The sequence below is a fragment of the Oncorhynchus masou genome, chromosome 30, assembly GCF_036934945.1.
Source record: "Oncorhynchus masou masou isolate Uvic2021 chromosome 30, UVic_Omas_1.1, whole genome shotgun sequence".
NCBI lineage: Eukaryota > Metazoa > Chordata > Actinopteri > Salmoniformes > Salmonidae > Oncorhynchus > Oncorhynchus masou.
In genome coordinates, this window is record NC_088241.1 from 24,764,052 (window position 1) to 25,052,409 (window position 288,358).

A 288,358-nucleotide genomic window follows, 5' to 3' on the forward strand; every position below is an offset into this window, starting at 1 on the left:
TGCAGAACAGTTGAAACTGGAGCATGCAGCACGGCCAGGTGGACTGGGGGCAACAAGGAGGCATCATGCCAGGTAGTCCTGAGGCATGGTCCTAGGGCTCAGGTCCCCCGAAAGAGAGAAAGAGAGAAAGAGAGAAAGAGAGAATTAGAGAGAGCATACTTAAATTCACACAGGACACCAGATAAGACATGAGAAATACTCCAGATATAACAGACTGACCCTAGCCCCCCGACACAAACTACTGCAGCATGAAAACTGGAGGTTGAGACAGCAGGGGTCAGGAGACACAGTGGCCCCATCCGATGATACCCCCAGACAGGGCCAAATAGGCAGGATATAACCCCACCCACTTTGCCAAAGCACAGCCCCCCACCATTAGATGGATATCTTCAACCACTAACTTACCATCCTGAGACAAGGCCGAGTATAGCCCACAAAGATCTCCACCACGGCACAACCCAAGGGGGAGCACCAACCCAGACAGGAAGATCACGTCAGTGATTCAACCCACTCAAGTGACGTACCGCTCCTAGGGATGGCATGGAAGAGCACCAGAAAGCCAGTGTCTCAGCCCCTGTAATAGGGTTAGAGGCAGAGAATCCCAGTGGAGAGAGGTGAACCAGCCAGGCAGAGACAGCAAGAGCGGTTTGTTGCTCCAGTGTCTTTCCTAGCCCGATCCAACAGGTCCCAGACGTGCTCAATGGAATTGAGATCCTGGCTCTCCGCTGGCCATGGCAGAACACTGACATTCCTGTCTTGCAGGAAATCACACATAGAATGAGCAGTATGGCTGGTGGCATTGTCATGCTGGAGGGTCATGTCAGGAGGAGCCTGCAGGAAGGGTACCACATGAGGGAGGAGGATGTCTTCCCTGTAATGCACAGCATTGAGATTGCCTGCAATGACAACAAGCTCAGTCCGATGATGCTGTGACACACCGCTCCAGACCATGATGGACCCTTTACCTTCAAATTGATCCCACTCCAAAGTACAGGCCTCGGTGTAACGCTCATTCCTTTGATGATAAACGCGAATCCAACCAACCAAAACCACGACTCGTCAGTGAAGAGCACTTTTTGCCAGTCCTGTCTGGTCCAGCGACGATGGGTTTGTGCCCATCGGCGACATTGTTCCCAGTGATGTCTGGTGAGAACCTGCCTTAAAACAGTCCTACAAGCGTTCAGTCCAGCCTCTCTCAGCTTATTGAGGGCAGTCTGAGCACTGATGGAGGGATTGTGCGTTTCTGGTGTAACTCGGGCAGTTGTTGTTGCCATCCTGTACCTGTCCCACAGGTGTGATGTTCGGATGTACCGGTCCTGTGCAGATGTCGTTACATGTGGTTTGCCGCTGCGAGGATGATAAGCTGTTCGTCCTGTCTCCCTGTAGCGCTGTCTTAGGCGTCTCACAGTACGGACATTGCAATTTATTGCCCTGGCCACATCTGCAGTCCTCATGCCTCCTTGCAGCATGCCTAAGTCACGTTCATGCAGATGAGCAGGGACCTGGGCATCTTTCTTTCGGTATTTTTCAGAGTCAGTAGAAAGACCTCTTTAGTGTCTTAAGTTTTCATAACTGTGACCTTAATTGCATACCGTCTGTAAGCTGTTAGTGTCGTAATGACCGTTCCACAGGTGGATGTTCATGGGAATAAAAAGAAGGACTTTATTGAACAAAATGACCATTTGTTGTGTAGCTGGGAACCTTGGAATTGCAAACAGGGAAGTGATTTATTTTATCGCTATTTCTGATTTTTGTGACGCCTCTGCTGGTTTGGAAAATGGTTTTTAATGCGGGTATATGCGGGGTGCTGTCCTCAGATAATTGCATGGCATGCTTTTGCCATAAAGCCTTTTTGAAATCTGACAAAGCGGTTGGATTAACAAGAAGTTAAGCTTTTAAACGATGTAAGACACTTGTATTTTCATGAATGTTTAATATTATGAGATTTGCATTTTGAATTTCGCACTCTGCAATTTCACCGGATGTTGTCAAGGTGGGTCACTAGCGCCCCACCTAGCCCAAAGATGTTTTAAAGTGACTATGCATAGATGACAACGGATAGTAGCAGTGGTGTAAAGGTGGTGAGTGGGAGGGGCAATGCAAATAGTTGGGGTAGCCATTTGACTAGATATTCAGGAGTCTTATGGCTTGGGGGTAGAAGCTGTTTAGAAGCCTCTTGGACCTAGACTTGGCGATTCAGTAACGCTTGCCGTGTGGTAGCAGAGAGAACATTCTATGACTAAGGTGGCTGGAGTCTTTGACAATTTTTAGGGCCTTCCTCTTACACCGCCTGGTATAGAGGTCCTGGATGGCAGGAAGTGTGTACTTCTTCATTGCATACAAATGTGTGGGTGCCACAACCCCAAATACCCATTCATAACAATTCCTTATAGATAGAATAATAAAATATGCATTATTCATTGCTCATGGATGCAGCATTTCTGTGCAGGATAATGATTTATTTCAGTTTCAGTTCGTCTGTGTTTTGCCCAATAGAGAGTCACAGATGACTGTATATTAAGAATGTGCATTTAGTGGTTGTATATTACTTCTCTCCCTTTGAGATTTAGAATTCTCATCAGATATCCATTATATTTAACATTTGTGGGCAAAAGAGTGGGTGTCTTAAAGTGCAGTGTCACTGGGGTGCATAATATGTGAAGTGAACTACTGCAGAGAGGAAAGTGGTGAAAAACAAGTAACAAGTTAGTGAACTACTGTTATGAAGTTCCCTGTTATGACTGTGACAGTGCCCATGGAAATGACAATGGAAGCTGACATCAGAAACTGGAAGTGGATTTTATTTTTCTCCTTCTTTTTCTCCTTCTTTTTCCCAGAGAGTGCTATTGATTTTCAGTCTGGGCAACTCCAGGCCGGGTAAGTCTGTCTTATACACAGAATATACTGTACATTTTCTGTCCCTTTGTGACTGAACTTACAGTAGATCTATACCCCTAAACGTTTTGATACCATGTTTGTGTAACATTACCTTACCTTACACTGAGTATACCAAATATTAGTAACACCTTACTAATATTGAGTTGATTTTGTATGAATATGTCTGAATAATTCCCTCACTCTGACTCAAACAGAATATAGAGTATACCTTTTATACGGGCCTAAAGTTACATTTAACAGGCAGCTCAACCGGGCGTTTGAGGTAATTTTTATAAAGAATGTTAAATACAATTAAGTTTTCTCTCTGAAAAAATGTAGTTCATTTCATCTGATTGTCAAAGGTTCCATGACTTTGTCCACACAGGGCATCTGAACACACAAAATACATTTTGATGATTTTCATTACATTTGTGGTGATTTATTTAACTTTTGTACACCTGTGGTGTTCCCGGTCAAAAATGACCGGTCAATAGATATGAATGGGTGAGACTACAATTTGTGTATAATATTGAGTTCAGGCACATTCCCATTCATCAGATAGACACACTTCCTCTCCCAGACCCCCACATGCATGTGTGTTGAAGCACACACACACACCTCACTCCCCTTCTTGGCTTCCATGGCAACCCCCACGGGAACCTTTCCCCAGTAGAATCTTACCCACATGGGAATCACACCTGTTGGCATTCTCACAAACAATCGCAACATTGTTTCAATAATATATAGAACTTTTCTCGCAGCTCTGGTGTATAAAGCTTTTTTGAGGCCTTGTTCACAATTCATTCTGTGCCAGCACAATGACCAAACATTAAACTGTATGTGAGGCTCTTGATCATATCTTTGATCATGACATTGGTGAGGAGGAGATAGTCCTTGTTAAACTTGGACACAAAGCAGTCTGTGATAAATAGCACAATATGTTTAATCTGAGTATCTTTTATAGTCAAAATAATCCATACATTATGCTGTTTTTACTCAAAAACAGCATAATGGGTTATATGAGCTCAGGTGAACAAGGCCCGACAGCCCATAAATACTAAATAGAAGTTCAAAACTTGTAATGTTCACAAGAACTTAAATTGATCAAAACACAACATTAGGTGATAATATATGTATTATTATGGATTTATAATCAGATATAATGTGGCTGTGATTTTGGACCGGGAATACAGAATTAATTAGCATGAAACGAATACCACAGGAGGGATAAACATATGGACTTTACATGGCATATGTTATCATCTCAACCAATGTAATTTAGTAAAATGATGAGATTTTCAATATCTGACTCCCATATTTTTTTAACATTCTTTCAAAGAAGGCTGAAAATCAGGAAGCGAACGTGACCAAACCAAACCTTTTTTATTAATACTGGGGTCCAAAAACGTGAAACCGAATGTCCTGCCTCACCGCTATAACCCCATGGCTACCACCCCACGGCTTCCACCCCAGAGCCCGAGACCATCCTTCCCACCTTGTGCCTGGCAACTGCACTCAGCTGGGGTATCGGGAAACAGGTCCGGGATGCGCAGCGGTCCCAGCCAAAACCTGTGGGATTCGTGCCTGATGCTGTCCGCTCCGAGGTCTTGGAGTGGGCCCATTCCTCCAGGCTTGCCTGCCACCCGGGCTCCTGGTGGGCCCTGGCCTTCGTGCAACAACACTTTGGGTGGACTACCATGGTTCCGGACGTTACAGCCTTTGTCACCGCCGGCATGGTCTGTGCACGGAACAAGACCCCACGACAAGCTCCGGCTGGCCTCCTCCAACCTCTGCCCATCCCTCATCACCCCTGGTCTCATAGGCCAGCCTGTCCTCTGGGTTCCACCCCCAGTCTAACGTCAGTCGGAGCGAGCCAACCAGGGCCTCGAGACCACCCTGCGCTACCTGGTCTCCGCCAACCCCACCACCTTGAGCCAGCAGCTGATGTGGTTGAAATACACCCGCAACACCCTTCCCTGCTCTGCCAAAGGCCTATCACCGTTTGTTCCCTGGGGTATCAGCCTCCGCTCTTCTCTGAGCAGGAAGAGGAGGTTGGCATACCTTCTGCCCAGATGTTTGTTCGTCGCTGTCGTCGTACCTGGAGGAGAGCCCGGTCAGCCCTCCTCAAGATCACCTCGAGGTATCGACAACAAGTGGATCACCATCAGACCCCGGCTCCCCGGTATCGTCTCGGGCAGATGGTATGGCTATCCACCCAGGATCTTCCCCACTAGGTGGAATCACACAAACTCTACCCCCAGTTTATCGGCCGTTTATCGGCCTGTTCCCCATATGCAAGATCATTAGCCCCTCTGCTGTTCGTCTTCTCTTGCCCCTTTCCCTTTGTATACATCCCACCTTTCATGTATCCAGAGTCAAATGTATGTCTCACAGCCCTTTGTCTCCATCTTCCCCATTATCCCCTGTGTATTTAGACCTGTGTTCTCTGTTTGTCTGGCATCTTGTTTGTTCAAGCCTACCAGCGTTTTGTGCCTCAGCTCCTGCCTTTTCCAGTTTCTGTTTTCTCACCCTCCTAATTTTGACCCTTTCCTGTCCTTACTCCGAGCCCGCCTGCCTGACCACTAGGCCTGCCCCTGACCCTAAGCCTGCCTGCCGACCTGTACCTTTTCCCCCTCTAGATTACCGACCTTTTCCCCCTCTAGATTACCGACCTACTGCCGCCCAGTACTGTTGCCCTACGTCTGGTTTACTGACCCCTACCTGCCTTGACCTGTCTATTGCCTGCACCTGATGGGATATTAAACTATTGTTTATTCGACGTGGTCTGCATCTGGGTCTTACCTTCATACATGATAAATAGGTAAGAGGAAGTTTGGTGACAACACCTGAAGTGCGCAGAGACAGGAGTTTAGGTTAATTGTAACGGCGTTCTTTTGTTGTCGAAGGAGAGTCGGACCGAAATGCAGCGTGTAAGTTACTCATGTTTATTTAAAGAAGACAAAACAAACGAACTAACACGAATAACTAAATAAATACAAAAAACAACAAACAGAACGAAACCTAATACAGCCTGACTGGTGCAACCTACACAGAGACAGGGACAATCACCCACGAAATGCAAAGCGAAATCAGGCTACCTAAATACGGTTCCCAATCAGCGACAAAGAGAAGCACCTGACTCTGATTGAGAACCGCCTCAGGCAGCCAACCTAATTAACCACACACACACCCCTAATCAACTACAATCCCAAACACTACAAACCCCAAAACGAAAATACAATACATCATAACCCCATGTCACACCCTGGTCTGACTAACTAATAAACTAAAACACACAATACTAAGACCAAGGCGTGACATTAATAAAATACTACAGTCTGGAAATCCCACTTAAACTGCAAGTAACCATTTCAGCTTTAGCCGATGGAGGATTTTTATTTGTTAGACTATTGAGAGGTTTTGTTATGAAACCTCTTTTATATCAAAATGTTGACCATCATTAAATGATGAGCATACTTGGCATGCACAGTGATGCGTGTGCATTGTCACTGAATTGATGTACAATTGGGCCAGATTCAATTAACACTTTGTTCAGCAGTCCTGTCAGCAAATCATTTCTAATTATGACCTTCGATAATTATAATAACTGCATATTGTTGCTTGGGACAAAAAGGAGCAACACAGCATTTCTCCAAATATAAATGCCTCTGACCATTACCATACTTACTTGCAATTGTCATGTACCCACATACTGAAACGTGCACAATTTACAAGAACATGGTGATTTTCAACACACATTCAAATGTAATAACCCCACTTCTTTCAAATGGAAATGGACTTGAGAATAATTACAAACATGAGAAAGAAATAGAGAGTTAGAGAGAGAGAGAGAAACCGACAGAGGCAGAGATAGAGAGGAGGGAAAGAGAGAGAGAGATTTGTCAAATTCAGGACCTAAATAAATACCTACACATCTGTAAAAGACTGACTGACCATCCAGAACTTGGAACATGAGCAGATTCTTCTCCTTAAAAAAGTTCAGCCAAGATAGAGGAACTGCACAGATGGTGGCTAACTCTGCAAGCAACATGGACAATTAGCATGTGAATTGATGATGATGCAGGCTCAGTACTAATTGGAGGCTGGTAAATGAATGCAATTTCTCCCTACATCTCAGTGGGCAGAAACATCAGGTAGCAGTGTTATAAGTCTATTTCCATAACCAGCTCTGGCAGCATATAATAGATTGATCATATGCAATGTGCAGCCAATCTGCACCTCGACCAGGAGCACTAATCACACACAGATTGCATTAGCGAGGCAGGATTTGGCTTTAAAATAATTAACCAGAGACAGTGTCCCATTCTACTTTCTGGGTCTATTCAGGAGACAACAATTCAAATGTTTGGGGAATGGAAATTCATCTTTGGAGATTCCATTTTTATAGAATGTGCCATTCCCTGTACTGCCAGTCATCTGCCCCCAGTCTCTATTTGAGTAAATGCTTGTTCACACCACCTATGAAAGCAGACCCAGCTTTGAAGTAATTTGACGCCAGACACTTCAAAAGCAATTCATATTGATGCCGCTGCGTATCCCCAGTGCAGCAATCTTATGAAGGCATTTGGTAGTCTTCCAAATCTCATACATAAAGTAACATTTTCCCATTTGGAGACAAAGTGTCTGCGTGTGTCTTCAATAATTTAAGGTATGATGGAATATCAGTACAGGCAACAGATGTTTGAATAAGTGTGCACGCGTTCAGGTAGCGACTGCAGAGCAGATGTTTGAACCGCTTGACAACACAAAGCTCCATATATAACCTGCTCTTATTAACTGGCTCCTCTCTGTAGTAACTTGCAGATATAAATGATAACTCCTTCAAGTTTAAATCTGCTGCTGCTCATGCATTCATGACCATAACATGTATTTATGTTATGAATACTAAGTGTAAGTGTAAAAACTGTAAGGCAGTCATTGTGCCTATTGCCGTTCAACTTCACTGTAAAGCGGCCATTGCTGTTCACCTTCATTGTCAAGCACCTATAGCGCCCATTTCAGTTCCCCTTTATTGTAAAGCACCTATAGTGCCTATTGCTGTTCACCTTTACTGCAAAGAGACTATAGCTCACATTGCTGTTCACCTTTATTGTAAAGCGCCTATAGTGCACATTGCTGTTCACCTTTATTGTAAAGCGCCTATAGTGCACATTGCTGTTCACCTTTATTGTAAAGCGCCTATAGTGCACATTGCTGTTCACCTTTATTGTAAAGCGCCTATAGTGCACATTGCTGTTCCCCTTTACTGCAAAGAGACTATAGCGCCCAATGCTGTTCACCTTTATTGTAAAGCGCCTATAGTGCCCATTGCTGTTCCCCTTTACTGCAAAGAGACTATAGCGCCCAATGCTGTTCACCTTTATTGTAAAGCGCCTATAGTGCCCATTGCTGTTCCCCTTCACTGTCAACTCAGGTTGAGTGACCAATGTAGCTGAACTAAGCTGTGGTGTGTATTTTTACCCCTCAGGATAACAAATACTTTCTCTACATTACAGAATGTGGGGGATCTGTTTGTGGAATCCCTCTGATAAAGTACAATGGATATGCTACTTAGGTTTGTCTTCACACTTTAATTTAGCTGGTGATATTATAGTGATGGCTGTAGTTGTAAAGGATATCACGCTGCTTGCTTAGTTAGTAACATTTCCTCCTGACTCGGCTCACGAAGCTCGAACCTGTTGCCTTATGCCTTGTCAGCACACGACTCTCCTCCTGATGCGTCCTCCCACGAAAAGGTAGCTCTTCACTGCCGCAAGCAGGGAGTAAGTTTCATACATCCCAATGTTCTACATTCACCCCTGAAACTTACTCAACAGCGACCCCAGCGTTGAGCTGATCGCAACTGTCGATCCGGGTCACAACACCACCGCAAAGGACGTCACGCTGCTTGCTTGGCGTGTACCACTTCCTCCTGATTAGCCTCGCACCGAGGATCGAATGCACGACCTCTGCCTCCTGAAGTGTCTCACCAGTCAAAGCAAAATAGGTGAGCCAGGACTAACGCACAAACACCGGAAAACGAACAACTCTGACATTCCACGGTCGACTGGGCATTGCTCAATTATCATTATTGCCCATGTATATATTGTTTATTTATTTCATCCTGATTGTGCCTGGGCTGGCAGTCGAGCCACTTGGGAAGCCTGGCCTGGGAATCTTTCCTCTGCTAAGCAGTCTGGCATTTCTCAGAGCTCGCGGTCCCCTCCAGGAAACCAGCAGCAAGAAGCAGTAAATCAATAGGAGCGCCGCGAGGGCAAATGACAACCCGTTTAGGTTGGCGGCCTAGTTCATTTCACAACATGTGGCCTGGCCTTCTAAACCAAAAGCAGGGTCTAGGGGAGAAAATATTTCCCTACACTAAAACAGATTTGGCGGCAGGTGGTCCTGGGTTTTGTGAGTGAGCTGCCTATACACTCCTGCTGCCGTGATATTACATAGGAGCCGAGAGAAAACACCATTGTTCATCGACCGCTATTTTCCAAGCCTGCTTTTCCACCACAGCTCCATCAGTTCAATGGATCAATGATAGTCGCTTTGTCATGGTCTTTATTCATCAGTCAACACAATGATAGCTTGATAAAGCACCATTTATCATAATACATCATCTACAGTGTTTAGGCTGCAGTGCATCTTATTAATATTCTACAGACTGGTGAACTGAAGTCATACAATATGTTATTAATGGCCTAATAGTGTTTTTTTGTTTGTATACGAATAATGAAGTTGTTGATTTACAACCATAATCACGATCTATCTGCCATTCTAAGTTTCTCTAAATACGGCATAGGCAGTAAATACAGTGCCTCTGTATCTCCAGTATGACTTTGAATGCATTTATATAGTGTGATTGAACATTGCAGAAGAGATGTACAGTAGAGGAGATGACCACCTCAAGTTTTCAGGTTCAAAGAAAGGATAAGAGGCTGCTCCAACTACCACAATAAATAGATTACCCTTTTACTTTTATGAAACCAGTGTGAAAGGACCATAATCCTCGGGGCCCAAACAGAGGAGAAATACATTCAGGCCATGTACCCAAATCCACAACAATTTGTCCTAAGCAGCAAAGTCACCCCAGAAAAAGAGGCATAAAAACTAACTTAGGGATGAATAATGTATGCGAGGCAAAACTAAATTATGTAAACGTTATTTATCTGATTGACTGGTGGTGTGGTGGCGAGTTTCAATTTCCGCTCCCTCGCTCACACTTCATAGCCTCTCACTCTGTGATCTATAATCTTTACATTTCAAGAAAGTACAGGACCTTTTTTCTCCCCTTCTCTCCCACTCCTTATAGTCGGGGCAGTTGTCTCCTGCTGCTGTCTCGAAGGCCCCTGTTATATTTATCATTTGCAAATTAACCTAACAGCAAACATCATTATCATGGTTCCTCTCATTTTCCTTGAAGCTTAACAAAGTTGCACCTCTACCTTCTGGGAACATCTGGGAGATTTTTACTTCCTCATACGGTTGTTATCAGTAAATCCTGAAATTAGCAGTTTCACAGAGAAATTAGTCAGAGAGGCAATCAAATAAACTGTAATACATCTACAGGTGCATAAATACGCCTACACTATGGCCAAAGTTGATAGGCAATGAAGGCTTTGATTGTTGGAGAACAATTCAATTGCTATGTGATTGATGTATATGGAAGTTATAGCCAAAAGGTAGCATGACAAAATGAGATCTCAGCAAATGCATTGTATGGTACAGTAGTTCCCAGCGTCACTCTGAAAAGTCCCTCTGCATATTGTTTCCTAGTTAGTTTTATTGAGTTGTCAATTAAGATCTAATTTGTGGAGTTGACATGCTTTGTTGAGTCATTTTCATAGATACCTCCTATACAAAGCAACTCAGTCCGCTAAGGACAAATTAAAGAATGGTGACATGGAAACGTCAAATTGACCTTCACATTATAAATTATCCAGTGATATCATGATGGCAACAAATTATGCATTCGCTCTGTACAAGCTAAATGTATTTCAATGTACACTGTAAAAAGTGAAAATGAGTGGATCCTCAATTTAACAGATGCTTGTGGATTCGCTTAATCGAAAAAAACGTAATTCCTCCCTCAATATTATTCATGATTCAATGAAGCATCCACATTAGGTTTATGCCATCATGCTTGCAAATGCATATCTATGACAGCATGATGCCACAATACTGTACATGTAGCTATTATGTTTACTTTGATACCAATGTTGTTAGCTACAACTCTTCACCTTCTTCTTCACCTTCTCCTGGGTATCGTAGCTAGCTGGCGTTGCACGCGGTTGGGTGGTTGTTGAAGTTACTAGCTAGCTAGCTAACAAACCACATGTAATGCCAGAGCATATCAGAGCGTTTAAGCGACCTAGCACAACTTCAACATCCAACCACTCCCAACGCTAGTTAGCTAGCTAGTTTTTTTAAAAACAGTGTTGATCACATCTAAGCATCATAGAGACTTTTCTGTTCTCAACATTGAATGTACTTGGCATTTTCTCCCCAGAATTTAATTCACATGGCACCTGTTGGAAGTTTGGACCTGTTCCTTTCACTGCTGTTAGTAAGTCATTATAATACAGAGTAGCACGAAAAATAATATTATTGCTGGTGGTGGAAACAAAAGCTAGACAATGGAGGATGGATTTGTCACATCTGCTCCTGCCACGTCCTCTTCTGCTCATCTTGTGTCTCATTGACCTGGCGCCACTCCCCCAGTACTCTCTACCTCTCCCTCTCTCTCTCTCTCTCTCTGTGTGTGTGTGATTGTGTGGGCAGAGACAGGTGTGCTGGAGTCAGAGCAGATCCCCACCATCTGCAACCTGTTCCATAATCAAGAACTCTACAAATACTCAGTCCTGACACTTTCACGCCGCCAGATCTTAATCTCTGCTCAGTCAATCTATGTTTCTAGCCGTTTGTTACTATTCAGATCCTGTTATCCAGTTGTGCCTGTTTACCTTGCCTGATGTTGTTTCCTCTCCGCTATAGTTCTGCCCGCTCTGACTCTGGTCCCTGTCTCCAGTCCCACGTCTCGGCATCCTGCTACTCTGTCCTGGATTCCACACTCTACTACTCCCTTGGATTCCCCTCCGGACCTGCTTACCCTGTCTCAACCCCTCTCGCTCCAACCTCAGCCTCCGCATCTGGTTTCCATGTACACGCCTGAGCTTCCCCTGACCTGCACTCCATCTCCCCATGTGTTTCAATAAATACCTTGGTTACTTCATCCCAGTCTCATCGTCTGAGTCTGCTCTTTGGTTACTCTGTTCCACTCCGCGTAACAGGATTATATCAAACAAAATAGCCCAACATAGTTGTCAGGATTTGGCCAGGGTTGTTCCGGGTTTTGGTCACTAGATGCCCCCATTGTGCTTTTTGACCTTATGTTTTTTCCCTTGTTCCCCATTATTATTTTTCTGTCAGGACCCGGTTACGAACCTGGGTCTCCGGAGTGAAAAACAGTCACTTAACCAACTGAGCCACGAATAGTCAGCAGAACCCAGAAGATGAGGCAGACACAGCAGTACTTAAGACGGTGTATTTAATAAAGTAAAAAGGAGAAGTTCTTCAATACAAAAATGGCAAATCCAAAAGGTGGTAGGAATAGCACAAAAAAGCCTCAAGAGATACTCAAAAAACAAAAACAGAATTCCACAAGAGCATCCACCGGAATCGACAAGAATACACAGAACACTAGGGCTGGGTGCTAACATACAAACACAGAGCACAGAACTGAGATGAGAACCTTGGGTCTCCGGAGTGAGAAAAAGTAACCAACTGGGGAATAGTCAGCAGGAAACTAAGGGTTTAAATACAATCAGGGGAAACGAGGCACAGGTGCAAATAATAATGGGGAACAAGGGAAAAAACATAAGGTCAAAAAGCACAATGGGGGCATCTAGTGTGACCAAAACCCTTAAGACAGTCAGCAACAACCCTGGCCAAATCCTGACAGTAGTAACATACTGTGTCACAGTCTATTCCTAACCATCATTCTAATTGGGTGTTAATTGCTACACATGACTGAGGGAAAATTGGCTTCTGGCTCCATGTGGCATTCTGATTGGGGAAAAGTGGCACCAGGATAGTCTCTTTTGTCTTCACAAATTTTTCTATTGTTATTCCAGTGTTGCGATGAATGTGGAAATGCAAAGATTGTGGGAGGTTATTTCTCAAACATTATAAACTTGATCATAGGCATTATGGACGTAGTCATAAATACCCATGCACTTCAATTTCCCATGCACATTCAAGACTTGGAGTGCTTTATGGAGCCATCTGTCAAGAAATCACCAGGAAGTACTTGTATTGAAAATGGTTTATCCAGAGGTACTCAGTAACAAAAGTCTTATCTAAGTTCACGTGATAAGCCATCAATTTTTCCATGGTCATGAGCAACTTTCTACAGTTATGTGTGGTCATAATCAACTTTCTACAGAAAAATAACATTTTCAACACATTGGCCAAAACCTGCCTAAAAAATCATGAGACTGTCATTTGTATGTTTTAGTCATTGTAAATAAGAATTTGTTCTTAAGAGGTTAACATCACTAGGGTAGCGGGCAGCTCATTTAACGGAATTTTGGAAGAAAAGATTTTCAAACATAATGTGCTACACAAGAAATTATTGAACTGCCTAAGCTACATTCAGGCCCAGAAGCGATGTTTTATGGATATGTATATAATTAGTAGATTTGGATAGAAAACACTCTAAAGTTTCCACAACACCTGGATAGGTGTATTTTGAACCATTCCATTAAAATAGTTTTGGCATGTCTGTGAGTTTAACAGAATGGATACCAGGAAGTACTATTATTTTGAAAGGCTGTTTTTCCATTGAAAGCCTATCCACCATACAAAGCTCTAAGAAATGGCTTCTTCTACATGTGGCCTTTAGGCATTGTTTCAAGAATGGGCCTCATTTAAGCTGTCTGATCAGTCTTCTCCTTTTACTGACTGAAAATTTCCTTCCACAATATTATGCCAAATTTTTCAGTTTTTGATTTGTTAAAAAGTTTGAAATATCCAATAAATGTCAGGTACATTCCACTTCATGATTGTGTCCCACTTGTTGTTGATTCTTTACAAAAAAATACAATTTTATATCTTTATGTTTGAAGCCTGAAATGTGGCAAAAGGTCGCAAAGTTCAATGGGGGGCCGAATACTTTCGCAAGTCACATTTTTGTTACATAGACACTCTGGCTTTACCCAAAGTCAGTGGCATGTCGTTAGTAAAGGCATTGATCATGGGCCTTTTGAGGCTGCAATCCAATGAAAATGCAAGTGGGATACTCCTTCCTAAACAGCTACCCTGGGGAATTCCTGATTCTACCTCGATTGAAAGGCTTCCATTAAAGAACATCCTCTGTGTTCTGTTAGACAAGTAATTCTTTATCCACATCATAGCAGGGGATGTAAAGCCATAACATATACATTTTTCCGGCAGCAAGCTATGATCGATAATGTCAAAAGCTGAAATGAAGTCCAACAATTTGATCATCAATTTCTCTCAACCAATCATCAGTCATGTGTGTCAAGTGCTGTGCTTGTTGAGTGTCCTTCCCTATAAGCGTGCTGAAAGTCTGTTGTCAATTTATTTACTGTGAAACAGCATTGTGTCTGGTCAAACACCATTATTTCCAGAAGTTTACTAAAGGTTGGTTATCGGCTGATTGGTCGGCTACTTGAGCCAGTAAAGTGGGTTTTACTATTCTTGGATAGTGGAATGACTTTAGCTTCCCTCCAGGCCTGAGGGCACACACTTTTTAGTAGGCTTAAATTGAAAATGTGGCAAATAGGAGTGGCAATATTGTCTGCTATTATCCTCAGTAAATGTCCATCTAGATTGTCAGACCCTGGTGGCTGGTCATTGTTGATGAACAACTCTTTTTTCACCTCTTTCACACTGACTTTACGGAATTCAAAAGTACAATTCTTGTCTTTCATAATGTGGTTCCAATATACTTGTTTGTGTAGTGTCAATGTTTGTTGATGGCATGTCATCCTTAAGTTTGCTTATCTTGCCAATGAAAAGTCATTAAAGTAGTTAGCAATATCAGTGGGCTTTGTGATGAATGAGCCATCTGATTCAATGAATGATGGAGCAGAGTTGGCTTTTTTCCCCAGAATTTTTATTTAAGGTGCCCTAAAGCTTTTTACCATCGTTCTTTATATAATTGATCTTTGTTTCATTGTATAGTTTATTTTTTATTTAGTTTAGTCACATGATTTCTTAATTAGCAGCACGTTTGCAAATTAGTTGGGTTGCCAGATTTATTTGCCATATATTTTGCCTCATTCCTCTCAACCATACCATTTTTTTTATTCTTCATCAATCCAAGGGGATTTAACAGTTTTTACAGTCATTTTCTTAAATGGGGGCATGCTTAGTAATTGGAATAAGCAATTTCATAAATGTGTCAAGTGCAGCTTCTGGTTACACACCACTTCATTACACACCACAGACCAGCAAATATGTTTTACCTCATTAACATATGAATCACTACAAAATGTATTGTATGACCTCTTATACATTATATTAAGACCAGCTTTTGGAACTTTGGTTGTGATCACTACATCCTTTGGATTTGGATACTGCTTTAAAGTAGTATGGTAGTTAACCCTGGTAGGTTGATTAACAACCTGAACCAGGTTGCAGGCACTGGTTACAGTTTGAAGTTTTATTTGAGAGGTCAGCTTGATGATAGCCAGTCAATATTTAAATCACACAGAAAATATACTTCTCTGTTGATATCACATATTTTATCAAGCATTTCACACATGCTATCCAGATACTGACGGTTAGCACTTGGTAGTCTATAGCAGCTTCCCACAATAATGGGCTTTAGGTGAGGCAGATGAACCTGTAGCCATTTTACTTAAGCTTTACAGGAATGTGGTTCTGAATATAGACCGCAACACCGCCCCCATTGGCATTTGTCTTTTTGGTAGATGTTATAATCATGCATTGCTACCACTGTATCATCAAAGGTATTATCTAGGTGCGTTTCAGAGAGTTCACAGAGTCAGAACATGAATGCCAAGTTATCGACTTCATGGACCTTGTTTCTTAGGCTACATATGTTAATATGGGCTATTTTTAGAACTTTTCTGCGTTGCTTGTTTGTTTTTAATGCTTTACTGGGAAGCTTATCAGAAGTACACTTACTCATGTTATTTACATTGGAGCTGATATTGCAGGGTGAGCTGCACAAAGCCGTCTTCCTACTAGGGCACGCCAACTCAGTGCTATCAGTGTAACTCTGGTTCATAGGCTCATGATTACTGCATACAATAGCTGTAGGATAAACAGAAGTATTCGGTGCAGTTAGGGGTACAGAAATTAAATCACTTACATTGTGTTTGCCAATGCCGCTAGGACCTTATGCATTTGATGCAGTAATATGACGACTCATTGTCACAATGGTAGGGATTAACTGAGCTGGTCTTGGATCATTGACCAGTCATTGTTTCACCGCAGCCTTGAAATGCATGGACAGGAGTCCAGGAGTCCAGGAGCCAAGATGATTTGGATGGACTCCGTCATTCCTGTAGAGTATCTTCTGTTTCCAGAAGGTGTCAAAGTTTTCTATAAAAGTGACTCCAGCAGAGCTAGAGTAGTATTTTAGCCAGATGTGTAATACCAGCTGAATCTTTCACGATGGTACTGGACCTAAAATGATTGGTCATTTTTTGGAACCTTTTAATGCTAAAATCAGTTCTTTAAAATCCATTTTCAAATGTTCCGAGTTAGCCCTACTGATGTCATTTGACCCCTCATGGACTACGACAGTGTCAGCTCAAGGCATCTGTGGTAGTCAGTCGGAAGCAGCCTTGTTTTGTCCTGTACTCGTGCTCCTGGGTAGCACAGTGTTTTTTGCAATGGGAACCGAGATGTTTCTCACCAAAGAGCTGCCTATGATGACAGCTGGTGATGTTGAATGGGTAGGTCTCTCAGACAGCCTCATGGTCTGATGAGTGTGGGAGCTCCGAGGATCTGAACCCGAGGTAGAAGCCACATGAGAAGCAGACAGAACCGAAGACGCAGGTCCAATTTGTAAGTCGCTCTGGATAAGAGCGTCTGCTAAATGACTTAAATGTAAATGTAATGTAAATGTACCTCCAGAACCGATCTTGAATGGGAACCCAATGAAGAGGGCGCCGTAACCTCTAGATCCAGGGCGGCAAAGCTGTTAGTGGTCTGTGTCAGTTCTGGGCTCAACATCTCCATGGAGACCCCCGTTGCCAGAGGACGCTTTCTTCCACTTCCACGGTGAGTGACATACCTCCATGGCTGGTTGGTTTGGACGAGAACAGCTCCGTTCTCCAGGGAAGGGGAGACCCCTTTGGGGATGGAACCCTGCCCAGCACAGTCCAGCCGGCTGTGGAGAGCCAACCCAGCGGGCAAAACTTCCACCAGAGCAGCGTCCGGCTACTGGGGTGGAAGAAAATTAAAAAGTAGGCGGGCGTGGGTTCCCCGGGAGCTTGTGTAGGTTTTGTACTTGTTTGCTAAGAGTCGCTACTTCGCACCTGTAGTCCTCCGCAAGCAAGAAGTTGCTACATTGAAAGTCAGTGCGGTCCACATTTTCCCGGAACAAAGCAAAGTAAACACAGCTCCTGCAGCACTGGAAACATTCAATAGTGGCCTCCATTTGAGACTGCCGAGCCAGCTAGGCTAGCTGAGCTTTCGTGTCCCTCCCCCTATGTGGAATCTGGCAGGATGCCGAGACAGACAGCAACGCTCACAGCAATTTAGCCCAACAGAGACGCAGGATCGAAAATAAAATAAAAGTATATAAAAACATTGTCAGCTTTTAAACCGAGGTCTTTAGTTCAGGTTTCGGCGTCCAACAGCATTTAACAACAACAAACAGATTGTGTTGTACATGCCGGTTGTATTGTTGTATATGCCGGTTGTGTCCATTGAATGTGTAATTGTGAAAGACATTTTCTATTTTGGGTTATGATGTTTTGAACCAACCTAATATTTAGATATGCAGGAACTTCATTTAATTATAGCCCCGGTGGTGTGCTGGGCTGTATGCACTACCCTCTGTAGTGCCTTGCCGTCGGAGTCCGAGCAGTTGCCATACCAGGCAGTGATGCAACCCGTTAGGATGCTCTCAATGGTGCAGCTGTAAAACCTTTTGAGGATCTGAGGACCCATGCTAAATCTTTTCAGTCTCCTGAGGGGGAATAGGTTTTGTTGTGCCCTCTTCGCAGCTGTCTTGGTGTGTTTGGACCATGTTAGTTTGTTGGTGATGTGGATCCCAAGGAACGTGAAGCTCTCAAACTACTCTACTATAGCCCCATTGAGGAGAATGGGGGCGTGCTCGGTCCTCCTTTTCCTGTAGTCCTCAATCATCTCCTTTTTCTTGATCAAGTTGAGGGAGAGGTTGTTGTCCTTGCACCACGCGGTCAGGCCTCTGTGTATTACAGTAATAACACGATGCAAAACCTAACTGGATCAGCATTATGAATTTGCTGAGTATGGATAACCCCTTGAGTCATTGCTTATCACAAAACAACATTTTCTGTATATTCCAAGACTTAGCTGATGACAAGGCCTCGCCACGCTTGTAAACTGTCTAGAGTGCAGCACATTATCCCCCCTAAATTAAGGGCCTATGGAAACTGAACTATTGCTCTCGAACCTCCCCACGATTACTCAATCTCACAGTCCTATTGCTTGCCTGAGATAAGACGAAGAATCCATTCAGCCAAGGCTTATCTGAATATAACACGCGCTCTCAGGAGTATGGGATTTCACCCCAAACTCCTTTACCGGGTCCGTGCATCAGGTATGACCCATTATTGTGGGAATTTGCTTTTTTCCCCTTAACCACGAGCGAAGCCACATCAATAAGCGATAAGAAGTTTCACTCAACTTAGATAAGAGGCAGGGTTAGAACTTTTAGCACAAATATCAATTCGGAGTTTTTAATTTCTCTGTATTTTGACTGGGATGATTGCGTTAGTTTGTTCACTAATAGTCAATATTACTTTTAGTTATTTACTAGTTGTAATGCCTTGAAGGCTGCATTCAGTCACACTGTAAATGAAAATGTGAAAACAGTTTCTATCATCTCTTGTTTATATCAGTGAAGAACCCCGAGTGCCGCAGCGGTCTAAGGCGCTGCGTCTCAGTGCTAGAGACACCACTACAGACCCTGGTTTGATTCCAGGCTGTATCACACCCGGACGAGATTGGGAGTCCCATGGGGTGGCGCACAATTGGCCTAGCGTCGTCCAGGTTAGGGTTTGGCTGGGGTAGGCCATCATTGTAAATAAGAATTTGTTCATAACTGACTTGCCAAGTTAAATAAAGTTTCAAAATATATAATAACCTGTAACTCAAAGCCACTCAAGGAAAGTTAGTGCACTGTACTTTTAGCATGTTTTTTCTTCTCTGTATATGGATCACTGCTGTCCTCATAGACATGTATAACAGAATGTTTGTAAAAGACTTGGCTTTGTTCTTTGTTGCTTTTTTTGCTCAGTATGATCATTATTGTCATTAGCGCTAATCTAGGGGCAAATGCCTGAGCAGATGTCTGTTCTGAGGCTAAAACAGAGGAAGGATTACTGGCAGTAAGAGAGAGTCCCACTGCTCAGAGAACATGCCATGAGTGATGGTCAGAGTCTGAACACTGCCAAAAACTCAATAATTACATACTGTTGCAGTCAAAATAGCAGAATTAAGAAAATAATGACCACTGCAGGGGTTTTCGGAGTGCAACTTTGAACATGGCCACCAAGAACTATCAGTAGGATGCTAGTATTTGTGTTTCTTGAGATATGAGACTGTTACTTCATGGCACAAACATAATAATGTGTTATAAAATAAAGTTGTTGCCATTGATCTGTGTGGCTCAGATCTCAAAAGAACTTTTTGCTAAGACACATGACACTACTTACACTAGCTTAGGGTGTCCTAAAATATGCATCATATCAGAGGTCAAATTATATGTGAATGCTAAACCGGTGTTGACACTGCTTTCTCAAGAAGGCTGAGGAAAGCCTATATGCTGCAGTGTCTGCAGCACTGTCAGCCAATTGCCACTTTTCTACACGTTGGTGTGAGGCCATGGAGGGTGGGGGAGGGTAGAGAAATAGTGGTGTGACTCCACAATGCAGATTCCTATTCATTAATCTAACCTGGCGTTTACTATTGATTTCCCATCAGCCAGACAGAATCAAAATGCCTCTCACACGTCAAACTGGGGTAAGGAGGGTAGTTTTAACTCCAATGTTCTTCGGTTAGGTCTGCACAGCTTTGTGTGTGAGTGTGTGTGTGTGTGTGTGTGTGTGTGTGTGTGTGTGTGTGTGTGTGTGTGTGTGTGTGTGTGTGTGTGTGTGTGTGTGTGTGCCTGTGCTTGTGTGCCCCCAGGATTCTTACGATCAATGCCAAGCAGAGGAAAAGTGCACAAAGGAATAAGACGGCCGAAGGAAATGAACCAAATTCAATTTCAACCTGCAGTTCTTTAGCTGTCCGCCACACAAAGAAGTAACTTATTATGAGGAGGACGCCACAATCACTATTATTCCGACCCTGATGAGCTACCCTCCATTTGATGACACTTTTCAATTTACCTCACCTAACAACAATCCCTGTGTAATCAACATGCACTGTGAAGGGGATTTACCCTCCATTTCAATGAAGAGGGTTGCATGAATTTCAGAGTCTAGATTGATGGGTGCAGATGGGGGTATTGATTTGCTCAGCAGATAAACCATCAAGCACAGTTGATCTGGGCCGATTCTGGCTGAAAGGCAGGGCACTCGGCAGAGAGTCAGACTCGGCCGATGTCATGTGGCCCGTGTCTGGGCTGCCTTAGGCAGTATTACTTGTGGCTAGGATGCGGGGATTGGCCTCGGGCCATTTCCGGTGTGAGTTATCTGGCCCAAATGTATTACTTGGGGCTCAGGCGGATTGGGGCTACTCTCTGGAAGATGATTACACGGGCTGTTTATATAACATTTATTTATTTATTTATTTATTTTTGCATATTTTCTCATTTTTTTCTATGATAAAAAAAATACAATTAACATTTAAAAAAATTCTTTACCATTCCTGTTTAAGTAGTATTTTAGTATTTTTATACTTCGTGCAAGGCAATTGACAAGCATTCAAAACTGTGGATTTTTTTTGGGATGGATGGGTATAATTTGTATGCATAAAATGTATAATAGTAATATTTAAAATTATTACATTTGGTCATTTTGTATACATTTATTTTCATTTTGCATCGGGATGCTTCTGGGGGTCTTCTGGTAAGATGCCGGCAAAGTCGGCATCTTTCCGTGAGATGGAAACGGCCTGATGTTCTTGGGCCTATTCTGGGCAATCATTCATTTTGATTCCGGCACCCGATTCCGTGTCGATTCAATCAGTTCTGGACCACCGGAAGAGGGCCTTCTAGGCCCGATTTCTTATTGCTAGCTGGGAAGAAATCTCACTTGTTCAAGCATTTTGTCTGTGTGTGTGTGTGTGTGTGTGTGTGTGTGTGTGTGTGTGTGTGTGTGTGTGTGTGTGTGTGTGTGTGTGTGTGTGTGTGTGTGTGTGTGTGTGTGTGTGTGTGTGGGTGTGTGTGTGGGTGTGTGTGTGCGTGCGTGTGTTGGTTACTTGTATACTAAGGAGCTGAATAAGCAAAGTGATGACTCATGCAGACAACATAGATTCAGGAAATTGGTTTGTTGGGGTGTAACAAAAGGCCTGTTGTTCACTGTAGTGAAATAGCTTTAACCTGTGACTCTCACACTCTCCCTCACATAAACACATTCTGTCTCTCTTTCTCTCACTCTCTCTTGCTTTGAGATGTGTGTGGGCGTGTTGTCTAAAGCACTGGTGCTATGAGTTTCAGAGTCTGTGTGAAGACTTGAGAGGTGGTTCACTTCAGACCCTTTGTGAAGTGATAAGGGCATATGAGTGGTGTTTTGATGGTGGAAGAAAAGCACTGCATTGCTGAACTAACAGCACAATCTCAGTGGCCATATATATCTACAGAAGATACATTTCTTAAACCAATAAGACTAAAAATATCCATTTGAATGTACTGTAATGTTCATTGAAGACATACCCTCATCATTGATGACTGAATAGATTTAAAAATAAAGATCTGTGAATAAAATTATTTGTACGCATTTGTGCCAGGCTAGCTATCACATTGCTTTGTTTCCAAGGGCAGAAGCGTGGCAGAAGGGGCTGCTAAATAAATGGCCATGTACGTCTCCAACACAATCATCAAGTTTGCGGATGACACTACAGTGGTAGGCTTGATTACCAACAACGACGAGACGGCCTACAGGGAGGAGGTGAGGGCCCTCGGTGTGTGGTGTCAGGAAAATAACCTCACACTCAACGTCAACAAAACAAAGGAGATGATTGTGGAAACAGCAGAGGGATTACCCCCCTATCCACATCGACGGTACAGTGGTGGAGAAGGTGGAAAGTTTTGAGTTTCTCGGCGTACACATCACGGACAAACTGAATTGGTCCACCCACACAGACAGTGTTGTGTAGAAGGCAGGCTGAATTTGGCTTGTCACCAAAAGCACTCACAAACCTCTACAGATGCACAATCGAGAGCATCCTGTCGGACTGTATCACCGACTGGTACGGCAACTGCTCCGCGCACAACCGTAAGGCTCTCCAGAGGGTAGTGAGGTCTGCACAACGCATCACCGTGGGCAAACTACCTGCCCTCAAGGACAACAACCACCCGAGCCACTGCCTGTTCACCCCGCTATCATCCAGAAGGCGAGGTCAGTACAGGTGCATCAAAGCAGGGACCGAGAGACTGAAAAACAGCTTCTATCTCAAGGCCATCAGACTGTTAATACAGCCACCACTAACATCGAGTGCCTGCTGCCAACATACTGACATAATGCCACTTAATATAATGTTTACATACCCTACATTACTCATCTCATATGTATATACTGTACTCATTTAAACTGATGCATCTTGCTGCATCTACTGCATCTTGCCATCTTTATGAAATACATGTATCACTAGCCACTTTATACTATGCCACTTTGTTTATATACCCTACATTACTCATCTAATATGTATATACTGTACTCTATACCATCTACTGCATCTTGCCTATGCCGTTCTGTACCATCACTCATTTATATATCTTCATGTACATATTCTTTATCCCTTTACACTTGTGTGTATAAGGTAGTAGTTTGTTAGGTTAGAATTGTTAGGTTAGATTACTCGTTGGTTATTACTGCATTGTCGGAACTAGAAGCACAAGCATTTCGCTACACTCACATTAACATCTGCTAACCATGTGTATGTGACAAATAAAATTTGATTTGATTTTATTTTATTTACGTGTCAGTAATTAACAGGGTCAAAACTGTCATTAGCTGTTTTTATTTCAATATTGTAGACGGGATGCTGCCAAAAGCAGGAAATGCATTTTTGCTCTCCTCCCTTCTTACCATCTCTCCATTAGAGATGCTAATCGGTCATATGTAAGTATCTTTCATCTTTCCTGCTGGCTAAGTGAGCATGGCAGCAAACCCATCCCCAGTGCTGCACTGTAAAAAAAAATCCCTGTAAATTTACAGCATTATCCTGGCACCAGAGTTACCAGCTTAATACTGTAATTTTGCTTTACAGCAGAGAAGCTGTAATGTGTTTTACAATACTATTTTCTTTACTGTAAAGACATATTACAGCATCCTTGCTGTACATTTACAGGGATGCTGTAATGTTTTACAGTACGGAAAATAGTACTGTAAAGCAAAATTACAGCATTAAATTGACATGTATTGCTATTCCACGCGCTACTGTGTGTGTTTCAATCCTCCCTCTCTCTCTCTTTATCTCTCGACCTCCCTCTCGACCTCCGAATGCTCGGCTATGAAAAGCAACTGGCATTTACTCCTAAGGTGCTGACCGGTTGCACCCTCTATAACCATTGTTTATATTACTTGACCCTGCTGGTCATCTATGCAAGTATGTTGTATAAAAAACAGGTTGAACAGGTTGAAAACACAAAGCAGTCAATGGAAAAGATAAGGTATATGTTTTACTCATGTCTGTCTCCCTTTCCCTCTCTACATTCTCTTTATCCCCCCCCATTCTCTTTTCACTCCATCCCCTTCTTTTTATTTATTTATTACATTTTTTATACAACATACCTGCAGTGAAGCCGCTCAACAACTACACCACACCAGTCATCCTACAGACTCCCATTCAGAGGGACACACAGAAGTATCCAGGGTCAATGCCATGCTCAAGGGCATGTCGACATCTCCCACAAGGCCCAAAATAGGGACCCGAACCCTCCTAGATCCCCCCACAGTTCCCCAAAAGCTGCCCCTCAACCATCAGACCCCTAATAAATAAAATGAAAATAAAAATGGGGGGTGGGGAACAGTGAAGAGGCGACTCCGGGATGCTGGCCTTCTAGGCAGAGTTCCTCTGTCCAGTGACTGTGATCTTTTGCCCATCTTAATCTTTTATTCTTATTGGCCAGTCTGAGATATGGCTTTTTATTTGCAACTCTGCCTAGAAGGCCAGCATCTTGGAGTCGTCTCTTCGCTGTTGATGTTGAGACTGGTGTTTTGCGGGTACTATTTAATGAAGCTGCCAGTTGAGGACTTGTGCGTTATCTGTTTCTCAAACTAGACACTACTTTACTTGTCCTCTTGCTCAGTGGTGCAACGGGGTCTACCACTCCTCTTTCTATTCTGGTTTGAGCCAGTTTTCACTGTTCTGTGAAGGGAGTAGCACACAGTGTTGTACGAGATCTTACATTTCTTGGCTATTACTCTCATGGAATAGCCTTCATTTCTCAGAACAAGAATAGATTGATGAGTTTCAGAAGAAATGTCTTTGTTTTTTGGCCATTTTGAGCCTGTAATCAAACCCACACATGCTGATGCTCCAGATACTCAAAAAGTGTAAAGAAGGCCAGTTTTATTTCTTCTTTAATCAGAACAACAGTTTTCAGCTGTGCTAACATAATTACAAAAGGGTTTTCTAATGATCAATTAGCCTTTTTAAAATGATAAACTTGGATAAACTTGGACACAACGTGCCATTGGAACACAGGAGTGATGGTTGCTGATAATGGGTCTCTGTAAGACTATGTGGATATTCCATTAAAAAAATCAACCATTTCCAGCAACAATGGTCCTTTACAACATTAACAATGGCTGCACTGTATTTCTCATCAGTTTGATGTTATTTTAATTGTTTTTTTCTTTCAAAAACAAGGACATTTCAAAGTGACCCCAAGCTTTTGAGTGGTAGTGTATATCTTTCAACTATGCTGTGATGTTTAACGTACAATTTCAATCTAATCGAATAGAATCCATAGAGTGCGAGGTGAAGATAAATAATTGTACTTATATTATTAGTACATATGTAATTGACTGACCCAGTCTCTCAAGATCTCCTAACAGTACTATTTCTAGGGTCAATTTTAGATAAATGTTATGCATTTTTAGCCATTCCTGAACCTGAGACCAGAAACAGGCTACCTGAGGGTCTATTGATTCTGTATCCTCACAACAAAATCTGCAGAGCTTTGGGTATTTTATGCCCAAAATATTCGACATTTTGTTGTTCGCAATAATTCTTTATAATAATTTTAGTCTTGAATCTTGCAATGTTTTATATATCAACTCATACACCATGTACCATGGAATCGGTACATCAAAAATCTCTTCCTAACAATTTTGCAATCAGCATGTCACAGTTGTCAACATCCTGGTCCTCAAATGAAACTCGTATACTTTCCTATTTATGCTATTTTTATTCCTCCGTAAGACAGACCAGTTCTCTATCTCTTCTCACTGTCACCTGCCTCCTCCAGTGTTGGGGTGATGCTGTAATCAATTGGTTGTGCTCTTGGAATGAGCAGACCATCACATACAAGTCTGATAACGCCTTGAAAGACATAACTCTACCATTCCAATTTGCAATATCATTTAACCTTTTATAACTAGGGGGCGCTATTTTAATTTTTGGATGAAAAACGTTCCCGTTTTAAACAAGATATTTTGTCACGAAAAGATGCTCGACTATGCATATAATTGACAGCTTTGGAAAGAAAACACTCTGGCGTTTCCAAAACTGCAAAGATATTGTCTGTGAGTGCCACAGAACTCATGTTACAGAAAAAAAACCAGATAAAAATCAAATCAGGAAGTGCCGCATTTTTTGAAACCACCTCATGGCAATGACTCCTTATATGGCAGTGGAGGAGCTAGGATTCAGCTTACGTTTCCCCAAGGTGTCTGCAGGCATATCATTGGAAGATTGACCATAAGAGACTACATCTACCAGGTGGTCGCTTGGTGTCCTCCGTCGCAATTATTGCGTAATCTCCAGCTGCAGTATTTTTCCGTCTGCCTCTGATGAGAAACCGACTGCCAGGAATGATTTTTCATCGAATAGAATTGTGAAAAACACCTTGAGGATTGATTCTAAACAAAGTGTGCCATGTTTCTGTCGATATTATGGAGCTAATTAGGAAAAAGTTTGGCGTTGTGACTGCATTTTCGTTTTTTTTTCTTAGCCAAACGTGATGAACAAAACGGAGCTATTTCTCTTACACAAATATCTAACTGAGAGTCTCGTCATTGAAAACATCCGAAGTTCTTCAAAGGTAAATGATTTTATTTGAATACTTTTCTTGTTTTTGTGAAAATGTTGCCTGCTGAATGCTAGGCTTAATGCTATGCTAGGCTAGGCTATCAATACTCTTACACAAATGCTTGTGTAGCTTTGGTTGAAAAGCATATTTTGAAAATCTGAGATGACAGTGTTGTTAAAATGTATTTCCCTTGTTAGCCCTGTCTCTTTAGCCATCCCTTTCTTTCACCCGCTCTGATCTCACCCTCTCCATCTCTCTTTCCCCTCCCTCACTCCCCCCGTTCTCTCTCTCTCCTACCCCCTCCAATCTCTCTCCCTCCTTCTTTTCCTTCTTCCGCCTCCTCTCATCTCTCTTTTCCTCCTCTCTCTCTCTCTCTCTCTCCCCCCAGACAGACAGGCAGGCCGACAGGCAGGCAAGCAGTTACGCAGATAGACAGGCAAGCAGTTACGCAGACAGACAGACAGGCAGAAAGACACAGATAGTTCCAAGTCAATATCCTCTTCAGAATTAATTAGAGAATTCATAATAAGACTCTTCATTTTTAGAACTGCAATACCATTGTGTCCAATGGAGGTCAAAAATGCTTTTGGGTCAATTTACTTCAAACTTCACATCAATTCATATTGCTTTTATAATGTAAACTATCAAAAAGTGACTGAATGTTTTAAAATTATATATGACATCAATAGAATTGGCCGAGTTACAGTGGTGTTTGTCAGACCATGAGACATCCCGAAAATCGATCTTCTCGGGAAAAGCTTTGCACCCTGCAAATGGCCTACAAACTATTATGACCACTCTATGGAAAGGGGAGACACTCACAAACACGATGGTGTTCTCCCCCACAAGTGTCCCAGGACTCTTCTGAAGGTAACCTATACAAACAAATGGAAATGGAGGTTGTTCTGTGCCAACAACTATAAGGGGTTACATTTCCTAAGCTTTCTTATTTCTCCTATATAAAGTATAAGACAAACATTAATTCCTTATGATTAATTGTTTTAATGTGTTTTTGAATTGTGTTTATGTGGGCTATAGTAGTTAAGGCCAAATTCAATATTTTATCAAATATTTTGTTTATATATATAGTTTTAGGGATACATAAAGGGGTATCAAATAGCTAAATGAATTCATGGTATGACCATCTTAAAAGTTGCTTATGGTAGAGGACATACATAGATGAGTTGCTGCTCATGTTTTTCTAGATCTACTGTATTGATCTGTAACTAATTAAGAAAAAAACTAAACATGTTACTTTCTGTCAGGACCCGGTTACGAACCTGGGTCTCCGTAGTGAGAAACAGTCACTTAACCAACTGAGCCACGAATAGTCAGCAGAACCCAGAAGATGAGGCAGACACAGCAGTACTTAAGACGGTGTATTTAATAAAGTAAAAAAAGGAGAAGTCCTTCAATACAAAATGGCAAATCCAAAAGGTGGTAGGTATAGCACAAAAAAGCCTCAAGAGATACTCAAAAACAAAAACAGAATTCCACAAGAGCATCCACCGGAATCGACAAGAATACACAGAACACTAGGGCTGGGTGCTAACATACAAACACAGAGCACAGAACTGAGGGAAACTAAGGGTTTAAATACAATCAGGGTAAACGAGGCACAGGTGCAAATAATAATGGGGAACAAGGGAAAAAACATAAGGTCAAAAAGCACAATGGGGGCATCTAGTGACCAAAACCCGGAACAACCCTGGCCAAATCCTGACAACTTTCATCCCGGTTCTCTCCATAGCTACACATCTACAATCTCTAAATAAAGCATCCGACAATAGTAATATTTTACACACACATAAAGGTACCCATAACCAATCATTTCTGATGAAAAAACACAAATGTATTTCACAGACAGCTACAATCTGGGATTTTTCAAGATGTTTCCACACCAGGTTGAGATTTACGTTTACAATCCCCTGCCCAACGAGCTGAATAATAGCTCAAGTCCATGGCTGGAGAGCACTAAGTGCACCTTTGAGATGTGTTTCCAAATGCTAAAAAGGAACATGTGAAAATGTGAGGTATTTATGGATATATTGGCCATTAAAATTAAAGATGTATGAATATATAACCGCATCAGAGCTCAGGATAAGACCCAGATGAGTTCGAATCACAGATGTTTATAAACAAAATAGGGGGCAGGCAGATGACAGGTCAAGGACAGGCAGAGGTCAGTAATCCAGGGCAGTGTGAGACAGGTACAGAACGGCAGGCAGGCTAGTGGTCAAAACCAGAAAAACAGGGGCAAGAGAGAAACAGGAGTACACGAAAAACATGCTGGTAGGCTTGACAAGACAAGACGAACTGACAACAGACAAACAGAAAACACAGGTATAAACACACAGGGGATAATGGGGAAAAATGGACAGGTAAGATCAGGGTAAGGGTGTGACAGACCGATGATATATCCTTGAAATATCACCATCAAATGTGTGTACACTAACATATTTTTCTTTTATCTACTCAAAGACAGAAGTCTATTTTCACATAAGACAAACCAAATATTTTCTGATGTAGAGGTCATATACGAAGAACTCAGTAATCCCAAATATTAATGAAGAGTATTTTGGAGCTGTGAGGAGTTAATTAAGTGTTCAATCCTTTGGCTGGTGGGGTTTAACATGTCAAACCCTTATTCACTCTGGCTTTCTGGATCCCTTAATGTGTTATGACATGCTGGGAACCCCAAGGAGCGACCCTGTCAGTATCCCCCAAGAGGGACAAGACCCTTTAACCAAGGCCGAGGCCTCTTTGGCCTACTACTCATGACAAGGCCTCCTACCCTCCAGTGAAGACCCGGAAATGAAGTGAGTGCTAAGAAGAGAAAGTCACAGCTCCAAGTTCATGATCTGACAGGCGTAAGGGTCAGGACTCAGCTCTAGGCTGTTGTTTACTGTACAAGTGGAGACCAACACAGCATGTTCAACAAAGTCAACTTGGGGCCCGTTGGTACTACAAAAGAAGGAAGGAAAATGTCTAATTTCTTCTTTCCTTTCTGAAAGTATAGCACATATCACTGTAATTCAATTTGTTTTCCACTCTCCAATGCCGTAACACTACAGTGGAGGCAACCATGTATTAACTTTAAATTAAGTCATCCTGTCCAAACATGTTCACCTAAATGTACAGATTCTGTCATGTTTACCCCTCTCACTCACATACAGTCAGGTCCAAAATGATTGGCACTCTTGATAAAGAATATATACTAACGCAATTGTTCATAGATTTTATTTAACAAGTAATAAAAACATTTTCTCTCAAAAAGATACAGGTCAAAATGAATGCTACCTCTTTTTTCAACACCTTTCATACCTCAACGTGAGAGGATAACGGCATTGAGCCTTTTCCTAGAATGTTTTATGAGGTTGAAGTACACAATGGGAGGGATCTTAGACCATTCATCCATACAGAATCTTTCCAGATCCTTGCTATACTTCATCTGTGCTTCTGGACTGCCCTCTTCAATTCAAACTACAGCTTTTAAATGGGGTTCAAGTCTGGAGACTGATTTCGATTTTGCGATACCAAACCCAACACTGGTGTGAGTGGCCAAAGAGCTCTGGTGTGCGCGACCATAGCACTGTTCCAATCCAGGTGGCAATGCCGTTTAGCAAACTCCAGGCATTAACATTTGTTGGATGACATGAAAATAGATCTCTTTGGTCACACACCCCAGTGGTGTGTTTGGTGTCGAAAAATAAGGATGCATAAGCAGAAAACAAAACCCATACCTACTGTAAAATGTGATGTTGGATCTTTGATATTATGGGGCTATTTTGCTTCCACTGTTCCTGAGGCCCTTGTTAACGTCAATGGTATCATGAACTTTACCCAGTACCAGGGCATTTTTGCCAAAAACCTGCTTGCCTCTGCCAAGAGGCTGAAACCTGGCCGCAAGTGGATCTTCCAGCAAGAAGATTCCAAGCATCTGCCTCTAACCCTAGGAAGCTCTTTGCCACCTTCTCCTCCCTCCTGAATCCTCCTCCCCCCCCCCTCCTCCCTCTCTGCAGATGACTTCGTCAACCATTTTGAAAAGAAGGTCGACGACATCCGATCCTCATTTGCTAAGTCAAACGACACCGCTGGTTCTGCTCACACTGCCCTACCCTGTGCTCTGACCTCTTTCTCCCCTCTCTCTCCAGATGAAATCTAACGGCCGGCCGCCCAACAACCTGCCCGCTTGACCCTATCCCCTCCTCTCTTCTCCAGACCATTTCCGGAGACCTTCTCCCTTACCTCACCTTGCTCATCAACTCATCCCTGACCGCTGGCTACGTCCCTTCCGTCTTCAAGAGAGCGAGAGTTGCACCCCTTCTGAAGAAACCTACACTCGATCCCTCCGATGTCAACAACTACAGACCAGTATCCCTTCTTTCTTTTCTCTCCAAAACTCTTGAACGTGCCGTCCTTGGCCAGCTCTCCCGCTATCTCTCTCAGAATGACCTTCTTGATCCAAATCAGTCAGGTTTCAAGACTAGTCATTCAACTGAGACTGCTCTTCTCTGTATCACGGAGGCGCTCCGCACTGCTAAAGCTAACTCTCTCTCCTCTGCTCTCATCCTTCTAGACCTATCGGCTGCCTTCGATACTGTGAACCATCAGATCCTCCTCTCCACCCTCTCCGAGTTGGGCATCTCCGGTGCGGCCCACGCTTGATTGCGTCCTACCTGACAGGTCGCTCCTACCAGGTGGCGTAAGAATCTGTCTCCTCGCCACGCGCTCTCACCACTGGTGTCCCCCAGGGCTCTGTTCTAGGCCCTCTCCTATTCTCGCTATACACCAAGTCACTTGGCTCTGTCATAACCTCACATGGTCTCTCCTATCATTGCTATGCAGACGACACACAATTAATCTTCTCCTTTCCCCCTTCTGATGACCAGGTGGCGAATCGCATCTCTGCATGTCTGGCAGACATATCAGTGTGGATGACGGATCACCACCTCAAGCTGAACCTCGGCAAGACGGAGCTGCTCTTCCTCCCGGGGAAGGACTGCCCGTTCCATGATCTCGCCATCACGGTTGACAACTCCATTGTGTCCTCCTCCCAGAGCGCTAAGAACCTTGGCATGATCCTGGACAACACCCTGTCGTTCTCAACCAACATCATGGAGGTGGCCCTTTCCTGTAGGTTCATGCTCTACAACATCCGCAGAGTACGACCCTGCCTCACACAGGAAGCGGCGCAGGTCCTAATCCAGGCACTTGTCATCTCCCGTCTGGATTACTGCAACTCGCTGTTGGCTGGGCTCCCTGCCTGTGCCATTAAACCCCTACAACTCATCCAGAACGCCGCAGCCCGTCTGGTGTTCAACCTTCCAAAGTTCTCTCACGTCACCCCGCTCCTCCGCTCTCTCCACTGGCTTCCAGTTGAAGCTCGCATCCGCTACAAGACCATGGTGCTTGCCTACGGAGCTGTGAGGGGAACGGCACCGCAGTACCTCCAGGCTCTGATCAGGCCCTACACCCAAACAAGGGCACTGCGTTCATCCACCTCTGGCCTGCTCGCCTCCCTACCACTGAGGAAGTACAGTTCCCGCTCAGCCCAGTCAAAACTGTTCGCAGCTCTGGCCCCCCAATGGTGGAACAAACTCCCTCACGACGCCAGGACAGCGGAGTCAATCTCCACCTTCCGGAGACACCTGAAACCCCACCTCTTCAAGGAATACCTAGGATAGGATAAGTAATCCTTCTCACCCCCCCTTAAATGATTTAGATGCACTATTGTAAAGTGGCTGTTCCACTGGATGTCAGAAGGTGAATTCACCAATTTGTAAGTCGCTCTGGATAAGAGCGTCTGCTAAATGACTTAAATGTAATGTAAATGTAAAGACAGTAATCGTAAACACACATAAGAATCCACAAAAAAATGGCCACAAAATCAATATTTTGTGATGGCCATCTCAGTTTCTGGAATTGAACCCAGAAGCGCAGACGAAGATATCAAGGACCTGGAAATATTATGTATGGGGGAATGGTCTAAGATGCCTCCCAGTGTGTATTCCAATCTCATAAAACATTTGACAAAAAGTTCCGTTATCTTCGTAAGGTGAGGTAAAGAAAAGTATTGAAAAAATTATCAAAATAAATGATTACTTGTTAACAAAATCTCTTTCTCTGAGAAATTGTATTAGTATAACATAGTATAACATATATACTTTTTTGAATTACTACAATATAGCTCAGTATTTGTATTATATATTTAATACAGTCTTTGTTCCTCATCTTAATCGAGGGTACCAATACATTTGGACCTGACTGTGTATTTGAAAGAAAAAAAAACACTGATTCCATTTAAAAAAAACAGCATTTTCTCATGAAAAATCAGAATAATTATTTCACTGCATGCATCAGTAAGATAAGCAAAAATAAAAGGTTGAAAATTGAGAAATTGTTGGTACAGTATATTTGATCAATTATCGCCTTTGTCTATACAATGCAACCACCTGGATAGCAGATCACATAACCATCACCACTTAGCCGCAGGTAACAATTAATGATGCTTCTTGCCTTATTATTTTGCTGGTTTGCAGAAATGAGTTGTCAGCTGAATGCTAATGAGCTGCCAAGGTCATAAGGTTGATGTTGCTAAACTTGCCCTATATTTTAGGCCTACTGCTTGTGTTATAGAGAAATGGACATCATAATAGTTACAATGGCCAATTTCCAAATTACTATCTTCCGGAGTAATTCCATTTGTTAAATTAGTATATGCCAATATCTCTCAGAAAAGTAAAATACAGATTAGTAATTAATCATGCTTTACCGTAAACTAGGTATGGAGGAGAGGAAATATGTCGAAAATGTTACTTTCTATATTTTGAAAAGCACCCAATAAAACAAAGTGCACATTAATATATAGTCATTGGGGTAATGAAAATTACATATTCTCAAACTGTAATGGCCATAGTCACGTAACCATAACTGCTGTTGCCTACCATTTATCTTTATCAATATTTAAATACAAGAAACAACTACATAGTGCATTGTAGCTTAGAAGATGTGGAAAAAAGATTGAGGAAAGGACATCAATGGATGTCAGCCAAAGTACCCAGTTGGGAGGCAGACTCGTTTTTCATTAAGATTAAGTGTGTAGCGGGGGCGGCCTATCTTTCTGTGCCTCCAGCTGACACTTTTCTCCCTTTCCAACAGAGAGCTTGTGTGTGTGTGCGCGCGTGTGATTGTATGTGATTGTGTGTGTGTGCGTGTGTGTGTCACCACGCTTTCAAACAATGGGAATGTTATTAAAGGTTGCCAACAGCAAATGACAGACACAGAAGGGAATATTTCCCCCAAATCTGTTTTCCTAAAGGAATAACAACCATCTAGTAGGGCGAACCTCAACCTTTCCTCTAAAGTTTTGGACTAATGGAACCATTATACAGAGATCCCACTACATTAAAAAGTGTCTTGATTAAGAAGTGTAACACCATGGAGTGTAACCTTTTGATGATATGCTTGTACAGTAAACATTCACTTGTGGACGCATTTATGGTTGAAAGGCTTTGGCACACAAATTGTGATTGTTTTGTAGGATGTGTAAGTAATCAAATGCTAAGAAAATGCTGTAATCCTTTAGTTTACAGCCCGGTAAGTATTAGGTACTTACTAGGTAAATACTTGGTAACAGAATATACTTAAATATGTACTTATTTATAAACAGTGCAATGTGGTGCGTGCTGGTGGCAGGGAAGTCGGGCGCAGGAGAATGTTCTGTGTTCTGTGAGGTGGAAGGATTTCCTTTGTCTTCTATGAAAATTTACTCTCTCTATACTGTGTGTCAATGAGGAGATCCTCAGGAATTTACGACATCTCTCTGACCACAGCAGCCTAGTTGAAGGAGGAAAGGGGGAGGCAGGGAGAGGGGGATGGGGCTTGCTATACCCAAAGAGGCCAACGTCATGACACTCTCCTGCTGACTCCATAGTGTGGTCAGAGATTGTGTAATGCGGTGCGTGCTGGTGGCAGGGAAGTCAGGCGCAGGAGAATGAACTTGGTAAAAACGGAGCTGTTTAATAAACATTCAAAATAAACTCAGAAAACCAAAGTATACAAAAATAACATAATAGGGTGCAAAACCCGTCGCACACCAGAACAAGTAACACACCTACATACAACAAACAATCTATGACAAGGACATGAGGGGAAACAGAGGGTTAAATACACAACATGTAATGAATGGGATTGGAACCAGGTGTGTAGGAAGACAAGACAAAACCAATGGAAAATGAAAAATGGATCAATGATGGCTTGAAGGTCGGTGACCTCGACCGCCGAACACCACCTGAACAAGGAGAGGGACCGACTTCGGCGGAAGTCTTGACAAGCAGTAACTAAGTACTCTGAAAATAGGAAATAGTTGCAGTGGAAAAAATGTTTTTTACCCATCAATTACGTTAAATACCATGACGTTTACCTATAAATACCCAGTACTGACCTGGCTGTAAAATAACGGGTTACCAAAAAATTAAACATAGGGTCATCCTCATACAGATCAATGATCATTGTTGATGGAATGAATCTTGTCAAGAGAATCACACTATTTCTTCCATTCTCACTGAGAACATTTCCAACAAGCAGTGAAAAGTCAGCACAATGTCAAGGGAAGTATTTTCATTACCAACCTCTCAACAAAAACTAGTCTCATTACATTCCTCCCATCTACCAACAGACGCTATCTATGGAGTTAGAGAGATGGGCAACCGTAGAACAGAGCTAGTGACTGAATAAAGCTCCAAACTGAACGTTTTTCAGTTACACTTCACAAGTGCTAGTTCTACTGGCAGCATACATAATCCTTTAAAAGCCGTTACCACAAAATGAAGTTCTGAAACCTATTATAGGTTTTTACATCAACTTCCATTCAGTGTTAAGCTTCTAAAGAAATGTCACCTGTCTGTCCTTTAGTTGAATCTGTGATACTAAGGAAATCGGAAACAAAATCTATAGGATTTTACAAGAATCCATCTTGTGAAAATCCCTCAGCTGTTGGGTAATTCACTTGGCAGGGTAAGTCAGATGACCTATGTAAACTCAGAAATAACTCTTTAATTTCTATTGTGTATACATGTTTAGGATGGATTTTTTTTGCGAAATAAGTGTTTTTATCAGGCCTGTCTTTTCGTGGAAATATGATCGGTTCAGAATGTTTATCAAAGTTCATTGATAAATTCATTCATCCTGCTCTGTGAAATATACAACAGACGGTAACTTGGTTTCAAGTGTTTTGAAACCGTTTTAACTCTTTTTTATCCCATTCCTGTTGATTTTCACACCCTTTCCCAATCACCATATGCCACGCCCTCAACACAAAACTCAACCCATTTTTACAAAACCTCTACCTAGGCTGCAATACCATTTACATTTTCACAGGGCTGAATTTAAATTCCCTGCAGTGCTAGATTGAGCTTTGAGCTAAAAAACATGAAAGTGTAAGGCCCTGACTTTGTTATCTTATGCAACTGTCAATCAGCATAAATGCCAGACGTCTCCCAAACTATCACTGTGCTCTGAGAACATTTAGTGTTTTCATGTCACATCTTCCTCCGTGGGTCTGGTAAAAGCACTTCAAGTTAATACATGTTAATGCTCTCTTCAGGATATTTAAGACAATGCTACTCTCAGACACTTTTATGCACTCAGTGTAGCCAGCGTTATCCTCCATACATCACCTGGGAGTACTAAGTTGAAATATGTGCCATGCTGCTCTAAGTGATGTAGGATGGAGTTCGAAGAGCCTTTACAACTCTCTCTCCCTCTACTCCTCATCATGTTTTGTGGTTTTCATAATAGGGACTCACAAACACCAAATACACAGAGAGTGAGGGATTACAGGAGAGAGAGAGATTAAGAATATGAAGGATGTGTGAAAGAATGATCAGAGAATGATTAAATCAAATCACATTTTATTGGTCACATACACATGGTTAGCAGATGTTAATGCGAGTGTAGCGAAATGCTTGTGCTTCTGGTTCCGACCATGCAATAATATCTAACAAGTAATCTAACAATTTCACAACAACTACCTTATACACACAAGTGTAAAGGAATGAATAAGAATATGTACATACAAATATATGGATGAGTGATGGCCGTGCAGCATAGGCAAGATGCAGTAGATGGTATAGAGTACAGTATATACATATGAGATAAGTAATGTAGGGTATGTAACATTATATAAAGTGGCATTGTTTAAAGTGAATAGTGATACATTTATTATATCCAATGTTTAATTATTAAAGTGGCTAGAGATTTCAGTCAGTATGTTGGCAGCAGCCACTCAATGTTAGTGATGGATGTTTAACAGTCTGATGGCCTTGAAGCTGTTTTTCAGTCTCTCGGTCCCAGCGTTGATGCACCTGTACTGATCTCGCCTTCTGGATGATAACTGGGTGAACAGGCAGTGGCTCGGGTGGTTGTTGTCCTTGATTATCGTTTTTGCCTGTGACATTGGGTGGTGTAGGTATCCTGGAGGGCAGATAGTTTGCCCCCGATGATGCGTTGTTCAGACCTCACTAGCCTCTGGAGAGCCTTACGGTTGTGGGAGGAGCAGTTGCCGTACCAGGCTGTGATACAGCCCAACAGGACACTCGATTGCGCATCTGTAAAAGTTTGTGAATGTTTTCGGGCAACAAGCCAAATATCGTCAGCCTCCTGAGGTTGAAGAGGCACTGTTGCTCCTTCTTCACCATACGGTCTGTGTTGGTGGACCATTTCAGTTTGTCCGTGATGTGTATGCCGAGGAGCTTAAAACTTTCCACCTCCTCCACCACTGTCCCATCGATGTGGATAGGGGCGTGCTCCCTCTGCTGTTCCCTGGAGTCCACGATCATCTCCTTTTGTTTTATTGATGTAGAGTGTGAGGTTATTTTCCTGACACCACACTCCGAGGGCCCTCACCTCCTCCCTGTAGGCCGTCTCGTCTTGTTGGTTATCAAGCCTACCACTGTAGTGTAGTCTGCAAACTTGATGACTGAGTTGGAGGCGTGCATGGCCACGCAGTCATGGCTGAACAGGGAGTACAAGAGATGGCTGAGAATGCACCCATGTGGGGCCCCAGTATTGAGGATCAGCGGGGTGGAGATGTTGTTTCCTACCCTCACCACCGGTCCGTCAGAAAGTCCAGGACCCAGTTGCACATGGCGAGGTCGAGACCCAGCTTAATGACGAGGGTTTGGAGGGTACTATGGTGTTAAATGCTGAGCTGTAATCGATGAACAGGATTCTTACATAGGTATTCCTCTTGTCCAGGTGGGTTACGGCAGTGTGCAGTATGATTGTGATTTTGTCGTCTGTGTACCTATTGGGGCGGTGAGCAAATTGGATTGGGTCTAGTGTGTCAGGTAGGGTTGAGGTGATATGATCCTTGACTAGTCTCTCAAAGCACTTCATGATGACGGAGGTGAGTGCTACGGGGCAATAGTCATTTAGATCAGTTATCTTAGCTTTCTTTGGAAATGGTGGCCCTCTTGAAGCATGTGGGAACAGCAGACAGGGATAGGGAATGCTTGAATATGTGAAGGAGAGCCCGCAGGTTTTGGTAGCGGGCAGCGTCAATGGCACTGTATTGTCCTCAAAGCGAGCAAAGACGTTGTTTAGTTTGTCTGGGTGCAGATGTCGGTGTCCGCATTAGGGCTGATTTTCTTTTTGTAATCCGTGATAGACCGTAGACCCTGCCACATATGTCTCATGTCTGCCGTTGAATTGCAACTCTACTTTGTCTCCATACTGACGCTTATCTTGTTTGATTGCCATGCGGAGGGAATAGCTACACTGTTTGTATTCGGTCATGTTTCCGGTTACTTTTCCCTGGCAGTGGTTCGCGCTTTCAGTTTCGGGGGGGGGGGGGTACACGGCTGTGATTATAATCTAAGAGAATTCTCTTGGTAGATAATGTGGTCAGCATTTGATTGTAAGGAATTCTAGGTCAGGTGAACAAAAGGACTTGAGTTCCTGTATTTTGTTATGATCACACCACCACTCATTAATCATAAGGCATACACCCCTGCCCTTCTTCTTGCCAGAAAGATGTTTTTTCTGTCGGCACGAGGCGTGAAGAAACCAGGTGCCTGTATCGACTCTGATAGCATATCCCAAGTGAGCTATGTTTCCGTGAAGGCAACACTTGCTCGAATTTCTTCTACCTTGTTGTCAAGAGACTGGACATTGTCGAGTACTATCCTTGGGACCGGTGAGCGATGTGCCTGTCTAGGGAGCCTGACCAGAAGACCGCTCCGTCTGCCCCTTCTGTGGTGCCGTCCGTTGTTTTTGGTCGCCAACTGGTATCTGAATCATTGTCCTGGGTGGTGTTCCAAACAGAGGATCCGCTTCGGGAAAGTCGTATTCCTGGTCGTAATTTTGGTAAGTTGACGTTGCTCTTATATGCAATAGTTTTTCCCAGCTGTATGTAATAAGACTTAAGATTTCCTGGGGTAACAGTTTAAGAAATAATACATAAAAAAACTAAATACTGCATGGTTTCCTAAGAACGCGAAGCGAGGCGACCATCTCTGTTAGCGCCATGCTGTTCACCAGAGAGACTGAGAGCGAGAGAGAGCCCACTGGGCTCAGACGTCAATTCAACGTCTATTCCACGTGTGAACAACAAGTGTGTACCCAGTGGGTGACAGACAGAACGAGAGAGCCACATAGCCCAATATTTTACATTGTGGTGTATTCATTTTTGATGAAGTGTCTATTTTGCACAATTATATAAGAAATAACACAAATTAAATAATCCAATTGCGATCACATATGAATAAAACATTGTCCTTTCATAGAAACAGCAGTGAGAAGGGTATTCCTAAGCTGGGCTTCTTGCCAAATAAGGCAGACGTTGTTTCTTGAGACGTGGTAAGACCAGGTTTGGTGTCGTATTATCGTTATTGCTGGGTAAGAGTTGAAACAGGTTTCATACCAGCACCATGCCTCAGAACTAACAATAAACATATCCAGTTGGAACACTGTGAGTCACACCAGAAGTGCGATGGTGTGCCAAGAAAGACCATACTTTGAAGAAACAAACAGAACTTTGGAGCAATAGTAAGACAACCAAGCACCCCATTATGTAGAAGGACATCTGGTCGGTTTCTTTGCTCTCTGCAAATTTTCAACACACAATATAGGCAACAAGGAACTCAGCAAGCAGAGACACACATATACACATTCTGATGCACCTAATTTTGAAGATTACACAACTACGAGTGTCTTTACTTCAACACACTGGTTTACCTTACTGCTCTCTGTCATTGAATGGAATACTTAATGGTTAGAAGAGAAATAGAGATTGTTCAGAATGAAAAGCAGACGTATTTTTCTTTAAGTAAAAAAAACAAACATTTTTTTTCTGCAAATGGCCTTCATCTGAATTTAATGGAATAGTAGAACATTCCACAGGAGCCATTCTATGTTAGGGGAATATACGTTGTGTTTACATTGGACATGTTACAAGGAGCTGTCCATAGTGCTGATTTGTGGTAGCAAAGTTGAAATGGTTGAGTATTCATAGCCTGATCAGGATAAGAGATGAATCATGTCTGCTTTGTGTGGAGCATGCTCTTCTAGCCAATTAACTCAATGAATTTCATTCATACTCTGAATATAGGTAAATATAGACATTAAATGTGTTCTGGCAGGCATAAGTATAGCTTACTATTGAGGGCCATGTGATGTCCATTGACAACACAAAACCATCAGACAGTCTGCTTCTTGAAAGGTAATGTGGTAGAAAATGCGGGTAAGAAATTGTACGTCCAATTTCAGTGGTTTCGAGCAGAAGGAAATGGAGTCATTTCACTGACGATGGTGCAAAGGTTAATGGTTGCTATTTCTCTACAGTGTTTGTTCATTATCCAAATTCCAAACAGGCAAACTTTAATCAACGCTCGACGCCGCCACACTCGGGTTATGTGCCAGATTCTGAATATGTTCATTAGATTTCTCATGTATTATTAAAGTAATCAGAACGTAATCTATTCCTATTCAAGGCGGCAAGTGGACACTTTTGATCGACAAACAAGAGCGAGGAATGAAGTTTATTATTATAGGCAAAATAACATCTCTACTCAGAGATGATGAAGTAGGAGTGTTCAGTTTGGGGGAGAAATGTTCAGTTGAATAAAATCAAGCCTGATTGTGTTTGTGTTAAGTCTTATTTACATATGTATTTTATGCTAATTTACTTATAAGACTACTCCTCAAAGGGAAGAGACTGTTAACGCAAACTTTTAAATGTTTATAAAAATGGAAGTGGTCCAGTTAGTTGCATTTGAACATCTATGCCAACTTTTTGAAACAAGATGCTAATGCCGTTGAATAATGTAACATATTTTAGGCAATTAATAGTCCGGATTACATACAATGTTAATTCTATATTGATTGACATAATGTACAACTGTTTGTGATGACAGCAAGCATATCATTTCATAGATTCAACAATAAAATGTGGATGCTTGGAATCAATAGTGGGGCATCAGTGAATTTATATTTTCATTCATGGGCACCTACAATGAGGCAAGTAATGAAATTAAATACAATTATTTTCAGCAAAAAAATGTACTTTGCTCCTTTTTTCCAGAACACTCACAATATTATGATACCACTGAAAAATGTGCAATCGACAGCTTTAGCACCTCTTAAAGCTGTTAAGAGTACACATTATGCAAATAGGAAGAAATTACCATGCCAAATCAGACGAGCAAAATAAATGTACAGTGTTATTCTAAGCTTTTTCTCATTCTCTGTTTCCATCCTTTATCTCTTTAATTAACCAAGACGTCATCTTTTGTCACATATTCAAATACAATTATTCTGAAATGAATTATTTTATGCACTGATTGATCATTGTTTTGTTTATCTATTTATTTTGACAGAGTTAATTCTGACTAGTTGAACAAATAATTGCTGAACAAAGATTTGACAGACAGACTGAGTGACAAAAACAAATGTCCATATGGTATCTAATGTGACTTTATCTTGTCTTCTGTATCCTGGATCCCTACCCCTTCCCTACCATAAAATCAACCCTCCTCCAAATGAGCTAATACCCACTGACAGGAGGGACAGAATAAAGATAGAGAGAGTATAATTTAACCTCATTAAAGATGTCTCCATGGTGTCCTCATTTGTTCCTGTTCTATGTTCAGCCAACTTCTGCAGAAAGGTAACGCTCGTAGCATATCTTGCCAGGCCATCATTGTAAATATGAATTTGTTCTTAATTAACTATCCTTAATTTAACTTACAGGTTATTTTGTACCAATGTCAGATATTGACATCAATATTCTTTGTGCCATGTTCTCTTTGATAGAAATGCTAAGGCAGCCAAGGTTCCAACAGGTGTCATCCAAAACTAGAAAAAATATTGGGTATGGAACCAAAAATTAGGAACCTTAATTTTCGTCCCATGAAAATCGAAATATCCACAGAGACTGTTGAGATCCACCAAATGTAATCAAAGCATTGAGCAGTGGTGTGATTGCATTTGCATTTCGGTAGTTATATAGTTCCAGCAAAAACATAGTTTACACAATAGAGTTAAATAAAGCTCCGGCGTTAAGGCAAAACTCTTGGTGAATATAAATCTTCTCCTCGGGAATGTATCCACTGACAGAATCCATCTGAGGCATAATACATTTTGTAATTAAGTAAAAATCACTATGAATGTGTGAGAGGGATGGAGAACTGGAAGTAAAATACCTCATCTGAAAAGATGAATGCTATTATGGAGAGACTCTAAAGCGGCTGGTCCGGAATAATAACTTCCCCCTGCCACATTATGTTAGAGTACTTCTGATAAGATCGTTTGAAAATGGCAGCTGTTGGAAATAATGCAATTCATTCTGTATTGCTCCGGGACACTGCTGGGACCTAAATGAAGCATGTCTTCTATTAGACCCCTAAAGAAACAAACTAACAGCCTGCAAAGATTTGCCATTTGTAATATGACTATAATTCACATGATTCATTAAGCAAAAATGGAAAGTGATAGTATATTCTGATTAAAATAGTCCTCTGGGGAAAATCCAACATGAATTTATTCTGAAAATATTTCATTGACTAAGCAACTTGTCCTGCCATCGTGTAGATTACTACAATGGGTTGGACTGTATTGTTTTCTCTTAACGTCTATACATTATGTAAATCAGATTCATGTAATTTACACATGTTTAAAATAGTTAACTTGTATCAGGAGATTGTACAAATTAGTCCTTCTACTACCTAGCAGATTGGAAGTCCATAAAAACAATACATTGTTAGTGCATGCTTTGGCAAAAAAATGATTCACTTTTATTTTCCTCACACACAAAGTAGGTGGAGGTTGATTAAAGGTGTTTATCTTAAGTGTGTTACAGGTTTTGTTTTTTCCATTTATGAGGTTGGATTTTTAGCGTGTATAGCATTTTAGCACTTAGGGCGCACAGATTGGGGTCACCTTGTCAGTCAGTATGTGTTACACCTGTGCTGTTTACCATCTCGTTAGTGGGAAGGTGTTTCACCTGTGTTGGCCCAGGTGCTATTTAGGAGTGGCTGGCCCAATGCTCCAGTTGACCTTGAGAGCACGATACTTCACACCAGCTAAGGTGCGAATTCAAGCTCAACCTATATAAAAGTTTGAAAGAAGCCTGAGTTTTGGTTTCCCTTGTTCAATTGGCTCCATATTATTTTCACTCCTTATCCTAAATTGTTGTGGGTTTTCTTTTAGTTTGTCTTTTCGGGGGCAAACCTAGTAGGCATCCATGGTGGGTGTCCTTCAGAACCCCTTATTAGTGACTTTGCCAACTTTCAGCAGGCACCCACATCAGTGCCTTTTGAATCCCTTTTGAACCCCTTTCTGTTTTGTTTTTCTGCAATTTTCTTTGTTAGTTCCCTTTGTGACATTTAGAGTCTGTCTTGTCGGAACGTAACAAGTGTGATATATATTTACTTCACTCTGTCCTAGCTTTAATAATTCCATAAAAGGTAACAATGCTACAAACTCAATGGTGTGTTAAAGGATGCCATGGGACACCAGACTTCCCCCAAAAATTGACCAAGAAAAAAAATAACATTTCAAATCCTTTACCTTTCGCCTCTGTGTTTCATAATTTGCATTCAATTTGCAAGAGGTTAAATGTAGCTCACTGGATAAAGCATCCGAGTGAGAAAAACAGCACCTCTCTGTCTCTGTAGCCCATAAATCGGATGCTGTCTGGTCAAAAATAGTATGATATTGTTGCTGCCCATAGCATTAAATGCAACGGAAGCCAGTGAGGATTTGACCTTCCTTGATATACATTTACAATATAATTTTTCACACCAATCACATCATAATCCAAACGTCATTGACAGATAAATCCATACATTGTGCCTCTTGTTACGGGATTCTTCCGGTGAAGGAGAAGAGGACCAAAACGCAACGTGGTTGAAGTTCATGGTTCTCTAATAACTAGAAACTATACATGAACAAACTACAAAAAACAAGAAACAGTCCTAACTGGGGCAAAACACAGAGACAGGAGGCAATCACCCACGAAATACTCAAAGCATATGGCTGCCTAAATATGGTTCCCAATCAGAGACAACGATAAACACCTGCCTCTGATTGAGAACCACTCTAGGTAACCATAGACTTACCTAGAATACTATACTACACACAACCCCATCTATACTACACACAACCCCGGGAGTCCCACCCAAAGGTGGGGAGAGTTTGGGTGGGCGACTGTCCATGGTGGCGGCTCTGGCGCTGGACGTGGACCCCACTCCATCATAGTCTTTGTCCACCTCCTTAGCATCCTTAGATTGGCCTCACCGCTGACCTTGGCCTAGTAACCCTAACAAAGGGCCCCACTGGACTGAGGGGCAGCTCCTGGCTGACTGGCGAATCCTGGCTGAATGGCGGATCCTGGCTGAATGGCGGCTCTGGTGGATCCTAACTGACTGGCGGATCCTGGCTGACTGGCGGATCCTGGCTGACTGGCGGCTATGGAGGATCCTAGCTGACTGGCGGATTCTGGCTGACTGGCGGCTCTGGCGGATCCTGGCAGAATGGCGGCTCTGGCGGATCCTGGCAGACTGGTGGCTCTGGCAGATCCTGGCTGACTGGCGGCTCTGGCTGCTCCATGCTGACTAGTGGCTCTGGCTGCTCCATGCTGACAGACGGGAGACTCTGGCGGCTCATGACAGACTGGAGACTCTGGCGGCTCATGACAGACGGGAGACTCCGGCGGCTCATGACAGACGGGAGACTCCGGCGGCTCATGACAGACGGGAGACTCCGGCGGCTCATGACAGACGGGAGACTCGGCGGCGACTCCGGCGGCTCATGACAGACGACAGACGGGAGACTCCGGCGGCTCATGACAGACAGACGGGAGACTCATGACGGCGGCTCATGACAGACAGGGAGACTGGCGGCTCATGACAGCTGCTCATGACAGACGAGAGACTCCGGCGGCTCATGACAGACGAGAGACTCCGGCGGCTCATGACAGACGAGAGACTCCGGCTGCTCATGACAGACGGGAGACTCCGACGGCTCATGACAAGCGGGAGACTCCGGCGGCTCATGACAGGCGGGAGACTCCGGCAGCGCTGGACAGGCGGGAGACTCCGGCAGCGCTGGCGAGGAGGAAGGCTCCGGCAGCGCTGGACAGGCGGGAGACTCCGGCAGCGCTGGACAGGCGAAGCACACTGTAGGCCTGGCCTAAATATGGTTCCCAATCAGAGACAACAATAAACACCTGCCTCTGATTGAGAACCACTCTAGGCAACCATAGACTTACCTAGAATACTATACTACACACAACCCCATCAATCTACAAAAACCCCTAGACAAAACAAACCACATAAATCACCCATGTCACACCCTGGCCTAACCAAAATAATAAAGAGAACACAGAATACTAAGACCAGGGTGTGACACCTCTGGCCTGAGAGGACGGAAGTTCAATATGTAGCAACTGTAGATGTTGTAGGCTATTGTTAACTAGCTAGCTAATCTTTGCCCATGAAAGCAATTTAGCCGAGCGAGCAAGCATTTTTTACCAGTTAGCCTACAAGCACAAAAATTATGTAATGTAAGTCATAGACCATTTCGGCAACATGAAAGAGTCGGATCACGGCAAAGTAGAGTGAGTCAACATATATTTTACATTTACATTTAAGTCATTTAGCAGACGCTCTTATCCAGAGCGACTTACAAATTGGTGAATTCACCTTCTGACATCTTCTGACATCTACTTACACACACACACACACACACACACACACACACACACACACACACACACACACACACACACACACACACACACACACACACACACACACACACAGAGATCAGTACCATGGACATTATATTTATCTTACATTGATTGGACTACATTGTTTTGGATCTTTTAGTTGTCAAAATATTAGACTAAGCATAGACGATTTGATGATGTTGAAATGGTGCTGGAATAGTGGCGGCAGCTCCTGTTTACTTTGCGACTTGCAATAACTCTCTGGTGTTCTAAATCAATAGTTGTTAAGTAATCTGAAAATGTCTGAAACATTAACTTGATTGACCATGCTGTAGGTCATGTAATTGTTTGTTACATGCAATATGCTTTGTGGACTAAACAGGACAGATATTGCTCTCAGGTTTTGTGATGAAACAAAGGTGTGGTTGAATTTATACTGCTACTGTGTCTTCTGATTTTCTCGGCCAAGGGCCTATATATTACGGTGGCAAGGTATATGAACTAACAGGCTTTTAGAGCAAACAACGCAATTATCACAACACAGGTTGTTATATGGCTTTTTTTTCCCTGGCTTGACTTCCCAAGTGATTTAAACCACGCACGGCGACTGTGCAAACTACGGCAAGTCTCTCATGCCTTCTCCAAATTCTGCATTTAAGTAAAATCAGAGGAAACTACTGTATGTTTTCTTAAGCATCCTTTTTTTTTGATTATGCATGCAATGCATAAATACTGTTTCTGATGCATACCATTATGAGACGATTTCCACAGTAAACGATAAAGCTACCATGTAAGCATAACAGTATGGGAGGTAAACATGCCTTTAAGGTGGGCACTGGATAGCATGAAGAGGTAGAGGCTGATATGAGGAGGAGGTGGAGGTATCCGTCATCAGCATCCGACAGCAGCAGAGTTCCAGACGTCAGCAGGAAAAATTAACAGGCCTCCCACATCCCAGGTCATTTGTATGTAGAATAATTGGTCTGCACTTTGCCATCTTTCACCTTGCATCCGTACACACTCTCCATAAGGGGTGATGTTTGTGTGTGTTGTGTGTGTGTGTGTTGGCAGAGGGATGGGGGGTCCACCTGCTTGGTCCAGGGGCCACAGTCCATTCATCAAACTCTATTAAGTGGCATCCTTGTGTGGGTCTAGCTGTGGGGCTCTCTCAAAGTGATTCATCCCCATCAAAACCATGCTTTGTTAGCCAAAACATCATTTGTTTAATTACCTTGCAGGACGACCCGGACCATACATCATCCGTTTTCTGCTGTAAACACCATAAGGTGTGCAACCGTGAAAGATCACCTTTCCCCTTATGTCATCCAAGGTTGGAAAAAAAAGCCCATGCCTTAATTTGCCCTGTATGTCTTGAGTGTAAAAATAGCTCAAAGTTAGTGGGTAGAATTCCAATGTCATGTAAGGAGGGAGTCCAAATGTTTCAGATGTTCTATCGGTGTGTAGCAATGTGTTGTTTTATGGCATATGTTAAATGTTGTATTGACTATTACATAGGGCTAGATTCAATCAGTGCTGCCTTAACCCTTGATAACTGACAACTCATAGCAGTTTATGTTTGTATTTAGGTGTTGGACTGTGTTGGATCGGTCAAATCAGAAAATGGGTTAGGGTTAGCGTCATTACTATTGCGGACATTGTCATTGTTTTAAATTCGAACACTGGAATGTGTGTTAATGGTTAGGCTGATATAAATCCTTTTTATTTTGCTTGAATGATTTTCAATTTGAGTGTCATTATTTTTATATAGCCTACACTTTCTCGTTCTAAACTTCTAACACGTGGTGTGGCTTTGTGACAACTACACGTGCAACCGATCACCGATTTCACAGCTCCAAAGCAGTTACACCTCTGACACAGCCAAAACACCAGCTATGAGGTTGTTGGCTACCGGCAGTTAACGCTTAGTCTGATTAAATCTAGGCTTTAAGATTTGTCCCCTCGAAAGTTCTCTCTTGAACAAGATGGTGCTAACACACGTTCACTCTGTTTCTAGAAATTCGACTTCCCGGACCTGGATCCTTTGTTTGAACTACACAAAACAGCCCCATTCATCCCGGGTGGTACTTCAAAACGTTGCTGCCGGACAAGAGGGAGGAGTGGGGTTGTTGTCAGACTCAGGAAGCGTGCACACCACCCAATGCTTCTGAGTATATTACTCACCAATGTTGGATGACCTCAGGTGAGGATCTCTATCTCCATTCGCTTCAAGATTTTCACAATTGTTCCTGTACCCAAGAAAGTGAAGCAACTGAACACTGTACTGTTAGCTCGCTAATGTTAGCCGTCTGCCTCACTAGCTAATGTTACGTGCATGATCTGTGTAGTAATATTATTTTTATCTCATAAAGTCATTTACTTTGCTAGCTTAAACCTAATGTTAGCTAGCTAGCTAACATTGCATCTCATTGATTAGTTTTAGCTACCTACAGATTCATGCATGGTTGCAAGCTATGACAATCAGTTTGTATTTTTAACTAGTAGCATGGATTGGGATTCATTCAAAACAACTGGGAACTTGGAAATCTAGCTAGCTAGTCACATGTCTAAACTTCGCCAGATGTGTCTGGGGGACATATGGTCATCTATTGTATTTCATGAACATGTGTACATGTCTAGACAATAGTGATCCATCCACCTAGCTAGATGTGGCTGGGGGGCGTGGTTAAAGCATTTCTTTCACATGACAAGTGTGTCTGGGTAAGAATCATCTAATAATTATTGAATATTTATAAAATATTTTTACGTTGACAACTTATATTTTTTATATTGCTTCTATGCAAATATGCAAGTAACCATTTCACTGTACCATTTACATTTTCTGTATCCTGTGGATTTGATATAGCGTGTGCTTACCTGAGACGGTAATGTGAAGAACAACAGGAACTGCACCAAAGTCAGATTAGGATATAGGCCAAGGAATAGATAGTATTGTTGCTACTACCTTCATCACTTTTAGTCTTAATCTTTGGTTGTTTACGACACTACCATACACACTCTGTTTAGCACATGGCCTCACGTGAATCCTTAATAGATGGGTGGGGCATCTATTAAGGAAGAGCTTTCCAGTAGGTGTTCCAAAACATTCAAGGGACATTTTCTCTAAAGTGGGGTTACAAGTTTATCAATTTACAAAGCAGAATTACATTCCCATTGTTCCTCAACGGCAGTGTATGATATACCATTTACTAGCTCTGAGTCTCTACTTTAATCCAATGAAAACACCATTTCAAATTTTGCTACCTAGGACCGAATCGAGCCGGTCGGTCACAAATGAAAAATTGTGCATTGATCCTGATTGTGCAGAGATTTCTTTTCAATTCATTTCTTCCCCACCACCTGAGTCATTTTCATTCAGATGTTGTAGCAACGCTAATGCAGCATGTGCATCCAGCCGTCTTGTTCTTCTTGCCATTGTAAAGTACGCACGCTCTCACTGTGTACTCCAAGTAGGTCAGAGTAGACTGATAAGACTGCTAGGATTTGGTACACTGATATAAGGTACATACCATTTTGAGATTATAATTAGAATAGATCAATAAAATAGGATGGCCCACCCTGTTCTTCATTCACAATTGGTGATTACATAATTATGCGTTGTTCATGTCCCCTCGTTCATCAACTCATCCATTCTCCCCCTTTCTCCCCCGTCATACTTTACTTCATTTATTTCATCTGTTATAATATGTGCGAAATTATTTTTGGTATAGTTTAGGTTCAGTTTCAAGGCAATGTTCTGGTTGATTATCAACTGAGCACTCCACCTTCAATGTCAGGAGAAGGAGGGCCAGCAGGGGTAAATTACATGCCCTCCTAAAACTGGTTATACTGTAAGTCCAGTTCTGTTTGTGATATTAAGATTCTAACACCGACAGTGTAAAATAGACTTATTGAGAAAATGACTTAATAAAATGGCAGGATAATAAAACCATTAAATTCATGAGCAGGTTTTAGTATTAAATAGCCACCACCAGACCCGTATCCTGCCCTTTACCTAGTGCCCTACTCTGCCCCTTAGTCACTGTCAACAGCAAGCAACCACCATGTACTCTACCCTGCACCTTATGGACTGATAGCCTATGCACATAGTCATTGAAATTAACACTGGTAACTTTAATAATGTTTCTGCTGCTGCTGTAGTACATTTTTGATGATTGTGTGCCATGTACTGCATTTATTGATAGGAACTGGGAACATAAGCATTTGGCTACACCATAACACATGCTAAACTGTGCACACAACCAATAACATTTGTTTTGATGTATTTCTCTCTCTTACACAAAGGATCATAAAATGGCCTTTTCACCTTTTCTCGTAATATTATTAAATAAATACACATGGTTAGCAGATGCCTTGTCCATTACTGTCCTGGTTAGTGATTACTGTCTTATTTCACTGTAGAGCCTATAGCCCTGCTCAATATGCCTTAACCAACTGCTGTTCCACCTCCCACATATGCGATGACATCTCCTGGTTTAAACGTCTCTAGAGACTATATCTCTCTCTTCATTACTCAATGCCTAGGTTTACCTCCAATGTACTCTCTTCCTACCATACCTTTGTCTGTACATTATGCCTTGAATCTATGCTATCGTGCCCAGAAACCTGCTCGTTTTACTCTCTGTTCCGAACGTGCTAGACGGACAGTAATTATAGCCTTCAGACGTACTCTTATCCTACTTCTCCTCTGATGTAGAGGTTAATCCAGGACCAGCAGTACCTAGCTCCACTCCTACTCCCCAGGTGCTCTCATTTGTTGATTTCTGTAACTGTAAAATCCTTGGTTTCATGCATGTTAACATTAGAAGCCTACTCCCTAAATTTCCTTTATTCATTGCTTTAGCACATTCTGCCAACCCAGATGTCTGAGCCGTGTCTGAATCCTGGCTCAGGTAAACCACCAAAAACCCTGAAATTTCCATCCCTAACTAACATTTTCTGCCAACATAGTACTGCCAAAGGGGGCAGTGTTGCAATCTACTGCAGAGAGAGCCTGCAGAGTTCTGTCTTACCATCCAGGTCTGTACCAAAACAAGTCTTTCACCGTTGCCGCTTGCTATAGACCACCCTCTGCCCCCAGCTGTGCCCTGGACACCAAATGTGAATTGATTGCCCCCCATCTTTCTTCTGCGCTTGTGCTGCTAGGTGACCTAAACTGGGACATGCTTAACACCCCAGCCATCCTACAATCTAAGTTTGATGCCCTCAAACTCACACAAATTATCATTGAACCTACCAGATACAACCCCAAATACGTAAACACGGGCACCCTCATAGATATCATCCTAACTAACTGGCCCTACAAATACACCTCTGCTGTTTTCAACCAAGATCTCAGTGATCACTGCCTCATTGCCTGCATCTGTAATGGGTCTGAGGTCAAACGACCACACCTAGTCACTATCAAACGCTACTTAAAACACTTCTGCAAACAGGCCTTTCGAATTGACCTGGCCGGGGTATCCTGGAATGATATTGACCTCATCCCATCAGTAGAGGATGCCTGGTTATTCTTTAAAAGTGCCTTCCTCACCATCTTAAATAAGCATGCTCCATTCAAAAAATGTAGAACTAGGAATAGATATAGCCCTTGGTTCACTCCAGACCTGTCTTGACCAGCACAAAAACATCCTGTGGCGTTCTGCATTAGCATCGATTAGCTCCCTTGATCTGTCTGCAACCTTTTAGGGAAGTTAGGAACCAATATACACAGGCAGTTAGGAAAGCTAAGGCTAGCTTTTTTCAAACAGAAATTTGCATCCTGTAGTACAAACTCAAAGTTATTGGATACTGTAAAGTCCATAGAGAATAAGAGCACCTCCTCCAAGCTGCCCACTGCACTGAGGCTATGGAACTCTGTCTCTACCGATAAATCCACAATAATTGAGAAATTCAATATGCACTTTTCTACAGCTGGCATTGCTTTCCACCTGGCTACCCCTACCCCGGTCAACAGCCCTGCGTTCCCCACAAACCTCCCCCACTTCTCCTTGACCCAAATCCAGACAGCTGATGTTCTGAAAGAGCTGCAAAATCTGGACCCTTATAAATCTGCTGGGCTAGACAATCTGGACCCTCTCTTTCTAAAATGATCGGCCGAAATTATTGCAACCCCTATTACTAGCCTGTTAAGACTCTCTTTCGTATCGTCTGAGATTCCCATAGATTGGAAAGCTGCCGCGGTCATCCCCCTCTTCAAAGGGGGAGACTTCCGGCGCCGACAGAGATGGCCGCCTCGCTTCGCGTTCCTTGGAAACTATGCAGTTTTTGTTTTTTTTTACGTGTTATTTCTTACATTAGTACCCCAGGTCATCTTAGGTTTCATTACATGCAGTCGAGAAGAACTACTGAATATAAGATCAGCGTCAACTCACCATCAGTACGACCAAGAATATGACTTTCGCGATGCGGATCCTGTGTTCTGCCTTTCAACCAGGACAACGGAATGGATCCCAGCCGGCGACCCAAAAAAACGACTTCGCAAAAGAGGGAAACGAGGCGGTCTTCTGGTCAGACTACGTAGACGGACACATCGTGCCCCACTTCCTAGCATTCTTCTCGCCAATGTCCAGTCTCTTGACAACAAGGTTGATGAAATCCGAGCAAGGGTAGCATTCCAGAGGGACATAAGAGACTGTAACGTTCTTTGCTTCACGGAAACATGGCTCACTGGAGAGACGCTCTCGGTGTCGATGCAGCCAGCGGGTTTCTCCACGCATCGCGCCGACAGAAACAAACACCTTTCTGGTAAGAAGAGGGGCGGGGGCGTATGCCTTATGGCTAACGAGACGTGGTGTGATCACAGAAACATACAGGAACTCAAATCCTTCTGTTCACCTGATTTAGAATTCCTCACAATCAAATGCAGACCGCATTATCTACCAAGAGAATTCTCTTCGATTATAATCACAGCCGTATATACAGTGCCTTGCGAAAGTATTCGGCCCCCTTGAACTTTGCGACCCTTTGCCACATTTCAGGCTTCAAACATAAAGATATAAAACTATATTTTTTGTGAAGAATCAACAACAACTGGGACACAATCATGAAGTGGAATGACATTTATTGGATATTTCAAACTTTTTTAACAAATCAAAAACTGAAAAATTGGGCATGCAAAATTATTCAGCCCCTTTACTTTCAGTGCAGCAAACTCTCTCCAGAAGTTCAGTGAGGATCTCTGAATGATCCAATGTTGACCTAAATGACTAATGATGATAAATACAATCCATCTGTGTGTAATCAAGTCTCCGTATAAATGCACCTGCACTGTGATAGTCTCAGAGGTCCGTTAAAAGCGCAGAGAGCATCATGAAGAACAAGGAACACACCAGGCAGGTCCGAGATACTGTTGTGAAGAAGTTTAAAACCGGATTTGGATACAAAAAGATTTCCCAAGCTTTAAACATCCCAAGGAGCACTGTGCAAGCGATAATATTGAAATGGAAGGAGTATCAGACCACTGCAAATCTACAAAGACCTGGCCGTCCCTCTAAACTTTCAGCTCATACAAGGAGAAGACTGATCAGAGATGCAGCCAAGAGGCCCATGATCACTCTGGATGAACTGCAGAGATCTACAGCTGAGGTGGGAGACTCTGTCCATAGGACAACAATCAGTCGTATATTGCACAAATCTGGCCTTTATGGAAGAGTGGCAAGAAGAAAGACATTTCTTAAAGATATCCATAAAAAGTTTTGTTTAAAGTTTGCCACAAGCCACCTGGGAGACACACCAAACATGTGGAAGAAGGTGCTCTGGTCAGATGAAACCAAAATTGAACTTTTTGGCAACAATGCAAAGCGTTATATTTGGCGTAAAAGCAACACAGCTCATCACCCTGACCACACCATCCCCACTGTCAAACATGGTGGTGGCAGCATCATGGTTTGGGCCTGCTTTTCTTCAGCAGGGACAGGGAAGATGGTTAAAATTGATGGGAAGATGGATGGAGCCAAATACAGGACCATTCTGGAAGAAAACCTGATGGAGTCTGCAAAAGACCTGAGACTGGGACAGAGATTTGTCTTCCAACAAGACAATGATCCAAAACATAAAGCAAAATCTACAATGGAATGGTTCAAAAATAAACATATCCAGGTGTTAGAATGGCCAAGTCAAAGTCCAGACCTGAATCCAATCGAGAATCTGTGGAAAGAACTGAAAACTGCTGTTCACAAATGCTCTCCATCCAACCTCACTGAGCTCGAGCTGTTTTGCAAGGAGGAATGGGAAAAAAATTCAGTCTCTCGATGTGCAAAACTGATAGAGACATAACCCAAGCGACTTACAGCTATAATCGCAGCAAAAGGTGGCGCTACAAAGTATTAACTTAAGGGGGCTGAATAATTTTGCACGCCCAATTTTTCAGTTTTTGATTTGTTAAAAAAGTTTGAAATATCCAATAAATGTCGTTCCACTTCATGATTGTGTCCCACTTGTTGTTGATTCTTCACAAAAAAATACAGTTTTATATCTTTATGTTTGAAGCCTGAAATGTGGCAAAAGGTCGCAAAGTTCAAGGGGGCCGAATACTTTCGCAAGGCACTGTATTCCCCCCCAAGCAGACACATTGATGGCTCTGAACAAACTTTATTTGACTCTTTGCAAACTGGAATCCATACATCCTGAGGCTGCATTCATTGTAGCTGGGGATTTTAACAAGGCTAATCTGAAAACAAGACTCCGTAAAATGTATCAGCATATCGATTGCGCCACCAGGGCTGGCAAAACCTTGGATCACTGTTATTCTAACTTCCGCGACGCATATAAGGCCCTGCCCCGCCCCCCTTTCGGAAAAGCTGACCACGACTCCATTTTGCTGATCCCTGCCTACAGACAGAAACTGAAACAAGAAGCTCCCACGCTGAGGTCTGTCCAACGCTGGTCCGACCAAGCTGATTCCACACTCCAAGACTGCTTCCATCACGTGGACTGGGACATGTTTCGTATTGCATCAGGCAACAACATTGACGAATACGCTGATTCGGTGTGCGAGTTCATTAGAACGTGCGTTGAAGATGTCGTTCCCATAGCAACGATTAAAACATTCCCTAACCAGAAACCGTGGTTTGATGGCAGGATTCGCGTGAAACTGAAAGCGCGAACCACTGCTTTTAATCAGGGCAAGGTGACTGGTAATATGACTGAATACAAACAGTGCAGCTATTCCCTCCGTAAGGCTATCAAACAAGCTAACCGTCAGTATAGAGACAAAGTAGAATCTCAATTCAACGGCTCAGACACAAGAGGTATGTGGCAGGGTCTACAGTCAATCATGGACTATAAGAATGAATCCAGCTCAGTCACGGACCAGGATGTCTTGCTCCCAGGCAGACTAAATAACTTTTTTGCCCGCTTTGAGGACAATACAGTGCCACTGACACGGCCTGCAACGGAAACATGCGGTCTCTCCTTCACTGCAGCCAAGGTGAGTAAAACATTTAAATGTGTTAACCCTCGCAAGGCTGCAGGCCCAGACGGCATCCCCAGCCGCGCCCTCAGAGCATGCGCAGACCAGCTGGCTGGTGTGTTTACGGTCATATTCAATCAATCCCTATACCAGTCTGCTGTTCCCACATGCTTCAAGACGGCCACCATTGTTCCTGTTCCCAAGAAAGCTAAGGTAACTGAGCTAAACGACTACCGCCCCGTAGCACTCACTTCCGTCATCATGAAGTGCTTTGAGAGACTAGTCAAGGACCATATCACCTCCACCCTACCTGACACCCTAGACCCACTCCAATTTGCTTACCGCCCAAATAGGTCCACAGACGACGCAATCTCAACCACACTGCACACTGCCCTAACCCATCTGGACAAGAGGAATACCTATGTGAGAATGCTGTTCATCGACTACAGCTCGGCATTTAACACCATAGTACCCTCCAAGCTCGTCATCAAGCTCGAGACCCTGGGTCTCGACCCCGCCCTGTGCAACTGGGTACTGGACTTCCTGACGGGCCGCCCCCAGGTGGTGAGGGTAGGCAACAACATCTCCACCCCGCTGATCCTCAACACTGGGGCCCCACAAGGGTGCGTTCTGAGCCCTCTCCTGTACTCCCTGTTCACCCACAACTGCGCGGCAACGCACGCCTCCAACTCAATCCTCAAGTTTGCGGAGTGGTAGGCTTGATTACCAACAACGACGAGACGGCCTACAGGGAGGAGGTGAGGGCCCTCGGAGTGTGGTGTCAGGACAATAACCTCACACTCAACGTCAACAAAACTAAGGAGATGATTGTGTACTTCAGGAAACAGCAGAGGGAACACCCCCTATCCACATCGATGAAACAGCAGCGCCTCTTCAACCTCAGGAGGCTGAAAAAATTTGGCTTGTCACCAAAAGCTCTCACAAACTTCTACAGATGCACAATCGAGAGCATCCTGGCGGGCTGTATCACCGCCTGGTACGGCAACTGCTCCGCCCACATCCGTAAGGCTCTCCAGAGGGTAGTGAGGTCTGCACAACGTATCACCGGGGGCAAACTACCTGCCCTCCAGGACACCTACACCACCCGATGTTGCAGGAAGGCCACAAAGATCATCAAGGACAACACCCACCCGAGCCACTGCCTGTTCAACCCGCTATCATCCAGAAGGCGATGTCAGTACAGGTGCATCAAAGCTGGGACCGAGAGACTGAAAAACAGCTTCTATCTCAAGGCCATCAGACTGTTAAACAGCCACCACTAACATTGAGTGGCTGCTGCCAACACACTGACTCAACTCCAGCCACTTCAATAATGGGAATTGATGGGAAAGGATGTAAAATATATCACTAGCCACTTTAAACAATGCTACCTAATATAATGTTTACATACCCTACATTATTCATCTCATATGTATACGTATATACTGTACTCTATCATCTACTGCATCCTTATGTAATACATGCATCATTAGCCACTTTAACTATGCCACTTTGTTTACATACTCATCTCATATGTATATACTGTACTCGATACCATCTACTGTATCTTGCCTATGCTGCTCTGCACCATCACTCATTCATATCTTTATGTACATATTCTTTATCCCCTTACACTGTGAAAAGAAATTAGTTTTGGAATTGTTAGTTAGATTACTTGTTGGTTATTACTGCATTGTCGGAACTGGCACAAGCATTTCGCTACACTCGCATTAACATCTGCTAACCATGTGACAAATAAAATTTGATTTGATTTGATTTGAGATCCAAACTGCTACAGACCTAAATCTATTCTACCCTGCCTTTCTAAGGTCTTTGAAAGCCAAGTTATCAAACCATTTTGAATCTCACCGTGCCTTCTCCGCTATGCAATCTGGTTTCAGAGCTGGTCAAGGTTCTGCACCTCAGCAACGCTCAAAGTCCTAAACGATATCATAAGCACCATCGATAAGAGAAATTACTGTGCAGCCGTATTCATCAACCTGGCTAAGGCTTTCGACTCCGTCAATCACAACATTCTCATTGACTGACTCAACAGCCTTGGTTTCTCAAATGATTTGTCTCGCCTGGTTCACCAACTACTTCTCTGATAGAGTTCAGTATGTCAAATCGGAGGGCCTGTTGTCCGGACCTCTGGCAGTCTCTATGGGGGTGCCACAGGGTTCAATTCTCGGGCTAACTCTCTTCTCTGTATATATCAATGATGTTGCCTTTCGCTGCTCGTGATTCTTTGATACACCTCTACGCAGACGACACCATTCTGTATACCTCTGGCCCTTCGTTGTGTTAACTGACCTCCAGATGAGCTTCAATGCCATACAACACTCCTTCCGTGGCCTCCATCTGCTCTTAAATGCAAGTTAAACTAAATGCATGCTCTTGATCCGATCCCTGCCCGCCCGTCCAGCATCACTACTCTGGACGGTTCTGACTTAGAATATATGGACAACTACAAATACCTAGGTGTCTGGTTTGACTGTCTTCCACACTCACATTCAACATCTCCAATCCAAAATTAAATCTAAAATTAGCTTCCTATTTCACAAACAAAGCATCCTTCACTCATGCTGTCAAATATATCTTCGTAAAACTGACCATCCTACCGATCCTCGATTTCGGTGATGTAATTTACAAAATAGCCTCCAACACTCTACTCAACAAATTGTATGCAGTCTATTTCAGTTTGTCCATGATGTGTACGCCGAGAAACTTAACTTTCCACCTTCTCCAGCACTGTCCCGTCGATGTGGATAGGGAGGTGCTCCCTCTGCTGTTCCCTGAAGTCCACGATCATCTCCTTTGTTTTATTGATGTTGAGTGTGAGGTTATTTTCCTGACACCACACTCCGAGGGCCCTCACCTCCTCCCTGTAGGCCGTCTCGTCGTTGTTGGTAATCAAGCCTACCACTGTAGTGTTGTCTGCAAACTTGATGACTGAGTTGGAGGCGTGCATGGCCACGCAGTCATGTGTGAACAGGGAATACAAGAGAGGGCTGAAAACACACCCTTGTGGGGCCCCAGTGTTGAGGATCAGCGGGGTGGAGATGTTGTTGCCTACCCTCACCACCTGGGGGTGGCCCTTCAAAGTCCAGGACCCAGTTGCACAGGGCGGGGTCGAGACCCAGGGTCTTGAGCTTAATGACAAGTTTGGAGGTTACTATGGTGTTAAATGCTGAACTGTAATCGATGAACAGCATTCTTACATAGGTATTCCTCTTGTCCAGGTGGATTAGGGCAGTGTGATTGCGATAGTGTCGTCTGTGGACCTATTGGGGTGGTAAGCAAATTGGAGTGGGTCTAGGGTGTCAGGTAGGGTTGAGTTGATATTATCCTTGACTAATCTCTCAAAGCACTTCATGATGACGGAAGTCAGTGATAGTCATTTAGATCCGTTACCGTAACTTTCTTGGGAACAGGAACAATGGTGGCCCTCTTGAAGCATGTGGGAACAGCAGAATGTGAAAGGGATTATTTGAACATGTCCGTAAACACACCAGCCAGCTGGTCTGCGCATGCTCTGAGGACGCAGCTAGGGATGCCGTCTGGGTCGGCAGCCTTGCGAGCGTTAACACGTTTAAATATTTACACACATTGGCAGCGGAGAGTCTGCAGGTTTTCGTAGCGGGCCGTGTTGGTGGCACTGTATTGTCATCAAAGCGAGCAATGAAGTTATTTTGTTTGTCTGGGAGCAAGACATCCGCAAAGAGGCTGATATTTTTTTTGTTTGTCCTTTTATTGATTGTTGACCCTGCCACATATGTCTCGTGTCTGAGCCGTTGAAACGCGACTCTACTTTGTCTCTATACTGACGCTTAGCTTGTTTGATTGCCTTGAGGAGGGAATAGCTACACTGTTAGTATTCAGTCATGTTTCCGGTCGCCTTTCCCTGATTAAAAGCAGTGGTTCGCGCTTTTTTTGTGGTTTCTGGTTGGGGAAGGTTTTAATTGTTGCCGTAGGTACAACACCACCGATGCACTTGCTAATAAACACGCTCACCGAATCAACGTATACATCAATGTTGTTGTTCGGCCAGTGTTGAACAGACCCTAGCACGGGCGTTTCCAGTCTTAGTTTCTGTCTATAGGCTGGGAGCAACAAAATTGAGTCATGGTCAGATTTGCCGAAAGGAGGGCGAGGGAGGGCTTTGTATGCGTTGCAGAAGTTAGAGTAACAATGATCCAGAAATTTTCCAGCCCGGGTCGTGCATTCGATATGCTGATAAAATTTAGGGAGTCTTGTTTTCAGATTAGCCTTGTTAAAATCCCCAGCTACAATGCAGCCTCAGGATATGTGGTTTCCAGTTTACATAGAGTCCAATGAAGGTCTTTCAGGGCTGTCGAGGTGTCTGCTTGGGGGGGGGGGGGGTACACCACTGTGATTATAATCGAAGTGAATTCTCTTGGTAGATAATGCGGTCGGCATTTGTTTGTTCGGAATTCTAGGTCAGGTGAACAAAAGGACTTGAATTCCTGTATGTTGTTATGATCGCACCACGACTCGTTAATCATAAGGCATACACCCCCGCCCTTCGTCTTACCAGAGAGATGTTTTTTTCTGTCGGCGCGATGCGTGAAGAAACCAGGTGGCTGTACCGACACTGATAACGTATCCCGAGTGAGCCATGTTTCCGTGAAACAGGGAATGTTACAATCTCTTATGTCTCTCTGGAAGGCAACCCTTGCTTGGGTTTCATCTACCTTGTTGTCAAGAGACTGGACATTGGCTAGTAGTATACTCGGAAGCGGTGGGCAATGTGCCCGTCTTCGGAGCCTGACCAGAAGACTGCTCCGTCTGCCCCTTCTGTGGCGCCGTTGTTTTTGGTCGCCTGCTGGGATCCGATCCATTGTCCTGGGTGGTAGATCAAACAGAGGATCCACTTCGGAAAAGTCGTATTCCTGGTCGTAATGTTGGTAAGATGACGTTGCGCTTATATCCAATAGTTCCTCCCGGCTGTAAGTAATAAGACATAAGATTTCCTGGTGTAACAGTGTAAGAAATAGTACATAAAAAATAAAATACTGCATATTTTCCTTAGAATGCAAAGCGAGGCGGCCATCTCAATCAGCGCCGTTCTAGATATACAGTGAGGGAAAAGTATTTCTTCCCTGCTGATTTTGTACGTTTGTCCACTGACAAAGAAATGATCCGTTTATAATTTGAATGGTAGGTTTATTTGAACAGTGAGAGACAGAATAACAACCAAAAAAATCCAGAAAAATGCATATCAAAAATGTTATAAATTGATTTGTATTTTAATGATGGAAATAAGTATTTGACCCGGTCTCAATCAGAAAGATTTCTGGCTCCCAGTGTCTTTTATACAGGTAACGAGCTGAGATTAGGAGCACGCTCTTAAAATGAGTGCTCCTAATCTCAGCTTGTTACATGTATAAAAGACACCTGTCCGCAGAAGCAATCAATCAGATTCCTAACTCTCCACCATGGCCAAGACCAAAGAGCTCTCCAAGGATGTCAGGGACAAGATTGTAGACCTACACAAGGCTGGAAGGGGACCATCGCCAAGCAGGTTGGTGAGAAGGTGACAACAGTTGGTGCGATTATTTGCAAATGGAAGAAACACAAAAGAAATGTCAATCTCACTACACGGGAGGATCTTGTCAATGATCTCAAGGCAGCTGGGACCATAGTCACCAAGAAAACAATTGGTAACACACTACGCTGTGAAGGACTGAAATTCTGCAGTGCCCATAAGGTCCCCTGCTCAAGAATGCACATATTTATTTATTATTATTATTTTTTTAATTTTACCTTTATTTAACCAGGCAAGTCAGTTAAGAACACATTCTTAATTTCAATAACGGCTTGGGAACAGTGGGTTAACTGCCTGTTCAGGGGCAGAACGACATATTTGTACCTTGTCAGCTTGGGGGTTTGAACTTGCAACCTTCCGGTTACTAGTCCAACGCTCTAACCACTAGGCTACCCTGCCGCCCCAGGGCTGAAGGGCATATACATGCCCATCTGAAGTTTGCCAATGAACTTCTGAATGATTCCGAGAACAACTGGGTGAAAGTGTTGTGGTCAGATGAGACCAAAATGGAGCTCTTTGGCATCAACTCAACTCACCGTGTTTGGAGGAGGAGGAATTCTGCCTATGATCCCAAGCACACCATCCCCACTGTCAAACATGGAGGTGGAAACATTATGCTTTGGGAGTGTTTTTCTGCCAAGGGTACAGGACAACTTCACTACATCAAAGGGACGACGGACGGGGCCATGTACAATCAAATTTTGGGTGAGAACCTCCTTCCCTCAGCCAGGGCATTGAAAATGGGTCGTGGATGGGTATTCCAGCATGACAATGATCCAAAACACACGGCCAAGGCAACAAAGAAGTGGCTCAAGAAGAAGCACTTTAAGGTCCTGGAGTGGCCTAGCCAGTCTCCAGACCTTAATCCCATAGAAAATTTGTGGAGGGAGCTGAAGGATCGAGTTGCCAAACGTCAGCCTCGAAACCTTAATGACTTGGAGAAGATCTGCAAAGAGAAGTGGGACAAAATCCCTCCTGAGATGTGTGCAAACCTGGTGGCCAACTACAAGAAACGTCTGACCTCTGTGGTTGCCAAAAAGGGTTTTGCCACCAAGTACTAAGTCATGTTTTGCAGAGGGGTCAAATACTTATTTCCCTCATTAAAATGCAAATCAATTTATAACATTTTTGAAATGCGTTTTTCAGGATTTTTTTTGTTGTTATTCTGTCTCTCACTTTTCAAATAAACTTAACTTAGACTGATCATTTCTTTGTCAGTGGGCAAACGTACAAAATCAGCAGGGGATCAAATACTTTTTTCCCTCACTGTATATCTCTTAATTGAGGAATTCCACATATTATCATCACATCTAGTGAATCCGGTGATTGGCGCGATACTGATGCTCTGTGTGAAGACGGTTCCTTTGCATAATGGGGAGGCAGGTAGCCTAGTGGTTAGAGGGTTGGACCAGTAACCGAAAGGTTGCTGGACCAGTAACCGAAAGGTTGCTGGATCGAATCCCTGAGCTGACAATGTAAACATCTGTTGTTCTGCCCCTTGAACACTTTTTAATAATTTACATCATTGTAAATAAGAATTTGTTCTTAACTGACTTGCCTAGTTAAATAAAGATAGAATATTCACAATCGTGTTCAACAGACACACAGGTAGGTCTTGGCCTGGAGACCATATATACACTCTGTAATGTTGTGGTGAATCTATTGCCTTAGGTATTGCCACATTCCCCTCTGAGTTACCTGGACTAACATGTAGAATTAGATCACTTTAGAAGCTTTCCTGTCCCATTTCCCCTTGTGGCTAGAGATGCGGTGTGGCAGTGACTGAGGCTTTCACAAACAATGGAGGCCTCTCTCCAAGGCCCTGATAATTCCACTTGACACCTGACACAGAGCATGAGCTCCTGCTGGAAGGTAGGCATTTTGGTCCGAAGTTAGAGAGGCTGATGACCACTATGGACATGATTAAATCCCAGGTGTGTATGTTATTGCTTCTTCTCTACCCTTGACCAACACACTGAGCCTGTACCATGCTTCGGTAAACACTTCAGGTTCATATGTAAAGACCATAAAGGTAGAATATCCCTGATAATGTTTTCTCAGCAAAGAAAAACAGGAAATCAATTCAGACACAATAAAATGAAAAGGTCGGTAAACAAGAGATATACGATGAGATTGAAGGAGAAGGCATCGTTTTCCTTTGCAAGGTGGAATATGGGAATATATTGGAGAAACTATAGTATTTAACTTATAATAGGGGCCCAGGGGAGGGAACTCATAACCATTATGAGCCTGTAATTTCAAAGTTAATTTAACTTAGACTGCACTAAGAACATCCTATAATCGTGTATTGTTGGCTTTGGGGGGTACTGAACTTTGCGGTACTATTAACCACCAAGGCTGAAGTAATTTGATCAAGGCTAATTTCGTTATTAGCCTGATTGTGTCCTCTGCCTGACCCTGAGAAGATGACAGTGATGGATAGGAGTGCCTTCACACAACTAAATGTGTGTTAATAAACAAATAGCCTCCCAGCATGTTTGTCACCAGCGATTTTAGGTTTCCCTAATAGTAAAGTAGCTGAGTTCCTCTAAGAGCAGGGTCTCTTTGTTTGGGGATACACATCATTTTCCAGGAGCTATAACCATTAGGGGATGACAAAATATCTAATCCTGTACCAGTGTGTAAGGGCAGATCCTACCTATTCCATCTATCTGGGTGCATGTTCTTTCAAAGAGAGGTACAGATCATGTCCCAGTTTATCAGGAACCAAAAGCCCAATACATTAGGTAGTGATGTCATGAGGAACCAAACTTAGGATTTCAAGAATGTATTATTTTTGTTGTAAATTGGAGAATTTCTCTCTGACATTGTTGAAACAAACAGGGCTCTTCTGAAATGACTGCAATCAGAGAAATTGATTGGCTCCAATCACGCACAGCTGCCTTCCGCTTTGAATGAGTCAAGCACTTCCTCCCTTGCAAGTACCTTTTCACTAATCAGCCATTTGGAACCGAGCCCCTCAACTTTTCTACAAAGATCTTTGGTTGTCATGGGAACCTTTTAATTCTTGAACCCATCCAAAATTATGTATCTCCTCTTTCCCAAAGGTTTTCACATGAAAACATAGTTGTTGTACCAACTTCCATTATATCAGGTCTGATGTCTAAATGATCCCCACATTGCACTCCCTGTGTGCAGGAAACAGTGAGATGGTAAGCCTCTTGAGGACCTGGGCCTATCTTGCACAAATCAAAGTGGAGGCTTGATTCTGCTGCAGAGAGGCAGCAACAGCCAGTTTGCCTCAAGGGTGTGTTAGGAGAGCAACATTCTCCTCCGAGTCTTATCCCACAGCTTCAGCCTCAACCTCAGATAGGGCCGCCACATTAAATGTTTGCGAGGTCTCGAATCCTCAAGCGATACATTTCCATCGCCATCTAACTAAATATGACATGTATCCCTACAGCAAACAGATCTAACATGGTATAATCTGGCCTTACTGACTGCATAACTATTCCCTTTCTGTTCGCCAACCAAAATGGGAACGGCAGTATTAAAAGCTGAAAGGAAGTGATTGTCAATCTCGTATGGCAAATAACAGTTTCTGGGAATTGTGCCCCTGGCATGTTTTTAAGAAGACTGTTTACGTCTGTCACTTTTTTCTCTTTTACTCGAGAGATGCTGACCAGTGACTCTAAGCAGCCTACTACAGTCAGGGCTATTGGCCACCACACGCTTGATAAATTGGATAAATTGACCATCGCATCACCCTTTATAGATTTTTACAATGGCTCAGATAGCTGAATAATGTTATACTGTCTCCACCAGTGTTTATACTGTAGATATTGGCAACAGAGACATCATGGATGGTTGTGAAAACAGCAGATGACATAACATCCATATTACAGTATCCATCAGGGTATGAGAGTCTGCTGAGCAACTAAAGAGTAATGTCACCAGGTAGTCACAAGCATGATAATCAACATAGTATAATCAGATCCCCTGAAAGTCATCCTGCTCGGGCCTTGTCTCCCATTCCAGTCACCTCATTACTCTCTGATAGAGATTTCTTATATTTGCTGAGACATGAAATTCTTTCGTTTGTTGTCTCAAGAAGTGCAACATCAGCAGTTGGGTCGTCCAAAGAAATTCACTGGGAATTGAAAAGCAATGTGAAACAACATCCGCTGTTTATATCTATTGCCGTAACACGCTATGCTTGCTGTTTTCTGATATCCCACAACCACCTCAGCCTCCACCTGTCTGGGTTCTGTGTTTGTTCTTTCAGGGGATCTGGTATAGCATATCGTGCTCACCACCTGTAGTTATTGTATCATCTTTATATGATGCAACGCTCTGACAGTGAGTTACCCTGAAGGAGCAGAGTCAAACGCCAAGACTATCCATGGTAGTCTTTGCTAATAAATGGTTAGATGATGGTGTTTCCTTTCTGAACTACTGTGATAGCTCAAAGGTAAATACAGGACTGTACATCAGGTAGTTATACCGCAGTAGCCTACTGTGATGGTGCTTAATCCATGATGACTCATGAAGCAAAAACATACAGAATACATATGTATATCTTTCTGTCACGCAGACAGCCATGTAACATCATATCAAATGATATTGGTCACATACACATGGTTAGCAGATGTTAATGCGAGTGTAGCAAAGTGCTTGTGCTTCTAGTTCCGACAGTGCAGTAATATCTAACAATTCCCAACTACTACCTAATACACACAAATCTGAAGGGGTGAATGAGAATTTGTACATATAGTATATGGATGAGTGGTGGCCAAGCGGCATAGGCAAGGTGCAGTAGATGGTCTAAAATACAGTATATACATGTGATATGAGTAATGTAAGATGTGTAAACATTATTAAAGTGGAATTGTTTAAAGTGACTAGTGATCCAATTACTAAAGTGTCCAGTGATTGGGTCTCAATTTAGGCGGCAGCCTCTCTGAGTTAGTGATTGCTATTTAGCAGTCTGATGGCCTTGAGATTGAGAAACGGCTTCTATCAGTCTCAGCTTTGATGCACCTGTACTGACCTCGCCTTCTGGATGATAGCGGTGTGAAAAGGCAGTGGTCCGGGTGGTTGTTGTACTTGATGATCTTTTTGGCCTTCCTGTGACATCGGGTGCTGTAGTTGTCATGAAGGGCAGATAGTTTGCCCCACGGTGATGCGTTGTGCAGACCGCACCACCCTCTAGAGAGCCTTGCGTTTGAGGGCGGTGCAGTTGCCGTACCAGGCTGTGATACAGCCCGACAGGATACTCTCGATTGTGCATCTGTAAAAGTTTGTCAGGGTTTTGGGTGACAAGCCAAATTTCTTCAGCCTCCTGAGGTTGAAGAGGCGCTGTTGCTCCTTCTTCACCATTCTGGCTGTGTGGGTGGACATGCATGTACTTTGATGTTCTTTTCTATTTTAGACACAGACATCTACAAATAGGCTGCTGCTTCAGTATACAACCAGAGTTAACAAGATGGCCCTACTACTCTGCTTCTTCTGTCACAGTTTTAGAAGCAAAGATGAAAATGCACCGATTTTTCTGAGCATTAGGATTGACATCAAACACGATTTTCTCACCTGAGTGCCTTTTCAAATGATAAAAACCGCATGCTTCCTTGACGTCCTTATTAGATTTGTCAGCATTCTGTTTTGGCAAAGAAAGGTGGTCTGTTTTTGAAAGATAACTCACATATACTGAAACACTACTTAGAACGCTGAAACAGAGGCTTGGGTAATACAAACAAGATGAGAAAAACACTATACACTGTATTAGTTGTGTAATTAATTATTTCAAGTCAATGTTACTTGATTACCTCATTCAATTTGGAGTAGATTTCTTTTTTTTTACAAAAAATACATGTTGCTTTCCAGCACTTTAGTGATAACGTCGTTACAACATAAGTATACGAGCAACTTCATGTGAAGTTATCAGATAGGCAACTCAGATTGTTTTACAATCTGGCATGTATAGTCAGGAATCATTTCAGCTGATCTGGTCATGACATTTCTATCTGTGATGTTCAGTAGGCTAGGTTGTTACTCGTTGGTCCTCCGGCAAAAGCAATTTACTCCCATTTTGTTTGGCAAGTTCCACAAACATGGTGCAATTAACAGTAAAATGTGTGACTAAAAGTTGGTAGCTGTCATTGTAAGAGAAGGGCTGCACTTGGTCATCAAAACAAAACCAGGCACACCTCATCAGACAAATCAAAGTCACTGAGGCCCTGTGTTGGTTTTCCTTAGTGAGAGAGCCAGGCATTTAAACAGTAGCGTGGTTTAGTTGTGTATTTTGGGAAGGGAGTAAAATTAGTGAGAGAACAGTTTAAGCTTTCATGTTCCTTTTTTCCACTTCAATTGGGCATCACTGTCACGCCCTGGTCGAGGTATTTTGTGTTTTTTCTTCATTTATTTGGTCAGGCCAGGGTGTGGCATGGGTTTTTGTATGTGGTGTGTTTTGTATTGGGATTGTAGCTTAGTGGGGTGTTCTAGATAAGTCTATGGCTGTCTGAAGTGGTTCTCAATCAGAGGCAGGTGTTTATCATTGTCTCTGATTGGGAACCATATTTAGGCAGCCATATTCTTTGAGTGTTTTGTGGGTGATTGTCCTGATGTCCTTAGTGTCCTTTTGTCCTTGTTCTGTGTTAGTTTACACAAGTATAGGCTGTTTCGGTTTTCGTTACGTTTATTGTTTTGTAGTGTTTGTGTTTAGTGTGTTTGGTCATTAAACATGAATCGTAATCTACATGCCGCATTTTGGTCTGACTCTCCTTCGCATACAGAAAGCCGTAACAATCACATACATCTGTATGTGTACTGTCGTTACCACTAAATTGTGATGCAATACATACTGTACTGTTGGTGTGAGGATCTCTCTGTGTGTGGCTGGAATTCAATCATTGCGAATTACATTTTTTGTGTCACCTGTATTGTAGGTGTAAAATATGGCTGTCACGTACACTTAAAGAGTGACAGGTATGTGGTGTATACTTTCTTCTACTGTGTTAGGCCTCTGATTTGAAAGCTCACATGTTCATCATAATACATCAACCTACAGAGTAATATACTGGCAAAATACTATAGGAATCGCAATGGTCAGAGTTTTACCCCAGATGCATTACAAGCATTTCGCCACACCCGCAATAACATCTGACCAATAACATTTGATTTGATGTCTTAATATACTTACAGTATGACAAACTAAATTGAGGAACATGATGTCCTATTTAATGAAATGGAAATGAACAATGGTACAGAGATCAGTTGTGTATTCCGTTGTACATTCTTAAACCTTAATATACTGGGTGATATGAGAAATGTAAAATTTCATCTCCAGATGGCCCAGTAATTTATGGCATTAAAACATATGCAAATCATGCCTCACAAGTGTTCCAAAGCCATATCTCCTGTCGACTTTCCCCATCTGTTATGTTTATGCCCAGGTTTCCCCTTTGTGTTGAGCTTGTGACCATTTTCCACATGCATTATACATTAGGAGATAAGGCAACCACTGTTATAACAGATGAGAAGAACAGTTCCTCTTATGAATAGTCATTCCTTAATTTGTTAAATCATGTTTTAACAGAAACTCTACAGAAGATGCTATTATTCATTGGCAAGATTGTTTCAAGCAACATGCAAATTTACAAAGAAAATACTGTAAGGGATTCACCTTAATGCTTCTGCATGCTTCTCTGCCGAAACATTTTGAACAGTTTGTGCATATGTTATAACATTTTGTGATGTTTTTGTTTGTTTGGAACAACGGCAAGTGTTTTTTTTTTTCAGCTGTTCGGACAAGCAGCATTTTTTCTCGAGACAAGACAAAATCACTAGCCAAAGTCTATGCTCCCTTGTCGGCGATCGGTCAAAAATGAAATAGTCAACAATTACATTTTTCACTACTGTGCCAAACCTCCTTGTCAGATGCAAACTGCATGATTAAGACAGCCTCTACAAAAACAAAAATTAAATCTTGAGTTATCTTATGTTAAATCTGACTCTTTTGAGGAAGTGTATACTGGCTATGGCATCTCAAGATTGACAAGCAATGCTATTGTCATTTTTTTGCAAAGGTCTTTTAAGGGAGTATGCGAGCACACTCTCATTCAGTTCAGCCAAACTGAAGCTTGCTATAACCTTTACAATACACCTTGCAATGCACACTATATGATTCAACATAGGTCCTCTAAGGAACCATGTTGATGCTGTATGTCTACAATGCAATTTGACAATAAATACAATGAACACAGACAGTGTGGAGAATTCCTAGTCAGGCATATCTTTAGGAATATGCTTTTTAAGACAGTGTACACTGCGCAAAGTGTATTCAATCACCTTACAATACAGGAAATTTGTTAAGTGAATTTCAGCATCAAAGTTTTCATCTTCTCCTCCTACGATATTAGCATTTGCAAGATGAACAGGTTGATGAAAGACTACAGTGTGACAGCTAGTGTAATGTTTACCAGCACATTTGTACACAAATATCTCTGAGTTCAGGAGAATGGAGAACAACTCACATACTAGACAGGAGCTGACAGCCTCTGTATACCTCTCCCTCACAAAGGATAACCGAGATATTGGAGCAAAATAAATCATCTTCTATCAGTGTTTCACCTAAAGGGATTGTTAGCAGGACCAGTAATGCAGCAAGTCTTAACGTCGCTACAGCGTGGTAAAAACCTGTGATTACTGCTGGACCTCAAATTACTGCTGGACTCTGATTATTGATAGGGCTTAGAATGGTAACAGAGCTGACCTGTGTTCAATGTAATAATAATGACTAGTAGACTGAGGCAGAGCATTGTGTTACCTCTCAACCCCAATATACTCTCTTTCTCTTTTATCATTAAGGCATCTCCAGAGTTGTGGTCCTTTTTAGGAGTCTGGATTAAGCCAAGCTTGTGTAAGGTATTAGCAGGCGTTTGACGAATAAAGCGCTAACGATTGCGATCAGAAGAGGCCCGGCTCCAAACGCAGCCTGCTTTGCCTGGCAGCGCTTGATAATCTGCTTCGCTTGTTTCAACTCAGCTCCATTTTATCTGACTTCACATAATCCTTTTTTTTCTTCTCCTGATCAAGTAAACTCTTAACTATAGGTAATGAGTTCCATCCAGAGCTCGGGTAAACATGCCTATCAAACAAGATCACGCTGATGAGAGATGCAGAAGTGAAAAAAAAAAAATAAGGGAGAGAAATTAGGAAGCCTACTGTAATCAAAAATGTTTTGGGAAGGGACGTTAACTTCATTTGATAACACTTACAAATAGGCCTTGTAAGATGGGAGGTTAAAGTTGAACATATAAGCCCTTATGGTGTTTACTTACACCTGAAAAGAGCACAGCTGCTCCCGAAAGAATAAAGAAGTATGTCTCAAAGTTATGGCTCCTCTTTTTAAGCTCCTTCCGTTGAACTCTTTTTAAAGCTAACTCAAATAACTAATTCCAGAACCCGGATTTGCTGTATAAATTTGTCACACATAACACACCAACATAAGCTACACATTGCATATCACTGCCCTCGGGGTCAAATGTATCATGAGCTTTCTCGACTAACAACATCACACAGAGCAACAAAGTAATACTACATGCTACGATAAGCATTTCCATTATATCAAAGCATAAATATTATATTAGCTGAGTAGAAAATGTTGTGAAGCAGGAGTTATATTAATTCAGCTCACCAGGAGTCCAGGTGTGGGTTAAGTGAAGCTCTACAAAGATACTTTGAACGTATTGTAATTATTTAAACATAGCCTGCCTCGTAGATTATTAAGGCAAAACAACCACCCCCTTCAAGACCTGGAATTATACTCTTCACCTGGGCACAAATACATTTGACTCACATTACTTGATGTGGAGGGGTCTTTGGAAATAAAGTGGGGGATAGTTGAAATGTATACTATTACGCGAATGCTTGTGTTCTAAGGTACAGGACCAGTCAAAAGTTTGGACACCTACTCATTCAAGAGTTTTTCTTTATTTGTACTATTTTCCGCATTGTAGAATAATATTGAAGACATCAAAACTATGAAATAATACATCATGTAGTAACCAAAAAAGTGTTAAATAAATCACAATATTTTATATTCTTCAAAGTAGCCATCCTTTGCCATGATGACAGCTTTAAACACTCTTGGCATTTTTAAAACCTTTTATTTAACTAAAAAAATAGTTAAGAACAAAGTCTTATTTTCAGTGACAGCCTATGAAAGACAGATTTTTAACTTGTCAGCTCAGGGAGTCGATCTTGCAACCTTTTGGTTACTAGTCCAACGCTCTAACCATTAGGCTACATGTCGCAATACACTCAATCAGCTTCTTGAGGTAGTCACCTGAAATGCATTTTAATTACCAGGTGTGCCTTGTTAAAAGTTCATTTGTGGAATTTCTTTCCTTAATGCGTTTGAGCCAATCAGATGTTATGACAAGGTATACAGAAGATAGCCCTATTTGGTAAAATACCAAGGCCATATGGCAAGAACAGCTCAAATAGTGTCACGTTCGTCATAAGGAGTAGACCAAGATGCAGCGTGGTATGTTTCCATTATTTATTTTGGAATAGAAAACTTCAAAGAACAAAACGAACAAACGTGACGCTAGAATAATGCTCACAGGCAACTATACATAGACAAGATCCCACAAAGTGCAATGGGAAAATGGCTATCTAAATATGATTCCCAATCAGAGACAACGATAAACATATCAGGCCACCATAGAAATACAATTCCCCTAGATAACCCACCCTAAATCACACCCCGATCCAACCAACATAGAGAATAAACAGCTCTCTATGGTCAGGGCGTGACAAATAGGTAAAGAGAAACGACAGTCCATCATTACTTTGACATTTGAAAGTTTCTTCAAGAGCAGTCGCAAAAACCCTCAAGCGCTGTGATGAAACTTGCTCTCATGTGGACTGGCAGAGGAATAGGAAAACCCAGACTTACCTCTGCTGCAGAGGATAAGTTCATGAGCAGTAAATGCACCTCAGATTGTTCAAGTAACAGACACCCCAGACACATCTCAACATCAACTGTCTCTCTTCTTTGGGGAGGTTCCCATTGCTTGGAAGGCAGCCACGGTGCGTCCTTTATTTAAAGAGGGAGATCAAGCTGATCCTGACTGTTATAGGCCTATTTCTGTTTTTCCAACACTTTTGATCAGCAGGGTAAAACTTGTCAAAAATCACCTGACTGGCTATCTTGATGCCTGTAGTATTCTCTCTGGTACAGTATGCAATCTAGTTTCCGCTCAGGTTATGGATGTGTGACTGCAACCTTAAAGGTCCTCAATGATGTCGATGTCACTATTGCCCTTGATTCAAAGCAATGTTGTGCTGCTATTTTTATTGACTTGGCCAATGCTTTTGATACAGTAGACCATTCCAATCTTGTGGGCTGGCAAATGGGTATTGGTGTCTCTGAGGGGGTATTTGGCCTGGTTTATAGATTTGAGGTACAGTGGCTTGCGAAAGTATTCACCCCCTTGGCATTTTTCCTATTTTGTTGCCTTTCAACCTGGCATTTTTTTTTAAATTGGGAGGGGTTTGTATAATTTGATTTACACAATATGCCAAACACGTTGAATGCCTACCACGTAGAATTATTGTGAAACAAACAAAAGATAAGACAAAAAAACAGAAGTTGAGCGTGCATAACTATTCACCCCCCTAAAGTCAAGACTTTGTAGAGCCACCTTCTATAGAATTTACAGCTGCAAGTCTCTTGGTGTATGCTTCTATAAGCTTGGCACATCTAGCCACTGGGATTTTTGCCCATTCTTCAAGGCAAAGCTGCTCCAGCTCCTTCAAGTTGGATGGGTTCCGCTGGTTCCCATCAATCTTTAAGTCGTACCACAGATTCTCAATTGGATTGAGGTCTGAGCTTTGACTAGGCCATTACAAGACAGTTAAATGTTTCCCCTTAAACCACTAGTGTTGTTTTAGCAGCATGCTTATGGTCATTGTCCTGCTGGAAGGTGACCCTCCATCCCAGTCTCATATCTCTGATTGACTGAAACAGCTTTCCATGAAGAATTTCCCTGTATTTAGCGCCATCCATCATTTCTTCAATTCTGACCAGTTTTCCAGTCCCTGCCTAATAAAAACATTCCCACAGCATGATGCTGCCCCCACCATGCTTCACTGTGGGGATGTTGTTTTCGGGGTGATGAGAGGTGTTGGGTTTGCAACAGACATAGCATTTTCCTTGCTGGCCAAAAAGCTTAATTTTAGTCTCATCTGACCAGAGTACCTTCATCCATATGTTTAGGGAGTCTCCCACATTCCTTTTGGCGAACACCAAACGTGTTTGCTTATTTTTCTCTTTAAGCAACGGCTTTTTTTCTGGTCACTCTTCCATAAAGCTCAGCTCTGTGGAGTGTACGGCTTAAAGTGGTTCTATGGACAGATACTCCAATCTCCGCTGTGGAGCTTTGCAGCTCCTTCAGGGTTATCTTTAGTCTCTTTGTTGCCTCTCTAGTTAATTCCCTTTTTGCCTGGTCCATGAGTTTTGGTGGGCGGCCCTCTAGGCAGGTTTGTTGTGGTGCCATATTCTTCCCATTTTTTAATAATGGATTTAATGGTGCTCCGTGGGATGTTCAAAGTTTTGGATATTTTTTTATTATCCAACCCTGATCTGTATTTCTCCACAACTTTGTCCCTGACCTGTTTGGAGAGCTCCTTGGTCTTCATGGTGCCGCTTGCTTGGCCTTTCAGAACAGGTGTATATATATTGAGATCATGTGACACTTAGATTGCACACAGGACTTAATTAATTATGTGACATCTGAAGGTAATTGGTTGCATACATCTTATTGAGGGGCTTCATAGCAAAGGGGGTGAATACATATACACACACCACTTTTCCATTATTTATTTTTTTGGAAACAAGTTATTTGTTTCACTTCATCCTTTTTGGACTATTTTGTGTATGTCCATTACATGAAACGCAAATAAAAATCCATTTAAATTACAGGTTGTAATGCAACAAATCATCAGATTTGCCAACAATACTCCTTATAGGACACATCACTGCACTGTATGCCCGTTGCAAGACCCACGGATTGATGCTTATTTATAAAACCCTCTTAGGCCTCACTCTCCCCTATTTACTGCAGCCCTCGTCCTCCACATACAACACCCGTTCTGCCAGTCACATTCTGTTAAAGGTCCACAAAGCACACACATCCCAGAGTCGCTCGTCTTTTCATTTCGCTGCAGCTAGCGACTGGAACGAGCTGCAATTAACATTCAAACTGGACAGTTTTATCTCATTCATGGACACTCTTACTGACAGTTGTGGCTACTTTGCGTGTTGCATTGTTGTCTCTACCTTCTTGCACTTTGTGCTGTTGTCTGTGCCCAATAATGTTTGTACCATGTTTTGTGCTGCTACCATGTTCTTGTAATCTTGTGTTGCTACCATGCTGTGTTGCCATGCTATGTTGTTGTTTTTGGTCACTTTATGTAGTGTTGTGTTGTCTCTCTCCCGTGATGTGTTTTGTCCTAAATTTATATTTAATTTTTTTTTGTATCTCAGCCCCCGTCCTGCAGGACATAATTGTAAATAAGAATTTGTTCTTAACTGACTTGCCTAGATAAATAAAAAAAAGTGGAGACTGCATTAATCAGGCCTTCATGGCAAAATTACTGCAAAGAAACCACTACAAAAGACATCCATGAGAAGAAGAGACTTGCTTGGGACAAGAAACACGAGTAATGGATTTTTTGGTTCCAACCGCCATGTCTTTGTGAGACGCAGAGTACTGTAGGTGAATGGATGATCTCCGCACGTCGGGTTCCCACCGTGAAGCATGGAGGAGGAGGTGTGAATGTGTGGGGGTGCTTTCCTGGTGACACTGTTGGTGATTTATTTAGAATACAAGGCACACTTAACCAGAATGAAGGAACAGCAGCCGAAGAGTGCTCAAGATATGTAGGAATTCCTTCAAGACTGTTGGAAAAACATTCCTCATTAAGCTGGTTGAGAGAATACCAAGAGTGTGCAAAGCTGTCATCAAGGCAAAGGGTGGCTACTTTGAAGAATCTAAAATATTAAATATATTTATATTTGTTTAACACTTTTTTGGTTAGTACATGACTCCATATGTATTATTTCATAGTTTTGATGTCTTCACTAGTATTCTAGATTGTAGAAAATAATAAAAAATAAAGAAAAACCCTTGAATGAGTAGGTGTGTCCAAACTTTCAACTGGTACTGCATATCTCACTGCTGGTATCTAATGGCCATCATTTTTCAGATTGTGATACAGTTGAACTGGGCATAACTTTCTCCTTACACTTTAGTGATAAAGCCCGAGAAGCTGGTATTTGTATGATATATTGGCACAGGTGTTAGGCCCGAAACTTCTTCTCGGGCATGACAACATATTCAAATAACGATTTACTTTTTTCAATAAAAAAATATTTTTATGAATTTACTCTTACCATTTCCTCCTTCCATAAGATATAGCCGGCTGGTCATTCGTTCTATCAGTTCGGTTGCCAGAGACGCAACGCATTTATCTGTATCTATGGACACAACCCATTTGTTCGTTCTGAATGTTCTATTGCAACACTAGCTGGCAACATTCTTATCCCTTGCTTGCTAGCTAGCCAACTGCAGCTAACTTACAGTCATGTCAAACAGTGCAGCCAGAATAACAACAAAGTTCACAACTTCATTTGCTTCATTTGTTTTTAGTTGTTTTCCAGTGACACTTATTTAGATATATCCAAAACAATGAGCTAATGAGGCGCGATTTCACCTGGTATAGTACTCTCTCGTCAGGATATTGTTGTTCAGAGGAGCTAGCCAACAACACAGCTAATACAATCACTTCAAACAAGCTGGAAAGACAAGCTGCACTTCGTTTCCTTTTACCTGTTTTCTATTGATATCTCTGTGTATACAGCATATCTATACAATTTATGCTGATTCATGATTTCGACTGGCTGAGAAAAGTAGCTTGTCTGTCTGTCCCATCCTGACTCCCAACTCGTTCATTAAAATGCAATGTTGCGAATGTCAGAGACAAACAGTAAGGTTTATACAAATCTGTGAGATAATGTCTAGATGCTTTTTATAGTGGAGATCAAGTTTATAATTTGCCTGGCTGGGCTGATGAGACAGTGGATTGCACAGTCAGATGGAACAGAGTAAATAGTTATTACAATGTCATAGATTTAGCCGGTGGTAACTTGTGGAATAGACACCGGGTGGAATGTGGTTTTAACCAATCAGCATTCAGAATTAGACACACCTGTTGTATAATACCATAATATTACATCCATAATGTCTTAAAGGGACAGCAGACACCCCGCCACTTATTTTGGTAAACAGAGGGATAGGGCTGGAGAAATGTAACCACTCAAATATGTATTTAGACAGAGCTATGGATACAAGGACCATCCATGAGATCAACATTATAGTTTTAACCATGTTTCGAGGCTTGATCTTTGAATCCTGTTAATGAAAGGACTTGATATAACGAAATTATATACCCACACCTTTTTTTGCAGAATATGTCTTCTTGGCTAAATGCTAAGTACGCACACAATGGAAACATAGCTTTTGTTAAACAAACATGCAAAGACAATGGGAAATTATAATTCTTATTTTTAAAATGCAACAGGGATATCTGCTGTGACTGTCTCCTGGGCTAACTAAAGACAATTTTAAATTCATATTTTATTAGGCAAACAAATCTTATCGTTATGACTGAAAGTAGAGAGAGTGATGCATTGCTAATAGGTAGCCAAGGGCCTTGTTCTTGCACCGTGCATTTAATTTTAAGAGCATTAGGAGAGGAATTCTCATTAAAACTCGTGAATTAAGAGTGATATGATACAAGTGCCTTGGGTAATTGACATTTTAAGATTGAGCAATACCTTGTTTTAAGTTTAATCAGACTGTTACTTGTACAATGCAGTGTAGTAGTAGCAATAGTTATGGTAAAAGTTATGGTAAACAGTAAACACAGTCAAAGTAAGTAAGAGGTCAAATAAAAATGTATGGTTGAATGAAAAGCAACTCATTCCTTTTTTGGGGGTTGGATTCCCCAAATAATCCTGTGCTTGAAGTCAGTGTATTCCCCCAAAACACCTTTCGATCCACCGAACAGTCTGGTGCATCCTGAAGGAAGAATGTTCGGGATAACCTTAAGAAAGCAACAGTGTCGACTTTTATCCAGACAAAATGTGTTTCTAAGAATATTTCATGGTTAGTTTTTCACACAACTTCTCTGTTTGGGGCGTTGGTACAATATGTTTGTGTGCGTTCGTGTATTCACATTCTAACTGTGATCCACATGACTCCATCAGTTCAAGAACCACACAACACTTTTTCCCATCAAACTCCACTGCTCAGAATGTTGTTTATCTGCATATTTGTCAGGCTGTTTACGAAGTACTACACTGTTTACTTTTGGTTGCCCATTGTCCCTCTCTGTCCATGCTTGTCAGTTGAGCTCGGGCAATTTGTGCTTGGCATCTGTGAATAGGGTCCCCTAATGAGGCTGATATAATGGCCATTCATCCACTGGGGGCTGTTGATGTGCCACAGTTCAAATGTTAATCATCCAAGCTACTTTGGCAAATTGACAGTGCTCCATTCACCGCTCGCTCTGTGAATACACGCTCCACAAAAGCCAGGCTTGTGTGTCTTCTCTCCTCTCCTTTATGTGGACTACGAGAGTGAGGGAGTCCCTCTCTACCACCCTATTCTACAGTCTTTGGCTTACATCTCTATTTTTTTTGTTGCATTAACTGAAAGTGAAGAGTTCTCATCCGCTGTTGCTTTACTCCGGGGATGGCACTGTGGCCTGGAGACAAGGCCCCATCCGGACTCTCTCCATCATCATGTCAGCTTTCACAGGAGTTTGGGCCCGCAGAACAAGAGACATTTGTCTGTGCTTACAACTCAACTAACCTCTCTGGCTTGGGCCATTTGAACCAGTCTCAATGAGAAAAGTATATGATTGCACAAGTGTTTTCCTCAAAACTGAGTAACCGAAAGAAACTCAATGAATATATACTGTAATATGCTGAGGTGCAGCACAGAGCAAGAGCCCATAGATGGCAGACTTTTGTAGATTGACTCTGTTTTCTCCAGACAAACACAACCAGTCTTAGCCACTCTTGTTCATAATTACAGCTTCTCCTCAAGTCGAGGCTATGGTTTTGGCCCTATTGAACACACAGCAATCTATATTTATATAGCTCTTCACCAGCTGGAGGTCTCAATGATTCCATAGTCGCCACCTTACGGTTCACTGAAGTCAAGGTACTCCATCACTTTGTACATAACAATCATACAAATCCCAAGGATTACTGCAGTTTATAAACGCTGCTAATTGCCAGGGTAGTAAAACTCTCAGTGGTCCTAATGACCAATGGTAGCATCGCAGCACACACCTCTGCAGACAGTTGATGAATTGCAGCAAACCATACATTTCCGACTGGCAATTCCAATGGGGGTCTAGTGGCAAATGACCTCTTTCCACTCTGAGACTTTCCCCAAAGCCCAGAATTGAGTCCGACGTTAGGCAGCAGTCAGAAGGAATAATGTTGCAACAGGAAATCAATACAGTGTCACATGAATGGTAAAGATGAATAGTTCCACTAACCCATTTTTTGGGGCCTATAAATGAAAAACTGTAGACAACATTTTTACTGACTTTAGCATGATCATGTTCTCCCTGCAGTGATAACGGTTCCGTCAGTTCTCTGCAGTAGCTCCATGCTGGAGGCGGTGGGATGCAATGCAGACATCTGTCGCTGACAGTGATGAAACAGGCATTTAACTCAAGTCGACAACCGCCACATGTAGAATCATCTCTCTCTCTCAAGGTGGGGAAGTGACACTGCCATCTTCTTAATCATGATATTCATTTCTGTTCTGAAGCAAGTAAAACACTCCATTACCTCTGCTCATTATAATAAATGAGATCAGAACTGGAGATAACAATAGCCTTTCATTTCTCCTGAGTCTAGTCTATTGTGATGGCCTTACAGGTCAAGAGTTCATGTCACAGGCACAAGACGCAGTTGATTTGACCTAATTGTTACTACAACCAAATATTTTCAAGGTCTTGCAAATTATTATAAGCTACAAATGGTGTGTCAGAAAGGTTTGACTACGTGAAAGCCAGTCACCATGGTGAAATTAATGAATGCCCGGGTACGGATAGGGTTTAATTGACCTTTGTACGATAGCATTTGTTTTCCGAACCAGCCTTTAAAATTATAGTGTCAAAAAGCAGCACCGATAACATGTTCTAATCACTGTGTTGTTTGCACCTTCCCATTCATTGTGAATGTTAAACTGCTGACATAACAAATACAATTATCAATTGAGTTATAAGAATTCAAGCTGCAATATGTGGGTGGAATACCTGGGGATACATTAGGTCTTAGAGTTGGGAGGAGTGAGAGTAACAGGCTGGTATTTGCTATTTCTTTATAACAAATCACACACATTTATTTCGAGGCATACACTTTCATCAAAGTGGAACACAGACAATGAGTGATATGCAAAACAGAACCAACACATTAAGACATGACCTCAATAAAGTGTCAGTACTGCAGCTAGTTTGCAAGCTAAGTGAACAAGTAGTTCTCAAAATACATCCAGACTGTGTTTTGTTATACTGACCAGTCATATCACTGGAGTAGATGCCATAAAAAAAGGCAAATGGCTGAAATTGTTTCACAGATATAGTACATTCCAAAACACCCGACATATTTTCACCTGCTATCATTCTGATGATGAAGGCCTAATTTTCTTAACAGATAAGTCTTTCAGCATGCAATTGGCCAAAACAAATACATTTTGTGCCAAAATCAACTTGCAGTGAATCCAAAAACGATGATAATGTCCGACATTTGAAAATATGCTTTTATGTGTCCATCAGCCATAATGTTACTCTAATAACCCAAAATACATTTGGTGTTGCAGCCAACTACGCCAAATTATATCCAACAACATTATGAAATGTTTGTTTTCACTGTGTCCTAAATATTTTGCTGCTGCCTGTGACAAAACAATTACTGATAAAATGTCGCTACAAATAGACTAACTGTTTTGCCAATTTCGGCCCGGCGTATTCATTTACTTTCGTCATAAAATATGATTCCCATCACAAGAACTGTAAAAGAGAAATTGCAATATGCCGCGTCGTACTTTGGCTGCCCCTGGTTTTGTATGACTAATTAGTGAGAAGAACTAGTTAATTGTTGATAGGAACAAACCTGGATTAGTAGATACTGTATGTCACTAAATTGCACAAATAGGAACAATAACATACACTTTTGTGCGGTTTCAATTCACATTGATGTTTTTCGCATGAACTCAGTCAAGCAATACAAAGAGACAGAAAATATTTTTCTATCCTCTTTCATAGCAATCAAATGAAATATTATATTTAATATGTTCAGCATCAGCATGAAATATAACGTTTTTAGGATAAAAATATAAGATAACATAATTTTCATGTACTGTACATTCACTGTCCGATTTGAAAGAATGACTCATTCCTCTACAATGAAAGTAAAACCTATTCAAGCCCTGTGTGTGTGTGTTTTCAGTGTCCTGTAGGCCTATCAAGTATTAGGTTTAAGTTTTAGCCAATCATTAATTAGAATCATGATTAATGCCTGGAGGTTGTAAATTATTTTAATTGATACCTGGGGGGAAACCGCACCAGACGGTCTCCCATGAGCATCAATTAGCTTAATATAATGCTTAAGGACAGCTATCGCACTCCTATGAAAGGTCTGCAAACACTGGTCCATTTCTTGAAGCCTGTAGGAAAATATTATAGCCCAATACATACCATAATACTATACCAATCCTGTCGAAATTAGATGATTTCAAAATAATGTTTTCCCCTCTCCTAAACACCATGTTGACGAGATACAACTAGCTATAGAGGCTAGGGAAGTTGCAATGCCTGTTCTGTGCATTGTGTTTTTCCTCTGATCCCCATGTCCTTGAGGTTTCGTGTTTCATCCAGATACTTTGCTAACTTAATTGAGGCTATTAGAGAACTAAATTAGACAGCATGAGCTTTAGTGAAATATATACAGCGCCAGCCTATTAGCCTGCCAGTGGCTTCAGACAGGCGTGATCTAACATAACGGTCCAATGTTCTTGTACCACCATTTTCTTGACTCTAAATTACCTTCATTAGGCAAGTTGTATGCTACAGTGTCTGTGCAATCTATACTGTATGTGTGGGAGTGACAGCCATGTTTGAGATGTACTTTTATTGTAAATCTAATGTTTCTAAACACTTCTACATTAATGTCGATGCTACCATGATTACGGATAGTCATGAATAATGATGAGTTTACAATAACAGGGGAGGTTAGCACTTTTTTTGTGGGGGTTGTGATATTTGTGCGTCTAACTCATCACTCATCCAACTTTTGGTCCCCTAAAATGGGGTACTATGTACAAAAACATCATAGTCATTGTATCTGTCATGTCTTGTTATGTCTGTTCCTGTCCTTTCTCTTCACTCTGTCTCTCTCTGCTGGTCTTTTTAGGTTACCTTCTCTGTCTCTCATTCTTCAGCTGTTCTACATCTCCTCTAACTAGCTCATTCACTCTTTCACACCTGTTCTCTCTTCCCCCTCTGATTAGGTCTCTATTTCTCTCTCTGTTCCTGCTACTTTCAGTGTCTGATTCTTGTTTGTGTTTTTTGATGCCAGAAGCAAGCTGTCGTCGCGTTTGCTTCCACCTTGTCCTATCCTGTCGGAGTCTGCCTGGCAGGTGCATCCTGCATTATACCAACGTTCTTTTGTTCCACTGACTACGTTGGAAGAGGATTTATGCCATTCCTGTTTTTCATTAAAGAACTCTGTTTTCTGTTAAAACCGCTTTTGGGTCTTCACTCAAGTACATAACAGAAGAATCAGACCAAGAATGGACCCAGCGGCTCCGGACCCTTTTCACTCCGCCGTCGAGATCCAGGGAGCGATGCTAGGCAGACACGAGGAGGAATTGTCTGCTGCTCGACATGCCGTTGAGACCCTGGCCGTCCAAGTCTCCGACCTCACAAGACAGGTTCACCGACTCCACCTCGATCCACCGCCCACTTCCAGGGTTTCCGAGTCTCCGGAGCCCAGGATCAACAACCCGCCGTGTTACTCTGGGGAGCCCACTGAGTGCCGCTTATTCCTCACTCAGTGTGATGTGGTGTTCTCTCTCCAGCCCAACACTTACTCCAGGAGCGCAGCCCGCATCGCCTACGTCATTTCTCTCCTTACCGGACGGGCGCGTGAGTGGGGCACGGCAGTCTGGGAGGCGAGGGCTGAGTGCATTAACCAGTATCAAGACTTTAAGGAGGAGATGATACGGGTTTTTGACCGTTCTGTTTTTGGGGAGGAGGCTTCCAGGGCCCTGTCTTCCCTATGTCAGGGGAATCGATCCATAACGGATTATTCTATTGAGTTTCGCACTCGCTGCCTCAAGTGACTGGAACGAGCCGGCTTTGCTCGCTCGTTTTCTGGAGGGTCTCCTCGTCGAGGTTAAGGACGAGATCCTCTCCCGGGAGGTTCCTTCCAGTCTGGACTCCTTAATAGCTCTCGCTATTCGCATAGAGCGACGGTTTGATCTTCGTCGCCGAGCTCGTGGAAAGGAGCTCGCGTTCTCCGCTGCTCCCTCTCCACATCACTGCCACCTGCCGCATCACTGCCACCCTCCTCCGCCGGCTCGGATGCTGAGCCTATGCAGCTGGGGGGTATCCGCATCTCGGCCAAGGAGAAGGAACGGAGAATCACCAATCGCCTCTGTCTCTACTGCGGCTCCGCTGGTCATTTTGTCACCTCATGTCCAGTAAAAGCCAGAGCTCATCAGTAAGAGGAGGGCTACTGGTGAGCGCAACTACTCAGGCCTCTCCTTCTGGATCACGCACTACTTTTCCGGTCCATCTCCGCTGGCCCGGTTCATCTGCTTCCTGCAGTGCCTTGATAGACTCTGGGGCGGAGGGCTGTTTTATGGACGAGACCTGGGCTCGGGAACATGACATTCCTCTCAGACAGTTAGGGAGCCCACGGCCTTGTTCGCTTTAGATGGTAGTTCTCTCCCCAAGATTCAGCGTGAGACGCTGCCTTTAACCCTCACTGTCTCTGGTAATCATAGCGAAACCATTTCTTTTTTAATTTTTCGTTCACCTTTTACACCTGTTGTTTTGGGTCATCCCTGGCTAGTGCGCCATAACCCTTCTATTAATTGGTCTAGTAATACTATCCTATCCTGGAATGTTTCTTGTCATGTGACCTGTTTAATGTCTGCTATCCCTCCTGTTTCCTCTGTCTCTTCGTCACAGGAGGAGCCTGGCGATTTGACAGGGGTGCCGGAGGAGTATCACGATCTGCGCACGGTGTTCAGTCGTTCCAAGGCCACTTCTCTCCCTCCACACCGGTCGTATGACTGTAGTATTGATCTCCTTCCGGGAACTACTCCCCCGGGGTAGATTATACTCTCTGTCGGCTCCCGAACGTAAGGCTCTCGAGGATTATTTGTCGGTTTCGCTCGACGCCGGTACCATAGTCTCCTCCTCCTCTCCCGCCGGAGCGGGGGTTTTTTTTGTTCAGAAGAAGGACGGGTCCCTGCGCCCATGCGTGGATTATCGAGGGCTGAATGACATAACAGTTAAGAATCGTTATCCGCTTCCTCTTATGTCTTCAGCCTTCGAGATCCTGCAGGGAGCCAGGTTTTTCACCAAATTGGACCTTCGTAACGCCTACCATCTCGTGCGCATCAGGGAGGGGGACGAGTGGAAGACGGCGTTTAACACTCCGTTAGGGCACTTTGAATACCGGGTTCTTCCTTTCGGCCTCGTTAACGCTCCAGCTGTCTTTCAGGCACTAGTTAACGACGTCCTGAGAGACATGCTGAACATTTTTGTTTTCGTTTACATGGACGATATCCTGATTTTTTCACCGTCTCTCTCGATTCATGTTCAACACGTGCGACGCGTCCTCCAGCGCCTTTTGGAGAACTGTCTTTATGTGAAGGCTGAGAAGTGCATTTTTCATGCCGCCTCTGTCCCTTTTCTCGGTTCCGTTATTTCCGCTGAGGGCATTAAGATGGATCCCGCTAAGGTCCAGACTGTCATTGATTGGCCCGTTCCTAAGTCACGCGTCGAGCTGCAGCGCTTTCTGGGCTTCGCTAATTTCTATCGTCGTTTCATCCGTAATTTCGGTCAGGTGGCAGCTCCCCTCACAGCCCTTACTTCTGTTAAGACGTGCTTTAAGTGGTCCGTTTCCGCCCAGGGAGCTTTTGATCTTCTTAAGAATCGTTTTACATCCGCTCCTATTCTTGTTACACCTGACATCTCTAGACAGTTTGTTGTTGAGGTTGACGCGTCAGAGGTGGGCGTGGGAGCCATTCTTTCTCAGCGCTCTCTCTGACGGCAAGGTCCATCCTTGCGCGTTTTTCTCTAATCGCTTATCGCCGTCAGAACGTAACTATGATGTTGGTAATCGCGAACTGCTCGCCATCCGCTTAGCCCTAGGCGAATGGCGACAGTGGTTGGAGGGGGCGACCGTTCCTTTGTCGTTTGGACTGACCATAGGAACCTTGAGTACATCCGTTCAGCCAAACGACTTAATGCGCGTCAGGCTCGTTGGGCTCTGTTTTTCGCTCGTTTCGAGTTTGTTATTTCTTATCGTCCGGGCTCAAAAACACCAAGCCTGATGCTTTATCTCGTCTCTTCAGTTCTTCTGAGGTCTCCACCGACCCCGAGGGGATTCTCCCTGTCGGGCGTGTTGTCGGGTTGACTGTCTGGGGAATTGAGAGGCAGGTAAAGCAAGCACTCGCTCACACTCCGTCGCCGCGAGCTTGTCCTAGGAACCTTCTGTTCGTTCCCGTTCCTACCGTCCGGCCGTTCTTCAGTGGGCCCACTCTGCCAAGTTAGCCGGCCACCCCGGCGTTCGGGTACGCTCGCTTCCATTCGCCAGCGTTTCTGGTGGCCCACTCGGGAACGTGACGCGCGTCGATTTGTCGCCGCTTGTTCGGTCTGCGCGCAGACTAAATCTGGGAACTCTCCTCCTGCCGGCCGTCTCAGACCGCTTCCCATTCCCTCTCGACCGTGGTCTCACATCGCTTTAGATTTTATCACCGGACTGCCTTCATCAGCGGGGAAGACAGTTATTCTTACGGTTGTCGATAGATTCTCTAAGGCGGCTCATTTCATTCCTCTCGATAAGCTCCCTTCTGCTAAGGAGACGGCTCAGATCATTATCGAGAATGTTTTCCGAATTCATGGCCTTCCGTCTGACGTCGTTTCCGACAGAGGCCCGCAGTTCACGTCTCAATTTTGGAGGGAGTTTTGCCGTTTGATTGGGGCTTCCGTCAGTCTCTCGTCCGGCTTTCATCCCCAGTCTAACGGTCAAGCCGAACGGGCCAATCAGACTGTTGGTCGCATTTTACGCAGCCTTTCTTTTCGGAACCCTGCGTCTTGGTCAGAACAGCTCCCCTGGGCAGAGTACGCCCACAACTCGCTTCCCTCGTCTGCTACCGGTCTATCCCCTTTTCAGTGTAGCCTCGGGTACCAGCCTCCGCTGTTCTCATCTCAGCTCGCCGAGTCCTGCGTCCCCTCCGCTCAGGCTTTTGTCCAGCGTTGCGAGCGCACCTGGAAGGGGGTCAGGTCGGCACTTTGCCGTAATAGGGCGCAGACTGTGAGGGCCGCTAATAAGCGTAGGACCAAGAGTCCTAGATATTGTTGCGGTCAGAGAGTATGGCTCTCCACTCAGAACCTTCCCCTTAAGACAGCTTCTCGCAAATTGGCCCCGCGGTTCATTGGTCCGTTCCGTATTTCTCAGGTCATTAATCCTGTCGCAGTGCGACTTCTTCTCCCGCGCTATCTTCGTCGCGTTCACCCGGTCTTCCATGTCTCCTGTGTTAAGCCCGTTCTTCGCGCCCCCGCTCGTCCCTCCCCCCATCCTTGTCGAGGGCGCACCCATCTACAGGGTTCGTAAGATTTTGGACATGCGCCTCGGGGCCGTGGTCAGCAGTACCTAGTGGATTGGGAGGGGTACGGTCCTGAGGAGAGGAGTTGGGTTCCCTCTCGGGACGTGCTGGACCGTTCGCTGATCGATGATTTCCTCCGTTGCCGCCAGGTTTCCTCCTCGAGTGCGCCAGGAGGCGCTCGGTGAGTGGGGGGTACTGTCATGTCTTGTTATGTCTGTTCCTGTCCTTTCTCTTCACTCTGTCTCTCTCTGCTGGTCTTTTTAGGTTACCTTCTCTGTCTCTCATTCTTCAGCTGTTCTACATCTCCTCTAACTAGCTCATTCACTCTTTCACACCTGTTCTCTCTTCCCCCTCTGATTAGGTCTCTATTTCTCTCTCTGTTCCTGCTACTTTCAGTGTCTGATTCTTGTTTGTGTTTTTTGATGCCAGAAGCAAGCTGTCGTCGCGTTTGCTTCCACCTTGTCCTATCCTGTCGGAGTCTGCCTGGCAGGTGCATCCTGCATTATACCAACGTTCTTTTGTTCCACTGACTACGTTGGAAGAGGATTTATGCCATTCCTGTTTTTCATTAAAGAACTCTGTTTTCTGTTAAAACCGCTTTTGGGTCTTCACTCAAGTACATAACAGTATCATTTGAAATCCAAAGTTCTGGACTACAGATCCAAAACAACAACAAAAAGTGTCGCTGTCCCAATACTTTTGGAGCTCACTATAATACTGTAAACACTTGATGACTGGTTTAGATCTTATCTGTCAGAAAGATATCAGTTTGTCTCTGTGAATGGTTTGTCCTCTGACAAATCAACTGTAAATTTCGGTGTTCCTCAAGGTTCCGTTTTAGGACCACTATTGTTTTCACTATATATTTTACCTCTTGGGGATGTTATTCGAAAACATAATGTTAACTTTCACTGCTATGTGGATGACACACAGCTGTACATTTCAATGAAACATGGTGAAGCCCCAAAATTGCCCTTGCTAGAAGCATGTGTTTCAGACATAAGGAAGAGGATGGCTGCAAACTTTCTACTTTTAAACTCAGACAAAACAGAGATGCTTGTTCTAGGTCCCAAGAAACAAAGAGATCTTCTGTTGAATCTGACAATTAATCTTAATGGTTGTACAGTCGTCTCAAATAAAACTGTGAAGGACCTCGGTGTTACTCTGGACCCTGATATCTCTTTTGAAGAACATATTGTGGCAGAGAAGGGGGTCGAGTGGTAAATGGCAGATATGTGAGAGCAGAACTAATAAACGGGCTCTGCCCGATCACTAAAATGGCCACCCCTGTCAGAACTACAGATCACAAAATGGCCAACCACCAAAACTACAAGTCCCAGAAGCAAGGGGAACCCTCAGAAGGTGGAGCCAACCCACAGATAAAGGGTCAAGAAAAACCATGAAGAGGAGAAGAGAGTGCTGGAAGGATCTATGAACAATAGAGAAAGAGACAATAGAGATTGGCTGGATTTACCGTGTATGAGCTGGACTGTTTTGGACTTACCTGTTGGCGTTTGGACCTGGACCTACCGAGAACCCGATTCATGTACCGAACCCTGCTATCCTTGACCTCGCCTACGGCCTGGGTGGACTAGGACGAAGAAACAAACACACAGGTACAGTCCTGTTGGAAAGAACTCTCATTCTTGGGTGATTTGGAGACAGTTTACCACTTAGTTTGTGACAAACGCTCCTAACCTTGAAGAGGTTTGCACAATATCAAGACCATTTCAAGGACAGCTTTTTTCCATCTACGTAACATTGCAAAAATCAGAAACTTTCTGTCCAAAAATGATGCAGAAAAATTAATCCATGCTTTTGTCACTTCTAGGTTAGACTACTGCAATGCTCTACTTTCCGGCTACCCGGATAAAGCACTAAATAAACTTCAGTTAGTGCTAAATACGGCTGCTAGAATCCTGACTAGAACCAAAAAATTTGATCATATTACTCCAGTGCTAGCCTCCCTACACTGGCTTCCTGTCAAAGCAAGGGCTGATTTCAAGGTTTTACTGCTAACCTACAAAGCATTACATGGGCTTGCTCCTACCTATCTCTCTGATTTGGTCCTGCCATACATAACTACACGTACGCTACGGTCACAAGACGCAGGCCTCCTAATTGTCCCTAGAATTTCTAAGCAAACAGCTGGAGGCAGGGCTTTCTCCTATAGAGCTCCATTTTTATGGAACGGTCTGCCTACCCATGTCAGAGACACAAACTCGGTCTCAACCTTTAAGTCTTTACTGAAGACTCATCTCTTCAGTGGGTCGTATGATTGAGTGAAGTCTGGCCCAGGAGTGGGAAGGTGAACGGAAAGGCTCTGGAGCAACGAACCACCCTTGCTGTCTCTGCCTGGCCGGTTCCCCTCTTTCCACTGGGATTCTCTGCCTCTAACCCTATTACAGGGGCTGAGTCACTGGCTTACTGGGGCTCTCTCATGCCGTCACTGGAAGGGGTGCGTCACCTGAGTGGGTTGATTCACTTATGTGGTCATCCTGTCTGGGTTGGCACCCCCCCTTGGGTTGTGTCATGGCTGAGCTCTTTGCGGGCTATACTCAGCTTTGTCTCAGGATGGTAAGTTGGCGGTTGAAGATATCCCTCTAGTGGTGTGGGGGCTGTGCTTTGGCAAAGTGGGTGGGGTTATATCCTTCCCGTTTGGCCCTGTCCCGGGGTGTCCTCGGATGGGGCCACAGTGTCTCCTGACCCCTCCTGTCTCAGCCTCCAGTATTTATGCTGCAGTAGTTTATGTGTCGGGGGGCTGGGGTCAGTTTGTTATATCTGGAGTACTTCTCCTGTCCAATTCGGTGTCCTGTGTGAATCTAAGTGTGCGTTCTCTAATTCTCTCCTTCTCTCGGAGGAGGACCTGAGCCCTAGGACCATGCCCCAGGACTACCTGACATGATGACTCCTTGCTGTCCCCAGTTTCAACTGTTCTACCTTATTATTATTCGACCATGCTGGTCATTTATGAACATTTGAACATCTTGGCCATGTTCTGTTATAATCTCCACCCGGCACAGCCGGAAGAGGACTGGCCACCCCACATATGCTCTCTCTAATTCTCTTTCTTTCTCTCTCTCGGAGGACCTGAGCCCTAGGACCATGCCCCAGGACTACCTGACATGATGACTCCTTGCTGTCCCCAGTCCACCTGGCCGTGCTGCTGCTCCAGTTTCAACTGTTATGCCTTATTATTATTCGACCATGCTGGTCATTTATGAACATTTGAACATCTTGGCCATGTTCTGTTATAATCTCTACCCGGCACAGCCAGAAGAGGACTGGCCACCCCACATAGCCTGGTTCCTCTCTAGGTTTCTTCCTAGGTTTTGGCCTTTCTAGGGAGTTTTTCCTAACCACCGTGCTTCTACACCTGCATTGCTTGCTGTTTGGGGTTTTAGGCTGGGTTTCTGTACAGCACTTTGAGATATCAGCTGATGTACGAAGGGCTATATAAATAAATTTGATTTGATAACTAAGGCAGAACCGATAAAGGAGTGTCTATTTTTCTCTGCAACTGAAGTCCATCTATAAGTCAATCAAAATGGAATAGTTATTTGTCCTCTGTAGGCCTTGACTTTTAACTACAGTACTGGAACTCACAAGTTAAAAGATACTAGTGATCCACACCACATCCACTATACAGTACCTGTATTTACAGGCAAAGATTGCAGTTATAACCTAGCTAAGTTTGTGTTCCTATCTCCCACTGAAACTAGTATAAACAAACTAGTTAGAAGGTAGTGAAGAGATGGGAGAAAAATCAAGTATAGCTTTATCAAAGTTTTTATTTCCCCCTGGGCGGCAAAACCTTTAAGGGAAGGAAATCTGTCGGGGGAGGAGGAGAGGGAGGGCGTCTTCTTCATGCAACACCTCACCTGGGAGACTGACAAGAACCTGCTTTATGGCTCTGTAAATCCCTTCATGTTCGACACTTGAGTTAATAGAAGTCTTCATCCCTGACCAACCTCATCAGGAGCTTACTGCCAAGGAAATGATCGGGCTAAAAATGGCCACACGGCAGCAGATGGGTTGGTGGAGGAGAAGGGACGAGAGAGGAGGGAGGGCCAATTGGCTAGGACAGGGGAATATCATTACAAGGTGAGATGAGATGGTTGTATTATGAAAAGATGACTATACAGTTCAGAGACATAAAGGAGGCTTGAGGGATAAGACAGTGTAATTGCCTGTGTTCTATGGTTGGCCTGTACATTCCTATCTTCAAATGTTATGATAAACATAACTATTATGCATACTGCAGGGTGTCATGCCCAATGTACCATAAAGATAATGCTACTTCAGATTAAATGGTGTTGGTTGAATCCTGAAATATGCACCTCAAACTCATTACGATGATTTACTTTCACATTATTCATATATTGTTGTCAATATATCTATGAATTTGGGTTACAAATGGGTTACCAGAGATATTTGACAAGGTATCAAGACGAATATTCAACACTGTACACGCGGTTACAGTGTGTGCAAAAGAAACCTATGACTTTACAGTCATGATAGTTCTAGCCTGCCAGTGACTGCGCCTCACCAGTCACTTTCAGTCCACAAGGTTTGGAAAGTGACTCTCTCAATGAGCTTCTGGAATGATGCATTATGGGAAGGACAAGAGCAGTGCCAAAATCATGCCGTCAGTGCCACTTATGAGGAAAGAAAGCTTGGGATAAACATATGGTGTATTCAATCTTGCTAAGCCCTGGGGGGGAACAGCGATGAGCGATACAGTGAGAGGTTCCATTAAGGACCGGATAGTTTGATTTTTGCAGATAGATGCCCTCCCCCTCCATTCTATTGTTTTCTCCCATGACAAAGCATCACAAGTGTTCACATACAGAACTGCTGTCCTGTTAGAAAGCTCTTTTTCTGTCCAGTTGATTGTGTCAAAACCCCTTAGATCAATGTATCTATGGGGGGGGGTAGAATGTAGAATTGTTTACACTTCTTCCTCATGAGAGAATACATACAGTCCAGTCACATATAAGACTGGTATCAAGCTGTACATAATTGTAGGCCTATAATACAGTAGCCTGTATATGTACAATATATTTCCTCAAATGTAAATAAGTAAAGGGGTTTTGTGGATGTATGTGCTTTCATACCTGAAAAATGTTTACAGCATATAATGTCAGTCTTTTCAATAAATAATACATTGTCAAGAATACTGAAATGTATGCGTTTTCCTTCTTTTTTTACCCCAAAGGCTAGTTTGTGTTATACTATGGTTGTCCGAAAACCAACCTCTATTTACCCTTAATATCTGAAGAAAGGGAACCATATAGGAATCTTGCCAAGTTCTAAAATACAGTGCCATGCAAAAGAATAATCCCCTTGGAGTTTTTCCTATTTTGTTACATTACAACCTGTAATTTAAATAGACTATTTTTATTTGGATTTCATGCAATGGACATACACAAAATAGTCCAAATTGGTGATGTGAAATGGAAAAAAAAAATACTTGTTTCAATAAATGAATAAAACTTTAGAACAAAAGTGTGGGTTGCATATGTATTTACCTCCTTTGTTATGAAGTCTCTAAATAAGATCTGCTGTAACCAATTAACTTCAAAAATCACATAATTAGCTAAAGTCCACCTGTGTGCAATGTAAGTGTCACATGATCTGTCCCATGATCTCAATATATATATATACCTGTTCTGAAAGGCCCCAGAGTCTGCAACACCACTAAGCAAGGAGCTCGCCAAACAGGTCAGGGACAACGTTGTGGAGAAATACAGATCAGGTTTGGGTTATAAAACAATATCCAAAACTTTGAACATCCCACAGAGCACCATTAAATCCATTATTAAAAAATTGAAAGAATGTCACGACAACAAACCTGCCAAGTGAGGGCCACGCACCAAAACTCATGGAACAGGCAAGGAGGGCATTAACCAGAGACCGAAAAAAAAGACCAAAGATAACCCTGAAGGAGCTGCAAAGCTCCACAGCTGAGATTGGACCTTAGGACCACTTTAAGCCTTACACTCTACAGAGCTGGGCTTTATGGAAGCGTGGCCAGAAAAAAGTAATTTCTTAAAGAAAAAAATAAGAAAACATGTTTGGTGTTCGGCAAACGGCATGTGGGAGTCTCCCCAGACATATGGAAGAAGGTAATCTGGTCAGATGATGCTAAAATTGAGCTTTTTGGCCATCAAGGAAAAAGCTATGTCTGTTGCAAACCCAACACCTCTCATCACCCCAAGAATACCATCATGGTGGTGGCAGCATCATGCTGTGGGGATGTTTTTCATTAGCAGGGACTGGGAAACTGGTCAGAATTTAAGGAATGATGGATGGTGCTAAATACAGGGAAATTCTTGAGGGAACCCTGTTACAGTCTTCCAGAGATTTGAGACTGAGATGGAGGTTCACCTTCCAGCAGGACAATGACCCTAAGCATACTGCTAAAGCAACACTAGTGGTTTAAGGTGAAACATTTAAATGTCTTGGAATGGCCTAGTCAAAGCCCAGGCCTCAATCAAATTGAGAATCTGTGGTATGACTTAAAGATTGCTGTGCACCAGCGGAACCCATCCAACTTGAAGGACCTGGAGCAGTTTTGCCTTGAAGATTTGGCAAAAATCCCAGTGGCTAGATTATCGAAATATACCCCAAGAGACTTGCAGCTGTAATTGCTACAAAAGGTGGCTCTACAAAGTATTGACTTTAGGAGGGTAAATATATTTTGCATCTTCAGAGTGGTAGGCATGTTGTGTAAATCAGATGATACAAACCCCCCCAAAAAATCTATTTTAATTCCAGATTGTAAGGCAACAAAATAGGAAAAATGCCAAGGGGGTGAATACTTTCGCAAGCCACTGTACATGTCAGAGCCATTCACCCAGATTATAGACTACACACCATGCCAAGTTAATGTTCCAGCACTCTCCAAAGGTTAGATAAAAGAGAAAGTAAGCCTCATCACATTCACATTGCCTTGTAAAGGAGAGATATTTGTCACAGACATGGTGGGAAATTCTAGTCATTTGGAGAAATATTTGATCTGTTCTACACAGGGGTTGTTGTTTTTTTTTCAGAGCCAGCTGCCCGAAATGTGTCAAAGAATTACAAATGACACCTGTCATTTTCCTTTGCAAATAGGAAATGATTACCTTTTCAATTCCAAGCAGCTGTTGTTGATTCCTTGTGAAAGGCATTAGAGTAACATGCTTGGACAAAGTAAAAGGTGCTTTATGGAAACACTTTCCTGTGACTGTTTTAGTCTGAATGGAAGTATATCACAATGATTCTCTCCATAAACTAACATGAAATGATACTTAGAGTTTGTTACTGGAAGAGTTCCAAACATTACACAGAACCTGTAACACTACATGATCCAAATTCTTATTTTTCACATACCTAAATTATTATCTATGCTACAATGCCGCTGAAAATAATCATAATACAACAACTATGTGAGTGAGAGAAATTAACTAGAGGAGATAGCACAGTTTTTTTTAGACATTCCGGGAATTGGAATGGTAGGCCTGAAATGTTGCCATTCCCCTAAGGTGTGTTGAGTGTGTTCCAGCAAAATGGAACCCAATAAATTATGTCAATGGCTGCCTGTATGCTGGCATGCCAACCGGATGGGAAGAGGGTGAATGCAAAGACAATAATAGGGATATGAGAGAGTCTCATAATTCCCATTGTGGAGCCACAACTTTATGTACACTTTTGAATAACAGTTGCAGATACACATCTTGACACAGACACTGCAGCTATTGTGTCACAGAATAAATCAAATGCTCAATAAAGCTTAGATGGTGCTTTGTGTTCAATGCATACCCAATTTGTAATTGGTAAGTAACAGTTTATTTTCCATCGGTTAGGTCAAACTTAAAGCCAACCGTTGTAATGCATGGTGCTGAGGCTATGCTGCATTGCAAGACCTGTCATCTCGGTTACTTTTGTATTTAGAGCAAACAGGCAGGAATGTGAAAGCTACAACTGATTAAATCAATCTCTTGAGCTTAGCAATAATTTCAAGAATTAATTTGAGAGAAGGATTGTCAGCAATCCAACTCATAGGTGTTTTAGTTGCCGTTACAGGGTTTTCATGAAATAAGATACTCCTTTACGCAAATCAATTAAAGATGCATGATTTTAGGGAATTGTAATGCAACATAATTTGGCTGAGCATCAGCTGTAATATTTTACTTGTTTAATCAAACGGCAAGAAAGGGTAAAGCTACTAATTGGTTTGCATCATTTAATATAATAATGAACAAGGAGAAAATAAAGAAACAAATTATCTTTCCTATTAATGTATGCAATTCATTCTCATTCATATTGTATCTATCAGTATGCAGGGCTCGGTGGTAGGATATTAACAGCATGCACTATACGCCTCTGTAAGACATGCGTTGCAATCAAAACACATTAAAAATACATCTATCCTGAGCGCTAATACTTTCGAATGCTCAAAAAATTGCTAAACCTCAGAGGTGCATGATGAAACCCCTAGCAGATTCTTCCCGTGCTCTTATCTGTGTTGGTGCCAAGTCGTTCCCCCCAGCCTTTCAATCCCACATCATATGAAGACCCATCCCCTAATCTAGTGCATTTCACCGGAAACATGCATTAATCTGTCTGATTTTACTTCAGATACATGTATAAGGTTAATGAGGTGACTTCAAACTTTACTTATTGGACAAAACGGCGTAAACCAGCATGTAGCATTCACTCACATATCCACACAGAATATACTAATCTATGGATTTGAAGCACATATAATAAACATAAATATATTGTTTACATGAAGCATGAGCTTCGTACGGGCAAACTGACAATGATTCTCCATAGATGTCTAATTTGGATCACATGGGAGTCTCACCATGACAGCATAACTCCACCACAAGGTCTTTAATTTGATCAAAATCATGTGTCACATCTCATAATACACCTATAATAGGATTCATATGCTTTATGTGTCACGGCCGTTGAATGAAGAGGACCAAGGCGCAGCGTGGTGAGCGTACATTTTCTTTTTATTAGAAAAGACGCCGAACAAAACAATAAACACTACAAAACAAACCGTGAAGCTAAAGGCTATGTGCCATAAACAAAGTCAACATCCCACAAAGACAGGTGGGAAAAGGGCTACCTAAGTATGGTTATCAATAAGAGACAACGATAGACAGCTGTCACTGATTTGGGACCCTACCCGGCCAAAACATAGAAATACAAATAATAGAACATAGAATACCCACCCCAAATCACACCCTGACCAAACCAAATAGAGACATAAAAAGGATCTCTAAGGTCAGGGCATGACATTATGGTACAGTACATAGTTCAGTTTGAGCTTACTGTCACCAATAAATCTGACTATGACCCACGTGACTTAAGTCCATGGAGAGCTCCTTCTACGGTGTTTTTTTTTATATATCTGGTTGCTGTCGTTGATCAGATATAAAAGCAGTGGCATAACTCGCTTGTAAAAGATATGAGCCAGCTGTCTATTCTATACCACAATGGCTCTATCTATACCTCAAAGCTTATTAGACAATAAGCACAGGCTTCCACTGCCAATGATCTGATAATGCATGTGATGCCTTTATGCACAAACCGCAATACTTCACACGATTCCATCTTAGTAGTACAATATATAGCTGTCAGGATTCTTCCTCTTAAACTCAATAGGAAGGAGAAGGGACCCAGGCTGCAGCCTGAAGCCATGTTCCCTGGGGACAAGGAGGGACATATGGTGTTAAGATGGAGCGACTTTTTATTCCTCTGTAAGGAGTCCCATAGGACCAGTTAAGTGGTAATGGCAGTATGGAACACATTGACAGTGTTGACTGTGTCGCATCTCCACAGGTAGTGCACAAAGCCTTAACCACGGCTGTCTGTTGGGGCATTGGGAGACTTCAACTTTGGCTACTCAAAGTTACTGTATCATTTAAAGAGGCTAACTTCCTTTTGGTAGAAATTTGCTTAGTGTTATTTAAATTACCGGTTGGCAAATGAAAGGAAATGAACAAGCGCTCAACACAGAAGTGTTCTTCAAGACTATGTCCTAATATGGACACTGTAAAATTGTGTTGTGGATCTCGCTAGAGGCATGTTCTCACCTACTTGAGGCTAATACAGTACGTGCTTAATCACTCTTAGTACATCCTCCACTGGCAGGTCAACAAGCGTGTAAAAAAATATGTGTTCTCATTAGGGTACGGAACATTGATTAAGATGAAAATTAAGATGTGAAACTAAGATCTAACGGCCATGACACAGGGAACATCAGCAGTGATTCATGCACTGAATCTTTGATTTAGCCAACTTACCTGCCTTGCCTTTGCCATTCCTTTGCAGCTTTGCTAGTGGTACCCCATCTACTACCCCAGAACAAAATATTACATGCCTTCAGAAAGTATTCACACACCTTAACTTTTTCTACATTCTGTTGTGTTACAGCCTGAATTTAAAATTGATTAAATTGAGATGTTTTGTCACTGGCCCACACACAATACCCCATAAATACAAAGTGGAATCATGTTTTTACAAATTCATTAAAAATGAAAGGCTGACATTTAAATAAGTATTCAACCCCTTTGTTATGGCAAGCCTAAATAAATTCAGGAGTAAAAATGTGCTTAACACGTCCCATAATTAATTTCATGGACTCACTCGGTGTGCAATAATACTGTTTAACTAGATTTTTTAATGACTACCTCATCTCTGTACCCCCACACATACAATTATCTGTAAGGTCCCTCAGTCGAGCAGTGAATTTCAAACACAGATTCAACCACAAAGATCTGGGATGTTTTCCAATGCTTCGCAAAGGGCACCTGGTAGATGTGTAAAACTATTTTAAAAAACAGACATTGAATATCCCGTTGAGCATGGCGAAGTTATTAATTACACTTTGGATGTTAATTCAATACACCCAGTCACTACAAAGATACAGGTGTCCTTCCTAACCAATTTGCAGGAGAGGAAGGAAACTGGTCAGGAAGGCTAATGGTGACTTTAAAACAGTTCCAGAGTTTAATGGCTGTGATAGGAAAAGCCCAAGGATAGATCAACAACATTGCAGTTACTCCACAATACTAACCTAATTGACAGTGTGAAAAGAAGGAAGACTGTACAAAAGAAAAGTATTCCAAAAATTGCATCCTGTTTGCAACAAGGCACTAAGGTTATACTGCAACAAATGTGGCAAAGCAATTCACTTTTTGTCCCGAATACAAAGTGTTATGTTGGTGGTAAATACAATACAATGCATTACCGAGTACCATTCTCCATATTTTAAAGCATAGTGGTGGCTACATCATGTTATGGGTATGCTTATAATCGTTATGGATTAGAGTTTTTCAGGATAAAAAAGAAACAGAAGGGAGCTATGCACAGGCAAAATCCTAGAGGTAAACCTAATTGAGTAAGCTTTCCACCAGACAATGGGAGATTAATTCACCTTTCAGGAGGACCGTAATCTTAAACACAAGCTCAAATATACACTGGAGTTGCATACCAATTAAGAAGACAGGGAATGTTCTAGAGTTACAGTTTTGACTTAAATCTACTTGAAAACCTATGGCAAGATCTGAAAATGGTTGTCTAACAATGATCAACAACCAATTTGAAGAATTTTGAAAAGAATAATGGACAAATGTTGCACAATCCAGCTGTGGAAAGCTCTTGCCCAGAAAGACTCACAGCTGTAATCACTGCCAAAGTTGCTTCTACAAAGTATACACTCAGGGGTGTGGAAACTTATGTAAATGAGATATGTCTGAAAATGAATTACAATAAATGTACAAACATTTCTAAAAACATGTTTTCTCTTTGTCATTAAGCAGTATTGTGTGTAAATCAATGTAATCAATTTTGAGTTCAGGCTGTAACACAACAAAATGTAGAATAAGTTAAAGGATATGAATGCTTTCTGAAGACACTGTAAATGTACTATCTAGCTAGCATGTTAATGTGTTAACTAATTAGCAATTCATGTTAACAGTCTACATCTTTTGTTGTTGGTAGAGAACACCCTCAGAGAACTGCAGAGTGGAGTGTTTACTAGCTCTCCAACTATCTGTGTGGTTTATTATGCTACGGCGAAATACTGCACACTATCTAAAGGAAATCTATTATCATTGCGGGGAAGAGATGGATCGGAACTAAATCTAGACAGGCTACCCGAGAGCTAGCCCTGGTGCTAACTAAGCCAACATCACATTCTTTAATAGGAGGAGATGGGTGGAAAACAAAATGGTGTTCCTGAGGCAGAACCATGGGCATAATGCAGCAAGGGCTACAGAGAGGGGCAAGTGGTTGCTTGACTATCCCCTAGCCGGGCACTGACGATTAGGATCAGCCCGGCGTCAAGCAGCTCCCCACAGATATCAGCACATTATTGCAGGTTTAGTACAGCCTCTTAATCACACCAGGCACAGAAATCCATTATTTTCTGTCAGTCTCTCCCCTCCTAACTCAGGAAGCCAGATCCTTATCTGCCATTTGAATGTTATGCTCTCTGTATCTCTCTCTCTCCCCTTCCCCCCTTCTCCTCCCATGTCTTATTTATTTATTTTGTTCCTTTTAGACCTTTCCAAATGCTGCCATACCATTAACTTTTGTGCGTTTACTGGGCTGTGCTTATTTCATTTTGTGCAGACATATGCGTGTCTGGACATGTAATCTCCCGCACATCCTCTCAACATTCTATCTGCTCCATCCTTCAAGAAAGCATGTTGTCAACAACACATATTTAAAGTACTGTAGGCTTTCCAGTTTGAGGACTGATATTTTCTGAAACACCTTGTCTTGAGCCTGTGCAGCTGTGATATGATTCTGTGGCGTTATACATTTTTCTTGGTCAAAGCAAACGGGCAATGCTTTATATTAACTCAGTCAGGAGCCATCTTTTAAATGCAATGACATGTGTTTTTGTTCCTTTTATACTCTAATGATTTATTAAGTTGCCATTTAATGTGGCTGTGAGTTAAACCTTGAAATTGATATACAGTACATATGTAGGATCTTAATTTGATCACCCGGTTTTCCTGCAATGCAGGACATTTATACTTGTATTGGAGGATAAAAAAGGCTTCGGAAGTTTGTAATTTCCACAGAAATTCAGGCTTGAATTTCAATTCCAAAAAATGTATCAACGTCTGCAGAATGTTTACCTTATTTAAAATCCACATAATAATTAACATTTCCTGTTGCTGCAGGATTATTTTCCTGCTGTAGCAAACTGGCTCAAATTAAGATCCTACATCTGCAGCAACAAGGAAATGAGGCCCTCCTTACAAACAACTATGTCATTATTCTGACTCTACTGCCAAAAAACAGGTTGTCACCACTACAGTATGTTGTTGATGCTCCTACTCAGACTATTTTTGCTTATAGAAAAATCAATGGAGCTTGAGTCATCAAATCCACCCACCGTGTTTTGTAGGAGGGAGTCAGGGGAGAGAGAGAGCGGCAGCAAAATCGATCCAGAGATATTGCCTTATTTAACACGTGCCATAAATAGCAACATCATGATGTTAAGCATTACTGAAGTGATCAGGAGGACAGGGAGAGGTCCGACAGCATGTAACATTCACTTTTCCCCCGACCTGACTTGTTAAACCTCCTCTCATCGTTTTTGCTGCATCATTTAAGTTCTGTGGCCTGCTAGTAATATTCACCGTGAAATCTGTCTTGTATTGCTGTTTCATACTTGAACAAATTGTAAGGTTTTTCCTGTGGTGAAGTAGAGGAGGACCAAAACGCGGCGTGGTTATATTGATTCATGTTTAATTAAAACAGATAAACATGAACACTACAAAACAACAAACGTGGAAAACCAAACACAGCCCTATCTGGTGCAAAACACAGAGACAGGAACAATCACCCACAAACACACAGTGAAACCCAGGCTACCTAAATATGGTTCCCAATCAGAGACAATGACTAACACCTGCCTCTGATTGAGAACCATATCAGGCCTAACATAGAAATGGACAAACCAGACACACAACATAGAATGCCCACCCAGCTCACGTCCTGACCAACACTAAAACAAGGAAAACACACACGAACGATGGTCAGAACGTGACACAAATATAAGGGTTAGGGTTAGGGTTAGGGTTAGAAAAAGGTTCAACCGCCCAAAATGTTGCTTTATCCATGACACATGGGGAACATTATTGATGAACATCATTCATAAAACAAATGACCTCGTGAATCCACTCTGGTTATGATGAAATCTCTTTAATGGACATTGTCTCTTAGCACATTATGTTCCAGAGAAAGTTCTTTGTGACATCAACATAAATTGTATCTTGTTTTGAAAGAAACATACCACATAAACAGTATGGCCAATATATCTGACACATCGATTTGGATAAAAGGAATGTAAACACTGATATTCTGTACAGTACACTTTAGAAGAGGGGGCACTAATGACTGAAAACGAAACAATCAATGGACACTATTAGTTGGAACACAGAGACAGTTTAAGTAGATGAGTCCATCAATAAGAGTAATACACCATTTAAAGATGAACGCTAGTACTAAGTACATTCCAGGAAGTAAATAAAGTTGCAATCAAAGCGGGCCAGATGAGCTGCATTGATGGTATAATGAAACTCAAGGGGATAGTGTGTGTGTGAGTGTTTTTATTAACTATCCTTGTGGGTACCAGAAGTACTCCAAGGATAGTAAAACAATTAACATTTGGTGGGGACACTGTGCTGGTCCCCATGAGGAAAAATACTATTTTAGACTTAGGGGTTATGTTTAGGATTACGCGTCGAACACACCGACAGCATCATTGAGCAAAATAGCACACAGCATCACCTGGCTATGTGTGCAACAAAAGTTCAACATTCACCTTCTGATAACATTTCTATCAAAGCTGTCTACCCTCTGCAACGCAATGTTGCAAGGCAAACGTAACATTTCATTGGAAATGAATGTCATTCTGGTGTACAAAAATGGAATGACGCTGACGGTGTAATCGAAGCGTTAGGGTTACAATTAGGGTTAGGCTTAGAATTAAGGTTAGGGTTAAGGTTAGGAGTAATGGTTAGGGTTAGGTATAGTTTTATGGTTAGGGCTTTGGGTGCTTATGGTTAGGTTTAGATTAAGGTTCAGGTTGGGGTTAGATTTAGGGTTAGGGGTTAGGGAAAATTGAATTTAGGATGGGAATCAATTATTTGGTCCCCACAAAGATAGCAATTACAAAACTGTGTGTTAGTCTGTGTTACAATGAATGCTGAGCAGAGCTGGAGGTCTCCCCAGTTGTTTGTTAGAAACACAGTGTATTTCTATAGTAATGAAGGGGTTCTTGATCTGAGGTGAGGCTCTTGGCAACTTGCCAGCCTGCATCACTCCATTCAGCAGTCTCCACAGATGGCCTTCTCACAGAGGCCCGGCCTCAATACAGCCGCAGCTACCACCACCTGCTAACACCACCTTCCCAATTCTCCCTGCCTGGTTAAAGTGAAAGTTGGCTGGTACTCACTTCTTTAATTGTAGCAGAAATGTATAATTGTATCCTTCAATTGAGGGATCTATTCACAAATCAGACATTGCTATTAATGGTAGAATACTCCTCAAAACATAGTACTCCCTAACAGATTAGGTTACTAACTACAGATGAATCAATTTGACCGGGCATTCTCACAAACATGGAGAGGGTGAGCAGATGGATTTTAACTTGGAAGCAGCTGCACCTGTGTCTCAGAGTTGCTGTCTGTCTCCAAATAGGAAGGGACGCCAGGCTAAATCTACAACAGGCCTGTTTGTTTGGTCAGGGAGTTACAAGCAGAGCAAGACAGGCAAAGTGATAGAGAGGGCGAGAAGGAGTGGGAGAGAGAGAGAGAGAAACCACACTTCTTGTTGTCATTGTTCCTGTTTCTCTAGGGGCAGCAACAGAGAAGGAGAGGGGGATGAGACGGAATTCAACCTTACAACCATGGTAAAAATCATAGAAAATAGGGCAGACAAGACTATAATGAACGATAAGTTCACAGATCAAAAGTCATCAATTCAAAATATCTCCCAACAAATAAAAGCAAAAGGTCAGTCTACTCGTTTACATAAAGACATTTACATTGGAAAACATCCATATCTTTGGTAGGTGTTTTTAGAGAAAGCATAATAAATTCACAGTGAATGTCATTAGACAATCAAATAGACATTTACTATGAGGATTTAAATACTGCCACACTTAAATGGATCAAATTATTTAGTCGATATTTTTCAGTTAGAGAAGACTGTAGCTGCAACAGATGAGTGTCTCTTTTTAAGCAGCTGTTGCAGGTTATTGATGACCTCATTAGAATGCTGCCTGCGGCACAACAGGCGACTTTGAAAGACTTCCCATATGCAACGGCACAAACCGCCACTACCGTTCTGCCACTCTGCTCCGTGCCAAACACACTTTCCTAACGGCCATTTCAATTTGAAAAGTCAAAGGAGAGAAACCATAACAGGGTGTTGTGGCTCAAGACTCTCCCCCAAGGACAAGCTTTGGTGTTTAGTCTACTCCAGCCTTGTTCAAAATGGCATTGGCATTTTAGCAAGTCCCTTGTATGCATCAGAGTAACACTGCTAATCTGGAATTTCAACACATTTTGTTTGTAAATGTCTTGCCTCAGGTTATTAACTATTTGAGTTTGGCGCACTGATTAAAGAGTGTATTTGCTTTATTTCGGTTCTTCCTCGTCATACAGGAAGATGAGAAATGGTCTCATTTATGCACAGCTAGGAGCACTGTCACTTTAACTTTTATATCGGAGACACCAGCATGCAATAACGCACCGTAATTAAATATGACTTCTAATTCAGGCCATCCCACTGACACAGAGAGAACAGAAGACTACAAAAGTATTAATGCACATTGTACTCATAAAATCATGTTTTGGCCAAGCATTAACATTTTGTAGCAACGAGCAGCTATTAAAACCAGTCTAGCACATCCAGAGTAAGCAATCGGAGGTCGTAGGATGTCGTAAATAGCTGACCAATTATACAGAGCCGTACACGTTTTAAAAATGTGTTTAACCACTACATTAAGTGTTTGGCTTTGTTTACAAGTGTATATTTTAGATTGGTGTAGTATAGCCCCTCTTTCACGGACGTTTGTTTACTGGCTGATCATGGCAGATGCCCTCCTGCCAAAGTCATTTTATTCAGCCATATACCACCAGGTCTTGAAGACAAATCTTTTTTCAAGCTAATAGGGACAGTAATTAGTTTGAGAGTGTGAGGTCAGTAGGCCTAAGAATTATGAATAACGAATCATACTCACTGGAAGGATCCAAATTACTCCAATTAGGCTAATGTTTTCACCTGAAGCTGTGGTTTTGAGTGATAAAAGTCACTGACATATGTTCGGTAAAGATCTGTTTAAATGAAGAAAAAATGATCTATTAAAACTTCTTAGGGATAGCCCCCTTTTTTTCCAATTTTCACCTAAAATGACATACCCAAATCGAACTGCTTGTAGCTCAGGGCCTGATGTAAGGATATGCATATTCGTGGTACCATTTGAAAGGAAACAGTAGGAGAATATAACACAATACATCTGGTAGAAGGAAATACAAAGGAGAAAAAACATCACATTTTTCTGCAAATCTGTGTACTTTGATTTAACTTTTCCAGTATTAGTAGCCATATTGTAAGCTCAACATTTGCAAAACACCCAGTTTTCATAACTTCATAACTCTCCATATTCTTGCAATTTTTGTCCAAAAGGAAAAGGCTTGCTATCACACAAGGTTAGCGGCAAATTTGTGCAACAGATACGGGGTTTCCGCATACTCCCATAAAACCCAGCTCATTGGCTATCTAGCTGGCTTTGATTGACCCCGTCAAAAGAAGAAGAACCACAGCACAAGGACTCTGTGCCAAGCCTCCTCCAACTGTCACTTCCTTATTCAATATTAATGAGCAGCTTAAGCTACAAGCCTCCCGTCCACATCCCAAGTAGTCAAAAGCACAGTGCCAAGTTTTCTCAGAGTCATAAGGGATATTGTTGCCTTCGAGGTCCTGACTGAGAGCGATGGAGGAACCATGGAAGAGGGGGGTGACACAGCATGCAGGGAGTCCGTCCGCGAGCTGCTCAAATTGGCCTTCACAGCCCATAAACTTCCCCCTAGCTAACCTCCCTTCACACTCTTCCTTGCGGACTGGCCATATAAAGTGCACTAGATAAATAAATAAAGAGCGAGCAACCTCCTACTTATATCGCCAATGATTCTTTCCGTCAGTCACAGGGAAAGGGCCAAATCAACCCCAATTGCGATATTTACACTGTCATATACAGTTTGAACATGGCTATTTTCTGTATTTCCATACTGTTCATACAGTTGATACGTACCATTTAGAATCCTCTCACAGGTACAGTAAATTCTTAAAATGTTCAAAATAATACATGTGATTGCATGTAAATACTGTACTTAAACCTTGACCTATGGCAGGTTTGAATGAAACCAGCCCAATGTTGTTGTTGCATGCGTTGTATGTAGGCTCTGTACACTCCAGTGTTTGCCAAGAGATGCCAGACCGCATATGTTACCTGCAAAAGCAAAAGCTTTCCAGGTAGCGGTGACTCACATCTGAACACATCCTTCATAGCAATAAAGAGAAGGCCCCACCGCTCTATCTACCTATAAAAGCAGGGGTTTAAGCCAAACTATTACACAAAGCTATTGTCTTTGTTCTTTCGCAGTATTTTAGGCCTACTACTCGTTCTTATGCAAGCACACATTTTAGGATGGTTATATGAAAGTACAATAGAGGATGCACTGCATGCTCCTCAAGCAGTAATGGGGATATAGAAAATCTGGCATGGGGTTTGATGCAGAATTGTTAAACGCCTCCGTGAACTTTTTACCGCCTATAGAACAGGAGAGAGGACGGTCCAGGGCAGAGTTCAAACAGCCTAGCTGTAGGCAGCAAACAACCTTGGGATAAAAACACTGACAGTTTCTCCTTAGGTAGAAATGAACAAAAAGATCAGAAGTTTCTATTTGATGGTGAGCAAAACACATACTGCATCTAAACTTGCCATGTTGTGGAAGCACAATTCGTTTTCACAGTTATACAATGCAGTGCTATAACTTTAGTTAGCACTGAAGCTAATGCCACCAATAGAAAAATAAGGGACAGCACAAATGTCATGCATAGAATGTGTATTAACAAATACAGCAGCTTGCGTATAGAATGTCACCGAAATACCCCAAAACAAATAAAATCTGTCACTGTTGCAATCAACATATTGTATGTATTTGTCCTCAGGCTTAAATCATCAATTAATTTAAATAGGAAGACAATCAAGAAATAATCCCAAATATAAGAAAAATCTAATAAATTATACTGCAAATAATGAAAAAAAAGATTGATCTTTACCAGTTCAATCATTAAAGGTTAGACTTCAAAATTTGCAGTACACAGTAGGCCTTCCAAACTTGCAGTCCACTGTAGGCCTTGGAAATAGCCTTCCAAAATTGCAATCCACAGTAGGCCTTAGAAATAGCCTTCCAAAATTGCAGTCCACAATAGACCTTAGAAAAAGCCAGCCAAAATTGTAGGCCTCAGAAATAGCCATCCAAAATTGCAGTCCACAGTAGGCCTTAGAAATAGTCATCCAAATTACAGTCCACAGTAGTAATTGTCCGCAACAGGAAACCTCATTAGTAATACATTTTACTAGTAATCTAAGAATTCTAACAACTACCTAATACACACAAACCTAAAGGAGTGAATGAGAATATATTCATATAAGTATATGGATGAGCGATGGCCGAGTGGAAAATGCAAGGTGCAATAGTTGGTCTAAAATACAGTATATTTGACACGAATAATGTAAGGTATGTAAACATTATTAAAGTGGTATTGTTTAAATTGACTAGTGATCAATTATTAAAGAGTCCAGTGATTGGGTCTCAATGTAGGCAACAGCCTCTCTGAGTTAGTGATTGCAGTTTAGCCGTCTGATGGCCTTGAGATAAAAGCTGTTTTTCAATCTCTCGGTTCCAGCTTTGATGAACCTGTACTGATCTTGCCTTCTGGATGATAGCGGTGTGAACAGGCAGATGCTCGGGTGGTTCTTGTCCTTCCTGTGACATCGGGTGCTGTAGGTGTCCTGGAGTGCAGGTAGTTTGCCCCATGGTGATGCGTTGTGCAGACCGCACCACCCTACTGAGAGCCTTACGGTTGAGGGCAGTGCAGTTGCCATACCAGGCTGTGATACAGCCCAACAGGATACTCTCGATTGTACATCTGTAAAGGTTTGTCAGGGTTTTGGGTGACAAGCTAAATATCTTCAGCCTCCTGATGTTGAAGAGGCGCTGTTGCGCCTTCTTCACCACACTGACTGTGTGGGTGGACCATTTCATTTTGTCTGTGATGTGTACGGCCAGAAACGTAAAACTTTCCACCTTCTCCACTGCTGACCATTCTTTTGTGGATAGGGGGTGCTCCCTCTGCTGCTTCCTGAAGTCCACGATCATCTCCTTTGTTTTGTTGACGTTGAGTGAGAGGTTGTTTTCTTGACACCACACTCCGAGTGCCCTCACCTCCTCCCTGTAGGCTGTCTCGTCATTCTTGGTGATCAAGCCCACTACTGTTGTACAGGAGAGGGCTGAGCACACACCCTTTTGGGTGTTGAGGGTCAGCGAAGTGGATTTTTTGTTTCCTACCTTCACCACCTGGGGGCGGCCTGTCAAAGCCCAGGACCGAGTTGCACAGGGCAGGGTTGAGACCCAGGGCCTATAGCTTGATGGAGGGTACTATGGTGTTGAATGCTGAGCTGTAGTCAATGAACAGCATTCTTACATAGGTATTCTTTTTGTCCAGATGGAATAGGGCAGTCTGCAGTGTGATGGTGAATGTGTCATCTGTGGACCTATTGGGGCGGTATGCAAACTGAAGTGGGTCTAGGGTGGCTGGTAAGGTGGTGGTAATATGATCCTTGACTAGCCTCTCAAAGCACTTCATGATGACAGAAGTGAGTGTTATGTGGCGGTAGTCATTTAGTTCAGTTATTTTTGTCTTCTTGGGTACAGGAACAATGGTAGCCATCTTGAAGCATGTGGAGACAACAGACTGGGATAGGGAGCGATTGAATATGTCCGTAAACACACCAGCCAGGTGGTCTGTGCATGCTCTGAAGACGAGGCTAGGGATGCCGTCTGGGCCAGCAGCCTTGCGAGGGTTAACACGTTTAAATATTTTACTCACGTCAGCCACTGAGAAGGAGAGGGGGAGCAGTCTTTGTTAGCGAGCCGCATCCGTTGCACTGTATTATCCTCAAAGCGTGACGTTGGTGTCTGTGACGTGGCTGTTTCTGTTTTTGTAGTCCGTGATTTCCTGTAGACCCTGCCACATACATCTCGTGTCTGAGCTGTTGAATTGTGGCTCCACCTTGTCCTTGTACTGACATTTCGCCTGTTTGATTGCTAGACAACCATTTTCAGGTCTTACCATAGATTAAGATTAAGTCAAAACTGTAACTCAGCCACTCAGGAACTTTAACTGTCTTCTTGATAAGCAACTCCAGTGTCGATTTGGCCTTGTATTTTAGATTGTTGTCCTGCCGAAAGGTGAATTCATCTCCCAGTGTCTGGTGGAAAGAAGACTGAACCAGGATTTCCTCTAACATTTCTTCATTCCTGTACACTGGACTGCATGATCGTAGCGGGTTTACGAAAGTAGCTATGTTGTCTATGACGTTAGCTAATATGTTGACAACGATGTAGGATGTGTGTAGCAGTTAGCCGTTATGATATGAAGGCTTGGCTTGGAAATGATTTTTCGCCTGGTCACAGACAGCTGATGTGTTGTGCCCTGAAGTCAACAAGCAAAAGGAAAAGGTGAGAAGCAGAGAGCGCATACAGTTGAAGTCGGAAGTTTACATACTCCTTAGCCAAATACATCTGAACTCAGTTTTTAATCCAAGTAAAAAGTCCCTGTCTTAGGTCAGTTAGGATCAGCAATTTATTTTAAAAATGTGAAATGTCAGATTAGAAGCGAGAATGTTTTTTTTCAGCTTTTCATTATTTCATCACATTCCCAGTGGGTCAGAAGTTTACATACACTCAATTAATATTTGGTAGCATTACATTGAAATTGTTAAACTTGGTCAAACATTTTGGGGAGCCTTCCACAAGCTTCCCACAATACATTGGGTGAACTCTGCCCAATTCCTTCTGACAGAGCTGGTGTAACTGAGTCAGGTTTGTAGGCCTCCTTAATCGCACACGCTTTTGCAGTTCTGCCTACACATTTTCTATGAGATTGATGTCAGAGTTTGTGATGTTCACTCCAATACCTTGACTTTGTTGTCCTTAAGCCATTTTGCCACAATTTTGGAAGTATGCTTGGGGTCATTGTCCATTTGGAAGACCCATTTGCGACCAAGCTTTAGCTTCCTGACTGATGTCTTGAGATGTTGTTTCAATATTTCCACGTAAATTTCCCCCCTCATGATGCCATCTATTTTGTGAAGTGCACCAGTCCCTCCTGCAGCAAAGCACCCCCACAACATGATGCTACCACCCCCGTGCTTCACGGTTGGGATGGTGTTCTTCGGATTGCAAGCTTCCCACTTTTTCCTCCAAACAAAACGATGGTAATTATGGCCAAACAGTTCTATTTCTGTTTCATCAGACCAGAGAACATTTCTCCAAAAAGTACAATGTTTGTCACCATGTGAAGTTGCAAACTGTAGTCTGGCTTTTTATGGGTGTTTTGGAGCAGTGGCTTCTTCTTTGCCGAGCAGACTTTTAGGTTATGTTGATATCGGACTCGTTCTACTGTGGATATAGATAGATACTTTGTACCTTTTCCCTCCAGCATCTTCACAAGGTGCTTTGCTGTTGTTCTGGGATTGATTTGCACTTTTCGCACCAAAGTACATTCATCTCTAGGAGACAGAATGCATCTCCTTCCTGAGCGGTATGACGGCTGCATGGTCCCATGATGTTTATACTTGTGTACTATTGTTTGTACAGATGAATGTGATACCTTCAGGCGTTTGGACATTTCTCCCAAGGATGAACCAGACTTGTGTAGGTCTGCAAAAAAAAATCGGAGGTCTTTTTAGATTTTCCCATGATGTCAAGCAAAGAGGCACTGAGCTTGATGGTAGGCCTTGAAATACATCCACAGGTACACCTCCAATTGACTCAAATGATGTCAATTAGCCTATCAGATGCTTCTAAAGCCATGACATCATTTTCCAAGCTGTTTAAAGGCACAGTCAACTTAGTGTATGGTAACTTCTGACCCACTGGAATTGTGATACAGTGAATTATAAGTGAAATATTCGGTCTGTAAACAATTGTTGGAAAAATTACTTGTGTCATATACAAAGTAGATGTCCTAACCGACTTGCCAAAACTATAGTTTGTTAACTGTAGATATGAGAGAGAATTATACAACAATCAAAGGGATCATGATGTTTGTAATATGTGGCTGCTATGAAAGTGTTTGCATGTGATCCGAGCTGTATTTATTCTGCTGATTCTGTTGCAATGATCTCTGTTGGGACCGCAGGTCCCATGGGCATCCCGCGGGAATGCAGTCCTCTAATTTTTTGCAAATATCCTGACATTCATAATTAAGACTGAGTTGATCATCAAACATAAACACTTAGACAGCAGAATGGATCAATTAATAGTTACTTTTCACATAGTTATTAGGCTTTATGACATGCAAATATACAGAAAATATGAAAAACCACGTGTTCAGCTACAGTTGTGGTCTGTTCACCAAGGACTATTCTCAGATGATGAAGAACCTCTCAGAAAAATGCAGGAGACGCCACTGTACTAGGTGAATTCATGGGCAGAGATATTGCAACTGTAATGTCCTTTTCAAGCAGCCAAATAGGATCGTCGCAGATTTTGACCAAATTGACTTAGCAAATCAATAAAAACTGACTATAATCATATGTATAGTTGCTTTTGGCATAATTATAATGCTTAAAGCCATGCATATACACAAAAGCATCCATCTGTTCCAGAATTATTGTCTAACTTGGGCATTAACAAACAAAAATACTTTTCTCCGACAGCTTCCCACTAACTTCTCATAGAGACATTTTTGATCAATAATCACTTCAACTTGTGAGGATCGGACATTCTGGGGCAGATATATTGGGACTACGTGGTCAAAGTTGACTTTTTGAGGGGTAATGATATATTTTGGCCATATTCACTGAATAAATTACTAACATCAGAATGTGTATTTAAATATACAGTACCAGTCAAGTTTGGACACACCTAGTCATTCAAAAGATTTTCTTTATTTTTACTATTTTCTACATTGTAGAATAATAAGGAACACATCAAAACTATGAAATAACACATATGGAATCATGTAGTAAACAAAAAAGTGTTAAACAAATCAAAATATATTTTAGATTTTAGATTCTTCAAAGTAGCCACCCTTTGTCTTGATGACAGGTTTTGCATACTCTCTGCATTCTCTTAGCCAGCTTCACCTGGAATGCTTTTCCAATAGTCTTGAAGGAGTTCCCACATATGCTGAGTACTGCTTTTCGTTCACTCTGTGGTCCAACTCATCCCAAACCATCTCATTTGGGTGAGGTCGGTTGATTGTGGAGGCCAGGTCATCTGACGCAGCACTCCATCACTCTCCTTTTTGGTAAAATAGCCCTTACACAGCCTGGAGGTGTGTTGGGTCGTTGTCCTGTTGAAAAACAAATTATAGTCCCACTAAGCGCAAACCAGATGGGATGGTGTAATGCTGTGGTAGACATGCTAGTTAAGAGTGCCTTGAGTTCTAAATAAAGCACCGACAGTGTCACCAGCAAAGCACCCCCACACCATCACACCTCCTCTATGCTTAATGGTGGGTACTACACATGCAGAGATGATCCGTTCACCTACTCTGCATCTCACAAAGACACGGCGGAACCAAAAATCTCAAATTTGGACTCATCAGACCAAAGGACAGATTTCCACCAGTCTCATGTCCACTGATTGGTTTCTTAGCCAAAGCAAGTGTCTTCTTCTCATTGGTGTCCTTTTAGTAGTGGTTTCTTTGCAGCAATTCGACCATGAAGGCCTGATTCCTGCAGTCTCCTCTGAACAGTTGATATTGAGATATGTCTGTTACTTGAACTCTGTGAAGGATTATAATTGGGCTGCAATTTCTGAGGCTGGTAACTCTAATGAACTTATCCTCTGCAGCAGAGGTAACTTTGTGTCTTTCATTCCTGTGGTGGTCCTCATGAGATTGAATGTGCCTACAACAACCTGTATGAAAATGTTGTACATTTCTCAATGCAAATCATGGCACTTTCAAAGTCTGTCTCTGAATTGTTTGAGTGTGTCTCTGAGGTATTCATTTTCTTCCAGACATCTCTGCAATTGGCTTCTCCAAGAGTCCAAGAGGCTTCTCAGTTCTCACTGAAGGTGAAACAGCCACCTGCCAACATTATTATCTGAGGACCAAGCTCTGATACCAGCCTGTGTTGGCTATCTACAGTACATTGGAAGATGAAGACTACATAATAGACAATAGCTTATTCTCATTCCAAAAATAAACCATATGGTTTCTCCCAGTACACGAGTGATGCATATTATGCCAGGCTCATTAGTGGAGAAGAATATGCATGATTATTCCCTCCATCGGACTCCTCAATCGGAGGACTATGGTGTACTGTAATTACACACATCAACTATTCACCGTTACTAATGTTATTGGAATGGGCATCTTAGTGTAGGGGGCAGTATATTAGTGTCCAAAAAAACGTACCCATTTTAAACTGCCTATTTCTCAGGCCCAGAAACTAGAATATGTATATAATTGTCAGATTAAGATTGAAAACACTCTAAAGTTTCCAAAACTGTCAAAATATTGTCTGTGAGTATAACAGAACTGATATTACAGGCGAAAACCTGAGGAAAATCCCAACAAGGAAGTGCTGTTTTTCCTGAAAGCTCTCTGTTCCATTGGATGCCTTGCCTCCATTTAAAGGGATATCAACCAGATTCCCTTTCGTATGGCTTCCTCAAGGTGTGAACAGTCTTTAGACATCGTTTCAGGCTTTTATTTTGAAAAATGAGCGAGGAAAAAACCCATCACTTCAGTGGATGGCTGGGGGCCAGCAGATGCGCAACAGCCATTTTCTCTCTCTCTCCTATGGAGGAAGCTACATTCCGGTTGACATATCACTTATATATTGTAAAAACAATCTGAGGATTGATTATAAAAAACGTTTGACATGTTTCTACCACCATTATGGATACTATTTGGAATTTTTGTCTGCGATGTCGTGACCGCTCGAGCCTGTGGATTTCTGAACATAACGTGCCAAACAAATGGAGGAAAGGAACAGTTATTGTGTAACTGGGAGTCTTGTGAGTGCAAACATCTGAAGATCGTCAAAGGTAAGCAATTTAATTTATTGCTTTTCTGACTTTCGTGACCAATCTACTTGGCTGCTAGCTGTTTGTAATATTTTGTCTACTGAGAGAGATGTTTGGTATGCTTTCGCCGAAAAGCTTTATTGAAATTTGACACGCCGTGTTTTGATATATTGCACTTGTGATTTCATGTTAATTAAATATTTTTGGTAATTTAATTTGAATTTGGCGCGCTACAATTCAGCGGATGTTGATGAAAATGATCCCGATAACGGAATGGGTGCGTCAAGAAGTATTAAGCCACCTTCTATTACACTCCAGTATTAAATGTACTGGTTCTGGGCCCAATCTTATACAGTAGGCTAGTTATGTGCACCAGCCTAGAAACTTCAAAGAAATACTGTATGCCGATATTCCAGTTTACTACAATCTCCTGATGATGTTCCTCTGATATTCGCTGTTTACCTGTGGGCGAAGTTTAGATTTTTTGCTTGTATGAAAAAAATGCATATTGTTTTGCCCTTTCATGATATCTATCCTTCCAAATGACATTTGCCAGTACAGGACTAAGTCAAAAACCTTTCATCTGTCATGACTTTTTAAGTTTAACTTCAAGTTTTTATTTGTAATTCACTCCTCCTTCAACTATGTGTTCAACAAGTAAGGCACTAGCTACTTACAGTACATTCTTCAGATGCTAGCGCTGGGCAATCTTGTTTTTTAGCCATGCCCTTCAAGGTTACAACCTGATATTCCTGTAGGGAGCTTGGTTTTCTGTGCAGTCATAGTCCATGCTAAGGTTCGGTGCACACTGGCCCCTATCAAAGCAAAAAAAATGCTGCTCCATTTTAGATGGGTCTCACCCTATAGGCCCAGGGAGACGTTCACGGCCAGGGCTGTGGCAGCTCCACTCACCCTCTAACAGGTCGATGGTGCATGGCCGCGGGGCTCCGGCAGCTCACCCCAGAGAGCCGGACAGAATGTGGAACACCCGTGGAACGGCCCAGTCAATGTCATCGGGAGAATTGCTGGACATCTGCCAATACAGCCAGAACACCACCACAACCATGCATGAGCAACAGAGCACATCAATCTAATAGTAAAGATTATACTGTACTGTGTACAGACAAACTGTGCATTAAGCTTCATATTGCACAGAGTATGATATTGTGTTCATTATATGTCTGTATTTCTCAACTTTACAAAATATATACATAGCCCTCACATGTTACGAAAATGAAACATAAGGAGAAACATGGATGAAGTGATACACTTTAGTATAAAAGACATTGTGGAAGGGATTAATATTTACTGTAATTTACATCTACAATCGTAACATAAGTTAAAGAACAGTAGGAAGGATGTAAAAACAACGATGGGTAAATATACACTGAGTGTACGAAACACTACTAATATTGAGTTGCACCCCCTTTTGCCCTCAGAACAGCCTCAATTTGCCAGGCATGGACTCTACACGTGTCGAAAGCATTCCACAGGGATGATGGCCCATGTTAACTCCAACACTTCCCACAGTGTCAAGTAGGCTGGATGTCCTTTGGGTGGTGGACCATTCTTGATACACATGAGAAACTGTTGAGTGTGAAAAACCCAGCAGCGTTGCAGTTCTTGACACACTCAAACCGTTGCACCTAGCACATACTACCATACCCCGTTCAAAGGCACTTAAATATTTTGTCTTGCCCATTCACCCTCAATGGCACACAAACAATTGTCTTAAGGCTTAACAATCGTTTTTTAACCTTCTCCTCTTAATCTACACTGATTGAAGTGGATTTAACAGGTGACATTAATAAGGGATCATAGCGTTCACCTGGATTCACCTGGTCAGTCTGTCATGGAAAGAGCAGGTGTTGCTAATGTTTTGTTCACTCAGAGTATTATATCTGACAGCAGAGCTAGCACATTTTAGGGTAGCGTTAAAGATCGACTTTGCATCACCTAAAACATATTGCCTCCTTCCATAAAAGCTATCAGTGGAAAATATATCTTTGCTTGACATAATATGTATCCCTTTTAGTGGGAGGACTTAATTCATTAAATCAATTAAATAACTAAATTAATAATCATAAAAATGGTATAATGTTCTGCCCTTTTGAGCGATTGTTATCTGAATTAATGTTCCAATGTAAATGAATCACTCCCACAAAACTTCTATACTTAGCTACATAATTTTTTCATTGTTTTTATGCGTGTCTCTGTTCATCTATTCCTCCTGTTCCCTTCACTGCCTTGTTCTCTCCAATTCTCTCTCCATCCTCTTTGCTTCTTTTCATCTCCTCACCTCTGTTCCGTCTCTCACTTTAGCTGACACATTTCCTCAACTCTCTCCCCTCTTCTCCCTCTCGCTTCTATTTCATGCATTGGCTTCCTTTTGTTCCCATCTTATTACTCATAATTTCCTATGACACTTTCACGTGACACACATTTAACCCTTCACTATCATTTACTCTCTCCCGTTTGCATCGTTCTCAATTGTGGGCTTTATCCCCATAACATTTTCATACTCTCCTCCGACTGTCTTTTTTCTTCATTTCACTCTACCTGTCTTTCCTCCATCCTCCACCTCACTTGTTTCTTTTGATCTCTCTCTTCATCTGTCCAGTTCCCCCACTGCCTCCCTCCCTCCATCCCTCTCTCTTTTACACACTCCTAATTTCACTATCTTTCACTGCTCCCTCCAAATCGTGCATCTTTTCACATCTCTTTATCTGGCCAGCCCCCCTCCACTCCATCCCTCTCTCTTTTACATACTCATGAGTCTCATGTCTCTTTTCATATCTCTCTCTTTACATATGGCCAGTTCCCGCCCTTCCTTCATCCCTTCCTCTCACCCTCTTTTACATACTTCTGATTTCACTACCTCTCAGTCCACTCCTCCCTCCACCACCTCTCACATCTTTTCACATCTCTCTTTATTCCCCCCACTCGCTCCCTCTATCCATCCCTGCCTCCCTCTGTCCCTCTCTCTTTTATGTACTCCTGATGCTCTCTTCCTGGCCCCTGCCTGTCCGCAGGGATTAATTGATAGTGAGAGATAATAAATCTTCCCATTAGGAGCAGGCCCCTGCCCATCGCTCATTATGCACCAGCTGCTTCTGAGCGCCGAGGCCCGGGGTTCCCCTGCTTCCTTTAACACCGACGTCTGGCATCTCCACGGCAGCAAGGTTAATCTCTCTCTGTCGCAGTTCGGTCTGTCTGCTGGCTCGCTTTGTGATCAGATGCAAACACACACATGCAGACATAACCCAGTCAGACATTTACAGTTTGTGGACTATTGTTAATTGTTTTGCGATACACTATATATATAAAAGTATGTGGACACCCCTTCAAATAAGTGGAATTGTGGGGCCTCCCAAGTGGCACATCGCAGTGCTAGCTGTGCCACTAGAGATTCTGGATTCGAGTCCAGGCTCTGTTGCAGCCGGCTGCTTCCGGAGACCCATGAGGCGGCGCACCATTGCCCAAGCGTCGTCCAGGTTAGGGGAGGGTTGGCCAGCAGGGACGTCCTTGTCCCATCGCGCACTAGTGACTCCTGTGGCGGGCCGGGTGCAGTGCATGCTGACACGGTCGCCAGGTGTACGGTGTTTCCTCCGACACATTGGTGTGGCTGGCTTCCGGGTTAAGTGGGCATTGTGTCAAGAAGCAGTGCGGCTTGGTTGGGTTGTGTTTCGGAGAACGTATGGCTCTCGACCTTTGTCTCTCCCGAGTCTGTACGGGAGAGGCAGCGATGAGACAAGACTAACTACCAATTGGATACCACGAAATTGGGGAGATTCGGCAATTTCAGCCACACTCGTTGCTGACAGGTGTATAAAATTGAGCACACCACTATGCAATCTCCATAGACAAACATTGGCAGTAGAATGGCCCATACTTGTGGGGTGGCAGGTAGCCAAGTGGTTAGAGCTTTGGACTAGTAATGTCAGCAACAACAACATGTCAGTTCATCAAATTTCTGCCCTGCTGGAGCTGCACCAGTCATCTGCAAGTGCTGTTATTGTGAAGTAGAAACATTTAGGAGCAACAATGGCTCAGCTGCAAAGTGGTAGGCCACAGAACGGGACCAGCAAGTGCTGAAGCATATATAAATCGTCTGTCCTCAGTTGCAACACTCACTACTAAGTTCTAAGCTGCCTCTGGAAGCAAACTCAGCACAATAACTGTTTGTTGGGAGCGTCATGAAATGAGAATCCACGGCCGAGCAGCTGCATACAAGCCTAAGATCACCAAGCGTTGGCTGGAGTGGTGTAAAGCTCGCCGCCATTGGACTCTGGGGCAGTGGAAATGCATTCTCTGGAGTGATGAGTTACAATTCACCATCTGGCAGTCAGATGGACAAATCTGGGTATGGCGGATGCCAGGAGAAAACTACTTGTGCCAATGCATAGTGCCAACTGTAAAGTTAGGTGGAGGAGGAACAATGGTCTGGGGCTGTTTTTCATGGTTCAGGCTAGGAAATCTTAACGCTTCCAATGACATTCTAGACGTTTCCCTGCTTCCAATTTTGTAGCAACAGTTTGAGGAAGGACCTTTCCTGTTCCAGCATGACAATGACCTTGTGCAAAAAGCGAGGTCCATACAGAAATGGTTTGTCGAGATCGGTGTGGAAGATCTTGACTGGCCAGCACAGAGCCCTGACCTCAACCCCATCGATACCCTTGAGATTAATTGGATGGCCGACAGTGAGCCAGGCCTAATCGCCCAACATCAGTGCTTGACCGCACTAATGGCTCTTGCGGCTGAATGGAAGCAAGTCCTCACAGCAGTGTTCCAATATCTGCTGGAATACAGCAGCAAAGGGGGGACCAACTCCATATTAATGCCCATGATTTTGGAATGAGATGTTCGCCGAGCAGTTGTCCTTTTGGTGATGTAGTGTATCTTGGGCCATTATTCAATGGACAGACTATGTATTATGTTCTTCCTTTCTTGAAATATTGCATTCTGTCACTCATTCTGTCACTTATGTCGCTTATACAAATGTTATGCAGCCAAACGATGATGATTATTACTGGGATAGTATAAGGGTTGATGGTTGGCAAGCTCTATCAAGGCCTAGGTAAATATAATTATATAAGAAGGTATCTCTGCTTGCTGATCCTCATTAAATGTAACAGACAAGAGCAGAAGAGATCATTTCTAAGAAGGCTTCTATGCTCTCATGTATGGATGTTTGCCATTGAGTAATAGTCATGAAATAGACAAATGATCGCTCAGTGTGTATCAGTAATTACCCCTGAAGTCTCAGATGCGGTCACTGCAGATTAACTCTCTTCAGAAGGCCTCTATCCATCTTTTTCGCGTAGCAGAAGCTCCCAACACACAGACAGATCAGTCACTTACCACTCCAACATGCACTACTCTCTCCACTCTCCCTGCTTGATGTGCATGTCTCAGCAAGTCACAATGGTAATATTGTAAATAGCAGGTTTCAAAATGCACATGTTTCTGTGGCGCCCTCCGGTCTTTCATGTCACTGTGAATTTATACTTCAATGATTCGGTATCAGCAAGCTCAGGTAAAGCATGACTTCAAAGGGATATTCCAGCCCGAGTGAATGGATCCATACGGCAAATGGCAACAAAGTTCTCCTTGAGCCAGCTCTGCAGAGAGAGTTTTGTATTCTCAGGTTTAGTTGTATGAATCTAGTCTATCAACTGACACAGTGTCTTTGAATAATAGGACTCAAAACAAGAGTAATATAGTTTTACATGTTTTATTTAAAACATTAAAATCATATAACCCCATACAGCAAACTGTACAATTGAATTATTCACAGTGTTAAAAAGAAAATAACGCAATATCCTCTCTATGATTTTATATTTCCCCATGTTTTACTTGGTTATTCTAATAATGGTATTCTCTTAACACATACAGTTATTAGGTCAACGGAAAATGTTCCAAAACGTTACAAAAAACTATATTCATAGAAATTCTGCATGTCCACAAAGAAAACCCCGGTCGGCACCAACATATCATTCCTATTGTTTGAGAGGTTTCTTGTCAAACGATAGAAGTAGACAATTCAGCTCAACTCAAAACAAAACATAAGTAAATACCTAGCGCTGTGACTGTTTGATTGCTTAATAAAGTGTAACTCATAGCAAATACTGCACGTTATGTTATTTTTTTCTTTATTTTTATCTTAGATTTCATAAAATGTTGAAAAAGAACTGGATTCACATTTTGCTATAAAAGACAGTATGCTTCATAATTGGGATTGATTGAATTAACTGAACTCAAATCTTGGTAGTAAATGTAAATAGTTTTATTAATGGATCACTGATGTCCATTTTCACCACAATTATTTCAGCGAGTATATGGATTAACATAAAAAGCACTAAAGTAACTTGTGTTTGCAGTCAAAGGAGAATTCAACTGGAAGCCAGTCTAACGTGTAGTGTAACAACCAGTCTTTGCCCAACTGCATCATGGGTTTCAAAAGAGAAGAAAAGAGCCAGCTAGATCATAGAAAATCTATTCTAAAGAAGTTTCCTCTACAGTTTTGGGGAATTCAATATTACAACGTCACATACACCTCATATCAATATATTAGGTGTGATAAAATAAGATTTACATATAATATTCTACTCTTGATGATCATAATCCAATATAATATATTATAATCCATTCCAATCGAATAAATTAATATGGAGGATGGGGAAGTGGGAGTGGGGTACAGGTTAAAGTGGCATATGAAACCTAATTTAAATTAAGAAATTGTGTTTGGCTGAGAGCAAAAATGTATGCATTTACCTGTAAAAATTTAGCAAAATACATTTTATCCTGTTCATCTTATCTACATATACTCTACTTTGCAGAAGGGAGTTGATTAACATTTATACAATGAGTTTCTACCAAACCAATCATAAGTCACACAGATTTAAGTTCCCTTGAATCTTTACATTGTTAATGTTGAAAAAAAAGAACCCAAGATAGTTTGTCTTTTTTATCAATATTGTAAACCTCACAGAGGTATGCTGTCTGTTCAGCTCCCTATTCCGGCAGCTCACATATAGACTCCTAGCATCATACAGCTCAATACTCATTGCAGATATACAGTTTATAGGCATTCCAGACAACATAAACCCAGAAAACCCAAACTTCAGCCCTGCCATCTGTTTGTTCATCTCATCATCTGAGCATGATATTGATTCATGATAATGATTCATTTAATGATATCTATCTCTAGTGCACAGAATGAAAATCAAATGCAAAAACCAAAAGGGTCTCATCAGCCACTCAGAGCTAGCTCTATCTCATTTCCATAATGGTAGCGTAGTGTTCGGTAACGCTGCCACAAAGCTTTAATATCGGCCCTGCAATATGAATAAGCAAAATCATTTGCGTGTCCCGGGGACATTCACTGTTGCCGTGGCCACAAAGTAAACACACGCAGAAGGAATAGTATGTAGTACCATTGAAAATGATGACAGCATTTGTTTCTTACTCATAAGGTCCCTTGTCCAATGTCCTCCGCCCAACACAATACAAAACCTAGTCATTTACAATCACCTGCAATTGCAGAACTAAAACCAAACAGCTTAAAAGAGTGACTATGCAGCCTGTACATCTGTACTGTGCTCTCTGCATTTCTTTCATGTCACTGATATTACTAGATTAGAGTATCTGTTTAGCAGTCAGAAGGTAATTCATTGCAAGCAGCAAGAGCAATTCAATGGACGCTGTGCGATTATAATATGGCTATTTCTGAGGGGCATTATTGTAGACACTTTCACAAAATGGAAACAGATGGCTGATTGCTCTCTGAAAATGTTATATTGCCATTGTTTGTTTGTTTTAACAACACAAAGCCAATGCAGACAGATTTCTCTGAAATATTTATTAAGTGGACATTGGCAGATATAACCAACTAGAGATAACCAATTAGCCAAGCTAGCCTAGCTAGCTGGCTAACTAACTAGCTGACTATAACCCTAACCATAACCCTTCAAACATGAACGGTATGATTGGGTTTAACATAACCATAAACATGTTGTGCTTTTATGAGGAAATAAATTCAATTTATACCCCTAAATCGTACAGTTGTTCAACATGTACATACCAAAAAATGTAATGAGACCAGGTAGTTATTTTAGAGGACAATATAGACTAGTGGTGCAACAAGTATAAGGGGGTTTATGTCCATTTATCATTGGTAGCCAAATTAGAGTAAACTTGAAGTGTTATGTACTTGCATTTTGGTACATGAATACGTTGAAGCAAATCACTCCTCATTCATTATCCCAAGAGTATTGTATATTTGTTTGTTTGATTAATAAGATGCCCCCCCAAAAAGTTATTATATCTGATAGGAACACATTACAATGTGTTGTAAAGAGGAAAAAGGCCATGGATATTACTCTCTAACATAGTCTAATTCAGACATTTGGGAACAGTATCTCATGAAGCACTTGCATGAGCAGTCACATCCAATGTTTAGTTTAATTTTATGGGCAGATCTTTGGAAATTGGCTAGCTCATTGTTCTTATTTTTTTTTCACGGACAAGATTATCTTCATGTCTACAAAACATACGTCTGCAAATAATGTGGTGAAGCACAAACAAATATGGCCCTACATTGTGTTTAGTCACAATAACAAAATGGCACAATATGTGGAAACGTAATTTATTACCAATAAATCAAGGTCTCCCCATTAACCTCAGGATAGCTTCAGTGATGTCAACTCTCTCTCGTTGAACAGTAATTTTTCGTCAATTAAAGATCTGCAAACCAAGTTCACTGAGTGACTAATGCTCTCTCTTACTGTGGGATTTGCTCACTGTTGGGATTCCATTACTGTCATCTGCATGTACTTAGGACGTGTTTCTTCTAGTGGTATTATAGAAGTCCGGTGGTCCAAGCCATGCGTTTAAAAACGCCTCCCACAAAATAGACGGTGACTCAAAGAGAGCAAATCAAAGACTCAATATTATGTCTGTACAAGGTTTGAGGTAACATAATTTTCTGCTGCCAAAGGACCTACAGACAAGATAAAAAAGAATCAGTCAGAACTTTGACTTTGAATGATCATGATGTGCTATGTGTGACATAATTGATCTCCCATCAAAACCTAATTTCCCATGTCTGTCTGTAGTTCTTTTATTGCCATGCTCAATGAAGCCAACTCTGTCTTTATGCCATTTGTCCAATAAAAAGGTTGAATCATTCTTGTCAATCAAGGATTCCTTGGTGAGTGTATTTTTGTGTTACGTACGTAAACATCGGACTTGAATACAGATTATTTGGAGATGTTGTTTCCTTTTCCAGGAACGGTTCTTCTCCTCCTCCAACTCACTCTCTCTCGTTTTCTGTCTCTTTTGGAATACATGGGTGAACGCTGTCATACCTGTGTCGCCGATGCTGCCATTTTGATAGTACCATGTTGAGTTAGTGTTCCATGTTTCGTTAGTGTCCCTATGTCGCTGTGGTTGATGGTGAATCTGGTAATCCCCTCGATTCCATTGTCCCAGGTTTCGGGACCAATCACGCCCTCCACATTGCCCAGGAGGCTCTTTCTCTGGGAGGCGCAAACCGTCACGGGAACACGGGGGTCATCCCAGTGTTGCAGCTCATGTTGTCCTTTCCCGGGAGTCGTCGGTCGTTGAACGTGTGCATGTTGATCACTGCATCCGTCTTGACCATGACCGGGACCTGGTGGTGGTGTTTGTGTTTCACACGCCTCCCGCAGGTGAACGACTGTCTGATCTCGTCCACCATGGCACTGCAGAAAGACCTCTGGGCGAAAAGGGCGAGGAGGAGGGGAGAGAAGGGGGGGGATGGGGGTAAATGCCTTAGCTTTAAATGGTACTGAGAGCAAAGAGTGTCAACAATCAAAAGTACAAAACACATTAACCACAAAACAGTCATGTATGTTGTTCCTCTCCCATCGCTGACGGCCATGTCAAACTGCAACCCCCACCACATGCAACCCACGCAATGTGCACTGTTCCTGCTCTGTCAGATAGATTGAACACAGAGCCGTATTCTTACCCCATTAACTATACGAGAATGCTTGACACAACCCGCTTAGTTGCATAACTCCAATCTGCGATTTACAACTTGATTTTCATGGTATTCTGACATCTGCAATGACTAATAACAGATTAATTCGGCATGCTCCAATTTACAATTATGCCTGATAAAATGTTCTATTTTATGGCCAAATAGCACAGGGATTATTTGAGGGAATGCAAATCCCTTTAATAAAGGGAACTAAAATGGACAGAGTGCAGCTTGAATTTAAAAGTTGTTTTCATATTGTCAGACATAAGCACAGTTAGGCAAGTTGAATAATGGAAGTGAAGGATCTAAAATTAACCAATACAAATACTGTACATCATGCAAACAATGTCATCCATAAAATAATCACATCAAGTACATAAATTATTGACCAACAATCTTGAATCGCATTCATGGGTTTAATATCCACCTGCTCACGTTTCGCCGTCTTCCTTAGCTTGTATATGAATTCGGCTATAGCCACAAAGACGGAGAGAACCAGGCCAGACGCCAGTACTATAAAGATCCCTCCCAAATTCTGAATGCCCATGGGGCCGGCTTTCTCACGGCGCTCTTCGTCCAGACAGCTGCTGCCGCTCCACCACTTCTCCTTGAGCATGTGCAGACGGCCATCCTCCAGAATGCTCAGGATGGCGATGGTCACTTTGTCCCGGTATGGAGAGCCTGTAAGGCAAGCAACAGGTCTGCTTAAGTCTGGTTGTACGATAAGACAAACCACTAGCTGGACCTCGCTGATGAGGCCACAGGGGTGTTTTCACAACACATGGCTTAAATGTGTATGTTGTCATTGCATATTAATATGCATTCAAGGGTTTTTCTTTATTTTTGAGCATGAACAAGGAAAGAAATTCCACAAATTAACTTAAGGCACAACTGTTAATTGAAACGCATTCCAGGTGACAACCTCATTTTTTGGATACTACACGATTCCATATGTGTTATTTCATAGTGTTGATGTCTTCACTATTATTCTACAATGTAGAAAATAGTCAAAATAAAGAAAAAAACTCTGGAAATGAGTAGGTGTGTCAACTTTTGACTGGTAAATCAAATCAAAAGTTATTGGTCGCGTACACAGTTTTTCAGAAGTTATCGCAGGTGCAGTGAAACGCTTATGTTTCTAGCTTCAATAGTGCAGCAAAAATTTAACAATACACACATAGTCCAGAAATTACAAAAATAACAAGAGTAAAATACAATAGCAGTTCATCAAAATGCTCTGCATCGAAAGCACAGATATAGAATGAATGTGTTATTTGTTTGTCCAGCTCGAGAGGACCACCTCCTACCAATGTATCAATGGGGGATGGTGCTTGTTGCAGGAGTTATGGAGAGCTGGAGAGTATTCATACCATCAACGACCTATTTTATCTAATAAAACTTCTTGTCCCTTACATGGAACGTTGAGCAAACGTAGGCTAATGCGATTAGCACGAGGTTGTAAGTAAAAATAACATTTCCCAGGACATAGACATATCTGATATTGTCAGAAAGCTTAAATTCTTGTTAATCTAACTGCACTGTCTAATTTACAGTAGCTATTACAACAAAATAATACCATGCTATTGTTTGAGGAAAGTGCACAATTTCGAACATGAATAAACAAATTAGGCACATTTGGGCAGTCTTGATACAACATTTTGAACAGATATACAATGGTTCATTGGATCAGTTTAAAACTTTGCACATACACTGATGCCATCTAGTGGACAAAAACTACATTGCACCTGGGCTGGAATAATACATTATGGAATTTATGGTACAAAAAAATAAATGTTGAATTGTTTCCTTTCAAATGGTACCAAGAATATGCATATCCTTGCTTCAGGGCCTGAGCTATAGGCAGATAAATTTGGGTATGTCATTTTAGGCAAAAATTGCAAAAAAAAGGGGCCAATCCTTAAGAATGACAGATTTTGTTACATCTTACCCATCGGAGTGCCTATTCCATAGCCTTTGCTGTCAATGACGCCTCCAACCTGGGTGAGGTTGCAGTTCCGCTGGGTAATGTAATCAATTGTGGTGGACTCCATGAGCAAGGCATAGTCAGACTTCAGAACTCTCTGGATGCCGTCCTCAATGGACTTGACCAGCGACGTACTCTGTTTACTACTCATAAAAGCCCACATCTTCTCAAAAGTAGACACCTTTGATTTCTGTAAGGGGAAGAATTGAAAGTACAATCAATGTTGAATCTCAGCTTGTGCATTACACCTGGTCAAAGGGGCATTGAGTCTAAACAGTACTTTAAAAAATGTACATGTTTTCTACCGTGTGTTGATCCCATTGCACATATAGCCCCCATCTTTGTAGCACATAGTATTGGTGTTGAAAATAATCTGGCAATCTTGAGCACCTATCATGCTGTTATTACCCTTTTCCCACACTTCTCCATCTTGAGGTATGTAAATGCAGGAATAAAGGAACATATTGGAGCCTTGAGCTCCAAGAAAAGGAATAAACTGTGCAATGCCACTTTAACATTCACAGCTTTCAAGTACTGTATCTACTTTGACACTTCTATACTTTCATACATCTATTTATTTATTTTATATAAGAAGTGACTTGTGCCACTGGATACAATCATTTAGTATGGGGAGGTAATGTACATCTATTTTCATCCACAGGAAATAAGAAAAAAGTCTGGATTAATTGAGTCCCTCTCTATTAGCCTTGCGTTTGTCTATGTGATATTTCATACTATTTGACAAGGGGTCAAATGTTATTGCATACCTAATTTGAGATAATGACTGTCTCATCACCCTAGCCATTTGAAAATATGTAGGATGTCAAAGCTCTTCAGTTACTTAATTCTTGCATTGGCGGTTAAAATGTGAAAAACTTTATTTATAGGTGCAGGTGACACACATGTAGTACATCTGATTGTCAAGATAGCATAGTGCGCCAGAGATTACAGTGCAAAGATTTACTTTGCCCTACAGTGCCCTTCCATGCAGTGTGATTTGACAAATCTACAGCTACTCCCCGACCTCTTCAGTATTTATCAGCTCCCTCATCCGCTTCAGTCGAGCTCGTTAGCCCTCCCAGTGATAACGAGAAGGGCACTTGAGCTCTGCAAGTGATAAGGTAATTATAGACACCTGTGTCTCCTCTGACTAATAACAATGCAATCATATCTGTCACTAATCAAAGTAAACACGCTCAAGGAGTAAAATATACTTTTTACTGTGCCAAGAACTTACATCAAGTTCTTGACTAATTGTCAATCTTTCATTTAGAGAAGGTTCAAATAGATGGGTATAGCTCAGGGTAGACAGGCAGCCATCAGGAACTAAAGGCCCTGATGAGTAGATGATTAGTAGGATAAGGTTTCAGTAGGGGCTGGAGCAAAACACTGAACACTGAGTAGCTCTCCAGGAGGAGGGTTGGCCACCCCTGGTTTATACCATAGCCAGTAGTTCCAATGGATAGGCAACTGATGACTCTAATTTGGTATAATCACAAATTCTAGTTCCTCCATGGACCATGCCTAATCCCTCATTGAACTCCATGTTAATCAAACCTTATGGAATAGAACGGGTACTAATGTGCTCTTTCTCTCCTAGTGGATTTTTTGGTGGTCACAGGAAATCTTTATGTGGGTGAAAATTCTATTGGTGGATATTCTGACCGGGTCATAGAGCAGCTGAGAAATTATGAATAATAATAATATTTGTCACACACTTTTCAAAAAAACAAAGTGCCAATAAATATAATATAAATAAAACAATATAAAGGAAATAAGGATGACGGAAATAGCAAATGGGCCAGAGAGAAGTCAACTAAAATGTATCCTCAATTATATTGTCAGGGCAGGGGAAACTCCTAAGATACACTCTTTAGCAGAGGCACACATATTACATAAAGTATTTATGAACTATTCAATAGAGAATATTTGAAAGTGTTAAAATTGGATAATCACCGTGGGTAAAATAATCTGTTTTCCTTGCTATTGTGTGCAATAAACACATTTTCCCTTGTCCATGAAACATGTTCCATAGAACTGTGTCCAATGTTTTCCATTTCTTACACAGAAAAACAGCAAACCCTTACGTGTTATTCAGCACCACAGTAACAGCATCGGAGTTGAAACTCAAAATAATAAAATAAAGTTGAGAACACTGCAGGGCAAAAGCTGAAACTTTGGAATAAAACAATTGTTTTGGGAGGATCCCATAAAACAACGTGGAGAAGTGGAGAACTTGCTTTTGAAGTGGGAATTAAGATCTAACTGGAAATAAAAAAATATATTAAAAAATGTATTTTGTGAAATAATATGATTATTTATTTTGAGAAGCATACTGTATATAAAAAAGTACTGATGCAGCATCAGTTCTTCATAAACAAGTTTTATGACAATATAACTGCGTGTACGCAGCGTGCTTCAATCAATGAATGGGGCCGTATTCAAACTACTTAAAAAAGACTGGAGAAATTAAATGAAGAGATTTCATTCTGTTCTTTTCGGATAACATTCTTGGCAGATTGCATACCTTGAAAAAAGACATGGTGGCACTGTCTTTGACCACACCATACTCAATCTTGGTCTGCTTGGCGATGTCGTCGGCAGAGTCCACGGGCGACTCCATACGCTCCACGGTGAGGAAGGCGGCCAGGTTGGCCGTGTAGGAGGAGATGATGATGAGGGTAAAGAACCACCAGATGCCTCCGATGATCCTGGTGGACAGAGCTTTGGGCATCAGCTCAGAGCCTGGATGGCAGACAGGGTGAGGGAGAACAACGGTCATCTTACAGATACACTGTAGGTATTCAGTCGCTAATTGTTTAGCTCACGTTTTGGCTTGAATTTTGGCTGTAGGGTTCATATACATATTCCATTATATATTCGGTCATTTCCAGACAATATTTCTGTCCATTTAGGGGACCCATTTGAACTCAAGAGTACCCCCAGAGGTAAAAGTTTAGTGTAGCCCCTGTAATGGAGACGTTTGACATCACATACGCATCTTCCTTATGTACGACTGTTACAGAATATAACAAACACAATGTTTACGTGGTTGCTTTTTCACACAAGGTGATCAATGGAACACACATACTGTACACTCTTGGTCTAACTCAAATTCTCAGATGGAAAACAACTGAAGGGGCATATCTATGTACCTGGCAGCCTTATATTTTAATTTGACTACAATTAGCTGGCCATGAAGTAAGCGGATGAGCAGAACATTTTGGGGGGCGATCCCAAAATCTAATGCCAGATACAGTAGGATTCCTGTATCCAAACAAACCCTCAGTCGAGGCTGAGAGTTCATTTTAAAATAATGGTCATGTTCCAAGCTGACAATATTCCAGTTGTGTTGCATGCACCATCCAATGGTTGTGTGCAAGTAATCGACTGCAGAGTCAGCTATCTGATTGCTATACCATATGATGAAGTTAGTTGAAATGTTAAACACCTATACGTGCATTGTGAGATATCAGCCAGGTTAGAATCAGGTTTATTGTCATACAAGAGGAAAATCCTAGCACAGCTCACACATGAACGCATAAAACACAGCAAGAAACAAAAAGGCAGACATAAATAATACCCCCCTCCTCCCTCCACCTGCCCATAGAGGGAAGCTACATAAGAATTGTTCATTATAGTGATAGCCCCCAGGATGAAACTCCTCCCGAAGGGCGTGGTGCGACACTTAATTGTCCAGTATCTCCGACTTGTCAGTAGACGATCAAAGCAGTAATGGAGTGGGTGGTCTGGGCTGGAGATCTGGCATGCATCTGCAATGTAGTCAGCCGGAAACGCGGTCTCTGATTCCAACAAGCTTAAAACTTATTTTGGCTGGGGGGCAGTATTGAGTAGCTTTGATGAATAAGGTGTCCAAAGTAAATGGCCTGCTCCTCAGTCTCAGTTGCATCAAAGGTTAGTGATTCATTTTATCTCTATTTGTGCTTTTTGTGACTCCTCTCTTTGGCTGGGAAAATGGCTGTGTTTTTCTGTGGCTTGGTGGTGACCTAACATAATCGTTTGTGCTGCTTTCGCCTTAAAGCCTATTTGAACTCGAACACTGTGGTGGGATTAACAACAAGACTACCTTTAAACGGTATAAGATGTTTGAGGAATTTTAATTATGAGATTTCTGTTGTTTTGAATTTGGCGCCTGGCACTTTCACTGGCTGTTGTCATATCATCCCGTTAACGGGATTGCAGCCCAAAGAAGTTTTAACAGACAGAAAGCACAAACTGATGGTGGAATCGGTTCTGGTGTTTTTGAAATAATAAAGTGACACGCGTTTGCTTCTTCGTTGTGGGGTTTCATTAAGAACCCTGCCACTTGGCATGTGTCCAATTAAAATAATGTCACCAAGACAAAGAGGTCACATCTAAATGCTATTCTGCTCTTTCTCTGCCTTTGAAATGTTCCACCTCCTTTGCCACAGCCATATGTTCCCTGCACCCGTAAAATGGCTTGCATAGTATACATGCACTCCATGCTTGCTTTTATATGGGCTGTTGTATACATTTTGAGATTACAATGTGTCGATTTTGTGTTTTGTATTCTTCTTTGCATGATTTTGAATTGTGTGGAGCAGTGCCTCACAAATAATGCATGCATAACATACATCCATTTGTGACAACTTACATTTGACAGGGTGAAAATGGCTTATCAGTCTCTGGACATAAATGTTCAATTACTTAGGTTGGCCAGACTGCCTCCCACAGCATTTAGTATGACACTGTGAGGTCCTCTGTCAGTTCAATTCCCATATATCTTGTTTACAATAGCTTTTTGACTACTTCATTTTCTGTCCCTGTCGACGTCTAAAACAACCTCTCCACCAGAGGTTGAGTTCAGTGCCCTCCACTACTTTACTGAGAAGATTTATGAGGGCAATTTGGAAGAGTAACCACCCCACTGAGAGGAGGTAAAGTGGTCAGCTTTTTAACCTTCCTTACCCAATTTGATTGGATTTGTCCTTTGCAATTTGACAGCCTTACACAGTGGCAAACAAGGCCAGTATTGTAACACTCCAAGGTAAGAACTATCACTTAAGTGTAGGAGGACACTCAGCTCAGCAGTCAAACTGGTAAGGAACTGGAACAGCGGGTAGCCCAATTGGATTCCAGGCCATAAAATGCTGTTGTCAGCTGTTGTCGCACGGCACCTAGAACACTCAAAGAAATACTAAAAACGGATTGGTCATACAGTGCTGCCGAGGAAATAAAAACCTTGTCAATGCACTATGCATCTCATTGAAGAAGGACTTCATGTCTTCTAAGCCAAATAAGTATAAAATGTCCTTTCAGAGCAGAAGATAATGACGCAATTCCAGTCAACAAAGCAACACAATCTGAGTGACTGCAGTGCTGCTGCAGCTAGAATGGCTAGGTGCTGACATCATAGTTTCAAGTTGTAATGTCATGTGCACAAGTACAGTGAAAGGCCTTGCAAAACACTATGACAAAACATTCAAATATAAAGTATGTTACATAATGGGGATGTGACTAAATACACACTATGGTAAAATGGAAATTTTTATTGAGAAAGTTATTAGGCTCAGGGATGCTGAATGAATTAAGGACATTTTATTTTTTGTGTAAAAGCACCAGTTGGCAACCCATCTAACAAACATTACAAGAATTCACTGTGATGATTCTTGATGCTTGTAATATTACATACAGTAGTAACATTTGTTGTGATCCACCTGTGTGAAATTCGTGTGTTTACAGTACCGTCTATCACCCATAATGCAATATACGACTAGCAAAAAGCATTCACAACTACTCGTGGCTCCTTATAACAGCATTGACAAAAAGCACACTTGCTTAAGAGTTATATTCTCTGTGGATTTAGAAGCACTGGGTACTATTAAATGCAATGCCCCGGCTTTCTCCCCATGTTATTTTCCCCACAAGCAAAGATTCAGTTTAACATCAGGGAGGCACCTCTTCCCGTGAGAATCATTACCTGAACTTAACATTCTCTCTTTCGTGGCATCATCACATAAAAACACGCTCTCTACACCAGAGGCTGTTTACTGCTTATTCATCTCTTTTAAAAACTATGGTTTCCAAGTTGAGAAACTCTCTTCTCCATATCGGGATAAGATAACTAACACTGATAAGGTCAAAACAATGCCCCATGACTATAAATGCAATATTTCGTATAGCTTATGTTACTTACACATTTTGCATATCAATATAGCAACTTTTTTTCATGTTTCACCCGTTTTGCAACACCTCAGACACTGTTTGCCATGAGCAAAGCCTCACACTGTCACGTTCTGACCTTTATTTCCTTTGTTTTGTATTTATTTAGTATGGTCAGGGCGTGAGTTGGGTGGGCAGTCTATGTTTGTTTTTTCTATGTTTTGGGGTATTTCTATGTTTCGGCCTAGTATGGTTCTCAATCAGAGGCAGGTGTCATTAGTTGTCTCTGATTGAGAATCATACTTAGGTAGCTTGGGTTTCACTGTGTGTTTGTGGGTGATTGTTCCTGTCTCTGTATTTTGCACCAGATAGAGCTGTTTTTGGTTTTCCACGTTTATTGTTTTGTTGTGTTCATGTTTATCTGTTTTTATTAAACATGAATCAATATAACCACGCTGCGTTTTGGTCCTCCTCTACTTCACCACAGGAAAACCCTGACACACACGGCCCAGGGCACGCCTCTTTTGAAGCATGCAAGGTCTGCTTTTACACCTCTCCATTTTGTGTATTCTTGTTTTGTATGACACCTCATTCCTACAGACACGCTGGCAGGATTTTGGTTTATTAGGCTGTTCTTCCTCTTCCAAACATAGCCATTTGCATTTTAAACATGTCAATGAAATGGCTTTTTCCTCAGCGACTGTCGGTGAGTTTGGCTGTAGAGCATAAGGATTCTGGTTTGTATAACAAAATGGACCCCTTTGGATACATATTTGGTCCATTTGTATCAGGGCAGAACACATAGCACTTTTTGCACTTTCCACTGGCACTTATTGTATTCTTTCCAGCATGGAATTAAATGAAGTATATTTCTCCCGCTCAATGTTTTTTCCTTTTAATGGTTTGAGTGCGAGTACCTGCTGAACTGCATGGTCATTTTTTCTCTCACACCAGCCACCATGGCCAGTCCGCCTCTGGCTACAGAACACATAGGTGCCACAATTACTCAATACTAGTCCATCTAAACAGAGATAAACGTGCGCAGGCAGCACATGGTGCTCCAGGGTGAGCACTATGTTATTGCCGCATTGATAAATTATTAGATTAACTGCAAATGATGCAGTTTATTTTTTTCACTTCGTCATAGGGAACTAAGTTAAATTGGGAAAAGGCAACATGTTTAAAGAGTAGTTGTAACTTGTTAACGTAATTGTTCTAAGCGATTCCAGACCACGTTAGCGCTATGATCTTAAAGGGATAGTTCACTCAAATTCCAAAAGTACATATCCTTTTGATTTTGTCATCCTTGCTACTGTCACCAAATGCATTTTTCTTTTGCGCTTGTGTCCAAAGAACAATAAAATCATTTTCCTTGTTTGATGTCCAAATCATTTTAAAATAACTATAGAGTTAAAGAAAATATAGACATTTTAGACACTTTGGTTATGATTTGGCAATGAAACATCTATCAAGGAAGGTTATACTCATAATGCAAGTGGACTTCAGCGAACCACCTCCGGTACACTTTACTCTCTGTGACCTAGTTAACTCTTAGACCATTTTGCTGTGTCGAAGTAAAATATCCTGTTGTATAGTAATGTAATCTGGGGGAACAACATTAACCTGCTTACAGGAGGACAGTATCAAAGGAACAATATTCTTTATTTATTCAATATTATTTTAAGTTTAAAGTTCAAGATTCAAGACCTACCATCCCAATGACAAAGGACCATCAGTCTTGTTCAAAGATGAATCACCAACTTCCTTCTGTTTTGCTCGTTCCTCTCCTCCCTTTCATATTGTACTGTTAGCCTCCACTCACAATGCAAATTGTCAGAGATACCATGCAGCTACGCGGGAGAGCTGCCGGAGGAGCACAGCTTTTGTGCTTAATGGATTGCCGCATTTGCTCTCCTTACCGGCAGAGATCCACCGTCGAGCCTCCCTAATTTGTCTTGTTACATTGAGGTTAAACATTTTCTTAGTAGCTCTTTAAAAAAAATCTTTGGCTGACTTCATTACGTCGAAGCATTTATGGGGCTCCATTTGCTTACGAATGTCTTCAAGGGTGGACGAGATGACCGTATTAGCTTGGTGTTGCCGTGATATCCTTCCCCTAACCTTCCTCAGATTTGTGTAAGCTTACACAGAAGGTGGAATCATTCAAATAGGTATTTTGGGGGTTGGGGAAAGACGAAAGCTAACTGTTTGCTCTAGCATAAGAAAGATGCTGAGAATTGACATACTTTCATATTATGAATAAAGGAAAATAATGGCACTACTCCAGCACCATAAAAGGCCCAAGTGTCATTTAACAAAATGTCATTTGTCCCGAGAGCTGAGCTGTGTGGGGGGTATATATTATGACAATGGGTCTTTGGTACAAGGACTCGGGAAACACAACAATATAAACGTCAACCTTGTGGCCATAGCCAATGCCAGCGAGGAGTGACAGCTGGCATTTGTCAGACACGTTCTCCAACTTACCCTTTCGTCCCAAAACACAAACAGCTGTGTTATGGGGAAACAAATGCAACCGTGTTTTCTGTCTTTTACCTGCCACATTCTGACATGTGTCTGACACCTACTCCTGTTTCTATGAGCAGGCAGGGAGGTGACAACAGCTTTCTTTTGTAATGTACGTCTGAGCTGCAGTTGTTCCTGACAGGCAAGTGTATTCTAAAACAATGGAAATTAGGTAGCTTGTCAGTTAAAGAGGTGAAGAGAGGGAGGGAGAGGGAGGGTGGCTGTGCAGAGGAGGAAGGGAGTGGAGGGGGGACTGTTGCTCTTGACAGGTGAAAGAGGGAATAAGCTAGGCTATACCATACCTTGCTGCATGAGGGAGCCCACACCGAACCAGAAGCTGTTAAGGAGGGTGAAGTTGTTCTCTACCACATCGGATCCGGGATTGCAGGGATGGGCGTCATACCATTCGTATGGACTGAACCTACAGGGAGACAGGTGGAGAATGATATCAGGAACAAAGGCTCCAGTGTACCACAATTTCGGCATAATAGTGTATTGTTACTGTGGGGCTCAGTTAACCCTGATGAGGCATGGGGAAAGAGATAATGTGTATTAGAATTCAATCCCTTTCTCACCAACATCAATATCAATATAGAAATAATGGATACTCATGTAGCCCACCAATGTTTGCACACAGATATTATATACAAAGAAAGAGAAAAATTTGTTTGAAGTAAAACTATGACTCAAAGCAGTTTAATAATCAATGATATAATATAACTGTGTTCATATTGTAATATGGGGATGAGGGGGAGGGGGGTAATATAGGGACTTACACAGATCTGAAATATTGCTCCCAAGTTTACATGTTTTATGCATGGGAATACCTATCTTGGATTCATTTCATGCTCTTGGCCAGTAATCCTGTGGCTTTGGCGTTTGAACCATAGTAATGCATCTCAAATTGGTTCTAATAAGACCGGAACAGAAGCTGTGCTTAATAATACATTCTAGTTCTCTGCATCGAAGGCCTCTCCGCTGGATAGAGCACTCCTGATGTGTCCTTGAGCCTAGCACTTAACCTGAATTTCGCCTGACAAAAACCACCCATGAAGTGTTCGCCTACAGTGTCCCTAAAGAACTGTGCAACCGTAGGCACAAATTACAGGTTGCACAAGGAGCCATATGGCTTTTTACTCACTATACAAACAAAAAGACAAGCTGTAAAGACGTCCACATGTATTGTTTTCAGTAAATTGATTGTTTGTGGTACATTTGACATAGCATTTTGTCAGCTGTGTTAACGTGCTCTTATGTGTCCTTGACGATGGCTGTCTGTCAACCCTGTTCAAATCAAAAAGTTTGCCGTACCTTTATACATCTCTGTGCTCAAAAGGTAGCTAACTTTCCACCAAAAATGCCACTTTCAGGAAGACAGATATTGGAATGTCATGTGATACAACGTGAGGCACGCTGGAAATGTAGTAGAATAATACCTGCGAAGCCCGTGGATCCACATACTCTGCCATTTAAGTGTCTTTTCAAAGTGCCGCACACCGTAAATCCTTTAATAATCGATGAAACGGTCACTTTTTTTAAAGGCAGATGGCGAGATAACACATGGTAAATGTCAGTGCTTTCCATTCCTGAAATTCATTTGGAAAATGTTTCAAATACGATCTGATTTATTCAGGTTGTTTTGCTGTCAGAGGAGAGGAAGAGGAGGCTTAGATCCTTCGAAGCCAGATGGCAACTCTTCTTAAAATATCCTGCTTCTATTTACTGACTTTCGTGAAAGTTGGCCAATGAGCGGAGATAATTAGGTAACTCTTTATTTTGATAGTCCGTCAGTAACATTTCAAATCTTAATATCTACTAACCCTAGCACTAAACCTAATCTGAACCCTCACCCTAATTCTAAACCTAACCCTAACCGTAACCTTAGCAAGCAGCTGCTATCAACAAATAGTTTGTTGATAGGATGCTCTACAGATGATCAAAATGAAATGATCCCGAAAATAGTCTCTTTTCAAAAAGAGGAAACTAAAATCAAGACCTTCAAAAGTTAGATGTCAAATGCCAATGATCTATTTTTACCTCGTCAGTCACTGTGACATTTATGCTGAGCGATATTTGTGGGTGAGGACCATATACAGTGTCAATAAAGTGTCTCCCAAAACATTTGTTGTATTTAATGCAGTGGTTCCCAAACTTGTTACAGTCCCATACCCCTTCAAACATTCAACCTCCAGCTGTGTGCACCCTCTAGCACCAGGGTCAGCGCACACTCCAAATGTTTTTTTTTGCCATCATTGTATGCCTGCCACACACACACACACACACTATACGATACATTTATTAAACATAAGAATGAGTGTGAGTTTGTCACAACCCAGCTCGTGGGAAGTGACAAAGAGCTCTTATAGGACCAGGGCACAAATAATAGTATAATAATATTCAATACATTTTGCTCTTCATTTAACCATCTTACATATAAAACCTTATTTGTTCATACAAAATGGTGAATAACTCACCACAGGTTAATGAGAAGGTTGTGTTTGAAAGGATGCACATAACTTTGCAATGTTGGGTTGTATTGGAGAGAGTGCCTGTATTTTGTTTTCATGCTAGTGAGGGCCGAGAATCCACTCTCACATAGGTACGTGGTTCCAAAGGGCATCAGTGCCAAGACAAGAAACTCTGAGCACAGCCCTTTCCAGAAATCTGGCAGTGGCTTCTGATTAAATTACATTTTCACAGAACAGCTTGTTGCAATTTCGATGAGGCTCTCTTGTTCATATATCGGTAAGTGGACTGGAGGCAGGGCATAAAAGGGATAACGAATCTAATTGTTTGTGTCGTCCGTTTTGGGAAAGTACCTGCGTAATTGCGCACACAGCTTACTCAGGTGCTTCACTATATCACATTTGACATTGTCTGTAAGCTTGAGTTCATTTGCACACAAAAAAATCATACAATGATGGAAAGACCTGTGTGTTGTCCTTGTTCATGCAGACAGAAAAGAGCTCCAACTTCTTAAGCATAAACTCAATTTTGTCCTGCACATTGAATATAGTTGTGGGGAGTCCCTGTAATCCGAGACTCAGACCATTCAAAACATCACCCAGATAGGACAGTCATGTGAGAAACTCATCATCATGCAAATGGTCAGACAAGTGAACATTAATGGTCAGTAAAGAAAATGTTAAGCTTGTCTCTCAAGTCAAAAAAACATGTCTATACCTTGCCCCTTGATAACCAGCACACTTCTGTATGTTGTAAAAGTGTTACGTGGTTGCTGCCCATATCATTGCATAATGCAGAAAATAAATGAGAGGTCAGGGGCATTGCGTTAACAAAGTTAACCATTTTCACTGTAGTGTCAAAAATGTCTTTCAAGCTGTCAGGCATTCCCTTGGCAGCAAGAGTCTCTCAGTGGATGCTGCAGTGTAACCAAGTGGCATCGGGAACAAGTGTTTGCATTTTCATGTTTTATTTCTAAATGCCTGCGCAAGAGTGAAGGTTTGCCGCGAGAGAGTAACGGTTAATGTGATTGGATTTTAATTATTTGACTAGACTACCTGTATTTGACATTGTGTTGTTATTTTGCTGAACGCTAGATGGTTTAATTTAATTTTTGACAGTGAAACGAGGCTACTGAGGCAAAAAAAACAACTCACCCAAATGTATAGACCTGTTGGAAAATATAAATGTACTGTTTGAAAATGTGAAGACATTGGCATTGCGCATACCCCTGGGGGAAATAGCTGATTTAATGGAACACATAGCTTTGCATCTCCATTTGCCTCCATTTAATGGGGAAGGTGTTTAAAGATGGCAGCATCCATGCACTTAATAGAAATTCATTGTTTACCAAATTCTCTGTATTGTATATTGCTCTATGTTACAATATTTTTGTATCGTCATAAGCACAGTATGTACAGTATACATGAACACAATTTTAGCAGACAATTTTAAAAACCAAAAAAAGTAGATTGTGCTGATTAATGGCGCATTGAACCATGTCACGCCCCGTAATTTAAAAACTAAATGGATAGTTGTAAAACCATGACGTCACATTTTAATTCCAAAATCTTTATGCACCTTCGCCACTCTTTGTGTGTTTTTCATTAAATCAGGTCACACTCTAATGATGCAACAATCTCTCCAAAAAATCAGTCCTCTAAATAGCCTGAATGAGCTTCAGATGCAAACCCTCGCCCTCATTCTCGGCAGCTAGACAGACATAGCAGAAGCACCTGAAGCGGTAACTCAAAGAAATTGAAACTTGGCCAATGTGTTGCTATTTGAAAAGATAAGGATGACTGGGGAAAAACTCCATTATTACACACTTGCTAGAGCGTACGTTCTTATCGACATTGGCATGGTGTAGAAGAAGTCTTATTTTGTCATCTGTATTCCACTGCCCATTTTTATCTTATGGAATTTCAAAGATATATTTTCCAGGTCCTGGACAGTGTAATGCAGCATCGAAGCTTGTGGTGATTTCTACCCCCCCTGTTTACATCCTTAAAGAGATGCCAGGTTTTAAGAGCACTGATAAGGCAAGTGCATACAGTATACTCTACCGGGCATTGCTCAATGTTTTCTCTTTCGTACTTAGAGCATGATTGTGTTTCATCTTTTTTGTTTTCACGCTTCTGTAAGCACTCGAGTAGGTTTCCCATATTGTTGACCTATAGTCATGGACTCCAAGATGGCTGTGGCAAAGCATAAGTCTTGGCGCTTTCATTGTTCTCTTCTCAAGAGTGCCTGCTCAGTGACATGGATCGTGATTGTCCAGAAAAGCTTTTTGATTTCAAAGTTGTCTGAATTGTATGAAACTATAGACTATCAATCAGTACAAGTACGTGCCTACCTGATATTGAACACATACATTTGCCTCTTTCGTCAAAGCGTTCTGGTTTTTCTAACATCTCAAGCACCCATACATCAAACTGCTATTTGAGCCTTCTTTTGGCTCAAATCACTTCTGCTCGCTTTCTAGGCAGATCTCCAGAGAATGATGCAACAGTCAGAGATTATTTTTTAGTTATACTTATAGAACAGGGTGCTAAAACGAGCTTGTGAGCTTGTCTCAAGACATAATGGGAGAGGTTTGAGGAATGCAGCTGGCTCCTCTCAGAACCCCAAGCCCCTTCAAAAGCTCCACATTCTCAGAACTTGCTCAAGCACCACTCTGCATTTGGAGGCACCAGGAAGCGGTGAGAAGCAGTGACAATGACCACCCAAGGCGAGGAGGATGCCTGCAAGTGGCATATGGGTTCTTTTCTTTATCTCTTATGTAAAGAATGCCACAGAAAGTCTCAGGAACACATTTGGAACACATAGGGAAATATTTTAAAAAAATCAGAGATACTCTTCAATGATCTCAATCTATTCTAATTTCACGCATTTACTAATAGGTTCAGCTTTCAATGATTTTCAATGATTTGTGGGGAATGTGGAAATGATAACAAGCACAAGTAAATGTCATGAGACATTTTTTTTATTATTATCAAATTTCTTTCTCCATGTATCGGCAGGTATTTATTTTTATACATTTCGAAGATGAAAGTTGTTCAAAGAAGCATTACAACTGCAGAGAAATTATACAGGAAACGCTTTGAATTGGAGAGCATAACTTCGCTGGCGGTTTGCTACTACCATTCTTTTCCTCCAATGCTGGGCTCCACAGAGAGCCCACGCTGACATAACTGCCTTGATCACTACCCACCAGCTCACACAAAATGTTGGACTTGTACCAATTGAACATGGACCTACTGCCGAGCAGAGACCTCTCCTTATCCCCAAATGATGGAATCACTTGAGACGATCATTGACTGACTCAGTTCTGCAGAGATTCGGATTGGCCAGCCTTCTTTTGTGCACTATATCTTCCCAGATAAAACATTTCCACATAGCTGCAACCATACACAGTTGCGTGCATTAAAGCGTTAGGTTGCGCCTTGGTTTTGGCATGTTCAACATGGTGCTCTCCTAGTGAAAGACAGTGTTGTCACAAAAAACTACATCGCTGTACAAGTTATTTTTTTAACTAACTTTTTAGTGCCTGCAACTAACTTAGCCCTACAAGTAGAATAAACAAAATATATCACTCTTACTAAAGTTCAATAAACACAAACACACACAGACAGGCAGATCAGGAAGTAGCCAAGAAATGTCTGGGACTCACCTAGCGATGACGAAGAGGACACAGCTGACGCCTAGGTAGGCCAGCAGGATATAGACCCAGATGTCAGGGGTCATGGGGTTGAGGAAGGAGAAGAAGCCGTTGTTGGTGGTGTTGGGCTTGCGATACAGGATACTGATGCCCATGCTCATGAAGGGCTTGGAGAAGTCCACGACCTTCTCACGCAGGTAAGTAATGGTAAGAGGGGCCACAGCCAAGTCGGCTCTCTGTAGGTGAGAAGAGAGAAGGGACGATCAATCAAACGATCAGACCCTTTCGCTAGCTTTATTACCTTTGTTACCCCAAAGTCATAAGACTGCTGAACAGTGCATTAAACGGCTACCTGGACTTTGTGCTTTTCACCCCCTACCTACAGAACATGCACATAGTGCTTCAATCAATCACCTAACCAAACCTCCATGTACATATTACCTCAATTAAATCACCCAACTACCTCGTACCCCAGTACACTGATTCGGTACTGTCAATCCTTGTATATAGCCTGTATATAGACTCATTATTGTTCTTTTTAGTGTTATTTTATTTTGTTACTATTTTATTTGTATCTTTTCTTAGTTTTTAAATGCATTATTGCGAAAGGACTCGTAAGTAAGCATTTCACAGTGAAGTCTACGCTTGTTGTAGATCGGCGCATGTGACTAACATTTGATTTGAGCTTCTATTGCTGGTACTTTCATTGTTCTCCAGGTATTTTTGAAAATCATAGTTCTGCATGAACCATTGTTGTTACACAAAAAGGTACATGAAACTTGAAAACCAGTTTGAGGAAAATAAAATACATTGTTAGTTTCATAACAAATACAGTGGCTTGAGAAAGTTTTTACCCCCCCCCCCTTGGCAATTTTTAGATTTTGTTGCCTTACAACCTGGAATTAAAATATACTTTTTTGGGGGGGGGTTGTATCATTTGATTCACACAACATACCACTTTGAAGATGCAAAATATTTTTTATTATAAAGCAAACAATAAATAAGACCAAAAAAACGAGTGTGCATAACTATTCAACCCTCCAAAGTCAATACTTTGTAGAGCCACCTTTTGCAGCAATTACAGCTGCAAGTCTCTTGAGGTATGTTTCTACAAGCTTGACACATCTAGCCACTGGGATTTTTCCCCATTCTTCAAGGCAAAACTGCTCCAGCTCCTTCAAGTTGGATGGGTTCCGCTGGTGTACAGCAATCTTTAAGTCATACCACATATTCTCAATTGAATTGAGGTCTGGCCTTTGACTAGGCCATTCCAAGACATTTAAATGTTTCCCCTTAATCCACTAGAGTGATGTTTTAGCAGTATGCTTAGGGTCATTGTCCTGCTGGAAGGTGAACCTACATCTCAGTCTCAAATCTCTGGAAGACTGAAACAGGTTTCCCTCAAGAATTTCCCTGTATTTAGCGTCATCCATCATTCCTTCAATTCTGACCAGTTTCCCAGTCCCTGCAGATGAAAAACATCCCCATAGCATGATGCTGCCACCACCATGCTTCACTGTGGGAATGTTGTTCTTGGGGTGATGAGAGGTGTTGGGTTTGCGCCAGACATAGCGTTTTCCTTGCTGGCCAAAAAGCTCAATTTTAGTGTCATCTGACCAGAGTACCCTTTTCCATTTGTTTGGGGAGTCTCCCACATGCCTTTTAGCAATGGCTTTTTTTCTGGCCACTCTTCCATAAAGCCCAGCTCTGTGGAGTGTAAGGCTTAAAGTGGTCCTATGGACAGATACTCCTATCTCTGCTGTGGAGCTTTGCAGCTCCTTCAGGGGTCTCTTTGTTGCCTCTCTGATTAATGCCCTCTGTGCCTTGTCCATGAGTGCTGGAGGGTGGCAGGTTTGTCTATTTGTGGCAGGTTTGTCTAAAAAACGCCAAGAGGGATGAATACTTTTGCAAGGCACTGCATCAAGTCCTGTAACATATGACATACTTTGATCAAATAAAAGTTGTTTAACTTTACACCAATGTAATTTTGCGGAGATCACAGGTTGCCCCCTCCCGCCAATTTTTCTCCAAACTTTTGTTGTTGTTGTTCTCTACATAAATGATGAACACCTGCCCCAATGAATCACAAGAAACAAGGCCCATTCCCACATGCTTTCCCACCAGCTTCTCCCCATGCCTCCACTATCTGGAGCCTGGTACCTTCTAACTAGCCTAATATAGCTCTCTGAGATACTGCCCTGGCAGGATCTGACGGTGAACGTTGCGGCCCATGATTTTGCGTCTGGTTGCATATTCAAAAGGTCACCATTCACATTACCACCCCCCACACCTCCAACACATCAGGGTTGGACAGGAGATTAATGAAACCAGCTGCTTGGTTCACGCTTGGATAACTCTCTTCCTCGGAACCGAAGGAAACTCACAATGGGGTTTGGGCCAATCTCCTTTTCTTCCTTTTTGAGTGGTGGCAGAGGAACAGCGCTCAGTGTGCCAGCACCAGAATGTCCCCGATGGAGGTCAGTTAAATTAGGTATTAGTGTGTACATTGGCAAGTGTGGAGGATGTCTAGTTCTGTAGATCATATGACCGTTTGTGAATTACCAGAACCCTGCTCCCTATAAAGAAAATGCTCATAAGTATTCCAAGGAACAAATGTAGCTGATTTGTACTATCCGACCCAACATTATTTGGACAATCAAAGTCATACTGTAATTTATAATGTATGGGCAAGGCTGGCAATGCATCTAATCATTTATTTGCTGAGTTGACATGCTGTCATTACAATGTAGAACAATACCCACCAACATTTTAAAAATAAATATGCTTCTGTGGTGTCATTGACATATTTTTTTTTTGGTGTCACTACCACAGCTCAGTCACTCTCCCCCTTCCAACAAAATGACAAATTACTATTCTAATATTCAGAGCAGTCAATGGGGGTCAGTATAAGAAAATGGTCGAACTCTGCGTGTGACCGTTTGGATTATACCTGTACCTGTGGCAAACACTGTGGTGGCTAAACACAAGAAAGATTAACAAGGAGACAGTGTGGGCACAGCCAATCTGTCATGTGGTGCAATCCACTGTGCCCTCATTAAACATTTACGTTTACAACACACACCCGCTTCCTCTGTTCTCTGCCGCCGACCTCCGCTTTTCAAGCTAGCTGCCACTCAACCGGAAGACCTAGCAGCAGGTGATCCCAGCCAATCTCAGCCATCCCTATGGTGCTCTAATACACACGCTGCACGGCTATTTTCTGCTTAGACACGTATTGCCGAGTGCACGCGTGATAACCTGATAGTACCCTGCTGAGTGCCACATGGCTCTGTGTTATCTGTGGGTGCGCAGATGGTATTGTAAGCTTTGAGCTGTGCTACCTCCATACTACCACACCTGATGACATTCTGTAGGATACATACAATCACACCTAGATCAACACTCCCATCAGAGGATAACTGTAACCATCTATAACAATCTGTGTTACTTGCAGTCCCTTGACATTTACTGGTTTTAACGTTTGTGGGGTTTGATTATTTAGTCTTATAGGTGTATTGAATGATAATCTTGGACAGTGCCGGGGAATATTTGCCTCACAAATGACACAGTTCGCCACATTTCCTGTACCTCTTAACTCGATGATTGGTTTACAATGATTTGCATACGGTGCTCCAACTGCGTCATTGTCCATCACTGTTTCAATTTGCATATATGACTAGAGAAATGTAGTCCCTGGTAATTCCATCGTCTGACTCTACAGTACGTCCCCCTTGAATGGCAAAGGATTGCAGAGTGATAATGGAATTTGCATCACTATAACATCATCCTATCCTTCAAGTAGAATTCTAAAGCACAAAAATACTATAATGTAGCAGAATAATGTATATGTGGTTGTTGATGCAATTGAAAGTCACGCTGCCCGTCCGTCAAAATGACAGCTCTGACCACTATCCCGCCCTCAGTAGCCAAAACCCCCTCCGTGTTCCACTGTAAAACCAATCAGGTCAGCGACCCTCAGATGGAGATCCACGTTCATGTACGTGCCTAGAACTGCAAATAAAGCCCTTTTTCAATCCAATATCTTGCCAAGGTCCCAAATCCAGTCTGCTATCTCTACATGTAGACAATGAGATGCGTGGCTTGCCGTGGCGTGCATTTGTTTCGCCGTACACTTCCTGTGTATCTGTCGGCGCAAGAGACTAATTGAACAGAAACAAATGATGTGTTCAGCTCGCTATTAATACTGGCATCAACATCATGATTAATTGGATCATCTATTGTGACTAAATCAAGTTTAACATGACCTGTTGCATAATTTAACGCCTTTCCCACAATGCCCTTTGGCTTTGTAGTGGGCTTTAACGACTCAGGAGGAAAATAAAGGCCGCTATGCTACATGGGCACCGAAGGCTTCTTCTATTTAATTAGCCACAACACACACACTCGTTCTCATTCAAGATTTATCCCATTTGTATTTACACACGACGGCCAATTAATCATGTATATTATGCACATTTGCGTGTGTATGCATAGACAGAAAGATATTCACGTGATGCACACAAAGTTGGACTTGTAGATGAGACACACTGCAACACCTCTTTCGTTGTTTATTCAATAGTACAATCTCAGGAAATGTATATAAAAACACTAACCCAGCTACATGCACGTTTTTTTAGAAATCAGAGACCATTCGCTCCTTCCTACACGTTGACATCAGTCGACATTAACAACAAAGACTTTATTTTTGTCATTCCACATTTGCTTCTTTGTTTAAAACAGGTCTCGGTCACCTACAGAGATGAATGAAGGCTTACAACTGCTTTTAATAAACCCACACGAGTACTCCACCGTTGAGTAATGAAACAATGATTTATGTGAGATTGTGGGCTGACAGAATGAATCAGCTAAAAACAACCGCAGACGGCTTTGTTTTGCTTGTTGTCTTCCTTAAACCAATTCATTAATCTAACTGGGTGACACGTTGGGTGAGTGGTCAATAGTAAAACGGCAGCATTGTAATGTAGCATAGTGGGGGTTAATAAATATCTGAAGGAAATACATTTAACCGATTAATAACATTGACACTGTCCATTAATAAAGCACCCCCTCACCGTGTACTATTTTTGTTTGTTTTTCAGAAAGATTTGTTTGCTGTCACTGTCATCGGAGCTCATACCTCTTAATTTACATAACAGCATCCCAGAAACACATCCATGACTTCCATTGGATGTCAAACCGGCCAGCACATTAGCCAATGACACATGGTGATTCTGGTTTGGGATGAACAGAATGCAGCGCCACTGCCATGATTCCAATCCTTGGGATAAGGTTGTCAAATTGTATTGGTCACATACACGCGTTTATCAGATGTTATTGTGTGCGTAGCGAAATGCTTGTGTTTCTAGTTCCAACAGTGCAGCAATATCTAACAGGTAATATCTAACAATTTCACAACAATATGCACATTTTACTTGTATGGAAACCAATATCCATCCAAGCTCCTCATGGCAATCCTCAGGTCAGTTCTCTTGAGCAGACTCCAACGTGTCCTTTTTCCTGTCTGCTGATTCAAGATCAGCTTATCAGTATAGACAGGAGGAAGACAAGTTCTGAGCCAAAAAATAGAACCAGCTAAATGAATCCATACACTGTAGCAGTGGTGATGGCTGTGTAAGCCATTCAGATAAAGAGCGGTAGCACAGGGAGACAGTCTATAGCACACTTACCCTTTACATACTGTGCAAGGAACATACGAGGTCAAAACCTAGTCCTATATCACTGTATTCTACAACCATGATGAGGATAAATCGGTAGACCTACAGTACGTAATATCTGAATTGAACATTGGTGTTCTTGATTACTCTACTGTCAGCCGACATTACTCTCATGGAAGCAATAGACCCAAATACAGTAGAAGTATAGAACACATCTGGAAGCATTCTCCTTTCTACCAAAGCCAAGATAAGTGTTTAGAAATTACTGGGCACAGAGACCTCTTCAGCCAACTATTTAACTGTGAGGAACTACTGAGAGTGAACTCAAACCATAAAACTAAACATGGAGGACCGCTTGAATTAATCTACATTGTACTAAGTATATGTTGCCCATAACACACTATAGGGGGCAAATGTGCTGGAGTGCACTGAGTAGAGTACAAAGTATATTTCACAGCATGGGATATTGTTGTTTTCAAATGTGCTCTACTGTATTGCCTAGATAGCTTTGAAGCCCAGACTGAATCACATTGTTTCCCGTAAAACAAAAGTGGCAGACTGAACTCAGTGTGTACATCCTGTCTATTGGTAACAGTCAACTCGGTCAAATCAAATCAACTTTTTATTGTCGCATGCTTCGTAAACAACATGTGTATACTAACAGTGAAATGCTTTCTTACAGGCCCTTCCAACAATGCAGAATACAATAATGATAATGATGACAATAATCAGTAAGCTGAAATAACATACATGCATAGCCTATGTTTGCTGTTCATTAAGAAGAAATCATGTATTTCTATAAGCAACACTTCCTGCCTTAATCTCTTATTTCCCCCTCAAGGTTACAGATATCAACCTGGATCTGGCTAAGGTAGAGATTAAGTGCTGCGGCACTAGCCCACCTTTCCTAACCCTTTCTGCACCTAGCCATTGATTCGAACCGTCCGACTCCCACCCTCTCCCTTCTCTAAATGCCACTTAAGCTATTACAACTATTCCAGCCGAGCACATCGTTGACCAGGGGGGCTGAGGACAAGGAGACGGCGGTGGGGAGGGACACTCTCAAAAGGCTAACAGGGCACTGTCCTTGTTGTCAATGTCAGCTATATTTTAACAGCCTTTGATGCTTTCATCTGATGCGTTCAAAACCAACTTTAATATGTTGCTATAATTCTATTCTTCATAGTATGTCTTAAATCCTTATATTTGTTGTAAAAAAACAAACACATTAAGCTTGATTGTGATAAGTTTCAAATCAGATTATAACAGACAAAAACAGGGTCCCAAAAAACAAGACTAAATTATTGAATCTGTAGTCAAAACATCTAATAATGTACAATGTTGAACACCTAGCTATAAGCAAAAGTAAGACAGTAATAGTAACAGTCAGAAGGTAACTGGTAGTCCAACTCACGTGTTCCATCAGCTCCTTGATCATGCCGTTCCACTGGCCCTTGTCGTCCTGCGATCCGTACTTCCCATCAGGCACCAGGCGGATCTCGTAGGTGAAGCCCAGGATGCTGGCCAGCTCCTTGAGCAGGTCGATACAGAATCCCTCGAAACGTTCGTTGCCCACCAGCGCCTTGTCAGACTTCTTAAGCATGACATATGGCTCCTCCTGCGCAGACACAAAAAAATCTAATGGAAACCAGCGTTGAGGTCAGCTTTTTCCATTTGTTCTTCGGCACACGCACCTAATTGAGGCAAAGTGATCTGAGCTGATAAGTTGTTTTTGGACTGATAAGTGCTGATAAGACAGGGAGACTCCAGTCCAATGTGTGGTTAGCTGCACTGTATGTTTAAATATGGATGAACGGAATAGTTTTCCTTGCATTAACAGAATGTACAGTGCATTCGGAAAGTATTCAGACCCTTACATCTTCCACATTGTGTTATGTTACAGGCTTATTCTAAAATGTATTAAATAAATAGTTTCCCTCCTCAATACACCACAATGACAAAGCAAAAACATTTTATTTTACTGCAAATTAATACCCGATTCAGGCCCTTTGCTATGAGACTCGAAATTGAGCTCAGGTACATCCTGAGATGTTTCTACAACTTGATTGGAGTCCAACTGTGGTAAATTCAATTGATTAGACATGATTTGGAAAGGCACACACCTGTCTATATAAGGTCCCACAGTTGACAGAATTGCCTGTAGAGCTCCGAGACAGGATTGTGTCGAGGCACAGATATGGGGAAGAACACCAAAAAAAATGTCTGCAGCATTGAAGGTCCCTACGAACACAGTGGCCTCCATCATTCTTAAATGGAAGAAATCTGGAACCACCAAGACTCATCCTAGAGCTGGCCTCCTGGTCAAACTGAGAAATCGGGGGAGAAGGGCATTGGTCAGGGAGGTGACCAACAACCTGATGATCACTCTGAAGGAGCTCCAGAGTTCTGTGGAGATGGGAGAATCTTCCAGATGGACAACCATCTCTGCAGCAGCAGCACTCCACCAATCAGGCCTTTATGCTAGAGGTGCCAGATGGAGGCCACTCCTAGGTAAAAGGCACATGACAGCCCGCTTGCATGAATGCCAAGTCTTACGTCTGGAGGAAACCTGGTACCATCCCTAAAGGGAAGCATGGTGGTGGGAGCATTTTTCAGCGGCATGGACTGGGAGACTAGTCAAGATCGAGGGAAAGATGAACGGAGCAAACTACGAGAGATCCTTGATGAAAACCTGCTCCAGAGTGCTCAAGACCTCAGACTAGACGAAGGTTCACCTTCCAACAGGACAACGACCCTAAGCACGTAGCCAAGACAATGCAGGAGTGGCTTCGGGACAAGTCTCTGAATGTCCGGACTTGAACCCGATCAAACATCTTTGGAGAGACTTGAAAATAGCTGTGTAGCAATGCTCCCATCCAACCTGACGGAGCTTGAGAGGATCTGCAGACAAGAATGGGAGAAACTCCCTAAATACAGGATGTGCCAAGCTTGTAGCATCATACCCAAGAAGACTCGAGGCTGTCGTCGCTGCCAAAGGTGCTTCAACAAAGTACTGAGTAAATGGTCTGAAAACTTACGTAAATGTCCTATTTGGGCTTTTTATTGTTAATAACTTTGCTACATTTTTAAAACCTGTTTTTGCTTTGTCGTTATGGGGTATTGTGTATAGCATGATGAGGGAAAAAAACAATTTAATCAATTTTAGAATAATGATGTAACGCAACCTAATGTGGAAAAAGTCAAGGGGGTCTGAATATTTTCCAAATGCACTGTATGTCGACCGGAAAATCTAACTGATTTAAGTGACGGTTATGGTGTGCAATCTGAGAAATGTACAGCATGCAATAGGAAGTCTCGTTGATATACAATAGATGGTGAATCTAGGCACTCCAAAATAGCCTCTGCAGCCAGCCAACCTTCCCTGGCCGTTCAGTCTCCCACATCCCTGCCTACTGCCTCTTGTATACATTGTATACGATGCAGTTTATGGTCAGAGAGCCAGTGGTCTTTACTGTTCTCTAATATTCTCCCTGGCTCCTCATAATATCAGGCTGAAGAAAAGCTTGATTAGGAATAGAATGCTTCAATGAAATGGAACATGCCAGAAATGTTTCTGTCTCCAGGTAATGCCTATTGCCGCATGAACAATGGTTAAACTCTCAAAGAAAGGTTGGTGGATGACTCGAAATGTCCCTTTATTTAGTGTCTGACACTTTCTGTCTGCAAAATAGGGCTCATAGATATCCCACTCTGCATTTTTTTAAAGACATGGTTGTCCACTTCCTCACGGGCTATTTATTTATTGCTTCCGATGGTCAGACACGCAATTAATGAAGTCTATTCATAAGCAGAGTAATTGATTCTACAGTAAAGGTGACCTCTGCAGTTTGTATTCCCATCGGCCATGTCTTTGTGTGACACAAAGCTGCTAGAAAAGCCGTTAAAGAGGGGGAAATAACCAGTCATAACACGGGTTTACCCCTCGGTCAGAAAACCGTGTGTTTCACATGGTGGGTTTAGCTATGCTTATGGTGACAAAGAAATGGATTGATGTATATTATAATAATGCCGTGGGAAAATATGGAAATCACTGTTGTTTCAAATCATGCTGTCTTGATGGTTAATGCCTTGAAGGGAGGTCTTGGTGGAAGAATCAAAACACGTCTAACACCCCTGGTATAGCACATCCTAGTCTGACACTCAACAGGTGTCCTTTTCTACACCCAAAATACCATCTCGGGGACAGAAAAATGTCACGTAAATAATTGGTTAAAATCCTAATATGTAGCTAATTGGCCGTTTGCAATTAGGACGTTACCTTTAAATAAATGATAACCAAGGAATACTTGATAATAATGCATTTAGATAGAAAGCAAGAGCTTAGTGGAAAACTTTGTTCAAGTTGTCCAATTATCTTGATCCAAAAGTGTTGAGGGGGGGGGGGAAGAAAAATGTCATTACCATCTGTTTCTAGCCTTCCCAACTCTTTTAAATTCCCCAAGGTTTGGACTCAAATCAAAGTGTTTAAACCAGTTTCACACTCTCTAGCGCAGCATGGGTTTACATAAGAAAATGGGGAAGGAGATATGCAGACACAGTTACAGCCAATGGAGTGAAAACAATTAATGTGAGAGCTGGGAAACACATTAAATATCTTAATCTCTTCGAGGAATGCGAGAAGTTATCGCCACAAAACTGTCAGACGTCTTATTCGCGGATCGCTGAGATCAGTTTGATGTAATGTCATTAAGCTCAGAATGGATCAAAAAACAGACACTGATATTAGTGCTGCTGATGCTCTATTCTCATACTGCTTTTACAATCTAAAAAAGTGTTGATTTCTAGAATACTCCTAAACCATCATACACTGTCAAAAGATGCAGGTGATCCATGCAAGTGGCTGATTTGGACCTAAACCTTACTCCTGGATTGAAAAGCATGTCCAATGGGAAATTTCCATAGGCAATGTTTTTTACTCCATGAATAGGCTTAATCTGTCTCAAACTGACCCTGAAACTTATTATTTTGTGTATTTATTTTTGGCTGCAGCTCAAACCAACACCTGTTTTATGGTTATATTTCTTGTCTTTGTGATTGAAGTTGCTACTCCCCATGGTTGGCACCAGAAGGCACTGATTATATCTCTTCTAAACCTCACTCGGTCATAATTACAGCCTTGCGCTGCAATCGAGGCTTAATGAGAGTGTTTATCATTGTTGATAACTTGTGTGTCCGTCCAGAATAAGCTCGTGGGGGATGTTCATTGTCAGCACCTCGGTGATAGCTCCACAAAGACCCTCTAACCTCCCAGTTCACAGGCGTATGAATACACAATATACGATCTGCAAATGAATGTGGAAAGCTGGTGGGAGAAAACACCTGTTTATTTCCTAACATGTAATTAATGGATACTTTATAGACTGGTCCAGTGTGGCTCCCTGTCTTCTTCTCTACGGGCTCCTCGCACTGCAAGTGCCTCACATCCCCATGGTGATCTTAATGTGCTCTACAGTACATCCCTTGACAATCCAAGCTGGATTTAGATTGGCGAGGTCAATTCCAGGTGGTGTTCAGTTCATTTACTGTGATTCATTTGACAGATATCTCTGATTTCACGGTCTGAGTGGTGGTAGTAGAGAGGGCCTCAATGCCAAACATGTTTTTTCAACCTTCTAACATGGACCATGTTTAAAGATGTTATTTTTCCAAATGTAAATTATACATAACTAGCAAGGGAAAATCTCCTAAGGTAATGTTTTGAGTAGCTTGTCAAGCAGAAAAGCTCAAATTTGAGAGAGCGAGAGAGCGAGAGAGAGAGAGAGAGAGAGAGAGAGAGAGAGAGAGAGAGAGAGAGAGAGAGAGAAAGACAGAGATCTTTCCCAAAGGGCTGATCAAAGTCAGCTGAAGCTACCAGGATGGTGGTGATGACCAGGGAACGGTTGGCCAGCGAGTCTGTGATGTTCATCCCTTTCCGCTTGGGCACCTCGGTGATATTGAGACCTCCGGACGCACTCCACTTCCCCACCTGTGGGGAGATGAAAAGTGTGTAAGAGTTCGACTTCACCTTTCTACTGCGGCAACTCATGACCCTGACATCACACAAGCCTTGCTGCATTAGCGCCCACCGGGACACATTTCCATTAGCTGATTGGCTGTGTCACCTCTGGACACACTATACGCCATGAGGTTATTGGGACAGGTGGTGGTGGGACGTGGAGGCAGGTTTTAAATGAATTGACACTGTCGGAGAGAGAAGTCTTAAGAAATCAAATGGTTCTGTTGGGAATGATGGATATGTTTCACTTCCTGGTGTTACGGTTTGGAACATAAGTAATATGCAAAAATGTAAAATTTGTCTAGAATTTAAACAACATAATTCAGTAATAGTTTCTAAGACTAACACGAAAACATTGTGTTGTGTTCTGCAACTTTAGTGTATCAAAAGGTGTCAGACTCTCCAAACTGTCACCTGTCTCCACCTCTGTTGGCCTTGTTCTAAAAATACCAAATACCTTGTGAATATCATAGCTTGTGAATTGTTGAAATGAAGAGGGAGCACAGCCTTTTCGAACTCCTACAACAAACCATTCTTTTCACTTGCAACGCTTCTCTGATAACACACACAATAGGTAATTGGAGCACTTTTCTGAATGCAGGCAAATAAGATAGGTTGTTAGTTTCTGTGTGGTACGTGTGTGAGCAACGTGGAAAAAAATTGGGAGAGCAATCAAATATAATTTCCTGATCAATGTCTTCCATTTAGACTTCCTTTTGGGCTTCATAATCTACTCCTTTCGCTGGTTAAAACACATGCAGAATCCAGAGCATTAAAAATAGCCAACTAGATAAGCATCCTAGCGTAATTATCATATGGTTATTTCAGGTCTGGTATCTTTGCAGTTTTGTGCCCTTAGGAACGTAGCAAAACACAAATCCTACAATTCATTTTGAAAAGAAAGCCCAGCATGGGGTTGTCGGCAATGGAAATATAAAAGCTTGTGAATGCTGGCAGAGAAGTTCTGCTCTGAGTAATCTCACGAAGATAAATACCAAAAGATCAGAGCAAATACAAGGAGTTGCACTAGCGTAGGGCCTTCTGGGCAAAAAAGCCCCTTCCAGTTGTCGTGACAACTCTGGAACATATCATTACCATAAAATAGTCAGTCCTGTAGACTGTCGGTAACGATCTAATTTTGCATGTCGACTTCGCAGTCACTTGCTTTCCCTACTCTCCTCCTTCCCATCCTCCTCTCTTTCTCCTTCATGGGTAACTACCAAAGTGCCATTTAATATTCACAGGGCTGGCTGGCACTCGAGGTGGATCCGTTTAAAAGGTACACAAACACGCTGCATCGCAGCCAGCGTGAAAAACACCTGATAAAGTCCTTCTGTTTGATCCACTGAGGAGCATATGCTCAAGTTTGAAAAGCATATTAGTTACAGCTTGTGTGAAACAGCCCCCCCAAAAAAAGCAACTGAAGAGAAGAGCTGCTTTAAAAAATATCCATGTCTTCCACTCTGCATGCCAGCCTAGTCTTACTAATTGTGGCCAATTAACTCAATTCATTAAATGTGTATAGCCAATGAAGCAATTCAAAAGTTATTTACTCGTGCCACTACAGGGAAAAGAGAGCTTCTGACTTTTTTTCTTCCCTCTTTTATATTAATGTCAGTGGATTTTCCACTCCCACTGGAAACTTCTCCTAATTCCAGTACGAGCTCAAACTCGGGCTAATATTCAATTAGGGCAGATTAGGCCTAAAAGTCGCCATCTTTACTGGCTAGAACAGTTAGCAAAAGCTGATTTCCACAGATATAAAGAGACAAAATCCTGCAATCCACTGAGTACTATGGGATAAGTAACAAGCTTGAGACCAGGGATGTAGAAAAGCACACAGTAGGCCTACATAGCATGTCTTTCATGCTAGTTTTAGCACACTAAAGCTGCGCAAATAGAACAGTAGACCCAGCACAGCAGAAGAATGCGATTCGGAAATAGTTTGGCGCATTGTGGTTGTTCCAGCCTGGAGCTGCAGTGGTACTCTGAGCTGACATGGCCTAGCAATTATACAGGCTCATACAGGCTCTGCCATACGGGAGCGCTTGAGGAAGTCATAATGGCACTTATCTCGAGTTAATGTTTCCATAATGCATGACAAACCCATATCACCACAAAGCAGTTATAGTCCGCAGGGTGCTACTCTGCCTTTTAAAATAACACAGGAAGTTATTATTATCCTTCTTCATTGCCAACTTTTGACTTTATTTTGTGGGTAAAAAAGTGAGGTTTATACACCTCATTAGCAAACAGCATTTCGGGCAACAACTCGAATTACCATTTGAGACTTGCAATGAACACTTTAATGTCTTCCCTCATCCAATTTGCTTTATGATCCATTAACGTATGCTTATGTTTGAACAGCCCATTGGCTTCCTTGTTAGGAGGTAAATGATACTGTCAAATGGAGACCGTTGTGCATTATTTGTTCCATATTAAAGAAGAAAACTGGAATGGATTTCAGATTTTCACTCTAGACGATTTAACAGGGAATATGCAAAACAAATGTTACGTCCTAAGAGAGAAAGAGAGTAGTGTATTGTGGAGATGATAAATAAATATGTGTAGGTGTAAAATCACCAGGGTATGGGCTTATTGTTGTATTTTTTTTGTATGTAATTTATATTTCCATTCATGTTCATAAGTGAAAACCTAAACTAACGTAACACTATACTTCTTTAAAGTGTTGCTAGTTTGATAGTTGTAAACATTGTGGTCGGAATGAGGTGTGTGACCTTCTCCAGGCCCTCCTCTTTCAGGCTGATGATGTCCAGGTCAAAGTCTGTGCGGAGGCCACTGGTCCTGTTGAACGACAGCCTGCCCGTCAGGCCTTCCCAGTGAGACTGCAGAGAAACACACACAACCACACATTAACACTCATTCATGAAAGCATGTGAGTACGCACACATGTAAAAACAAACACCAAGGCCACACACACACACACACTAGGCTGCATTTCTTTTTTAATTACATTTCACATCCCAACGCCTCAGACACATTTTATCCCGGAACACAGTGTTAATTAAAGACCATGTCCTTCACTTGTTTCCACACAAGGGAAAAAAAACACATAACTGCCCATCATTAGGATCGACTGATATCCCCCCCCCTCCTCCCTCCCTCCCTTCCTCTCACCAGAGCCCTCCTCCTGTTTCTCCGCGCTCAGAGAGATGTGTCTGTTACCCCTGGCGATGATGACGCTATGGAGCTAACACATTCCCCTCACTTATACTCCGGGCTCTGGCCTTGTGATGTTCGGTACACTAGGCGCCGTGTCACCATGGCATCATGTTCTACAGCCTTAATCTGACTACTCTGAGTCACAGTCATCACACACTCTCTTGTGAAATGAAACAAGAGCTGATTATACGACTCACCTGTTTCAAACAGTCTTATTGTGAACAGTGCACAGAAGGGCGCACCAGTTTCCCTTTTCAGTAAAAATAGGGCACAAAGACTCACTGTGAGTTTTGCCATCTGTAAATAGGTTATGAATACAGGGAATTTAGCTGGAGAGATAACATTAACACAGCTTTGAGTAGTTCATTACTTTGAGACACTATCCATGAATAAGAGATTTATCCAGATAACATTGCTTTTGTTTGTAAAAATGGATGTTCCATGATTACAATGTTTCCTTCTTCTCCAAATGTAATTGCATTTGTCAAATGGATTCAGAGACAAACAGTACGGCATCCACAATCTCCTAATATGGATATCACACACAAGATCAAACATCAACATCAAATGAAAACAAAACGCTCAGCATCACCTCTTTGATGAAGTTCATGAAGCGCCCGCCAAACCTCCATGGCTTGTGGCGGTGGCACTGCAGCGAGTTGACCGTCATCTGTGGCGCGTGCTGGTAGGAGACGGACACGATGTGGACCGCGTCGTACGTCAGAGCAGCATCTGTCTGGAATAAAGGGGGACATTATTTCAGCTGACGGGCTGTGGACAAGGGGAGTCCACTCCCTTCGCACCAGTAGCAGCAAAAAGTGTTTGAGAAAAAGCTAACAAAGGGAAATCAAAGCGCTCAGACGTTTCTTATTTTCCAGATAGCGTGCCCGAGAAAGTGAGCTCAATTCCTTTTGTAAATATGTATATGAAGCTTTCCGGGCGAGTAAGACGAAATTAAAGGCAGCCTACCTTGATGTTTGTGTCACCTAGATTCTATCTCTTATGGAGTTCCTGGGAGCATTAAAAGTGCATACTACACAGAGCGAGCGCACTCCGTTCCATAAAACCCCTCCTTCTCCATACAGAAATAATGAGACCTGTGAGAGTGCCGTGTGGGTGTATCTGAACCCCAGTCAAATCCATTAATAGATAAACAAACAACGAGGGATTGCAACAATATAATATTCATATTGAATATACCACGCGCATGTATAACTCTTTATCTCCCATTAGCGACGCTCGCTTATTAAGTTAGAGCGTAAAAGGAGCCTTTATTGGAATATCAGGGATGGGATTTATGATTATTGGATTTAGACCATTGTGATGGGATTTGAGAATGATTAGGAGCTCCCCTGAATACATTGAATGAATTAGTTCAGAATTTAGTAGACTGTGAACATCCTGCTTCCAAGCGCTTCTCATCTGACTTTATGATAATAGGCCCCAAAAGTATCACCATTGTCATTATTATTGACATAATTGGTGGTATGTAGTAAAAGTAGTAATTCTGTTACTAATAGTAGAGATATAGTGGTAGTACTGTTACGACAGATGAGACTATAATGCTCTATCTGCATTTTGTCCCCAAAATGTTGTTGACATAAAATGTTGAGAGTAGCGCTGGTGAAAGACACACGGTATATAGATATCAAAATTATGTCTTTCATGCTGATTTTAGAATACTATCAGCCTCAGAGTTCCACAACAGAAGACCAAAAGCATACCGTCATGATCCCCTCCAGGAGACCCGAGTCGGGTTTGGGAGGTATCTGCCTCTCTTGGGACCACTTCTCAACGATGGACGCCACCTGGGGGTTGTCCACGTTGAGGATGCGGAAGCCGGTCATGTTGACGCCACAGAAACGGTAGGGCTCCAGGTCGATAGCCATGAGGTCCTTCAGAAAGAGGGGGGTGAAACAAAGAGTAGATGATCTTGTTTAGCTTCAGACGGCTGGGATTGGGGCCTCGTTGTTACTGTTAGAGAAGAGAGGATAGAGAGGGTGGTAAATGGGAGATGTATTAAAGTGAAAGAGGGGATTGAGCTTTGAGCCGTCTGGAGGATAAGGGTATGGTGTTTCGAGTGTAGTGTGTGCCTCAGTCAATGAAGCCAAACACAAGGAGTTGGTGTCAGTCTCTCTCAGTGTGGTTAAAGCCATTCACTAATCCTCATTCACAGAGGCATTTTGGTATGGTACAGTAGGTAGGTTCACTTAAACTACTAGACGGAAACCATGTTGAATGGTTGACCTTAACATGGCATTTCAAATGGACCTCCTCCAATGTAATTCAACCTGAACCTTCATGACTATACACAACCCCAACTGCAAGTATGAACGAAACCCTTTAATGCGAATTACCATGATACAGAGGGACCAGGTAAAACTGTGCTTTGACTCATTTATCATGTCTCAAAGCTTCGTGTTGGCTGGTTGTTGTGCAGAAGTAAAACCAGAAGGCGTGACCTTTTACCTTGTGTTCTGCCGCTGCGGCTTATCCTAAATATTCCCTGAGTAAATGAGGCAGACGACATTCATCGCCTAAAAGGGGAACCACTTCATCTGCTGGATCCAATTAATAATGCAACAGCTACAGTCCCTCCGCGACCCATAAGCAAACACAGATTTCTCTGAGCAACTGTAATTTCTAGGGCAGCCATCCCGGTTCAAGTGTGAAGTCACATGTCGACACATATCATGTTGGAATGTGCCACGGGGCCTCGGAAAAGACATTTGCAGGAACATAATAGATATTTCATTAGCACCCTGTGGTGTTAGTGCTGGGGGAACGGGAGCGTGTAAGACACACGCTGAAGACCGCATGCCTCCAGATACAGAAGAAGAAAAACATTTCTCTCCACAAGCAGTAGGGTTCATATGGCACAATTGTTTTAAAGTCCCTGTCGTACTAAATGCCATTTGTGGGAAACCATTTTCTTCAGGTTATGTTGACCAGATTTATTGCGAAGCATACAAGTTCCTTAAAAATAATGTTTTAAATGATTTTATAACTCAAGCACACAATTCAAACAGCCATTCGAAGATTTTGAGTTGTTGTGGGCAATGTCAACCATTGCAAAGTATAAAATACCATCAGGTAATGGGTTCAAACTAAACATGCAACATTTATGAGAGTTGCAGTAATCTTTGAATTTAGTTACTTGACTGGGAAAACTCTAAATTCAGCATTTGTCAATCAACATTAGACTATATTACAGTACCACACACTCTGTGCCTCTGTACCTTCAAAATGCTCCATATCACTGACAATACACTAATACAGGAAGGTGGGAAACATAAAGTTCTCAGCACAGATTCTTGGAGATAACCCTGTAGGGTGTAAAGAGCTGATGACACCCTCAATTCAGAGGACAAGGCTGCTGCTATATTACCCTGCTACCATTCTGGTATTACCTGTTCACGCTCTAATAATTTGGTGTTCCCCTCACCCAGAATGATAAACATGAACATTATCACTGAATATTATCAAGGGGAATATTGTTGCCCTATATGCCATAGATGTATTCATCATTTCAAGTATAATCAGGCAGGTATAATCTTTGAAATGACATGACCGTCAGTATGACGTGTGTATTACTGCTTTAGATGGATCTAGCGGTCCCATACCATTCCATTAATAAATCCTATGTTTTGAGAAATGTAAAATAGATCAACTAAAATGTGTGTCTGTATATTTTACATCATATTTGAAGTACTCAACCATCAATAACTCAACCAGTTTCTCTCCCACTTGGTTGAGACCTATACAGTGTGACAGGGACAGCTTTGGGCACTGTTAAAATGTTTGTTGTGGTAGGCCTACACAAATGACGACGCATGGCAGAACAATGCCAAGATGACACGCGACGTTCATGGCCCTGTATGCCATATTGTATTATCACAACAGACTGGCCAAGTCCATCATGCTAGGGTCTGTCTAGCCCCCATCCTCCAGATCCCCAGTATGAGTGCGTGTTTGCGAGCGTGTGAGAGAGAGAAATAAAGAGTTCTGCCCAATAGGAACACATACAGCACCACCTGCACCATCACCATGGGGACCACTGTATTAATCCTGCCCTGTCCTTTTGTCACCAGACAGAAAGATTAAATCTGTGCTGCCCAGCCTTGTACTCTGCTGGGAGCAGTGAACAGACTGGGCACAGGACCCAATAACACACCCGAGGGAGGTCGTCGCCTCCTAGAAATGTGTTTCTGTATTGTGAGTTAGTGTTTCTGACGTCCTCCAAATTCAATATGGCAGTAGGGGATATTCAAGGTGGAACTGTGAATAGTTTGTTGATGAAAGGACACAGAATGTGCATATACAGTATAACCCTTGAACAAAGTGTCCTGAGCCAGAGTCTTACTCAAATTGTGGTGTGACTCCAAAAAAACTGTAAATGGAAAACACCTGTGATTATTCTGAACAAAATGACATGTGGCTAAAAGGGGCCATTAGACGACAGAACTGGAAAGGGTGGAAAGGACAAGGCTGCACTCCCTGAAAACTTTTTGTGCAAATTCTACAATCAAAACACTGATGTGGTAGTGTTCATTCAATATGTCTCACAATGGGGGATAACGTCCAAAATAATCTGACATATTACACAATAGGCCTAATCAGTAATCTACCTTCCCTCAAGATTTATTGTAGGTTATCTGCATGAACATGTTTCCTCTATCAAACTCTCAAGCAACATTCTCCATCATCTACTTCAAATCTGTTGCCTTTGTGCGACCTTTTCAAAGACTTCTGTTGCCTTTAAGAGCGAGAGAAGTGTTTACAGGTGGCAAATTATTGAAGACTCCATTACGCCGCCAGTTAGTCAAACCAAATTGGTATTGTGGACCGGATCCAAACCCCCATCGGCAATTAAGCAGTATTCATCAAAAAAAAATCTAATGGTGGGGGGATGGGGAAAAATGTGACTCAATTTGCATTAGCAAGCAATGTAAATTACCAGAGTGGTGAAGATATAGTGGTAGTACTCTGTCATCATTCCCATCGTCTGGGCCTGTAGGGGGAGGGGGGGGGGGGGTGTTGGAGAGACAAGACAATGAAGAAGGTCACTGTGTCACGCTGGGGTAATTTGCAATCAATATCCACAGTCAAAACAAACAATGGCAAACAAACGGCGAACACCATTGAAGCTGTTCAGGAGCAATGGGAGAGAAGCCACAGGTCTTAATGAGTGTATTGACCATCGCTGTGTGTCGCCTCTGTTTTTGTTGAAATTATGGCGCAAATGTGACCCTTGGATAATAAAGTAAAAGCAAGTTGTGATTCCACGCTGCCTGAGGGCTTTTTCGACACCTTGCATTTAAAGGGTTTGCAATTTCTCTGATCACGGGACTCCTTCCCTGGAGAAAGGAAGCCTTCAATCAAGGAAGTGAGCAGTAATCTGTTCCACCATCCCCCCCATCACGACCACCACTTATTTCACTCAATCTACATTCAAATGTTCTACATTCCCATGGCGGCAGTATTTCCTGTTTAATTGTACCATCTGTTGTGAAGAATACCCAAGGTAATGCAAATAAGTTGCTGTGCTTTTTGGAAGTGGAAGTCTCTTCTCCATTTAACGCACCTACTGACTACAAATACAATTTATGACACTATCAATACTACAAGATGTCCGAAGAGAAAAAATATTTCCAACACATGACAATTTATAGATATAGGATCTCGATTATTGTTGGATGAATGCCAGCCTATGGAAAGTATAGCACCCAAATGACATTTTCATTAAATGGCTGGGAGTATAAAGAGTGTATGATTTTTTAAATATATATATATATAATAACTTGCACTTTCAAAGTCACATTAAGATGTGTGTGTTTTGGGTCCCTCGCTTGACTCTACTACATCCTCATCAACCTCATTTCATTGGCCTCCATCTGTCCCTCTCTCCCCTGGTGGCCAAGCCACTTAAAGAAAAGTGACAAAAAGTGCTTCTCGGATGGAACCGTCGCTAAAGGGTCATCGCTTTTTAAGAGACACCTGGGATATAGCTCTGAGACAGGTCCAGACAGAAGGTCTGGTCCTGCCATGTTTTCCATGTATTTTCTCTACACCTGCAGGGGGTATGAACTGAGGTTGCGTGTAGGCGAGAACACCAGACAGGCTGCAGAGTGCAGACAGACAGGTATAAAGCAGGGCATTGAGGGGAGGCCAGGGACTATCAGCAAACTCCATATTAAAGTTCAAACGTAGTGTTATACATGTCTATTTTTAAAGAGGGTTTATAAATACAAGATACATTTGACGTAAGCCTCCATTACCCTAACGAGAGTTGCTGAACATCTCTTCGTCCTCAGAAGAGTCATGACGTATAAGGCCAGCAATCTTTTGAATATCAAAACATCAAAAGTAAACTGAACTACTCATGTTAAAATGCATTTGGATTACATTCTGTATCCTCACCACATACTGTAAGCAATAAATCTGTCATGGTTTATATTTTGCAGTTTATTGGTCTGATATGCATCTGTAACAGCAGCAATTTATCAGAAAGCACAGTATGTGCTTCAATAACAATATTAAAATCAACAAAGAGTGTTCCTGCTGTGTGAGTCAGAACATCAAATAACAGCATTTCATATGTAGTGTAAAAGACAATAAAATATCAAGGCAACCAAAATAAGCACACACAAATAATATTGGCTTTGATAAACAGATATACATAACTCAGTTTTGACACTGTTGCAATAACGTTTTCCAAAAAGCTTCAGAATGGCTCAAAGCAGAACGATTTTTTTGTAAGACAACTTTATAATAATACAAGCCCAATTCCAGAATGTACAGTTGACGTCGGAAATGTACATACACTTAGGTTGGAGTCATTAAAACTCATTTTTTAACCACAAATTTCTTGTTAACAAACTATAGTTTTGGCAAGTTTGTGCATGACACAAGTAATTTTTCCAACAATTGTTTGAAGACTATAATTCACTGTATCACAATTCCAGTGGGTCAGAGGTTTACATCCACTAAGTTGACTGTGCCTTTAAACAGCTGGGAAAATTACAGAAAATGATGTCATGGCTTTAGAAGCTTCTGATAGGCTAATTGACATCATTTGAGTCAATTGGAGGTGCACCTGTGGATGTATTTCAAGGCCTACCTTCAAACTCAGTGCCTCTTTGCTTGACGTCATGGGAAAATCTAAATAAATCAGCCAAAACTGTAGACCTACACAAGTCTAGTTCATCCTTGGGAGCAATTTCCAAACGCCTGAAGGTACCATGTTGGCCATCGGGTTTTGGTACAATTGTGCTTTTTGACAATGCACCTGTACGCAAAGTATAAACATCAGTTCTGTGCTCTGTGTTTGGGACCACGCCGGTGGATGCTCTTGTGGAATTCTGTTTTTGTTTTTGAGTGTCTCTTACCACTCTTTTGGAGCCATTTTTGTATTTAAGGAGTATGTCGTTCTGGGTTCTCCTAGAGATGAAGTACTTTGGTGTTCATCTGTACAAAAAAGTGCAAATCAATCCCAGAACAACAGCAAAGGATCTTGTGCAGATGCTGGGGGAAAAAGGTACAAAAGTATCTATATCCACAGACGAGTCCTAAATCGACATAAACTGAAAGGCCGCTCAGCAAGGTAGAAGCCACTGCTCCAAACCCGCCATAAAAAAGCCAGACTACGGTTTGCAACTGCACATGGGGGCAAAGATCATACTTTTTGGAGAAACGTCCACTGGTCTGATGAAACAGAAATAGAACTGTTTGGCCATAATGACCATCGTAATGTATGGAGGAAAAAGGGGGAGGCTGGCAAGTCAAAGAACACCATCCCAACCGTGAAGCATGGGGGTGGCAGCATCATGTTGTGGGGGTGCTTTTGGTGCACTTCACAAAGTAGATGGCATCATGAGAATGATGTGGATATATTGAAGCAACATCAAGACATCAGTCAGGAAGCTTGGTCGCAAATGGGTCTTCCCAATGGACAAGCATGGACCCCAAGCATACTTCCAAAGTTGTGGAAAATGGCTTAAGGTCAACAAAGTCAAGGTATTGGACTGGCCATCACAAAGCACTGGCCTCAATCCCATAGGAAATTTGTGGGCAGAACTGAAAAAGCGCGTGCACGCAAGGAGGCCTACAAACCTGACTCAGTTACACCAGCTCTGTCAGGAGGAATTCACCAAACTTATTGTGGGAAGCTTGTGGAAGCCTACCCGAAACGTTTGACCCATGTTAAACAATTTAAAGGCAATGCTAGCAAATACTAATTGACTGTATGTAAACTTCTGACCCACTGGGAATGTGATGAAGGAAATAAAAGCTGAAGTAAATCATTCTCTCCACTATTATTCTGCCATTTCACATTTTTAAAATAAAGTGGTGATCCTAACTGACCTAAGACAGGGAATTTTTACTAGGATTAAAAGTCAGGAATTGTGAAACTGAGTTTAAATGTATTTGGTTAAGGTATGTAAACTTCCGACTTCAACTATATGTCAACGCAGAATATGAATTTGATATTGTCTATAGCTTCGATCAGTTAAATTGTCAGCTCTGAACAGTGCCAGTGAGGCCCTCACCTGTTTAAGGATCTGTGCAGCCATTTCGTGGCTGCAGTCGAAGATAATGCGAAACTCCCGTCCTCTCTTCATCTCCTTGAGGAGAGGCCTGGTGTCCTCTCCGTCAAGAGGGAGCTGGCGAATCTTTAGCCTGATGTTATACCTGGAGGGGGCCATTATCAGTTCCTGTAGTCTAATAAGACCTTTAGGAAACAAACATCAGAAAGCTAACAGCCACGCACAACCTCATTCAACTGTCAACACACACATATCAAAAACATTGAACAAAATTAATATTTTGCTTCATGTAAAGTGTAATTTAGTAGTTTGGTGGTTGATGTTACACATATAACATTTCCCAGACAAAATTATCACAATTCAAAAGTATATACTGTCGAGTATTACAAACGCTAGGTTTCCAGAAAGCTTTGTATCGCTATGATTGGACTTAAGCTGATATTAGTACTACGAAGATCAGCTTAACACCCCCACCCCCCCAATCCCAATGGTTAGAAGACATCCCACCTGTACTGTCATCGTATACGACGGTGGCTGTTTTCCACTTGAGGAACTGCACCAAATCTAAGATGCCGTAACTGAGAGAAGAGTAATCGGGGTACAGGTTGGCGTAAAATGTGTCCCTGTTGTCCATAGGGTGATGTTTCCATCGCACTTGGATGTGTGGCACTTCCAACGCATTGCAGATGGACTGGACGGCGTTTGAGGACGAGCTATGTGAGGGCCCAAATATTGCCACTACACCTAAAGACAGTTGGTCACAGGCTAGAATGGCAAGAACAGAGAGAATTAACTCTTGGAAAGACACCATATCACGACGTTCAACAAGTGAGCAGAATAATGTATTTAGTGAATTATCAAAAATCTATATGGATAATGGTTGTCGTCACCACAAAGAAAAATTGTTGTAGACTTATATGTCTACTAGAATAAATCCTGGTTTCAGAGTGCAGTTAATGAAATGACATCAAACAAAAAAACACTATTAAATCTATAACAGCCAAGTACTATGAGTTAGACTAATGAAACCACTTGCCAGAAATACTTGCAATAAACCTTTAGGTTGGTTTGTTATGGTCTGCTGTCGTCCAATGGCCTTGCTTCCATCCTTTCCACTGTGTGGCCATTGGCCACAATCCCTGGGCAAACAAAGTGCATGTCACTCACCTTTTCTCGACGCTTCAAAACTGTCGTAGATATTAATCCTCTGTATGTCGTACGTTAACGTCGTGTTGGGCAATAAAGTCCTGTTTCTGTTGATGTTGTTCACTGCAAATTTAAACGCAAGCTCCTCTGGGCTGACGAGCGGCACCGGTCCCTCTGTTTGCTCAAAAATCCCCCCTGAGAAAAAGGAGACAGTCACATTAGCTCAAGGCCAACTGGTCTGGAACACAGTTGTCTGAAACTACTGCCAAAATTCTTAAGGGGTTTTGCACTAAACACAGGCAGTGGACTAGATTGTGTACATTAGAGCCGACATTAGATTTGCTCTGTAAACAGACAGAAAGCCCCACTCCATTTCAGGGAATGCTGTGAATACCAACAGCAGCTTTGAAGTCTGCTGCAGTAATGGGAGAGAGTGAGGAGAGTGAAAAGGAGACAGAGAAAATGGCTCCATCAGAACAGAAGCTCAGTTTCTTCTCTTCTCCATTGGTTCACTTTAAGTTCACATTAAAACACAGGTGGATCAGATTACTTGGTGTAGGTACTAGACTACTCAGGTATAATAGAAAATATTGAATTACATCACTATTACTATCACTAAATTGAGCATGTTATATTTAGGGCCCTTGGTATTATAGAAATGCCATATTGTATCAGTTAGATATGAGGAGCATAACAAGTTTTCATGTACAACTAAATACGATCAGCTTTTGGAGCTTTTCGATCAGCTCTTGCAAGCCAAAGAACACCATCCCAACCGTGAAGCATGGGGTGGGGGTGCTTTGCTGCATTCGGGACTGGTACACTTCACAACATAGATGGCATCATGAGGTGGATATATTGAAGCAACATCTCAAGACATCAGTCAGAAAGTTAAAGCTTGGTCGCAAATGAGTCTTCCAAATGGACAATGATCCAAACATACTTCCAAAGTTGTGGCAAAATGGCTTAAGGACAACAAAGTCAAGGTATTGGAGTAGCCATGACCTCAATCCTATGGGAGATTTGTGGGCAGAACTGAAAAAGTGTGTGTGAGCAAGGAGGCCTACAAACCTGACTCAATTACACCAGCTCTGTCAGGAGGAATGGGCCACAATTCACCCAACATATTGTGGGAAGCTTGTGGTAGGCTACCCAAAATGTTTGACCCAAATTTTAAACAATTTAAAGGCAATGAATGCTACCAAATACTAATTGAGTGTATGTAAACTTCTGACCCACTGGGAACGTGATGAAAGAAATCATTCGCTCTGCTATTATTCTGACATTTCACATTCTTAAAATAGTGGTGATCCTAACTGACCTAAGACAAGCAGTCTTTACTAGAATTAAATGTCAGGAATTGTGAATAACTGAGTTTAAATGTATTTGGCTAAGGTGTATGTAAACCTCTGACTTCAACTGTAGACATGACAGTATCAGAGAGATTTGCTTCATGCTTAGCAGCACTGACAAGAGGCAAGAACTGGATGCACAATTCAAACACAAATGTCAATTGTAAAATACAAAACAAGTCCATTTTAGTCTGAAGTGGAATATAACAACAATGTTATTATGTTTCCCTCACCACAATAGGTGTCAGAATGATACATAAACCACATCAACAGTGTTGCAGTGGACACATATCTAGTATGGACCTGTGTGTCACGTTCCTGACAGGAGGAGGAGACCAAGGCGCAGCGTGATAAGAATACATTCTTTATTTACACGAAAGACACTAAACAAAACGACGCTATAAGATACGCGTGCTGACAGGCAACTACACACAAACATTAACTCACAAAAACCAAAGTGGGAAATGGCAACCTAAATAGGATCCCCAATCAGAGACAACGATAAACAGCTGTCTCTGATTGGGAACCAACTTAGGCCACCATAGACCTACATATACCTAGACAAACCAAAACCCCATAGATATACAAAAACCTCAAGACAAGACAAAAACACACATACCACCCTCGTCACACCCTGACCTAACCAAAATAATAAAGAAAACAAAGATAACTAAGGTCAGGGCGTGACACTGTGTTTGCTGTTATTGATGCAGTGGTATGGTGTGAAATGTTTTTTTTAGGATCTGACCTTGTGTTTGTTTTACTGAATTTTATGGTATTGTACACATAAGCCTCACGAAGGCAGTCAGGACACGTACTTTAGGCTTATATTATGTCAAACTTTTTTTTACAAGGTCATAGTTTAGGCTTGTGCTTTTTCTCACACACAGCCGTTCATTTATTTTTATTTCGAGTGAACTATTGTAGCTTTTAAATGCAGCTGATTTACCAAAATTTGCACGAGAGCCAAATGATTAACTTAGGGACCTGCAATTAGGTGCCAGGCTACAACCCAAGGGATTAATTAAGGGCCTTTGTGAGGTAGACTAAGAACAGTAAACATGTTAATCTGAGGATCACAAGAACAAATCCCAAATCTAAAGTTGCATCTCAGTTTGTGTTCACCCTCAGTCATAAATTACATTACATTCCCTAACCGGGGGTGCTCATTTTCTGTTTAACTATCGTTCAATAATAATATACCCCTTTGTTTATTAGTGTGGATATTGTGGTATCAAAACTGAGCTGCTTATTCCTCATTATTTGATGCGTCTGGAAATTCCTAACCCATTAAAGCCTAGGCATTGTGCTTCTGGCAGGATTGTGAAAAAGGATGATGCAAATTTCCCCGGATTTCTTCCCAAGGAGCAGGTCTCCCTGTTTATTAAATTTGTTAAAGTGCTTCTGAGCAATGCACATTTTATCCTCTTAACAGTCAAATTAGTATATACTCCAGCAATTACTTAATGTAGTAATCACATCCCCTTGGAATCAAAGGGGGTTTCACAGTCATAAATAGTGTATGGTGCCCATATGAGGACAGCCTCAAAGTTACGTGACTCTGAGGCTGTCCTAATATGGACATTGTAGTAGCGTAATGGGCTTGGCTTCTTCCAGTTCCACTGTAAATACAGTATTCATACCCCTTAACTTAAAAAAAAGAAAAATTGTTACAGCCTGAATTTAATATGGATTAAATTAAGATTTTGTGTCACTGGTTTACACGCAATACACCATTATGTCCAAGTGGAATATTGTTTTTCAAAATTTTTACAACCTAATTACAAATTCAACGCTGAATTGTCTTGAGTCAATAAGTATTCAACCCTTCTGTTATGGCAAGCCTAAATAAGTTCAGAAGTAAAAGTGTGCTTAACAATATGTTGCATGGACTCACTCTGTGTGCAATAATGATGTTTAACATGATTCCTAAATTACTACCCCATCTCTGTACCACACACATACAAGTCCATCGGTTGAACAGTGAATTGCAAGCACAGATTCAACCACAAAGACCAGGGCACCTAATGGTAGATGGGGTAAAAAAAGACATTGAATATCCCTTTGAGCATGATAGTTATTAATTACACTTTGGATGGTGTATCAATAGACACAGTCACTACAAAGATACAGTTGCCTGTCCTAACTCAGTTGCCAGAGAGGAAGGAAACCACTCAGGGATTTCACCAATGGTGATTTTAAAAGAGTTTTAGAGTTGAATGGCTGTGATAGGAAGTAACTGAAGATGGATAAACTACATTGTATTTACTCCACAATACTAACATAAATACAGAGTGAAAAGAAGGAAGCCTGTACAGAATAATTCCAAAATATGCATCCTGTTTGCAATAGAAATCCACTTTGTCCTGAATTCAAAGCATTATGTTTGGGGCATATCCAACACAACACATCACTAAGTACCACCCTTCATATTTTCAAGCATGGTGGTGGCTGCATCATGTTATGGGCATGATTGTCATTGGCAAGGACTATGGATTTTTTATAATGAAAAGAAACGGAATAGAGCTAAGAATAGGCCAAATCCTAGAGCAAAACTTGGTTCAGTCTGCTTTTCAACAGACAAATTCATACTTTTCAGCAGGACAATTACGTAAAAGGCCAAATATATACGGGAGTTGCTTACCAAGAATGTTCCTGAGTGGCCTAGTTACAGTTTTAACTTAAATCAGCCTGAAAATGTATTGAAAGACTTGAAAATGGCTTTCTAGCAATGATCAGCAACTATCTTGACAGAGCTTGAATAATTTTTTAAAGAATAATGGGCAATATTGTGCAATACAGGTGTGGTCTTAGAGACTTACCCAGAAAGACACAGCTGTAATCACTGACAAAGATGATTCTAACATGAATTGACCCAGGGTGTTGAATACTTCTCTAATTAAGATATATCAGTGGTTCATTTTCCAATAATATATTTTTTTAATCCAACTTTGTATTGCAACAACATGTGGAAAACATCAAGGGTTGTGAATTTTTTCTGAAGGCACTGTAGCAGCAGAGGTCTGTGATTCCGTTGACCACTTGCAATGGCTTGTTGGGGGGTATCAGTCGGCCACAGGTGCTGATTCTGTCTCCAGGCAAAACACTGAAGTATTGAAGGGAAGGTGTATCGATCTGAGCCAAGTTTTTGGAGCTTTATTTTGATACATGCACACTCATGTTCAAGTTTCGAGATATTCTCTAATTGGTGTTTTTAAATGAAAAATTATCACTATGGCCAAACAGTTCTATTTTTGTTTCATCAGACCAGAGGACGTTTCTCCAAAAAAGTACGATCTTTGTCCCTATGTGCAGTTGCAAACCGTTGTCTGGCTTTTTTATGACGGGTTTGGAGCAGTGGCTTCTTCCTTGCTGAGCGGCTTTTCAGGTTATATCAATATAGGACTTGTTTTACTGTGGATATAGATACTTGTGTACCTGTTTCCTCCAGCATCTTCCCAAGCTCCTTTGCTGTTGTTCTGGGATTGATTTGCCCTTTTTGCACCAAAGTACTTCATCTCTAGGAGACAGAATGCTTCTCTTTCCTGAGCGGTATGACAGCTGTGTGGTCCCATGGTGTTTATACTTGCGTACTATTGTTTGTACAGATGAACATGGTACCTTCAGGCATTTGGAAATTACTCCCAAGGATGAACTAGAGTTGTGGAGGTCTACATTTTTTTTCTGAGGTCTTGGCTGATTTATTTAGATTTTCCCATGATGTCAAGCAAAGAGGCACTGAGTTTGAAGGTAGGCCTTGAAATACATCCACAGGTACACCACCAATTGACTCAAATTAAGTCAATTAGCCTATCAGAAGCCTCTAAAGCCATGACATCATTTTCAAAATTTTCCAAGCTATTTAAAGGCACAGTCAACTTAGTGTATGTAAACTTCTGACCCACTGGAATTGTGATACAGTGAATTATAAGTGAAATAATCTGTCTGTAAACAATTGTTGGAAAAATTACTTCTGTCATGCACAAAGTAACCGACTTGCCAACACCATAGTTTGTTAACAAGAAATGTGTGGAGTGGTTGAAAAATGAGTTTTGTCATTCTGGGAACGTTCAATTTATTCCCTAGTTTTCCCAAAATGCTGGATCTGGGACTCTGAGAATCAGGAAGGAATTAGGAATTAAATGGACATCTGAATCTATGTCCATTTAACCAGGATTTCCCAGAATGTATTGACCCTAGTCCTAAGGATTCCATTTGAGTATGTCTGATTTTTACCAAATCACAATGAATAATAGATGGGAACATTCAGATAAATTCTCATCTTAATTCTCTGTGTATCACATAAATAACACGTCTGTGGTCTTAAATATGTTTGTTGTTACGGTAGATCTAATTAGTAGTTTGGCTAGAGCAAAAAATCAGCTAGGAGTAAAATTGGGAGAAGAAATAGCAGGTCCACATTGTACTGGTTTCTTTATAAACCCTCCTTCCAATATAGCCTACCACACATTGAGCTTGTTCACATTCACCATACTTCCAGACAGAACCATGCCAAGGCCTAAACAATGACACAATATCATTTTGCTCTTGGATAAAGGTATGCTAGCACACTGAATTTCTGACTGGAGCTCCTTTGTACTTTTTTTCTCTGGTAGGATTCCCAATCTGCCTGTGAAAAGCTTCCCTGCTCCCTGGATCTGTGAAAGCACTTAGCGATACAATGAGAGAAAAGATGCAAGCAAACAATGACCATCACAAAGCACCTGTAAAACATTGTAGGTTTGGAAAATAGAAGACATTTGAGCTATAATATGTTCCTCTTTAATGACATTTAACACATTTGGTGGCAGTGATGGGATCTGAGGGAGAAAAAGAAGTGCAACTCAAGTGCTGTTTAGAAAGATGAAAGACTTACATTTTATAAACATACCCACAAATGCACATTGCACATTTGATTTTCACATCCAAATGAGAGTTAATTTTTAAATTGATTGCACAGTGGCTATTCTGTTTTTGTCAACTGCACCCATTCATCATCCAAATGCAAGCACTCGATCTCACTCAGTAATGTTTGAATGGTTTAATGATGCATTAACTACCCCTCAGAACCACTAATACCATAACAAACAAATGTTCCTGCTCACATCTATCCATCTGTTGGAATTAGAGTTGTTCTACATTTGTATAGTAATCTGCACAAGTTGTCAATGTAACTGACCTTATATCAAACTCTTGGTTTGTATTTAAAGACCAAGTTAACCCACTGAGCCAAAGTCTAGGTATTAGCTCTGGGATCTATATAACACAAGACTTCAGATCAAAAAAAAAGAAAAAAGATTACTCAGCACACAACTTCAATTCCCCGAACCACCTCCACAAAATGTGGAAATGCATATCATTGGTTAGTCTTAAAACAATTACTTGACCATATGATACCAGTTGACTAGACTATAGTTGAGGGCCACAGACACAGTTCTGATTGGCTAGGTTGGGTCATTACATTACTCTTATTGAAGTGGAAGACTGATTATTACATCTGTCATGAAATGGATACTGAAAGGCGAAAGTCTTTGGATTTGAAATGACCATAAAAGGACAGATTTTCACTCATGAGATGAAATCTTGTTTAACTTCTCACTTTCTTCACTGTCTATACACTGATTCTGCAAGAGCACTCAAATTAATGCTTTGTAATGGGGGACAGTTTTACAAAGCATCTTATATCATCGTATAAATTTAATTTAGCCCCATATAATCTTTAAGTCCATAATGAGAAAAAGGGTTTTAATTCAGTTAGACCGCCTTTTTTTGACACGGTCTATATTGAATATACATCTAACTCTATCAAAGCTGAGAGACATCCATATTTATTTGATAAAAAAAAAGGTTGTCACATACAGCGGATAGGTGCAGTGAATTGTGTTGTTTTACAGGGTCAGACATAGTAGTATGGTGCAGGGTTAAGTGCCTCGCTCAAGGGCACATCGACATTTTTCACAATGACGGCTCGGGTATTCGAAACAACAACCTTTAAGTTACTGGCCCAACACTCTAACCGATAGTAATACTCTTGCAACCTTATAATGTTGTGATATCTCCTTCGTCACAGGCCTGTCAGGTAACAACACATTTGTGAAATCTAATTTTATGCTCAAGTGGTTCTGCTTCTGCAATTTATCGCAGCTATCGCTTTCTCCCTCTTCTCCTTCTCGTCTCCTCCTCTCTCGCCACCCTCTCTCACTTTCTCCCTCCCTCTATTTCCCAGCTTAGCGTGGCTGTGTTTTGATCTCATTATCGTTCTCAAACATCCACACCGGATAATCTGTCAAGGACAGGAGCCTGCACTCGGCTTCGCATAGGGTACCTCAGTCCGAATTATGAGGATAAGGGGCGTGCTCTCAGTAGGAACCGGACTGAAGTCATTTTGAAAGAGAGTCTGAAGTCATTTTGAAAAACCTGATTTTACTGTGTTTTATATATATTTCCACACTATGAGGTTGGAATAATATTGTGAAAGTTATGAGTGTATGGATCATCAACTAGATTCAGCCACAGGCCGACCTTTTCTGGAGCGGATGGTCGGGCGGCCGTGGTCGGGGAGCCGGAACATAATTACAAATAATTCATAGACTGCAAAACTGTGTTTTATATATATTTCCACACTATGCGGTTGGAATAACACTGTGAAATTGTGAAAATTATGAGTGCATGGATCATCAACTAGATTCAGCCACGGGCCGACTTTTTCTGGAGCAGATGGTCGGGTGGCCGTGGTCGGGGGGCCGGAACATAATAACAAATAATTAATTGACTGCAATTTGACCGCAAGAAGCCCAAATAGATGTTTGACTAAAACATAATAATTTCAAACCTTGCTTACATTTGAATACACTTGGAACTGATTTTCTTTTTACTGTCGTTTATGTCCAACATTCTCAGAAAACAACCTGCCACCTGGGGAACCCTGATTTAGTGTAAGAGCAGTTTGAAAAGACTGCCTGAAATTTCAGCTTGTCCTGGTGGGATGGAGTTTTAGCCTGCCTTGTGAGATTACAATGTGGTAAATTAGTTAATAGACCAATAGAAAGAGGGATCAAAATCTTTCTGCAAATAACAGCAAATGTTCTGTTTTCCCCTCCCCACTCAGAACACAGCTTTTTTGAAAGATAACACAAAGAACTGCAAACGTGTTTCTAATGCTCTCCACTTTCTGGATGACCGAGTTTTGAAGTCAGCGGAATGCCTGGTGGAAGCAGAGTATGATAGCTAAGGAGATGGATAAATTCTGGCATTTGATTACAAATATGCCGAGGGAGTCGAAAAAAGAATACACAGAAAAAACACACACTAAAAATCTCCGGTAGAATGTCCTGCTTTAATTTCGTCACATTCAAAACAGTATGATGAATACAGTTAAGACGTTGTCAGCTATATGATATGGTCATTATTTGAAATATTTGCTTTTCATTGCCTGGTTCGCTAGATTGACATATACTAAATTCACTTTTGAACGAATGGGTTTATTGGTGTTAAAATACACCAGTTATGCTATTTTGGATGACCAGGCTGCTGATGTCATGCAGCTTGTTGTTTTTGTGTTTACACTTTTTCATAACGACATCGACAAGTTTGATGTCGGATGACAATACAATGTTCATGATGTCACTGTGACAACTGTCTACAGACATGTCGATAGATGTAGTATAAACCAGCTTATGTCTTGAAATCTTTGGTTGTTTAGCACATGGCCTCAGGCTTAATAGGGTGTGAACGATGCTGAGTGGGTGTAGACAAAGTAGAGCTCTCCAGTAGTTGTACCAAACATTCAAGGGCCATTTTCTCAAAAGTGGGGTCACAAGTTTATCAATTTACAAAGCAGTATTACTTTCCCATTGTTTCTCAACTGTAGTGTATGATATACCATGTTCTAGCTCTGAGAATCTACTTTTATCCAATGTAAAAAACTCCATTTCAAATTTTGATACATAAGTCTGAATTGAGCCGGTCGGTCACAAATGTCTGAGGCCAGAGCTTCATAACTTAGGGAGCGGTAGAAATGTACATAATTGTTACCCAGGGGAAAATGGGGGAGGGTCATGCTTTTTCAATTTCAAACAGAAGGAGGTTTTATTCATTTTTTCTTTAGTCCAGGGGAGGTAATTTCAATTGATTAAATATCATATTGCTCAGGGTTTGAGAATTAGTTGCTTATTATAGTACAGTCGTGGCCAAAAGTTTTTAGAATGACACAAATATAAATTTTCACAAAGTCTGCTGCCTCAGTGTCTTTAGATATTTTTTGACAGATGTTACTATGGAATACTGAAGTATAATTACAAGCATTTCATAAGTGTCAAAAGCTTTTATTGACAAGTACATTAAGTTGATGCAAAGAGTCAATATTTGCAGTGTGAACCTTCTTTTTCAAAACCTCTGCAATCCAAACTAGCATGCTGTCAATTAACTTCTGGGCCACATCCTGACTGATGGCAGCCCATTCTTGCATAATCAATGCTTGGAGTTTGTCAGAATTTGTGGGTTTTTGTTTGTCCACCCGCCTCTTGAGGATTGACCACAATTTCTCAATGGGATTAAGGTCTGGGAAGATTCCTGGCCCTGGACCCAAAATATCGAGGTTTTGTTCCCCAAGCCACTTAGTTATCCCTTTTGCCTTATGGCAAGGTGCTCCATCATGCTGGAAAAGGCATTGTTCGTCACCAAACTGTTCCTGGATGGTTGGGAGAAGTTGCTCTCGGAGGATGTGTTGGTACCATTCTTTATTCATGGCTGTGTTCTTAGGCAAAATTGTGAGTGAGCCCACTCCCTTGGCTGAGAAGCAACCCCACACAGGAATGGTCTCAGGATGCTTTACTGTTGGCATGACACAGGACTGATGGTAGCACTCACCTTGTCTTCTCCGGACAAGCTTTTTTCTGGATGCCCCAAACAATCGGAAAGGGGATTCATCAGAGAAAATACATTTACCCCAGTCCTCAGCAGTCCAATCCCTGTACCTTTTGCAGAATATCAGTCTGTCCCTGATGTTTCTCCTGGAGAGAAGTGGCTTCTTTGCTGCCCTTCTTGACACCAGGCCATCCTCCAAAAGTCTTCGCCTCACTGGGCGTGCAGATGCACTCACACCTGCCTGCTGCCATTCCTGAGCAAGCTCTGTACTGGTGGTGCCCCGATCCCGCAGCTGAATCAACTTTAGGAGACGGTCCTGGCACTTGCTGGACTTTCTTGGACGCCCTGAAGCCTTCTTCACAACAATTGAACCGCTCTTCTTGATGATGATCCGATAAATGGTTGATTTAGGTGCAATCTTACTGGCAGCAATATCCTTGCCTGTGAAGCCCTTTTTATGCAAAGCAATGATGACGGCACGTGTTTCCTTGCAGGTAAGCATGGTTGACAGAGGAAGAACAATCATTCCAAGCACCACCCTCATTTTGAAGCTTCCAGTCTGTTATTCGAACTCAATCAGCATGACAGAGTGATCTCCAGTCTTGTCCTCGTCAACACTCACACCTGTGTTAACGAGAGAATTACTGACATGATGTCAGCTGGTCCTTTTGTGGCAGGGCTTAAATGCAGTGGACATGTTTTTTGGGGATTCAGTTAATTTGCTAGGCAAAGAGGGACTTTGCAATTAATTGCAATTCATCTGATCAGTCTTCGTATTTGCAAATTGCCATCATTCAAACTGAGGCAGCAGACTGTGAAAATTAATATTGGTGTCATTCTCAAAACTTTTGGCCACGACTGTATCTTGATGTGTGCCCAATGATGCCACTCATCCCTGATTCTCTGCTGGCCGCACAATATCAAGTGCACCTAGTGTGGTCTCAGTAAAATTATCCAAAGCCTATACTATAGGCCTAGGCTTTATGAAGAGCATGCTCAGAGAAGCACAGGGCAAAGTTCTATTTTAAGAAAAGGTACTTCCTTACAGACTTTTTGCGTGGCTGGGATGGTGTATATAAAACTAGGCTACACTGCATTACACAGTCATCCTGGCCTGCACTGCTCTTGCTGATGTAAACCTTTTGTGCTGCCTAAGGTGGCACCTCAGGAGGCGAGTCAAAGGCTTCTCCCGAAAATACTTTTTTATTTATCAATTTTTTTAAATATCTATCAGTGCGGACTAGACCTACTGATGTCCTGTTCAATTTGAGAGGGAGAGGGTGAAGATGAGAAGGAGGACCAGAGGTAAACTTGCTACTGCTATAATTGATTTTAATAAAACAATATGTTTTGTTGTCCAAAATTAAGCTATTAATCAGAGTTATAAACCTCACAATTAGCCATATTCGAGTAACTATGAAGCAGCAGCTGTAGAGATGGACAGCGCATGGGTGCTGAAAAGTAGGCAAATTTGAGAAGGCTTAATTCATTGAAAGAGTTAGCATTTTAAGTTGGCTTTAGGCTACTAACAACAAGAGGGCTTTGTGTTGGAGCATATTTCTTCCAATTAACAAAATTAAAGGTAGGCCTACCTGTTTAACATATTCAATTATAGTCTACTATCCATACATTTTGTCAGCCAGTTGCTTCAATGGTGGCTACTTTGAAGAATCTAAAATATAAAATACATGTTGATTTGTTTAACACTATTTTGGTTACTACATGATTCCCACGGTGTTATTTCATGGTTTTGTTGTCTTCACTATTATTCTACAAAAATGAATGAGTAGGTGTTCTAAACCTTTTGCCTGGTAGAGTATATATTATTTATATATTTATATATATTTATCAGAATTTTACATAGACATTAAAATTAGTTTTTCAACCACTCCACACATTTCTTGTTAACAAACTATAGTTATGGCAAGTCGGTTAGTTTACTTTGCGCAGGACACAAACATTTTTTCCAACAATTGTTTGAAGACAGATTATTTCACTTATAATTCACTGTATCACAATTCCAGTGGGTCAGAGGTTTACATCCACTAAGTTGACTGTGCCTTTAAACAGCTTGGAAAATTACAGAAATTTATGTCACGGCTTTAGAAGCTTCTGATAGGCTAATTGATATCATTTGCGTCAATTGGTGGTGTACCTGTGGATGTATTTCAAGGCCTACCTTCAAACTCAGTACCTCTTTCCTTGACATCAAAGGAAAATCAAAAGAAATCAGCCAAGACCTAAAAAAAACTGTAGACCTACACAAGTCTGGTTCATCCTTGGGAGCAATTTCCAAACACCTGGAGGTACCATGTTCATATGTACAAACAATAGCACGCAAGTGTAAACATCATGGGACAACACAGCCGTCATACTGCTCAGGATGGAGACACGTTCTGGCTGCTAAAGATGAACGTACTTTGGTGCAAAAAGTGCAAATCAATCCCAGAACAACAGCAAAGGACCTTGTGCAGATGCTGGAGGAAACAGGTACAAACGTTTCTATATCCACAGTAAAACTAGTCCTATATCGACATTACCTGAAAGGCCGCTCAGCAAGGAAGAAGTCACTGCTCCAAAACAGCCATAAAAAAGCCAGACTACGGTTTGCAACTGCACATGGGGTAGAAAGATTGTACTTTTTGGAGAAGTGTCCTCTGGTCTGATGAAACAGAAATATAACTGTTTGGTTATGTTTGGAGGAAAAAAGGGGAGGCTTGCAAGCCGAAGAACACCATCCCAGCCATGAAGCACGGGGGTGGCAGCATCATGTTGTGGGGGTGCTTTGCTGCAAGAGGGACTGGTACACTTCACAAAACAAATGGCATCATGAGGTAGGAAAATTATGTGCATATATTGAAGCAACATCTCAAGACATCAGTCAGGAAGTTAAAGCTTGGTCGCAAATGGGTCTTCCAAATGAATAATGACCCCAAGCATACTTCCAAAGTTGTGGCAAAATGGCTTAAGGACAACAAAGTCAAGGTATTGGAATGGCCATCACAAAGCCCTTACCTCAATCCCATAGGAAATTTGTGGGCAGAACTTAAAAAGCGTGTGCGAGCAAGGAGGCGTACAAACCTGACTCAGTTACACCAGCTCTGTCAGGAGGAATGGGCCAAAATTCACCCAACTTACTGTGGGAAGTTGTCAAAACTATAGTTTAACAAGAAATTTGTGTTTTAATGACTCCACCTTAATTGTATGTAAACTTCCGACTTCAACTCTCTCTCTCTCTATATATATATATATATTATTCTAAATCTCAACAGTAAGATGAGACCTAGACTGAGTTCATACATATATATATACTACTGCTCAAAAGTTTGGGGTCACTTAGAAATGTCATTTTTTCCATGAAAACACATGAAATGAGTAGGAAATACATGCAAAATGAATAGGAAATATAGTCAAGACGTTGACAAGGTTATAAATAAGGATTTTTAATTGAAATAATAAGTGTCCTTCAAACTTTAGCTTTTGCCAAAGAATCCTCCATTTGCAGCAAGTACAGCCTTGCAGACAGACCTTTGGCATTCTTGTCAATTTGTAATCTGAAGAGATTTCACCCCATGCTCCTGAAGCACCTCTCACAAGTTGGATTGGCTTGATGGGCACTTCTTACGTACCATACGGTCAAGCTGCTCCCACAACAGCTCAATAGGGTTGAGATCCGTTGACTGTGCTGGCCACTCCATTATAGACAGAATAACAGCTGACTGCTTGCCGAAATAGTTATTGCATAGTTTGAAGCTGTGCTTTGGTTTGTCCTGCTGTAGTAGGAAATTGGCTCCAATTAAGTGCAGTCCACAGGATATGGCATAGAGTTGCAAAATGGAGTGATAGCCTACCATCTTCAAGATCCCTTTTACCCTGCACAAATATCCCACTTTACCACCACCAAAGCACCCCCAGACCTTCACATTGTCTCCACCATGCTTGACAGATGGTGTCAAGCACTCCTCCAGTATCTTCATTTTTTTTCTGTGTCTCACGAAAGTTCTTTGTGATCAGAACACCTCAAACTTAGATTTGTCTGTCCATAACACTTTTTCCCAATCTTCTTCTGTCCAGTGTCTGTGTTATTTTGCCCATTCTGAGATATGGCTTTTTCTTTGCAACTCTGCTTAGAAGGCCAGCATCCCGGAGTTGCCTCTTCACTGTTGACGTTGGGACTGGTGTTTTGAAGGCACTATTTAATGAAGCTGCCATTTGAGGACTTTTGAGGCCTCTGTTTCTCAAACTAGACACTCTAATGTACTTGTTCTCTTGCTCATTTGTGCCCTGGGGCCTCCCACTCCTCTTTCTATTCTGGTTAGGGCCAGTCTGCGCTGTTCTGTGAAGGGAGTAGTAACACAACGTTGTACCAGATCTTCAGTTTCTTTGCAATTTCTTGCATTGAATAGACTTAATTTCTTAGAACAAGAATAGACTGAAGAAAGATCTTTGTTTCAGGCCATTTTGAGCCTGTAATCGAACCCACAAATGCTGATTCTCCAGATGCTCAACTAGTCTAAAGAAGGCCAGTTTTATTGCTTCTTTTTCAGCTGTCCTAACATAATTGCAAAAGGGTTTTCTAATAATCAATTAGCGTTTTAAAATGATAAACATGGATTATCTAACACAACGTGCCATTGGAACACAGGAGTGATGGTTTCTGATAATGGGCCTCTGTATGCCTATGTAGATATTCCATAAAAACATCTGCCATTTCCAGCTACATTTGCAACATTAACAATGTCTACACTGTATTTCTGATCAATTTGATGTTATTTTAATGGACAAAAATGTGCTTTTCTTTCAAAAACAAGGTCAGTTCTAAGTGACCCCAAATTTCTGAACAGTAGTGTGTGTGTGTGTGTGTGTGTATGTATATGTATATATAATAGAATACAAAAGGTGCAATTTCGAAATGTGGTTGTGCATCAACAGTCACTCAATTAGCCCATGTCAGCAAAGTATTTTTAGATAGATTGATAAATGAGTCTCCCGGCCAGGTATCTAAACTTGTAGTAAGCATGGTCAAATTACCGACCGGGGTGGGGCCCATTGATCATCAGTTATCATACAAAAAGGTGCAAACATTTGCCTCCACCCTATGGCAAAATGTGTAGAATTGTAGGAAATTAGATCTGGGTATGCAGACCCACAAGCCACTGCAGCCCCTCATGATGAGTTTTTTTTTTTTTGGGCCCCCACCCCTGATATAATCAATCTATTTATTTTTTACCTTTATTTAACTAGGCAAGTCAGTTAAGAACAAATTCTTATTTTCAATGACAGCCTAGGAACAGTGGGTTAACTGCCTGTTCAGGGGCAGAACAACAGATTTGTACCTTGTCAGCTCAGGGATTTGAACTTGCAACCTTCCGGTTACTAACCCAACACTCTAACCACTAGATTTTTTTTTTTTTTACCTTTATTTTACTAGGCAAGTCAGTTAAGGACAAATTCTTATTTTCAATGACAGCCTATGAACAGTGGGTTAACTGCCTGTTCAGGGGCAGAACGACAGATTTTGTACCTTGTCAGCTCGGGGATTTGAACTTGCAACCTTTCGGTTACTAGTTCAATGCTCTAACCACTAGGCTACACTGTCCTCAGGAATCAAGCTTTAAAATGGCGGGGAAAGACGTGACTCTGATGAATATTGGACATCTTTGGATTGTCTTTAAGACATAAGAGATTTAAAAAAACGACTTTGCTTGGGAAGCAATGTGTGATTCTGTCACTGTCAATTGATTCTAACATTCCACATTAAAACAGGCTATTAACCCTTCGACCAAATTGGAACGATTTACAAGTTCTCTGAAAAATGTAGTTACTTTAATCTGATTGTCATAAATTTCCACGACTTTGTCCACACAGGGTATCTGAACACACAAAATACATATGGATGATTTTCTTGACATTTGGGGTGTTTTATTTAACTTTTGTACACCTGTGGTGTTCCCGGTCAAAAATGACCGGTCAATAGAAATGAATGGGTGAGACTACAATTCGTGTATAAAATTGAGTTCAGGCACATTCCCTTTCATCAGATGGACACATTTCCTCCCCCAGACCCCACATGCATGTGTGTTTAAACACACACACACACACCTCACTCCCCTTCTTGGCTTCCATGGCAACCCCCAATAGAATCTTTCCCCCATGGGAACTATACCTGTTTGCATTCTCACAAACAATCGCAACATTTTTCAATAATATATAGAACTTTTCTCACAGCTCTGGTATATAAAGCTTTTTGAGGCCTTGCTCACAATGAATTCTGTGGCAGCACAATGACCAAACATTTAACTGTATGTGAGGCTCTTGATCATATCTTTGATCATGACACTGGTGAGGAAGAAAGAGGCCAGCAAAATGACAGTGAAGATGCATTAGCGGAGGAAGTGTCAGAAGTTGAAGACAACACAGAATATGATCCAGACCAACAGACAACCGATGTGGAACAATCCAGTGATGAGGAAGAGGGCCCTAATGAGGTTGTTGTTGTTACATTCCAGCCAAAGAATGGGATTTTGTCCAGGTCTTCATCCCCACCTGAGAGGAGAGCTGTCGGCTGAAAATGTTATCAGGATGACCCCAGGGCCAACGAGATACGCCATATCCCGGGTTGATTACATAAAATCCTGCCACTATTTAAACATTTGAAATGGTTTCAAAACAAATGTCCTTGTTAAACTTTGACACAAAGTAGTCTATGATATATAGCACAATATGTTTCATCTGAGTATTTGTTACAGTCAAAATAATCCATACATTATGCTTTTTTAACACAAAAACGAGTTGTATGAGCTCAGGTAATGTACACAAGAACTTCAAATCAAATCAAATGTTATTGGTCATATACACATGGTTAGCAGATGTTAATGCGAGCGTAGTGAAATGCTTGTGCTTCTAGTTTCAGCAGTGCAGTAAAATCTAACAAATAATATAACAATTCACAACAACTACCTAATACACACAAATCTGAAGGGGTGAATGAGAAAATGTACATATAAATATATGTATAAGTGATGGCTGAGCGGCATAGGCAAGGTCCAGTAGATGGTATAAAATGCAGTATATACATGTGATATGAGAAATGTAAGATATGCAAACATTATTAAAGTGGCATTGTTTAAAGCGACTAGGGATCCATTTTATCAATGTGTCCTGTGATTGGTTCTCAATACAGTAAATACATGTGATATGAGTAATGTAAGATATGTAGACATTATTAGAGTGGTATTGTTTAAAGTGACTAGTGATCCATTCATTAAAGTGTCCAATGATTGGGTCTCAATGTGGGCAGCAGCCTCTCTGAGTTAGTGATTGCTGTTAACAGACTAATGGCCTTGAGATAGAAGCTGTTTCTCAATCTCTCGGTCCCAGCTTTGATGCACCTGTACTGACCTCGCCTTCTGGATGATAGCAGTGTGAACAGGCAGTGGCTCTGTGATTGTTGTCCTTGATGATCTTTTTGGCCTTCCTGTGATATCAGGTGCTGTAGGTGTCATGGAAGGCTGTTAGTTTGCCTCAGGTGATGGGTTGTGCAGACCGCACCGCCCTCTGGAGAGCCTTGCAGTTGCCATACCAGGCTGTGATACAGCCCAACAGGATTCTCTCGATTGTGCATCTGTAAAAGTTTGTCAGAGTTTTGGGTGACAGCCTCCTGAGGTTGAAGAGGCGCTGTTGCGTCTTCTTCACCACACTGTCTGTGTGGGTGGACCATTTCAGTTTGTCTGTGATGTGTACACCATGGAACTTAAAACTGTCCACCTTCTCCACTGCTGACCCTTCGATGTGGATAGGGGGTTGATCCCTCTGCTGTTTCCTGAAGTCCACGATCATCTCCTTTGTTTTGTTGACGTTGAGTGAGAGGTTGTTTTCCTGACACCACACTCCGAGTGCCCTCACCTCCTCCCTGTAGGCTCTCTCGTCGTTGTTGGTGATCACGCCCACTACTGTTGTGTCGTCTGCAAACTTTATGATTGAGTTGGAGGCGTTCATGGCCTCATGTTCATGCCTTCTTGGGTACAGGAACAATAGTAGCCATCTTGAAGCATATGGAGACAACAGACTGGGACAGGGAGCGATTTAATGTGTCCGTAAACACACCAGCCAGCTGCTCTGCGCATGCTCTGTAGACGTGGCTAGGGATGCCGTCTGGGCCAGTAGCTTTGCTAGGGTTAACAAGTTTAAATGTTTTACTCACGTCAGCCACTGAGAAGGAGAGGGGGGAGGGCACAGTCTTTGTTAGCGAGCCACAACGGTGGCTCTGTACTATCCTCAAAGCGGGAAAAGGAGGTGTTTAGTTTGTCTGGAAGCATGACGTCGGTATCCGAGACGTGGCTGTTTTTTTGTAGTCTGTGATTTCCTGTAGACCCTGCCACATACATTTTTCTACTGTATTATTGACTGTATGTTTGTTTTACTCCATGTGTAACTCTGTGTTGTTGTACGTGTCAAACTGCTTTGCTTTATCTTGGCCAGGTCGCAATTGTAAATGATATTTGCTTACCTGGTTAAATAAAGGTGAAATATATATATTTTTTAAATAAACATACGTCTTGTGTCTGAGCCATTGAATTGCAACTTCACCTTGTCCCTGTACCTGCATTTCACTTGTTTGATTTCATTGCGGAGGGAATAACTGCACTGTTTATATTAATTCACATCACCAGACCTCTTTCCATGGTTAGATGCGGTGGATCGTGCTTTCAGTTTACCTCGAATGCCGCCAACCATCCACGGTTTTTGGTTAGGGTAGATTTGAATAGTCACAATGGGAACGACATCGAAAATGCACTTATTTTTAAATGCACTCACAGAGTCAGCGTATAGATCAATGTCGTTCTCTGAGGCTGACTGGAACAGTTTCCAGTCCACGTGATCAAAACGATCTTGGAGCATGGCTTCCGATTGGTCAGACCAGCATTGAATGGTTCTCGTCACTGGTACATCCTGTTCGAGTTACTGCCTATAAGCCGGGACGCGCAAGATGTTGTAGTGGTCGGATTTGCTGAAGGGAGGGCGGGAGAGGGCTTTGTATGCAACGTGGAAGTTTGAGTAGCAGTGTCAAGAGTGCAATCAATATATTGATCTCAAATTTGCTTTGTTAAAATCCCCTGCTACAATAAATGCAGCCTCCGGGTATATAGTTTCCAGTTGACATAGAGTCCAGTGACGTTCCTTGAGGGCCATCTTGGTGTTCGCATGAGGGGGGATGTACACAGCTCTGACTATAACTGACGAGAATTCTCTTGGTAGGTAGAATGGCCGGCATTTGATTGTAAGGAATTCTTGGTCGGGTGAGCATTAGGACTTGATCTCATGTGTGTTGTTACGATCACACCATGAGTTGTCATAAAGCATACACACCCTTCCTTCCTCTTCCCCAGAGAGGTGTTTATTTATGTTGGCGCAATGCATGGAAAAGCCCAGTGGCTGGACCGATTCCGACAACATATCCAAATAGAGCCATGTTTCTGTGAAACAGAGAATGTCACAATCTCTGAAGTCTTTCTGGAAGGAAACCCTTGCTCGAATTTCATCTACCTTGTTATCAAGAGACTGGACATTGGTGAGTAGTACACTTGGGAGCGGTGAGCGATGTGCCCATTTAAGAAGCCTGACCAGAAGACCACTCCCAGCTATAATGGGGCGGTCATTTTGGACCGGGAACACAGAATTAATTAACATAAAACAAAAACAACAGGAGGGTTAAAAAACATTCTAACTCTAAATCAGTCATGAGCAAGCCAGGTAGCCTAAAAATGAATGACAATTAATTATTTGGGATACATTATTATCATTTCAAGGCTGTAGCCTGCCATTTTAAGAAATCAATTGTGAAGCATTTGTGACACGCTACAGGCTAGCAGGAGCGTTTAGCATTTCAACAACATGCCTATACATTTTGTATTTAGGCTGTATAAAATTACATTTAAAAAAAGAATGACTTAGAATTAAATAATACTGAAACGAAAAAATGCCTTATTAGGCTATACAGTGTTTGGCCAGTCTTCGGTTTGAGGCTCGTATGGTGAGCTATGCATGCCTAGTTTGTTAATTTAGCCAAGCAGATGTTCTTATATTCCCATGCCCTAATCACAGTCAACAGAAATCTATTTTGTACCACAATATCATTAATAAAATATAATACATTTGAAAATCCTAGTTTCCCAAATGAAAAACATATTTAGGTCTACCTGATGATATGTGGCTGTTGTGTTAAACAACAAATGTATTTTTCATTGATGATCGAATTCATTGATGATCAGATACTTCAGTTGTAACTTGTTCTGTTGCGCTACATTTTTGCAGTTGATAGACAACTCTAGCACTGTTCCAAAGTTAGACTATCCACTTTTTTAACAATAGCCTGTATGCAAATCAAAACGTCTCCGGTGCTGAAGTATGCACTCATTCATTTTCAAGCTCTATTGTGGTATTAAAAAAGACTGCTTATTTTCAGTCATGTAAAATTGCATGAAATAGCTTGAAATGTTTTCTTGGGCCGCAAATAAGATGATTGATTCACGCAGTGCTTTGATTGTAATCTTTTCACAACCTTGTGGCTAATTTGCCATTTAATGCTTACAAAACGAAGAACATTTCTAAAACAGCATATCTAAAACTCTGGTCTGTCCTAGGTGGGAGTGTAAACGATAGGCATATTCTCTGTTTTCCATTTTATGTTTTAATTATTATTTTGGGTATAGAGGAGGGCCAATTGTTTTTTTTTTTTCAAGCATGCAGTCAAGGTCGGGTAACAAAATACATTTTAATTTCAGAGAGGTCAGATTTTATCCAGGTATACCTCATTATAAATAGCTTGAAGTCCTCTCACAACCAGGGCTCTGGGACAACCCAGAGGGGGTGAGAGAGATTTGATTAATATAATGGTGTGTGTATAGGGTAAACACAACTACCTTTTTTATGGACCAGAAATCCCTCCTCTGCACAGCAGCCCAATGCGAAGCACACCTCCAGTGGACAGTCCACCATGCCAGGTACAAACACCCCCTCGTCTCCCCCTCTCCATTAAGTTCCATTATTATCACTGAGGTAAATCTGTACCAACAACTCCACCCCCCCCCCCATTAAACTGTGCCAGAACAAGGGACAATGGTAACTAAAGCCAGGTGGATGGGGGCCCAGAGCAGTGCCAGCTTTCCACCGTTCCACCTGCCACCCCCTTCACTCCCAACACCATACCCACCACCCCCCTCTTTTGTCCACATACGGTGGCAGAGTAGAACCAGTACCCATAGCCTTGGCATCTTTTCACTGCAGGAGAAAGCCACTCTCTCTGTCTCTCTGCATCTGCGGAGAGACAAAAACAGTTTCTTTGTATTGATGCCATTGTTTTTTATGTGGAGAGAGAGGTGAGAGAGAAAGATAGAGACGAGAGTCAGGGAGAGGAGGATGGCATCAAAGATTGAAATCTTTGTGCCCGAGCGGGTTCCTGAATGAGTAAGATGAGCCAGGTGAGCATGGAGAACAAGCTCTGTAAACATCCCAGCTGCCACACATTGCCCCATACGAAACACTGCGACACACTGCCAAACCATCACTTTTTCTCTTCCAAATGCACATCACCTGCTAGCAGGCACTGCACACCCTAAACACTCCCTGCAATGTCAACCTAGAAAAAACGCACACGTAAAAACAGTCAAATGAAATAAAACGAAGTGTCATAGTCTATTCTAGGTCAGCACTTACATGAAAATGGACAATTATCACAAATCCAGACTAATTATAATCCTTTTTCACAAAACAATTGCTTTGCGTTTTGTTTCTTCGCATCCTCTTTAATGTAAAGTGCCTGAATAGTAGCTCAACGAACAGGGTCAGGGAAATAACAGCTTAAAAGCTGACTGAGTGTGACAAGGAGGAGGAGTGGAGAAGATGAATAGCTTTCAACAACGGAACAGTGCAGCAGTATATTTGCATGTGCATAATTCTATATGACAGGTCAATTCGTAGCTTAGGGGCTTCGTGGCTTCGTTTTCATTCTTGGTACTTGAAAGGGGCTTTTAATTCCACCCGTCTCTCCAACCGCTGCCAAATGGGTCTCTAAAACATAGATCACAAGGTTAGATATCGGGTCACAACGACTTAGGCTGCTGTAATTGACATTGATTTTACAACTAAGGATGCAATTAATATCGAAGCTGTGTTTAGCCCTGTGGATAGTGCCACCTCAAATTCCATATGTAGGGAGTCAAGGGAAAGAGTTGCCATTGTTAATGGACTCTGGTTCTGTTGTTCTTACGGTTCGTAGCTGGGTATGAAACTCTCTCGACAAAGCCATTATCTCCCCACAGACACGGAAATTAGTTTCTGTTGCCAAAAGCGGTCATAAAAAAAACAAATGGAAGTTTTGTTTTATGATCACTTGTATTACTTTGAAACATTGAGACATTCTTAAGTGCAAAATTGAAAACAAAAACAAAAAAAAACATTGAGTATAGGAAGTCTCTATTACTGCTTTTACAACAGGTTTTTGTCAAATGTGTTAAAATGTAGCCAGGTGCAGCTCTATGGGGAAGAGGGGAAAGTTTTGTGCCACATCGTCGACAGGTTTCGAGGAGACTAGGTTACCCTGTTTTCAAGGTGCTTTTGGACATGGCTAAATATAAAACTGTCCCAGATATTATGGGCAAGGACCACACACCATGCAAAGTTAATGTAGACAAATGAGGGAGAGGTGCAGGGGAACATCATTTTAGGACACCTCTGGCTAGTTTCTGGGACAGTTAGACACTCAAATGGAAATTAAGTGTGCTCTGTCGGATCGCCTTCACTTCCCCTGGAACAGAACCAATCACGAAATCTCAATTCGGGTTCAATACTTTTTTTTTACCCCTTTCTTTTTACATCATTCCTCCCTTTCTGGTGTTATTGGGGAGCAAGATTATTCCCTGCAGTCATAAAAGACATTTATGCTCCTCTTCTGAAGTCTTTCCAGAGGTGGGGAACCTGGCGATAAGCCAAGGGACATTTAGCAATGGTCTGCTTTATATGACATTTCACTTCAATCATCTCAATTTGACATTCTTAGCAAAATATCAGCTACAGTATCTAAAACACCTTCAGCCAACATACCCTCAACCTACAGTAGTTATATGTCAATATAGTTGTTACTCTAAGTATGCCTATTATATATGAGGGGACTGTCGGGGAACCAAATATATGCCATAAGTGTGTATAGCATTCTGTCATGTCCATACTGGATGATGCAGCATGGCACATGAAATAAATAACTAAGCACAAATCAACACAATATAATTTCCTCGATACCGCAATCTAATTGGCAAGGAAATACCCGTGTTTATATGAATATGAAAATGGAAATGTGTAACACGAGACAGGCCATTGTGTCTGGACAAAATCGCTACGACAGGGCAAAAAGAAGGAATACTTATTTGAGATGGGTTGAACAATATGCGCAGAGCTTACATTTGAGTTCCTTTTCAAACACAGCTTGACTATTGTAAGTTTATAATAAAAGCCTGGTGTTTTATCACAGCACACAACCCTTATTCCTGAGCACTTTGCAACATCTTCTGAAAGCCGATTAGAGGAGCCGAGAAGGGGGCCAATTCCATCGTTGCAAAGGCAGGATATTTACATTTCAGGGCCATGTGCGGCGCATTTTAATTTGGCTGCTATGTTTGAATGTCCCGGCATCCTCCGTAATTCTCAGTGATTCGCACATGAGTGGCTAATGGGTTCGTTAGCATAATTAGCATCTTCAGGGAGTATATCCTCATTACCTGATCTGGTCAACTCTGACAGGTGCATCGAGACTCATCTCATCACTAATCTCTCTCTCTCTCTGTCTCGCTCAGTGAAATCGCAATCAAAGAAATACAAGTTGGAGGGAAACAAAGCACTAGCTCGAAAGACACCCAGTTCAGATTGCATATGCGAATAATAATGAGATCTGTGCCCTTGACAAAAATATATGGTTCAACATTAAATGTCAAAATTATTCCTGGATTGCCTCTTCGTTGGACGACAACCAAGAATACCATTAAGCCACTTTAAACAAAACATTAGGCACGAGTTTCATTACACAATTGCAGATAAAGATCAAAGACAATGCCTTCTGAAAAATAATTCAGATTTTTTATTTGTTTTGCCATATTAAATGCATCCGAGAATGTCACATCGTCAACCATTTACTCTGTCCTTGAACCTATTAAAAATACTGCATTCATTAACAACAGATATTTTCTCAAAGTTTTCTGAATGCACTAATTCAAAATATGTGTATTTCACATTCATTTATTGATGAATTAAATGGTACTGATTCTTTCACTCAAGTTTTCATTAAACCCTATTCCTAGCACCAGTATGTTGGCCATATGTAACAGCTCTCCTTGGGAGAAGGAGCCCAAGGAGCAGCATGGTAGGCGTACATCGTGTTTTTATTGATGACAACAAAGACAAAAAACGAAAGGGAACAGTTCTGTCAGGTAGAGACACTAAACAGAAAACAAGATCTAACAAAACCCAAAAGGAAAATGACAACTTATACGTGATCCCCAACCAGAGAGAATGATAGACAGCTGCCTGTGATTGGGAACCACACACGGCCAAAAACAAAGAAATAGAAAACAGACTTTCCCACCGAGTCATCCATACCCTGACCCCCGAAGTGGGGGAAGGGTCCGGATGGGCATCTACTCTCGGTGGGGGCAGACCCCGCTTGAGGCTCCCCCCACTTCGGTGGCGCCTCTGGTGCAGGGATCGTCGCTGGGACCTCGTTGCTGCAGGCTCTTGACAGGGGACCCTCGCTGCAGGCTCCGGACTGGGGACCGTCGCTGGAGGCTCCGGACTGGGGACCGTCGCTGGATGCTCCGGACAGGGGACCGTCGCTGGAGGCTCCGGACAGGGGACCGTCGCTGGAGGCTCCGGACCGTGGATCAACACTGGTTGCTTTAGCTCGGTTAGTGTGGAGAGCTGGCACAGGACGCACTGGGCTATGAAGGCGAACTAGGGATACCGTGCATAGAGCTGGCACAGGATATCCTGGGCCGAAGAGACGCACCGGAGATGAGGAGCGCTGAGCCGGCAAAATCCGTCCTGGCTGAATGCCCACTCTAGCATGGCAACTGCGGGGAGCTGGAACAGAGCGCACTGGGCTGTGAATGCGCACTGGAGACACCATGCGCATTACCGCATAACACGGTGCCTGACCGGTCACAACCTCCCCACGGTAAGCACAGGGAGTTGGCTCAGGTCTAAATCCTGACTCCGCCAATCTCTCTCCCCCCTCCACATTTTTTTTGGAGCTGTCTCTCAGGCTTCCATCGTTGTCTTAACTCCTCGTATCGTCGCCGTTCCTCACTCGCTGCCTCCGCCTACTTCCATGGCAGAGTCCCCTGCCATTACCTCCTCCCAGGTCCAGGATGTCTTCCACTCCCTATTCTCCCGGGCCCAGAATCCCTGCTCCTCCTGGCCACGCTGCTTGGTCCTTTGGTGGTGGGATCTTCTGTAACGGCTCTCTTTGGGAGAAGGAGACCAAGGCGCAGCGTGGTAGGCGTACATCGTGTTTTCATTGATGACACCAATAAATAACAAAGACAAAAAACGAATGCGAACCGTTCTGTCAGGTACAGACACTAAACAGAAAACAAGATCCTACAAAACTCAAAAGGAAAATGACAACTTATGTGATCCCCAATCAGAGACCACAATAGACAGCTGCCTCTGATTGGGAACCACACACGGCCAAAAACAAAGAAATAGAAAACAGACTTTCCCACCCGAGTCACACTCTGACCTAACCGAACATAGAGAATAAAAAGGATCCCTAAGGTCAGGGCGTGACACCATGGAAGTTGTGCCAGAGTGTGGCAGAGTGCCCCCCCCCCCCGACTGGCGCACAAAATAAATATCAGCCCATGCAGAGCAGCACGAGATTGAACTTCATTCAACTCTGTAAAGCTTCCCCTTTAGTTAACACTATCAATGTTACGCTCTATTGTGGGAATTGTGCTCCAATCAACTCAATATTAGCCAATTTCAATGTAACATACCAAAACAAAACAAACTATGCAAGACTTAGTATGCAACACTAACTGTGCGGGAGATTTTCTTGTAGGCATTGGAGTAAGATTCAATTGCATTGACAGGCACGACTCAGGCCGGTACTCTATACAGACTGGTGCGCCATAAATAAATCAGAGCTGCAGTAGGCCTATATGCAAATAGCCATTGCCATATATGGATCTGTGCCATTCACTTTGAACTGGACTGTGTTTATAGCATGAGTGGTCGCTAGTAGATATGTTTGTTTTTATAACAAAGTGAGAGCTGCATGTAGCCACCTGTGCACATTTGTTCATATTATTTGCTAGTTAGTGAGTTATTAGCCCAGTTATAGATAATTTCTAGTCAACAATGGGGGAGTGGTTGCTTCCTACAAGAAAACAACATGTGTGCATTTCTAGCCATCTTTAAAAATCGAGTCAGGTGAAGAGCTTGTTTTATGTCTTAAAGGGGCAGTGTTGTCTTGAATAAGCTAAGCAGACAATAGGCAGAGGGTAGCATAATTTGTTTCTCTCTAGTAATGGTATGAGAATAATTAAGTGGTTTCTTTCATCAAACAACACGACGTGTACAGTCACCTCCTTGTCTGAAGGATAAACAGGTTAATGTCAAGCCCTGTATGTTTTATTTTTTTAAGTGTTATTGAACAGCACACATTTGCTGCTACTGACAGAACAGCTATTTCCATGTTAAAATGTTATGGGATGCATTTGTCTCCATTGTTTTTGATGGTAGGTCACTCTGGTACGCCGACATTATAATCAAATATCCACAGCAGCCTACTTGGCCACTATTAAAACTGTAACATAAAGTGGGTACAGCCTCAGTGTTCACAGTAAACGCGCGCCAGAAGTTGCACAGAATTCAAGTTCAAGTTCAAGTTTGCGCTCAGCAGATCTGAAATTTGCTCAGTGTCAAGCTTCCATGAACATGTGACTGTCCTAATATGGACACCGTACATTAGCCCTGACTTCATTGTCCTTCCGAAAACCTAAACGCAATCTTACATTCACTTATTAAAACTATATAAAAAAAATGAAAAGGCCCATATCATTGCAACCAGATTTTGAAACCGTAACTCAAGCCCCAAGCTTCTGTCCAACTCATTTTGGAGGTGCTTATATTTGTTCTATTATACACAAGTGTGTAATGGAAATGTCTTTCTTGCATATCCCAACTCCACTGAGAAACCCACCGGTAGTGGGGTCACAGCCAGGGTCACCATTGTCCAGCACTCCTGGAGCAATTGGGGTTAAGTGCCTTGCTCACATACACAGATTATTTTTTCCACCTTGTCAGGTCTGGGATTTGACCCAGCAACCTTCTGGTTACTGACCCAGTGCTCTAACCTGCCCATACACCAATCTGTCCTTGATTGGAATTGCTGCTGGTGATGAGGAAGCATATAAACATGCAATGGTGCTGTTTACGTAGAGATCCCCATGTTCCAAGTCCCAGACATGTAATACCACTTTAATACCTCTGTCAACAACGCAATCATGAGCAATGCATAAACAGAGTGAAACAAAAAACATCTCACTTTCATTTCATTTCTGAGTTTCCAGTAATGTCCCCTGCACAGTGTGCATTTTAGGATATTCTCAATTGACTCAAGTAGGGGTGAGTTGAGTGCACCATACCTAATGTAAAACTTTGGGGTCCTCTATATGAATTGCTCTTCGATTCAGTTTCTTGTCACCGAACAGAACTGCAATGCTGCACCCAGCTGTACATGCTCCTTGACTTCTCTCCCACTTATAAATGACATGAATCTCCCAACCGTTGGCATTCGTCATCTGAAACCGAACCGAGAATGAATTGCTCTTTGATAAAAGAAGATAACAGAAGAAGATTGAGGGGAAAGTTGATTAGAAGGATGTATGGCTTCGCACATGTATCTGTGTAGCCTTAAAAGGTGCATGGATATCTAAACATCAACCGCTCTCTCGTCTTCAATGACTTCACGCCACATGATTTTATCTCTCTGACTGTCTTGAACAACTGCTTGTTTTAAAAAGAAAAATCAAAAAGTATGTCAGCTCCTCCACCCCTTCTCTTTGAGGGATGGTCTCACTCGTTGCACAGCAAAATAACAACACGGGAGAAGGAGATGAGCTGCACCTAGCGGATCTCTTTCATATCACAGTCTCGGGCGATATGTTTCATGTAGGTGTTGTTGTGCTACAGTGGAGAGAGAGACTGCAGTACAATGATTTACCTGTCTGATATAATAATTCCATTACAGCAGGCACTAGCCTACCTGTCAAGACAGACCACTGAGAAGCTTATGGGGAGAAAGACATACATATATATAAATAAGAGGAGCCGCATTGATATGAAATTGTCTTTGTGAAAACGTTACCCATTCAGAATTCATTGCCTAGCTTTTATGAATAACTTGAATTTCCACCACCTCCATTATTTAACGACTATTCTGTGATAGTAATAGTGGGCTGGCACAGTACCTTTAATGTACCTTTTGAGTTATGAGTGAAGAAATACAGTAGTCGTAATATAGTGCTTGTCCATAGCTGTGTTAATTTTATCCATCTGTGCTGTATTCCTTGACCAATAAAGGGGCTTTTGGCATACCATTACTTCAGCAGTACTATCAAACATATGTCTAAAGTTATTTCACACGGGTTTGAAACTGCATGTACCGTTTGTATGATTTGTCAACAACAACAAAATCATATCTAGTTCTAACACTGTGTATGCACATATGCTCTGCCTTCTTAACAACACTATCAACAAGGCAGGTCCTAAAGGCCCTAGTTTTGTCAAACTTGACGACTTGTTCAGTCGTGTGGTCAGGTGCCGCAAAACAAAAAGGCAATTGGCTCAGAACAGGGCAGCACGGCTGGCCCTTGGATGTACACAGTGAGCTAATATCGCGTGTCAATCTCTCCTGGCTCAAAGAGGAAGAGAGAATGACTTCATCACTAGTATTTATGAGAGGTATTGAATGCACCGAGCTGTCTGTCTAAACTACTGGCACACAGCTCGAACACCCATGCATACCCCACAAGACAAGCCACAAGAGGTCTCTTCACAGTCCCCAAGTCCAGAACAGACTATAGGAGGCGCACAGTACTACATAGAGCCATGACTACATAGAACTCTATTCCACATCAAGTAGCTAATGCAAGCAGTAAAATTAGACTTAAAAAAAAAGATAACAAAAAATACCTTATGGAACAGTGGGGATTGTGAAGCAACACAAACATAATCACAGACACACACTCAATCATATACGCACTATACACACACATACACATGGATTTAGTACTGTAAATATGTGGTAGTGGTGGAGTAGGGGCCTGAAGGCCTGTTGTGAAATCTGTGAATGTATTGTAATGTTTTAAAAATTGTAGAAACTGCCTTAATTTTGCTGGACCGCAGGAAGAGTAGATGCTGCCTTGGCAGCAGCTAATGGGGAACCATTATAAATACAAATACAAAACACAAATACTGTCATCAAACCCCCCCCCATGCTACAAATGCTCTCGCATATATGTTCTGAGCACTGCATGTTAGGCTTATCTATACAGTCTGCCTGGCTATGGCACTTTTCCTCCAACATTAAAACTGAGACTGAGCTCAAATCCATGCAGCCGGCTGAACCTCACCTTCTTGTGAAGTCAAGTCACTAATGTATTCATCGGCTTTCGCTAATACTATTGATAAAGAGATGAAAAAGAGAACAAAATCCCCTCCGCTTATGTGACGTTTGGCTGTTTAGCATTTGTGCGAATACATGGCATCAGTGGCAATATAGGAGCAGATGATTTATTTTGAATGAGAGGCAATAAAATATAGCCCAGCTCCACGGGGGGAAAGTGGGAAATGTGTTCCTGGTAGCAAAACAAGAGGCAGAGTGTGGCATTTGAGAAATCAGAAGGGGAGAGGAGAGCAACCTTAGTGCTGAATTAAATAATAACAGCAGAAACGACGAGGCCCAAAACTCCAAAGCTTCAGCGCTGGCTGACAAGTTCATTACCACAGGAACCTGTGTTGCTTGTGGGTCTTTTTTACGGAGGGGTTTTACTATTAAAGTTTTGTACAATAACTGCACAGTCTACAACTCTCCGCCTACCACCCCACTAGTGTGAGTGTATGTCAAATAGACCCCAGAAATTGAAATCACTTTCTCACACTCTCACAAAGGCTTTGCAGAAGTTGTCATACATCAAGCAAACAATGTTTCATTTACAAGATTTAGCTATGGAGCATACAGAGTGCCCAAAAACATGTTAAATGCATTTTGATGACTGGCTACTACCGTCTTGCTGTAACCAGTATTAAGCCTAAATATTTGATAAGGATATCTCATGAGACCAGTGCAAATTTTCCTTATTTTGTTTCCGATCATGGAATATCTCAGGTCAACACACCAACTAACATTCTAAAGACTATTACTTGGGAGTGTGCAGGGTTTTTCCTCACTTCATATCTCATCTGTCCATACATAGACCTCCCGGGGAGGCCCTATGATTGGCGTGAGCTCAGCCTGACCGAGGCCTCTGGGAGAAAAAGGCACTATTGTTTTCCCTGCCGATCTAACCCAATTAAATGAACGGCGTCTGCCAGGAGGGTCGTCTTTCAAATACGCGTGGCCAACCTCTAGGTTGCTTGAAGGACCAAGAGACCAGGGCGAGAGCACGTCGAGAAAGCGAGACAGCGAGAGAGGGTGAGGAGAGAGTAAGTACCAGGACTCCTTAAGGACTTTAAACTGCACTGGTTTAGTTAGTTTCTCAAATTAAACGTTGACAGCCCTTGAAACACTTTAGTAAGTCTATTGTGGCCAGGGATTGCCATGGCAATCAAGAGAATATGACTCCAAAATGTATTTGCATGTAACTATCCCTTATGTCTACTCCATTCCACCGTTACATGATCTACAATATTAGGACAATCAAAGATCCTTTGGAGATTCTGTCCAAGTCCATACATACGCAGACATTGAACATTTTACATGTTCGACAGCATGGGTCACAATATGACCTGTGCCACATACCAGTGACTGGAGAGTCAGACTTTGCTTATCAGTCAAGACATGTCGTTATCCAAAGGACACTGAACTAAATCATATTAGGTGTCTGGTGGAATCACGGGGACTCATTACATGTGACTCGTGCTGTTTCAGGCGGTGTCGTTGCCTGTTAACAGACTTAATTAACAAGCTCAGTGGCTACGCAATCATAACTCGGTCCACTGCATGAAGCGACATTGCTTATGTATTATTTACCTAACCCGGATTCGACTGGGAGAGTCATTTCAGTCAACTGAAATGAAGTTGACTTAAATGTAGTAATCATTGTTTGGAAGTTGTCTGCGTGATGACACCAATAGGTGGTGTGATATTTTTCCAGGGATCACAGGTTAAGACCACACTAATCAATCCCCAAGACTAATTTGGCATGGGAGCTGCTCAATTATTCATCTTGTATTATATCCCATGCAAATTAAACCTTATTCAATGAGATAAGGAAGATGAAGTGATTACTTACCAAGTCATTTGGACATATTATTTATGCAGCAAGCTCATACCGTACAGAATGACATTTTACAGGGTTTATCCACTTTACTGCTACGAAGGTAAAGCAGGGGAGTTTAGGATTGTGTTTGCCAACAGATAGATATAGCTGATTTTAGATTATGGCATGTAAAAAAAAAAGATCCTAAGTTGCTTTGCTTCCTGTTGTAATGTATTCCCCTTAAATAAATTAACTAAATTCAGATCTATATGTCTTGATTAATTATCTTAATTGTATCTTGGAAGTATTATTAGATTTCATCACGTCACAACTCTGCCATTTCACATGTGTTACAAGCAATTAAGCTTGTTCACCAAGATTCAAGCCGTGACCCAAATGTACCCCCCCGAACACCTGGTGTGAACTTATGACACCAGGTATTTACAGCCAACTTTCTCTGCCTTTAAGAGTTTTTTTCTCTCTTTCAGAGCAAATAAGGGATACGCTCAAGTCAGCATTTTGTCGACACCGAACAAATAGGCCTACATCTTTAATTAGCCGTGTTGATTATGTATTGTATTATATTATGTATTGTATCAGCTAACCATGCTAATTTCACTGAGCCATTGCATTTGACTATCCAATAAAATACTTTTTTTATTGTAAATTGACTGAGAAAGGCTAAAGGTTAGCGTATCTATTAAAAAATATTGATGAGTAGAATCAATGATGTTATGGGCCCCAACAAATTAGTTTATCAAATAGACAGAGTAGCCTATTCATCCAGGTAGTCACTTACACTATTCCAAGTGAGCTTCTATCTAAAACTGTTTTTTTTAAGCTATTATGGTAACATTGCAATATGTTTGTGAAGCAATTTGCTTCAGAAGTAGCCTTATTGACCAAATTCAAAGAATTTACTACTTAAAGGCCCTGTGCAGTCAACATTCAGTTTTACCTGTGTATCATATTGTACAACAGCTGATGAAACTAACATTGTGAAAGTGTGAAAAAAACTGATATTTCCTGATTGTTGCTGGTTGAAAATCCAATCTTCACAGGCCCTTGTAATCAGCAGGTTTTGCATGGGTGGAGTTTTGACTCGTTGTGACATCACCAGGCGGTATACTCTGAGTCGATATTCATGTAATAGTAAGGAATTCCCATCGACCATGCCTAAAAATTGGGGAAAACAAACATTCTTTCCCATTGACCCCCATTGTAAAAGAGACAACTTTGTTGTAGATTTTTTGTTATACAGAAATAGCAAAACAGGCTGTTGGCAACCGTTGGAAACTATATTATTGAACAGGGAAGGTTTTCCCAACATAAATATCCTAGGATAAGATCAAAACATCAATATGCAACATGAAACATGAGAGCATGTTAGTAGCCCCTCATCCCTAAAAGACCAAACTATGTACTGAGAACCCCAAAATGGCCTAGGATCTAATAGACAGAGAATTGACATGCAGTACTGGAGCTTGGCACATCATTTAAATTCAGTTGGTCTACATGCATAACTGTAAAAATGATAAGACACTAATATAACTCTGAAGACTGCGGTGAGGACTGATACAAAATATTTTGTGCGGGAGGAACATGCACAGCCTGCACCTGCTGTCTACCTGTCAAAAGCCTTCTCTGTATCCCCGCTCCCCTCCGACGTTCTCCCTTTCGTCTCCCCCAGTCAAGCTGATTCACAATCGGATACCCCCTATTGCGGTTTGTCAGATGCCAGCCTCAGACATTGCGCACCACTGCGTTAGAGTCTCTGGAGCTAACTGTCACTTATTTTTCTTGTTCTGCTCATGAGAGAGGGAGGGGGGAGAGGGAGAGAGAGAGAAAAAAACACCCAGGATGGAAAAGACAGCCAAAGCTGTCAGACTCCGCTAGAAATCTTTAAGAGATATACATGTTTAGAGGCTTGTAACATTAATGCGGCCATACCAGAGGGCTAGGGGAGGTGAGGGGTCAAAGGAATCGCCCCAAGGGCTAGAATAACTACACAGCCTCACCCCACCGCCCTTCCTTGCTCCCTTTCACTCCCTCCATTCCATATCCCACCACATGAGGTGCAGCTGATGTTGGGGCCTAGCTTTGTGCGGCCCAGCTGAGTTCATCTTTTTTCAGCATCGGCGCATTGCAACAAGTCCACTCTCTTTTGCATTAACCGACTAAGGGAGTCTGGAGGCTGGGGCCGGGCGGTTGGTCAGCGGACTGGAGTGTGGAGCAGGTTTTTCACAGCAGTTTACAATGATCCTCCACACTATACTTACTTGTTTTGTCACAAACTGACATTTTTGCAAACAGGAAGTGGCGGAGCAATTTCTGCATAGCGCACCTTTAAATGCATTATGAAATAATGAAATTACAATGATTTGAATGCTTTTTAAAGAAAATTCCAAAGCCAAAAATAGTGAACATACTATTGCCAAAAGATTGGGAATATTCCATTGTCTCTGTCAGGTCCACATTGGGTGGACATCAATAGAGAAAATGACCGCAAAATAATAAAATATTTCAGTTGTGTCTATTACTTCGTTTTTATTTTATGACTTTATTTTTTTACATTCATTAAAGTCATAATCTCATCTCTGCTCAGGAAGTAAAAGTCAGCCAGCCAGACCACCTAACGTTATCTATGTGCTCCCCATACTGTACTGTCTTCAGTCATCCTATTTAGCTACCCTGTAGTATGCTGCAGAGCTGTCTGACAAAATCATTTTACTAGTTCTTCAAAGTAGATAAGGCATACTTTCACAAACTGCCTCTGTCCCTCCTAGTTGTGTTGTGTACATTCCTCTCTCATGCGGTCTATTATTTTTTTAAATTTACCTTTATTTTACTAGGCAAGTCAGTTAAGAACAAATTCTTATTTTCAATGATGGCCTAGGAACATTGGGTTAACTGCCTGTTCAGGGGCAGAACGACAGATTTGTACCTTGTCAGCTCGGGGATTTGAACTTGCAACCTTTTGGTTACGAGTCCAATGCTCTTACCACTAGGCTACCCTGCCGCCCCATGTGTGTATCTAACCTAACATAGCAGGTGCAAAAGTGTATCCGTCCAGAAATCTGTATATAATGACGAGATGCTTACGTCTCCGCCCTAACAATGGGAGTCGTTGTCCCAATGTTAGGAAGGCAGGAGGCAAGCTTAGGTCCAAAATAAGCCCATAGAAACGTACTGAGCTTATTTTGGACAGACTCTGGCAAGAGTGAAGCCTCTCTCTTCGCCTCTTCCTCTCTGATCTGTCTCTGAGCCCAACAAAAACTGGCACAATGGATTATGGTCATTGTAGTTAATTACCATGTTTCTGTGCTGAACTAGGTTGAATATTTGCTTAATGAAAACCACATCCCCCTTAAACCCAGCAGCCCACATAGTTCTTGACTTGATTTCTCTCGTGAATGATTTAACTTCTCTCTAGAGAAATGGTGCGTTGGGCTTGCAAAAAAAACTAAACTAAACATAATTCAAGTAACTGAACAAATGTCGGTCAATTAGTTGTTTTCAGAAAAGGTAACACCAAGTGTACATTTAACCATTTATTGGCAAAGACTAAAATGGATCGTCATGGTATTTGGCTCTGCTCCTTCAGGGTAGCTCCCTGCCAGAGCGAAGCATCATATAAAGATGATACAATAACTACTGGCAGTGAGCACGATATGCTATACCAGATCCCCTGAAAGAACAAACACAGAACCCAGACAGGTGGAGGCTGAGGTGGTGGTGGGATATCATAAAACAGCAAACATAGGGAGTAACAGCTAGTTACAGCAGCAATGCAATGGCAGCAAGAGACACCAGCGCATGGTTCGCGAGACATCCGGCTTTGAGGAAGCATGTGTAGAACTGGTCAACTTACATAGACTGCATGTAAGTAGTGTCAATCCAATTGGTGCAATATCCACTGATGTGATCAGTTGATGTCACCAAACTTGGGTTTCCCTTCTGAACTGGCTAAGCTTAATTAATAACAAAAACAAGCACTCAGCACTACAGGCAAGGCACACAGTGTTCTGAAAACAGAGCCCACTATCACACACGCCTGTATGGAAGCACACAAACACACATAAATGTATTTCAACAAGTAGCATATCCACCCTATGTAATTTTTGGGACAGTAAAAATATGTTTTCTTCTTTTGGATCTATACTTCAATTTGGATTTTAAATCAAATAATGACTGAGGTTAAAGTGCAGATTGTCAGCTTTAATTTGAGGGTTTTCTCATCCATATCAGGTAAATAGTTAAGAAATGACAGCACTTTTTGTACATAGTCCCCCCAATTTTAAGGGAGCACTTATATTTCTATTAAAGTACTAAAACGTTAAGTATTTGGTCCCATATTCATAGCAAGCAAGGACTACATCAAGCTTGTGACTCCACACAATGGTTGCCTGCATTTGCTGTTTGTTTTGGTTGTGTTTCAGATCATTTTGTTCCCAATATAAATTAATGGTACATAATGTATTATGTCATTTTGGAGTCACTTTTATTGTAAATAAGAATATAATATGTTTCTAAACACTTCAACGTGAATGTGGATGCTACCATGGTTACGGATAACGATGAATGAAAAAGTTAGATGGTAAAATATCATACCCTCCCTTAAAATGCGAACCTCCCCTGTTATTGTAATGGTGAGAGGTTAGCATGTCTTGGGGGTATAATATTTGTGCATCTGTAACTTTCTCACTCATCATTATTCACGATAATCCGAAACAACCAAAACAAACAGCCAATGCAGCCAGCAAATTTGTAGTATCACAAGCCTGATGTATTCATTGCGTGTGAATATGGCACAAACATTTTTACAATTTTACTACTTTAATATACATATACTGTTAGTGAATTTGTCCCAATAATTTTTCTCCCCTAAAATGGGGGACTATGTACAAAAAGTGCTGTAATTTCTAAACGGTTCACTCGATATGAATGAAAATACCCTCGAATTAAAGCTGACAGTCTGCACTTTAACTTCAAAGTCATTATTTGATTTCAAATCCAAACTTTTGGAGAACGTATACACAATCTCAACCTAAACACCCAGAACAACAAAACAGAGCACATCAGAAAACTTCCCTTACGCAGAAATGTGTTCAGAACTGCTCTGAGATTTGGTCGTGTTCGGGCTCTTCCTCCTCATTTCTTGGGTGGGAAAGCTATTGTTTACAGTCTTACTTTTTTTCCAGAGAACTGGGGGAGAAGGGAAAAACAGGAGGGATCAGCAGTCCTCCACCATGCACGCCCACGAGATGCCACCATCTCCTCCATCTGTCTGGTACGCTCTTCCGGGGGATAGTTATCCTAATCCCCGGAATCCGGGATGCAGGCTGGTAGCATGTGCTGCCGTGTCCCAAGACGGGATGCAGGCTGGTGGCATGCGCTGCCGTGTGCCAAGACGGGAGGCAGGCTGGTGGCATGCGCTGCCGTGTCCCAAGACGGGATGCAGGCTGGTGGCATGCGCTGCCGTGTCCCAAGACGGGAGGCAGGCTGGTGGCATGCGCTGCCGTGTCCCAAGACGGGATGCAGGCTGGTGGCATGCGCTGCCGGGTCCCAAGACGGGATGCAGGCTGGTGGCATGCGCTGCCGTGTCCCAAGACGGGATGCAGGCTGGTGGCATGCGCTGCCGTGTCCCAAGACGGGATGCAGGCTGGTGGCATGCGCTGCCGTGTCCCAAGACGGGATGCAGGCTGGTGGCATGCGCTGCCGTGTCCCAAGACGGGAGGCAGGCTGGTGGCATGCGCTGCCGTGTCCCAAGATGGGATGCAGGCTGGTGGCATGCGCTGCCGTGTCCCAAGACGGGATGCAGGCTGGTGGCATGCGCTGCCGTGTCCCAAGACGGGATGCAGGATGGTGGCATGCGCTGCCGTGTCCCAAGACGGGATGCAGGCTGGTGGCATGCACTGCCATGTCCCAAGACGAGAGGCAGGCTGGTGGCATGCGCTGCCGTGTCCCAAGACGCTAGCCGTTTTTGCCACGTTTTGTTAAATGTGAAAAATGAATTACCGCCTAGACTGCTGCCAGTGGGAGGAGGAAGAAGAGAAGGATGCACAGAGGAAAGGTGGGGGGAGGCGCAGAGGAGAGGTGGGGGGAGGCACAGGCAGGCCACGTGTGGGGGTATCGGTGGGCAGGGACATCCCCCTGGAGCTTAGCAGGGGTGAGGGCTGTGGTGATGCATGAGGAGGGAAGTGGAGTGTTGTGCTGCATGCTGCAACCCCCATGGAACTCTAGAAATAGTGCACTGACCTCACTGTCAGCCATTGGAAGAGGTTACAAGATGGCTTAATTTAAACAGTTAGCTCACAAACTCAATGGATTATTGAATGTCCCATACTACTAATATATTTCACTGTGGAAACATAGAGCAAAGCCACCTATACATCCATTATAACACACATACAGTATATATAAATGCGGATGGGCATTCAGTTGTACAACTGACTAGGTATCCCCGTTTCCCCTTTCTACACTGACAGTATATACAGCATTCACACCCTTTGACTTTCCCCACATTTTGTTGTGTTACAGCCTGAATTTAAAATGGATTCAATTGAGATGTTGTGTCACTGGCCTACACACAATACAACATTTTATCAAAGTGGAATTGTTTGTGAATGTTTTTACAAATGAATTCAAAATGAAAAGCTGAAATGTCTTGAATTAATAAGTATTCAACCCCTTTGTTATGGCAAGCCTAAATAAATTTAGGAGTGAAAATGTGCTTAACAAGTCACATAATTGTCACGTATACTCCCTCTCCGGTGCACGAGCTAGTTAGGCCGCTCATTATTAAGCACACCTGTCACCATCATTACGTGCGTCAGCACCTCATCAGACTCACCTGGACTCAATCACCTGCCTGATTACCTTCCCTATATATGTCACTACCTTTGGTTCTTTCCATAGGCCTTATTGTTTCTGTTCCTCTGTTTCATGTTGGTACGCTACTCTTGTTTTGGTCCATGTTTTTTTTATTAAAATACACTCCCTGTACATCCTTCCCGACTCCGAGAGAACACATTACAATAATAAGTGGCATGGACTCATTCTGCACGCATTAATAGAGTTTAATTTGTGCAAGACAACCTCATGTCTGTTCCCCACACACACAATTATCGCTAACACTTTACTGATATTTTCTGGATATTGGTGGGAACTGCAATGCGCTGTCGTACACGTTGATCCAGAGCATCCCAAACATGCTCAATTGGTGACATGTCTGGCGAGTATGCAGGCCATGGAACAACTGGGACATGCTGAAACATGATGTGATGGCTGCGGATGAATAGCACGACAATGGGCCTCAGGATCTCGTCACGGTATATCTTTGCATTCAAATTGCCATCGATAAAATGCAATTGTGTTCGTTGTCTGCAGCTTATGCCTGCCCATACCATAACCTCACCGCCACCATGGAGCACTCTGTTCACACCGTTGACATCAGCAAACCACTCACCCACACAATGCCATACACGCTGTCTACCATCTGCTCGGTACAGTTGTAACCGTGAAAAGCAGACTTCTTCAGCGTGCCAGTGGCAATAGAAGGTGAGCATTCGCCCATGGAAGTCGATTACGACGCCGAACTGCAGTCCGGTCAAGACCCTGGTGAGAACGACGACCACGCAGATGAGCTTCCCTGAGACGGTTTCTGACAGTTGGTGCAGAAATCCTTTGGTTGTGCAAACAAACAGTTTCATCAGCTGTCCGGGTGGCTGGTCTCAGCCGATCCCTCAGGTGAAGAATCCGGACGTGGAGGTCCTGATTATGAGGCGGGTTGGATGTACTGCCAAATTCTCTTAAACGACGGTTGGAGGCGGCTTATAATAGGGGAACATTCAAATACTCTGGCAACATCTCTGGTGGACATTCCTGCAGTCAGCATACCAATTGCACGCTCCCTCAAAACTTGAGACATCTGTCACATTGTGTCGTGTAACAAAATATATCTTGATATGCCACACCTGTGGGGTGGGTGGATTATCTTTGCAAAGGGGAAATGCTCACTAACAGGGATGTAAATACATTTGTGCACAACATTTGAGAGAAATACACTTTTTGTAGATTTCAAAACAACCCTAACCGTCAGTTCCTCTAATAGAATGACGCTCAAAAAGGGAAGGACTTCTTAGTCTTGTCCAATAAGAAACGCTAATTTCTGTTTTCCATTGTTCCCTAAATGAACACCGCGTAGCTCACTCAACGCTGAGCCCACATCCTCCTTCTGTGGTACAGGCCTACATGTTGAGGCCTGTCGAATGCAGCCATATCAAATGAGAAGGTAATAGAGGAGAGCATTTTCCAAGCTAGATGCAATTAACCCCGAGCTGAGGCAAGGCACCCTGTCACAAACCCTGTCTCAGGTCTGTCCAAAAACAAGGCAGAATGTCACTGCTGGGAAACGCACATATTACACTATGGCCCACATCTCACTTTGTCTGACCCAAAACACTGTTGCACAAACAGGAATATCTCATGATGATCGGGAGCATAGCAATTCCTCAGAGTACTTCATAAAGTAACCCCATGGGATGAGATAGCAGGAATAGGAAGGGAAGAAGAACTGATTTTGTAGTATATGAAAGTGCTATCAAAGACACATAGATGAACCAACAGAGGATGTGTTATTGGTTACAATCAGCCAATCAAGGACGGTCTGAGTTCTGCCTAACATTGGGGGTTCAGAAAGGCAACAACTGTACTGTGTCATAGATTAATCTAAAAATGGCAATAGAAAATGACTTCCGTTCTGGACTAGTCCCCTCAGAGGAAATAACAGACTCAAGAAGTAATCATTAGTTTGATTATAAATAACAAAAAGATGCTTACAATATCATAAAATACCAGTGTTATAATAATGTATTCATAAATAATCTGAGTAATGGATTTAGTGACGCTTGTGAGATGCATTCATAAATAAACCATCATTGCATGTATTTTCCTCATTTTATGTCCTTAAATGTCAAGAAAACATGATGCATTAAATAAACCTTTGTATAACCTTGAAATTAATACCTCTTGCACATTGTTACACTCTCCCACAACATTTTATGATTAAAGTGTGTAAGACTGAGACTAAATGAAACAAGCAGAGTGGAGCGGGCAGTAGAAGGGATATTGCATTTGCAATTCAATTCAGGAGGTCAAATGCTCCAGATGCCCTGAAGTACAAATAAATAACATATTTCAAAAACATAATTCAATGGCTACAGCCATCTGCGGAAAATATATGCCTAGAGTATGTGAATGAATCAATCTATAAAACCATTGCTGTGTCATTGTTGAATCTACAGGGTCTTCTTGCTCTTCCTACTGTAGCGTTTCCCATGTTTCCTGTGGCGTTGTGGTGAGAGATTGTCAGAAAGTAGGTCTTATTTGACGTAATGTGGAGCTGACCTGTGCGCCAGATGGATAATGAGGTAATCTCGGAGCAGGCTGCCACCAGACATAATCAAATAACCCAGGAGTGAGGGACATGTGCTGCGATGTCAGTGGTAACATGCTCTCATTCTTGGCCAGACATGTTCTCTTCATAAAGCACCCAAAGCACAAGGCCCAAAACGTCATAGAACAAAGGGATTGTCACGATCGGCGTAAGAACATTCGGACCAAAGCGCAGCGTGATATGGGTTCCACATATTTATTGAAGTGAAACGCACAAAGCAATACAGAACAAACTAAACGTGATGTCAATGAAGTGCTCCCAGGCGACAACACAAAAACAAGATCCCACAAAACACAGGTGGGGAAATGGCTGCCTAAATATGATCCCCAATCAGAGACAATGATAAACAGCTGCCTCTGATTGGGAACCATACCAGGCCAAAATAGAAATAACATAGATTACCCACCCTAGTCACACCCCGACCTAACCAAAATAGAGAATAAAAAGGCTCTCTATGGTCAGGGTGTGACAGCTTTGGATAGGGCCAATTCAACACCTCCCAAAGACTTAACCCAAATGTCCACTTATCAGACACTCTTATCCAGAGCGACTTACAGTTAGTGCATTCATCTTAAGAGCTTAAGACAACCACATATCACAGGCATAGTAAGTACACTTTTCTTTAATGGAGCTATTAGAAAAGTCAAAGCTAGCAAGTTAGGGAGTCAAGTGCAAGTGTTGGTTAATTCTATTGATTTAGTCATTATGTAAACAGTTTGGAATAACTACCGCCAATCAAACAATTTCACCAAATTAAGAGGACCCTAACAACTAGTGAAAATGAAAAATGGAATTTTAATATTACACAGAGGGTGCATGAGTCCCTATTTGAAAACATTTTTAAAAAGGGATTACTTTACAATGTGTAAAATCTAAACAATGGAGAAACCTTTTTTTTGCCATGTTTTTGATACAACAGTGTTACATTAGCTGGCAATCGACTGTAGGAGTGAACAACTTTAGCGAGCTAGCTCACCATCTTGGCTAAATGTTGGGTGAAACCATTAATTTATTTACAGTCAGTTAGCTACCCCACTGCTCTCTGCCTGAACATTTTTACGTAGACTACCAGGCCCCATACCGCACTTCAAAACAGACAAACACAGTCAGCAGCAAATCTTGTCATTTCAAGCCAACAACAGCATGCAGCAGCACAGCAGTTCCATCTCATGTTGTAAGAGATGAGAGACATGTTCCAACCTTGGAATAGTGTTAATTGCATTGTGCCGTCTGACGACCTTGGCAGCAGGTCTTGAGGACATTTGTGTATTCATAGCTCTCAGCACTCTGTTGGAATCGTAACGCGCCACTCTTGACTCTGGTAAATGTGACACCACCTTCAAATATCCTCATTAGGATCCTTTTTCTGATCATTGGTGCCTATAATTGATACTCATCTCTCACACACGACTTTCCCATTATCCTAACTTACTCTCACTTGTTAGCCTGACAATCCCTCGCTTCTGCACCTTCCACCCACATTTGCTTTCAGACTGAACGATTGATCCTCCCGTTATCATTGTTTTACAATGGAAAGACGTCCCAATCTTAAAAATAAGGTTCTCGATGAACAGGTGTTCTTTTAGGGCCAGCCTATTTTGGTATCATTTGGCCGATGATAAACTCCATGATGACTAACGCCAGCCCGTATATAATTTCGGAAGCGAGTGAAATCAGAGACAATTGATATCTTAGGGCACAGCCTTATCATGAGAGAATAGCTGAGTGAGTGACAGAGCCTGGTATGTAGTTGCTTCATCTGCAGTAGCCCCCTCCTCCCTGTGCGCTCCTCTCTTTAGCTCTCTCTTACTTTGTCCACCCGTCTATCCCTCTCAACAATCTCTATGCTTTACAACCCATCTTCCTCACTATCCATCTCTGGCTCTGTCTACCCATCCCTCCAACTGGCAATACCATAATCAGACCCCTCTATCATGTAACCCATCTTCTTATAGCGTGGTGATGACGCTGTCCAGTCCTGGAGCTGGGAACTGAAAGGGAACAAAATAACTCTCCTGACAAATGGAGCAACGAAAGTCTGTTGCCTTGAATCATTCAAATCATTCATGTTGCCATGTAGTTGAATTCCCTCTATCTTTATACTCAAGTGTTTGTCATTCCAGGCCCTGGGTGACACAATGGAAATACTCAACAGCCTCCAGAGCACATTTGTTGCAGATTGTAGAGCTCTGAACTTAGCTCGACTGCTCCATCTTTCAAGCGTTAAGTGGAGAGACGAGGGACAATGAGTCATAGTTCTGAGGAGCGTGCCCAATAGGAGGCTTGACAATGGTCCAGAGTTTCAAAGAACTCTCCCACAAAAAGGCCCATCGTTCACTACCTTTGCTCAAAGACCAACACAATGGCCACTGGAAAGCTTGGAATCGATCATCGTGTTCACCTGCCCACCTTCAGCTAGATGCAGTATAGACTAAAGAGCCAGAACCGTCTTTACAAGACTAACCATTAGACGCACAGCCTACATTAAAGGAAAAATCCCCCAAAACGTTATTTTATTGATAAAGTCCCAAAATGTTTTGCATTTCAGCGTTTGGAAGTGTATCAACAGTGGACTAATGAAACCAATACCAACATAGTTTTAGAGTGGATTTTCTCTTTAACTCAAGTTAAAGACCAACCTCATGCGAACAAAACATCATGTGAACTACACACCCATATGTGTCTGCAAGCGTTTCTAGCTACTAGTGTTTGTCTGTTCAGAAATTACTTAATTACCATCTGGAGACACAGGAGTTCTTCGGCATGAACATTGAAACACTGGCTTGGCCTCCAGGCAACGCTAGTAGGCTAACGATACGCTAATGTGTCCCATTATGCGCAATTCACCAGGAGGGGATTCTCTTTGTTGAGCATCATGCTGCCGGTGGAATTTGAGAGGGGCGTTGTATAATGATGCAGGCCTTTTCCCCCGTTTCATAAAAGATACAAGGGTAGTCCTGCTGAGAGTCATTAGCAGGGCATTTATAGTCTGCTTCTTTTCTTATCCACACACTCTCCGCTAGCATGGTGCCAAAGTGCTTTGAAGAAGCCACAAGGATGTGCTGCTACACAGGAGCCATGGATAGGAGGCCCAACTAGCCCCTGCAGCCGATGGATGTGAAGAGGCCTCGCAAACATCTCACCGACTCACGGAAGGGCCATTAAGCTCTAGACGTTTATTCTCGAACCCCCTCGTAAAATTACTTTTATCCACAGCTAATGCTTCCAAAGAGGGGGAGCACTTTGAAAAGATCCCTTTTTAAAAAATGAGGGGAAAAAAAGAGAACTCTAATGGCAGGCAATGGTTGAAGGGAGAAAATAGCAGTTTGCCAAGCATGAAACACGAATTAGCACGGTGTGACACTGGTGGGGCGGAGAGAATCGCACCGCTCTCTGCCTCCCCTCTCTGGCCTCCCGATTACCATTCCGTCGACAAATTGAATCCGAGGCTGATTTGAATTCCGCGCCTGCATAACCTGTTATTTATTCATTGCTTTTCTCTTCTCTACATACCATTATGTCTAATCATTTGTTTTCAATACAGCGGCTGCTGCAACTGCGGGCAGTCTACCGATTTCACGTTCCCCATGCAGCCTCTGATTTCCAATAGAAAGAAAGAAAAAACAGAGGAGAAGCTGTCCAATGGTTATGAAGCGCTTAACAAAAAAATGAGGGCAATAGGGGTTAGGTGATAAAAAATTAAATTCCATATTTGGACATTCCTTTTGATCTTCTGAGAGGTCGACCCTAATGCAAACGCCGGCGTGTTGGTTAGCGCCCTTGTGCAGTTCCCCACTGTCAGGTAATTACTCCATTACAGTGATACATCTCAAATCTGCCCACTGTTTACACAGTGCTTGCCCTCTCATATTAGGCTGTCTGCTATGCTTGACAAGAACATGATGAACGGTGGAGGCCCCAGACAGGGAGGGGGGATTAAATGGGGTTGCTGATGTTTGCCGCCACAGAAAAGATCAAGTTTATATAATGGACCATTTGTCTCATATTCTTCACCTTCCTCTTCCCTGCAGGGTTGAATAAATGCAGTATACCCTGCAGTGCGCGTGTGTGTGTGTGTGTGTGTGTGTGTGTGTGTGTGTGTGTGTGTGTGTGTGTGTGTGTGTGTGTGTGTGTGTGTGTGCGTGTGTGTGTGTGTGTGTGTGTGTGTGTGTGTGTGTGTGTGTGTGTGTGTGTGTGTGTGTCTGTATGTCTCTTCAGGTTGGTGTATGGGTCAGTGCCTCTGTGCATGTTTGGGAAGTTGCACAGTGAATCAAGTGGATTTAAAAAAATACCTGAACAGCTAAATGTAACCATGGCTGCCTTATAAGGCCCACATCAATGCTTTAGATAGACAGCAAGGTCTGATCCTTCCCAGCACGATTACTTTGACAACTTTTTTTTACAAATAAAAAAAAATCAGGATGAATGTCGTAATAAAAGCAGAGGCATCTGCTACTTCAATTCCACACTGTCATTGGGGATAAAGGCAAATGGGAAGTGCCCAAAATATTGAATACATTTGTTGAACATCAGAGATTCATTTTGTAGAGGGACAAAATGGGCCTTCTCATTGGACGAAATATGGCTAATCATGATCCGTTTTTACTGTAAATCAGCGGGAGGGATGATTCAGAGAGAACATTGTTTGCAAAAACCTAACAACAAGAGAAGCCATTATCCGCTCCTTATTCTCTAAATGTCACGAGAGTTTCAAATATTTCTAGAGTAGTCATGGACTACATGAGTTATGGAATGCACTTATATATTCCAATCAACAAGAACTCATGCAAAAAGACAATGTTCATGATCATGATGTGCAGCACAACAAATAATTGCCGCAACAAAAAGGAGAAAAAAACACAGCTTGGCAATTGAATGTTAATGTAGGTTGCAAATATTAGCCGTTAATCGGCTTCTACTGTGGACATTAACTGTGGCACTGGCAAAATGCCCCACCCTCCAAATTCAGAGAAGAAAACAAATGGCTGCCATCTCCTTGACCTCGAACGGACATTAATTGCAGCTCATCCAGCCTCTTGGACATATTAATCACAATGTCTGCAGCCCAAATGGCACCCTATTACCTGCATAATGCACTACATTTGACCAGAACCCTGGTCAAAAGTAGTGCACTACTTTAGGAATAGGCTGCCATTTGGGGTGAAAACGATGTGCGCAGGTCGACAGCCACTCTGCTGACGTCCATGTGGCTTAAAATGGACGAAGGAGGTTCCTCATATAAAAATGCAGGCTATGACATAACCAGTGTTCTTAAAAATGCATGCTCGCAGGCACATAGCTAGAACTACTTGTCAACTGAATTATATGCCTTGCCTTGAATGGTTCTCTCTACTGTAACTGTGTCCTGCAGGGAGGCGCTATCAGGAATGTGCGGAGGGAAGTGTATGTCATAAACAACATTTTAATTGCAGTGGAAAGCTGCTTGCTGTTGCCTCTGTCACATACTGTAGTTCACATGACAAATGTAAGGGTCAGAACATAGGAAGGTGTAGGGCTTATAAGAGGTATAACATAGAAGGTCATGTGTCACGAGTCATTTCATAATAATATGTATGTTGTTCATGTCAAAACGTTGTGAAGGCCTGTCTCATCGGACTATTTTCCCTCCGTAGGTCAGAGGCTGATACTGTCACACCCTGATCTGTTCCACATGTGTTTGTGTGTGTGTGTGTGCGTGTGCGTGTGTGTACCTGCAGATTTTTCAGATTTTCTTTCCGCCTCTGGTCAGCACTACAGAGAGCGTGACACTTTGAGAGGCTGAGTTTAGTTTGGCTGACTGGCCATATCAAGGGTAGGCTATGTCCCCTTATCTCTCACAACCTTTGAGTTAAAAACACACATCCTGGCAAACAGGGCACGAGAGAGAGATAGAGGGGAGAGAGAGGGGGGGAGGGTAGCGTAGAGAGAGGGTGTGTGGGGAGAGGAAAAGAGTGCACGTGTGTCAAGGAGAGAAGGACAGAGAGAGAGAGAGGGCATGTACAGGTATGTGGGTGTTGGGGGAGAGAAAGAGGGAGAGAGAGAACGAGGGCATGTGCGTGTGGGGGGGAGAGGGGGAGGGGGAGAGAGAGAGCATGTGATTGTCTGGGGGAAGAAGAGAGGGAGAGACATGCCACCACAGGCATCACCGCCTCCCTCCACCATATCTATACCCAATGCGGGAACAAATGAATTACTGGTATTCAAAGTCCCTAGCTTATCTTCTGAAAAAGCATGGCACACACACACACACACACACACACACACACACACACACACACACACACACACACACACATTCACATACACACCCGCATGCTGCAGTAGCATTAGCTAGCATGTTATTTCCTCTGATTACAACACTCTTCAGGGGCCCTTGACAAAGCCAATATTTTCTCTCAAGCTTCCCCGTCTTTGACAAACATTCTTTGCTGAACAAATGTGTAATGTTACTACAAGACACTCGTCTGCGACAGCCTTCCACTTCTTATGCAAATGAGGTGCAGAATATGATTGTGGATTTATTTTCCAATACTATTCTACCGCAATAGACCACAAGTCTATTACAGGCACAGGGGAGACAGTGAAACCTATACTATTCAAGTGATGTGACACTATAATCTTTGTCAAAGGAGCACTGAGAAAAGAGTAGGGTTACTGCGAAATGTCTGGTAAACATATAGTAGGAGCTCGGTGTTGGGAATGGCTTAAACTGACTGACATTTTAATGGCGGCGGAACAACATAGCTAGATATAGAATATTATACAGTGGTGTAGCCGGAGGGGTGAGAGAGACTGGCATCCAACCAAATCACCTGGAAAACATGAATGTCCCCTTGAAAGAAGCAAAAGGAAATATAGAATGTGGTTAGCAACAAACATGGGGTTCGGGGGGAGTGATTTTATCCAAAATATGTCTGAATAAAGATACATATTTCCAACTGGACATGAATGAGCCCTGTGGTCACAGTCCCCCACTTCTCTTCGGAAATGGGATATAAGCTGGCAGCCAGCTAAATGCAATTGCACACATCAAGAGGGTCACAGTGATGTTGTCATCTTTTTGCAGTCGAAATACCACTACACAGGTCTAGACAGAGGAACATCAGAACAGACATTAAAAATAATCATTTCTGCTTCGGTGGACAAAGTCACGTTTTATTGACAGTGTTTTGGATTGCGAAAAACCCTTTAAGAGACACAGTAGCATGGTGTCATCTTGTGTGTTCCTTTCCTGGTTGAGTGAAAACAGCTGTTGGATTGAGTGACTGGAGGTTGTCCCAGCTACCTGATGAGTGGACAAGCCTGGACATGCTTGTGTGGCCAAGGCGAGCCTGCTGGGCCGTTGACTTGAGGCAGAAGGATGGACAACAGGAGGGCAGAGACGGTTTGCCAGGTAGCGACTGTGCTTGGGTGTTTGTTTGTTCGACAGCATGTACAGCAGTCTGTACATGTACCGTGTGTAGCCTACATGTGTTACTGGACTCAGTGTTATGGAATAGATATGATTCGGGCTAGTCTAGAACACACTTCGGTACAGTTATACACACATTGAAATGTGTTGTGTTTGTCCTAGGATGAACCGTTGAAATGGTATGAAGTGGGTGGATCTCCAGTAGTTTTGTGACTAACACCCACAGCCAATGAAACAAATTGCAACGGTCATAAAAGATTGGCGAGGACAAATCCGAAGTCTGAATTAATAGTCTGCGATTAAATAAATTGCAGTCCTCCGATAGTTGATATAAATGAGCGACATACGAACCAATAACCTGAGCTGGAACGCTCATTTCAGAATCATTTTAATTTCAGTCATGTCTCATGACAAAATTATTATGAATGCCATTATAGATATTCTATTAGAACTGCCGTGCTCAAGTCATTACATGAGTCCCGTTTTCAGCTGGCGGCACTGGTGACAGTGAGAGAAGCCACCCTCTTTAACATCCATTGCTCAAGCTCAGACACCCAACGGAGAACAACTAATTCATCCCTGCTCTCTGTTCGGCACAATAATACACTGTGTTACATAACAGCATATCTCTGTCTGAGAGATTTCATCCACTGACACCAAAACTCTCAGCCTTTAGCGTGTCTCTGTAATGTGTCTTTCAAGCTTCAGAAGGAGGACTACTAACCACAGAGGAGGGATACATTTGGACATTTATAGGGACAATATATAACACCCTGACAGTATCCTCCCATGCAGTTTGGACCCAACCACACAATGGTTAGATCCACCAGACAGGCTGACTGGCTGTCCCTCCACCACCATCCCAAGTTGAAGTACGTGAAACATTTTCAAATGTGCATATTCACTGGCAAATGGAAAAGTAATGCACTGTGCATTGTCCCACCTGATAGCATGTTAACCCCTTAACCACGAGGCAGAGTGACGGGTTGATTTCTGAAGCACCCTGCAATCAATGGGTCCCTGACAGGGCTGAGTAAGGCTGAGCGGGGCTGTTCAGCCAGCGTGGCACCCTGCTCCATAGCTCATCAACCCCCGTGGAGGGGCTACGTCTGTGGGGAGATCTCTCAAACCCTCCTCTCAAACCATCCATCACCACCCAGGGAGGCAATCAACAGCCCATTTCCATGTGCAATTTTTTTCTTACCTCCATCAATTCGTACAAATCAAGGTGTACAGATGACTGGCAAGCCATGGGAAGGAAGGGAGGGGGGAATTCAAGGGATGGGAAAATCTGAAAATGGCAAGTAAATAACCGTCCATGGGGTTGAATATGACGGAAAGGTAGAGATTATTTGGCAAAAAAAAGTGTGTGCCGCTGTTGGTGTCAAAGTTGTCTGGAATTGTCCCAATGATTTGCAAAACACAATGCTGTCAGATCCCATTCAGGCCCATGCACTGGACATAGTATTGACTGAGTGCTCCATTGAGGTTATTTCAACCCTCAAATGTGCATAAAACCATTGGAAACATGAGAAATGATTGAATGGTCATCAATTCCCTCACAACCGTCAGCGTGTAAGACCCTGTAATTGGTCTGAAAAATGTAAATGTATGGACGATAATCCAGTGAGAGGAGCAAGATGGGGTATTTGTAAAAGGGCAGGAGAGGGGAAGGGAAAGGCCATTGTCCCCATGCCGGGATTACAACAATGAGCACATGCTGAACAGGATTGCATCTCCAGTTAGACAGGAATTGGAATATAGAGTGAATTTATTACTATACCATTATTTGAATGGAACCCCAAACAAAAGCTTATCTTTTCCTCCGAAAGGAACAAGAGTTTAAATGAGCGGTTTTTTCACCGCTCAAAGAAAAAAATGAGAGAAGAGAGGAGGGAGGAGGTTGTTAAGAGGGGAAAAGGAGCCCTTTCCTATCATCTTCATGTCTAAGATGAAACAAAGGCAAAAATGTATTAATAAATGAACAAAAGTCTAACATCCTGACAGTCTGATAAAGCCCAGTCTTTACAGTTGAACTCTGAAGCGTTAGTCAGCAAAAGCCCATCATTGCAGGTAATATCTTCTCTGGTCCTCTCTTTTAAAGTTTGACAGTGGCTGGAGCAGCTCCCCGCTCTAATAGGCACCACTCGGAACACACACAGTCTCTCTCTCTCTCTCTCTCACACACACACACACACACACACACACACACACACACACACACACACACACACACACACACACACACACACACACACACACACACTGTGCTGGCTCTGTTATCTCCAAAGTGCTTGCTCTGTCTATTGACGGAGAACATGCACGCTCTGATCTCTCTGCTCAGCTCGTGCCAGCCGTCATTAACGGCTGCAGACAGAGGCTCACAAAGCCCCACTGATTGTACCCTTGCCTCCAAGAGTGCCCCGAATAGGAATAAAGCTTTTTCAATCACCCTTACGATCTCATGTGGTTCAATCAGTGATTTTGGTGTGAGCAAAACCGACTATCCAAGTCTAACAATGGGCAATTGTGATGCATACATGATTCAAACTTTGGATCAATCAATGAATTCTATACATAGCATATAATGTACAGCCTAATACGTATATTTCCAGTTACTTTATTATTACTGCCCTGTTCAATTACCTAAAAAATGCATACTTCCTTCCTACTTTCCTTGAAGTAATAACAAATTTGACATAACGTGGATTGTTGGAAGCTGTGTTGTCTAACCCTTACTTTTACCTATCAATCCTTGTCAGATCAGTGATTACTTCAACGAGTACGTTTACATGCACACTAATAATTTGATGCCTGTAAGGCCAAGTATGGCATTAGTAATCTAAACACCTTACTCTGCTTATCTTAATTGGCGTAAAGGTCATAATCGAAGTAAGCACACCGCTGATTAAAACCGGATATCTGAGCAATCTTTCAAATGATTAGGGCATGTAAACACCTTAATTGGCGTTCCAGTGGTGTATTGGATCTGTGCATGTCCTACACCAGCAGTTCAAGCCTCCCTCTTTTGCGTGAGTGAAGAGAGTTCGGAAAAACTCAAAGTATGCATCATAGAAATCCAGGTAACGGCCAAAATAATGGAAACACTTGAGTAAATGAGGGATACAGTGTATTGAAAGCAGGTGCTTCCACAGATAGTTATCATGCATCATGCTTAGGGTCATGTATAAAATTGCTGGGTAGGCCATTATTTTGGCTACCATGGCTATTTTGTCACCCCCATAGGATGACAAGGCTCCTATTCACAGGGCATGGGTTTTCACTGGTTTGATGAGCATGAAAACGATGGCCGTCTCAGTCACCAGATCTTAACCCAATTGAACACTTATGAGAGACTCTGGAGTGGCGTCTTGAGACAGCGTTTTCCACCACCGTCAACAAAACACCAAATTATGGAATTACTCTTCGAAGAATGGTGTCGTATCCCTCCAATAAGGTTCCAGACACTTGTAGAATCTATGCCAAGGCGCACTGAAGCTGTTCTGGCTCGTGGTGGCCCAACACTCTATTAAGATGCTTTACGCTGGTGTTTCCTTTATTTTGTCAGTTACCTATAGTTTTCACATGCAAACTTTTTGTGTCCAAACACAGAATCAAATAGGCTTCCCAGAAATAAGATGGTGGGTATGGTTTATTTTGACTGCCGATTTTCTGAATGTATCAAAGTCCCATGTAAAAGGGATTATTGAGGAAATTCTTATTCTTGCAAAGCATGTAAACATTTTAATAGAACTATTATATTCATCTGAGTATTCACAATAATCGCATTATTGTGTTCCTGTAAACAAACCCCATGAAGGGAAGAAGGAAGGATTCATTTGAAAAGTATTCAAACATGACTTACATTGCAGGTTGCGCTCCACAGAATGCCTCGGTCTGCTTCAGGAATGGGCCTGTGCACATTTAAAGTAATTACTCTTTGAGACAGACAGGCGATCCATACGTGGACAGTGCAGCGAGAGCAAGTGCAGGGCATTAAACAAGCATTCATTCTGGGACGCCCCCTGCATGCCAATCATTTTAAGTGTGGCCTTTCTCTGTTGGTCATATATCACTGCACAACAATCAGACTGGTAATGTTGAGGGTCTCTTGTTCTCATAGGAGATACTGTACTTTGCAAAATGCAATACAATCTATAGTAGGTACAAGTATCATTTGGTTGAATGAAATCCAAATAATTTGTGATATAAGCAATATGTGAACGGAAGTGACATAACTAATGTTACATTTCACTATTTTGACATATATAATGACACCATGTTGGGACTATATGTGAATGTTTTCATGTATCCAGGATGTAAGAGTGAGGAACAATACCAATTCCATGAAAAATCAGAGGGTTTTCTGTATTACCACCACAGCCTTACCCTCTCCTCAACCCTAATGTCTGACATTTAGAATAGATCACTTTAGACATTCAGGGTATTGCTGTTTCTAAGCTGCAATGCTCCTGTATGTTTCCGTAATATATTTTACCGTCGAGACATCGCATTGTCATAGAGGGTGGCTGTTAAGCAGCTATTTCCTGTGTTTATTTCCAATCCTAGAGGTCACTGATGCACCTCTCACCTCAATGTTCTTGGGCCTTAGCAGAATGACTCAGCAGTGCCTTTGACATTTCCCCATATTTCCCCTATTTCCAGTGTAATGAGCTCACTGCACATTTGCTATCCCTGGCTGACGTCATGTTTTAGATGGTATCAGGATGGCAGAAGGGATGATTGTATGAAAGGATTCCATACGCATATGACGACTATAATCTTAAAGATAATATGAAAAGGTAATGGTATAGAAAACCTACAAAATATGAGCAAGATCCCCCTCTGCAGTTTAGAAAATGCTGTCATAATGCTGTGCTGATAAACATTTACAATACATGTTTAACTTAAGGGAATATATATATATATATATATATATATCATTAAGCACACAGAAGAAATACAAACAATGAGAACATTGCCATGACAACATCTCTGTCCAGTTATAGAATATTCTGCTAGGCCCGAATCATATACAGAATAATAATTCCTTAGATCGAAAATGATTAGCATGGACAAATATGACAAACATTGTTTACTTTCCGACGTCAGAGTAATTAATACGTTGCAGATGTCTCGTTACATTTACATGTGATTGTTGTGACATCCTTCCGCTGACGCGTCTAAGCAAAGAATAGTCACTGATTTAAAGACTATTGTTCCTCATGCAAATTGTATAATCTCAAGTTTACCCTTGATGTCGTGCACCTAATTAACCAGTTTCAAAATTGCTCTTTTTTTAGTGCAGAATATAGATCAGATTTCTCACTCTCTGTATATTGTGTGTACTGTAATATCAGGTTGAAGTTTAAAGGTTAAGGGCTGTTGTTCGTGAGATTGAATTTTCTACGCTTGACTGACTCCTGCTCTGCTGGACTTGTAGCCAGCGATTCACTATTCATTTTCATCACATCTTCGAACAATATGCAAACCACACTACTAGTGATCAAATGAACAGTGACAGATTTTAGTACCAATGTCTATAAGCCTCCAGTAAGCGGCGGATTATGAAATCATGTATAACCTTCATACTGTATATAGACTGAGCCATGATATGAACACTAAAATGCATTATACACAGATGGTTCATAGACAGTGTTATTGCACCCAATTGTGGAGTCAAAACCCATGTCATGACAAAGAAGACAGTGGTTATGTCACACCCTGACCATAGTTTGCTTTGTATGTTTCTATGTTTTTGTTTGGTCAGGGTGTGATATGAGTGGGCATTCTATGTTGGATGTCTTGTTTGTATATTTCTATGTCTGGCCTGATATGGTTCTCAATCAGAGGCAGGTGTTAGTCATTGTCTCTGATTGGGAACCATATTTAGGTAGCCTGTTTGGTGTTGGGTTTTGTGGGTGATTGTTCCTGTTCCTGTGTTAGTTTGCACCAGTTGAGGCTGTTTCGGGTTTCACGTTACGTTTATTGTTTTTGTATTGATCGTGTTTCATCTTCATTAAAGATGTATCTAAATAACCACGCTGCATTTTGGTCCGACTCTCCTTCACACCAAGAAAACCGTTACAGGTTAACCAAAAAAGACTGGCAAGTTAGAACAGAACTATAACACTGTGGAACCAAACTGATCGCTACTATGAGTAACTGGAAACCGTTAAAATTTTTTATTTGACCTTTATTTAACTAGGCAAGTCAGTTAAGCACAAATTATTATTTACAATGACGGCCTTCCCGGGGAACAGTGAGTTAAATGCCTTATTCAGGGGCAGAACGACAGATTGTTTTTTACCTTGTCATATCAGGGATTTGATCCAGCAAACTTTTGGTTACTGGCCCCATGCTCTAACCACTAGCCTACCTGCCATGAACAAATCAATCTTATAAAAATACTGAGGGGAAAGTTGAGAGTGAAAAAATATACATTTGAGAAAAACACTGCTGCGAAACTACTCATTAACTCTCTTTGATAGAGAATTGATTTTGAAGAATACGTGTGCGGATTAGACCGAGGACCAATCAAACACTTCATTCTTGATAAAAAATAAAAGGTGAGGCGTCATCCAATCACGTCGCAGATTGGCAGGCCCCTTGCTGACAACATAAGCTGCTATTACTATGACAGCCATCCCAGGCCTTCTAAGATTCTCGCTCACTTCTGTAGTGGTGACCTGAGGGAAGGGTACTGTTCTGAACGTTGGATGGAATGCCCTTCTGCCAATGCTATGATTCATGCATGCATCGCTAATAGCTTAGCTGATCTGCAGCGACAATCCCAAGTCGCCCACTAACCTCCACTCCCCCATTCAATTCCTCTCCCGTGCCTCCCCATCAATGATAATCTCCATCTCAAGTCCCATCTATCTTCGTCTGGGTACATGCAGAAGGGCAGGCCTTAAGTAATTCATAGCATATACTCTGTGGTTAACCATAGTGCACCCCGGGGACAGTAGACGGTTAAACATTCCTTTAGATGGAGGAGGATACCCAGGTTGTCTTATATCGCACACAGAGAGGCCAGAGAGGGATCTTCAGGTGCTTTTACTGTGTTAACTAAATTGACAGTGGCTTCCAACCTCCAAGCTATCAGTCAATGGTGGGAGTGAGCGAGTGCAGTAAACGCGGAAGCTCGAGAGGTATCTCTCTGCAATGGTTTGGCCCAGGGAGGTTTGTCTTAGCACCCCCCCCCCCCCCTCCCCCCCGCCATGAAACCTCACACACAATGCAGGGAAGGATTCACACGACCAGACCTGACATTTGCAGTGCACCCATAACAATAACGTGCCTGATTAAAAGGGCAGACTGAAATCATACCACGCCCTGTACATTGTACTGAGTCCCAGCTAAATAGGATTTAAACCCCGTGCCGCCCACTGATACCTTCGGTGTCAAATCCTGATTACTATAAAGAGGAGGAGAAAAGGTCTTGCTGTTGTAATGCCTGTGTAACAAAGGGTGTCTTAGAGCTGAGTAGTTACACCAGTATACACAGTCCGTGGACAGATAAGGCTGTATTTTTATAGAGAAGGCGGAGGAAACTGCTCCGTTGAATGCCATGCTTTTTGAAAGGCGACGCAATAAAGGCTGTTTTTATCTTGCTTGGGGCAATGCACAAAAGAAGCGAGCATAGCAACGTGGCAGGTTTTAAAATTGGGATCAAAAGGTTCAAGCTAATTAACAAACTAAATAAGAGTCTCCCAAGCTGCGTCTGCTCTCTCTCTCTCTCTCTCTCCCCGTCCCTCTCCCTCCAGTGTGGAGGGAAAAATAATGGATGGGAGACCATAACGGTGTGTGTGTGTATGCATGTGTGGGATGGGAATGGAAAGAGGATACCTAGTCAGTTGCACAACTGAATGCATTTAACTCAACCCCTCTGAATCAGAGAGGTGTGGGGACACATTTTCCACCAACAGGATTGGTTCCAATTAACCATGCTATAGAGCACCATGACCCACAAAATAAAATGGCTGTCAAATCCAGGAAAGCACACTTCCGGCTGCTATAATGACATTTAGTCTCAGGAGGCTGCTGGGGAGAGACAGGGAGACAGATAACTGACTTTATCATGCGTGCAAGCTGTTTTTTGGTTACGTTCAATTCAATACATTACCTCAATACTTCACACCGAATACGTAAGAGTAATCTAGAAAAACATCAACAGTAAATAAAACTCTACTGAATAAAACTCCTTCCTGCCCAACTCAAGTTTTTGGCTAATTTCTTCAGAACTAGACGGACGCATTGATGTGGGGGTTGCTCAATATTATTTATTGAAATAGTTATCAGAAGCAAATGCTTGCCGCAGATCTTTCACTGTGGAGCGCACACTTTGTAGTATGATATGAAAACACCATCTGGTGTGGGAACACAGCTAGGCTAGCTGTGTAGCTAAAAGGCGCTACTGTGTCATAGGGTTACCTTACTGTTAGGGATATCCGTTACATTAATCCCCAATGGATTTTGGTTTTAATAATCATTACCGAGCGTGCATAATGCAACAGCTTTACTAATGTACACGGCAGGTGTACTCTTTCTTGAGACAACGTTTGTTGCTAAGTATAGCATCATCATGGTGTTTCCCGTTGTGTCAACGTTTCCATAAGGCCTTATATTAAACCTTTCCTATTATGGTCTTTCATTAGAATTTCATTAGATTATGTCAAAATAGTGACACTAATATTACTTGTGTGTCACTTACGCTGACATATTTCTGGATTCATAACACGTAACACATGAATATGAAAGTTCCTAACAGTAGCCTTATATTTCAGTATATTGCCTGGAGTGTTTGCTTGTTTGTAGGGTAACATTGTGTCTCCTATGGAGCAGAAACAGTGTGTTCTGATGACAGCGGAGGATTGGAAAGAACACATTCTGAGACAGGGCCCTCTCCTGAACAATATGAACATCTGCCGTTTCTCATCAGCTATATTCAAGCTAATGACGGGCCGCAAGTGTGCTGACAGTGAATGGAATTGGATTGTGTACAAGAGCCCCTGTGAGACCAGACATATGTTCTGGAGTGTGTTTGTGGATGGAGTTTTTGTGAGTGTGCATTTATGTGTATTAGTTGAAGTGTCACTATGTATATATATAGAGAGAGAGAGAGAAGCCCTCTGGCATGAGTTGTGTATATTGTATATCCTTCTTCCCTTTCAATCTCCGTACCTGTCTCTGCGTCGCTAACAGAGACCACTGCATCACACACATTAAAGGAGCCCACTCTCGCTGGATACAATTGTACTGTGACCTCTCCCCGTCTTTGTTCGTATGCACCGCAACAACTCCCAGGCTGCCAGCCTAGCGCTCTGCCAAGAGGATTCTCCCTGCTTGCAGCCTCCTCTTCTGTCTAGGGACAGATTAAATTCACATAAATTCAATAGTCGTTTTCCACTCTGGCAATTGATGGCCATCTAAATTTCACACAACTGTTGATGTGTTCACCTCTTGCTGTTGCCTTTCTTTATCTTTTATCTTATTTTTTATTTCACCTTTATTTAACCAGGCAAGCTAGTTGAGAACAAGTTCTCATTTACAACTGCGACCTGGCCAAGACAAAGCAAAGCAGTGAGACAGAAACAACACAGAGTTACATGGAATAAACAAGTGTACTGTCAACACAATAAGAAAAAAAAGAAAGTCTATATACAGTGTGTGCAAATGGCATGAGGATGTAAGGCAATAAATAGGCCATAGTAGCAAAGTAATTACAATTTAGCAGATTAACACTGGAGTGATAGATGAGCAGATGATGGTGTGTAAGTAGTGATACTGGTGTGCAAAAGAGCAGCAAAGTAAATAAAAACAATTTGGGGTTGAGGTAGGTAGATTGGGTGGGCTATTTACAGATGGACTATGTACAGCTGCAGCAATCAGTTAGCTGCTCAGATAGCTGATATTTAAAGTTAGTGAGGGAAATATACGTCTCCAGCTTCAGCGATTTTTGCAATTCGTTCCAGTCACTGGCAGCAGAGAACTTTAAGGAAAGGCGGCCAAAGGAGGTGTTGGCTTTGGGGATGACCAGTGAGATATACCTGCTGGAGCACGTGCTACGGGTGGGTGTTGTTATCGTGACCAGTGAGCTGAGATAAGGCGGAGCTTTACCTAGCATGGACTTGTGGATGACCTGGAGCCAGTGGGTCTGGCAAAGAATATGTAGTGAAGGCTAGCCGACTAGAGCATACAGGTCGCAGTGGTGGGTGGTATAAGGCGCTTTGGTAACAATACTGTGATAGACTGCATCGAATTTCCTGAGTAGAGTATTGGAAGCTATTTTGTAGATGACATCGCCGAAGTCGAGGATCGGTAGGATAGTCAGTTTTACTAGGGTAAGTTTGGCGCCGTGAGTGAAGGAGGCTTTGTTGCGAAATAGAAAGCCGATTCTAGATTTGATTTTGGATTGGAGATGTTTGATATGAGTCTGGAAGGAGAGTTTACAGTCTAGCCAGGCACCTAGGTATTTGAAGTTGTCCACGTATTCTAGGTCAGAACCGTCCAGAGTAGTGAAGCTAGTCGGGCGGGCAGGTGAGGGTAGCGAACGGTTGAAAAGCATGCATTTGGTTTTGCTAGTGTTTAAGAGCAGTTGGAGGCCACGGAAAGAGTTTTGTATGGCATTGAAGCTCGTTTGGAGGATAGTTAACACAGTGTCCAAAGAAGGGCCAGATGTATACAGAATGGTGTCGTCTGCGTAGAGGTGGATCAGGGAATCACCCGCAGCAAGAGCGACATCGTTGATATACAGTGGGGCAAAAAAGTATTTAGTCAGCCACCAATTGTGCAAGTTCTCCCACTTAAAAAGATGAGAGGCCAGTAATTTTCATCATAGGTACACTTCAACTATGACAGACAAAATGAGGGGGAAAAAATCTAGAAAATCACATTGTAGGATTTATAATGAATTTATTTGCAAATTATGGTGGAAAATAAGTATTTGGTCCCTACAAACCAGCAAGATTTCTGGCTCTCACAGACCTGTAACTTCTTCTTTAAGAGGCTCATCTGTCCTCCACTCGTTACCTGTATTAATGGCACCTGTTTGAACTTGTTATCAATATAAAAGACACCTGTCCACAACCTCAAACAGTCACACTCCAAACTCCACTATGGCCAAGACCAAAGAGCTGTCAAAGGACACCAGAAACAAAATTGTAGACCTGCACCAGGCTGGGAAGACTGAATCTGCAATAGGTAAGCAGCTTGGTTTGAGGAAATGGAAGACATACAAGACCACTGATAATCTCCCTCGATCTGGGGCTCCACGCAAGATCTCACCCCGTGGGGTCAAAATGATCACAAGAACGATGAGCAAAAATCCCAGTACCACACGGGGGGACTTAGTGAAAGACCTGCAGAGAGCTGGGACCAAAGTAACAAAGCCTACCATCAGTAACACACTACGCCAGGGACTCAAATCATGCAGTGCCAGACGTGTCCCCCTGCTTAAGCCAGTACATGTCCAGGCCCGTCTGAAGTTTGCTAGAGAGCATTTGTATGATCCAGAAGAAGATTGGGAGAATGTCATATGGTCAGATGAAACCAAAATATAACTTTTGGTAAAAACTCAACTCGTCGTGTTTGGAGAACAAAGAATGCTGAGTTGCATCCAAAGAACACCATACCTACTGTGAAGCATGGGGGTGGAAACATCATGCTTTGGGGCTGTTCTTTTGCAAAGGGACCAGGACGACTGATCCGTGTAAAGGAAATGGTGGCCATGTATCGTGAGATTTTGAGTGAAAACCTCCTTTCATCAGCAAGGGCATTGAAGATGAAACGTGGCTGGGTCTTTCAGCATGACAATGATCCCAAACACACCGCCCGGGCAACGAAGGAGTGGCTTCGTAAGAAGCATTTCAAGGTCCTGGAGTGGCCTAGCCAGTCTCCAGATCTCTACCCCATAGAAAATCTTTGGAGGGAGTGGAAAGTCCGTGTTGCCCAGCAACAGCCCCAAAACATCACTGCTCTAGAGGAGATCTGCATGGAGGAATGGGCCAAAATACCAGAAACAGTGTGTGAAAACCATGTGAAGACTTACAGAAAACGTTTTACCTCTGTCAATGCCAACAAAGGGTATATAACAAAGTATTGAGATGAACTTTTGTTATTGACCCAATACTTATTTTCCACCATAATTTGCAAATAAATTCATTAAAAATCCTACAATGTGATTTTCTGGATTTTTTTTCTCATTTTGTCTATCATAGTTGAAGTGTACCTATGATGAAAATTACAGGCCTCTCTCATATTTTTAAGTGGGATAACTTGCACAATTGGTGGCTGACTAAATACTTTTTTGACCTACTGTATACAGAGAAAATAGTCAGCCCGAGAATTGAACCCTGTTCACCATCTTTCTCTCTTCTTTCTGTCGTCGGGATTCTGATTGCACACAACGGCCTTTTTCCCAACCTCTTGAAATATTTGCGAGTCATTTAAAATGAGAAGTTTGCATGAACCCCGGTGAGGAGGATCTAGGCAAGTGTGTGTATGTGAGAGATAGTGAGTGAGTGAGAGAGAGAGTGAACGGAGAGTGCTCTCCTTCTCGCCTGCATTCTGGAGAAGCTCATCACGTGAAGAACATTTTCTGGTTGGAAGGGATAAATACCAGCCTCTGAAGTGACTCGTCGTGTTTGGAGAATTTCAACCGATCAGCAGCTCTAATTCTCCTCACAGAAGTGTGGCTTTGGAACAGTCACAATGCATACAGCAGGAAATACATCTTGAGACTTCTCGACTGTTATTTCACACACAAAATGTATTTAGGTAGTGTTTTCCCCAAAGCATAAATTACATTTGGGGAGACAAAATGAAAACGCAGACATCGGCTGTTTGAGGAAGAGCAAAAGGGAACAAAATAAATTAAAGTGATGTCATATCATGAGGAAGATTGATTGACTGGCCATGATGAAGTATTAGGTACAGTAGATAAAGTAATTGAATATTCAATACATCCCTGTCTGGCACTTAAAAGCAGCATTCAGAAATAATAGAGACAAGAGACTATAAATTAGTTTAATTAATCTTCTGTCTACAACTAAAATGAAATAAGCATAACTATAAGTATCTATTAAATGGTTTGTGGGCTGGTTTGTAATTTCATTGCTTCTCAGCATAAGCATTGGCTGCTCTATGACAGTGAGGCATGAGAGTGAGCCATCCATTATATATAAAATCATTGCCATTGTTCTAAGCTGTTGAAAAATTAATGTCTCTTTACCTACTGTTCAGGTATTTATATAGTTGCATTGCATCACTTAGCTTTCAGTAACTTCCCTCTAAACGTGTCATTTTACATTCTAAAATGGGTGCTATAGCCTACCTCATGACAAATTAAGTATACTCAAAGCTCAGTGGTTGGGTGAATTTGTTACATAACCATTGGCGTCCGTTGAAGTTGGCATAACTTAAAGACGAAGTCCGGGATCTTAAGCACAACAACATATTGTACGAATCGGATTCATCACATATCAAACTCAATTTAAAAGGAACCACCAGCTTTCATGTTCTGAGCAAGGAACTTAAACGTTAGCTTTCTTACATGGCACATATTGCACTTTTACTTTCGCATTATTTAAACCAAATTGAACATGTTTCATTATTTATTTGAGGCTAAATTGATTTTATTGATGTATTATATTAAGTTAAAATAAGTTAATTCAGTATTGTTGTCATTGTCATTATTACAAATACATGTTAAAATTTTAAAAAATTGGCCGATTATTCTGTAACGGCTTTTTTAGGTCCTCCAATAATAGGTATCGATATCGGCATTGAAAAATCATAATCGGTCAACCTCTACTTTGAATAGTGGGTAGTTAGAACGCAAGAATGCTTCTTTTTGCGAGACTGTCCTTGAAAGAGATCATGTCTCGCTTTGTTTAGAATTTTCTCAATGGCATGCTGTAGAGAAACAGAGATTAGGCTGTTAGTCTAGTCTCTGACAAAGCACAATCAAATGCCTGAATTCATGACGATTGTACAGTGTTGCACCATTTAACATGGTCCTTGTTTCCACATATGACTGAGAGAATCAATTTAATCATGAGCACCGGTTGACATAATCAATAGGTGTCTGAGCTTCACTGATTACAAGCTAAAACCAGACCTCATTGTCAACCAGGGTAGCCTAGCAAAGAATATACTAAAATCACTCTATCCTATACATTATCTATGTACCATAGAAATGATGGTATGAACACGAGTTGTTTAGCAGGGTAAATACAAGAAAATGAAGAGAAGAGGGAGGACGCTGAAGGTTTGGAGGAATAAAATAGGCCTAGATATAGTAGAAAGAGTCTTCTCTCTTTTCTTCCCTCAGACGTTTACAGGCCTGCAGAAGGAGTGTGATTGACCATCTGGCCCTCAGTATGGAGCTATGCACTCAAATCAATGGAAACAACTCCACCTTGGATGCCCACCATTACACAGATGGTGTACTTGGAGAGAACTGCTTAGGCTACCTAACGAAGAGCAGACACTGCACAGACAGAACACCCCACGCCACTGGCCCGCCACCACCACCCACCTCCAGTGAATGTTGCTTGCTTGTTTGGTATTGTAACGTATTGTTCCCACGCTGGCCGGCGACCATGAACTACAACAGGGCCCTCTGGTGGTCTGTTGATAAATGGCTTTGACCTGGAGTTTGAGTGTGTGAAAAGTATACTCGTACACAAGCACAACACACACTCACACACATACCCACAAATACACTCTCTTAATTTCACACATAATGCACACAGCGGAGTCGTTTCAACTAAACCTAGGGTATGGCAAGCTAAATTGACTCCAGCCATTATCACCGTGTTGCTGTAGTGTCACTCACCACCTCAGTCAATAGGGGATTTAACACTCCACAAACAAGCTATACAAGAATTCACTGCTACGCACCGGGATTAAAACTCTAGTTTCGTTTCATGTCAAGTCAAACAGCAGTTACCTAGCCAAAGCCATCTACTACAGCCATCTTTACGCGCTGTTCCCTGCAGCTGCATCGATGCGCTCTCCATAACTTTAGCCAGCCAGGCTACCACATGGTCCTAAAGTCAACCCGCTAATATCACTAAACTGCATTTGGCTTTTAAGGGTTGGAATGATTTTACTAGCCTATTTTTAATTGTTGATGTTGAGCTAGGTTATGGTGACTGCCAATTGACACCCCTTACATACAGATAGTCTAGGGTATAACATGTACCATACATGAGCATACGATGATGCCAATAGACAAAACATACAGTAGATTACGTGCAGACAGACATGCAAACCCATTAAAAGGCTCTCAGAAATTAACTTAAAAATTAAGGTTTACAGAGACAGTGTTATTGACATAGATGTCACTATTATTACTGTATAAAATATGCCTAAGAAGTACAGTAGACACAACCAGCTCACACACATACAGTGGGGCAAAAAATTATTTAGTCAGCCACCAATTGTGCAAGTTCTCCCACTTAAAAAGATGAGAGAGGCCTGCAATTTTCATCATAGGTACACTTCAACTATGACAGACAAATTGAGGCAAAAAAATCCAGAAAATCACATTGTAAGATTTTTAATTTATTTATTTACAAATTATGGTGGAAAGTAAGTATTTGATCAATAACAAAAGTATATCTAAATACTTCGTTATATACCCTTTGTTGGCAATGACAGAGGTCAAAACTTTTTCTGTAAGTCTTCACAAGGTTTTCACACACTGTTGCTGGTCTTTTAGCCCATTCCTCCATGCAGATCTCCTCTAGAGCAGTGATGTTTTGGGGCTGTTGCTGGGCAACACGGACTTTCAACTCCCTCCAAAGATTTTCTATGGGGTTGAGATCTGGAGACTGGCTAGGCCACTCCAGGACCTTGAAATGCTTCTTACGAAGCCACTCCTTCTGTCACGTTCTTTCAAAATCGAACCCAGAAGCAGACCAGGACAAGGAGAGTAGGAAGAAGGTGAGTATTTATTTACAAGTGAATATGAATGGGTAGATATATCCAGGTGGCATAGCGGGCAGCGGTGGTGAGTTGATGGGAGTAAATAGGTGGATCCAATGGGGTAGCGGAATTCTCCGACGACCAGGCGGGAATTGGGTAAATGATCCGGGTGAGTAACTGAAGACAGAACAAACGGAGGTAAGTTTAAGGTAAGCAATACGTAAAAAACAACAAAACAAATTCTATCTAACTTGAGGCTGATACTATGGCACGACATACTGTTCATGGCTAACGATCCGGCAGGGAATGGATGTCAGGTCAGAGCTTTTGAAGGGGAGAGGTGATGATCAGGACAGGTGTGCAGATTAATGATGGGATACAGATGCGGGTGAACATCGATCTCCCAACAAGCTAATTCGCCCGGCAACCAGACAGGGTGCGTTCCAGGACACCGGAAACACACTCCAGGACAGAAACACAGGCAAACACAGACTCAGGAAGCGGGATTCATGACACCTTCGTTGCCCTGGCGGTGTGTTTGGGATCATTGTCATGCTGAAAGACCCAGCCACGTTTCATCTTCAATGCCCTTGCTGATGGTAGGCTTTGTTACTTTGGTCCCAGCTCTCTGCAGGTCATTCACTAGGTCCCCCCGTGTGGTTCTGGGATTTTTGCTCACCGTTCTTGTGATCATTTTGACCCCACGGGGTGAAAACTTGCGTGGAGCCCTAGATCGAGGGAGATTATCAGTGGTCTTGTATGTCTTCCATTTCCTAATAATTGCTCCCACAGTTGATTTCTTCAAACTAAGCTGCTTACCTATTGCAGATTATGTCTTCCCAGCCTGGTGCAGATCTACAATTTTGTTTCTGGTGTCCTTTGACAGCTCTTTGGTCTTGGCCATAGTGGCGTTTGGAGTGTGACTGTTTGAGGTTGTGGACGGGTGTCTTTTATACTGATAACAAGTTCAAACAGGTGCCATTAATACAGGTAATGAGTGGAGGACAGAGGAGCCTCTTAAAGAAGAAGTTACAGGTCTGTGAGAGCCAGAAATCCTGCTTGTTTGTAGGTGACCAAATACTTATTTTCCACCATAATTTGCAAATTTAATTCATTAAAAATCCTACAATGTGATTTTCTGGATTTGTTTTTCTCATTTTGTCTGTCATAGTTGAAGTGTACCTATGATGACAACTACAGGCCTCTCTCATCTATTTAAGTGGGAGAACTTGCACAATTGGTGGCTGACTAAATACTTTTTTGCCCCACTGTACTCTCACACACATTCTGACGTGTTCACGTAGACACATTTTATGCATTGCATTTGAATGTTTTTGTTCATGAGGACATCAACTCAAATTCAGCACATTTTCTTGGCACATCCTTCTCATCTGCCTTTTGTCAAAAGCCTAACTCACGGATACAGAAAGAACTGCATCTGCACTAGAAGAGAAATCAAAATTATATTCACCAAAAAACTTGCAATAGCGCAGCTGTAGCACATTTCAAGGTAAATTTGTCTCAGGCTGTGGCATTACAACTACAAGACTTGTCACAGGCTATTTTCAGACTCCATTGAACGTGCTGCGGTAATAGAAAAAAGGTTATTTTAACAAAATTCTTCAATTTGCATCACTAAATCACAGCAGACTCTGCGCAGCATCTAAGAAATCAAAACTCTCCACAACCATGTCATAGCTGTTCACAATGCTGCAGTCAATCATCAAGACATGACCAGCCAGAATAAACGATGACAAACCACATCTGTAATACTCAATACAATGCATAGTTTTCTAGTGAGGCATCGTGGTTTGGCTTGCTCTCAATATTTTTCTAATAATTTATATAGGAAAATGTACATATATAGGCTACTCATTTCAGAAATCAGAACCAGAAATCAACATTTACTTATCCAAATATTTGATTATTTAGAATGTGTACTGGTTATTTGGTTATGGTTATTTGTTGACAGGCTAGAAACTAGACTATGGTGTAGCCTAATAACTATGTTATAACATATATTTTACTGTAAGACATAGGCCTGCCTCTTCTTTAAAAACAAATGGACTGGATTTGGGCAAAATTGAATATCCCCCGTGTTTGTTCACTATTTTACATAATGACTGGTTAGGGTATCTGTTAAAACAAAATATTCACATTTGTCCTGGGCCCTATCATTTAAATTGAGCCTTGTATAGCTACGTTAATGTCGACTAATGCCATTTTGAGTAATTGTCCTGCATGGCACCGAGCCACTTGTTTTTGCCTTGGGACAAAAACCTATTGATCTTCATTCTGTCCCTCTCTCCTCCCGGCACAAAACGCTTCATCGTATCGCCGCACTCAGAATGAGAATTCTCACATTGTTTTACTTGGAGTGATTCCAAAAGACAGCGGCAGCATCACGTGCTCACTTGTATCATCACATTAACCGTAAAGCAAGGGGGAAAGATTGGGAAAGAAAAGGCACTAGAGATCAACACAGGAGTTGCTTACAAACTTCCTTCACTCCATGCGTCATGCGGCTGTCCAAAGCAGGCGACACCTGTGCCATCTCAGCACACGGGGCCCCTTAATATTTGTTGTTGTTCCTTATTTGCCCTCTCTTAATTGCAATAAGATGTTTGGGTTGTGCATATTCATATTGTATTGCTATGCAAACTTTATCTACTTTTTCAAACATTTTTAAAAGCATGTCAACCTTCTCCAAAAATGAATACAGAAGTGAGATGAAGACGAATCATGTGTGTTGATGTAGGGTGTATTTATAACACATCAACAATATCGATTGCCACATGATGAACCTATAATAGACTATCCGAAAATAATGGGTAGGGGTCTTTTTTTTTTACACATATCGGATACAATGTGGTTGAATCGAAGCCTCCTGACATGAGGTCACAATAGTGGCACAGCATTTAATCCAATGTATCACTGTCGTATAAACTATTGTGGGCTATAGTCTCTGCAATATTATTTTAGATGCACGCAATCATCTGATGGTATACCTTTGAAATGGGCGTAAAATATATATATATTATAGATGAAGGGCAATGACCATTACTCCAAAACCCACAGATGCTGCACAAGCACAGATAGAGACCCTCACTTTGCTAAATAGATAGGATTTCCACTCCAAGAACGAAACTGATTCTTTACCTATAGCCGGTCCATATTGCAGATAAATAGACAATTAATGACACTTACCTATTCGAATGACATGAGGCATCCCACAAGAGTACTGAATCCAAAAGAGACATAGAATGGCCGATGTCCAGTATTCCACAATCGAACTCCGGGCAGACAACAAAGTGTTTCGCATGATTGTAAAGTCGTGTGATCCACTTTTTAAAATTCCAAAGTCGCTTCAGTGTTGCTCATCAAATTTGAATTCGACGGAGTCATATGTGGGTTTGTGTGTCTGCGACAAATGGGCTCTCATTGTACTTGGTGCAACATTCTCCCAGTTTTTTCACTCTCAATGCTTTGAACGGCTTCTCAAGATTATACCCCAGTTACACACACAGGCGGATCAGTGTTACACCTGCGAATGCTGGCTGCTACAATTAGCCTGCACGAGTCTGTATCCCTTCCCCTCCTACCGTTGATGCTATTTGTCTGCTGGCTCGAGAACAACCGGGCTGGATTCCCGTACAAACGCGGAAGGGGACTGCGCCTGCGGTACTTTTGGTCGCCTCCAACGATGCTCTGACCGGTGTTAGCCACAAGAAGTCTTGAAAACCTGTTTCTTAATAAGTTTCTTCAGAATTCATGCAAGCTCATAACATATTTCAAATATATAAAATAACAGTGTTGATTTGAAATATTACATCTGTCAAAAATGTAGCGTTAGCCAAATTGTAGTTATTATCATGCTGATTATTGTCTAAATGGTAATTAATGTTAATCTAGAAAAAAATACTCGAAAGGTTTAAGAAAACGCTTCTTCATGATGCAGTAGTCGTTGCTGTCTGTTTTTCTCATGACGTGGTGAAGGAATAACCTATTGCGCTTCAAGTTTTAGAAAAATCAATAACAAAATATCCGTGCACGACCAGAATGGCTTTTTAAAAATTGAATGCTTGTTCAACTCGCAACCTGTGCGTGGTTGGACAGATTCACTGGTGATGATGTGTTTTGGTACTGAGCAAAGCTTGGGTTGTGGGAGCTAGCGCCACCAGCCTTATTCAATAGTGCCACTAGAGGCACTTGAATCATTAGGCATAAATCACAATATGTCCATGAAACATTTGACACGTGAGATTATACCACCAGATTACTAAATGTTCAATTATTACTTATTTCTACTTATTTTACATCTATGTGTTGATGGTGCACTTTTGGTTAGATTAATGTTCCCTAAAAAACTGTTGAAAAGTTCAGTATAAATATCTTGTTTGTCATTGCTTCAAATGCATATTCTGCCAATTCTACCTAAACAATTGCAATGAAACACACTACAAAAGTTTCCCCTTTTAATCGAACAGTGTATAGTCTACTCATCCCACTGAGTCATTTGGAAAGAATAGGCTGCTCAAATGTAAAGTTGTTTCTATGGTAAAAAAAAAAAGTGCAGCCATGTCCTCACTCCATTCAGGCCTAATCAACATGTTGAAAGACAAAGAAAGCCTGCGAACAAATGTAGCAAGAATCGATTGAACGAACGGGTTGAATTGTGTATTTACATGTTGGGAGATAATAGTCTGGCAGTGGGGCGTGGGCCACTGACAAAGCAGACTGATCATCACGGTTATTGGTTGAGCTCTGTCTGCGTCAATGAGCACATTAAACTCACGTAACTGCTTAGTGCCTTTCCCTCTGTCAATTTGTCATGCTTTATGTGGAGCCGTCCGTCGCAAGACGGTGGGTGAATCATGTTTGCGATCGCATAGAGTGTGCCACCGCCTGCAGTGCACAGCCCCCTCTCTCCGCCACTTCCTCTCTGCTGTAGGTACAGTAGTGACTGTGTGGAAGTATCAAGTCACATCACACGTGTATTAATCTACGCGGTGATACACAGTACTGCATTCTTTACTGCCATGAAACATTCCAGTGGAAAACGCACATTAATTATACCAGCTTGTCACCTTGTCAGAAATTGAATTTATATTTTAATGAAGGAAAGGCTGAGAGTGAAATGTTGGTATCTCTAGACTGAGTCTCTACCTCTTATCTCTGCACTTGGTTTACATGTTGAAATATAAAGGGATTTAAAGGATTCTTTTGGAGATACTCAGTGTGAAGATGGCGAAATGGCGATCTAGTCTTAATGAGCTTATGAATGCACTGATGGGGGAATGGCTTGGCCCATTGGTTTTCTATTCCTATTTTGAATGGGGGGAGGGCTGCTTGTATCATAGGGCATCCGAGCTAAAATAACTATAACTGTCTCTGCCACTGCATATTCTTGTCTTGAGGAGCAGACCCTTGGCACAATAAAAGGACTATCAACGTGAGTTATGTGGCCCTGCTCTCACATTATCAAGATTAATTGACTGCTGCTATTTCAAATACAAAATGTACACCGCTTCAGCAAACAAGACATTCTGGGGGTCTAGGGGTGCCCTCTATAGAGAGCCTCGTGGCAGTGCTCACCATCACCCAGACTGATCAATGAATCTGATCAATGACAATGATCAATTGTCAAACAGGTGTGTCATCACCCAAGATGTGGTGGGATGCTATGGGCAGCTATGGGACACACGCAAGCTATCGCATAGATAGACCTGGGTTCAAATACTATTTGAAATCATGTCAAATATTTGAGCTGAGCTTGATTGAGCTTGCCTGGAGCAATAGAACCAATATAAAAGTCTCAAAAGAGTAAACCCCGCTCAACTGGCACTCCAGGTACCCTAAAGCAAACCCTCAAAGTATTTGGAAGACTTCAAATATATGAACCCAGGTCTGCAATCACAATCACCCAGTCACGCAGCACTCCTCCCCTGACAAGATGTACAGTTGATGTCGGAAGTCATTAAAACTCGTTTTTCAACCACTCCGCAAATGTCTTGTTAACAAACTATAGTTTTGGCAAGTCAGTTAGGACATCTACCTTGTGCAATGACACACATAATTTTTCCAACAATTGTTTACAGACAGGTTATTTCACTTATTCACTGTATAACAATTCCAGTGGGTCAGAAGTTTCCTGTGCCTTTCAACAGCTTGGAAATGTCCAAAAAAAGATGTCATGGCTTTAGAAGCTTCTGATAGGCTAATTGACATAATTTGAGTCAATTGGAGGTGTACCTGTGGATGTATTTCAAGGCCTACCTTCAAACTCAGTGCCTATTTGCTTGACATCATTGGAAAATCAAAAGAAATCAGCCAAGTCCTCAGAATGTTTTTTGTAAACCTCCACAAGTCTGCTTCATCCTTGGGAGCAATTTCCAAACACCTGAAGGTACCACATGCATCTGTACAAACAATATTAGGTAAATATAAACACCATGGGACCACACAGCCGTCATACCGCTCAGGAAGGAGATACGTTCTGTCTCCTAGAGATGAACGTACTTTGGTGTGAAAAGTGAAAATCAATCCCTGAACAACAGCAAAGGACCTTGTGAAGACGCTGGAGGAAACAGGTACAAAAGTATCTATATCCACAGTAAAACGAGTCCTATATCGACATAACCTGAAAGGCCGCTCAGCAAGGAAGAAGCCACTGCTCCAAAACAACCATAAAAAAAGCCAGACTACAGTTTGCAACTTCACATGGGGACAAACATTGTACTTTTTGGAGAAACGTCCTCTGGTCTGATGAAACAGAAATAGAACTGTTTGGCCATAATGACCATTGTTATGTTTGGAGGAAAAAGGGTGAGGCTTGCAAGCCGAAGAACACCATCCCAACCATGAAGCACAGGGGTGGTAGCATCATGTTGTGGGGGTGCTTTGCTGCAGGAGGGACTGGTGCACTTCACAACATAGATGGCATCATGAGGCAGGAAAATTACGTGGATATATTGAGGCATCATCTCCAGACATCAGTCTGGAAGTTTAAGCTTGGTCGCAAATGGGTCTTCCAAATGGACAATGACCCCAAGCATACTTCCAATGTTGGGGCAAAATGGCTTAAGGATAACAAAGTCAAGGTATTGGAGTGGCTATAACAAAGCCCTGACCTCAATCCTATAGAAAATGTGTGGGCAGAACGGAATAAGCGTATGCAAGCAGGGAGGCCTACAAACCTGACTCAGTTACACCAGCTCTGTCAGGAGGAATGGGCCAAAATTGTGGGAAGCTTGTGGGAGGCTACCCAAAACATTTGACCCAAGTTAAGCAATTTAAAGGCAATGCTACCAAATACTAAATGAGTGTATGTAAACTTCTGACCTGCTGGGATTGTGATGAAATAAATAAATGCTGAAATAAATCACTCTCCACTATTATTCTGACATTTCACATTCTTAAAATAAAGTGGTGATCCTAACTGACCTAAGACAGGTCATTTTTACTAGGATTGAATGGCAGTAATTGTGAAACGGAGTTTAATGTATTTGGCTAAGGTGTATGTAAACTTCCGACTTCAACCGTAAGTGTCAGGATTTGGCCAGGGTTGTTCCGTGTTTTTGTCAGTAGATGTCCCCATTGTGCTTTTTGTCCCTGTGTTTTTCCCTTGATCCCCATTATTGTTTGCACCTGTGTCTCGTTTCTCCTGATTGTATTTAAACCCTTTGTTTCCCTCAGTTCTGTGCTCTGTGTTTGTATGTTGGCACCTGCCCTAGTGTTCTGTGTGCTCTTGTCGATTCCGGGTGAAGTTCTTGTGGTATTCTGTTTTTTTGTTTTTTGTTTATTTTTGGTGAGTTTCTTTTGAGGTCTTTTTGTGTTTTTTCCCTACCACCTTTTGGATTTGCCATTTTTGTTTTTTAGGATTTTTCTTTATTAAATACACCGTCTTAAGTACTGCTGTGTCTGCCTCATCTTCTGGGTTCTGCTGTCTATTCGTGGCTCAGTTGGTTAAGTGACTGTTTCTCACTCCGGAGACCCAGGTTCGAAACCGGGTCCTGACAGTAAGTCCTTCTCTGTAACACAACGAGGTGAATATAATGCTAAATAAATATTGTCAGATAGTTTGCTGAATATAACAGGGATAATGAGTGGAAATTTAAATGACAGCCGATGCTCATATTATTCCATGCTGGGTTAATGACTACTTCTCTGATGGCACCCCCTGATTCTCTCTCTCTCTATGAGGTATTATCCATAATAAGGAAAGGCGAATTACTCAATTCTGTTCTAAACATGAATGACTTGCTGGCAAACATAATACAACATTGGAAAAGTAAAAAAGTGTGGTAAAACATTAAAACACTAGTGAATATTGGTTTACAAAGTCATGTTGGCGATGGTTCATTTGGTAGTCTTCACTTGGATGTATACCTGGTATAACCAATGATTTATGTATACACTAGATGACTGACAGAGGGAGCTGTTTGAAGCACTTCGGAAAAAATATTTGGGAAGTTATAGAAATACTTTTCTTAATGTATACATTTGTGTTGCCATTTTTTATTTGTTATTCTATTACAGACACCTTAACACATACTTTTAAATTATATCATGTTAGCTAAACATAAACATTTAAAATGTTCCTTAAAGTATTATTTTTTTGAAAGTTGTAATGTTACTGTCCCCACTACAACAAAAAGTAATTAAATACATTTAATTGAAATACTGTCGAATTCCATTCATTCCTATGGAGGACTGCTTCTTCTGGGTAGTTCCAATATGGCTTCAAACCCTCTCATTGGCCAATACATATCATCAACAACCCAGAGTTTATAATGTAAGTATTTTTTTATTATGTGAAAGAGGGGTTGGAGTTTGTCAGAATCTGTATGAACACTACTGTTGTGGTGTTACTGGGCAGCCTATATGACTACCTTACATGACCAAAAATCATTACACATCGGCCAAGCAGTAAATTAAAAGATAATTCACCCTGACAGCTGTTAAGTCACACGTTCAGATATGACGACAGTTTGAGTGTGCTTCTGTCCTGGTGAAATGATTGCCTTCGCATTTACAAGCTAGCAGACTTTTGCGATCAATGACTTGTCTGGAGAGTCAGTCATAGCTAATGGTTCAGAAAACACCAAGTTCCCCCTGTAAAACTAGAAACATCGACAAGTGTTGCACTTAGTTGACTGGATTGATCAGCTCATTTTTGTTTTGGAGTGACGGTAACAGAATAGAAAGACACGATCAATGCTTCTCACAAGGCGCCTTTCAGTGGCTGCTTATAACCAAGGCCTGGGATTGGCTAGGATGAGATGTGCAATCCACAGTGTTAGATTCTTCATAATTATTTTGATAAATTGCTGTGCTGCTATTGAGCTGCAAAAATGAATCATGTGAAACATTTGTTCTCATTGATTTTCATTCTCTCTTTAAGAAGATTATAAAAGGCATCTCCACCAGGCAAAAGATATTGTTGGAGATCGAACATCTCCCTACAACAAAAGGTGAATAGGAACCCGGCTTTCAGAAACACTACAGTCTAATATGGTTATGAATTGGGTGTCAGGTTTTTCGAGCGTCTCCTTTGAAATAAAACACTTCTTTGATGACAAAGCTTTGAATGGTGTTGTGAAGTGGTTTAAAACACAATCTTATGATTGTTGCATTTGATGAAACCAATCTACTTTCCAGACCATAAATGAAAATTGTTTGGGCCCAAAGGAAATTAAAATGAGATTCAAACAAAAATGTTTATAATATTTAAGTTATGCGCTGCAAATTCAAAAGTATGTTTAGCCTGATTGATATGGTAATTTATTTGCATACGGTGGCAATGTCGTGTAACAAACGTAACTCAACACCAAGCAACCTTGTTAAGAGGTTTAGATCTCTTCCCGATACGGCTAAAGTCTTGGGTTGACAGACGCTGGACCCTGGTTTCTAAGGGATATAGGAATAAACTGCGTTATGGACAGACATTTAGACCGTGTTACTTCTATGCCGTTCTATACATCTTGATAAAGGCCTTGTCTCCTCGATCCCTCCCTTCAGAACTTATTTTCCAATGCATGTTGAGGAGGTGGTAAGGAGAGAGGATGTGAGGAATATAGAACAAAAATAATTAAGGAAGGGCCCAGTGTCTCCCTCCAGAACTTTTCAATAATTTCTCACCCTATGTCTGTACTGGTCAAAAATATCATTTTATAGTCTACATTGTTTAGCATGGTCACGCTGAACCACAAATATTTGAACTTCACCTCCCTAACACATACTGTAAGCCTGTCAATGCTGTGTGTTTGTGGCAAGTCCATCATCCTGCCATAACGTCCTTGCCGCTTTAGTGGGCAGACAGATAATTAAATGTTGATTTACTCTCTTCAACTTTACTAAAGCAATATCGCCCTACTGCTTTGCTCACTGTTGACAGATTGAACTCTGGCCGTGGCCTAGTCGAGTATGATTCAAGGCAACGTGCCATCTGCAGATGAGGTTATGAGGAATTGGCAAAATTCTGGCTCTGATCACAGCGTTTATATGCTGTGGGCTCAGGCCCGTTCTGGCTCGGAGCTGGAGACTGAGTTGAAGATCTATGTGGTGCGCCTGACATTTGTTGTGCCGTGGCGGGAGGACAGACAATCACTGGCTTGATCATTCATCTAGACAGTCTGGGAGATGGGAAATTAATGCTGCGAGGGTTTCAATCCCAAAAGTTATAGATGAGAATCCCGATTTCAGTACGATATCCAAACGTACCAGTAGCATAGCTTCAAGACATGATGAGGCCATGTTTGCTGTGCAAGAGCTGACACCAGTGACCTCCAAACTCATTGATTCGTTCTCCAAATTATGTATTTCTACCACTGGTTTCCTCAAGGTGATTACATTACACATGAAATGTAATGTCAGGTCATTGGTAAAATAGCAGCATGTGTGCCACATAAGGAGCTATGGTGGAATTGCATGAAAAGGACACTTGAGAGGGACGGTTGGCGACCTTGTCGAGATTAATCGAGGAGCAATTCATTATCTCAGAGAACTCCCTTGACTGAAATGTACTTGACCCTGGACTGCAACAAAGTGCTTCAGAGGTCAGAGATCAAATGTTGTCCTGACCTACACTCAGGGTTGTCAGAGAGCGATTTGAAAAAATGTAATGCGCTGTTTGACCTATGCTGATAAAATCTAATTTGCATACGGAACTCAAGACCTCCATCATCATCAACATTGTCTTGCAGCACACTCCGCAATCCCCACAACAGTCGGTGAAGTGCCACTTTTTTGCCAACTCAATACTTGTAATTCAACGCCCACCAAACACTTACGATGAAAGACACATTTCAACCTTTTAAATGGAGGTTTGCTGCATACGTATAGCAACATCAGTTACAGAGATGTTGCTACAATTATTAAGCATTATGTATCCCTCTTAGCTGAAGTCAAATTCAACTCCATTACCTACACTTATGTTTCTTGTTTGCATGTTATGGAGCTAATGCAAATAATTCATATCCATACGTGTTGACAGGGCTCGACATTAAAGCAAATGGCTAATACATATAGCTAATGAGGCCGTCATTGTAAATAGGAACTGACTTGCCTGGTTAAATAAAACAAATACAAAAATGACTTTTCACTTTGATCTTTACATATTGTACATGCCACCAGTAGAACACATTTTCAGAATTAATGTGTTGATTATCTCGATGGGGTTCATACTATGCTAGAAGTTTTATGAGACGTTTGGACTGTATCATAAACATGCCTAGCTAGCTAATACATCACCAGTCAAAAACCCTAATGCTTTGTTTGGGGAGGTTATCTATATTCCTATAATTCCCCACTCAGTGTCTGTCAGTGACCAAATGGGAGACACGTCGATGACAGCGACTGTCCGATTAGCTGCTACGTCAGCTAATATCGCTCCAGCAGTTTATCAGGCCAGGCTTTGTTGTTGTTTACACTGTGTTTGCCCATCATTAGGCTGGCAATGCTCGCTGCTGCCTACTCCTTTAATATACAGTAAAGGCTCCACACGTGGCCCCCAGCCAGGATTTTGAAATAAGACTCAATTAACCTAAATGACCCCTGTCTAATACAAACAATGAGAAATGAATTGTATGCAATATCCATCCCAGACAGACTTGTTTTCGTTTGTGGCTTCCAAATCAAATAGGCCATTAAAATGCTCTCCACCAATGAAAAATAGGATTCAAAACTAAAACAGGTGTCAGGACTGGGGGAGGAAGGGAGGTTTGGGAGGGGGGGCGGATATTGAGAATGGGTATTTTATAAAAGCCGGATAGGATTAGCAAAATTTGATATTTTCGGATTGGACAGGTTGTGTATATATAGTCTCTCGTGGCCTTATTGTCAGAATCTATATGCGTGTGGAAGAACAGCAATTTTCTTTAAGAGAAATATAGAGATGGGGGAGGATTGGTTGAAGATGGATATTGGAGCAGTACGATACTAAACAGAATATACATCATATTGTATTTCTACTTTCATGAAATGGATGAGGTATTTCTGATGTGTGTGGTGCATAAGGTGTCCCAGAGGTGGCTTCAGAAAGTGTTCACACCCCTTGACTTTTTCCATATTTTTGTTGTGTTACAGCCTCAATTTCAAATGAATTGAATATAGTTTTTTGTTTTGTCATTGGCCTCCACACAATACACCATAATGTCAAAGTGGAATTATGTTTTTTGAAATGTTTACAGATGAATTAAAAATGAATAGCTGAAATGTCTTGACAATAAGTATTCAACCCCTTTGTTCTGGCAAGCATATATAAATTCAGGAGTAAAAATCTGCTTAACAAGTCACATAATAAGTTGCATGGACTATCTCTGTGTGCAATAATAGACTTTAACATGATTTTTGAATGACTACCTCATCTCTGTAAACCACAATTCACTTTTTGTCCTGAATACAAAGTGTTGTGTTTGGGGCAAGTCCGATACAACGCATTACTGAGTACCACTCTCCATATAGTGGTGGCTGCATCATGTTATGGGGATGTTTGCAATCGTTAAGTAATGGAGATTTTTTTCAGGATAAAAAAGAAACGTAATGGAGCTTAGCATAGGCAAAATCCTAGAGGAAAACCTGGTTCAGTCTGCTTTCCACCAGACACTGGGAGAGGAATTCACCATTCAGCAACACAATAACCTAAAACACAAGTACAAATCGACACAGGAGTTGCTTAACAAGAAGACAGTTGTCACGCTCTGACCTTTAATATCTCTGTTTTCTGGGTTCTTCGGTCCCCAGTCTGAAGAACCCACTACAAAAGAACCAAGCAGTGTGTTCAGAAGGAATGGACATGGGAAGGGGTTCTGGATGGAGCGTAGGAGGGGGAGTATCGCCTTCGGAAGAAATAGAGGCAGCGACAGCGGAACAGCGATATTACGGGGAAAAATACAAATGAAGCAAGCACGAGAGGCATCCCCAATAAAATAAATTGGGGGAGGCACATGAGGAGATTGGCTGAGTCAGGTTGTAGACCTGAGCCAACTCATCATGCTTACCGTGGGGAGCGTGTGACTGGTCAGGCACCGTGCTATGCAGGGTGTCTCCAGTTTGCATTCATAGCCCGGTACGCTCTATTCCAGCTTCTCGCATTTGCTGGGCTAGAATGGGCATCCAGCCAGGACGCATTGAACCAGCTCTACGTTCCAGATCACCAATGCGCCTCCACGGTCCAGTACGTCCTGTGCCTCCTCTCCGCACTCGCCATGAGGTGCATGTCTCCAGCCCGGTACCACCAGTGCCGGCACCATGCACCAGGCCTCCAGTGCGCCTCCAGAGTCCAGTACGTCCTGTGAGTGTCTTCAGCCCGGTACCACCATTGCCGGCACCACACACCAGGTATCCAGTGCGCCTCCACAGTCCAGAGCTTCTGGCGACAGTAACCAGTCCAGAGCGTCGGGCGAGGTTTCACAGTCCGGAACCTCCAATGACAGGCCACAGTTCGGAACCTCCAGCGACGATCCCCAGTCCGGAGCCTCCAGCGACGATCCCCAGTCCAGAGCCTCCAGCGACGATGCCCAGTCCGGAGCCAACAGCGACGATCCCAAGTCCGGAGCCTCCAGTGACGATCCCCAGTCCGGAGCCTCTAGCGACGATCCCCAGTCCGGAGCCTCCGGCGAAGGTCCCCAGTCTCCGGCGATGATCCACGGTCCGGTTTTACAAAGGCGGAGGGATCAGAGTAAGGAGGGGTGGCTGTGTCCAGAACCGAAGCCGCCACCGAGGGTAGATGCCCACCCGGACCCGCCCCTATAGGTTCAGGTTTGCGGCCGGGAGTCCGCACCATTTGTGGGGGAGGGGGGATATTGTCACGCTCTGACTTTTTAATATATCTGTTTTCTTTATATTTTGGTTAGGTCAGTGTGTGACGAGGGTGGGTATGCTAGTTTTTGTATGTCTAGGGAGGCCTGATATGGTTCCCAATCAGAGGCAGCTGTTTATCGTTGTCTCTGATTGGGGATTATATTTAGGTGGCCATTTTCCTTGTTTAGTTGCCTGTCTGCACTACTCATAATAGCTTCACGGTTCGTTTTGTTCGTTTGTTCAGTCTTCATTCTTAAATAAAGAAGAATGTACGCATACCACGCTGCACCTTGGTCTCCTCCTTACAACAAACGTCGTTGAGTTATAGTTTTGACTTAAATCTTCTTGAAAATCTATAGCAAGACCTAATTTTTTGAAGAATAATGGGAAAATTATGCACAATCCAGGTGTGGAAAGCTCTTAAAGACTTACCCAGAAAGTCACACAGCTGTAATCGCTGCCAAATGTGCTTCTATAAAGTATTGGAACTCGGGTTTGAATACTTAGGCCTGCATACCTATGTAAATGAGATATTCCTGTATTTAATTTTCAATACGTTTGCAAAACCTTCAAAAACATGTTTTCACTTTGTTATTAAGCAGTATTGCGTGTAGATGGTTGAGAAATATACATTTCAGCCTGTAACACAACAAAATGTGGAATAAGTCAAGGGGTATGAATATCTTCTGAAGGCACTATATGCTTACTTGACCCTGGAGACGTGGGTTAATACTACAAGACTTCAATCAGCACACAGCATTTGTAATGTAGTGGTTTAAGCTCACACAGGGTTTATACTTTAAACTCAACATACTACTGTTGTGCAATAGCTACAATGATGTGTGCTTGCGTGGACTGTATCTATGAGTGTGCATGTATGTGTGTTTGCATGTACTATGTGTGTGTTGGGGGGGGGGTGAGTATGTGTGCTAATGTGAGCATGTGTGTGCACGAACATGACATATCCGTACATTCGTGTCTGTGTCTGTATCTGTGCAGACGTGCGTAAAACCCTTCTGAATAGGGCCCTGCTAATTTAAAATGTTTTTGAATTTAAACAATACAGTGATCCCCTGACTTTCATGTTATCACATTGGCAGTTATGAGTAATTGCACCCTGCAGCATTCCCTACCCCTGGACCACTTTTAATTATGTTACAAAGCGTACTGTTCTTCTGAATTAATGCCAGCACTAGAGTCTTGCATTATTGGACTCACTTGTGTATTTAAAGGGCTTTTTCTTTTTGAATGATGAAAATTTGTCTGTAAATATGTCTGTTTTTGTTGGTTGTTTGGAACCTAAGGGCATGCACCGTGGTATTTGCAGATTTCAGGGTAGGATTAGTGAATTGTAATAAATAATGCAATATTTGGAACAGTTATGAATTGTAGATTAAAGTCTGTATTTATTTTCGGTGGAGAGAGGCCACTTTTGTCAACATTGTTAGACTACGCCACTCTACAGACCAGACCTGGGTTCATATACTATATCTGTGCTTGATTGAGCTTGCCTGGCTTAATGGACCAATAGCAAAATAGATTAAAACCCAGCCAATGTGGCACTCTAGGCAGGCTAGAACAAACACTCAAAGTATTTGAACATTTTTAAATAGTATTTGAACCCAGGTTTGCTACAAACACTGTAGATCAGGTCAGTTTTCTGTTGGAATAAAATAAATACCTTTATTTTACTAGGCAAGGCAGTTAAGAACAAATTCTTATTTTCAATGACAGCCTAGGAACAGTGGGTTACCTGACTGTTCAGGGGCAGAACAACAGATTTGTACCTTGTCAGCTCAGGGATTTGAACTTGCAACCTTTCGGTAACTAGTTCAATGCTCTAACCACTAGGCTACCCTGCCGCCCCCCATTTGTTGTCCATCGTCATGGGTTCATTCAGATGGATGAGTGAGGCTCCCTCGAAAACCAAAGCATGTCTCTCAATTGAAACTGTGAGAGCAGTGTCCTGGTGTCACAACAATTCAACTGCATAAGGGTCTGAGAGAAATTCACAATAGAGAAGGAATTTAGACGACTCCAGCCACCCAATTCATAGACTGTTCCCTGTGCTACCGCACGGCAAGTGGTAATCGGAGCACCAAGTCTGGGGCCAAAAGTATCCTGAACAGCTTCTACCCTCAAGCCGTAAGACTGCTGAACAGCTAATAATGTTGTTGGACCCCAGGAAGAGTAGCCACTGCCTTGACCCTTATTAAATACAGATACACACTCACACATACTACATAAGCTCACACACACAAAGCACACACACACATGAATATTGCTGCCACACACACTCACCTAGACATACTTTCACACTTCACATACACTGCTGCTACTCCGTTTATTATCTATCCGGATGGCTTAGTCACTTTTATCCCTACCTGCACGTACATAACCTCAATTACCTCAACTACCTCGTACCCCTGCGCATTGACAGGAGCTACACACACCTTTAAGACATCACTGGCATCATGGGACCTTATACTCCATCTCAGTAGTTCAGGGAAAGACACAAGTCTTTTAATGGACAAGACAAGAGTCAGTTTGTTTACATTCCTGTTAGTGAGCATTTGTATTTATTAGAGATCCCCATTAGCAAATGCTGCAAATGCTTCTTGGGGTCCAAACACATTTTGGGTCCAAACACATTAAGGAACTTACATTACATATAAAACAAAAGATAAAACGGTACATCATTTAACATTATTGCACCACTACATACGGTGCATTCGGAAAGTATTCAGACACCTTGACTCCATTCTATAATGGATTTTTTTTAAATCCTCAATCTACACACAATACGCAATAAGGACAAAGCAAAACTGTTAATTAGACATTTTAGACATTAGACATTCTTCTCTGCAGATCCTCTCAAGCTTGTCAGGTTGGATGGGGAGCGTTGGCTGCACAGCTATTTTCATTTTCAGGTATCTCCACAGATGCTCGATCAGGTTCAAGTCCGGGCTCTGGCTGAGACACTCAAGGACATTCAGAGACGTGTCCCGAAGCCACTCCTGCGTTGTCTTGGCTGTGTGCTTAGGTTCATTGTCCTGATGGAAGGTGAACCTTCGCCCAAGTCAGAGGTCTTGAGCACCCAGGAGCAGATTTTCATATAGGATCTCTGTACTTTGCTCCGTTCATCTTTCCCTTGATCCTGAATAGTCTCCCAGTCCCTGTCTCTGAAAAAAATCCCCACAGAATGATGCTGCCAAGTTTCCTCCAAATGTTTCCTCCAGAGTCCAATCTTGGTTTCATCAGAGCAGAGAATATTGTTTCTCATGGTCTGAGAGTCCTTTAGATTTCTTTTGGCAAACTCCAAGCGGAGTTTTACTGAGGAGTGGCCTTTGTCTGGCCACTCTACCATAAAGGTCTGATTGGTGGAGTGCTGCAGAGATGGTTGTCCTTCTGGAAGGTTCTCCCATCTCCACAGAGGCACTCTGGAGATCGACCATTGGGTTCTTGGTGACTTCCCTGACCAAGACCCTCCGATTGCTCAGTTTGGCAAGGAGGCCAGCTCTAGGAAGAGTCTTGGTGGTTCCAAACTTCTTCCATTTAAGAATGATGGAGGCCACTTTGTTCTTGGGAACCTTCAATGCTGCAGACATTTTTTGGTACCCTTCCCTAGATCTGTGCCTCGACACAATCCTGTCTCGGAGCTCTACGGACAATTCCTTCGACCTCATGGCTTGGTTTTTGCTCTGACATGTGCTGTCAACTGTGGGACCTTATAGACAGGTGTGTGCCTTTCCAAATAATGTCCAATCAATTGAGTTTACCACAGGTGGACTCTAATCAAGTCATGGAAACAGGATGCACCTGAGCTCAATTTCTAGTCTCATAGCAAAGAGTCTGAATACTTATGTAAATAAGCTATTTCTGTTTTTTATTTTTAATAAATTTAGCAAAAATGTTTTAAAAAACACTTCACTTTGTCATTATGTGGTATTGTGTATAGATTGATGATTGATTTTGTCACGATCGTTGGAAGCATACTCGGACCAACATGCAGCGTGATCTGGGTTCATCTTTTATTAGAAATAAATGAACCACACAACAAAACAATAAATACTAAACGAAACATGACGACAATGGAGTGCTGACATGCAACTACACAAACAATATCCCACAAAACACAGGTGGAAAAAAGCTACCTAAATATGATCCCCAATTAGAGACAGCGATTACCAGCTGCCTCTAATTGGGAATCATACAAAATCACCAACATAGAAAAACTACAACCCCACATAGAAAGAATAAACTAGACTAACCCCCAGTCACGCCCTGACCTACTCTACCATAGAAAATAAGGAATGCTCATATTATTCCATGCTGGGTTAATAACTACTTCCCTGATGGCACCCCTGATTCTCTCTCTCTCTATGAGGTATTATCCATAATAAGGAAAGAGGCATTACTCAATTCTGTTCTAAACATGAATGGCTTGCTGGCAAACATAATACAACATTGGAATTGGATAAAGGGTGGTAAACCATTAAAACACTCGTGAATATTGGTTTACAAAGTATTCTTCACTTTGATGTATACCTGTTATAACCAGTGATTTATATATATATATATATATATATATATATATATAGATGACTGACAGGGACTCTGCTTTGAAGCAACCGTGCCTCAATCTTGGCACTTTGTGAAAAAATATTTTGGAAGTTATAGAAATGTATTTATTGATGTCTACATTTTGTTTTTGCCATAGTTATTCTATTACGACACCTTAATGCATATCTTAACATTATATTATGTGAGATAAACAAACATTTAAAATGACAAAATGTATAAAAATATGTTACTTAAATATAATTTTTGGGAAAGTTCTAATGTTACTGTCCCCACTACAACAAAAAGTACTTTAATACATGGAATTATGTCATTGAAACACTGTAGAATTCCATTCATTCCTATGGAGGACTGCTTCTTCTGGGGATTGCCAATATGGCAGACCGGTGGCTTCAAACCCTCTCATTGGCCAATACATAACATATATAGGGTGTGAATACTTTCCCGAACGCACTGCATATACAATACAAAATGTATAACAACACCATACAACAATGTCTGTAGAGTGTGTGTGCAAGCCCTTGTGTGCGTCTCTTCACAGTCCCGCTGTTCCATAAGGTGTATTTTTACCAGTTTTTAAAATCTGATTCTACTGCTTGCATCAGTAACCTGATGTGGAATAGAGTTCTATGTAGTCATGGCTCCATGTAGTACTGTACACCTCCCATAGTCTGTTCTGGACTTGGGGATTGTGAAGAGACCTCTGGTGGCATGTCTTGTGGGGTATGTATGGGTGTTTAAACAGACAGCTCGGTACATTCAGCTTGTCAACACTTCTTTCAAAAACAAGATAATCCTTCCACCTGACTGGTGTGGCATATCAATAAACTGCATGATCATTACACAGTGACACCTTATACTGTGGACAATAAAAGTCCACTCTAAAATGTGCAATTTTGTCACAAAACACAATGCCACAGATGGCTCAAGTTTTGAGGGAGTGTGCAATTAGCATGCTGACTGCAGGAATTTCCACCAGAGCTGTTGTTCATTTCTCAACTATAAGCCGCCTCCAACATCGTTTTAGAGAATTTGGCAGTACATACAACCGGCCTCACAACCGCAGACCATGTGTATGGTGTCGTGTGGGCGAGCGGTTTGCTGATTTCAACGTTTTGAATAGAGTTCCCCATGATGGCGGTGGGGTTATGGTATGGGCATGTATAAGCTAAGGCCAAAGAACACAATAGTATTTTATCAAAGGCAATTTGAATGCACAGAGATACCGTGATTAGATCCTGATGCCTATTGTTGTGCCATTCATCTACCACAATCACCTCATGTTTCAGAATGATAATGCATGACCCCTGTCACAAGGATCTGTACATAATTCCTGGAAGCTGAAAATGTCCCAGCTCTTGCATGTGCTGTAATCTCACAACACATGACACCCATTGAGCATTTTTGTGATGCTTTGGATCGACAGACAGCATGTTCCAGTTTCAGTCTGAAAATCCATTTAATTCTGAGTCTCATGTACTAAAATGCAATGGGCTGGGATGAAATTGCAAAATAAAACTTTTGAGAATTAAGACATTATTTCGCATTAATTTCCAAACAATAAAATCTGTGAAAATATAATCATTCTGAGCATGACAACTCCTCTGAAATGTTCTTGCAGTTGAGTTTCTCTGTGTTCTTGTCTGTATAATAACACCATTTTCATAACACAATGCATAAAAAAATAGATGCCTTCCTGTGTTTCAGTATTTAACACTGATTTCATGCTTGACTGAATCGTTCTAAATCAAAAACACAGTGGAAAATGAGTAGCACCCTCATTGAAGTTATCGCTGTCTGAGATCTGAGAAAAATAGGTTAGTCAGAAAACCTGCTCTTTCAATCAATGCATACAGCAGCAGCCAGTGCACTGGTTTAATCAAAGATCTGGTACAGAGATAATCAGTACAAGTGAACCTTGCCTGGGTGACATTAACATATATTGAGTTACAGGAGTCAGTTTCACTGAGACGCTATCAGATGAATCGCCGTTTCTGATGTTATCTGGAGGAGGCTGAAACACATCAGAGGGAATATGAGCGCCTTTATCAACCCATTTGTAACACTTCAACATGCCTCGATTTTGACGGGGTTTTTTTTTCTCCAATTGAAAGCCAGCAAGTAATTTCAAGCCGATTATCAAGATAATGTTATTCAAATTGCACCGGATGCAAATGTCAATGTTGAATATGTTGGTATCCAAGTTGAATCAGAAAGTCTGTGTTGATTAGTAATTTGTTGTTAACAGACAGAGAGGGAAAACATTTGATAAAATGCAAATATATACATGTTTAGAAAGAGAGATCTTCAATTGCTCCTAATTAAACAATTTGGCATTTTTTAATTTGACTTCTGTAAACTACCCATCAATGTGTTACAACTTCATTTCCATGTATCTAAACCATTCCCCCCCCCCTTGGGTACTAGGTTGAGTATTAGGTATTAAATGTTATAATTTCATGACTCAAACACCACAGCTTTCTTTAAACTTGAATGTTGAAGATTTGGGGGAAAATCCTGACCATACTTCAACATATCTTCAAGTGTCTTCAGTTTTACCTCATTGATGTGCCTTGTACTGTAGCTGCAGGCTCATATGCATCTGTTTCTTGCACCATGGATCAACAGGATGTACTGACAATACTGATGAAAGGAAGCATTCAAATCAATTGGGAATCTTCCTATAGGACCTCATAGAACAATTGGTGTCCTCCTGAAACATATTGTACATCGCATTTGTGTTTTTCTCTCCAAAAAAACCCCCAGGGAGAATGATTGTTATTAAATTCTTACTTACATTTCTGTAAGGTTCATTCTAAACCATCAAATCGTATTTGTAACATGCGTAAAATGCTTACTTACAAGCCCTTAACCAACAATGCAGTTCAATTGTAACCCTAAGGCATTAATGTACCTATATCATTCATATATTTTTCGGCATCCAGTGGTTCAACTTTTTCGGCATCCAGTGGTTCAACCCCTAATGAGGGGATTAATAGTAAAGATATCCTGATGTTAAACTCCTACAATATTTTACAGTGGTGATTTTAGGATGTCAATCTTTGTGGGGCAAACAAAAATGTTTAGGGGTGATGTATGCCAGCAAAGTCATTACACAACACTAAACAATACACTAATTGCACTATAACGGTGACAAACGGTGCCCACAAACTGTTCGGGCCTACATAAAGCTGTCCCAACAGCAGTCCCAACACCTTACCACTGCTACACCAGGCTATCAGCGGAGCCTTGTCTGGCAGTGAAACAGGTAATTCAGCCTCATTTACTACCTTTAAGAAAACATGGCTGATATGGCTGACTTGCTTAAACAAATGTGGTTTCTACTGACAATTGAGATGGACAAACTATGTCACAAGGGGAAGACGAGGCAATCCGTAATTACGATTAAGACATGAGCGAGCTAGGATGCACATAGTCAATGTAACTATTTGTTCAGCACTTTTGAAATGTACAGCGACAGAATTTAGAACATGGGCCGTTCTTATAGTGTTTTCCCTGTACACCAATTCAGAATTGTAGGATAAATAAGGGGGGAATATAAGCAGACAATGAAAGCTCTTAGAATATGTAACGGCTTTCTTCTGTGGACGAAGGAAAGCACCAAAGCGCAGCGTGGTTAGTGTTCATCATATTTAATAAAGACGATAAACTTGAACACTACAAAATACAAAACAACAAATGTGAAAAACCGAAACAGTTCTGTCTGGTGCAGACACACGAAGACAGAAGACAACCAACCACAAAAACCCAACACAAAACAGGCTATCTAAATATGGTTCCCAATCAGAGACAATGACTAACACCTGCCTCTGATTGAGAACCATATCAGGCCAAACATAGAAACGGGAAACCTAGACACACAACATAGAATGCCCACTCAGCTCACGTCCTGACCAACACTAAAAAAAAGAAAACACAAAAGAACTATGGTCAGAACGTGACAGAATATTAAAATAAGTTATAGGCTACATGTGCACCACCAAGTCAGAACAGTAAGCAAAATTAAGAGGGGAAAATAGACCAAAATCTTAGGGTGAGGCACATGGGCTACTATCAATCAAATGTATTCATAAATCCCCTTTTACATCAGCCGATGTCACAAAGTACTATACAGAAACCCAGTCTGAAACCCCAAAAAGCATTTTGGACTTCTAACCCCTTTTAAACATTGTGTCTTTGAGCTACATACTTGTGAGTTGTACCATTGGTTATGGCGTCCACTGATACCATTAGTCTGTATGATAAGTGGGGGCTGAGTTAGAGCAGTGTTTGTGAGACAAGGGCGGATCCCAAAGGGGTCCGGGGGCGGATCTTCTCACAAAAATGTCTGAGCTACAAACTATTATGACCCATCTATTAAAAATTGAGGCTCTCCTGAACATGTCATATTTTGCACTATGATGCTCACAAGCCAGTAGTTAGAAATGATTCTAGATAGGATATCTCAGGATATAGTGTATAAAATACTGTAATAAGCTCACAGAGTTGCAGTCACAAACTCCAAACTCCACACTGTTGTCACTGACAAGTTAGATATTAATTTCCCACTGAGTAAAGAATTGCTGTACTTACAGCATTCTTATAAATTCATTTTTTATCAGGGTTTTACCTGGCGGATCCTTATTTTTATATTGACATTTGTCAATAAAACTCATGAATGCAACTGCTTATGTCAAATTGTTGCTTGTTATACTTGTAGCTCTGATTGTCCTTAAAACAAATATGGTAAAACACTTCATTTTGAGGGGTTGGACATGTAGGTAAAACGCATTTTTGCTGGCATCCTTTGGCCTGATGAGGTTAAGGACAACAGAAAGAGAGAAGTTGCACAGTAAAAGCATGTGAGTATCCTACCACTGATGAATGAAGTCATGCATCAGAGCGTCATGCATTGCCCCAACCCACCAGACTGGCCTTGAAGACTTAAAGCTTGAACTGAGAAAGTAGCCCTTTAAGTGTTTCACCACCTTGGGTTGCAAAGGTCTAATTAGCCATTTTGTTTGCTCTGTCAGGGATGGCAGACCTCTAGAAGACAAGGCCCTTTCAGAGGTAACCCCACCATTACCGGTGTTAAGCCCAACTGTGCTGCTGGTTCTCTCTCTGACTGTTTGCTTGTTTTCCCCATGGGCCCCCTTCTAAGAGAAGAATACAGTAATTATCCGTTGACTGCATGGTGAAAGGTGAAGGGATTTGTATTTACCAGCCACTGAGCGGTTAATGACAATACAATATGCTCGAATTATAAGGATTAGAGAGTAGGGATTTGTGTAGTCAATGGAATTTCAATCACCGTTTTCTAAGACAAACTACTATGGCAATTGCAGATAGACTATGCTATGAAAGGGGGAAATGCATGTGTACAATATATTTTTTCTATGTGGTTGGAATATTCTCGCTGTATAAGATTGAACTAATCTCTATTAACGTACCCCTTGGGATGCCCACAAACAATATTATGTTGGGGTTTGTCCCTATGATCTTTTGTAACAGATTATCTTTGCCAACTGCAGTATACTGTCCGTAGCAACCCCCACTCTGACTGTTCTAGTTTGTCAAAGCTTTCCGTACATATGACTCATCGATATGTATCTACAGAAAGCCAAGTTTATCCAAGTTTCACCCAAACCAATGAGCTCTCTTCAACCTAAGACTCTATCCGTGTGTTATCTCAACCAACTGTCATTACGCGTCCCCCCATGGTGAATGGTGGGATATGTTGACTGAGACAGAGAGAGGAAAACATAACAATTACAGACAGACTGCGGGCAATGGACTGTTACTGAAGATTAAAGACAATAACATTTCCAGTTTGATGCACAGAGGAGTGGAACAGACGAACAGTGGAAGAGGGGTGAGGAGAAAGCATTTGAACTCTGATGTGTACATAAGTCTGAACTTCAGAAAGGTTACATATTGTATTTGCATAGATTACGAGTCACCAAAAGTGATATATAACTACAATGGTTGAATGTAAACATTTTTTAAAAATCACATATATAAAAAATATATGTATTTGAATTTTAGCTATACCTTTAGCAGTAGATATTTCCGTTTTCATTTCACTGTCTTTGGGCGATTTGGTTGTGATAATTACAGAAGACAGGGACAAGTCAGAGGGATGTTTGCTCCAGTAGGAGGTCTGTTCTCGCAGCATTAATGAGTAAAACAACATTAAGTCTAATAACTTACGAAGACTTCCATGCAGCTCTTTTTCACGTTACATGATGTGTGCTTTGCATTCAAGGGGGCGCATCCGCCCATTACTAAGGAGAACCATTTTTGAGAGCCAGCGCTATGATATTAACTGTCAGAAGTCTTTGTCTTCGACATGCTCCAGTTATGGGCTGATGATCCCAGCAATCAACTATAGCTATAATCGAATACAGGTGCAGCACTGGTAATTACGCTGAGCAGTGTGTGTGCGCGCGAGCATGGAGATGAAAGAGAAAATGTTCCCTAAAATCTACAAAATATTTCTATCACACTCAAATCAAATCAAATTTTATTTGTCACATGCGCTGAATACAACAAGTGTAGACCTTTAAGTGTAGGCCTTAAAGTAACAAATAATTAAAGACCAGCAGTAAAATAACAATAGCGAGGCTATATACAGGAGGTACTTGTACAGAGTCAATGTGCAGGGGCATCGGTTAGTCGAGGTGGTTGAGGTAATATGTGAATGTAGGTAGAGTTATTGGGCCGTACTGGACCGTATGCACTAACCTCTGTAGTGCCTTGTGATCGGAGGCCGAGCAGTTGCCATTCCAGGCAGTGATGCAACCATGCTCTCGATGCTCTTGAACCTTTTGAGGATCTGAGGACCCATGCCAAATCTCCTGAGGGGGAATAGGTTTTGTCGTGCCCTATTCACAACTGTCATGGTGTGCTTGGACCATGTTAGTTTGTTGGTGATGCGGACCCAAGGAACTTGAAGCTCTCAACCTGCTCCACTACAGCCCCGAGGATCACAATGACGGCGTGCTCGGTCCTCCTTTTCCTGTAGTCCACAATCATCGCCTTTGTCTTGATCACATTGAGGGAGAGGTTGTTGTCCTTGCACCACACGCTCAGGTCTCTGACCTCCTCCCTATAGGCTGTCTTGTCGGTGATCAGGCCTACCACTGTTGTGTCATCGGGCAAACTTAATGATGGTGTTGGAGTCCAGCCTGGCCGTGCAGTCATGAGTGAACAGGGAGTAAAGGAGGGTACTGAGCACATACCCCTGAGGGACCCCCGTGTTGAGGATCAGTGTGGTGGATGTATTGTTACCTACAGTGCCTTGCGAAAGTATTCGGCCCCCTTGAACTTTGCAACCTTTTGCCACATTTCAGGCTTCAAACATAAAGATATAAAACTGTATTTTTTGTGAAGAATCAACAACAAGTGGGACACAATCATGAAGTGGAACGACATTTATTGGATATTTCAAACTTTTTTAACAAATCAAAAACTGAAAAATTGGGCATGCAAAATTATTCAGCCCCTTTACTTTCAGTGCAGCAAACTCTCTCCAGAAGTTCAGTGAGGATCTCTGAATGATCCAATGTTGACCTAAATGACTAATGATGATAAATACAATCCACCTGTGTGTAATCAAGTCTCCGTATAAATGCACCTGCACTGTGATAGTCTCAGAGGTCCGTTAAAAGCGCAGAGAGCATCATGAAGAACAAGGAACACACCAGGCAGGTCCGAGATACTGTTGTGAAGAAGTTTAAAGCCGGATTTGGATACAAAAAGATTTCCCAAGTTTTAAACATCCCAAGGAGCACTGTGCAAGCAATAATATTGAAATGGAAGGAGTATCAGACCACTGCAAATCTACCAAGACCTGGCCGTCCCTCTAAACTTTCAGCTCATACAAGGAGAAGACTGATCAGAGATGCAGCCAAGAGGCCCATGATCACTCTGGATGAACTGCAGAGATCTACAGCGGAGGTGGGAGACTCTGTCCATAGGACAACAATCAGTCGTATATTGCACAAATCTGGCCTTTATGGAAGAGTGGCAAGAAGAAAGCCATTTCTTAAACATATCCATAAAAAGTGTCGTTTAAAGTTTGCCACAAGCCACCTGGGAGACACACCAAACATGTGGAAGAAGGTGCTCTGGTCAGCTGAAACCAAAATTGAACTTTTTGGCAACAATGCAAAACGTTATGTTTGGCGTAAAAGCAACAGAGCTCATAACCCTGAACACACCATACCCACTGTCAAACATGGTGGTGGCAGCATCATGGTTTGGGCCTGCTTTTCTTCAGCAGGGACAGGGAAGATGGTTAAAATTGATGGGAAGATGGATGGAGCCAAATACAGGACCATTCTGGAAGAAAACCTGATGGTGTCTGCAAAAGACCTGAGACTGGGACGGAGATTTGTCTTCCAACAAGACAATGATCCAAAACATAAAGCAAAATCTACAATGGAATGGTTAAAAAAAAACATATCCAGGTGTTAGAATGGCCAAGTCAAAGTCCAGACCTGAATCCAATTGAGAATCTGTGGAAAGAACTGAAAACTGCTGTTCACAAATGCTCTCCATCCAACCTCACTGAGCTCGAGCTGTTTTGCAAGGAGGAATGGGAAAAAATTTCAGTTGCTCGATGTGCACAACTGATAGAGACATACCCCAAGCGACTTACAGCTGTAATCGCAGCAAAAGGTGGCGCTACAAAGTATTAACTTAAGGGGGCTGAATAATTTTGCACGCCCAATTTTTCAGTTTTTGATTTGTTAAAAAAGTTTGAAATATCCAATGAATGTCGTTCCACTTCATGATTGTGTCCCACACGTTGTTGATTCTTCACCAAAAAATACAGTTTTATATCTTTATGTTTGAAGCCTGAAATGTGGCAAAAGGTTTCAAAGTTCAAGGGGGCCGAATACTTTCGCAAGGCACTGTACCCTTACCACCTGGGGGTGGCCCGTCAGGAAGTCCAGGATCCAGTTGCAGAGTGAGGGGTTTTTTCCCAGGGTCCTTAGCTTAGTGATGGGCTTTGAGGGCACTATGGTGTTGAACGCTGAGCTATAGTCAATGAATAGCATTCTCACATAAGCTCCTTTCTTTTTCTATACTCATTCAGATTAGGCTTTTGTGTGGGGTGTGGGGTTCAATGTCATTGATCATGTTATTTATTTAATGTTATTAATTTAAAGCACTTACACTACAGACTGACCAAGACTTCAGAACCATGGAGAGCAACAACACCAAATAACTGCCTCCTTGAACTACGTTTCCTCTCATAACTTCATCACCATGGAGAGCAACACCAAGCATCTGCCTCCAACAATCACACTTCCCCATATAATTTCATCACCATGGACAACAGCATTACCCAAAAACCGATGCACCTCAATGGGATTGACAGCATTTGTGAGAGCAATCATCTCAGACTTACTCATCATTATGCATCATTTGAGGTAGAGTATCCACGTGAAGCCTAAAAAAGCCTAATATGAATGAGTATGGAGTAAGAAAGGACTCAGGAAGGTTTGTTCACGGCTTGCACGTCAATGTGGACAATGTCATGGTCCAACTGCTCATGTAATTGAAACAATCGATTGCAATTTCATAAACATAAATGTGTACAAAGCGGAGAAAGGAGCAGCTTACTTTGGTTGAGCGATCAAAGCGGCACGCCTATCAATCTCACAGCTTCTCCCTTGGGCCACTCATTGTTCTCTTATTGAACACTAGAGGAAAATGTTGCACCGAGTCAGGTTTTATGTGGCCTAAGGGTGGAAGGGTTTGGTTTCTAAACTCTGATGTAGGATCAGTTCATCTTTATCCTAATCCAAACCTTTTGAATGGGAAAGCTCAAAACTGCCCCAGATCATAGTGGTGACAAGGCGATTTCTCTTGCATGGTGTGACACTTTGTCTGATACTATGGACTCTCAAAATTGAGCTGGGACAGAGGGACCTAGTACATTTTAGCAAGAATACAGTAATGGGAAGCCATTTCATTGACAATTTCCATGTTCTAAATCTGAAAGGCACATTACTTTTGAATTGTTAAAGGGAAAGGGAAAATTATTTGGAAAAGTATGTCGAAATTGTGTTCAAAGTAAACCTGGCCCTTTTGACAGTTATATGAACATTAACAAGAGGACTACTGGAGAGAACTTCAGGATGACCTTAAAAGTTGCATTTAGGAAAATGCATTACAGTCTGACTGATGTTTACCTCGGAGGTAAGGGTGTGATTCTGTTGTTTGAAATGGTAGAAACCTTACAAATCCATTAACATCCACAGTGGCGATTGTAGAATGTAAATCTTGGTGGGGCAAAAAGAAAGTGGGATGCATGCCAGCAAAGCCACTACACAACACAACACTAAACAATACATTAATTGCAATGTAACGGTGACAAACGGTGCCCACAAACTGTTAGGGCCTACATAAAGCTGTGCCAACAGCAGTCTCAATATCTCACCACTACTACTACACCTGGCTATCAGCGGATAGGGTCTGGCAGCGAAACAGTTCATTTAGCCTCATTTACTGCCTTTAAAAAAAACATAGCTGCTATGGCTGACTTGCTTAAACAAATGTGGTTTCTACTGACAATTGAGATGTACAAACTATGGCACAAGTGGATAAGAGGCAATCCTTAATTTTGATTATCAAAATCTATTGGTCACATACACATGGTTAGCAGATGTTAAATGCTTCTAGTTCCAACAGTGCAGTAACATAGAACAAGTAATCTAACAAAATCACAGCTACCTTTAAACAAATGTAAAGGGATGAATAAGAATATGTACATAGAAATATATGGATGAGCGACGGTCGTGCGACATAATCAAGGTAGATGGTATGGAATACAGTATATGCATCAGAGATGAGTATTGTAAATATTATTAAAGTGGCGTTATTTAAAGTGACTAGTGATACCTTCATTAATCCATTCATTAAAGTGGACAGAGATTTTATTCTGTATGTTGGCAGCAGCCTCTCTATGTTAGTGATGGCTGTTTAACAGACTGATGGCCTTGAGATAGAAGCTGTTTTTCAGTCTCTCGGTCCCAGCTTTGATGCACCTGTACTGACCTCGCCTTCTGGATGATAGCGGGGTGAACAGGCAGTGGCTCGGGTGGTTGTTGTCCTTGATGATCTTTTTGGCCTTCCTGTGACATTGGGTGCTGTAGGTGTCCTGGAGGGCAGGTAGCTTGCCCCCGATGATGCGTTGTGCAGACTGCACTATCTTCTGGAGAGCCTTGCGGTTGAGGGCGTTGCAGTTGCCGTACCAGGCGGTGATTCAGCCCGACAGGATGCTTTCAATTGTGCATCTGTAAAAGTTTGAGTGTTTTTTAGGTGACAAACCAAATATCTTCAGCCTCCTGAGGTTGAAGAGGCGCTCTTGCGCCTTCTTCACCACACTGTCTGTGTGGGTGGACCATTTCAGTTTGTCTGTGATGTGTATGCCGAGGAACCACCTTCTCCACTGTTGTCCAGTCAATCTGGATGGGGGGGGCTCCCTCTGCTGTTTCCTGAAGTCCACAATCATCTCCTTTGTTTTGTTGACGTTGAGTGAGAGGTTGTTTTCCTGACACCACACTCCGAGTGCCCTCACCTCCTCCCTGTAGGCCATCTCCTCATTGTTGGTAATCAAGCCTACCACTGCAGTATGGTCGGCAAACTTGATGATTGAGTTGGAGGCGTGCATGGCCACGCAGTCATAGGTGAACAGGGAGTACAGGAGAGGGCAGCGAACACACCCTTGTGGGGCCCCACGGTCGAGGAGATGTTATTTCCTACCTTCACCACCTGGGGATGGCCCTTCAGAAAGTCATGGACCCAGTTGCACAGGGCGGAGTCGAGACCACGTGTCTCAAGCTTAACGATGAGTTTGGAGGGTACTATGTTGTTGAAGCTGAGCTGTAGTCAATGAACAGCATTCTTACATCAGTATTTCTCTTGTCCAGATGGGATAGGGCAGTGTGCAGTGCGATGGCGATTGCACTGTCTGTGGACCTATTGGGGCGGTAAGCAAATTAGAGTGTGTCTAGGGTATCATGTAGGGTGGAGGTGATATGATCCTTGACTAGTCTCTCAAAGCACTTCATGATGACAAAAGTGAGTACTATGGGCAAAAGTAATTTAATAGAGTTACCTAAGCTTTCTTGGGAACAGGATGTCCATCTTGAAGCATGTGGGGACATCAGACTGGGATAGGGATTAAATATGTCTGTAAACACACCAACCAGCTGGTCTGCACATGCTCTGAGGACACAGCTAGGGATGCCATCTGGGAAGGCAGCCTTGCAAGGGTTGACACGTTTAAATGCTTTTCTCACATTGGCCACGGAGAAGGAGAGCCCACATAATTTGTTAGCGGGCCATGTCAGTGGCACTGTATTGTCCTCAAAGCGAGCAAAGAAGTAGTTTAGTTAAAATCTCCATCTACAATAAATGCAGCCTCAGGATGTATGGTTTCCAGTTTACTGTATGGAGTCCAGTGAAGTTCTTTCTGGGCCGACGAAGTATCTGCTTGGGGAGGGATATACATGGCTGTGACTATAATCAGAGAGAATTATCTTGGGAGATAATGCGGTCGGCATTTGATTGTAAGGAATTCTAGGTCAGGTGAAGAAAAGGACTTGTATGTTGTTATGATTGCACCATGAGTCTGTTGGTGCGATGCATGAAGAACCCAGGTGGCTGTACCGACTCTGACAACATATCCCGAGTGAGCCATGTTTCCGTGAAACAGAGAATGTTAGAATCTCTGATGTCTCTCAGGAAGGCAACCCGTGCCCTAATTTCGTCCACCTTGTTGTCTAGAGAATGGACGTCGGTGGATTGTGTGCTCGCCTTCTAAGTCTGACTAGTAGGTCGCTCCATCTGCCTCTCCTGCGACAATGATGTTGTTTTGGGTCGGCCTCTGGGATTAGATCCCATGTCCAGGGTGGAGGTCCTAACAAAGGATCCGCTTCGGGAAAATTGTATTCCTGGTCGTAATGTTGGTAAGTTGACATCGCATTTACATCCAATAGTTATTCCCGGCTGTATGTAATAAGACATTAATGAGCGAGCTAGGACGGACGTAGCTGCACAGGGCAAATATAATTATTTTTTCAGCACTTTTGAAATGTACAGTGACAGAATTCAAAACATAGGCCGTTCTTACAGTGTTCTCCCTGTACACCAATTCCGTAGGATAAATAAAGGGGGCGTATAAGCAGACAGTGAAAGCTCTTGAAATATTCAATGATTACATTTCTCAAAAACAGGTTATAGGCTACATGTGCACCACCAAGACAGAAATGTAGGTGAAATTAAGAGGGGTAAATAGACCAAATTATTAGGATGAGGCACATGGGCTACTAACGTCTTACTACACAACATACACTTAGTATTACTTTCTTAGCTACAGTATATATACATCCCTGGCATATTACATCATTTATTCAGCAGCATACAATACATTTTTGGATTCACCTTGTTGTGCTTGAACAGGAAGGTGGCACGACGGTCCTTCGTGGGCAAATTTTGTGATCAAAGTCTAGCATTCTCTGGATTTATGGTGCTTTCAAAACAAAAACAAGGTTAAATCATGATGACGTCATTGATCTTCAGCTCGTAGCTCTAGAAAGAGGTTGGATGACCATTCAAAACGTACTTTTCCAGTCAGAGCTCATTTATTCCCGACTTCCCAGTTGTATTGAACTCACTGAAGTCAAGTTTTCACAGTTCCTAGTTAACATTTGTTTTGAGCACGGCACAAATCTTGCTACATAGATAGCATGGAAAATATCCCCTTAATCCCAGATTTGGGACCACACAGCCAATCCACTGAATAGCAGGCTAGTGATTGCTTTGCAATGCTGGCAGTTAGCCAATGTCACTGATTCCTTCCAAACCACTCATTATTGAATTGTGATTTTCATCTTGGTGTGTTTATGTCCAATGGCAGATGAGAAACAATACATTTTATCTATAATTTATCTTCATATGACAAGGATTAAAAATGATTTGCCAGTAGATTATCAACTTGATTCTTGATGGTGACTGCTAGCTAAGATTTTGAAAGCATGGTGTTTGCATCATTTTATCTGTGGGCAATGACCTTGAGCCTTCTTGCTTATTTTCTGCTGGCTTGCCCCACCACTACAGAAAGCACTGAGATAGGCTCAAACACCTGCATTTTGGTGCTGCCTTATTTATTTATTTTACCTAGGCAAGTCAGTTAAGAACAAATTCTTATTTTCAACGACGGCGTAGGAACAGTGGGTTAACTGCCTTGTTCAGGGGCAGAATGACACATTTTTACCTTTCGGTCACTAGTCCAAAACTCTAACCACTAGGCTACCTGCCGCCCCCATTACTGAAGAAAACAAAAGAGCGATTGTTTGTAATGCGGCATTATTAACTCAATTATATCTATACTTTTTTTTACATTGTTTGCAAACTGATATGTGACATGTACAGTTGGGCAAAAATGCATTTAGTCAGCCACCAATTGTGCAAGTTGTCCCACTTAAAAAGATGAGGGAAGCCTGTAATTTTCATCATAGGTACACTTAAACTATGACAGACAAAATGAGGAAAATAATCTAGCAAATCACAATGTAGGATTTTTTATGAATTTATTTGCAAATTATGGTGGAAAATAAGTATTTGGTCACCTACAAACAAGCAAGATTTCTGGCTCTCACAGACCTGTAACTTCTTCTTTAAGAGGCTCCTCTGTCCTCCACTCGTTGAATTAATGCCACCTGTTTGAACTTGTTATCAGTATAAAAGACACCTGTCCACAACCTCAAACAGTCGTACTCCAAACTCCACTATGGCCAAGACCAAATTGTAGACTTGCACCAGGCTGGGAGGACTGAATCTGCAATAGGTAAGCAGCTTGGTTTGAAGTAATCAACGGTGGGAGCAATTATTAGGAAATGGATGACATACAAGACCACTGATAATCTCTCTCGATCTGGTGCTCCATGCAAGATCTCACCCCGTGCGGTCAAAATGATCACAAGAACGGTGAGCAAAAATCCCAGAACCACACGGGGGGACCTAGTGAATGACCTGCAGAGAGCTGGGACCAAAGTAACAAAGCCTACCATCAGCAAGGGCATTGAAGAGGAAACGTGGCTGGTTCGTTCAGCATGACAATGATCCCAAACACACCGCCCGGGCAACGAAGGAGTGGCTTCGTAAGAAGCATTTCAAGGTCCTGGAGTGGCCTAGCCAGTCTCCAGATCTCAACCCCATAGAAAATCTTTGGAGGGAGTTGAAAGTCCGTGTTGCCCAGCAACAGCCCCAAAACATCACTGCTCTAGAGGATATCTGCATAGAGGAATGTGCCAAAATACCAGCAACAGTGTGTGAAAACCTTGTGAAGACTTACAGAAAAAGTTTGACCTCTGTCATTGCCAACAAAGTATTGAGAAACTTTTATTGACCAAATACTTATTTTCCACCATAATTTGCAAATAAATTCATAAAAAATCCTACAATGTGATTTTGAAAATAAATTCTCATTTTGTCTGTCATAGTTGAAGTGTACCTATGATGAAAATTACAGGCCTCTCTCATCTTTTTAAGTGGGAGAACTTGCACCACTGTATTAATACCACATTTATTTTGCTAAAAATGTGTCTCTGCCCCACCTGCCCTGAATGACGGGTCGCCACTGAACATCCATAATATGCTCACTCACTTACTGACCAAAATGTCTCTCTTATTCTCGTCTGTATGTGGACAACCCTCTCGTTTCACACTTCCAGGAATTCTGAATACATTTACTCTCTCTCAGCTTCTCTCTACCCCCACCCTCTCTCAAATTTCTCTCTCCCTCTCTTTTTCATTCTCAATGTTTGTAAATTAGATGGGAATAGGTAATGAGCGAATTTCATGCCAGGAGCATGTGTAACGATGATAATTAATGTCCATTGTCTTTTGGATCAGCCAAATATTAAACATCAGGCGGAATTATCTGCCTGTATGAAATCACCTTAATCAACATTTTGGGCCACCTGCTAATCACGATAATGCATTCTCTCTCCCTAAATTGGTTGGATCACATGCATGAATGTGGAACTCATGAAATGGGTAGATGGTGAGGTGGAACGTTTCAACAAGGGGAAAAGACAACATTTCCTACTTCATTTTCCTACTTTACTTTTGTATAACCCTGAAAAGGATACTTGTATTCTTAAATAACTTGCAACTTGCAAAAAATACAAGCTTGTTTTACTGCATTGGCTACAAGTGGCAAATCCAAGATGGCAGCATGTCAGGTCATTTGTCTGTGACTAGTACATTTTAACCTACTAATAACCTATTTATTTATGGTTGAGTAACTTCCTTGTTGTGTAGTGCAAACTATTTTGTTTTTGCTGGTGTAAAGATCAGGGGTCCTCCTCAACTCGGCACTTCATTACTTGAAGTTTACCAAAGTAACCCTATCTCTGGCTGGCCTGAGTTCCTTCTTCATCCGCGGAGTGAGACTCTGGCAGCTCCGGGCTGGAGGGCGACTCTGGCAGCTCCGGGTTGGAGGCAGGCACAGGACTCACCAGGCTGGGGAGACATACAGGAGACCTGGCTCTGGGAGCAGGCACAGGACTCACCAGGCCGGGGAGACATCCAGGAGGCCTCTTCCTTGGCCGAGGATACACTGGGCCGTGGAGGCGCACTGGCGGTCTCGAGCGCAGAGCTGGCCCCACCCGTTCTGGCTGGATGCCAGCTTCCACCCGGCAAATGCGGGACGCTGCACTGAGCACACCGGCCTGTGAATGCGCCGCCTCAACACCGTGAGCATCACCCCATAGCACGGGGCCTGAACTGTCCCATGCTCGCCACGGTAACCACGGGGAGTTGGCTCAGGTCTACTACCTGACTCTGCCACACTCCCCGTGTGCCCCCCCAAAGATTTTTTGGGGTCTGCCTCTCGGGCTTCCTTGCCAGTCATTTGTGTCGCCAACTCCATTCTCCGGTATTCCTCCTCGCACTGTTCTAGAGAATCCCACCTCGCCATCTCCTCCAAGCTTGTCTCATACTCCAGATAGCGCTGCTCACCTGCCCAGGAGTCCCTTTCACATGCTGCTTGGTCCTTTGGTGGTTGGAAGTTCTGTCACGGTTGATGAAAGGAGAGGACCAAGGTGCAGAGTTGTGAGCGTACGTTATCTTTTGAGTTCATTCTTCATCCGCGGAGTGTCTCGTCCAAGCTGCTCCTTTGTGCTCTTTGCCTGGCTGTCAGTGGTAGCTCAACAATCCCCAACCCATTCTCTCAATCAACCTCAACACCCAATCTCCTCACACGCGCAAATACTCACATTCAGACTCATACATACATGCTGTCCCTCTCTCCCCTTACCTTCGTTGGTCTCTATTTTTACATTTGTCAGAGAAAATGTGTTACGGTTGATGAAAGGAGAGGACCAAGGTTCAGCGTGGTAAGCGTACCTTATCTTTTTATGATCAAAATGACGCCGAACAAAAACAATAAACACTACAAAACCAAACCGTGAAGCTCAAAGGCTAAGCGCCCTAAACAAAGTCAACCTCCCACAAACACAGGTGGGAAAAAGGGTACCTAAGTATGGTTCCCAATCAGAGACAACGATAGACAGCTGTCCCTGATTAAGAACCATACCCGGCCTTACACAAAGAAATTGAACACAAAACATAGAATGCCCACCCCAACTCACGCCCTGACCAAACCAAAATAGAGACATAAAAAGGATCTCTAAGGTCAGGGTGTGACAAAATGACAATTTCCGTGGTATTGCTTTGTGCACTGACTTTACTGAACTCTGAAAAAAACTAACATTGTCGCTGGGTGAGTACATCTGACAATGTGCTCTGCCGTCCAGTAGACATTTTGTCTGCAGGAACTCACTCTTTTTCACTAGGTCCACTCGTCCAGGTGCCGATGTATTTGTGGCATAATGTAAACAGTACAAATTTGTGTCACTACTAAAGTCTAATGGTTTTAAATGACTGTTTTGTATTGTCTGGAAACTCACTTGTAGAATTCGCTTGCAGTAGGTCTCTTAAAAAAGAGAAGCCGTGCAAGGTTATTAAACAGAGGTGCCTAGTTATTCTTCTTTTGTTGATATCAGGTAACGTGCAACCTAACCCTGGCCCTGATATGCAATGTCTCCAAACCCCCTCTGATTTTAAATGAAGATCTGTTTTTGGTATTTTTCATTTAAATGTACGCAGCCTGTTGTCAAAACATTGATGGGGTTAGGATTTGCGCTAAATCAACTGATGCTGATGTAATTGTGTTTTCTGAAACCTGGCTCAGCAAGTCTGTTTATGATAAGGATATTTGTATAAGTGGTTACAATGTGTATTGCACTGATCGAATGTAATGAAATTCAGAAAATCTTGACATCAGCATTTGTCCTACCACTTCTAAAAGGGGGAGATCCAACTCTTTTAAATAATTAGAGGCCAATACCAAAGCTGTAACCCCTGGTGAAAATATTTGAAACCCTTTTGAGTGAACAGCTAAAAGATTTTTTATTCACTAACTATATTTTATCAATGTACCAATCGGGCTTCAGGAAGAAGCATAGCACAATTACAGCAGCCATGAAGGTTTTAAATGATATCACTGAAGCCCTTGACAAAAAGCAGCACTGTGTCTCACTTTTTATTGATCTCTCTAAGGATTTTGATACAGTTGATCATGCTATACTAAGGCAGAGATTGTCGAGTGTAGGTCTTTCAGAGCATGCAGTTGCATGGTTTGTTAACTATCAGTCTGATAAAACTCAGTGCACTCAATTTGATGGGCTTATGTCTGTTAAATTGTCTGTCTTTAATGGTGTGCCCCAAGGCTCGGAACTTGGTCCTCTCTTATTCACTATTTATATAAATGATTTAGACAAAAATGTCCAAAATGCGCAACTTCATTTTTGTGCTGATGATACTGTTATGTACTGTTGTGCCTCGTCTCTTACAAAAGCTTTACAGAACTTGCAAACTGCTTTTTATACTGTTCAATATACCTTGTGTCAATTGAAGCTTATTCTCAATACTGACAAAACTAAACTAATGGTGTTTTCTAAAGCAAGAAATAGACCTCTGAACCTTTCACCTATTACTACCTGTCAGGGCAAGGAGATTGAGGGTGTAACCTCATATTAATATCTTGGAATTTTAATTGATGATGGCCTCTTTTAAATTGAATATTCAACAACTTACAAAAAAATTGAAGCTGAAATTGGGATTTTATTTTAGGAATAAGGCCTGTTTTTCTTTTGAAGCCAGGAGGCTAGTATCAGCTACATTTATGCCTTAACTAAACTATGGGGATATTTTATATATGAATGCTTCCGCTCAGTGTTTGAGATCATTTGACACCCTTGCCATGGTACTTTGAGATTTGTTTTAAACTGCAAAACCCTTACGCACCACTGCACTTTGTATACCAGGGTTGGCTGGCCTTCTCTAGTCACTCGTAGGCTCAGGCTCTGGTATACTTTTATTTACAGAAATGTGTTGGGTACTCTCCTCATTCGCTGGACTTTATCCTGCTAACTGTTCCAAATGTTCAAACTGAATTTGGTAAAAGGGCATTTATGTACTCTGCGCCATCGTCTTGGTACGCCTTACAAAATACATTTAAACTGGAAGAACTTTTCCCGATTGGTATTTTTAAATCAATGATGAATGATCTTGATTCCCTAACCTGTCAATTTTTTTAATTTGCTGTTTTTATTTTGTTATACTCTTGTGAATTCTGTGGTTTTTACTAGATTATGTGTAGTTTTTCATGTTGTTTGTCTGTGTAACGGCGTTCTTGTTTAGTTGAAGGAGAGTCGGACCGAAATGCAGCGTGTAAGTTACTCATGTTTATTTAAAGAAGACAAAACGAACGAACTAACACGAATAACTAAATAAATACCAAAAAAAAACACAAACAGAACGAAACCTAATACAGCCTGACTGGTGAAACTGACACAGAGACAGGAACAATCACCCACGAAATGCAAAGCGAAACCAGGCTACCTAAATACGGTTCCCAATCAGCGATAACGAGAAGCACCTGACTCTGATTGAGAACCGCCTCAGGCAGCCAACCTAATTAACCACACACACACCCCTAATCAACTACAATCCCAAACACTACAAACCCCAAAACGAAAATACAATACATAATAACCCCATGTCACACCTTGGTCTGACTAACTAATAAACTAAAACACACAATACTAAGACCAAGGCGTGACAGTCTGTAATTTTTATAATGACTTGGTGCTGCCTATCTAGGCCAGGACGCTTTTGAAAAGGAGATTTTAAATCTCAATGAGCCCTTCCTTGTTAAATAAAGGTTAAAAAAAATACAAAAAAAAGTGTATTGTTATCTATGGAGGTTTAAGCCGTCTGTGCTGTAACTTGACGTTGGGGTTGAGCACGAAATAGGTGCTGAGGATTTTCGCCCACAGCCTTTGAACTCTTGCCACTTCTCCCTGCCAGCAAAATCCTCCCAGGCATCCGGCTGTGGAGACAGCATTGCCAGCCAGCATATGCCTGATGTCTGTTTGAAGGGGACCCCGCCCTGCCAGTCCAATCCTCCAAACCTGTGCGACTCAACCGGCTTATGACGAAACTGGGCAATTGCAACTGCTTTAGGCCCCTGAAAAAGGAATAGGCAATAAGTCAGCCAGAGAATATGCCACAGTGCTATACAACGGCCAGGAAGATGTACACTGTATTTGTGTAACACCATGGTTATCATGGAGGTGTTAGGATAAATTGATGTATGGTGCAGTGTAGATAACAGCGCTGCATGTGCTGTCGCCATTTTATTTGTCTATTCTTGTTACCATCGGAAACTGTGTCTGGAGCCTAGAGGGAACACATTCAGAGGCAGGTCATTCTGAAATGTGTATCAGACACATCGGATAGAGAAGAGCTTTACAATAGTTATTGGTAAACGTGGAGGATTGGGATGTGCAGCAGCCTTATTTTTGAGCTATTGATTTCTGTACTGTCGATGGCAATGCTAAAACAGCAAGGGAGGGATTTTTAGACACCTGCTCATTTTTTCTTGAAAATAAATACAAGTCCACTCCAGTTGTAACCACTTGCGTGTCTTAAATGTATTCTTTGGATTAATGTAAACAAGATGTACATGTACATAGTGTACATTACTGTGCATTAGCTAGCTTTGTGTTCAATACTGCCCAATGGCTGTGGTCTTTGTCAGGTCCGATTTACATGTTGTGCATACTCATTCTAACTAGCATAAATTACCCAGCCCTGTCAAATCTTAGGCGTCCGGCATGGGGAGCTGGGAAATACACTGAGAAGCTTCCCAACTTTCCCTTTTCCCTCTTTGATCTGATCCCCCACATCTTCTGGATCGGTGAGCACATATACCCCCACACCCACCCTCACCTCTACCGATTCTACTATGGTGTCGAACCTCCCCTCCACCGCCCATGGGAAATGCAAATCCCCAGGAAACCCACAGCAGACTTGGGAGAGCTCCGCAAAGGGAAAAATCTGTAGGCGAACTAAGGGTTTCCACCTACCGCAAAGAGATCTGCATATATTTTGATGACTTGTGCATCTTTGTCAAAATTGTGGTTTCATATAAATTGAAGGTTCTGTCGAAAGATTAACAGCAGTTGTGATCGTAACAACTAGTGCGATATTCCGTCAGTAATTTGATATAGATGTATTATTAGATTTAGATTTGGACCAGCACCAAAGCCATCATATTTTTCACAATTTAATGATATCTAGGCTACCCCAAGAACCAGTCAGCAAAAGGTTGCTATTAACAGTCCATAACAAGAGGACAACTCTGCAATGATATACTAATACCATAGCGGTCATACACCGTAACAATGAAAAGGAAATCAGTCTACTATGACTCTCCACCATGTGACTGTATTCATCAGTCCCCTGTGAGATCGAAGTCAAATCTCATCCACGGTTCTAAGTATGCTCTGCCCAGACTGATTTTCTCCAGTGACCATAAATGAGGGTTATGGGAAGGTTATGAACTGAAGGAGTGCCCATTACTTCTAAACCATGAAGCATCTGCTGACTTACAATGCTAAATCAGAGGGAGTTCATCCTAAAAGCCCAGTGAAGAGGTCTGGGAGCTGCATGCAAGCGAGCCAGCCACTACTCTCAGCAATGTCACGACACAGCTGAAAAGAATCACAACCAGTTAGAGCACCTCATTTTTAGGTCTGCGGTCTGCGGTCTGTGCAGGGCTGTGGGAAACAGAGAATTACTGAGAGAGCTTTGCCTTTTGTCTAAGAGAGGACTGAGAGGAGGAACACTATTGATATTAACTATTTTAGAGAGGCTATGGTGAATTGGAAATTCAAAAAATGTTCAAACAGTTCAGGACAATGACTTCATGTACTGTTATAAGCCAATTAAAAGGTGCAGTAGAGACACTTTTCTAATCCTCAATGTCCTTGTGCTTACTTCAGCCTCAATGTTTCATCAAAATGGATCCTATGATTGTTCATAAAGCCTCCAGCACACTGAGTTCAAATCTGTCCTCAGACTATTTTTAATACACACAGAGCAAAGTGACATCTTATGTCCAGTATCATTCTCCATAACCATGCAGTCTCCTTGGTTCCCCATTGACGTCAAACAAGGCTCTTGTGCTGAAGTAGTACGCAGTACTGAATACTCCTCAAGAGTTCTGCAAATCGAGTCAGACAGCTGCTTTATATATGGCACAGCAAGGACCAATTATCATCACTGTTTCACTAACGTCAGTGAATGTGAAACCAGAATGGGAATGGAAGAATAGGCAGCAAAGTGGCATTGATGCTGTTGGGAGGAGTTTGTGATGTAACAGACAGACAAAGATCAGAGTCAAATGGTAGCTTTTGGGAGTTTGACGAATAGACAGATTGATAAGACAGCAGCATGATTAATTTGTTCCTGAGGAAGACAAGCATTAAGGAACTGCACACAGCTCAACACGTAGCGTCTTTTAATTGCAGTGTTTGGTCGAGTTTCATTCACTGCAAATCGTTTATGTTTTTATTTTTTTTATGTTGTTGTAATGGTCGGAAGTGAATTTTGTGCATTTAACATTGTCATGAGTGAATGGAGTCAAATTTGTTCACTTCTCATTTGGAGGTGATGAAAAATCCAACACAGTCCCTAAAACAAGAGTTTTCTCACCTTTCATTTTTTTATAGCTTGTGTTTATTAAATATTTAACGCTGTAATGAAAACAAGCTTGGTATTTCATTTTCGGTTGAAAGAAGCTGATTTGAATTATTGGATCAATTTTGAACAGTGCAGCACTGCACTGCCCTTCATGCAGCGGTGCCATTGTTAATTAAAATCCCTCGACAAATTATTAAAACCTTAGAAAAAAACTTTGTGTAATAAAATTTGATGTTTCCTTCCCATTCATAGACATCACATTATGTACACAGAAAATGCTTACAGTGGAACAATGGACCAAGCAAACCCTAGTTAATTAGGCCTATAAAACTGTATTTTAGCATGGCAGCTCTGGGACTGAAAAAAGTAAACGGTGGAACTGCAAACATGGGAGGGAATTGTAAAGCGAAGTGGCACATTTTTGTGACAACTTTAGCCTGTAGTGCTGGCGGCTCCACTGCTCTTTTTTCAAATTACTCCTCTTAACCTCTCTCCAAGCACTCTCCCTTTACTTCTGAAGCCAATCTTTCCACTATTAAACTGACAGATTTACTCTTGTAATTTAATCCAATCTATCGGAAAGAGCACAAGATATACTCCAGCTTTGGGACAAAGGTCTGCATCATTCTCCGAAAGCTTGGTCAACCAAAACAATTATACAAATGACCTTTGAACGCATTGCCTTAGTTCCTTCATTAGGTTAAGTGGTTCCCTTTTGAGTTAGTACAGTAAGAGATTGCCCACTTGCCTCTCTCTGACCTGACGTCTTAAGAAATGGACTTTAGGGAGGAAACTGACAATTACGAAGAGAGTAAACAGGTGCAAGGTCACGCTAAATCACGTGCCTGACTGGCGGGATTTTCCATGCAACTGCAGAAAAGAGACGCTATTATCACGTTCTGACCTTTATTTCCTTTGTTTTGTCATTATTTAGTATGGTCAGGGCGTGAGTTGGGGTTGGCAGTCTATGTTTGTTTTTCTATGATTTGGGTATTTCTATGTTTCGACCTAGTATGGTTCTCAGAGGCAGGTGTCATTAGTTGTCTCTGATTGAGAATCATACTTAGGTAGCCTGGGTTTCACTGTGAGTTTGTGGGTGATTGTTCCTGTCTCTGTTTTCACCAGATATGCTGTTTATTGTTTTGTTAGTTTATTCATGTATAGTGTCTTTATTAAAGTACCATGAATAACCACCACGCTGCGTTTTGGTCCGCCTCTCCTTCACCTCAAGAAAACCATTACAGATACCTCTGATGTCACGAATCCCAATTCCTGAGTCTGTGTTTGCCTGTGTTTCTGTCCTGGAGTGTGTTTCCGGTGTCCTGGAACGCACCCTGTCTGGTTGCCGGGCAAATTAGCTTGTTGGGAGATAGATCGATGTTCACCCGCACCTGTATCCCATCAGTAATCTGCACACCTGTCCTGATCATCACCTCTCCCCTTCAAATGCTCTGACCTGACATCCATTCCCTGCCGGATCGTTAGCCATGTATGTTGTGCCATAGTATCAGCCTCAAGTTAGATAGAATTTGTTTTGTTGTTTTTTTACGTATTGCTTGCCTTAAACTTACCTCCGTTTGTTTTGTCTTCAGTTACTCACCCGGATCATTTACCCCATTCCCGCCTGGTCGTCGAAAAATTCCGCTACCCCATTGGATCCACCTATTTACTCCCATCAACTCACCACCGCTGCCCGCTATGCCACCTGGATATATCTACCCATTCATATTCACTTGTAAATAAATACTCACCTTCTTCCTACTCTCCTTGTCCTGGTCTGCTTCTGGGTCCAATTCTGGTAAACCCTGACATCTGGTAAGACGAGGGTGGTGGTGTGTCTTTTTGTCAATAACAGCTGGTGCGCAATGTCTAATATTAAATAAGTCTCGAGGTATTGCTCGCCTGAAGTAGAGTACCTTTTGATAAGTTGTTGACCACACAATCTACCAAGAGCGTTCTCATCTGTATTATTCATAGCCATCTATTTGCCACCACAAAGCGAAGCTAGCACGAAGACCGCTCTCAACCAACTCTATAAAGCCATAAACAAAGAAGAAAATGCTCACCCAGAAGCGGCGCTTCTAGTGACCGGGGATTTTAATGCAGGCAAACTTAAATCAGTTTTACCACATTTTTACCAGCATGTCACGTGTAACCAGGGGGAAAAAAATCATAGACCACCTTTACTCCACACACAGAGATGCATACAAAGCTCTCCCACGCCCTCCATTTGGCAAATCTGACCACAATTATATCCTCCTGATTCCTGCTTACAAGCAAAAACTAAAGCAGGTAGTACTAGTGACTCGCTCAATACGGAACTTGTCAGATGACGCGGATGCTACACTACAGGACTGTTTTGCTAGCACAGACTGGAATATGTTCCGGGATTCATCCAATGGCATTGAGGAATACACCACCTCAGTTATTGGCTTCATCAATAAGTGCATCGAAGACATCGTCCCCACAGTGACTATACGTACATATCCCAAACAGAAGCTGTGGATTACAGGCAACATCCTCATCAAGCTAAAGGCTAGAGCTGCCACTTTCAAGGAGCGGGAGACTAATCTGGACCCTTATAAGAAATCCCGCTATGCCCTCAGATGAACCATCAAACAAGCAAAGCGTCAATACAGGATTAAGATTGAATCCTACTACACCGGCTCTGACACTCTTCGGATGTGGGAGGGTTTGAAAACTATTATGAACTATGAAGGGAAACTCAAACGCAAGCTGCCCAGTGACGCAAGTCTACCAGACAAGCTAAATGCCTTTTATGCTCGCTTCGAGGCAAGCAACACTGAAGCATGCATGAGAGCACCAGATGTTCTGGATGACTATGTGATAACGCTCTCGGTAGCCGATGTGAGCAAAACCTTGAAACAGGTCAACATTCACAAAGCCGCTGGGCCAGATGGATTACCAGGACGTGTACTCAAATCACTCATGGACCAACTGTCAAGTGTCTTCACTGACATTTTTAACCTCTCCCTGAGCGAGTCTGTAATACCTACATGTTTCAAGCAGACCACAATAGACCCTGTGCCCAAGGAAGCGAAGATAACCTGCCTAAATGATTACCACACCGTGGCACTCACGTCGGTAGCCATGAAGTGCTTGTCATGGCTCACATCAACAGCATCCTCCCGGACACCCGAGACCCATTCCAATTCGCATACCGCCCCAACAGATCCACATATGACGCAATCTTAACCGCACTCCACACTGCCCTTTCTCACCTGGACAAAAGCAACATCTATGTGAGAATGCTGTTCATCGACTACAGCTCCTGCATTCAACACCATAGTGATAAAGGAGCTGATTGTGGACTACAGGAAAAGTCAGGCCGAACAGGCCCCCATTAACATTGGCGAGGCTGTAGTGGAGTGGGTCAAGAGTTTCAAGTTCCTTGGTGTCCACATCACCAAATCAAATCAAATGTATTTATATAGCCCTTCTTATATCAGCTGATATACAAGTCCAGCCTAAAACCCAAAACAGCAACCAATGCAGGTGTAGAAGCACAGTGGCTAGGAAAAACTCCCTAGAGTTCAAAAATCTAGGAAGAAACCTAGAGAGGAACCAAGCTATGAGGGGTGGCCAGTCCTCTTCTGGCTGTGCCGGGTGGAGATTATAATAGAACATGGCCAAGATGTTCATAAATGACCAGCATGGTCAAATAATAATAATAATTACAGTAGTTGTCGAGGGTGCAACGAGTCAGTACCTCAGGAGTAAATGTCAGTTGGCTTTTCATAGCCGATCATTGAGAGTATCTCTACCGCTCCTGCTGTCTCTAGAGAGTTGAAAACAGCAGGTCTGGGACAGGTAGCACGTCCGGTGAACAGGTTAGGGTTCCATAGCCGCAGGCAGAACAGTTGAAACTGGAGCAGCAGCACGGCCTGGTGGACTGGGGACAGCAAGGAGTCATCATGCCAGGTAGTCCTGAGGCATGGTCCTAGGGCTCAGGTCCTCCAAGAGAGAGAAAGAGAGAGAGAGAGCATACTTAAATTCACACAAGGTACCGGATAAGATAGGAGAAATACTCCAGATATAACAGACTGACGCTAGCCCCCGACACAAACTACTGCAGCATAAAAACTGGAGGCTGAGACACAGTGGCCCCATCCGATGATAGCCCCAGACAGGGCCAAATAGGCAGGATATAACCCCACCCACTTTGCCAAAGCACAGCCCCCACACCACTAGAGGGATATCTTCAACCACCAACTTACCATCCTCAGATAAGGCCAAGTATAGCCCACATAGATCTCCGCCACGGCGCAACCCAACGGGGGGCGCCAACCCAGACAGGAAGACCATGTCAGTCACTCAACCCACTCAAGTGACGCACCCCTCCTAGGGACGGCATGGAAGAGTACCAGTAAGTCAGTGACTCAGCCCCTGTAATAGTGTGAGAGGCAGAGAATCCCCTTGGAGAGAGTGGAATTTGCCAGGCAGACACAGCAAGGGCGGTTCGTTGCTCCAGTGCCTTTCCGTTCACTTTCACACTTCTGGGCCAGACGACACTCAATCATATGACCTACTGAAGAGATTAGTCTTCAGTAAAGACTTAAAGGTTAAGACCGAGTCTGTTTCTCTCACATGGGTCGGTAGACCATTCCTTACAAATTGAGCTCTATAGGAGAAAGCCCTGATTCCAGCTGTTTGCTTAGAAATTCTAGGGACAATTAGGAAGCCTGCGTCTTGTGACCGTAGCGTATGTGTAGGTATGTACGGCAGGACCAAATTGGAAAGGTAGGTAGGAGCTAGCCCATGTAATGCTTTGTAGGTTAACAATACAACCTTGAAATCAGCCCTTGCCTTAACAGGAAGCCAGTGTAGGGAGGCTAGCACTGGAGTAATATGATCACATTTTTTGGTTCTCGTCAGGATTCTAGCAGCCGTGTTTAGCACTAACTAAAGTGTTTAGTGCTTAACCGGGTAGCCGGAAAGTAGAGCATTGCAGTAGTCTAACCTAGAATTAACAAAAGCATGGATTAATTTTTCTGCATCATTTTTGGACGGAAAGTTAATCATTTTTGCAATGTTACGTAGATGGGGAAAAAAAGCTGTCCTTGAAACAGTCTTGATATGTTCATCAAAAGAGAGGTCAGGGCCCAGAGTAATGCCGAGGTCCTTCACAGTTTTATTTGAGACGACTGTACAACCATCAAGACTAATTGTCAGATTCAACAGAAGATCTCTTTGTTTCTTGGAACCTAGAACAAGCATCTCTGTTTTGTCCGAGTTTAAAAGTAGAACGTTTGCAGCAATCCACTTCCTTATGTCTGAAAGACAGGTTAGGGACATTTTGGGGCTTCACCATGTTTCATTGAAATGTACAGCTGTGTCATCCGCATAGCAGTGAACATTTTGAATGACATCCCCAAGAGGTAAAATATAGAGTGAAAACAATAGTGGTCCTAAAACAGAACCTTGAGGAACACCGAAATTTACAGTTGATTTGTCAGAGGACAAACCATTCACAGAGACAAACATATCTTTCCGACAGATAAGATCTAAACCAGGACAGAACTTGTAGACCAATTTGGGTTTCCAATCTCTCCAAAAGAATGTGGTGGTCGATGGTATCAAAAGCAGCACTAAGGTCTAGGAGCACTAGGGCAGATGCAGAGCCCCGGTCTGACGCCATTAAAAGGTAATTTACCACCTTCACAAGTGCAGTCTCAGTGCTATGATGGTGTCTGAAACCAGACTGAAGCATTTCATATACATTGTTTGTCTTCAGGAAGGCAGTGAGCTGCTGCGCAACAGCTTTTACAAACATGTTTGAGAGGAATGGAAGTTTTGATATAGGCCGATAGTTTTTTATGTTTTCTGGGTCAAGGGTCGGCTTTTTCAAGAGAGGCTTTATTACTGCCACACATCCGGTGGATAGAGAGCCGTTTATTATGTTCAACATAGGATGGCCAAGCACAGGAAGCAGCTCTTTCAGGAGTTTAGTTGGAATAGGGTCCAGTATGCAGCTTGAAGGTTTAGAGGCCATGATTATTTTCATCATTGTGTCAAGATGTAGATGTAGATGTAGTGATATAGTACTAAAACGGTCTCCCTTGAACCTGGGTCCTCGCAGAGTTGTGCAGACTCAGGACAACTGAGCTTTGGAGGAATATGCAGATTTAAAGAGGAGTCTGTAATTTGCTTTCTAATGATCATGATCTTTTCCTCAAAGAAGTTCATGAATTTATTACTGCTGAAGTGAAAGCCATCCTCTCTTGGGGAATGCTGCTTTTTAGTTAGCTTTAGATAACCATGGTTGCTCAAAGAACTATCATGGTCCAAACAAACCAAGACAGTTGTGAAGAGGGCACAACAAAACATTTTCCCTCTCAGGAGACTGTAAAGATTTGGCATGGGCCCCCAGATCCTCAAAAGGTTCTACAGCTGCACCATCGGGAGCATCTTGACCGTTTGCATCACCACCTGGTATGGCAACTGCTCGACATCTGACCATAAGGCGCTACAGAGGGTAGTGCGAACAGCCCAGTACATCACTGGGGCCAAGCTTCCTGCCATCCAGGACCTATATAATAGGTGGTGTCAGAGGAAAGGCCATAAAATTGTCAGAGACTCCATTCACCCAAGTTATAGACTGTTTTCTCTGCTACCGCATTGCAATCGGTACCAGTGCATCAAGTCTAGGACCAAAAGGCTCCTCAACAGCCTCTAACCCTAAGCCATTAGACTGCTGAACAATTCATAAAAATCTCACCCGGACAATTTACATTGACACCAAACCACCCCCCCCTCCCCTCCCCCCACCCCGTATACTGCTGTTGTTTATTATCTATGCATAGCCACTTCGCCCTCACCTACATGTACAGATTACCTCAACTAGCCTGTACCCCTGCACACTGACTCGGTACCGGTGCCGTCTGTATATAGCCTCGTTATTGTTATTCTTATTGTGTTACTTTTATTTTAGCCTACTTGGTAAATATTTTCTTCTTCTTGAACTGCACTGTTGGCTAAGGGCTTGAAAGTAAGCATTTCACGGTAAAGTCTACACTTGTTGTATTCGGCGTATGTGGCAAATAAAGTTTGATTTGATTTGGCCTTCTCCTTTTCCCACAGTCATTCATTCTCTCAATATTTTTGCCATTGCAGCAATGCTGGGGGACATTTACTTATTTCCTCTTGTTGTAAGACATCAGAGGAGAATGGGAGAATAAGGAGGAGAGTTTGGTGGAGTGAGAGTGGGAGTACAGGGGAAAGTGGTTAGTGAATAGACTGTCACCGCTTGGAGAGAGAGAGGGAACGAAATGAGAGAATACAGGTACATCTCCCCCAGGCCTATAATCCTGAGATTACTGTTTGCTCTGGGGCCTGTCTGACTGCACTTCGGCCCACCTGCGCTTCACTTCTAATCTCTCCTTCCCCAGCTGTCCACCAATTGATTTTAAGATTCTCTAAATCAATTACCTCTCCTGTCCAAGATCTCATTGCCTGTGAGATATACTCACAAATGCATAGGGCCTGTGCATGAATACACACACACACACACACAGTATACGCTTCATACTCTGAATTATTGTGTGCCTGAATGTCAGTTGAGCTAATTCAACTGAACCTCTTTCCCCCGTAATAGTGTGCTGCAAAGCCCCACAGAGTAACTGCAGGTCTCGGTCTGACCCCGCAATTTGGATGGATGTCCTCTGCCACCCTTTATGACCACCATCATCTACACATGATTACAACAGTCAAGTGATACATCACCCCTGTCTTCCTCAACATTCAGACATTACATCACACTCTCCTGCTCCATTGCTGTAATCCCTACAAAATGGCATAACAAAAACGGTCATAACATTATTGTCATGTGAGACATTCCATGAGTCTCTTCATTGAAAAATCTAATAAATTACCATACTTGATCCCTTTTCAAGTCCCGTGATGTAAAAGGTTCTGGCCTCAACCTCATAAGATTTACCGTCTCTCCTGTACATTCTGTATATTCTGTATTTTTTTTATCTTACAAAATTCTCAATATACTGTATATTCTCCAGTTATTTCTAGGTGAGATGCCCTTCCTCTGTGAGATGTCTAACCCAACAATTGCATTCCATAAACCTATTGAATTATGGATATGGTCGGGGAACAGGGAGCTACAGTATGTGTTTGAGAGAGATAGAGAGAGCAAGTCCCTTAAATTGACCGTATTATTTATTCATACATTTTTTTTATTAAGTCACGGGAAGTAATAAACAAGGCCACAAATGTATAACTATTAAACTGAGGAAAGAGAAGTTGACACTTTGTCGTGCCAAGTAACTTCTCAAGATGAACCTGCCTGCCCCACAGTAAGTAATTATATCGCTTCTAAAAGCTATGGAGGATGAAGAGAGAACTCACTCCTTTTTACTTTCATTCCTTTTTCACAACATTGTTTGTAGTACCGTCAAGCTGATTCCAGCTGCAGAAATAATTGCAGTTTATTGCCAATTAAACTAATGAGTTTCAAAATACCCCCAAGTGTTCTGTTTGACAAAACTGGAGTTGTGTATATATAGAAGTACATGAAAGTAGAGGGAGAACTCTTAAAAGATTCCCCAAAATCAGGATCTGTGATTGGAATGTCAACTTAGAAGATTTTCCAAATAGGATCTCTTTGGAGCTGAGATACTCCTGGGCTTTCAAGGGTTTTTTATAAGAAATAGGTACATGGAAATAGTGGAAGAATTCCGGAATATTCCCAGGAATGTCAAATTAGAGGCCCTTCAAACAGGGATCTCTTTGGACTTGGGGTGCTCCTGGGATGTCAAGTTTTTTCTCTCCATAAGGCCCTGTACGAATTTCCAACCAAAAAAGAAAAGTAGTTCTGCTTGACAGATGTTGTCTCTAGGCCTGGCCCACGGCCTGTCGCTTAGGGGAGCATCATTAATAATGTACCATCCGTTTGCTAAACCTGTCTGGAAAATGTGCATAGATTGAGCCTGAGGTGCACCGTTGCTGAACAGTCTGCTGTTAGTTTTTAGGGAGTATATTACAACAGCTGTACATTTATTATGATAAAGAAGTGATTGAGATACAACCATGTGAAAATAGAAACATTTTATGTACAGGAGCTTGCAGTACTAAGCACATAGTCCCATTTATGTTTATGCAGACATGATATCTGAATGAAAGCATTTTCTATGAATCAGAATTGTATGACTCAATGTTCCAATGTATGTGCTGTGTACAGTAAATAACTGGATTAATCTTCAGGTTTTCAACCACTGCTATATTCCAGAAAAAGAGCAACAGTGCATGTGGTTGAAAACAATTAAAGGCTAGATCCTTTGTGCATGTATATCATCACATTCTCAACGACGTTCCCATGAAACATTGAGCGCTACCTCTAATCTGAGATTCTCCTTGCATTGGACTGTGGAGTGATACATTATTTATCAATAGCATGTCAATAGTCATTTTTTACTCTAGGATATACTGGATTTCTGAGACATGATGGAACACTATGGCTCAGCATGTGTGATTCATTGTTTCTCAACAAGTGTTCAATTACTTGGGCTTCCTTCCCTTTTCAATTATACCATAGAACCAGAATAACAAGCCTTGGTCTCAGAAGCAGTGCAGGGCCCAAAAGGGAGTAGGATGGCAGCTCCCAGAGCCTCCATGTATAAGATTCTGCCATAACCTTGTCAATATAACTCCCTTCAACATCAGCTGAAGGGAAGGGATTCATGATGGGTAGAACCAGATAGGTGGGTGAGGATGGCAAGTGGATGTCAGAAATATTTCACCTTACCTCCCGAATGGCGCAGCAGTCTAAGGCACTGCATCGCTGTGCCACTAGAGATTATGGGTTCTAGTCCAAATCAAACTTTGTTCTAGTCACAGCCGGCCGCGACCGGGAGACCCATGGGGTGGCGCACAATTGGCCCAGCGTCGTCCGGGTTCGGGGAGCATTTGGCCTGCAGGGATGTCTTGGTGCAATCGCACACTAGCGACTCCTTTGGCTGGTCGGGCGCAGTGCATGCTAACACAGTCGCCAGGTGTATGGTTTTTCCTCCGACACATTGGTGAGGCTGGTTTCCGGGTTAAGTGAGCATTGTGTCAAGAAGCAGTACAGCTTGGTTGGGTTGTGTTTCGGAGGACGCACAGAGTCCGTACATGAGTTGCAGCGAAGAGACAAGACTAACTACCAACTGGAAACCACGAAATTGGGGAGAAAAAGGAGTAAGTAAATAAAATTTAAAAATATATATATAGAGTATACAGTTGAAGTCGGAAGTTTACATACAGCTTAGCCACTTACATTAAACTCCGTTTTTCACAATTCCTGACATTTAATCCTCGTACAAATTCCCTGTTTTAGGTCAGTTAAGATCACCACTTCATTTTAAGAATGTGAAATGTCAGAGTAATTTTACAGAGAATGATTTATTTCAGCTGTATTACTTTCATCACATTCCCAGTGGGTCAGAAATGTACATACACTCAGTCAGTATTTGGAAGCATTGTTAAACGTTTCGGGTAGCTTCCCATGATAAATTGGGTGAATTTTGGCCCATTCCTCCTGACAGAGCTGGTGTAACTGAATGAGGTTTGTAGGCCTCCTTGCTCACACAACCTTTTTCAGATCTGCCCACAAATGTTATATTGGATTGAGGTCAGGGCTTTGTGATGGCCACTCCAATACCTTGACTTTGTTGTCCTTAAGCCATTTTGCCACAACTCTGGAAGTATGCTTGGGGTCATTGTCCATTTGGAAGACCCATTTTCATCCAAGCTTTAACTGATGTCTGGAGATGTTGCTTCAATATATCCACATAATCCCATGATGTCAAGCAAAGAGGCACTGAGTTAAGTTGGTAGACCTTGAAATAGATCCACAGGTCCACCTCCAATTGACTCAAATGATGTCAATTAGGCTATCAGAAGCTTCTAAAGCCATGACATAATTTTCTGGAATTTCCCAAGCTGTTTAAAGGCACAGTCAACTTAGTGTATGTAAACGTCTGACGCACTGGAATTGTGATACAGTGAAATAATCTGTCTGTAAACAATTGTTGGAAAACTATTACTTGTGTCATGCACAAAGTAGATGTCCTTAACGAATTGCCAAAACTATAGTTTGTTAACAAGACATTTGTGGAGTGGTTGAAAAACGAGATTTAATGACTCCAACCTAAGTGTATGTAAACTTCTGACTTCAACTGTATATATATATATATTTCACCTTATCTGTAAGAGCTCTCTTCAATAGCATGATGGCTAGCACATACTGTACTGTAACACTCATTGGGAACTATTGGTAATACTGAGAAATATGCACTAGGTTTTCATGCATTTGGTATTGACATTTTTTTTCGCACTTAAATCTGAGTATAAAAATGTAGTTCTTCACCAAAAGGTTTATTTTCAACATCTTTGATAGATTTTTGGACCTCGACTACTGGCTTGGAACAGAAACTGCTATTTCAACATTGGGAAGGAAAGCTAAAGTATTATAACCTTGAAACTCATAACTGAGTTACAGTATTTAGAGGCATATCACAACTCCACAGTACAATCGACTGAGCATTCAACAAAAACATTTGTTCCAGAAGGGGGAAAATGCTAAATGTCACAGCCGGCGAGATACCAAGATACCTTCCACTATCACTGTTGACTTTTTCCCTCTTGTGGAACCGGCGGTCACGCAAAGACATTATCACCTGTTTCAGTCCAGCAGTCTGTTGTATTTGCTGTCGTACATGTGTGAGGGCCAAGGCCCGGTGTCCTGGCATAGAGGCAGTGTCCCGGTTGGTGCCGCGGTGTCTGGCGTCATCCCGAGGCCTCTGTGGCACTGAGGTTATTAAAAACATAGCCCCCTCCGTCTGGCTGGCCTTGTGTTGCTTTGAAGATGCAGCCTGCCTGGAATTCCATCCTATAAAGTGATTTGAGATTTTTGTTTAAATAAAACTAATCCCGCTATCAGCATGTCTGTCAACTATCGACAATCCCATCTGTCTTTGCTGATAAGACCATTTCGCGCCACGGTCTCTGAATTTTCACAAGGCATGTCTGATTTTAGATAATGCTCTAAAAAGGGAAATACGATAAAATTAGAAACAGTGTCATTAAAGATTACATTTGGTTAAATGTTTGGCCTAATAGAATTTCCAGTCACATAGCAATCGGAAGATAGGATAGAAGGACTGCCACTATGTTTAGAACTGAAGCCATTAATCTCTCATTTTCTTGTTCTTGCTACTTCAACCTTGGAGCTGAGCTTCAGTGAAGCTGAGATGCTGAAAATAAGAGGTTGTATCGGTGCAAATCTTCCAAAAAGACAGAGCAAGGCTTTGAATGATGTTCAACATTCTTTATGTCCAATTCCTTTTCCAGTCAATGTGGTATTTGAGGTATTATAATTACTTGGTTGTGGTCAACTACATTGCATTTGGTGGAGGCAGTGGGAATACCAAATTTATATTTAAAAAAATAGAATATTGTTTAAGTACTGTATATATTTTATATCTTGTCACTCAAACCTCAAAATATTTGATATCACATATAGAGTAAAGGTGATCTAGTATTACACTAACTGTGTTAGCTCAACCTTTTATATTCATTACAAAACAGCATGGGATGTCAAAATATCTGTGTCTGTGAGCCAGCATAGTTTCTGAATTATTAATATTCAACAGCATCCAGCACAGACATTTAAAAAAGCAGATAATCAAATGAGAAATTAGATGAATAATTTATGCTTTTGTCCTAGATTTGTGTTCTCTCAAACCAGTCTGTGGCCAATCTAAACAATGTGTTGGAAACACTAAAAGTTTTTGATTTCATCACCGTGTGTGTTGTTGAGTAGTATGGGATGCTGAACATTCATTCACATGCAAATGAACATTAATCATTTAAAGTGTTGAATTTAAATGCACTGACTGACTGGGGATCATATGCTTATTCCCTAGGTATCTGATAAAGCTCTAAACATTAATATCCTACCCACTCTGAAAGACATTACACATAACTCATAGATCATTCATGAATGAAGATATTAAGTTGAGATGTATTTACAATAAGTAAAATAAGGACAGGTTGTGGGAGTTACCTGTCATTCCTAGCCATGGTGGACCTGCAGCAGAGTTTAAACTCTTGCTCTGGATTATCCAGAGTTCAGTGCCTACAGTAATTGGTGTTCGACTTAAACATACACTCTTCTACACCCCCACATCCCATGGGGCAACACACAGTTTGACTCGTACACTCCCACCATTCTAGCATTGCGGTGGTGGACTTCGACATTCTACCAGGAACAGAAGCAGTAATGGCCCATTATTTTACAGATATGTGCACACTGCAATGTTTCCCTGAGGCTGCTAACGAGAGCAAAGGAGGAGACAATGGGGGAGAAGGTTTAATGCTTGTCTCTGGGAATTCAGTGTTAAAGAGTTAACCTTGAATTCAGTGTAGGATATTCAGTGTTAAAGAGCTAACCTTGAATTCAGTGTTGGATATTCAGTGTTAAAGAGTTAACCTTGAATTCAGTGTAGGATACTCAGTGTTAAAGAGCTAACTTTGAATTCAGTGTAGGATATTCAGTGTTACATTTTACATATTTAGCTCACGCTCTGAGAGCGATTTTATTTTATTATTTTATTACATTTTATTGCTGGTCCCCTGTAGGAATTGAACCCACAACCCCAGGGTTACATGTGCCATGCTTGATCCCAGTGATCAAATAGAGCAAACACTGAATTCAGAGATACTGTGTTGCCAGTGGTTCTGCTCAGTTCGAGAGACTCTGCTGACTTGCGTGGGATGTTAATATAGAGGGTCCTCCTCATTATGACAAACATGAACCACACAGGCACTGAGCACTGAAGTCAATGTAATTAATTGCCAGCAAAACATTTTTTTACCACTGGCCACATTAGCCTCTTGCAATGTGTTTCAGATATTGTGCCAAAGCCACTTGGCTTTATAAGTGGGGTAATAACTATGGGGCTCTGGGAAAGTGACAGCAAAAGTTGTATCAGTCGCATACTATGCAAAGCACATCAATAGTCATAATTTCAAAAGTTATTCATTTGATGATGTTAATACACTTGCATCTCCTCCTTGGAGACCTGAAAAGAGCAGCTACACGAGAGCGAGAGCGAGAGACAGAGAGCGAGAGCGAGAGAGAGAGAACAATCAGCAACTGGCAGAAAGTGGGCTTTTATCATTTATCATCATTTATTCATTTGAAATGCAAAAAAGGGAAAGCAGATGGATGCACACCAAACTCTCCTCTAATTTGCATTGAAAGGCCTGTAAGGTGAGAGTGAAGGCTGAGGGTTGCTTGTTTCATGGCACAGAACTGTCCCCATTGGGCCAGCTCCCACTCCCACATGTTAGAGTACATGTTCAATGGATTTCAAGGCAATTGTGAGTCCAAACAGTTGCCTGTTCTACATTTATGAGGAGAAAAGCAGGATACCTATTGCATGATCCCTATTGGGCCTTGGTATGGATTCAAGAGATTTAATGGCATTAACCTATACTGTTAGAATACAGTATTGGACCCATGGACAAGTTCCAAGAGTGTGGTTTTCACATGACTACCCAAGCTATTCCAGCACAGTTACAAAAGGTACTTGATAATTTATGTATTTTAATTTGAATATAGTACATTTATTAAATTGATACAGCTTACAGGGACAGGAACTGTACCAGCGCTTTGAAAATAGTTTACAGAAGTATTAATTAACTGGACCAAAAACATATTTTGATGTAACAAAACATAACCAGCATGGTATCCATCTTCAAAGCGGGATCAAAAACCATTGTTTCAGTTGTTGACTGGAGAGAAGGACTGAGCAGATGATGATGTAGTGTTTGTGTTGTATGCACAATATCCATATTCCATGCCAAAGAGCATATTTACATTTACTTTTAAACCTCATATGGATAACACAGTCTTGAGATCTTTTCACAATGTCACATCCTTCTCCACTATCATCTTACCAAGAAATCCGAACACAAAAGTGATCCTTCTATCAGTCAGCTAATTTGTAGACTTTGCTGTTTAATTGGTAGTAGCAAATTGACAGATTGCATGATGAGCCTCTGTTTTAGGAGGAACAAACTTTCCTCCCTGTCACAAATAGTCATTTAGTCATTAGCTGCAGAGCTTTTGTTAACATAACCAACGTAACAACGTGCAATATTTGTCAGATCTGCAAAGATCATTCATATTTTATAGCCACAAAATGTCCTGTAATAACGACTGCCCCATTGTCCAATGGGATCACCGACACTAACATTTTTCGACAGAACACCAACCGCCAACCTGATTGTCATTTGACCACCGACAATCTTACTAACTATGAAGAAGTTTGTGTCTTGTTGTGGGTGGGAGGTGTGTGTGGGAGGGGTGTGTGTTGGATCAGTGAGGGTGGGGGGAGTCAGGTGGGGGGTGGGGTCAACATGCTGTCCGGCACTTTCCCCGACTGTCAAAGGCAATGAGTGTCTGGGAAGTTAATGGAGAACACAAAACCTATTTAAAAGCTACATTTACCACTTGGATGATTCCATTACATTGTGTAATTTCCAGGTGTCACATTTCCCCTCCACACGTCGGTCTTAATGCTCTCCCAAGCAGCCGCTGATTAGTCAGCCTCTGCTGGCTCCCCAAATCCTCTATCCTCCTAGGCCTCCTAACTTCTCACATCCTCCTCGAAAGGCAGTCAGAGACACTGAGAAACACTTTCCTAGTTCCTACACTTTAGTCGGTTTAGACCTGCTGGCCTGGGGGGAAAACTTGATACCGGACATTGGCCCTGTGTACAAAATACATAAAAGGTTACTGGTGAGCAATATTGTTGTCGATTCCTTATCAATTCAGGAAGGCTGAATTGAAATTCCAATTTTAACTTTCCTAGAGTCGATGTCCAATCTAAATAGCGCAACAAAGAAAACAAATCAAAATCTGTCTGTATTAAGCTTTTTTTTGCATGGGCTGTGTCTCAAGGCCATCAGACTGTTAAATAGCCATCACTAGCACATTAGAGGCTGCTGCCTATGCACATAGACTTTAAATCACTGGCCACTTTAATAAATGGAATACTAGTCACTTTAATAATGTTTACATATTTTGCATTACTCATCTCATATGGATATACTGTATTCTATTCTATTCTACTGTATCTTAGTCTATGCCGCTCTGACATTGCTTGTCCATATATTTATATATTCTTAATTCCATTGCTTTGGATATATGTTGTGAAATTGTTAGCTATTACTGCACTGGCAGAGCTAGAAACACAAGCATTTCACTACACCCGCAATAACGTCTGCTAAACACCTGTATGTGACCAATAAAATTTTATTTTATTTGAATACACCGTATCCGCCAATGGTGGCCTTTCCCATCTGCCGTGAAAGGTGGTCGAGCTACAGCGGTGTTTGTCAGACCATGAGACACCCTGAAAATCTTTCTTCTAATGAAAACGTCTGAACGGTTTGGCCTACCAGTTAGTATGACCACTCTATGGAAAGATGAGACTCTCACAAACAGGACTCTTCAAAGGTAGCCTGGTACCAGTTCAAAAAAAATATAGAAGTATATATGGAAGTAGTTTAATGGCCAAAAAAGGGGCTAAATATGGGTCTTTAAAAATATATATATTTTGTATTGCTTATAAACATAGCAAAAAAGTTCCACAGACATGTGACTAACAGAAATTTAATAATGTGTCCCTGTTCAAAAGGGGGGTCAAATCAAAAGTAACAGTCAGTATCTGTTGTGGCCACCAGCTGCTTTAAAGTATTAGAGTAACTGATGCCTTGGCAACAGCTCATGGCGATTCTTAATAAATACAAATACAAATAGTACACATAAAAATAACTGAGGTTAAATTCCCATGTACCGAATAAAGTGCAGCTCCTCCTCATGGACTGCACCAGATTTGCCAGTTCTTGCTGTGAGATGTTACCCCACACTTCCACCAAGGCACCTGCAAGTTCCTGGATATTTCGGGGGGAATGGCCCTCACCCTCTGATCCAACAGGTCCCAGGTGTGCTCAATGGGGTCGACACAACATTTGTAATGACAAAACCATCAGTAGAGTTAGAAACCCATTTAACTTGTATTCTTTATTCGGCACATGGGAATTTAACTGCAGTTATTTTTATTTGTACTATTTGTATTTATTAAGAATCCCCATTAGCTGTTGCCAAGGCATGAGTTACTCTTCCTGAGGTCCAGCAACATTAAGGCAGTTATATATCATTAAAAATATTACATTACATTTCATAGCACAAGCACTATGTCATCACGCACAGCCTTTTATATGCAACAAGTAAATTTGATGGAATCAAATTTCTGGTGGGAAAATGAGCAATGCTTTTGCACAGATTTTAGAAAAATGTGCATGAAAACATGTCGACAATTGGAAGGAAATCCAACTTATGAGATGACAAACTGGAAGTGGAATTTCAATTTTTGTGAATTCATGGTGAAAACACACATCCATGCATTTTTCACCCTGAACTTCTGAAGCAAATTAATTCAAATAAATGTCCTGAAGTAATGTGTGCCTCAAACGTTTCAAAGCTTGTTGTGTCCAACTTTGCTCCTACAGTATAGTTTCAGGCAACCAATTGCATCCCCAGAAGTTTACCTGTCATTAACCGTTGACACTGATGGCCTCAAATCATCCATTGGATCAAAGGTTTGGGTATTAGTCATTGTAAAAGGTAACATATTCAGTTTATAATAGCTGATTGTTGTGTGCATGTAGTTGAATGACTGACACCAACTTCTTGATTCTGAGGCTGTCCAATACGGACACCGTATATACAAGAAAATATGGTACACGGCTTACAATATGTAGCCGGTCTTTTCAGCACCACCAAAGGATCTAAAACTGCCAGGACCCTGGACAGCACCCAACAAAGTGAGCTGTGGCTTGTCTGATGTAGCATCCAGGTCTTAATATGCATATCGTACTGAAAGATAACGCTATGGCAATTCGTCTAAGGCAACATTGACTTACTGCTTCAGGGGGAATTTACACAGTGATTTCTTAAGTTGTGCAGTTTTCTCAACACAGAATGTGTACGTGATTCACTAAATTAGCAAATTGCATTTCTTTTGCAAGCTTGCATTCCACAGTGAAACTTGGGCTAACTTCTCACTCGCTTGTTTCACACTAGTTTTCAAGAAATAGCAACCTCCAAAGCAAATGGGTATATGATGCAAACTACTGTGGTCTCCCATTGTCACACCCTGATTTGTTTCACCTGTCTTTGATTGTCTCCACCCCCTCCAGGTGTCGCCAAGCTTCCCCATTATCCCCTGTGTATTTATATCTGTGTTCTCTGTTTTTCTGTTGCCAGTTCGT

At 42.0% G+C, this 288,358-nt stretch overlaps 1 protein-coding gene across 2 annotated transcripts; it reads right to left on the reverse strand.

Annotated features, from left to right (window-relative positions):
* Positions 1 to 117,782: 117,782 nt before the first annotated feature.
* LOC135522412 (glutamate receptor ionotropic, kainate 3-like) lies at positions 117,783 to 232,162 on the reverse strand. 2 transcript variants are annotated; one of them, XM_064948634.1, is made up of 16 exons: positions 231,194 to 232,162; positions 163,454 to 163,627; positions 162,794 to 163,051; positions 162,290 to 162,471; positions 158,698 to 158,751; positions 155,465 to 155,635; positions 154,333 to 154,476; positions 153,296 to 153,403; positions 150,414 to 150,527; positions 145,956 to 146,159; positions 138,879 to 139,102; positions 133,045 to 133,163; positions 126,600 to 126,817; positions 124,037 to 124,262; positions 122,524 to 122,769; positions 117,783 to 121,821 (listed from the first exon to the last, which is right to left on the reverse strand). In XM_064948634.1, the coding sequence occupies exons 1-16, from the start codon at positions 231,306 to 231,308 to the stop codon at positions 121,427 to 121,429; spliced, it is 2,952 nt and encodes a 983-aa protein (XP_064804706.1). In that variant the 5' UTR covers positions 231,309 to 232,162; the 3' UTR covers positions 117,783 to 121,426. The 2 variants fall into 2 exon arrangements, with proteins under 2 accessions (XP_064804706.1, XP_064804705.1); XM_064948633.1 differs by having other exon boundaries at positions 117,783 to 121,819; positions 122,516 to 122,769.
* Between the last annotated feature and the right edge of the window lie 56,196 nt (positions 232,163 to 288,358).

Bases quoted from the DNA above. Each gene is read 5' to 3' on its own strand.
- LOC135522412 (XM_064948633.1), bottom strand. From the start codon at position 231,308: ATGCGAAACACTTTGTTGTCTGCCCGGAGTTCGATTGTGGAATACTGG. The intron at 139,103-145,955 runs GTGAGTTGGACT...TCTCACCTACAG, and splicing joins TCAAGGAGCTGATGGAACAC to AGAGCCGACTTGGCTGTGGC. The intron at 126,818-133,044 runs GTATGGTATAGC...TCTGCCATCCAG, and splicing joins GGGCTCCCTCATGCAGCAAG to GCTCTGAGCTGATGCCCAAA.